At 42.8% G+C, this 288,358-nt stretch overlaps 5 protein-coding genes and 2 long non-coding RNA genes across 14 annotated transcripts; 3 read left to right on the forward strand and 4 right to left on the reverse strand.

The window, feature by feature from the left end:
* Positions 1-555: 555 nt before the first annotated feature.
* Positions 556-50,851, reverse strand: ZNF475 (zinc finger protein 475). 7 transcript variants are annotated; one of them, XM_058677381.1, is made up of 4 exons: positions 50,772-50,851; positions 30,773-31,982; positions 2,848-3,028; positions 556-724 (listed from the first exon to the last, which is right to left on the reverse strand). In XM_058677381.1, exons 2-4 carry the CDS (start codon positions 31,769-31,771, stop codon positions 573-575), a joined length of 1,332 nt encoding a protein of 443 aa, XP_058533364.1. In that variant the 5' UTR covers positions 31,772-31,982; positions 50,772-50,851; the 3' UTR covers positions 556-572. The 7 variants fall into 7 exon arrangements, with proteins under 7 accessions (XP_058533364.1, XP_004586417.2, XP_058533368.1 ...); XM_004586360.3 differs by lacking the exons at positions 30,773-31,982; positions 50,772-50,851 and adding an exon at positions 22,520-22,669; XM_058677385.1 differs by lacking the exons at positions 30,773-31,982; positions 50,772-50,851 and adding an exon at positions 18,702-18,895.
* Positions 50,852-50,855: 4 nt separating this feature from the next.
* Positions 50,856-126,020, reverse strand: LOC131482608 (uncharacterized). Its single transcript, XR_009247157.1, has 5 exons — positions 125,837-126,020; positions 124,994-125,136; positions 96,180-96,425; positions 91,475-91,524; positions 50,856-50,968 (listed from the first exon to the last, which is right to left on the reverse strand). It is a non-coding gene; the product is annotated as an uncharacterized LOC131482608 (long non-coding RNA).
* LOX (lysyl oxidase) lies at positions 99,101-109,208 on the forward strand. Of its 2 annotated transcripts, XM_058677386.1 has the most exons (7): positions 99,103-100,255; positions 100,537-100,645; positions 101,880-102,017; positions 103,516-103,672; positions 106,084-106,179; positions 106,513-106,628; positions 108,929-109,208. In XM_058677386.1, exons 1-7 carry the CDS (start codon positions 99,634-99,636, stop codon positions 108,933-108,935), a joined length of 1,245 nt encoding a protein of 414 aa, XP_058533369.1. In that variant the 5' UTR covers positions 99,103-99,633; the 3' UTR covers positions 108,936-109,208. The 2 variants fall into 2 exon arrangements, with proteins under 2 accessions (XP_004586416.2, XP_058533369.1); XM_004586359.2 differs by lacking the exon at positions 108,929-109,208 and having other exon boundaries at positions 99,101-100,255; positions 106,513-106,632.
* Positions 126,021-133,916: 7,896 nt separating the features above from the next.
* On the reverse strand, positions 133,917-172,143 carry SRFBP1 (serum response factor binding protein 1). Its single transcript, XM_012927333.2, has 8 exons — positions 171,995-172,143; positions 161,491-161,579; positions 160,624-160,696; positions 145,805-145,876; positions 140,255-140,336; positions 138,967-139,693; positions 137,749-137,786; positions 133,917-134,147 (listed from the first exon to the last, which is right to left on the reverse strand). The coding sequence occupies exons 1-8, from the start codon at positions 172,028-172,030 to the stop codon at positions 133,963-133,965; spliced, it is 1,302 nt and encodes a 433-aa protein (XP_012782787.2). The 5' UTR covers positions 172,031-172,143; the 3' UTR covers positions 133,917-133,962.
* An 86-nt stretch (positions 172,144-172,229) lies between these two features.
* Positions 172,230-209,812, forward strand: LOC131482674 (uncharacterized). The gene is made up of 3 exons (XR_009247225.1): positions 172,230-172,330; positions 173,174-173,295; positions 209,245-209,812. It is a non-coding gene; the product is annotated as an uncharacterized LOC131482674 (long non-coding RNA).
* A 25,685-nt stretch (positions 209,813-235,497) lies between these two features.
* On the reverse strand, positions 235,498-236,238 carry FTMT (ferritin mitochondrial). The gene has a single exon (XM_004586358.3). The coding sequence runs from the start codon at positions 236,213-236,215 to the stop codon at positions 235,502-235,504; it is 714 nt and encodes a 237-aa protein (XP_004586415.2). The 5' UTR covers positions 236,216-236,238; the 3' UTR covers positions 235,498-235,501.
* Positions 236,239-260,154: 23,916 nt separating this feature from the next.
* LOC101536254 (erlin-1) lies at positions 260,155-262,030 on the forward strand. Its single transcript, XM_004586357.2, is given in 2 exon segments — positions 260,155-260,591; positions 260,594-262,030. Coding segments are annotated over 2 exon segments (1,044 nt in total). The 5' UTR covers positions 260,155-260,269; the 3' UTR covers positions 261,316-262,030.
* Positions 262,031-288,358: the final 26,328 nt, after the last annotated feature.

Consider the following 288,358-nt stretch of genomic DNA (forward strand, 5'->3'; position numbering starts at 1 on the left):
TTGTAGACAATCCTTTTGTGAATGTCTCTCTTACTCAATTATTATATAAAGAAAGAGAACTTCCCAATTGATAACTCAACTCCTTGGGGTGTGTTGGAATGTTTTGGAAAGCACAGGAGTTGGCGAGAGTTTACCCCTTCCTGGGACCAAGGGGTTGCCTAAAGTTGCCCTCATTCCTGCTGTTCACTGCGTGACTGTACTAATTGTCATGTTCAAAACCTTATTTTGGCAAGTCAAATGGAACTTTAAAAAAAAAAAAGGCTGCCATTGGCTCTGAGATGTCCTTCAGAATAAGATGGCAGCTCTGATGAGAAGCAGTCTACCTGACCAAGTGTGACACAGTTCCCAGCATGTCCACGCATGTGCACACCTAAGCATCCGCCTCACTGTGTAGGGGGCACCCACGTTGGCAGCACCAAGCATGGAGCCAGGCTTCCCAGCTTGGCCAGCCATCAGTCAGCTTCCCTCCTCACCCCATCTCCTCTCTTCAGCCCACTGCGCTCTTTCGCTGTATGACACAGTCTCCCGCAAAGGGACTCATTCCTGAGACGCTGAGCACACAGAGAAGGGCTTTACTTGGCAGCTTTAGGTTTACAAGATCGCTGGTGAACAATCAGTCTGTCTGGCAGGAAGGTACGCCCACAAACATTGCAGGGGACCAGCTGGCTCTGGGCACTTGTCCAAGCCGCTTCTTGTAAGGCATCGAGATCATAGAAACCTTTGGCTGAGAGAGAGAGGGAGAGAGAGAAAAGAAGGAACACAAAGCAATGAATTAGAAAGAGGAGGCAAAGAAAAAGGTGAAATGAATCAGTTTTCATTCTGGAAAACCACATCTACTTTGTATGGAAAATATTTTCAGGAAATACCTGTTGACTAAGGCCTTTAAGCAAATCATATTACTTGTGCCAGAAAGAAAAAAGGAAAGTACTGCTCGAGCTTTCAAGGGCTGAGTCAAGTTAGCTCTGAGCCAGGGGCCCTCAGCTGCTTGGGGTTAGAAACGTGGAGACCAGTTTACAAACTCTGATATGCAGATATGCATTCTTGGCTAATTACGAACATCTTTGCTTGCACATCGTTACCTTGCATTGGCCTTCTTTCAGCTGACTCTAAACACAAGCTTACAACGAGAAAAGAACATGTATTTGTATTTTCCTTTCCTAGAATCCTCCAGTGGAGTTTCTGCCAGTGGAGAGTGAATTTAAGAGGAATTGCATGCTAAGAATTTATCATCTCTTCACGGCTATAAACTCAGAGATTATTTAAGTAATTAAAGTAAAGAAAGCATGTAGAATAGTTAATCTGACAAAAAGAAGCATCCTTAAGAAAACAATGAAGACAGCTGAGAAATGTCTAATCTTTACTGACACAGCATGAGGGAAAAAAGGCATTTGGCTTTATTTTAGAGAAGCAATGTGGGATTTAGCTTCAATAAGCCACACTGAAACAGAAAGACTAGTATGTTAAATTGACTATGGCTCAGAATCGTCCAGTCATTCAAAACAGGCTTTTCATGTATAGCCAGTCATTTAACAGTATTGCTTTGCAAGCAAGAGAGAAACATCAGCTTGAGTGTTTTTAGCCTGTTGAGAAAGGAATAACACTGACAGCTTCATGACTTTACTGGGTTCTCACCCAGATTTGAAAGTTCTAGAGTCACCCTGGAGTCTCAGCTGAAGGCAGCTGATGGTGTCTGCAATGTTTTGACACCTGAGTTTGACATCAGGTCTGGCAGTGAGGTTGCCCACATGACTATCTTCTGCAGTGACTCCCTAAGATGGGCAGAGTCTACCCGGTGCATGGGATGGGACCAGAGGAAAAACCTCAGGGATGTACGGTTATAGAACCAGCAAGGGGTGGCAGAGCCCTGAAGCTGCTGGGGAGTTCCCACCTGCCATCCCTCACCTCTTTAGCCTTTGATAATGATGGTTGAGCAACCTGAAGGGAAGGAAGCAGATCTAGACACCAAATGAGGATTTCTAGGAAAGGACTTCCAGTGAAGAGAACACTCTGTGACTTTCAGCGTACCTTGGAGAACATCACCCCTATGGATACAAAGACACGCCCGAGAAGCTCAGGTGTTTTTTCTGTGTGGATTCAGGGGATCAATCGAGAAAGTGCAAAGAGAATCAGTGAGACTGAGCTTGACTGGCTCATCCTCACAGGCCAGACAAAAGCGTCAGGCTCTGTGCGGAGGCCACCCATGGCAGCCCGGGGCCTTCTGCATGTGGATTGCACCAGGCTTTATAAGTTAATAGCAGTAAAACCTTTAAAAGTCTGAATGATTCCCAGAGATGTCCAGATTTCTGATTGTTTCTCTATTATACAAAGGGATGACCACACTGGAGTCAAAGTCTTCATGATGACACTCACTGAAATGGGGCAGCCGCTGTCTCCTTCAGGACCGCCAGTGCTGTCCCGCTAGTCCCCACCCTCCCACAATGTTACACGTGGGTCAGTGTAGGCAGCTTTGTAACAGGACCAGAGGACCTGGAAACCTTGGGTTTGGTACCCCTCTGCACCATGAACAGCCACATGCATTCCTAGCTAAAACCATGACTGTTGATGTCTCCAGGGGTATTTCAAGCTTCAAGCTCAAGGTCCGTGTTCAAGCATGGCTTAATCATCTTTGGGGAAGAAAAGTAAATTCCAGTAACTCTGTGTCATGCACAGGGACCCTAAAACGACACTTTGCACAGACATTCCAGAACTCTCTGTCCTGTTCAACTGTAGCCAAGACAGTAAATGTTTCTCTTTGAGGTTGTTTGAACAAGTAAGAAAAGAACATCTTTATTCTCACATGTTTGGAAAAAAGGATTTCCCATTGGCATATTTCTTTCTAGAACTTACCAGTAATGGTCCTGACTTCTGGCTTTTTAGGCTCTGATCTCCTTAGCTCTTTAGGCAACAAGTTGTTCTCATTGTGCCACTTTTTCAGACATTGTGGTTCATGGATGGCAATCGACTTTGTTCCATATTCACGACCGCAGATGTAACAAACAACAGTTGGTGGACGCCTTATCATTGTTGGCTGCAAGACAATTAGATTACATTTATACATTCTATCTAAAAATTAGAGCACATTCAAAGCTCACTGACAAATCTATATGACTTTTGACACATTCCCACAGATCTGTGAATCTAACCGCTTTGGCTCTGCTGAGACCACATGTGAATGATTGGGGTGGTGGCAATGATGTGGGCTTGGAAGAAAATGAAAAAGCAATCACTAGAATTGGGCATATTGGTACTGTGGTAAGATGCATTTTCTCACTTCATAAATATCGATTGGCTGTCTTCTGACTATTGTGTCCGTGTTACCCGGCTGGGAGTGTACGAAGATAAATCAGGCAAGAATCTTGCTCTCAACAATGTCCGCCTCAGCACGCTCATATGTCTGAGAAATAAAGCAGGAAGTGTCACCGCAGTTTCTAACAGGCGACAGGATGCCCACCCACATTTCCTCATGTCAACACTGTTTACCTGCAGCTTCTGTACTCCTGTGCCCCACAGGCAGGGCAGCTAATTGATCACAGATGAGAGTCAGTGGGAAAATTCCTGCCTCCTCACCAAGGCTGACACGCACAGCGCGTCCAAAACCCCGTGGAATCGCACCCCAGTTGCTACTTAGGCAACATATAGGATTTATTCTTTTTTGGATGTCTCTTCCCATTCCTCATTTTGGGATAACCCAGGGTTACCTCTCAAGCTATGTAAACTCAAATCCTTCTCTTAGTTTCCCAGTTTCTAGGGGAACTGAATCCAAGGGAGAGTTGAGGATAAAAGTGCAGTAGGGGATTACTGTCTTCACTGTAGATATGTGAAAGTGTTACTATGCTTCCATCTAAAGAGTAAGCGCCCATGGGCTGGCCTGCAGAATCATAACCTTCCAGCCGTTAGAGGCTCACAGTTGAAGGACAATTAGTGAACTAAAAGGACTGTCTACATTTGACAACAAATCAACAACAACAAAAAGCAGAGCTCCCCTTTGCCAATGTTATGTTGAGTACAAGGCCATAGTCATTTGACACAGAGCAAAGGGCAGGGCAGCGAGGTAGGGACCCTTGTAGGGTGCAGATAGTCTATGAGGATCTGTGTGCAGTTTTCCACTCACCCAGCAACAGCAGCTGACAATATAACTCTGGGGAGAGGAAGGTGCAAGGAAATTTATTCAGGCCTGTTCGCATGGAAAGGCAGAGCTGGAGAATTAGGCCTTGCAGTGAGGGCCAGGCAAGAGGGGTCAAATGCTAAAGCAGTGATGAGAAGACTTCCTCTGTGTTGCCAGCATGTAGGATTTAAGGACTTCAATAATGCAATAAGAGAATTGAGGGGAACCCTAGGATCCAGGCCTTATGTTAACTATAGGAAAGGAGCAGATTGCCACTGAACAGCTCCAAACCTAGCCTGTGTTGAACATAACCAAAGCCAAGGCAGAATCCAAAGTAGGATACAGATGGCACAGCCAGAACTACTTTTACTACTAAGCTCTGCACAGTAGATACGACCTGCTTGTTTGTGTGCATATGCAAAAGTTACCTCAGGATCTACTATTCTGTTACAATGTCCAACACTCAATCAAAATGATAGGGCATTCATATTCACATTCACACACATACACATAACACTAAATATAATCAGACGAAGACATGACCTCAATATTTGTACTCCTAGAGCCTACATTATCTACTTTAAAATAACTGCTTTAGTAAGTAGTTGAAATTCATTATTTACAAATAATTGTATAAAATTTATTAAAGGATGAAGAAGAAAACATAGATGTTTGTATGGCTATATGGAAAATTCTGGTTGGGATATAAAAAGCGAAGCTGGAAATTTATTTTTTAAAAGATGGGAAATTCTAAGATTTAAAACATGGTATCAGAGAGAAGCTATCAATATAACATGATTTTCAGCTTAAATTCACATAGAAAGAAAAACAAAAAACTTGAGACATGTCAGGAGAAATTACCCCAACTGTTACACCGAAAGAAAAAGGTCAAGGGGGCTGGGCATGGGCAAAGGCCTGACGTTTAAGTAAGTAGAGCAAAAGGACAAGAAGGAAGGAAGCGGGCAATACACAGAAAAATAAATGGTGGCAGAGAACCCTCTGAAGTAATGAGACAGAATAGGACACCTTCACAATCTCAGAGAAGCCGAAGAAGGACAGACATAAACATCTCAAAGGACAAACCTAATCACGTCACAGAGAAACCGCTAAAAGCCAAGGACCAATTTGCAAACAGAGGAAACAGGACCAGTGCACGCAGCCAGACAATGGAACAATTTCACATAGTTTCTTGTCAACCAAAGAAACGCAGGCCAGGAGATGATGGCCTGACATTTTTCATACATTGGAAGACAGGACAAAAGAGTACCATACATATGCAGAAGTCTGTATTTAGTAAAACTATCCCACAAAAAAGAAAATGAAATAGAGATGCTTTTGGCTAGACAAAAGGTAAAAGAATTTATTCCTGACAGATGTGTTCTATAAAAATGCAATAAGAAGTTGCTGAAAGGAAAAAAAATCACCTACAAACCTGTTTCTACAGAAAGGAACGCGACTATCATAAAAAATTCAAAGTGGCCAACACATCAAAATTCACTTTTCAAGAGCAGTCTTAATTTTTACATGCCAACAGTTTGTCCAAGAATCTTTATATTTTGTGGAAAAAATTTTTTGAGAAATTGGATAATGTGAGTTAAAGATGTATATTTTAGCATGGGCTTAGATGCCTGTGGGATGCCTTTATCCCATATCAGAGTGCCTGGGGTCAAATACCAGCTCTCTTTGTGAGTCAACTTCCTGCTTATGTTCTCCCTTGGAAGTGGCACTTTATGACTCAAACAGTTGGGTCCCTGACACCCATGTGGGAGTTCTGGATGAAGTTCTGGCCATAGCCACAACAGCCATTCAGGGAGTGGATCAGTATACGGAAACCTCTCTCTGTCTTTATATTTCTCTGCCTTTCCAATAAATACATTTTTAAAACTTCAATAAATAAATTTTTAAAACTTAAAAACACATCCATAACTAAAGCTATGTATACTTTGATCTATGTAGAAACTACTAAAGCACAAAAATATATAATCAAAAATAAATATGGAAGATAGAACACTCCAATAAAAGTTTGATGATCTACCCAACCCCTGAAGAAAAGCGAGAAAGAAGAAACAGGTTTAAGAAAGGAAAAAGAAATGGTAAAAGGTGGTAGTGTTGGTAGAAGAAATAACAGAATTAGAACACCCACTTGGTAGACTTCATCCAAATATAGCAATAATTGCTGTAAATATAAATAGATGATAGCACACAACTATATGTTGCTTACAAGAAGCACAGAGTAAGAACGTTAAGACACAATGAGGTTGCAAGTAAAATAATGGAAAAAAAGTAGTTCATGAAAACCCTAAACAAAAGAAAGCTGGTGTGGCTTTGTTAATAAACATGAGCTGCCATTCATGGATTGAAGAAGTTGCTTCATGTCTTGAGGATCAGAGAATGCTTCAAGCTGACAGAACCTGGAGAATGGGTAGAATTCAGACCACAACACCCTCTTAGGAAGTAGCAAGGCCAAGAATCAAGCAAAGAAAGAGAGCAGCTGATTATCCAGCTTGCCTGGGGCTCAGGGCAGCACTGACAACTGGCCCTGCAAAGATCTAGATTTTGTTCTGTAAGTCACAGGAAGCTATGTCAACTCAGCTCTTTGTTACTATAACAAAAAACCTGAGGCCGGCTAACTTTTATTAAAAACAGATGTTTAATTTGGCTCAAAGTCCTGCAAGTTCACAACTGAAGGCGAAGCGGAGCTGTCGCTTGATCTTGGTGGCGGCTTTGCTGCTAGTGGAGTCTCTGGTTGGCTCAGAACACCGTGTAGAACAAGAGACGGGGAGTGTGTGTATCTGTCCCATGTCTCAAAGCTTATAAAGCCACTGGAATTTGAGCACGAGCCCCACCCTAGTTACCTAATTCAGTCTAATGCTTCCCAAAGGTGTTATCTCCAAACAACTGGATTGCTTCTACCATCAGTACAAATACATGAGACTGTGGCGACTAAACTATGTGAATTCCATGGACAAGCCCTATTTAAACAACAGTAGAAACTGCTAAGCAGGGAAGAAAACTAATCAAGCTCCTAGAAAGTTACTCTGGTGGCACAGGGCTAGCAGAGGAGAGCCTGTGAGGATACTTCCAACAGTGAAAATGGAGTCATAAGACTCTCCATGTGCTATGTGGGAGGGATCTTCAGAAATTCATGGAGAAAGGCATATTCTAAAAAAAATAAATAAATAAAAACACAACTGTATATGGATTTCAAAACTTTTTGTAACAAAATAAAGGTATTTTGCAATTCCATTGCGCATGAACCCTTACAAGTAGCCTGGTATGCTTGAGAGCCTGAAAACCTGTGGCTCTGGAGTAAGGAAATCCGGGGTCTAACGATTCCTGGAGGAGAGACATGACCATGAGGACACACGAAACAAGGATACCAGCCAATGTCAGTTATAGTAGCAAGAAAACAGAGAGGTTCAAGCCTGCAGTTGAACAAACAGGGCACAGCGGGGGAAGACTCTCATCCCGGAAACTGAACAGGTTTTTCCAGACAGAAGGGATCACCAAAGGGACAGGGAAAAGGCCTCCAGATTCAGTTACCAGTGACTTTTGTGGGTGCAGCTTCAGTGGGCTCAGAGGGTAAAAACTGAATTGCCTGTAGTTGAAAACGACATCAAGAAAAAGAGGAATATACTTTGAAAAAGCTTACTGAAAAATAAACAGTGTTGAATAAATATTTGATTGGTTGCGATTTGCAAGATAGGAGTGGTCTTAAGCAGAGGTGGGAGAGAGGAAGACCAGCAGAAGAGATGGTATCAAGGGTACCATAGAGAGGTGAGCCTTGCAGGAAGCAGTCAGCAGCGAATGGGTGACGTTGGAGGAGGGCGGTTGCAGGGACAGGAAGAAAGGGCAGACACTGCATGAATGGGTGTGGTACCCTGAGCAGGCAAAGTGATCTTCAGAGAATGAAGCAAGCCAGAATCGGGGCAGCAGAAGAGTGAACAACGCTAGGATGAATGAAGCACCACAGGGCACGTGACAGTGGTTCCATCAGGGAAGAACACTCGGCCCTTAATGGAAAAGACCTAGGGAAGCGGAGCTGCAAGAAATACCAGAGGAATTCAATGACTTTTCAATATGTTCCCCAGTTGCACCATGAGGCATGAAAACAGAAACAAATTAAGCTGATGGTATGGTTTCCTTTGGGGAAATGAAACAGGGTAAAATCTGTGCATTTTACAATCGGCCTGCTCTTAACTAAGACTTTTGGGAGTTGTACCTGAAATGGAGAGAGTGCAGGGCAAAAAAGTCAAAATAAGAAGAAAATGCAGTCCTGAGTCTGGCCTAGGAGCAGTAAAAGCAGATTCTAGATGAATAAATACACAGTGAATGCAAACTAGATGGCAAATGGGGTTACTCCCTGGTGATCCAAGTTTCTATAAAATCATATTTTTTTGAGGTAGAATGTTTTCATTTTATTATTCCACACTAAATCATGCCAATGGATTCGCTACATCTATCAAAATAACTTCATAGTTGTTTATCCATCCTTTTTATTGGCCATGTGGCTGGGTCTGACATCAGAAAAAAAGTGACTTTAAAAATACTTGGGGAATTCAAGACCTAAGAGAAAGTTTAAGGCATAAGCAATAGTCTTCCAGCCAGCCAACACTGTCTTAGGATTTTTTTTTTCACATGCTTATTTACTTGAAAGGATAATTAAATGCAGGCCTTTACAGTTAAAAAGGAGAAGTTACTCTTTTTACTTTGGAAACAGTGAATTTATTAAAATTCCTTACAGAAACGAGGAGCCAAATCCAGTATTTTACCAAGCCAATCAGCAAAACAAATAGCTTGGTTTATAAATGAAGACATCCATGACACACTGTGGGAGTGATTGCTTTGGAAGCCAAGGTTAGAAGAAATACAGGCAGGACATGCACAGAACTCAAAGCACGTGGCAAGAACTGGTACCATAAAAAGGCTAAGATGATCTATAGGATCCTTTCCAACACTTCTTCCACGCTCTGTATTTGTGACTGAACTTCAGCTGACCCCACACCAAACCTCCATCTTCTCAGGTTTGACTGTCTTAACTCCTAAACTACACGTTAGGGAGAGCCAGCAAAGCAGCGCCAGGCCAGGAGAAAACAATATCCCCACGGGTTGAGCACAGATAAGAAATCGCATTTTACTTTTCATGACTTTTGCATTGTGAATCTGGGCCTTCCAGGGAACGCTGAGCGGCTCGCGGTTATTGCCACTACCCCGGCGGCTGTGGTTTCACTTCTCAGCCTCTCTCTAGCAGTTGCAAACAGAAGTGGATGGTTGGAGTTCGGACAGGAGCGGTGGGAGAAGAGACCACAGCCCTGGCAGGATGAGCAGAAGAATGCTGCTTGACTCATGTGCAACCCAGTAGCTGGGAATGTAGCAAGGCAGGGCCGCTCAGGGCTGGCTGGCTGGGGGTTAGATGAGGGCAGGGAGCTCCTTCCCTGTGGGGCCCTAGCTGGGTTCCTCTCACCCACGTGGGAGCCTTGGACTGGGTTCCCAGGGGAGTGAGCTTTGAGTTTTCGAAGTGAAGTAGAGGATGGAAACATTGTCTATTGTCAGTGTGACTCTGGGTCTCTCTCAGATAAATACAAACACTGAAATGCTTATTACTACCTACATTTTGTGGGAGGGCAGGTGAACTGCACTTGTATGAAGAAGTCTGTTAAGTCTCACCACAGTCTTGCTTTTTATCCCTTTAATCCCTGGGAAAGTCCATAGAGGCTGACGATACCGGCAGAGGCACTTAGACACTTTGGGAAAAGCTTTTCCTGTCTGTAGTTCTTGTAACTTGAATCCACTGCCTTCTCATATGTTTTCAATCACTTTCCTGGCCAGTAGTGGAATCATCTTATTGCTCCCCACACAGCATCCTTTTCACTCTGCTCAAGTCTCTTTTCTGTCAGGAACACCACACTTGCATGGTTATTGGCCAGCTCCGTGTCACAGAAAGGAAAGTAGACATTTAGCATATTCTTTTTCTGCTCAGCACAGTTCACCTGCCATCCCTCCAATCCCCTGTACAGTTTAAAACAACTCCAATAGCAACATTAAAGAAAACATGGAAGCTGGTCTGGCGCAAAGCCTTAGGGGAGAAATTGATACAAGATGAGCTGGTGTGGCTCTTTGGAACACCTGCCCTAGATGATCTGTTTCACACAGCTCCAGACATCTCTTGCTGAACTTTCTCTCCTAGCTCAGAATAAAAAGAGATCACAGAAAAACACACAACATAATAGCTAGTAGAACTTATTAAAAAGACAGTATGACCATTAGTTTGAATGAAAAAAAAATATTGCACCTATATTATTGCCTGGATCTTAATGAAAGAGACAGTAAACACTAACATGGAAGTCATTCCTAGTATGTTTATGATCAGAAACATGGTGCATTTGTGTGCTTTTAATATCAGCCCACAATAAATACTAACTGCTAACTTACACCATGAAAAGATGTCTGTTTCAAGATTGATTCACATATTTGAATGACAGAGTTTCAGAGAAAAGGAGAGACAGAAGTCTTCCATCTGCTGGTTGACACCCGAAAGGGCTGCAAAAGCCAGGGCTGGGCCAGACAGAAGTCAGAAGCCAAGGATTGAACCTGGGTCTCCCACTTGGGTGGTGGGTGCCCAAGAACCTGGGCCAGCTTCTGCTACTTTCTCAAGGAGTCAGATTGCAAGTGGAGCAACTGGGACTGAAACTGGCATTCATGTGGGATGCCAGCATTGTAGGTGGTGACTTGACATGCTATGCCCCACATTGCCGCCCTCTGAGGGTCTTTATGGAGATCTTAGGGGAGCACAATTCAGGATCTTGGCTTTTTGGGTATTTGTTTTGAATCAGAAATTAGTGACAAATGTTTGTAGAGAGGCACCTTTGAAAACCTGATACATGCTCCAGTCCCGTTCCCAGACAAGTGTGTGTATACGGGGTCAGATATGTGACCTTCAACTGGCAGGCAGACTCCCAAAAGCTCACCCATTCACCCCAGGATGTGAGCTACTGGCTGGTTAGCCAGAGCAACATTTTTTATTCATGTAGTTTATCCTGTATCAGTTCAGTGCCTCAAAACATAGCAGGCTGAAGCACACAAGAACACAAACGCCCGGCTTCTGGAGTTTGCACTGCTTGGTACTGCGTTCCATAGAACTGTCCCAATTACAACAGTTGTCTTGGCCATGTATTCATGGCTCCTTTTTTGCTCTCTCAAGTATCCTTACTTAGCCAATGAAGTTTACAGTTAGCCTACTTCTGCTGTTCTTCTAAAAAAAATAAAACAAAAGCAAAGACTAAAGCAATAACAGAAACTCAAAATCATACCAGTTGTGACAGAGAAGCATAGCAATAAGAATTCAAACATAGAAGGCAAAATAAGTATAGAAATTATAGTTAACAAAAGTGATCTATTTTGGCAAAAATATCTTAATTGTCAAAATTGACAGGGAAGGAGCTTGCAAAGAATTTAGAGATGCAAATTCCCTGCCTTTCAGTTTAATACATTAAAACAATGTAAAATTAAAATCTGAAGTGAAATATTTGAATTTCTGCAATAAGTGCATATCTTTTTTCTAAGAATAATGAGGTAACAAGAGGAATAGCAATTCCAAATCAAAAGTAAAGAGGTGATTAGAGATTAAAGTCAGTCCCAATGGTAAAGCCAAGTTCAGCCCAACTTTCTGAACCTTCCATGCATAATTCATAAGGAAAAGTCAAAGATTTTGTATGTCATTTATTTCAGTACTGTAATAAACAGAGCTAGAATTATTAGTAATGAAATGGCTTTGTATAGCACAAAATATATATTTTATATATAGCATAAAACATATAAAATGTGACACAGGAAATGTAAACTCACACTGCCCTGTCTGCTGACATGACATTTCCAAAACCCTTGTCACATTCTGGCATTGCTGGTCACAAGTTTTCTCTTTGGTCTTTGCAGGGCCTTCTGAGAGCCTTAGTATATCCTCCATGCAGTGTGTGTTTCATATGCTAATGAGATGCCTGCTCCCAGGGGTCCCTGGGCAGCTGCAGGATGGGGGTTGGCTGGTGGAAAGATCCTGGCTTGAAAACCTCAGTTGGAATTGTCAGCTCCATCTCTTGATCTCCAGGGCACAGTTGGGGGGATTGAGTTAATAACCAATGACCACTGATTACCCAGCCCAAACTAGTAATGGAATCTCCACGAGAGCCCTACCTAAAGAAGGGGTTTGGAGACTTCCAACATGGTGCACACAGGCAGGGAATGGAGGATCAAACCTCCCATATATAGGACCCTGTGTATCCCCACATCTGTTCTGCTTTATAACAAACAGTATAAGCAACTTAGCACTTTGCTTTCCTGACTTTGTGACCCATTTCAACAGAGTATCGAACAGGAAGAGGGTGTCTTGGGACCCATCATTTTTAGTCAGAAGTGGACAGAAGCATGGAGACATCTTGGACCTAGTACTTGTGACTTGGCAGCTGAAATGGGAGGTGGTCATGCAGGATTGAGCCATCTTGCTGTGGAGTCTACACTGACTGTAAAGGATCCATGTCTGAGCTGAGTTAAGTGACAGAATACCCAGGCACCAGAAGAGCTGGAGAACTGATGGCCGATGTGGAAAAACTCACATGTTTGGTGTTAGAAATGAGTAGAAATAATTTGCCTCTTAAATAAAACATGAAAATATCTACACTATTGTAAATTATATGATTCCACCAACACTATTTTATTTTGCTAGTTGTTTATAGTTGAGTATACATACATCAGTTAATGTTTGTATGATGCAACTGAATTGAAATCCTAGAATCTGCTCCAGCATTTAAAAAACATACTGAGAATCAGAATGCAGCATACTTCTGTTTCTACCACTAGATCATCCCAAAACTCAGCTCTTCTAGACACAGAGATGTTTGTTCTGTCTTCCTAGGCTGAATGCATTAGTCCAGAAGTGACCTCACAAATAACTAAGCAGTGCCATATGATCTTAGCCATCGAAGGTCAAGAAGTGGTAGCCAAAACTAATGGATGGGTAGACCAAACCCTCTTTTAGGTCCTGCACTGCCCGTTCTAGCTCTAATAACACAGTACCAGGTAATTTTCAGCCTTCCAACCACCTTAGTTTCCTCTGTACTTGACTGTTTCATGCAAACTTGGACTGACACAATCTCACTAATTTATGTGGTCCTCTACAGTTATAAAGTCTTCCAGTCACCCTGAATTCAACACCATTCTCTGTGCTGCAGGCCACAGTCCTCAACCGTGCTACCTTCATGCCTTTACTCCTCTGCTTCTTACAGCAATAAGCATTTAACTGAGAAGAGCCACCCTTACAACACTGGAAGTGGTAAGGAAATCTGACCTTCACCACTCCTAATTCAGTTGACACAAGTATCAACTACTAATTAAATTTCAAAGCAAAGTTTGTAGAAGCCAAGATAGGGGATGGTATCATGAAGTATGAGAAAGGGGAGTTTTGACCAGAAGCTGAGGCCACGAGTGGTATTTGAAGTAGGTTTGCTGAGGGAGAAAATGAGAGGATTTTGTAAGCAAACTGCTCAACAACATGGGTGTCCTAGAAACTGCAAGTACTATAGTATTCTTGGTTCAAAGCTTTCAAGTACTTAAGAGAAAGACAGGTTAGAGGAAGTGTGTAAGAGGTGGCCAGCGTATTCAACACAGGATCAAAACACTCAAAGATCAAACCTTGAGAGCATGATCAGATTTTGGCATCTTTTTCTGCGTGCCTTTCCACAACCTCTTGTCACCTTGGTCCTGATACTGTAACCTCCCATGATTCAAGGCTGGTCACGCATCAGGAATGGAGAGGAGATTGAACTGGGACAAAGGATATGCTATACCAAAAGGACTGCATTTGCCTAGTCAAGGAATTGTTGAAGGCATGAGTGCAGGATGAGGATTGAATGCCATGAGGCAATCTATAATTTTTATGCAATAAACCTCCTTGAGTTTTCCATACTGGAGAAATGCAAACTAGCTTTGCTTGCATTACCACAGACAGCACTCTCAAGTTACAAAGCAGAGCACGAATGCAACTAGCAACGGCCATGGAAAGATCAACAAAATGCAATAAAATGACTTCATGGATTGTGACTTGTGAGCAGTAAACATATATTCAAAATAAGATGTTCAGCTGAAAAGAAGTAACTGCTAGCTATCACAACATCTTGCAGATAGGCAAAAAGTCACAAGCAGCCAGCTGGCACAACAGCTGTACAAACTGCAAAACACAGGTACCTGTAAAGTGCTGGAGCCAACAGCGTGCTGAACAGGTAGGAATCAGGGGTGCTTAACTTTGTAAAAACTTAACCAGACGGAGACAATAGGTGACATCAGGAAGACTGTAACCCTGTAGTACTCAGCCAATGAGGAACAGAGGAGGGACGAAGGGACCTGCCTGCTAGGGAATGTCCTGAGTGTGCTGCTTAGCAAACATCGGATACTGCAAGACTACGAGCAAAGCCTCACCTTCGCCGCACTTCCTGAGTCCCAGTCCATTCTCCGAGTGGACATGTGAGAATATTTCTCACTTTACTCAGCAGTTAAAAAAAAGAATTAACAGTATTTAAATCAACATGGATGAGACCCAGAATCATTTCGCTGAAAGAAGCCAAAGGACAGCATAGACTGCATGAGTCCACTTACATAAAATTGAAACTGCTCAGTAGTGAGTCAAAACCAAATCTGAAGGTAGAAGGCAAACTGAAGAAACGAGGGTGTAATGAAACTATTCCATATTTTGATTATGCTGGTAATAGCCTAAAAAACCCATCCAAAGTCGTTGAATTGCACCTTTAATAGGTGCCATGGATTTTAAACAATTTCTCAAAAAAAAAAAAAAATCTGATCAATCAGCATTCCTGCAGGCAGAGCTCAGTAAGGTATGTTCACTTTGCTAGGCTCAGGCAGTGCACATTGTTGAATGAAATCCAGATAATGCACTTTGGAGTGGATTTTTGTCAAGAATTAGGAAGAATTCTCTATAGGGAGAGGTTAGGGAGGGAGAGAGAATCTTCCACATGTGGGTTCCACTCCCCAAACGTTTTCATGCTTTCAACAGAGAGGGTTGCGCTTGGCTAAATCAAGGAGCCACGAACTCCATCTGGTCTCCAAGGAGGGTGGCAGGAACCACTTGAGCCATTCCCTGCTGCCTGCCTGGTTGTTCATTACAGGAAGCTGGATTTGGAAGTCGAACTGGGACCTGAACCCAGTCTCTGCAGTATGGGATGTGGGCACTGCCAGTAACATTATAATTGATGCATTCAGTGCCTGCCACAGGAATATTTTTTTTAATCTGGATTCCAAACCTTTCCATGGATTTCCCTAGAATTTCTCAGTTCAATAAAACAAGATGAAACGAAACACACAACTGCATATAAATGGGGCGGGGGAGATTAGAGATCATTAGGAAATGCATTATTGAGAGTTGGGTTATTTAGGACATTGATACTCATTTTCCCCAGAGTACATGCATTAGAAAGAAACCCTCTTCATGGAATTCCATCAAATCCAGTCCAATTGCAGACTCCCGGGACCTGGGCTCTGCCACTGGAGCTGAGGGACACAGAAGCAGGTCTCTCCCCGGGTCTGTTCCATGGGCCTTCTGTTAGTGTGAACTTTAGTGGCTACCCTTCATCTCCCAGTGTGGAAACTCTATTGGCATCTCAGGGGCTGTGCATGTGTGCACAGAAGAGGTTCAAGGTCAATGCTTAGCTTGGATATGGTCCATGTGCTGGGAGCTTGCACCTGGAACCTTGAAGCTTGGGTCCCTGAGCCACTACCCTGAGACAGGATTGTCACAGAGAGGGAGTTAGTTGTCCTTGCCACTGTCGTTGTAGAAAACCTCTAGTCCAACGCCTGACTCTCCCTGCTTCCTGACACCACATGGTCTGCTGTCATTGTGACACCAGCTCCACAGAGCTGTGGCTGGAGGCCCAATAGATGGGGTCATTAGACCTTGCACATTGAGCCTCTAAGGCGGGGTGCCAAGTAAGGTTCTTTATTCATGCCCACACTAAGCTAATTGTGTTGTAGTGATGAGAAACTGAGGTGGGCCAGTTGCTAACTTGGACTGGTTTCATGATGTAGACATCCCCCCTTCCCTTCACGTTGTCCTATTGATCTTGCTCTTGTCTGCCCTGGGGCCCACAGCTGTTCTCCAGGGCCTTTTCGCTCAGGAAGAAAGAGTTGAGAACTCTGACTATAGAACATCACTGTACAGTTAGCCTTCTGCTACCAGGGACCAGAGGGAGCTTCCCACATCCCACAGGCCCATAGTGGAAGGCAGCAGTTTGCTGGATTTGTTGCTTGTCCTTGAAGCAGCTGGCTCCCCATTAATCGAATTAAGCCTAATTTAATTACATGCTTCTTAGTTCAATTCATTTATGTTTAATTAGATGCCCACAGCAGCTCTGGACCAGGTCAGGGCCATAGCCAGGAACCAGGAGTGTGATCTGGGTCTCCCAGGAATGTGGCTGGGACCCAAGTGCTCCAGGTGTCACTGTTGCCTCGCATGTTGGATTGGCAGGGAGCAGCAGACAAGGACGCGGAACGGGGCACCAGGGCTGTTACTCTGATGTGCAACATGGGCATCTTAATTGCTAGGCTAGATGCTTGCTCCAGTTTATCCATTTTGATAATTTCAGTTGGGCTGTGACAAAGCTGCCCTGTTGAAGTGCAAAGGCCTCTTTTGTTATTGCATATGCAAATCAAATACCTGGCCCCTTCCTTCAAGGAGCATTCTTCGTACACTACCTAGGAATATGTACAGGTTTTAATGCAGAAAATTGAACGGTGTTTTTTGTTGAGGGGAGGCAGGTTGGTTTTTTTTTTTTTTTTTTGCATTTCTGCATGCTGCATGCCAATGGAGGTCATTACTAACCTAAGAATCAAAGAGAATTCAGGAACCCAGAGGTCAGGCAGCCATCTCAACGGGAAACAGCCCCTCAGCCAGAACTGTGACCTGGAGCAAACAAGGATGACAGCTCTACCTTCAGGCACAGTGGATGTAGTCAGGCACAGCTTAAAATGTGTGAAAGTAGGGCCCTGCGGCGTGGCCTAGTGGCTAAAGTCCTCGCCTTGAAAGCACCGGGATCCCATATGGGCGCCGGTTCTAATCCCGGCAGCTCCACTTCCCATCCAGCTCCCTGCTTGTGGCCTGGGAAAGCAGTTGAGGACGACCCAATGCATTGGGACACTGCACCCGCGTGGGAGACGTGGAAGAGGTTCCAGGTTCCCAGCTTCGGATCGGCACGCATCGGCCCGTTGCGGCTCACTTGGGGAGTGAATCATCGGACGGAAGATCTTCCTCTCTGTTTCTCCTCCTCTGTGTATATCTGGCTGTAATAAAATGAATAAATCTTTAAAAAAAAAAAACGTGTGAAAGTAAGAAATGGTGACCTTGGAGGCCAGCGTCGTGGTGCAGTAGGGTTAGTGGTCACTTAGATTATCCGCATCCCCTGTGAGTGCCAGTTTGAATTCTGGCTGATTCACTTCTGATCCGGCTCCCTGCCGATGAGTGTCGGAGGGCAACAGATACTGGTCCAAGTGCTTGGGCCACTGGCCATGCAAGAGTTCTTGGTTCTTGGCTTAGTCTTGGCCTAGTGCCAGTTGCTGAGAAGTGAACCAGCAAGTGGAAGATCTCTTTTCTCTCTTTTTCTCTCTCTGTCTCTCCTTTTTTTGTGGTCACTCTGTCTTTCAAATAAGCAGATAAGCAAATACATAGATCTTAATAAAAACAGTGACCATGGGAGACACAGACAGGACAATTTTTACCTATCTTATAACTGGACCTGCAGCTGACCCTGAAAAGCTGTCTCTTACATGGGCATGACTGGAGCCCAGCACAGTAGGTCCCGTCTATCAACATCTGGGATTCGGACCAATGATAACGCAATCACTTTGTGTACAGAAACCGGAGATGCCCACTGCAAATGCAGCTGAGACCAACAGCGCAGAGACCCCCACTGAGTGGAAATGCACCCCAAGGAAAAGCTGTAGGTGTTGCAGCTGCAACTCATGGGTGGCTGCTCAGGAAATGTTTATTTCCGGTGGGTACTGTGCCAGGTGCTGTGCCATGGACAGACCCTGGGGGTAGCTCACTCAGTGGCAGTGCACCTGGTGGACTAACCGCCTTTACTGGGGGACTCTGTTCCCTCCAAGCTCTGGCCCTGCGAGACAGATCAGCATGCACAGAACCTCTTCCACGTGCAGACTTCTGTGGGCTTGGCCTCCAGGTATCTGTCTCACACAATGAGAGTCTCCCCCAGGGGCTGCAGGTGGTCGCAGGTGGATGGGTACAGTGACCCATGCTCCAGCCTGGGAAGTGTGAGCCCTGATCTGTCCCCTATCTGTCACAGCAGAGATCTGATTCATATCTCAGTTCTAAGGGGGCTCAAACTTCATGTGCCAATGGCTAGCAAGGGTTCTGTCATCCATCTAGTGACTCCATGTCACCACGCTCTGCTGTGCAACCAGTGCTTTTCAGGCTAATGGCAAAGACTCGATGGGATTGAAGACCTTGGCAGATGGTAGAGGTGATCTTCTAGAGAAAACGCAGGGCATGCAGTGACGCGTCAGACACACCACACTGAACACTCACACTCACTCTGAATTGAAGCAGGTGGCCACTCTGACACAACTGGAGGAGAGCTCAGAGTCCATCTTTAGCCTGAGGTCCCTGAGGCTTACTTCCTTGAGCACATGTGCACAGTGGCCAGGAGGGAGCCCTGGGCTGTTTACTTCCTGAACCAGTTTTGCTTTCAAACTCCCAGCAGGGCTCCCGGACTGTTACAACAAAGTGCATCTTGGCAGCATCTGAGGGGACTCTGTGACGGTGCAGCTGTTTGAATGGGGGTCATTCTGTCAGTGAGTGTTATTGCTTCTGAATAACAAAATTACACAGTAAGGATCTAGGCCCTAGCTGCTGTTGTAGGTTTTCCACACGTCTGATCTCTTCCATTGGGCTAAACGATGCAGGTGTCTGGGTGAGTGCTCCATGTGCAGGTGAGTCATGGTAAAGGGGTGGGCATAGCCCAGAATGCAAATGCCTGGGTGGTACAACAGGCAAAATGAAGAGAATAGCTTCTTTACAAAACCTTTAATGCTGCAATATTCAAGGATACCTGACCAGGGAGCATTGTACTTAACCGTAACTAGCACCTAAGTAGGTCCTGTTATTTATTCTTATAATAACTTTCTGGGCAAAACTCAACATCCCCATTCCACAAGCCAGGAAACCAAGGTCCACGTTGGTTAAGTGGAAAAATCTGCTTTTTACTGCAGGCAGTGGGTCCTCTGGCCCGGCTTTACACCACACTGCCACTGTGGACGGTAACAGTGGAGTTTAGGAGGCACTCTCCTGGGCTGGGTTGAGAAAAGGCTATTTAGAACTTAGAAACAAGATTATCAGGGTTAGTGTGGGGCCACGCTGTATCCTCCACCCCCAGAGAATCAGGCAGTGGCTAGGGCTTGGGAAAAGAGGGGAAAGACTCTCTCTGCCCCCCTACCTACCTCATGAATTCATTCCTTTGGATTATACGCTGCCCCTTCCCCTGAACCCCAGCTGGGATGCAAACAGTGCCATGGGAGACACGTTTTTGGAAGGAGTGTATGGGAGTCTTCTAGTGCCCTTGCAACCGTAGCAAGGTGTGGAAGCGAAGAGCTGGGGGTGGGGGAGGCAGAAGGTTCTTAAAAAAAAAAAGGAGGGCAGGACACAAGGCCAGACCACGCAGACTCATTCGCTGTGTCAGAATGTTGCCTTCAGCCATTTGAAGCAAGCTTCCCTCCAGCGGAATCTCCTCCCACCGGTACATCCCACAGGTGCAGGGTAGCATTCAGGACTAGCTGTGGAATCGTAAACTTTGGTCATCACAGAGTTGGATCATCTAGAAGCCATCAGTGTTTCACATTGGCTTCTGGTGTTCTCAAATGATCCTACCCAGATGTCACATCTGGAAGGATCATTGGTTGAAATTAAATTGTTTTTGGAAATCACTGGATGCCACATAAAAGAATTTTCCAATCCAGCCCTGTCTACTGGCCAACTATAAGAGAGTCTATTACCTATGATTTAGAGTTTTATTTTGATACCTCAATCAGAGACTTGCCTATCATCATTTGGAAATTCTATTACTATTGAAGCATCTTCTGTACCTCCCTGGAAGAAAACGATTGATGATTCCAGTGACAGATAAGATCATTATTGTAGTTATTCAAGTATTTATCATGACCCACAATACAGAAAAATATAGATCAAAGAACTAATTCAAATTTGAGTCTGTGTTCGTGAAAGTATTACGGTTTCTTAGCAGAAGATTATTTCTTCTCTTTTCACATTGAGATAATTTTTTCCTGAAACCTTTTGGAGACTTTCAGTGGGAGGTACTGATCGAATATCTTGTGGGGTAGGAACTTGGCACAGAGGTAAAGACCCTACTTGGGCCACCTGCATCCCATTTTGGAGTGCCAAGACTTCAGTCACAATTCCACTGCATATTCCTGCTAACGCAGATCCTCCCTGAACCCACTGGGGGAAGCTCTGCCTGCTCTGGACCAGCTCAGTTCTGGCCATTGCAGTCATTTGGGGCAGGGGTGGGGTGTGAACCCTCTCTCTATCCTTCTCTCTCTCTCTCTCTCTAACTCTTTCAAGTAAAAAACAGTTAAATAAACCTCATTTTTTTTAAAAAAAAAAAAAAAAAGACCTTTATCTGTTTTCACCTCTATAACAGAAAGTTATCCTGGGAATTGAAAGCTCTTTGGAAACATTAAAGATGGGACCAGAGTCCCAGAGCAGGTCCACTGGAAATTGATGCAGTTCTTGGATTAGTTAGGCCCTTCTTCAATCTGTAGCACATTTCTTTATATATCAGATAAGCTCACAGAGGCAAGCAGAAGAGACAAGTAGTGCAAAGAGGAGTATTGTGATGCAGTATGAAGCAAGGCAAGAGATGGGTTCCCAAGGAAAACTGTTACCCCACTGAACTAGAGCCCTGCGTAGCACAGTAGGATTCTGTTTGTGGAACAGTCACCTCCATTTCAGTAAGGACCTCTCCTAGTCATGTTGCATTGCCGCTGGTAGAGTTCTAAGGGTGTGTGGAAGGGCTGGCGCAGTGGCATAGCAAAATATTCTGCCTGAAAGCACTGGCATGCCAAATGGGCACTGGTTTGTGTGCCAGCTGTTCCATTTCTGGCTCAGCTCCCTGCTTAAGGCTTGGGAAAGCAGTGGAGGATGACTCAAGCCCTTGGGCACCTGCACCTATGTGGGAGACCCGGAGGAGCCCCTAGGCTCCAGATCAGCTCAGCCCCGACCATTGCAGCCATTTGGGGAGTGAACCAGTAGATGAAAGTCCTCCTTCTATTTCTCCTTCTTTCTCTATAAAATCTTCTTTCCAAATAAAAATAAACCTAGCTTTTTTAAAAAGCAAGTTTGAGGAGAGTTTTAGTTGTTGATCTTGGGATTTGAATTTTTTTTCTTTTTTTTTTTTCAAATCTTCCATCCGTTGACTCACTCCCCAAGTGACTTCAATGGCCAGTGCTGCGCCAATCCGAAGCCAGGAGCCTGGAGCCTCTTCCGGGTTTCCACGTGGGTGCAGGGTCCCAAGGCCCTGGGCCAACCTCGATTGCTTTCCCAGGCCACAAGCAGGGAGCTGGATGGGAAGCAGGGTCACCAGGATTAGAACCAGCGCTCATATGGGATTCCGGTGCATGAAAGGCAAGGACTTGAACCATTAGGTTACTGCACTGGGCCCAGGATTTGAATTTCTAAAAACCATGGATATCTACCCATCAGTTACACATTTACTAAGCACCATCACTGGGGAGAGTGTGTGTGTGTGTGTGTGTGTGTGGGCGTGCTTGTGTTTGGAAGCAGGGAGATGGAGAGAAGCAGCCTTATGAAGGAGAAGCAGGCTTCTGAAGCCTATGAAATCATTTAATCAGGATTATCTTTTCTGAGTACAGCCCTGTTCCAAATTCCTCTTAGTTTAGACTTGAGTAATACGTGAATGTATTATACAGGGTCCTCTCCTCTCAAAGAAGTTGTAAATGTTATTCTGAAAAAACAAAATAAAACAACAAACAAACAAACAAACAGAAAAATAAAGGCATGAAGGAGAGCCTTAGGACAAAGATGACTTATTTTTACTTTGGGACTCAAGTTCTAAGAGAGGCGGCCATCTCTCATTGTCTCTCTTTCCACTGATAGGTGACAGATACACTGAGGCTGAAGTTTTAAAAATCTTTTTGGTTAGGCCAACACTTGTACAGATGAATATTATCCTTCTCATTTTTGTAAGAGGAAATTATTTACCAATGACTCTACCTTCATCGCCCACATACTCCACCCATGGAACACATACGCACAGATTCTTCGGGGTTGGCTTCTGGCACCAACAGTGTAGAAGAGGAAGGATCCTTTACCTTATTGTTGTGCCTTGGACACCTGAGAGCCATGGGATCCTAGACAGCTGCCATGATATGTGGGATGGTTGGCCCCAAGGAAGGTGAAGAAATGGCCCAGGGCAGTGGGCATCATCTGTCCAGCTGCCAGCATCAACAGAGGGCAGTTTGTGAGGTCAATGATGGTTTTCATGACATCAGCGCAGCTGGCGTCTGAGGAGGGTGGTGGATGGCAGAGGGTAGGGAGAGGATCACACAATTGCATGGCAGGCCAGGAAGCCAAGAGAGATAGACAGGGACCATGAGGCTCTCCTTGGGAAGCCCCTGTGGTCAGATCACAGTGTGCCGTACCAAAAATCTAACCCATTTTAATCACTTTTCAAAGTCTCACTTTCAAACGCTATCATTGGGTAATTCTCTGGGGATCAGGCCTATAACCCATGGGCCTTGGTGGATTCCAGGTTATCACTCAAAACTAACAACCTCCAAAATCATCCAAGTAATTCTGGTGTTTGGGGATCCCAGACGCTTGACTACAAACACTACATCTAAAAGAAGACAAGAAGAGACAAAGGACTAAGAAATTTCTTTTAAAAATCACCTTTTTCTATGTAAACTCTGCTGTTTCTTGCCTGATATTTCATCAGGAAATGTAACATAAGCTAAGTTGCAGCTTGTATGCCTTCCCACTCCTAATGGGCAACCTGGCCTCCATCCATAGTCAACATTCTCCTGAAACTAAGCATTGTCCTACCTGTCCAAGGCCTCCAAGATCCTGCTGCTTGCTGCTATTTGTGATTTTGTGCTCTGCCTGACTCTTCTTCATGCTTACACAGCCTCCTTCTCTGCACTGCCTCACTAAATGTTTAGCCTAGGCATTCAAATAAAGTCTAGAAGCTCCCATATTTTAGAGGAATCCCTGTTGGCCTGATGTCTCCATTGCTAACCTATCCACTCTTTCTTTCCTAGTCTTAAAGTCAAACTTCTCAAAACACATCCTATATTATTGCCCATACACTTTATATCCCCACTGCTACACTTGAATGTGTTCTTTCCAAGGTTAGCAATTAAGTCTTCTTCATTGCCCAGTCAAGTAGGTATGTCCTGATTTTTACTCCTTTTTAAAACTTTTTTTTCCCACTTGAAAGGCAGTCACAGAGAGAGATGGAGCAGTCTAGAGATACAGAGAGATCTTTAATCTTCTGGTTCAAATGGCTACAACCTCTGAGGCTGGGCCAAGCTAAAGCCAGGAGCCAGAAATTCCATCCAGGTCTCCCAGGTGGATGGTCCATCATATCTGTTGCTTTTCCAGGCGCATAAGTGGAGAGCTGGGTTGGGAATGAAAATCCAAGCTGTGCTCACAGTGGCTTAACCTTCTGTCCCACAACACGAGCCCCAAGTTTGATCCTCATTCTGTTCAGTCTTCTAGTTCTCCTCACACTAAATTCTGATGTTGCCTCTGATCTTGGCATCATGATCTCACACTCTCCAGGCCTTCTTTCCCAAGTTTCAAGCTCCGCCGTTAGCTCCTCTACAAGTACCTACATGTTCTAATACCTTAGGGCTCAGCAGTGGGTCTGTTGTCCTAATAACCCAGTACTCAACCTGATTAATCATATATTAATACCACAAGTGCAAATCCCATTTCACTCCTCTCTTTCAAATTCCATGCCCCCATAGGCCACCTAACTTACTTGAATATCTCATGAAATACCACGTTATGAATGTCCTATGTTTGGAATGAAATTATTGATCGAAACTCCAAAAGTTCTCTTTCCTCAAGTCTTTTCCATCTTAAAAAAAAAACTGCACAATCAAGCCAAAACCCTTGAAGTCATCCTCCACCCCTTCTCTACCTCTCCAAGTCCTAACAGCCATCCTTAACCTCTCCTTTACTCCTCTGAGTCCCAAGGAGTCTTTCTTGACACTTCTTGACCCCTCCAAGTCCCAGAAGCACCACAATCTGCTCCTTGAGCCTTTTCTCCATCTCTGCTTCCAGTGTTCAGGCCAAGTGCTCTATCCTCACCTGGGTTCCCATCAAACCTCCAAGGCCCCTGTGTCCCTGTGTCGCCTCTACACTTCCAGTTTGTGAGCCAGTGCCGGTGCTCACCGGCTCTGGCCACAGGTGGGCTTTGTCAGTTTCAACATCAGATCTTTTTTACCTCAGGGCTTTCACATCCGCCACCCCTGGCCTGCAAGCTCCACCTCCTGCCTCCCTTCCTGCTTGTCCTCACTCTTTGGGTGATGCTTACACACCTTTCCTGTCTCAGCTGAACTGTACTCCGCCTGAGATTTTTGTTAACCAAGATCCCAAATGTCTACCTGCACCATTTGACATTCTCCAGTCATAGTTGGATACTACATGTATTATTTTCTTTTCATAAAATTTCCTCCCTCAGGCTAAAGTTTCCATGAGGTCAAGAGCCAATGTCCATTTATTTTTGATTACTTATTTAACACCCAGTTCAATGCCTAACAATAAATATTAGTGAGTTAAAAAAATAAAACTTCTTGCCTCTTTGTTCTAACACAACCAGCTTGGCAAGGTCATCTAATGGTGACCTCAAAAAGTCACTATGATTCTTTGAAATTAGGCAGATTTGGCTTTGTTATACCCTTGGAAACCCAATGTATGATCCTGGGAAAATTGCTTAACCTCAATCTCTCTACTTGGTAAATATGGAAAATATCTATCTTATACTAACATGATGAACATTAAAATGAGAATATATATGTAATGCGCTATGGTTTAAATGACAGTGTGTCAGCCAAAATCATGCTGAAATTTAATGCAAATGCAATAAACAGTATTAACAAGTGTGGTGTTTGTGGGATGGTGACGTTATGAGAATGGGTTAGTTCCCCTACAGGAAGGCTGAAAGGAGTACTCTCTTGTGTCTCAGTCTCACTGTTGTGTGGGGACACAGCTGCTCTCCTCCCAGGGAGGCGGTGACAGGTGCCATCTGAGGAGGAGAAAGCCGCTGTCACCAGGCACCAATCCTACAACTGCCCTGGACTTGGAGTTCTCAACCTACTGGAGCACGAGAAATACATGCTGCAGCCTAAAGACAATGGCACTCGGTAGAAGCTATGCTCTTTTTTTCCTCATGCCTCCTTTGAGCCCCAGAGTAATCATACCCAAGAGATAAACAAAATTTGAAAATGCGGAAAAACATCGTGCCCTTTGGAGTTTTCCTGATTGTGAGCTATCCTCCTACTAGGAGGTTTGCCTTGAAACTATGAGGCTTTTCGCTGGGTGGGTCACAAAGATTAGTTACTCCTCACCACGGTGTTGAGGATTTTCCTGCACACCCCCCCCCAAAAAAAAAATGTTCTGCACCTAAAATGTTGACATATATCTTGTTAGAGTTACAAGCCAGTCTGGATTATCCTAAAATCTGCCAAGATCAGCAAAATTTTACTTCAACACAACAACTGGCTAAATACTAAGATGAAATGGACACGAAACAGCTGAATGGTGCCTTATGGCCATTTTAAGGTATAGAGCAGCCGGTCCTGTATATGAACTAAAATTGAAATGTCAATGAGCTAATCATAGGTTGTGGCTAGGACTTGTTTTCCTTTTTTTTTTTTCTTTTTAATACACTGGTTACTCAAAACCATGTCAATTCCATAACATTGCAAATTGCTGTTGATGTTACATTGGGACTCTTAATTGACTGTGATGATATTCTGCCAGCTCAAACTTCAGACCAGAAAAGGTCTCTCCAAGAAACTGTTCAACCCATCTGGACAATAAGTAGCTGGACTCTATGCTTGGTATATGTTTGCAATGAAAGAATCTTGATTGAATTTGAACTGTAATACTGCATCAAGGTGGAGGAATCCACCGGGGGGAGGGGAGGGAGAGGGATGGGGGGATTCCCAGAGCCTATGAAACTGTCACATAATGCAAAATAATTAACAACAACAACAAAAAAAATCCAAAAAAAAAAAAACAATTTGAAATAATAACATAAAAAAAAAAGATATTTTGGATGATGTAAAAAAGAGAATCACCTTTTAATGGGAATTTTGAAAATATTTTCTTTGTTCTAATAAAGTAATATTTTCACTAAGAAAATTAAAAAAAAAAAAAAGAAACTATGAGGCTTTGAATCAAACAGCTTTGACCCAAATCCATATCGATAGCGTCAATGACTGGGGTTTGTATTAAAAGGACGCCTTTCCAGCTGTGATTAGGAACAACAAAGTACACAGATACACTTGACAGGCGATATTATTTTAAAACACCAGGGGGCAGCACCAGATGCAAGAGATGTGGTTAAAGAGTTTTAGCTCAAACCTGAGCTGTTTATTTTCTTTACATGTCAATGAAGGCGTTTTACTTAATTTTTTAAAGATGTATTTTACTTTTACTGGAAAGGCAGATTTTACAGAGACAGAGGAGAGGCAGAGAGAAAGATCTACCATCCTCTGGCTCACACCCCCGAGGGCTGCAATGGCGGGCTCACACCCCCGAGGGCTGCAATGGCCAGAGCTGAGCTGACCTGAAGCCGAGAGCCTGGGGACTCTTTCTGTCACCCACACAGATGCAGGGGCCCTAGGACTTAGGCTGTCTTCCTTGCACTCCCTAGGGCACAAGCAGAGAGCTGGGTTGGAGGCAGAGCACCAGGACACAAACCTGCACCTGTATGGGATGCTGGCATGGCAGGCTAAGGATTGGCTTACAACACCATTGTACTGGCCCCTACCTAGATTTTTTAAACAAACACATGAAAACTGTGCAAACTTGTGGAGTACTATATAATGTTTCAATGCATGTATACACAGTATAATGTGCAATCAGTGTAAATGTATCTATCTCCCAAACATCTAACATGTCTTTATGGAAAAAAAAAAACACCTGAAAATTTTAATGTGAGGAGGCCATAAGTTGCATAAAACTACATTCGGAGATATAATCATTTCTAGAAAAGATAGTTTCTTGGGGCTAGCGTTGTGATGTAGCAGGTCACACGGCCACCTTTGATTCTGGCATCCCATAAGAGTACAGTTTTGAGTTCCAGCTGCTCCACTTCCCATCCAGCTCCCTGTTAATATGCCCTGGGAAGCAGTAGAGGATGGCCCAAGGGCTTGGGGACCTGCACCCATGGGAAAGACCAGGAGGAAGCCCACCCCCGGCAGTGAGGATGGAAAAACCAGTGGATGGGAAAAGAACAGTTTCCTCTAAGGAAAGGTCAGGATTTTAAGAATACTATTTCATTGGTAAAATTCCAAAAAACAACCCAAATATCCCCTAACTAGTAAGAAAAGGCTGTTATAAAATGGTTTCATTTTGATGTATGGTTATACCAGGCTACTTTGAATTTTATTTTCCTTGAATTTTTCTAAATACTCCTGTATTTTAACTGTGCCAACTGGGCTGTACATCTAAACAAATGACCATCAGCTTTGCGGAAAGGACCTTATTACGGCCAGAAAGGAAAGCAGAACAGTCATGTTTATTGGTTCCGGTTAGCTTAAGGGGCAGTATGACCTCTATTGTTACACAAGTGTCCCTCAGTAAACTTAGGAATCTCTCGGAAAACAGACACAACACTGAGAATTTAAAACGATACTCAGGAGAGTATTTGTGTCTTACGAGCTGTTGGAATTTCACCTAGAATTAGCACCACTTGCAACATCTTGTCCCGTCAGCCCTAGCTCACGGCCGCATTGCTTGCCCTAGGAGGAGAGAAGGGGTGCTCACTGCTGTACCCTACCCCCAGCAATAGCAGGGCAACAGGCCCAGGCAGTCACACCTTCTCAACAGAAAGCTCCCCTGCATAAGGTGCCTGCAAGTTCAGGAGAAGCCAGTTCAGCTCTCTCTGCCTTCCCCTGCTGCTGAGGAGCCAGGAATAATCCAAGGCAAGGACAGAGGGCAAGACACGGCAGCCATGGAGTTACTGGAGGAAGAGGATCTGGCCCGCAGGTGTCCGTGTTCAGAGTGGGTGGAAGCAGAACAGCGGCGTCTACCTCACCAGGACACCCGTGACACCTGCGACGCCAGGGCTTGAGGGACAGCCTGAGTGAGGGTGACTGCCCAACAGTCCATATCCCATGCTGGGGTGAGCTATTTCCCAAGGGCCGTGATCATGGCTCTGGAAGTGTCTCCCTCATCTGTTGGAAAACGTCAGGTGAGAAACCTGATTCTGACCTCGAGCCAGCTCAAGGAGACTGAGAACGGAGCAACTGATGGGAGAGGAAACCAAGCTGATACCTGAAGCGCACAATTCGTGGTACCAGCTGAATCTTCAACGGTGCCAAGGAAACGCATCCATGGATGGAAACGAATTTCAACAAAAAGAGAGTGGGTGTTCTGGAGAAACCACTTTCTGCTAAAAGCACATTGCAAACCAGATGTCTCCCATGGGTCTCCTCTGCAGTCTAGCCGATTTTTCCATTATGATGAACCCAAGCTTGTTTGAAATTTGGCTGCTAAAGGCACCCTATTTTGGTTGACCTCTTGCACCCACCACGACAACCTGTGTGGTCCCAAACGGTGTTTACACACATCTGACCGTGGTGGGAGGGCATGTATGTGCCAGTTTCCCACCAACACAAGGGTGTTTGGGCCCGGGGTCAGGGCTGGGTGGAATCTGACAAAGCCATGTCCTCTCTTAATGGCCTCTCCCTGCCCTCATCCAAATGCCCAGGTCATCCAGGGGCCCTCCCCAGCTGCAGACACCACCAGGGTGAGTCAGCAAGGTGTCTTCCCAGGCTGTTCCAAGCCAGCCAGTCTTTGCGTGCCCGCCTTCCCAGGGACCCAGGGAGAACACACTGTGCTCAGCCTGTTGGCTTCACTCTGGGAGCACAAACTATGCGTGGCGACAACAAGCATGAGACTCATTTGCGGCCACACTTCCCTACGTTTAAATATGTGGCAGATCAACGCGCACACAATCAAGAAGCATGGAGTCAGAGAGGGAACATGGCTTCCTACGGGGGCCCTGGGATGCAGATCTTCTTACTCAGACCTCACACTTTCTGGAAGACAAGCCCGGGCCAGGAGATGGGAAAAACAGATCATGTTTACAAGACCAGCTCGGAGCCCACACTACACTGCAGAGTGCAGGTTTTTACTAGGCAGAAAACTGTCAGTTCTTTTTCTTCTGTGATCATCGGAAAAGTTGTACAGCATCTGTCGCCCTGACTCCACCATCAGAATCATTGTCTCGGAATCTTCTAAACCGGGGAGTCCACGATCACTTCCTTTGAATCATGGAAATCCGAAAAGGACTGGACTGCCCTCCAAGTCAGAAAAAAAATAAACAGGGAGAAACATTGGGTTAAAAATAAAGATAGCCACCTCCAGCTCTGGCTGAATCTGCTGCAGGAGCTTGGGCAGCCTTTGCGTCCCCACAACAGTCTACTGAAAGAGTCCCTCCCTGTATCCTGGCATTTCCATATGCAGTCACAGACTTTCGCCCACCCCCCCCCCCATCTCCTATACCTCTTGATCAGGCGTGGCACGAAACAGGGCTCCTTGGTTTAATGGCAGGGCAAAGAGCACAGGCCATACTTGACCCTGCAGCCAATTGCCCTCAAAGCCACTCCTTCCCAGTCCCGCTGCATGGCGGCACCTTTGGGGACAGCCCAGCAATTCTCTACCTTATAGGTTCATGTTCTTTTAGAGTTGACTCAAGGAGAGGATCAGAACCCTAGGAGGAGCCGAAACACAGGGTAGAGGGTAGCGATGAGTACACAGCAGTGCCCAGAGCCATGAACTCACATCTTATCACCCCAGAGGCTACTCGGGGCTCACCCCCCACTTACCACCACCATACATGTGTTTGAAGATCATCTTCTGCCTTCTCAGAATACATGCCTGTCTACAAGCACACCAGTGTTCAATTCTTGCTGGAGTCATTTGGGGTTTTTGACACAGATTCTATTTTGGTAAGATAAACTCAGCATTAGCCAGCATTGCCAGAAATGAATTCCTAAGGTAGATGCCTAAAATAAACCAGCAATAAATATTGGCTGTTGGAAGGGGGACTTAGATCTGTGTAATGTAGACACAGCACCATGAGTCATTTTTAACAACAGTCTCTCCCAGGAATTACTAGGACAAGGGAGCCAGGGAGAAAGGAGCCCCTTGGGGGGAATGAACCCAACAGCAAGGAACTTTCTAGAGAGGCCTTGCTGTTGGCATTTGCCATAAGTCACAGGCTGCATGAGGGACTGAGGTGACTGGTTCTGGGGACATTTTGCTCTTACTCCCTTGGTGGTGGCACAGATCCCGGCCCAACCTCACAGGATGCCAATTACCTTATCCATCACGCTAGGTGCAGTCGTACTGCCGTGCTGCTTGACACCAGTGGCTTCCTGGAGGCCACCTTGAGTCCCTAGAGATGGGCTCTGCCCTTTGGTCCTGCTCAGTTGAGCTGCACAACTTCTCAGGTGCACCAGAAGACGGTCTGGGACAAAGGTCCGGTGGCAGTAGGGACAGGGCACAAGCGCCACTGGACTTGGTCCCTCGTGGCTGGCCAATCCAGACAAAAGGGGTTGAGGCTTCTGCGGGAGCGGCTGGCGGAGCTCCCTGGGCAGCTGCTCATTTGCTATCTTCCACTTCTCCAGGCATTTTGGCTCATGGATAGGAAGTGACAGGCTCCCAAAATCCCTACCGCAGATGTAGCATGGGAGAGTCCTGGGGCGGGCAGAGACTCCACGGGAGGCTTTCCTGAGACCAGGAAGGTCATCAGAAGGTGCTCCGGGACCCTCAGCCTTCGGCCTGCAGCTTCTCTGGTGAACCAGGAGGCGATCTGGCAGGAAGGTGCGGCCGCACACCTCGCAGGGTGCCAACTGAGCCTGGGTACCCTGGAAGACGGCCTCAGGGGCCTCCTGGAGGCTGTAGGTGCCGCTGCTGCCCAGAGACTGTGGCTTGGAAGGTTCCGGCCTCCTCAGGTGCTTGGGTAACTTGTTGTTCTCTGTATGCCACTTCTCCAGGCACTGAGGCTCGTGGATGGTAAGGGATTGGGACCCGAATTCTCGGCCGCAGATGTAGCAGACCCGGAAGGCTGGCCTACGGGCTGGGATGACCGGGGGACTGGGTTGCCCTGCTGACCTCATCCCCCTGCCTGATGCTCTGGACACAATCACAGTGCCAGGCCGAGCTTTCTGAAGCAGTGTCTCGGCTTTTTCCCCGGAATCGACACACCGTGTTACTGGGCAAGGGCTGGCATGGCTGATAAGGAAGGTGGGCTCCTTCCGATGGTGGAAAGTTTGCTGCAACTCACTGGAAGTCCTTGTCTCCTTTCCTCTTTCCATGAACAAAGCAGGCTTTCTCCAGTGTGTGCCCTGACTTCAGGCCAGACTCACACTAGGCTCCTGCGTGTTCAGGGGGTTAGCGAGGTTGGCCGTCCTGGGGTTCCAAATGGTTGCCAGCGCCTTGGCCCGAAGACTGTGACTCAGAGCATCATTGTAGGCAGCAGTCTGGAATGTTGGAATGTCCCCATGAGACCTCAGATGTCTGCAAGATCTGTGGAGGTGTGGAGACAGAAAGAGAGGTTATAACACACTTACACACTCACACATATCCACAGCTGACCTGCAAGTGGGGGCGATAAAGGGTGGTGATTGAAAAAAGAAAAAATGACCTTACATCCTCTTTGACTATGTGGTAGCTGACATGTAGGATTTGATCCACAAAAATTGCAGTAAATATAAAGAAAATGTCCATTGTGAGTGACATCGATAACTATAGTGAAAGTCTGGCACTTTCACGAAGATACACAGTCACAACACTTGGCAGATCGAGAGTGGGAAAGACAGCCCAGGCCAAGTTCAGGGTGGGGAGACAAACACCGAGGAGTGGAAACCCCAAATGAAGCAAATGGCAGAACACGCGAGGAGATGTACTGGAGAACACAGCCACAGCCACAGCCACAGGCCAGCACAGGCACAGGCACAGTCACAGGCACAGGCACAGCCACAGGAACAGGCACAGGCACAGCCACAGCCACAGGCACAGCCACAGGCACAGCCACAGCTACAGGCACAGCCACAGCCACAGCCACAGGCACAGCCACAGCCACAGCCACAGGCACAGCCACAGCCACAGGCACAGCCACAGCCACAGCCACAGCCACAGCACAGCCACAGCCACAGGCACAGCCACAGCCACAGCCACAGGCACAGCTATAGTCACAGGCACAGCCACAGGCACAGCCACAGCCACAGCCACAGGCACAGCCACAGTCACAGGCACAGTCACAGGCACAGCCACAGGCACAGGCACAGCCATAGGCACAGCCACAGCCGTGGGGACTGCAGTCTTCCAGGGCCAGGGATCTTTCTGGCAGTTCCTTGAAGCTTATACATGCTGCAGAACATGCCTCAAAGCGAAATAATTGTAGTAAGGCTTTAAAAAAAGTCTTGGCTGCAATAAGTGAAACCAATTTCATTGAGATAATTTATTAATTTTTAAATTGGGATCTGAAAAGCTCTTCAGAACATTCATGGAACTGGAAGATAAGTGCATTTTGGCACAGAAAGTCTTTGGAATCTAGGCCTGGGAGGAACCTTTAGAAAGCACACAATAAATGAGTGTTACGGAAAATGAAAAAAAATGCATGCATTGCAAGATGTTTTTGCACCAAAATAAATATAGCTTTTAATTCCATATCTGGAAAGCTTTTGAAGTCCCTGCCAACCTTCTGATTGGGATGTGGTATTCCAGACTTTTTGAGTATCTGCGGACCTGAGGTTCACCCCTCCAAAGTCACCCTTCTTCAGGGAAGTTGGTGAGGATGATCAGAAAGGCCTTGGGAAGGGACACACTGGTTGTCACTCACCATGCACCTGTCTTCCTTTATGAACTACTGACCATGACCCTGGACGCAGAATGCAACCAAGGACAGCACCCAGCCCAGGGGGTACCTGCATGTCCTCCAAGCCAAGAGGCTACATATGGCTTTGATTTTCCTTTTTTCCCCAGGATTCATACTTAGTGTGTTGTTTTGTAAGAGGCATGTATGTTTTCTGCACATTTTAAAAAATCCAAACCAAACCAAACCATGGCCATTGGGCTCCCCAGAAGAAAGTGCTGCTAAGTGTTCATTGCCAGTGGAAGTATAAGCAGTTTGTACCTTGGGCAAAGCCCTGAATCTGTTTTTATCACGAGCCCACAAGCCACCCTCAGGGAAGCCGATTGGTGATCTCAGGCCTGGGGCCCAGCACTAAGGCTTCCAGTCCCTGTCACGTCTAATGCTGGACGCTGCACGCCCTGGCCACCCCGAGTTCAGGCTGAGCGACGACAGCCACGCGTGCTCCCAACACGGAACCACGGGGCAGGGAACTTGTCAGGGCCCATACCAGCTGCGGACTCTCTGGTTCCTGTGGTTAGGTGCCAAAAGAGATTGGCCTCTCTGCAATGGAGTATCAGCTCAGGTCTGGCACAGGGAGCCAAGCGATTCTTCATTTTGACAGATCTGAAGGCAGCGATATTAACACATGTGGCAAAAGAATGTGCTGGCCCCAGACAGAGTGGCCAGCACAGAGAATGAAGTTTAGAGAGATTTATTACTTTATCAGCACCATCCAAAAGGGGGAAGAGCATCCAGGGAACCCAAGGAACAGGGTCAAATCTTTTTGTTAGGTTTTTCTCAGCAGATGAGGGAAAGAAACCCCCCAAATTGCCCTCGTCTCCTGTTTACCAAGCACCTCCTTATGGAGTTTCCTACTTTCCCTTACACCAGGAAGTGGCTGGCACAGAAAAACATATGACAAGACAGAACAGAAAAATCCCAGCCAACCAGTGACCTCGCTCCCCCTAAATTCCCTGCTCCTGCCCCTCGTCAGCTCTGTCCGCGGCAGACAAGCGCACTGAGAAACTCCTTATTGCCCAGTGTTACTCCTCATGCCCCGTTTGGAAAGGGAAGTCACTTGTTTCGCATGGCAATGACTTGCTAGTGACCGAACTGATTTTTATATTCATAACTTCAGCTCCTTCGCGGAGGAGTCTTAGGCAGGTACCGTCATCATTTCCAGGTTGTAAACAAAGAAAGTGTGACTCAAAGATGACCCAGGAAGTGGACACAGCCCTGGGGCCAGCCCAGCTCCCTCTGGCTCGACCGGCAGCAGGTTCTTTTCATCCCCCATGCCGCCCCAGTTCCACTAGCTCAGCTTGTCCTGTGTCACTGTCCTCACTGTCTGTGCTCTGCCTAGCCTCGCGGGATGGCAGCTAAGCTCTCATGGCCGCTGAGCTCCTGGCTGGGGGAAGGAAACACACAAAGAGGTGTGCACAAACCCCTGCAATGGACCAAGCGGAGGAGGGAGACGGGCAACCTGAGGCAAGCAGCTTCGTCAGAAGCTGGGAATCGTTTTGCTTCACTCAGTGTTATTCTTGATGAAGGTTTTTTCTTGTGCACGTGGCAAATCACACCCATTTCTTGAGAGAAAAAAAAACCCACATTCCCAGTTAGGAGTAGGGATGGGTGAGGTGGCCTGGGCCGGGTTCCCATGAGGTCTGTCTTTGCAACAGGTGCAAGGTCGAAGTGAAGCCACCTGAAGGGACCAACAGGGATCAGGCTGTGGCCATGTCACCACTACCATGGCTGGGCTGGGGTCTCTCTCACACACACCGCAGATATTTTCCCTGCAGCCAACATGAGTGAACATCACAAACTAACTCTCTGTGTCTGTACCTGTTACCTGGCCACCAAAGCTGTAGCCCTTCCTGAAGTGTCTCTCTCACTGTTAGGCGACACATCAAAGTGGAAAAGATGAGGTCTCTGCAAGCAAGTGAGCTTTGTGGACACAGGGGTGGCTAATGAAGAAAGCCAGGGGACTTCCTCCATGCCTCTCTGTCCAACACGGGCAGCTGCTCTTCCCTGTAAGTCAGTTCTAAAAGCGAAAGTGCCGGAAAATCTGAATCACTTAAGAAACTGGCCTGCTACCCAGACACACCTTAGAGCAATGGTACCAGTTTACAGAGAAGCACGTTGCAAAGCCAGTCCTTCATCCATGGTGAAATGTGCACACCGTTGGCCAGAATTATTCATTTTCACCATATTTGCACATGGGGGCATTTAAAGAAAATTCTGGAAGGTACCCACACATGTGAAAAGTGATGTCATTCTTCCATTCCCTCTGGGGTTCACAGGGACAGAGAGAGAAAGAAACTCGGGGTGTTTTTCTAACAGTGGAAAGAACACAACCAAAAATATGCTTACTTCTATAAAAGTTAATTTAGCTCTCTGAAACAAAATAAATACCAATGGTACATGACATGATCCCTCCCTGCTGGTGTAGAATCCGGGTTCTTGAAATGGACAAAGGAATATGTAAGGAGAAACCGGTGCTATAGCTCAGCAGGCTAACCCTCCATCTCCTAGTGCTGGAATCCCATTTGTGTGTTGGTTCAAATCCCAGTTCCCTGCTTAGGGCCCAAAGCCTTGGGAACCAGCACCTGCGTGGGAGACCCAGAGGAAGTTCCTGGCTCCTGGCTCCTGGCCACACATCAGCTCAGTTCCGGCTGTTGAGACCATCTGGGGAGTGAAACAGTGCATGGACGATTCTCTCTCATTCTCTCTGTCTTGCTTGCTGTCGCACTCTCTTTCTTTCTTTCTGAAATCTGCCTGTCAGTTCAACAATATGATCTGTAAGGAACATGCAGCTGGACTCTTGGCTCTCAGCAAAATCCCATGCCGAGGATGTGTCTCCAGGATCTGTCATCCACTCCAGCCAACAGCATGCTCTCCCCAGCCCCATGTCCTTATCTGCTAGGTGCTCTCTTTCCAAGGTGACCTGGCGGATTCATTCACGCCAGCCTTGGGACAGAGATGGCAACATTCTTCCTGTAGTCTCTGGCAGAGGGAGTACAATGGTAACAGTTATTTCACCCAACTCCTTCAAACCGACACAGCCCTGACCTGTGACAAGGCACGTGACCTCCCAGCTAAATGTCTGAGCCTTCTGTAGAGAGAGGAGGCATTGCTGGGGCCTGGAACACCTGCTATGGACGAGTGAGGACACACCTTCTCCTCCCATCTTCCCTTCTGATGCTTAGAATATAGATGTGACGCTCAGAGCTCTGGCAGCCATCTTGGCCCTGGTTACACCATGTGACATAACAGAGAGACACCTGCATGCAGCTGGAATCCTCATACTGTTGGAGCCCCTTTCGGAACTCCGCAGTCCCTTCCTTAGGTTTTATTCACACAGAAAAATAAATGTCTGTTTGCAGTTTAGCCAGTTTTTAGAGTTCACTTTTTCACATGAACACTTAACTATTAATTATATTTGATCTTCATTTTTATCAATGGTATCAGTTTAGCACAAATGAATCCTACTAATAATTAAAATTTCACAAGATTTTTTTGGCTGAGAGAAGTTTTTGGAGGCAGTACATGTCTCAGGACAAAACTGACTTCTTCAGCTGCACTCCACCCGTACAACCCGAAGTAAAACACTTGAGACTGTAAATATTAAATTAATGGTTCTTCAGAAATTGATTCTCAACACTTTATTTCCCAGTTTTTTAAAGAAAAAAAAAGGTAATGGTTCTAAAAGTTCATAGAAAATGTGTATTATGGGGAAAAAATTTTTTGTGAGTTTCAAATGTTAACAGTGCCTAAATAATTTTTTTCTTTCATTTTCCACAAAAATGTTTGGAGTATTCTTCTCTTTAAGAACAGCAAAATCTGTAAAGCTTTGTAAGGAACTAGGAGGCATTCTTGCTGGGCCAGTCACCGACATGAGCTTTCTACCCTCCCAGCCCTCTCTTCCGCGGCCAGGCCATGCTGGCACTGAGCCTGCGCATTGCTGTGTTGCTGGCCAGCTCCACGCTCTGCTCTGCCAGTAGCGGCACCGGAAGGAGAATATGAAGGCAGAGGAGGCAGCAGGTGACCCTGTCTGCTGGGGGTTGCCATGGTCTCAGCCACCATTTGTTGTCATCGTCACAGCAGTTCTTTGCTGGGGCAACGGCTGAGTCCAGTGCACACACCGCCAGCTTCAGTAAAACCAGCCTCCTTGGCCCCTCCCCACAGGGCCACACCAGCCACCAGACCATGCCTCCTCCCTAGAGATCAGAACATGGTTACCATTGGTTGCTGCTCCTAAGTGTCTTCTTCAGTCATTCAAACCCCTTCCCTTTGGTTCTTCAGCCCTTGGAATGGTCCCTGTCACAGCCTGTCAGTTACTTGTCAATCAATTTAACTCTTCGCAACACTCTGCATTAACCTCTCCCTGTTTAGAACAAAATATCCATTGGATATTATTTCATCTTGCAATGAATACAAATGGAAATAGTAGCATTTTTAAAGTAACATTCTATCTGCAGCTCACTCAGACTGGGGGAAAGAAACATTTGTAACTTTTATGCCATCACCGCCAGGCCCCTGGAGAGCTATAAGATGCTGCTCTTTCATTTGTCACTAATCTAGTTAAATCATGAGGGGTGGTTTGCCATTTTAGGCACAGTTCTATTTTCCTTCATTTTATCTGGAACCGTTGCATAATTGGTGACCCAGCCATAAGGCCTGTTTGGCCCTAGAAGAGGTCAAAGAGAAGCCTGCCTACTCCATATGGAAGACCAGTAGGCGGTCAGGCAGCTGTGCTGGCCCCCTGCAGCTGACCGCACCTGCCACCTATGGCTGCACCCGGGCCAGAGGCACCCACAGCTTCCAACAGATCTGCTGTGCTGACAGAAGGCCATGTGACCGCACGTGGGGACTGGAGGTGTTGTGGTCTGAGAGACACAGGAGCCAAATTTGAGAGAGGAAGAAAGAGAAAACACTTTTAGAAAAGCCACTTAGCCTGAGTCTAAGTATTTGAGGGAATATTGTTATTTCCAGACTTACTCTGAATAGCTCGTGAAGAATTTCCCTTTCCCTGTCTCACCCTCATGAGAAAACTTCCCACCAAGAAATGTAAGTTCTTTCACTTTCATTCAGTCTAACTGTCCGCTGTGGGCATAACTGCTAATGGTTAAGAAAACAAAAACACGGAAGAATGCTCCGCACACTTCGAAGTACAGCCTTTTGCAAGGATCACAACATTGACCTTTGAAAGCTATTATTAGAGCAGCCTTGTAATTTTCTCTCTATATTGAGCATCCAAACTCCAGATCACTCGGCTGTCCTGAGTACCACACAGGTATCACCACACCCTTGTGACACTGGTACTTACAGTGGAGGAGGACAGGTTAGGGAAGCCATCAGTCTAGTCACAAAAAAGGCCTGGAATGTACGGAAATCCAAAGAGGAGGAGGAAAGCCTGGACAAGTCAGGCTACTGAACAGTTAGCAAACCATACAGGAAGTGCACATAGAACTTTCTGTTATATGCAGAACAGTTTTATTCCAAGAGGACGCCTCTAAACCAACAGCTCTTCATCAAGATTTTAAAGCAGTGGTTCATCAATCAAATCTGGTCTGTGCCTAAATGAAAATCCAACTGAAGACAGACAGCATTATCTCATCTCTAGTATATAATTACTAAAGCACAACAACGTATTTATTTGTAAAAATTTAGAAAGGAAACTTCTCTGTCAAGAAGGGTTGTGGCTGGACTGCTTAGCCTCAAGCGGGCAAAGTTCAAGGAGCCAAAAGGAACTCAGGGAGGCGAGGCAGGGTGGAAGATTTTAGGGTCATAAGGGAAGGATGCGTAGAATTTCAGAAGCTGAAGATTTCCAATAGGCAGAGAAGGGACAATAGAAGGATGAAAAGGTGGAAACACCGTTTGGTGGATCACATGAACTTGTGGGAGACATTATCATCATAATTTCCTTCTCAATGACACAAGCAGAGCCACTTTGCCATTTATGCCTGTGGACTTTAATGCTCAGTGACTCTCCAGGGGAGGACTGTCAGACGTATGACTCTACCTTAAGAATCAGTTAATAGGGCCGGGTGTGATAGCCTAGTGGTTAAATCTTTGCCTTGTATGCACCAGGATTTTATATGGGCCCTGGTTTGTGCCCAGACTGCTCCATTTCTTATCCGGCTCCCTGCTTGTGGCCTGGGAAAGCAGTAGAGGATGACCCAAAGCCTTGGGACCCTGCACTTGTGTGGGAGACCCAGAGGAAGTCCCTGGCTTTGGATCAGCTCAGCTGCAGTTGAGTGAATCAGTGGACAGAAGATTTTCCTCTCTGTTTCTCCTTCCCCCTGTAGATCTGCCTTTGCAATAAAATAAAATAAAATAATTTGTTAATAAAGAGAATCCTGAACAAGTTACGGATAGTATAAAGTGTTCTTGGATTGTCAAGATTTAGAGCACGGCAGAATTAGGCTCGGGGCCAGAGTCTGCTGTCTATTTTCTTTCTGCCCAGCTGACAGTTCTGTTAAGAAGTCATTAGACATTAGCTAGAACCGGAAATGTGTAAGAACAGCCTGAGAATTCCTCCTCCATGAGTTCTCCTATAGCTGCCAAGTTTCTAACATTGAGTGACTGTAGAGTGGGCGTGTGGCCCACTGGTTAAGATGCTGCCTGAAACTCCCACATCCTACTTCAGGGTGGCTAGGTTCAAGTCCCAGCTTCTCCAATTCCAGTTCCTTGCTGCTGCACATTCTGGGCTCCCATGATTGAGTCCCTGCCGCCCACATGGGAGACCCAGGTTGAGTCTCAGGTTCCTCGTTGAATCCAGCAAAACCCTGGCTATTACAGGTATTTGAGGGCGTGAACTACAGATGGATGATGTCTGCATCTTTCTGCCTTTAAAATTTAAAAAAAAATAAAATAAAAAACATAACAAAAATGGGGCAGGGAGGTCACAGATATCTATGTTTTAGTATTCAAACTGAAAGAACATCACAGGTGTACGCCCGTGTCTAGCAGCCAGACACACTCGCACATGGTTCCCATTGTCTTCTTGTTCTCGGTTTCCAGTCACTGGTGCAGCACCCTTGGCACAGACTTCCAAGCCACATGGTGGTAGTATCAAAAGTGCAGTCGCTGGCCCACTGTGTCTGGGTGGGAGCAAACAGGACATGGAACACAGCTGCCCTTGCAGGGAGCTGTTGGCCAGGGAGGACTGGCATGAGCGATGGGCCTCGCTGTATCCTGCGGGGACCTTTCGACCCACATCCCCTACTCACAGTACAATGGTCTCAAAGCCGTGCCTCAACTCTGTCCACCCCCAGGAGGTCAGGGCTCCCTGGAGTCTGGCAAACTCTTAAACTGGTCATCTTGACCATTCATTACACACATCAACACCCTTTGTTCATTATGCTCTCCCCACCCAACGGTGCGTGTCAGGAGAGTCCTGAGCTGGGAAGACGAAGCAGAACAGAGCACACAAGGCCGAGTTTTTGCCCGGTGCATGGATGAATGCGCCTCTATTTCCCATGCTCTCACCACAACCTCTCTGCTGGTGACTTAGGACACTGGGCAGTTACTTCCACCCACAGGTGGAGACTGTTTCTCAATAAGGACTCCCATCCTCCTATGTAAATAAGCCATCAAAAAGCTATTGTCGTGGTGCGTCACAAGGCCCTAGTTCACGCACCTTATGCTTGGAGCTCACCCACGGAGCACTCTGCACAAGCCCTGTGTACTACAGTTTTCACGTCTCAGAGGAGCTCAGATAGGAAATTGCTGCTGGAGAAAACCACTACAAAGCATTTCCTGGTGTCTCCTGTGGTGTCTCCAGCAAATCATGCAATGCGGCAATGACTCTTTTTCAAAACACCCATTGCTCACATATTAGGTGACGTAAAATGTCCTAAAAAAAAAAAACCAAAAAACAAAAAAACCCAAAAAACTTCCGTCCACTCCATGCCTGGAAATGGTACCAACTAGCACATTCTGTTTTCCTAAAGTGAATAGAGAAGACCCATGTGTTCAGTTTACGTCAAACACAGGCCATGAGAGTTGGAATGGTCATGAGAGTTGGTTGGGAGAATGCTGTTCTGTGGAAGCTGATTTTTCGCTCTTTCCTGAATCCTAAATGGGCCTTTTTTTGGTTAGTCAGCTCATTAGTTCTGTGTCCATTTTAAGTCTTAGACAATGAGAACAAGAGGTGACTGGACTGAGCATGAAGCGTGCAGGACCCTTGGTTTACTCCTTTGGTACTTTGCTCTGCATTTTCTCTTTTGGCTAGAAGGATAAAAACAGTGCCGACAAGCTCACGGCTAGAAACATGTCAGTTTCATGTCTACTCCACTATATTTCTGGAGAAGACAGAAGCAGAGGTGACGGGTTCAGTCTACCACTTGATTCTTCCAATGTGGAAAATCTTTCCCAGAACTGGTGAGAAATCAGCAGCAACAAGAGGGATGTGAGGTGTGGAAGGGGCTCAGCCCCTGCCGACTCCAAACACAGAAGAATGGTGGCCCAAGCCAAGCAAAAGGAGAACTCTCTAGAAGCCGACAGGAACAAGGAAACAGACTGTCTGCGGACACCTCCAGCCGGAACACAGTCTGGCCAACACCGTGACTGTATCCCGTGTCAGACCTGGGACTTACAGAACTCTGTGATAATGAATTTGCATTGTTTTAAAGCACTAACTTTATGATCATGTGCTGCCAGAGCGATCATGAACTGAAAAGCCACAAAAGAAAGAAATTAACTTTGTGAACGCAATTTAAACCAAAACGGCTGGTTAGCTAGTTTTGTTCCCACAGTGCCTCAGACTCTTGATATTCAAGTCAAGATTCTGAGGAAACATTGCAAAGGGGACTCCATGCTGTGGGCCCTGCTGGTCTACCTCAGTCAGCATGAGTCAGCATGAGTCAGCCTCAGTTAGTCATCCAGAATGGCATTCATTCCTGTAGCATGGTAGCTTGGGTTCCTGTGTCTCTCGCCAGCAATGCTAATGGAACTGCACTGCACTGAATCAGGTACCAGGCCCTCATCTCCCAGTCTCCCTCCCTCACAACTTGCATGATAATCAACCTCCATTTCAAACTGAGGCCACTTCAAAATATGACATCAATGAAACTCTACAGTCTGCAACCATTTTTAAAAATGTATTTATTGTTGCTTGGAAGGTAGAATTACAGAGAGAAGAGACAGGTCTTCCACCTGCTGGCTCACTCCCCAAATGGCCACAATGAGTCAAGAGCTTCTTAGGGATCTTGCTTGGGTGCAGGGTCCCAAGGCTTTAGGCCATCCGCAGGTGTTTTCCCAGGCCACCTGCAGGGAGCTGGAAGAGAAGTGGAGCAGCCAGGATTAGAACCGGTGCCCATGTGGGACTCTGGTGCTGCAGGTGAAGGCTTAGCTTCTACGCCAAGCTGCTGGTCCAGGATGCAACCCTGTATGATTTTTTTCCACTCAACATAACTCCCTAGAGAGTCACACAATTGTTGCATGAATGAACACTTTGCTGTTTTAAATCACTGTTGTGTTGTGTACGAGAGCACTCCAAAAGGCTCATGGAAAAATGCAACTGGAAGTATGAGTCTATTGTGCATCTGTGTCTTGTCTCATCATCTGCTCGGTAGGATAATTCAAGGCAACCCTGGCAGCTTAACTCAAAACGAGACCCTTAGCAGAGTGGTAAGTGATCACTTTGATAATCTTCATTGATATTACACGACTTCATCATCTGTTTTATTTCTTATATTTTCACACATGATCTAGTCAGATGGCAAGGGTCATTAGGAGATAAACTAGATTGTTCAAGATTATCTTCCCCTCAATAAACCATGCTGAGATGACATTGGCATCGTGGTAAGATGCCAGCTAAGACATCTGGGTCCTATTGCAGAGTAACTGGGTTAACATTCCCGCTCTGGCTCCTGACTCCAGCTGTCTGCCAACACAGACCCTGGGAGGCAGGGTGATGGTTCAGATGGCTGGGTCCTTGCCACCTCCGTGGGAGACCCAGCTTCTGGCTTCAGCCAAGTGGGCAAATGGGGATGAATCCACAGATGGGAGCTCACCATCTCCCTGCCTGTTAAATAAAATTAAAAACAAAAAAGTTTTTTAAAAATATTCTGATTCCAAAGTTTTCATTCCTTGACTCAAAACATTCAGATTTTAATAAGATATATTTCAAGCTGTAGTAAGAAATACAGAAAGTCATAAAAACGCTACTTTCTAAAACTACAAAACTACGGTGAAATGTTTAAATCATGCCGCCTACTGCCCTTGGCGCCCAGCCAAGGGTGCCTGCTGACGCTTCCCAGGAGGCAGCCCACAGAGAGCTGCTGTTCTGTATGTAGCACAGCTTAACTCCCCACCCAGGGCTGAAGTGCATCAGAGCAGAGCTGAGTTTGGAACCAAGGAGCTGAGAGCCCCATGGTGGACAGGCCTCTTTTGAAACCTTCCTCGACAGCCAAGCCGTACAGTCATAGACCTCTGAGACAGCGTGGGGGAGGGGCAGGACTGAAAAACCAAATCACACCATGCCCCAGGGGGAGCACCACCCAACAGGAACATAACCTGGCCCTACTTTGACCTCACTGAGATCGCACAATGTAACAGGTAATTATGCTGCCATCTGCACCAGAAAACCCAGGGTGTAAGGCTTGTTGGCCAGGACCTCCCTAGAACAGCCAGTCCCCGTGTTTCCTGTGCCACGCACACAGGGCATGCTAATAAGCCTTCCCGGTAAGCAGGGTTTGCCTGGACAGGACTTGTGTAATAACTACTTTAGCCCAGTATGCTGCCCATGCGAGAGGAACTAAGCTTGGCTATTTTGTGCTGTCATTTTTTTTTTTTTTTTGAGTTTGCATTGTTTCCACCTGATGTTATTCATCAGGATATTTCCAAATAAAGTGGTGGTTCCACTCATGTGCTAATAGGCTTCAGCAAGTTAGTCTTATTGCTGTTGAGGGTCATGTGCCATCGAAAATCAAGAACCCTTCCCAGGGCCTCTCTGCAGCCCAGAGGCAGGGTCTCCCTAGTTGTAGGAAGGAGGCTGGGGTCACCAGAAGTCCCGTGGTGCCAGTGTGTCACAGCAGGCTACCTGCTCCTGGGTTGTGAACTGGCTTTCACGTTCCTGTTCTCTTAGTTTTCTAATTTTTCACATACCAGAGTATTAAAACATCACAGTTAAATGAAAAAATACAAAGAATATACTTTGTCTTTGGAAATGCATACACTGGGGCCAGCATTGTGGCATACCAGATAAAACCACTGTCTGCAGCAATGACATACCATATGGTGTCAATCAATGTCCCGGCTCTATTTCTCATCTAGCTCTCTGCTTATGGCCTGGGAAAGCAGTAGAGGATGGTTTACGTCCGGGGAAGCCTGCACCCACGTGGGAGACCCGGAGGAGGCTCCTGGCTCCAATTCAGCTCAGTTTCAGCCATGGTAGCTGATTGGTGAGTGAGCCAGTGAATGGAAGATCTTTCTCTTTGCCTCTCTTTTTCTCTGTAAATCTTTAAAAATGTAGGATAAATAATAAATTTTAAAAATAAAAAAGGCAATGTATAAGTTCAGGATCTGTCCTGTAGCTATTAAGTGGAAGAATGGCAAAATTTTAGCTTTTTAGTTCATTAAAAAAAACTGTAGTTGCAAAATTAAAATGAAATATATTCAGTTACATTAAATATCAGTGAACTATTAGTGAATAACAATTAAACCTACATATGTAGCCAAAGAATGGATAGTACCTTTTTATGGAATTTTAGCTAACAGCATTCCTGTGCTATTATCAATATTCTCTGTTGAGGACTTTATTTTGAAACCACTTATCACCCACAAACACTACAATGTTTAAAATAATTAAACACCACTTGACACTGTGTTTTACATAGGAAATAGACTAAGAGGAAAATGTGGTGTTAATTTTTGCTGATTTAAATGTCATGTGTTTCATATACATGCTGGTGCATCTGGCTCCGAACTGACCAAGTGATCCAAGATTTATCTTATTTTAATATTGCACAATCAGTGTACTGGAGAGGGAGGGCCACAAACTGATCCAAGCCGTGTAAATAATAACTTTTCATTATGTATCTATGATTTCAAAATGAATCCTAATGTATTCTTTCATGAAATAAGTAAATGCACTTCCATCCTTTCAATGTGTGTGTGTGTGTATACGTGTATATATATATATATATACACACATTTTGTGTGATTGACAAGAGGTTGAAAGTGTGTTCATTTATATTTATTGCCTCCACACACACACACCTATCCATCTACATCCATAGCTCTCTGCACGTTCCCCTTCCAGTCAAGGGAATGAATTTGTGATCCCCTTGCCATAATGCTCTTGCAGCGTTGAGTCCATGCCAGGAAGCCAGGCCATTGAACACATTCTTGATCACAGTATGCTGGGTTGAAACTAGGTCAGATGGTACCAATAAGAAGAGCCGTTGGCTGAGAATGCAATCGCAAGCTGAGTTCAAATTCCTTCCAGTGGCTTCTTTTTAACCTCTTGTCTTCATGCTTCTCATTTTGCTCTAGTGCAGTTCACAGCAAATGCTCTATGGAGAGGATCTCTTAAGTGGGAGAGGTTACACTGGCGGTGAGCCCAGGGTGAGAGGGTCATGTGCATGCTTGCCTTTGCCCTAACGCTCCGATTAGACTCTCAGTCCTACAGGGAGACTACACGTGAGATGAGAAAAGGTGGAAGGCACTGAAAAGATGGTGCTTTTCCCAGACACAATGGCTTATTAATTTGGCAGGAAAGAAATACCAGTGTCATCATACTCAGCTCTTTAATATTTACCCAGGAGCTAAATCCCCCTTGACTGAGAGCTGCATGGTTGACTGCATGATCGACCACATGGCACGGCTCTGCAACAGGTCGACTGGGGAAAAATAGAAGGAGAATCAGAGCCCGGCTTCCCCAAAGGAAGAGCAGTGCTGCACCCAGGAGGCTTGAAGTGCAAACGTAAGAGTAGGGGGAGGCAGCTTATAGAAAGCCTTAGCATAAAGACCACAGTCAACAGATTTCACAGGCCAAATCTACCTGTCCATCTGCTGTTTCTGCGGATCAGCTTTCACAGAACACTGCATGCTCTCTTGTGGCGGCCTGTGTCTTGAACTGCTTCGGTCCCATAGCAGCCCAGAACACGGCCTTCAAAGCCCATCTGATTTGGCTGATGAAGAAATGATATGGTATGATTTAATATGATGAGGAAAACTTCCAACTCATGAATTAATACATGCAAATGAGACTCCATTTCAATAAAACAATTATTCATCAACATAAATCTATAACACAGCACTCGATGCGATGGAATCCTCCCGAACTTGCCAGCCCCAAATGCCATTCGTCTCCTGGGAGAGTCTGTTCTGAACGACAAGCTTGGCTTCACGGTTGCCTGACGTTCTAACTGCCGTTTGTCGTTGTGCTTCATTCACATGTTCCCTGTCCGCTCTCCCGGCAGGGGGCTCTTCCCGGGGCCATCCTTGAGGGCTATGATGCTTGGGACATGTTCTCCCTGTTTCTCAGCCTCTGCCAGGAAGGAGGTTATGGGATTGCTGATCTTCTTCACGGTTCTAGAACGGCACAAACTGCTGAAAATGCACCACTCGTCAGAGAGTCTGGGAAGATGACTGAAAGTGATCCCCACATTTGTTGAAATGAGGTAAACCTTGCACAGCGACCACTATGCGAAGTTCAGGGTGTCCACAAACATCTCTCAAGAACAATAACCCAGATGTAATTCATTCTAAAACAAGTTTGAACACGCAGTGACAGAAATGAGAGTTGATGATTTCAGGCGCAGAAAGGTGGGTATTTTATGTCAGTGACAGTAATATTTGGAAAGCTGGGAAATATTTTTCTTCAGGAAACATGTTTTTTTTAAAAAAAAAAATTACAGAAGCAGAGAAGGGACGAGAGGAAAAAGACAGAGCTCCCGTCTGCTTTTCCATTCCCCAAATCCTGGCAACCGCTGGAATTGGGCCAAGCAAGAGCCAGAAACTCAGTTTCAGACTCCCACAAGAATGGCAGGGACCCAAATGCTAGAGTCACCATCTGCTGTCCCCTGGGGTCTGCAAGTCCCGGGCAGCTGGAGTCAGGAGCCAGAACTGGGGTTCAAATCCAGGCACCCCAACACGGGACTCAAGCATTTGATTCACTAAGCCAAAAATCTTCCAGTTTGGTTGTTTTCTATCAGTTCACAGGGATATGTGAAGACATCTGTCCTGATGGTTCTCTCAGGAAATTAGAACTGAGAGAAACACATTGCTAAATAAGCCAGCAGAGTAGATTTTGCAAATCAGGCTTCCTGGGAAAAATTTTGAGCAAAAAGATCAACAGAATCTGAAATACACTGGATATCAAAAATTATTGGATGAACAAATAAATTAACACTAAGTTCAAGTCATATAATGTACAAATAGGTTTGGAAAACACATTTTTTTCAGCTGAGATTATGATTCTTGAAGAAATTTATAACTATATATTTGACTTTCTCTTGTTAGAGAATTACTGGAAATCAGATTACTGCCTAGGGAAACGTTTGGGTACCTTGTAAGAAACACTGCAGCCTAGTTCAAATTTTCATGTATGGTTCTCCCGGCAAGTGGCCAAGGAAGGACTCGCCTTTCATACTTGTCATGAGTACTCCACTACTTAGGCGACAAGATGAATTGGCTTATTAAAATCAATGATACCAGTAATCCTAGATAAACAGATTGGGAGTCCAGAAACATATGGCTTACCCACATACGTGGTCCATTCAGTTTTCACAAATATGCCAAGACAATTCAATGAATAGAGGAAAATATTTTTGACAAACGACAGTCAAACAACTGGGAGCATGTAGGGAGAAAGGTATTTGAATTTCCTGATGCAGCCACTCACAGCAACCAACACAACATGGATTGTAGGGGCTCAACAAAAGCTAAAGCTATAAAGTTCCTATAAAACAGCATAGCAGAATATCTTAGACTTGATATCTGTAAAGATTTCTTAGGGGAAAAAAGAGCATTAAATATAAAATAGAAGTATATAGAATAAGATAGCCTCCAAATCAGAAGTTTTTGTTCTTTAAAAATCACCATAGGGCCTGGTGTGATGGCTCAATTGGCTAATCTTTCCCCTGCAAGTGCTGAGATCCTTTGTGAGCCCCGGTTCATATCCTGGATGCTCCACTTTCCATTCAGCTCCCTAAAGTGGAAGAAAAACTCCTGGCTCCTAGCTTCAGATTGGTTTAGCTCTAGCCATTGTGACCATTTGGGGAGTGAACCAGTGGATGGAAGATCTTTCTTTCTGTTTCTCATTCTCTCTCTAGATCTGCCTTTCCAAAAAAAATAAATCCTGAAAAAGAAAAACTGGGGGAGGATGTAGTGGTTAGGAGGCCACTTGTGAGGCACGCACCTTCAGCGGCTCCAAGCCCTTGGCCTTTGATCTGGTTAGCCGCTCCTGCACACCATGAGAGGAGGGAGTCACGGCTCAAGCACTTTGGTCCCTGACCCCCACACGGAGTTCTTGGCTTCCAGCTTTGCCTTGGTCCCATCCTGGCTATTTGAAGCATTTAAAGTGTGAATCAATGGATGGAAAGTCTCTCTGTTTCCCTGACTTTCAAATAAAAAGTGAAAGTAGATAAAAACGAATGTTAAAAAAGGGAAATCAAAGGAAGAGTCACAGATTGGAAATGTGTGTATAGGAGCTCTATCCGAGAAGGAACATGTATATAGATATGTGTGTGTGTAAGAATTACATATAAACACACATCTAAATAAAACTCAGATGTATATACACACATGAATAGACATGAAAGAGGACAATTAAATCTATTATTTATAGCATAGGCAATAAGGTTGTGAAATAATATTGGTGCTAACTATTCATGGTCAACCATCAAAAAATGAAAATAAACACCACAGAGAATCCAAATATACAATTAGAATGGCTGAGACGAAAGACGCCAACACAGGTGTTAACAAGTCTGTGGGGAAAGTAGAGCTCTCCCCGATAACCGAGGGGAATGTGGGTGCTACCATTGTTCTGCACAACTGCTTGCTAGCTTTCCCACAAAGGGAAATTCACGCTTACCCAATGGGATGATGGGTCTAAACAATTATAAAGAGCAATGAAAAATGCTTCTGCCAAAAGACTGTACTTGAGCTCATTTTACTCACAGTGGTAAAAACAACAACAAAACTAAAATCAAATATGTATCAACAAATTGACCAGAAAACTATGCCATACTCACACACGATGAAATAACTTCAAAAGTTCCTGGAAAAATGGAGTTCAGAGGTAAGCTTATTTTCATGTAAATGTGGGGTCTTCAAAAAGTTTGTGGAAAGTACATATTACAAAAAACTACGCATAGATTTCAACTTCTGCAACAAAGTAATACTGGGTTTGTTCTTTGCTTTATTTTTATGAACTTTTTTGGAGCATGTGTTCTTGCACAATACGGTTTCACAAGACAAAATTAAAAACTACCGATGGGCCCGGCGGCATGGCCTAGCGGCTAAAGTCCTCGCCTTGAACGCACTGGCATCTCATATGGACACTGGTTCTAATCCCGGCTGCTCTGCCTCCCATCCAGCTCCCTGCTTGTGGCCTGGGAAAGCAGTGGAGGAGGGCCCAAAGCTTTGGGACCCTGCACCTGTGTGGGAGACCTGAAGAAGTTCCTGGCTCCTGGCTTCGAATTGGTGCAGCACCGGCCATTGCCGTCACTTGAGGAGTGAATCATCAGACAGAAGATCTTCCTCTCTATTTTTCCTCCTCTCTGTATATATCTGACTTTGCAATAAAAATAAATAAATCTTTTTTGAAAACTACAGATACATATCTCAACCACCTTAAAATCTTCTATTGAGCCAGAGGAGTTGGGCCCAAGAGCAGCTGTAGTATGATTCTGTTCCTACAGGTTAATCTCTTCACTCTCCACTGCTCATCTGTTCATGTTTGGTGACCGTGCATGAGGACAGTGGCCACCTGTGGTGGAAAGCTGAGCAGCACAGATAAAACTCCCAGGTCGATGGAAACATCCTAGGTATTGATGCAAACAAGATGTATAGAACTGCATTCGTTTGTGAAACTTACTAATTTTAGGAACTTAAGAACTCAAGATTGGTAACATCTCTCACCAGCCAGATTATATCTCACTTTATAATAACAACAGCAACACCCCATCCACATTAACTGAGCAGCTACGACTTTTATTATATTTTCCTTTTGTGGATAATCTGAATCATAAACACGTAATCCATGAGAAAACTGACTTCATAGTTCACCTGCCATTGGCAGCATCACACAACAAAGAAAAATGATATTTTATTTAGAAATAGAAAGTTTTAACCTGAGGACGAATTAGACTTTTGGATTATTTTTTTAAAGCAAGGAGGTGGAAAAGACCAAGAATATCTGAATCGAACAGTCATCATTAGTTGAAACTAAGGCTTTGAGCTTCAGCGGCTGGCAGACAACACAGAAAACACTTTCTGAGAAGTCTTACCTTGAACCTTTGTACCTTTCCAGTTTGGCTTCTGTCCCAGACTGCCAAGGCCATGTGGGTATTCCGGGAAGGGGCTAGAGTTGCAGAAGAGCTGGGAGCTGTGACAGTCACATCCCCCTGCTGGAGTCCCTATTAGTATGGGAGGCAGCCTGCTAACAGGAACCACAGCCCAGGGCGCCTGGAGGTATCCCAGCAACCTGTCAACAAAAGGGATGGGAGAGAGAACTCTGTAGTCACCAACTGGAAAAGTTCAAAACAAAGGGGGAAGGCACTCAGCAAAAGAAGGTGGAAGGTGTCTCCTGGAGCTGCACTCCCACATAGTGCCTCTGAGCAGAGCAGCAGACGGGAGTCAAATCCCAAGCTCTGTAGTGTGGAAATGCTAGGAAAATACAGTTAGGTGTTAGGGGAGCAGCAGCACTAAGGCTTACTGATTATCTTTTTGCTCCTGTTATCCAGGGACATTAATGTACCAATTACACCGAAACACTCCCCAGATGGCCACAATAGCCGGGGCTGGGCCAGACCAAAGGCAGGGGTACGGAGCTTCTTTGGGGGGCTGCTTCTGCTCTTTCCCAGAGCATTAGCAGAGATCTGGATTGGAAATGGAGCAGCTGGGACTTGAATCAGTGTGCATATGGGAGGACAGCATTGCAGGTGGCGACTGAACCCACCACGCCACAACACTGGTCCCAGAGCGTGGACCCTTCTAAATCAGGGAGACAGCTACTTTTCTTGGCTCTGTACTTTGGTCTAAAATGCACAAAACTTCTAGATAAACAGAGGCTATGCTAAATTCATCTATCCAACATGTACTGAGGTACAGAAAATATTTTAAAACCTGAGAAGAGCATTGAATATTATTTGAAATAATGACTTTTTAAAGTTTCCTATTCAGCAATACTTTGAGATGTTAATTAACTGTGGCAATAATCTCATGGCGAAATGACCTGCAAGCATTAAAGTTGGGTAGGCAAAGGAGCTGATCAACATTGGGAAAAACTCACAGCAGCTTGGTAAAGGACAGAGTGAAGGCGCAAATTAAAATCAACACTATGGTTTCATTCAACTCTGCAAGTGTGTGTGTGTGTGTGTGCACGCGCATTTTAATGCACATATCTAACTGGAATGACGTGTTTCAAATGTTAGCAGTGGCTAGCAGTGGCAAGAATCAGAAACATTTTATTAACTATTCGTTAGCAGCAAAACAAACAAACAAACAAAAAACCTCAACACTAATATTCCCGAACCCTGCCTCTCACCTAACAGAAACTGAGCTAACAGAAGCAGCTGAGCCTGAGACCTCACACCCACACGGGGAGAGGACCCTGTGGACAAAGAAGTTCCCGCACAAGTGTCCTCTACAGAGAATCCGTTTTGCAACCCTACTGGTACTAGCACATAAAATAGTTCTAACTCACAGGTTTTTCTCCTGGAACCACACCTAAGATACCACATGAAAATGGTAATGAATGTCAAAGGTGCCGGAACTGCTACGACGTCAGCAACTAAGTCCCAGATGAGGGAAGGGACATTTGATTTTACCTTAGCACGTTAACAATTTTACACAAATTGCACACTTTACTGGCTCAACTATGAGCTGAGACATTTCTCTAAGGAAAATGCCCAATCAGTAAACACACACACACACACACACACACACACTATTCAGTCCAATCACTGGCTATTTGGCCCAGACAGTGGGACAGGCAGGAAATGCTGACCCAAGACAGAAGGACAAAACTGGAAACCATCGCGAGAACTGGGGTAAAGGCATCCTTTCTCCTGACACACAGTGACCACTCCAAGCAGGCCTGAGAGGCATGGCAGTTGTCAGCCAGTGGCCAGGAGGGCATTCATGCGTTGTCAGCTGGGAGCCTGTGGTGCGTGCCTGGCCAGTCCTTCCAGGGCATTTGCCGCACTGCCAGCTGCTTTTCTGCACGCATCAGCACGGCCCTTGAAACCGGCAGGAGACACAGCGTTGCTCCCTACCCGATTCGGAACTCGCTTGCACTTCATGGGATGGCATTTTCAGCCTTACGTTCATCTTGGCTACAGATCTTCCCAGCTGCATTCTCTCTCTCTCTCTCTCTCTCTCTCTCTCTCTCTCTCTCTCTCTCTCTCTCTCTCTCACTCTTTTTCCCTACCCGCCCCACTCCCCACCCCCCGACCTTCCCAGCTACATTCTCATTCCATTCTATCTCCCCATCCCCCTCCCCTAAAAGCATCAAAACTTTGTGTGTGAGTGTGTGTGTGTATGAAGGAAGCTTTTGGACATCAAACAGCTCTTACAACACACAACCTTTTGATGTCTTAACTGTAAACCAAATAGAAACATATGGCTTCTTTTCCCCTTAAATCACATACAGTCGAAAAAAATAACCAAAAGAGAATGTGCTTGCCACAGTGAGCTCTGTTTGGACCCCAAACATCTGAAAATCACTTTCAAGCTGATGAATTCACAATATTTACCCACCCCTATTTATAACATGAGCGGGGAAAGCCCTTGATTTATGGCCACTGCTAAACCACTCCCATCTGTTGAGTGGGCAACTCGTGAGCAGTGTGAACTTCAAGCTAACCGTGTTCTTCCTTCTGTTTCGCCTCCAGACTCTCAGCTCCACCCTGCATCAAAAGCGCTGACACCCGCTCCTCGATCTGCTGTTGCATCAGCTTTTCTCACCTCCAAAGAACAGTCGGTCATTTCAAGTCATGTGACGCCAATCATGCTGGTGTCCCCGTGGGAAGACGCCAGCCTTCACTCACCAGCCAGATCTGACCCCGTGGCAGCAGCCGCCCCACCGCAAGGAATTCTGAAATGGTTTTCCTGTGTGCTGCTACGCCTGCGTAAGCCCTGGGCCTCTCCAGGTAGGGAGAAATCACAGTGTGTCTGGCCACCCTCCTGTTTCTTTGTGGAGGCACAGCTCAGACCTGACTCCCCTGGCTACCGACAACTCTTCCTAGATGATTTAAACGAGGTATGGGCTACATTCTGTGTACAATGTTTGTTGTTTTGTATTCATGGCAGCAGGAATCCAAACAGGAAGTTTGTGAAGTCTGACAAAAGTCTGCTGGCGCCTTTTGTTTTCTACAGTCAGTGCTGACCTCGTTCCTATTGCCCATCTCAGAAACAGCAGGGGCCAACTCCCCTGATCTCAGGTCACAAGATCCCAAATCCTACACAATCTACAAGAGATCGCACTGTGGCCAAGGAGGAAAGGAGACGCGACCAGAGGAAACCACAGCTCATCTGAGATGGGCTGAAGGTCTTTCTGGTGCCACTGGCTCTTCTCCTACTGTCTCCTGTACCACCCTGGAGCCACACTTCCATCAAAGCATCCTGGTCCTGAAGGAGACGATTGGGTTTTTCACATATGTCTTATGTACAAGATCAACTTGGACATCAACTGAGTTTAAAAGACTACTGAATTTGAAATGTGTAAATTCAAAATATCGCAAGCATGTCCCATGGTGAATCAGAAAGGAAGAGGAGGCACACTTTAAATATGAACTTCTAAAACTTAGAGGGGCTGGCATTGTGTTGCAGTGGGTTAATCCACACTTCTGATGCTGGCATCCCACATTAGAGCACTGGTTGGAGTCCTGGTTGCTCTGTTCCTGGTCAACCTCCTTGCCCCTGCTAGCCACATGGTAGGTCAAGGTGATGATGTTGGCTCCTGGTTTTGGCCTGCCCAGCCCTGGCTGCTGCAACCATTTGGAATGTGTCTCTGTATCTCTCTACTAGATAGATAGATAGATAGATAGATAGATAGATAGATAGATAGATAGATTTTTACAAAGTTTTAGAAGGAACTACTGGTGTAGTAGAATGCTACCCAACAGATGTCATAGCCTGGAAAACTCCTTGCCCTTGGAACAAAGCTTTTCAACCTTGCTTTTCACTATTGGTCCCACCCCTGCCAAGACTTTGCAGGCTTTCTTCTTCTTCTTTTTTTTAATCCTTCTGCCCCCAACATGGAACTATAATACCACCAATACTCTTTGTATCTGCTTATAGATGCAGTCTTTTTGGTGTGCTACAACACAGCATAGCCTCTAAGATGATGCCACTCCTAACCTCCTCTTTCACGGCCTCCCTCTGCCATGCGGCGTGCACACAGAGGGACATGCAGCCAAAGAGCGGACAGTTATGGTTCAGAAGATCTCCGGTCAAGTTAAGATACACAACAAGCGACCCAGTGGCTGCTTGGTAACCACAGTCACACTACTGAAATTTCTCAAGCTAACAGGCACAGCAAATAGTCCCCTGTATCATATTTTCTATGCATTTGGGTGCTTGCACAATAAAGACAGAATTCTTGCCACTAAAACAGATTGCAAAACAGCATCTAGTCCAGCCAACAGTTTTCAGGCAAAAGACACTATTGGACTGGCTTTTGGAAACTGGGAAGGATTCTAAGAAAAGGACATTAAGTTTCTGTAACATGGCACTCAGTTTAAATTGAGTCCAATTAGAAACATTGCCGTAAAAACACCCCCTACCCTGCTTCGTCTTTGTTCTACAAACATTGCTAGAGAGACTAAAGGATTTATTTCCATCTCTCAGGACCAGAGCTGTTTCTGCAGTATTTTATTGTGTTTTCCAATAATTAAAAAAAACACACATACATTTTGCATATACTATAGTAAATCCTCCTGCTCCAATGACTAGAGACTCTGGATTTTAATTGTCCACTGTAAGTCCGCACAACTCATCACAGTTCTGGCTCCCCACGCCACCCTGGCAGCTCCCACCCAGAGCCTCCGCCTCTTTTCCCAACACCCCTGAATTGGGACCAAACCCTGCACTTGTGGATGATGAGAACTCAGACCCCTGAGCCCACTCACCTGGGCGCACAGCTTTTGCTGTTGTTGCAGGAGACACTAATGAAGAGCTTTGTGGAAGATGACTAAAAGTCACAAGATGTTAAGGCCAGATTGGCACTGAGCGGCAGTTTTCTATTTCATAGAATATAAACACTTGAAAATATTTTTTCCTCTCTTTTAAGAGATTTGGCACAAGCTCCAAACCTTATGGCATGTGAACACTAAATATTTAATAAATACTTAGCCACAGTTTATGACCCAAAGATTTCTAAAGCTGGTTTAGATTAGAGTGTTCATGGCTGATAACAGTCTAACATTTTGCTTTTTTGTGTACATTTTATGAAGGGGCCCTCTCAACTTCTTAATCGGACACAGTAAACTACACAGAATTTCTTCTCATCCTCCTCCTTCCCACCAGCCTTTGAGGGCGGGATGTTTCTTCTCTCTGGCAATTTGTTTCCCTGGTTAGCCTCTGCTCTCCAGCATCTTAACTTTCTCCTAGTTCACCATCTCTTAACTTTCAAACGCACTCAAATTTGCTCTGTCTTCAAAGTGATCTGTGGTCCCCTCCCTCTACCTGTAGGACAATGGGCTAAGCCATTGATTCTATCCACCCCACCCCACCTCCCATCTCTTTCATTTTAATTAACAGGCAAGCAAAACGTATCTAAAAAGCAGAGAGAGACAGACAATGTAGAGAATACCCATCCTGTTTTCATTGTCCAAACATTCACGACCACTAAGCCTGGAACTTGGTCCAGGCCTCCCACGAGGGGAGCAGGAATCCACCTGAGCACTTCAGCCGCTGCCTCTTGCAGTGAGCATTAGCAGCAAGCTGGAGCCAGGAGGCAGAGCTGGGACTCAGACCCAAGCACCGTGGTGTGGGATGTGGACATCCAGGGAGCATCTTCACCTGCTGCTGCAAACATCCACTCTCTGTTCGTTTTCTCATAGCTCCCCCGCCTCTGCATTCCTAACCCTCCTCGTGAACATCGTCAACTTCCTACCCATCAGCTCACGCAAGGGTTTTCCTGTTTCTCCAGCCTACAGTGACTTTGGTACATGAAATACTGTTACCCTACCATCCACTAGAAATTCTCAACTCTAGGGGAAAAAAATACCAACTCCTCAGATTGCACTGGAGATCTGATGTCCTGAATACAATCTATCCAAGAGGGAAAGAGGCCAGAGTCCCAGCAGCACTGCAGGTCGCCACTCCGAGGGCATGACAGAGGGAATGACAGCTGGCCAAGAAGGTCAGAAACAGGGGAGGCTCTTCTCATTTTGTGCCAACTCTCGTGCCAGGCCATTTGCCTGTTTCTTCCGATCTCCTGCGGATCTTTGCTAGGCCAGGAACTTTGTTAGAGCCATGAGAGCATTCTTACCAAAGGGACAGTCAGTCTCAGGGAGATGAAGTTTACTTTCTTTGTGAAGCCATTGCTTGGCCTGTGGAAGCCTTCAGCCGACTCTTGGGGAGGCAATCCCACGTCCCGCTCACCCCTGCTGGCAGCCTGGCGAGAGTAGCTTGAGAGTGCATGGGAATGCCAGACAAGGACAACAGTGTCCAGACGCCAAAACAAAACATTTGCTTTTCCAAATCCATCTTTCTTTATTTACTTTGTGCTGGTCAAAATCCTCGAGAGGTAGAGCATCACACAGCGTCTCCAGCCAGTGGCCTTCGTGGAAACGTTGCTTCGGAATTTGGCACGGAGCCATGCGGCTACTTTTGTGAACACGCGTCATCTCTCCCCAACTGCTCTGGTTTGGTTCGGTTTACCGCCAGGACCTGCTGTGCTGTTCTCTGCTTTGTCCACATCAGCACATCTCTTACCCAAGTGGAATTCAGTTTCATAAACACAGTTGATTGTAAGAATCACTGTGTGCTCCCTTTGGTTCCAGAGAGCACGTTGGTAGCCAATAACAGTGACCTTGTACCACAGTCTTCTAGAAACATTTGTCCTTTAGAAATCCTGTTCCCACCTGGCCTCCAACAGCCTCCAAGAGCCCCAAATGAAACATGATAGGGACATTACCCTCCAGGTTAGTGATTCCCAGCTGGAGATGCCGACTCTGTCCCCCAGAGACATCTGGCATTGTCCAGAGAGACTGTGACCATCACCAACAGTGTATGGAAATTGCCAACAGTGGGCTGAGGCCATGGATGCTGCGAAGCTCCCAGAAACACACAACTCAGCTCTCCATGAACAGCATGATCCAGTCCAGGACATGAGCAAGGCCAAGGCTGAGCTTGTGTTCAGGATGCCTATGTGCAGAGTGAGCTGTGAGTAAGAATGTGTGCTTTCTAGAAGAGACTGAATCAGCAGCCCATCCAGGCACCTGGAGCCTAAGCAGAGGGGCCCATAACAAATGAACCTGCAGGCACAGAGATGCTGAGTAGCCATTCAAATTTCTACCGGAAGAAGCAAAAACACCTTTGAAACAAACATGGGCCCTGCCTGCTCGTTTTACATTTAACATGCTCTTTTTAATGTCACCTGCTCCAAGCAGCTTAGCTGCTGCATTGAGTCTGGTATGACCAAGGAATGTCACTTCTGCAAAGCAAAAGTCCATCAAGTAACTTGCAATGGCAGAGGATGGAGGCCAAGTTTTACACCATGAAAGCTGCACTGGAGTGAGTGGGCAGGAATAAAGCTAGAGGCTATCTGATGCATGGACAGGGGTGGGCTTAGATGTGGGACCAGAGTGAGTTACAGGGAACCAGAGAGATAGTTCAGCTGCGTGCTCAAGAACAGTTATCCCAGGGTCTGCACCCAGACCAAGCAAGAATCTGAGAGAGGCTCCTGTAAAGTGATCATCTCAGCCAGATGAACTTGGCTAGTTTCTATCTTGCCCAGGCCTGATGTGTTCTGTCCTCTGGCTTTTTCCCAGCTTCCCTGCCTGTGCCTGGCTTCTAACTCCAGCACCTTCCTGCTCCTCCCTGAGCGCTTATCCTTGCATCCTCTCCAACAGCAGCTTAATACACAGCCACTGAATTGTTAATTTTGGGGGTAACAAGATATTTCTTATACTTCACGTTGTTATCATTAGCCGTGTATCAGTCCATCAACACCAGACTGGGAATGGAAAATTTTATTTCTGTAATTGCAGAGTCACTGCTTTAAGAAATGTTGGTTCTTTTTGCAGGAGTCTAAATTCTATCCTACTTTGTTTTAGAAAAGAGGCATAGAAGTGCAGTCCAGAGGGGAAAAATTATCCACCCAACTTAAAGCAGAGCCAACAGAAATATGGTCTTTCTGACTCTTCTACTGTTATTATTTTCTTGAAAGCAAAATATATGCATACATGCTACACACACACAGAGTACATAAATTAAAACTGAAAACTAAAAAAATAATTTCTGTTTCCATCCTGAATCAGCAAAACCTCATTCGAAGACCCTATCCCTGCCTCAACTTCTCTCACAGTATCTTCCGTGAACTTCTGGAAACACATGCGCTTACAGGATAGACACTGCTGTGAGAATTCTGCTTCCTGACCTCCAGCCCTGTGCCTTGCCCATCCCTCTTACAGCCACTGCAACTTCAATTGCTCAAGACGAGCCATGACAAAACAGATGACACATTTGTGCTGTTCAAGGAACAGCCTGTGACTCAGAGGCACCCAGATGGTTCCATGCACCTTCCATCCTCATGACCAGGTAACTTTGCCAAGATTAAGTGGTGACATTCTGATTTACTGGACTGGATAGAACCCACATTGAATGAGAAACTGAAATTCAAATACCAGGATTTTCCCCCAGGAGGGAAAAATTTTTTTTTCCTTAAGGTTTTCAGTTTGACAATAATCAAATTAAATTTTGCCTCTGTTCACAATACTACTTTACTTTTAGTTTGATGACTACTAACTACAAAAGTATAAACAGATCCCTCTCAAATTGCCACATAATTGGCAAATCTTTAAGATCCAATTCCCCATGTTCCTGCAGTCTCTGTTCAGCCCCCCTGTTTTCTTGGGCCTGAGGAGACTGAACCCAGTCCAGACTCCAGGTATAAAATACAAATGTGGCTTACAGTGGTTTCTCCATTTACATGAGCCTGAATTTCAATAAAAGAGGGCTACATTTCCTTGGCTCTTCTGGAACCCTGTAAACAGGGATTCCAGCCATTCTCCAGTTTTGTCTCACTGGGTTGCCTCAAAGTGGACAATTTTCATAAGTTTGCTTTGGCACCCAAGGCATGACTTTTTAATGAAAGTTACAGTTGTCTGAATGGGGCGGCCATCTGCCAACACCTCTCAGGAGGGGTCTTCTACCACTGTGATGAGAACCATGTGCACCTGCCAGGTGCCAAGTACTCACAGAGGAACTCACCCTGACCCTCTGTTCTCCTGAGCCTGGCCCCTGAACCGGCTCCATGTTCAATGCAGGACTCACTGTTGGGTGTGTCTGTAGCATTTCTGAAGTCAATTGGGTCATTTCACAAATTTATTTTAGTTATTTGAAATACACTATTATAGACACAGGAAAATGAGGAAAAGAGATCTTCTCTCTGCTGGTTCATCACCCAAATGGCTACAATAGCCAGGTATGGGCCAAATCAAAGCCAAGCACTGAGAACTTCTTCCTGGTCTCCCACATGGGTGCAGGGACCTAAGGACTTAACCTCTGCTCCACTGCCTTCCCAGGCAGAGTAACAGGGAGCTGGATTGGAAGTGGGGCATCCAGAACTCAAACTGGTATCCACCAAGAAAAGCTGCTGGTATCTCAGGAAGTGGTTTTACATATTGAATGCTGGTCCAAAACAACCATTTCCATACAGAAAACTTCTAAGGTGGTTTTCTGGTGTTGTACCCAACTTGTTCTATCACCTCCGACTTGTAAGACAATAGTGAGTTGGACTCACTGGGTGAAAAGAAATAAGTAATTGATTGAGACACAGTGTGAATGAAGCCCAAGACTTACTGTTGTTCTTTATTAACCAAAAGGAAAGGTTAGTCCTTGCAAAAGCTTCTAAGTCACTGTGCAGATACAGTCCCACACATAAGTTGTCGTAAAAGCCACCAGGAGTCAAACCAAGCTTGATTCAAGCTAGAGCTTACCAGGCTCTTGCCCCAAGATGAAGGTGTGCTCCTCATCTTTGATCACCTTATTACTTTTTCCTACGAACCATTTTGCCTTTGTGTTTTACTACTTTGCACCATTGAACACATGTCATAATTTGACTTTATGAAACCTTCAAGAGGCTGTCATTGATTGACAGTTCTGCTTCGGAAAAGCACAGTACTCGTTTTGAAGCTTGGACTAACATCTTTTTAAGAGGCTATTTCACAAGTGTGTACAGTCTTTTCAGTAGCTTTCTCCAACAAGGCCAGAAAATGAACTCCTAGCAGAGAAAAATCTTCATGGGCTAGATTTTACTAGCCATTCTAGTGGAAAAGATTTTGTACCCACCAGGACTGAAAAGATCCCTGTTATCTTACCATGTCTACCTTCCCTCCAATTAGGCTGGCTTTAATGCGTTCCCTGGGACCTCCCCAGGGTCCCATCATGCTCTTAAAGCTCAGCATTATGAAAACAAGGAATGTTTCCAGAATCACATGGGTAAAACCTCAACCTGCTCTTAAAAATACTCCCAACGAGGCACGTGCCTCATTGCCTAGGCAGCTCTCACAGCCTCTGTGAACCTGGTCACAGTGGGCAGCTCTGAACTGCAGGGAAAATGTCCACCCTGTCCCGGAAACATACCTTCCTGGATTTTGGAACGTGCCCACCCAACAGCCATCACTGCTTCGCTATTTCCCTGTGAAACACGGGGTTTCATGTCCATCTGCCCTTCCCCTACAGAAACGGCCCTGTCTCCAAGTTCTAGCTAAAAGACTTGAGATGTGTTGGGGTCATGCTTTTCAAATTCTGTTGTCACTAGAAATCACCTGGGAATCCCATCAGAGAGCAGAACATGAACTTGCCATCATGGCAGAGCCCGGGACACGTAGCTTGAATAAGTTCACAGGTGATGGATGAGCCTGTGGTTGGAGGATCACGTTATGAGCAGTGAGGCACCGCAGGGTTTCTGGCTTGGATTCTCCCCTCTTGTTTTGGGCAGAGGTGTACATGCAAAAGCTGCTTCCTGTCCTCCCTCCGCCGTCAGTTTTCAGGAGGACTGCAGAGGAGGTGGATTGGAGACAGTTTCTGTATTTGCATTCAAGAGGGATAGAAGCCTCAGAAAGCATCAGAAGAAGGCTTATGTCCTTGGGTTCCTACACTCACCTGAGAGACCCAGAAGAGGCTCTAGTCTCCCAGCTTTGGATCAGCTCAGCTCCGGTCATTGTGGACATCTGGAGAATGAACCAGTAGATGGTGGAAATTCTATCTCTCCTTCTCTCTATATCAATTTGTTCAAATACAAATGAGCAAATCATAGAAAAAATAAAGAGGGATAGAAGTAACTGGCTGAGAACAGCAGAGTATAACAAAATATGTCTAGATATCAAATGATGGCATTATGTCACTGAAGGTGATTAATCCTGGCACCTCATATGTCTAGATTTCTTATTTTAACAGGATTTGGCTTCTGTCACCACTGCTCTTTTTGTTACGTGCCATCAATCAGCTCTTCCATGTTATACAAGCTGCTGCATTCAGAATGAGGGAGCCCAGAAGCCAATACCACGCTTAAGAAGCAGTTGCTTCCAGAGTCTGCAGGTCTGGGACATGAAGACCCTATGGCTACCAATCTTCTGGGAGCAGAACATTCACCCATATGCATTTGAAGAAATATTAACCGTCAGAATTATGGCAATTTTTGTTTTAACTTCTGGCACTGGAGTGGGGGGGCAGGAATGAGAATGGAGACAGGCAAAAGACTGAGAAGTTTCTTCAATTTGCTTATCCTTCAATTTAATTCTTAGAAATGAGACAAGTCATTTTGCTTGTCTGAATTCAAGAAGTGAAATTTGCTTGTGAATCTAAATAGTATACGAAGACATATTTTAAAGAGACAGGACACTTCTTCTAGTTTTGAACGAATACAGAATGGACGGAACTTGGTCAACACATGTTTTTTTAGCTTTTTGTTTGATCTTAAGTCTAGTTTACCCTAACAAAAACCCTGATACTTGCAGTTCTATTTCAATTTGGTACCTTTTATTTTTATCGTCTCAGTTTTCTAGTTCTATTTGCTTACATTCTTCTCTGCTGTGAAAAATAACCATAGCTTAGATAAGAGACACACACCTAGTCAATACCCTGGGAACAAGCAGTGTAAGTCAGCCATGTGGCTTTGTGGTGTCACACAGTAAGCTTTTTGTCACTTGAACCTTTTCGCTTCACTGTCATGTGGCTCCCACAGATCGTCTACAGTGGCTGTAGGGTTCCCACATCACATCCCTGAGGCAGTGATCCATAAAGGAGCAAGAAGAAGGGGACAGAACACTCCTCACATAAAGTCAGATGGGCCTTTCGGAACCACATGGTCGGGTGAAAGTCAAGTTTTATCCCTAACCAACAACGTGAAAGACGCATGTAAAGCAGACAGTCTGGGCCACGCCCATCAGCCCTCTGTCTCACAGGGGCTGGGATGTGCTTGCACAGCAATGATGTGAAAAAAAACAAAGCCGAACAATATTCTTTAGGTAAAATGGCAGGTGCTCAATTTCCATTGTGATACAAGACACCCCTTTCCTAATGTTTTTTTCCCCAGTAGGATTCCACAGTGGTTTAGATTACCACTGCATCCACTCTAATCCAATTCTATTTAATTTAGTGCCTCCTTAACCTTTGGTCAACGAAAGACTGGTCCGTAAAATAATAAATAGCACTCGATTCAACTATCTGTGGGACAACGCCCAGCTGAGGTCTAAACAATGATCACCTGAGACACTCGTGTCTAAGAATAGTTTGACCGGGTCCATCCAGCCTCCCTGTGGGAGAGGTTCTGAGATCTCTGGCAGAGACATCATCTGGAGGGAGAAGGAAGAGGCCTTTGTGGGATGCATTTGCTTGTTTTTTTTTCCAGTACTGAGAGCCAGGACAAGGCCAAGGATGACTTTGGGTATAGTTTCTCTCTCTCTCTTGTCATTCTGATCTCACCACCAAGACCTCATATTTGAATTCAAAGACAAAAAAGATTACAATTATTGAAAAAAAAGAAAAAAAAAAAACAGCGCCAGTATGGTGGCCTGGCGGCTAGAGTCCTCGCCTTGAACACTCCTGGATCCTATAGGGGCGCCGGTTCTAATCCCAACAGCTCCACTTCCCATCCAGCTCCCTGCTTGTGGCCTGGGAAAGCAGTCAGGGACGGCCCCAAGCCTTGGGACCCTGGACGAGGTTCCTGGCTCCTGGCTTTGGATTAGTGCAGCACCGGCTGTTGTGGTCACTGGGGAATAAATCATCAGATGGAAGATCCTCTGTCTCTCCTCCTCTCTGTATATCTGACTTTCCAATAAAAATAAATAAATCTTAAAAAATAAGAACAACAAGAGAAACTAATGAAACTTGTGAGAGTACAGGGCAATGCTGTACTGGTGCTAAAAGCTGTCATGGCTGTGTGGGGATGTTCATGTCAACTGTAACAGTCAGGGCTTCTGGGGAACCGTGGCCCTTGGCATAGGACATCTCCACTCTGGTTCGGCAACAGCCAAGTGCAGTGTCAGGAATGCCTCTGGTGTACATTGTTGAAAGAGTTGCTGCTTTGCTCATTACCATTGCCATGGTGACTTGGAGCAAAAGGGAAGATTGCAGGTGGTCCACTGTAGCCACAGCTTTGGCTGCAAGAATTTCTAGAGAATTTTGAGGACTTTTTTTTACAAAGTAGAGTGTAGCTAGACAAATGTGAATTTGTAATAGTCCATTTTCCCTCTTGTTATTTTCATGAGATTTTGTTCTGCCTTATTCAGTACTTCTTAAAATTCCACATTTTCCAGTGGTCATTAAATGGGTATGCTCCAGAGCATATAGTTTTCATCCCATATTCCCCAGGTTAATGCTTCCATCCTGAAGAGTCACATGTCATTTTCCTTCCCTTCTCATTGATCAAAGCCAGATACAACTGAAGGAAGGCACGGAATGACATTAAGCACCTCAAGCACAGAAGGAAGGTAATCAGAACACTGCTGAATAGCCACAATATTCAAGTAGTTCATTGCAAACATTAGTTGTTGGTGATTGCTACAGCCAAATCAGAATCAAGTCACTGCATCTAATTTTGGTGGCAACAACTGCTTAATCACTGTTCTCCACGCCTGACTTCCACAATCACAGGGTCTGCCTACTAATGGAAGGCCTAATCGCTGCAATGTGTACAGGAAACCATGACTGTTGGTTTACTGCATGGAGACATGTGCCATGCAACACAAAAGATCACGTGTGATATTTAAAGGAAGTCATATTTCAAAGGTATTTTCCCTTTTCCTCTAGAACAGCTGCTGTAGACAGATTTGCAACTAGGAAAAATTGTGAGTAGGGTGTGATCAGGGAGTAGTTCATAATGTTGGAGGATAATACATCCTTTTTCCTCTCCACCCTTGTTTTCTAACTCTTCTACAAGTCTAATACACTCACCAAAGCTTTCATTTTCCAAAGAGTAATCCTTATTAGGAACCATTTTTAGTTCAAAAATTCATAATCAGAACTTCACTGTGATCCATTCTTTCCGGAAGTGACACCTTCCTAAACAATATGAAAAATAATTTAGTATAAAGTGCTATAAAAAAAGATGGGTTAAGGAGACTGTCACAACATGGAAGGACTTTTTAATAAAACATAAATTGATTGCAAAGCAAGATACCGCATTGCATTGACACCATTATTATAACTAAATAAAAATGTACACTTCAAATAATAACTGCTAGAAAGTGGTACAGTATGGTTATTTTTTTTCTTGAGCATGCATTTTTGTTAACACTTGCATCACTTTTGTAAATGAACTATGTACTATTAATCTTTGTGCCTTAATTAATGTGTATTATTATTGACAAAATAAGAGTTTGCCTAGCCACGGGACTGGATGTTTAAAAAATAAAGAAAATTGAGGCACGTGTCATGGCACAGTTGGTTAAGCCACCACTTGGGATACCCACATCCCATGCTGAAGTGCCTGGTTCAAGTTCCAGCTATCCTGCTTTCAGTCTGAATTCCTGCCAATCCATATGGGAAGCAGCAAACGTTAGCCCAAATAATTGGGTCCCTGCTACCAACACGGAAGACCTAGAAGGAGGTTCCAGGATTGAAATTCATCCTGGCCTATTCTTAGCTGTTGTGAAAATCTGGGGAGTGAATCAGTAGATAGAACATCTCTCTGTCTCTCCTTTCTATGTCTCTTTGCCTTTCACATAAAAAAAAATTTCTTTTTCTGAAAAACATTTAAGAATGGAACTCAACATTGGCTGAATCAAAAAGGAGATTCTAGTTAGTGTAAGGAATTCACAGAACATGGAGCGCTTTTCAGAAAACAAATGTTTATTTGGGGGAGATTTTGTGTTTGTTTTTCCCTAAGGAATGCCTTTTGCCTTCCCCCCCAAGGAATGCAGACAACTGCACACCTGCAAGGGAGCTGGGCTGACCACAACAGGAAATGTATGCACAGTTCTTTGATCTTTGTAAACATAAATGCCCCATTTTCATTTCAAGCACCTCATGGCTTGGGTGCCAAGCATAGCAGAAATGTAAAGCAAGAACAAGCCAACAGCTTGGGAGGGTTTCGGAAAGGAAATATCATGTCAGGCCTTGGCTCAAAGCAAGTAGTCCTTTCATGAAAGGAAGTGTTCACAGAATCTATTAAATGCATATGCAATCAGAAAACAAAACACATCTGTTTAAGATTAACATTTGTAATAAACATTTCTAAGACAGGAATGTGGGAAGAAAAATATATACTGTAAAACAAAATCAACACTCTTAGGACAAGTAAAACTCTCCCTGAAAGAATGGTCATACGCTAGAGCTTTCTCTTCATACCAGCGACGGGCACTTGGCTTAGCAGTTAAGACATCCACACCCCATATCAGACTGCCTGGGGTTTGATTCAAGACCCTGGATCTTCTTTCCAGTTTCCGGCTAATGCAGACCCTGGGAAGCAGTTCAAGTAGTTGAGCCCCGCCACCCTGGGGCAGACCTGGATTGAGTTCCTGGCCCCCAACTTCGGCTCAGCTCAGCCCTGGCTATTGTCGGCATCACAGACGTGAACATGCTGATGGGAGATCTCTTTCTGCATCTCTGGTTTACAAAGAGAGTATTTTAAAACATAGCAAATAAGCAAAAAGGCCTATCAGCTATCAATGAGATGCTTGATGTTACAATAGGATATGCATATTGTGTTCTTCCAGAGACACGATATTAAAGGTGAAAGTCAAGCACACAAGTGCTAGTGCTGTAGCATACAGGGTAAGCCCTCCCACTTGCAATGCTGGTGTCCCAAATGGCAGCAAGTCTGTTTGCTGGCTGCTCTACTTTCAATCCAGCTACCTGCTAATATGCCTTGAAAAGCAGTGAAAGATGGCGCAAGTACTTTGGTACCTGCTCTCACATGGAAGACCTAGAAGAAGCTCCAGGCTCCTGACCTCTGTCCTAATCATTGTATCCACTGGGAGAGTGAACTGAATAATGGAAAAATCTCTCTTTCCCCCCTTTCACTTCCCCCTCTCATTCTCTTCTGCCCCCTCCCCATAACTCTGCCTCTCAACAAAATAACTAAGTCTTTAAAAATAGGCAAGCATATAGTCTTATTGTATAAAATGTCAAGCTTCCTTGAATGGATATGTTTGAAGCCAGACTTAAGAAAAATTATATAGCTGAAGAGTAAATAGTGTAGATGATACCACAGCTCAATGATCGCAAAAGTCCTCTTTGATGGTGCAGATCTATGCTAAGTTTGGGAGATGCAGATTCTACAGGTCAGTAAAACTTCAAATTCTTATTCTTATTTGACAGGTTGAAAGAGAGAGCGAGAGAGAGACAGACAGAGAGAGAGCAAGCTTCTACCTACTCATATATTCCTTAAATGGCTACAACAGTTATGACTGGGCCAGGCTGAAGCCAAGAGCCAAACTCTTGATTCAGGTCTCCCATGTCAGGGACAGGAAGGCACCTGCTTGAGTCATCACTTCTGCCTCCCAGGGTCTACAGGAAGCTGGAGTCACAAGCCTAAACTGGGTAACAATCCCAGGCATTCCTAGGAAAGACATGGGGCATCCTGACAGCGAGTACAATTTTATACACAAGTGGCCAGAGGAACTCAACCTAGAGGCCAAAGTCATAGCATCGGGACAAGTTAGAACCTTCCTAAAGAGGTGTCAGAGTACTTTTAGGAACATGAACAACAAATGCTCTGTGAGAGCTGATTTACCCACTCATCCCCTTGGCTGCAGACCCCATGCCCTCTAGAAGAACCTTCCAAGAGGTGTTGAAAGCAACTTTCATTGAAACTCCTCAACAGTGACTGACCCCCAGTGACTCTAGAATGACTTCATTGCTCCAATTGACATCGGCTACCACCACGTGACAAAAATGGCGAATCACCATTGCCTTCATTTGACTTTGTGAGGGACAATAAGTGCTTTGTTAGCATGGAGGATAAAGAATCCAAATGAATTCCCCTCTATTTCTGCAACTCAGAAAATGTGTGAGCGAAAGAGGCACAGAGATGAGGCTTTTGCGTGGGAGGTTTGCTGATGGCCAAGGAGAGATGCATTGTGGCCCCTCCGTTTTGTTTTACTTTCTGCCTCTTGCTCTTGCCCATTCAGGAACATCGAGAATAGAACGGGCCTTTTTGCAGAGCTAACTTTTTGAAATTGGTGCTTAAACCCAGAATAAAATAAAAGTTTAAGCCACAACACTTCTGGATTGTCAAGACAAGAAAGGGTTCTTGTTTTCTGTGGAAGATCCAAGCATGACCGAACATGTTTTGGTTTTTCAAAGACCCGTAACATCCACCATTTTACACAGGAATTTGGTGTTTATTTGTGGATTTTTTAAAAAGCCATTTGGCTGCCCCTACAAATAATAAAGACTTCCAAAATTAAAGAATACCAAAATAGGCATGGCATTTCCTCTTTGAGCATAATGGTTTCTTCAGAGTACATTCACTGCATAAACACCGAGTCTTCCTCTCCGCCAATAACATCTGGGAATATATTTGCCACTTGGGAAAACGAGGCACCAATAACCATGGCCAGACACGGGTGGGCACAGGTGCTTGGGCACTTCTGCTAGCCCCTCCCAGTTCCAGCAAGTGGGCTATTTCTGACCACTGCCTGAGACTTCCAGCCACGAGGTGCCTTTGGCCTGAAGCAGGGCAAGCCACTGGTAGGACCAGAGGCACAGTCAACTATGCGGGCTGGCACTGCTGGTGGAGAGCACTCCCTGAACATATTGACTCTAAACAGGGAACAGCGACCCATGATTTATTAAAAGCAATTGTGTGTTTCTGGGTCTAGCCAAACATTTGGTCATGTTACACAACTCTCTGCGACCGAAGGCAGGACTACTTCTTTGAAGGAAGCTTTCCCCATAAGCTCCCAGCTATCATGAGCCTCTGATCTCCATAGCAACTATCTTCTGGAAGGCTTCCTGGCATCCTCATCACACTTTGTCCTGCAAGAGGAGCCTCCTCCACTGGAAGGTGTCGGATACTGTTATCGAACTTCCTTCCACTTGTTTAAAAGCTTGTCTCCAGGCCTGGCATAATAGCCTAGTGGCTAAACCCTCACCTACGTCCACCAGGATCCCATATGGGCACTGGTTCATGTTCCAGCTGTTCCACTTTCCATCCAGCTCCCTGCCTGTGGCCTGTGAAAGCAATAGAGGACAGTCCAAAGCCCTGGGACCCTGTACCTGTGTGGGAGACCTGGAAGAAGCTCCTGGCTGCTGACTTTGGATCGGCTCAACTCCAGCTGTTGTGGCTATTTGGGGAGTGAATCAGCAGAGGGAAGATCTTCCTCTCTGTCTCTCCTTCTCTCTGTATATCTGCCTTTCCAATAATAAATAAATAAATAAATAAATAAATAAATAAATAAATAAATAAATAAGTCGTTAAAATTAAAAGCCCTTGCCCCTACCCCTCACTGCATTTCCCATTCTTGGACTACAGAGACTTTCTTTTTCTATTTGCTTTTGTAGTAAATGCTATTTACATCATGTAGATCTTGAATTATTTTTGGCTAATTAGAGAATCTTCAAATGGAACTTGTATAAATGAGCACAAGCTTTTAGCTTTTTATAAAATTGTTTGGGGGAGCCAAATGCCACTAGAACATTCTAGGAGAATGAAAAAAGTTAAAGTAATTGTTTTGCTAAAGTAGGAGGGGTTGGTGGAAAGCAGGAAAGGCAAGCCAGGCTTGGGCAGCTTCAGAGTAACCAATAGGAGACACAGGCTGAGGGATTGACGTATTAGTAAAATTCCCTGAAGCCTTGCAACTCACCTCCATCATCAGGCCACCAGCCAGACCCCGGTCTCCACTTCCCAACACCTGTTGTTCAGAGGTTGCTGAATCCTGACAGCGATGCTGTTCTGCCATCCCGGTACAGTGCCTGGGTTTTCCAGCTGGTACCTGTCATGCTGAGTCACTGGATAGAGCAGCTAAAACATGTCCAATGTGGTGCTTGAATTCTACATGAGTAAAGTCTTCATCAAATAACCCCTTTCTTGGAAGATTGCAAAGCTAGGAAGAAGGGAATGCAGCCTACACTTACACCCATCTAAGAAGATTCTGGAAAGCTGGAACCATTTGGCCTTTCAACAGATAAAAGGTGAAAGAATTCATGGCTCCTGGCCTTGTCCAAGGTTTATGTCAGTGCATAAATAGTGAGTGGAGATACTTCTTCCCCCCGCCGCTCCCACTCCCACTCCTACAAATGGGTGATACAGGTGTTTTTAGTAAAATAAGTTGTATTATCAGAATAATGCTTCAACATTTATATATACATGAAACCATTACTATAATCAAAAGGCGAAACATGGGCCCAGCAGGGTGGTGTAGCAGCTAAAGTCCTCGCCTTGAATACACCGGTATCGTATATAGGCACTGGTTCTAATCCCACTGGTTCTAAACCCATGTGGGAGACCTGGAGGAGGTTGCTGGTTCCTGACTTTGGATCAGCTCAGCTCCGACCGTTGTGGCCGCTTGGGAAGTGAAACAATGGATGGAAGATCTTTGTCTCTCTTCCTCTCTGTATATCTGACTTGGCAATAAAAATAAATAAAAATCTTTAAAAAATAAAAAAGGTCAAACACAACCTTCATTCTTCAGATTTCTAACATCCCATTTCATCTCTCCTTCCTGCCGCGTCAGCCTGAACCCAGTCTGCCCAACAATCACTAAGAATCTCCTGACTCTACAGATTAGCTTGCATTTTGTACAATTTAATATAATTGGAGTCCCACTGCTTTTGCATATTTCTTTTTTAAAAAGATTTATTTTGATTGGAAAGGCAGATGAGATTTACAGAGAGGAGAGCGAGAGATTTTCCATTTGCTGATTCATTCCCATTCCAAAGCCAGGAGCTAGGAGTTTCTTCTGGGTCTCCCACATGGGTGCAGGGTCCCAAGGCTTTGGGCCATCCTAGACTGCTTTCCCAGGCCACAAGCAGGGAGCTGGGAGGGAAGTAGAGCGCTGGGACCTGAATCAGTGCCCATATGGGATCCTGGTGCTGACAAGGTGAGATATCAGTCATCAAGCCACGGCGCTGGCCCTGAATAATTCCTTTTGCTTGGTTTCTTTTATAAAGTGTGATGTGGCTAGGTCTCACCTATGTCGTGTTATCACTAGATCAGTTCTTTCCATTGCTGAGCAGTTGGATATTGCATGGATATGCGGGAAGTTGCTTCCCTACTCACATCTTGACAAATACTTGAGTTGTTTCCAGTTTGGGGCTTTCATCAAAATACAGTTGCTATGAATATTTGCATGTAAGTAAGTTTTTGAGTAAGAAATTGTTCTCCTGTCTCTTGAGTAAGTGCATAGCAATGGAGGGGCACCATGATGCAACAGCTGTATATTGAACTTTCATTGAAACTGCTTTCCAAAGTATTTCCATCATTTTATATTTCCAGCAGCAAATTATGAGAGTTCAAGTTTTTCCCCATACTTGCCAACACTTGGTGTGATTGTTTATTCTAGATGTTTCAATGAATGTTTAGGAGTTTCTTACTGTGGTTCTGCTTGTATTTGTTTAATGACTGAGAATATTTAATCTATTCAAGCGATCATTTGCTACTCATAAATTTTTTGGTGAACACTATGTTTAAATATCTTTCCCAATTAAAACATCTGATTCTTTACCCAGTGTTAAGTTTTGAGACATACGCAAAAATAAATGTAAAGTTTAAGTACAAGCCCTTTATCAACTGTATAATTTTTATTTTTCCAAGATTTTTTTTCATTTCTATAAAAGTGTTTTTTTTGAAGTGTAGACAGTTTTAAATTTTGTGGAGTAAACCATTTATCAATTTTGTTTTGTTTGGACCTTGTTGCTTTTGGTTGGTGTCTAAGCCAGCTTCATCGAAACAAAAACTGAATGAGTTTTCCCAGGTTTTCTTGCAGGCATTTTATGATTCCAGGGTTTTCATTTGCCTTTATATGGTACGAGGTACAGACTGCAGTTCACTAGTAAGGCAGAGGGGTGTCTGTTGCCAAGACATTTAAGTATCATTTCTCCACTCAGTTATCCTTACGTCTTTTGGCTCAGACATCTAAGAGTGGGCATCAAGCATTTTTTAATTCTGAGAGTAGAGCATTTGTAAGATGAACTACCTCTGACTGTCAGCGTCGGTTACTGCTCAGAGAGTGATTTTTATACATAGTACATAACTCCTAATACTAAAAACACACATTCCAGCTTCATTGGAGTCATCCTAGATACAGACATAGATATCTACGTATCAGATACATACAGAGCTAATTCATTGCTCAATATTCCTCTTTCACCCTTAAAAAATGTGACAGGTTGAAAACATAGTCATCTAAGCTATCATTCTAAGAGAATTCTCCTCTACTTTTTAAAATAAAAGACTTATTTATTTTCATTGAAAAGTGAGGCATAGAGAGAGGAGGAGAGACAAACAGGAAAGCTCTTCCGTCCGGTGCCCATATGGGATGTTGGCGCGTGCAAGGCAAGGACTTTAGCCGCTAGGGTACCGCGCCAGGCCCACTCCTCTACGTTTTTAGCGGCAATTCTGTCAAGGGGCTTTTCAACCTCACGTACACTCAGGTCAGCTCCTTTTCCAACCTATTTATTTATTCTTTCCTCTTTCTTTAACAAGTTAAGGTTGTTGAATAATACTTTTAAGAAATGAAGTTCTGGCAGCCTTCTGGTCCAAGCAGAGAGCTCATCAGACCGTAACAGCTGCAGGCAGTGGGAAGCAGTCACAGTGTGACTCTTCCTAAGGCAGAGTAGCCTGGACGCTTGAGCTCACAGACTGCCCAGGGGCTGGAAATCAAGGTCAGGCTCTGTGGGCAACAGACCCTGAGTGGGCCAAAGTCTAAGGCCTGTGGGTAAGGGTCTGCAGGTGAGCAACCCTCAAGGCCACAGGACTATGTACTTGACGGACAATCCTTGAGATGGCCGCATACGGACCTCTGTACTTGGGCCATGCCATGGCTTCCTCATCATCAGGCTGGTTAACAGTGGTACAGGGAGCAGAGAGCAAAGTCTGTGCCACATCAATTCTTGTCATTTGACTCCCCAGGCGGTTCGATCACAGGCTGAGGCAGTAAGCCTTCTGGATCGACCTCCTTCCTTAGAGAAGAAAGCTTCCCTCAGGCTGCCCTGCTTTTATCGTCCTTATCTTTTCTCTGTCTCATTTCTTATTTTTTTTTTTTTCAGTTGCATATCACCTCCGTCTCCAACCACTGTAGGCAGCAGTAATAGGCACGAAGCTGGCAGTAAAAATGCTCTTTGATGAACAAAGAATGTGACCCAAGAACTTTTCTCAGCAGGGAGTTGTGGGCACCATGGCTACTGATGTAGTGTGGATGTGTTGGTTCAAAATCCATAGAAGCAAAAGCATTTGAGTAGATTGTTCCCTCTTGAGACTGATAGCTGAATTCTTTTGAAGACATTTTCTTGCTCACTGGATCCATCTAGCACAAGAGTCAGCTGAAATAAAGACGCACTGAGAATATCTGCTTGAGTGAACTGGCATTGATGTCATCAAGAGAGGTGGGCATCTCACCCTCATAGCCACACAGGTCTTGTACACATCAAAATTGTTGCGGATGCCAGACCATGGGGAACATTTTTAGACATTCCATATAAATTTGTATTTCCATGTGAGCTCTATTCACATCTCCTGACTTTCCCAGAGGTGAAGGTCCATTTTGTAGTTCTTTCTACCCCGGTATAGTTTCTATCTACCCTGGGAATAATGTCAAACTCAAATGGGAATCTGTTTCGAAATTGCATCTAACAGTAATAGATATGGTGTAACCGGTCATGAGTCCTCGTAGCATTCAAAAGTCACAAAACAACGGACAGAAAATAAAGTTAGCCTCATAAAGGCACCCCTGTTGGGACAAGGCCACGCAGAGGCTCCCATCCCTCATCCTCATGCTGGCTTCATGGCATCTGTACTTGAGTGAATGTTGGCTCTGCAGGACTTCCACTAATTTTATTTCTGGAAAAGACCCAGTGGAATGACTCTCCTATTATGTGAGGAAACACTTGGGTGTGTACTGTCTTCTTAAAAGAATGTACTGTCATGGGCAAATGACTTGTGTGCGTGTGTGTGTGTGAAACGTATGTGTGTGTGTGTGAAACATCTCCTACTGGTTCTGCTACTTGAGGTATCATTATTAACACAGGTGCCTGTCAGTCAGTCAGACACTACTGTGTGCTGCGAAAGGCTCACTCATGCTCACCTGATCACAGAGCAGCTCAGGAGCCTTGTCAGCAGGAACATGTACTTTTTTTTAGCTCTTTGTCCACGTGTATACTATACCATGTACCTGACCAACTGTAACACAACAGACCAGAGAAGTTTTTTCACAATCCTAAAGCATTTTAAGTGTTTTTACATATAAATACATACACACCCTAGCATGCCTCTGACAAACAGCTTCCAAGGCCAAATTAAATCAGGGTTTTAAAATAACAAAAAATCCTACAACATCCAAAGTGACTAGTTGAGTACATAAAACTGCATTTTTAAGGCTTTCCATCACTGGGAATTAAGTGCTCACACTTTCACCATGAAAGTGGTGGTGGCTGGAAAGTTTTCGTACATCTGATGGAAAAGTGGTTCTGTGTTTCCAACATTAGCCTGGATTTAGTTGATGCAATCATCACCCATCAACATACTCTAAAAGTCAGTAACGCACATTCTAGGCAAAATGACATAAGCAAGTCTGTTTACTCCTGTCTAAATTTTAGCAAGAGAAATAGAAATTATCAACACCCTGTGATGAATTTTAGCTATTTTCTATGTGGAAAAGCAACATGTCTGGCATCGCTTATTAAAATATTCTTGAATTCTTTTTACAAGAAAAATGCAATTTATGGGAATGATGTCATTTTTTATTCTATTTTAAAACTTACTGATACCTCTAACAAGGACAGTGTCCAACTGGAATCAATCGTTACAATAAATTAATTAGCTGTGGGAATCTGCATAGTGTCTAAAAGGTAAAGAAAATAAAAAGATTATAAAATAGTATCGTGAAAAACATTTAAAGCTTGATGATTGGTTATTTATTAGAATTAGATTTTGAATTCACTCTGTTTATGAACTAATACCCTAGCCTGTTTGAATCCTAAACCTGAGCCAATCCAAAACCAGGAGCCAAGAACTTCTTCCAGGTCTCCCATGCAGGTGCAGGGTCCGAGGCCTTGGGCCGTCCTCCACTGCTCTCCCAGGCCACAAGCAGGGAGCTGGATGGGAAGCAGAGCAGTCGGGATGTAAACTGGCATCCATACGGGATCCCAGTGGTTGCAAGGCAAGGATCTACCCACTGGGGTATCGTGCCCGGCACAACCCACAGCTTTTATAACAAACAGTAAACAAGCTTATTTCCTGCTCATGGAAACACATTGACTTTATCTCTCCGAAGAAACCTTGAGTTCAAGCATGTGTTACACTGGAAAGCGAGCCCAATGACATCTATAGTGACTCATAACTCAGGTGTGCTAGACTATGTAAACTGTAGCTGTGGTTCTAAATCAAAGGCTTTAGGTACGACAGTCTCTAACCCAGTAACCATTTTTAAGAAGCAGATAATTCAAGATTATATCTAATTTCAAGGTATAGTTTTTCACGAACAAACCAACAAAATAGTTCTAGTTCTGGCACTCTCATTTTACTTGATGCTAAAAACGTACAGTGAACCTAGAAAAAAAATCAGTGATTTCAGGCTTAAGCCCATCACACTGGGATGCTCCCTTCCCGATACTATGGCTGCTGTGGTGTGAGTGAGTGAGGAGGGCGGAGCAGGAAGAGGCTGAGGGCGTGGCCAGCTCAAGCGCTAGACCCCCTTTCTCTTCCACAGGCCACACCTGTCACATGCAAACAGGTCAGAGGCATGACTCTGGACTGGTGGGGAAGCCGTAGGGAAAAAGTCATCGATGACTGTATTACACTGCGCACAAGGCTCATCACATGTTGCTTGTAGACCTGAGGCCAGGCAAGGATGGAAGGCAAGCAAACATCCAACTTCACCAAGTTCAGAGCAACTTTTCTGCAGATTCCGTCCCCTCTGATACAAAGCCCTGCTTGCAGTGTGCGTACAATTGCACACCTTTCACGGTAAAGAGATTCTAGAAAGATCACACCTTTAACCATTGTTCATGGCGACCAGGAGAGGGCACCTAGGACCAATGAATGAAGCAATTGCGCCAACACCAGATTTTATGTAAAGACTCCCATTGATTCAACCACCTAAACTCTATAAACTCTAGAAATCAACTTGCTTTATGTGTCCACTGCAAACAGTTTTCAATCCACTGCTAATTAAAGTGCCTCCACATGATCTTACATGATTACACAAGCGTCCCCATGACTGAGATGCTAATTCCACACGCAAAACATTGAAATAAATCCGTATGAATGTGAAATAATTATGGAGGGAAGAAACTACAATTCTAGATATATTGGAACAATCTTTCAAAAGCGGGAAACCCAGGAGCCCAGTGTGGCAGCCTGGTGGCTAGAGTCCTTGCCTTGCACATGCCAAGAACTCATATGGGCGCCACTTCTAATCCCAGCAGCCCTGTTTCCCATCCAGCTCCCTGCTTGTGGCCTGGGAAAGCAGTCGAGGATGGTCCAAAGCCTTGGGACCCTGCACCCGCGTGGGAGACCTGGAGAAGCTCTTGGCCTCGAATCAGCTCAGCTCCGGCTGTTGCAGCCGCTTGGGGAGTGAATCAAGGGATGGAAGATCTTCCTCTCTGTCTCTCCTCCTCTCTGTATATCTGACTTTGCAATAAAAATAAATAAATCTTTAAAGAGAGGGAAATGCATGTATTTATTGGAATCTTCTATACTTATTTCTCTTCTTTGTCTGACTTACACATGCTTGTAACTTGGTTCAGATTATAAACTGTCCTCCTAGCACTCAAAGAGTATTATTTTATTATAAGTAAGATAGAAAATTTATTTGCCAAAAAAAATTACACTTGAATTCTGTGTCTTTCTTTTCAGGCCTAGCATAGTCATGAAAAATATATTGGCCAGCCAGGTTCTTCAGGCATGTAATTTTCTTTCTACCTAACATGGACACTCCCTGGGAATATACAAACAATGTCTAATTTCAAAGCCCTTCGACACAAAAAAAGTAGGTCACTTTGGCCACAGCACAAAAATAATCTTGTCCAAGAGAGCTTGAGTGAGCACCTCATTACCCCGGGGAAAAATATGTACCAAGATTTTTTGCTACTGTGTTTCATTTTCAGTCATTTTATAGCCATAGAACAAAAGAACATTGATGATTTTATTTTTCTCAAACAAAATCACCGTGTTTAGTTTTCAAATGATTCTCCATCTCCAGTGTTTTAGAAAGAACTAAATGGCAGAGAGTAGCTAAGGGGCTTGCGAAGCAGGTACCAAAGCTTCCATCCTGAGACACTGAGTGGATCTTCTAAAGCTACCTGCATCTTCTAAACTCTTTCTGCTCTTATAGATGTAAAGTCTTCCCTCTAATCCCACCAGACCACAGTGTGGTTCACAGGACTCTGACTGCATTGAGCTCCGCCTCCAGGAATCCAATCATTTCCTCTTTGGAAGTACACGTTGCTCTTGGCAGCAGCCCGCGTTGCACATCGTGAACAAACAAGCAATGCCATTACTGGGTGACTGCCATGTGTCGTGAGCACTCCAGACTACCATCCGTAATAGTTTTATGACCCCCCACCTTCACAGGGGATTAGACTCAGGGTGTTTGAGAAGAAACTTTTCTCAAATGCCAAGGGGTCTGAGGCAAAGGCAGAAATAGCACCTGCCACATCTGGCTGCTAAAGCTCCAGCAGATTTCACTACTTAACTACACAAAGTATCATGTTTGCAACAGTATTTGAAAGGCAGAGTTACAGAGAGAGAGAGACAGAGGGAGGGAGACCTTCCATTGGCTGGGGTTTCTCCTGAATAGCCATGAACAGCCACAAAGGTCAATGGGCCATGCATAGGCCATGAGCCTAAAACTCCACCTGGGTACCCCACAAGGGTGGGGTGACGCCAACACTTGGGTCATCCTTTACTGCTCTCCCGGGTGTACTATCAAGGAACTGCATCGGAAGTCGAGCACCTGGAAATGGAACTCCAACTGGTGCTCATTTTTAATACTGATGTATCAGGCAGTGGTTTAATCTACAGTGCCACAACATTAGTCCCTATACAAATTATTTTTATCAAACGGAAACACAAACATCATCTTTTAAAGGCCATAGCAACTTCTTTGCTCTTTTGCTATTTTTCCATTTGGGGTAGGATCACAAAGCAATTTAAATACTTTAGTATTGCCAATAAGAATCCAGAAAGTACTCAGAATTGTTACCACAAAAAGCCTGCTTAGATTACTAGAACACCATACATTTTATGAATTTTTTGTTGTTAGTAAGGAATTCTGCTACTTGCTTGCATATTTTATTTTGAACCCAAGTAAAAATCTTAGACCTATTACATAATTAATCAAGTTCTGAAGCAGCAACAAAGGATGGTTTCAAAAAGTTTGTGGAAAATGGAATTAAAAATCACACGGTGCCCAGCACAGTAGCCTAGTGGCTAAGGTCCTCATCTTGCATGTGCCAGGATCCCATACGGGCACTGGTTCTAATCCTGGTGGCCCTGTTTTCCATCTAGCTCCCTGCTTGTGGCCTGGGAAAGCAGTGGAGGATGGCCCAAAGCCTTGAAATCCTGCAACCATGTGGGAGACCAGGTAGAGGCTCTTGGCTCCTGGCTTCAGATTGGCACAGCTCTGGCTGTTGCGACCACTTGGGGAGTGATTCAGTGGATGGAAGATCTTCCTCTCTGTCTCTCCTTCTCTCTGTAAGTCTGCCTTGCCCATAAAATTAAAATAAATCTTTTTTTAAAAGTATCCCCTAATGTACAGATGGTCCCACCCCTCAACATTTATCTGTCTAAAATCCTGATTCCAGGGAGTTTCAAGAGATTCGACATCTATCCCTGTGCTATAATTGAGTATTGGAGTTTTAAAAATCTGCTCTCATACCCTCTGTCAAGTTCAAAGTAAGTAACCCTATGTACTTCAGAAATCACAGAGCTCATTTTTGAAGGGTGAGGTACCTAAAATCTCTCAGGAAACTGAGCAGTTGCCAGTTTCCTGAGAGTGCCGAGAGTCAAGACCACGGGCCAGGTCTCGTGTGTGGTCCCTGGCCGCCCGGCCATCCCTGAGCAGACACATTCAGCAGCAGCTGCACTGCAGGGATAACGCCCAGGAGATAAGCAAGTGGCAGGGAGAATGTGGAGGGTTCCATGTCTTCTTAGACTGTTGCTTCTCCAGTTGCCTCCCACCTCCCCAGGCTGTGGCAGGGTTCCCAGCCTGGTCGTGTGTCTAGGCAGCGCATGGCAGGGGCTGCTGTGTGCTCAGCGTGCTGAGAGGGTCAAACACAGGCAGAGCCCAGCCATTCCCTACACAGGAAACTCTACAGTGTTCAAGGAAATAGACTCCCTGGGATCCACACTGGCACAGGAAGCGGTGGGAGCTGCATGCTACACCGGCATCGCATAGAAGCACCAGTTTGAGCCCTGGCTGCTCTGCTGTGGATCTAACTCCCTGCCATTGTACCTGGGAAAGCAGCATGAAATGACCCAAGGAGTCACCTCCTGTACCCACGCGGGAGACACAGATTCACTCCCAGGTCCTAGATTTGGCTTTGTGCAAGCCCAGCGGAAGAAGGAATCCTTCTCTTTATTTCCCCTAGCTCTTTCATGCAGCCTTGCAAACAAATCAGCAAATTAAAAAAAAAGGGCGGGGGTGGATAGGAAAACAGTTTGAAAAAATAACCTCTCAAGTGGCACACCTGTATTAGGGTCCCTAACTTCAGCTCCTGACCCTGGCTTCCTGTGAATGCAGACCCTGCACTGCGGCAGCAATTGCTCATCCAGACCGTTGACTAAGGACCGCTGGGACACGGTGTGGGGGTGGTCCAGGGCGGGGATGTGGGATGTCGCTCATTTCCCCTGTTCAGTGCCTATAGAGAGGAGCTCCCCACTCCAGCAAGTCCTATGGTGGGGCAGTCACGGCAGCTTGGAAAGAAACAGGCCTTATTGTGGGTCGGAGTGGGTCCCAACAGGATCTCTGCTCCAGGAAGACCCTGACCAGTTCCACATCAGGAACATGCAGCACATCCATTTAGCTTCCATAGGGGGGCGCTGTTCTACCTCCTGCACTCCCCGGCCACCTGACCTTGGAGCTCAGGAACCCTCAGGGCCGCTGAGTTGCCAGGTTCATAAAAGAATCTTAGCTCGTCTTGTCACATTGGAGTGAGTGTTACACACTGACTATCCAGAGTGCACTTAGCATGGTGCTCAACAAAACCACTGCTCAACCAGGGACTCGGTTGACACAGGCCATTGTTTTGGCCACAGCAGTCACCGGAGCCTGGGGAAGTACTCTAACTTGTGTATGAACACAGAGTAATAGGATTATCTGATTGCCTAGAAATACTGCTTTCAGGAGCAGCCTAGCTTTCATTAATTTGACACGGAGAGCTTTTATTAATTTGGCGCTGAAAACTTGACAAATGAAATGAATGTCAGTGTTGCCCTACCAAAAAATATTTTAGGCAGCTACAGTTTAACTCACTATTTTGCCACCAAATATATAGATAGTTAAAAGAGTAGCTATTTAAATCATCTACTCTTTCCCATAAGAAATGCAAGAGTTAGTTTTCTTGCTATTGACCATCAGCTAAATTATACTAAAGCAATACTGTGTATTCTACTACCAAGATGTTTCATTGCAGGTGATGGTAAGAGAAGCAGTCGGGGCAGGCTCTCATCCCAGCAGCCTGGGCAGCATGTGACTTGCTAAAAACATTTGTTTTCTCTTCTGCCTCTGTGTGACATGTGAATATCACTATCACTCAATTACTTGAAATAACTAAAAGTAAAGCAAACCTGGGCAAAGGAGCAAGTTCAAAGGTATTGATGGATTAGTGGTCTCCAGGGGCATGCAGCAGGTGGTACGGCTCAGGGACTAGCCTGTCCCAGAAGACAACACTACAGCTTCCTTAAAACTGAGTGCTTTGTGATGTGGAAGGCAAAATCCAGTGAGATTCCAGTCTTGTTCCTAATGCCAAAAAGAATGCTATATTCAACGCATGGCAATGGAAACTTATGGACATACTGAAAAGACATTATGGGAGAACATTTTCGAATTCCCTAAATAGGAAAGGCCATTTAAAGCTTGTCAGGAAAGCCCACGGCCATTTTAAAACAAAAGTAACACATAAACTCATTCACATAAAGTTTAAGTAAAACTAAAATTTCTGCCTGGGATGAAAGGCCTATGAACAAATGAGAGTCACATGCCAGCACACCAGACGCTCGCAAAGCAGCCAGTTCCACCATTATGGAATAAACGTGCATAAGCCAAATGGGAGGAGTGGTATTCCAGGGGACAAAAGGATATGCACACTTAACAGGAATGGAACTAGAAATTCCTTTGTGCTTAAGAAAAGATGCTCAAATAACCCATAATAATACATGTGGAGGTAAAACACTAACAAAATATCCATTTTCATTTGTCAAGTTGAGAAAGATCAAAATGCCTGACAACCCTAAGTCTTATTCTTTTTCCAACTCATATTTTCACATAACAAATCTGAACAGTCTTTGAATGCGATCCACACTGCCCTTCATCAAGCCGGAGGGTCCAACTTCGTGATTGATTCGGGGCCGCCACAAGAAAGGAGACTCTTTTAAGGCTAAAAATTCGCTGCTTCTGTGACCACATGGAGTGGATAATTGAAAGGCCTCAATGTTCGTCTTTTTTTAACCTCTCCCGTTGCAGCACCCAGTTTGCCCCTATTCATCATGTCTTTGTGCCACAGTCCCTATCATTGAGCCTGGCAAAGCCATGTTTCCTAAAGGCACCACGTTCCCAGCGGCTCTCACCATTGGCGGCCAAAGGTCACAATTACCCCATCAGTGCGTGGTAAGTGGACCCTTACCTCCTTCCAACCCAAGCAGGCTCACTACATAACTCACTCCCTCAAAGGTTGCTGTGGTTCAGGATTTGGTTATTTTAAGCAGAACAGAATATAAATCTGCGAGTTAGGTCATGACAGAATCATTCAAAAGGCTAGAAAAATCAGAACACACCCTAACCCCCCAAAAGAACCGCAGAAATGTTCCATACTGCCGATCTACCTGCAGAGTCACTCCCTCAACCGTGCTGAGGGAACTGGTAGTCCTGCAGCTGTGCCTGGCACTGTTGCTGTGGTTCTGAGTGTATCAACTCCAGTCTAGTGTCTGGAAGGGGCAGCCATGAACTCCAGGACCATCCTGCAGCTGCTGGGCTCTCACTGCGCCCCAGAGTCACAACGGAATGACTTGTTCTACCCTTGAAATTCCAAGCTCCGCTAAGTGTGAGGGACGTGGCCCCTGACGTCTCAAAGCAACATCTCACAAGTCTGAAGCCAATGACCTCCGTTATTCTTGAACTTGTATTGAATGTGGCTCCCGGGCGCCTTCTATCTAACAAGCTAGATTTTATTCTAAATAATCAGCGTCAGCACAAGTTTCTTTCAGCTGATTTCCAGTGAGCTGGCCGATAATGATTCTTGAATTTCCTTCTCAGAACAGGCTGAGTTCTAAGCAAATGAACTCCCGAAGATCTGTGACCTGAAACACTCTCTAACTATCCACTCCCCAAAGAAAAATAATGCTCACATTTATTGAAAAAAGTTGTAAGGTGAAGTTTCCTGTCTCTGTGAAGGCATCAGAAAATATTTTAAATCCCATAGGTGCAATAGGGGAATGGTGACTACTTGAAAAGTCCTTTTGTTTGTTTTGTTTTGTTTCTTATCCTCACTTCACTTCTTTAAATATGTACTGTTTTGGGGGCCTGGTTTGATAGCTTAGTGGCTAAAGTCCTCGCCTTGCATGTGCAGGGATCCCATATGGGCACAGGTCTAATCATAGCAGCCTCGCTTTCCCATGCAGCTCCCTGCTTGTGGCCTGGGAAAGCAGTCGAGGACGGCCCAAAGCCTTGGGACCCTGCACCCATGTGGGAGACCCAGAAGAGGCTCCTGGCTCCTGGCATCAGATTGGCACAGCTCCAACCATTGCAGTCATTTGGGGAGTGAATCAACAGACGGAAGCTCTTCCTCTCTTTCTCTCCTCCACTGCTTATTTGACTTTCCAATAAAAATAAATAAATCTTTTTAAAATGTGCTGGTTTTTAAGTTGACGTTACTGGGTATAAAATGCAAATTACCTCCTTTTGCAGGGATTTTCACAAATAGTGAGTGTTAGGGTGACTGAGGTGCAAAGGTGAAGCTGTGGGACTCCTACGAGTCTCCCTTACCCGCCAGTGTCATATGAGAGCTGCACGTTGGCTGTTCAGTATTTTAAAGTATGTTCTCATCAAAGAGAAAAACGGTATACATTTTATTCTTTATGCTGATGGCGGAACTTAAAAAAATGAATCGAGCGCTCACATGTTTGGTACATTGGAATAACAGGATGAGGAGGAGAAAACCAAAGCTGTGACAATTGCTCTCGGAGTCTCCTACATGCGCAGTCGTGAAAAATTATTTTTACCTCTTCCCTTCCTGTTTTTCTGTATTTGGCCACATCCCACCCAACTTTTTTTTTAAGATTTAGTTATTTTTATTGGAAAGGCAGCTATACAGAGAGGAGGAGAGACAGAGAGGAAAAACTTCTGTCTAATGATTCACTTTCCCAAGTAGTAGCAATGGCTGGAGCTGAGCCAATGCAAAGCCAGGAGCCCAGAGCCTCTTCTGGGTCTCCCATGTGGGTGCAGGGTCCCAAGGCTTTGAGCTGTTCACAATTGCTTTCCCAGGCCATAGGCAGGGAGCTAAATGGGAAGTGGGGCCGCCAGGATTAGAAGTGGCGCCCATATGGGATCCTGGTGCGTGCAAGGCGAGGGTTTTAGCTGCTAGGCTATAATCCAAGGCCCATACAACAGTTTGAGGATGAGTACCATATTCACCTAAGAACTTATGCAAATTAACATACACATTCTATGCAATGTAGTTGCTTCCATTTGTTTCATGCGTTTCTACATTTTGGCTTTACATGTTTCCACTTTGCAAAGAGACATTCAATTTCAACTCCAATTCAAGTAGGAGAAAGTCAAAGCCTAGGACTAAGACCCGCGTCCACTATGCTGCTCTGACTGAGGAAGACCCTTGTGGCGCTCTGGTCCCTCATCTGCAAGAGCTCCATGGCTGTCAGCAGTTCCCCCACCCCACCCCAACACACACTTGTTAATGTAACTTGGACATGGATCTTCCATATTTAAAAGAATGTTTTAATAAATGGTTAATTACTATGGCATAAAAACAAAAGAAGCAAAAAGCATAAGAAAAAAAAAAAAAAAGAACAGCTGGTTACCAGAAAGGAGAGCGAGCAGCATGAGTTAAGAGATTTCAGTGCTAACTTTGAAGAAAACATTCACCCTGTGTTTCTTGGATCTGCTAAGTGAAGCCATCGATAAATCCCTTGTAGCATATGGACTTGAACTAACACACCAACTTTCCACCAGGCCTGTGTCTCCACCCAGACACTCATTCCAGAGTTAGAGTTCTCCAGTTGAATGCCTTCCTTGGCCATTCGGAGAAGATTCCACAAGTAGCAATTACTGTGCTTGGCAGGAAGCTTGGTATACCCAGCTAGAACTTGATTTTTTGTTGATTTAAAAAATGTATTTCTAAAATATTTTTTCAGATTTCTTGCTACTTAGGAAAGTGTATTAACAAAATGTAAAGACACAGAGAGCTAAAAGAAGCAATTTGGGCTAACTGATGGTAATTTTCCAGGTCAGTATACCATATCATTGTAATCTAAGTACACTCGAGTCCCTGGCCCTAATGGCCTATTCTCTAATAAATAAAAGCATTGGGAATCTTGACTGAGTCTCTTGGTGCGGAAAAATGCTTGAAAACACACAGTGCATTTTTTAATATAAGCCACATGCCTTCACATTCTTTGAGGAAACCTTTTCTTCTGTTCATTCCTTCGCAATTTTCAGCTCAGTCCTGTAGCATGAGCCTTTCGCCACACTCATTCTCTGGCATCTCTCTGCTTCCTTTGCTAAGTGAGGCCGGTTCATGGCCGGCAGTGGTAGTTATGTCCTGTGACTTGCCCTGCTGCCTGGAGCCCTCTGAGAACTGGAAACACATCCTATCAGCATTCATGTTTCCATCTCCACCCACTGCACATCCCTAACTTGTGCCACAGGAACAAGGAGGTACTGCAGCAGCGTGCTCAACATTGCAGGGCAGTCAGAAACCGAGTGACCTACACCCACAGAACCCCCGTGGCACCGGACAGGCCAAAGCACCTTGTCTGGGGAATCTCAAGTCCCTCAGAAGATTTTCCTCTCCTCCTGGGAAGCTAAAAACCCTCCCAAGGATCCAATGAGGCAGGACGGTAGGCTGCCTCAGCCACAGGCAAGCCAGGCAGAGTTCACCACAGAGCACTGAAATCCACAGCCTCACTCGGCCTTGCTTCAGATCTGCTGGTGTCCTCCCCATCTCTGGGATGGAGACGCCATAACCTCTGATGCCCCACCCCGCAAGGAAGCCACACCCATCCTGGGTGGACCTCAGCCCAGCCTAGCATTACTACACAACTCCATGGAAATTCTGCAGGGTTGTGACCAAGATAAAGCCTGTGTTTGCTAACTCCTCAAGGTCAACGCCTCCCTCTGCAACTGGACGCAGACCCTTCTGCGCTTGAGCCACACTCCACTTCCCCCTGGAGGATGACTCACTGCACTGGTTTTCTGTAGGAGTAGTAAGTAGAGCTTTTCCCACCCCACGCCAAGCCATGACCCTGATAAGGGAATTTCAACAATCTTCCTTTCTGTCACACACTCATTCTAGAACACTGAGCAAGTACATGTTGGAAAAGAAAGTATTTTGTGGCTTGGAGACTTTTAGACCTATATGGAACATTTTTTTTCTGTCTCCAAGGAGGTCTACTAAAGCAGTTTAAAGTCATTCACTAGCCACACCCTAAAATTCCATTTTTTGGGATCCTGGTGAGGCACCTCCCATGAATTTCTCAAATTCCCAGGAACAAGTGGTTTGGATCAGTAAATCCTGAAACCCTTTGACCTCAAGCCTTCCAGTGCAAGCCCTGTCCTGAGGCCATGAGGATTTTGGAAGGCAAGCAGAGGGATTACAGAGAAAGAACATGTCTACAATGGCCTTCTTATCCTGGGAACTGTTATAAGAAATTGAGAAAAATTCCAAGAAACTGAAGGTCCACTGAGAATGGAATACCAAGCAAACTCATGACTCAGCAACACTGCTGGAGTTCTCAGACTCCTGTCATAGAACGTCTCCCACAACAAGCCTGACCCAGGCCCACCTCCAGGGCCTTCAGTCCTGCACACTAACTTTTTTCTTTGGTGCATCTCCACAACATTCCGTCGATGTAGCTATAATTCCAGAAGCCATTTCTCATTGTGTCGGGACCGTTTCCTTCATTGTAGCTATTCCAGCAAAAATCTAAGCATGGGATAAGGGTTTAGTTCTAGGCATTATAGAACCTTAGACTCAAATTTTTCAAAAATAGGTCCCCGCCATGTCACCCAGGATCAATATCAAGGAAGACAGATGTCAAAATTCAATAAACAGCCAATCATCCTAAAAGTAATTCAGCTATTAGAAAACTGACGTGGTGTCTAAGAAAAATGCCAAACTAGAGAGCACACACTTAAGACCACATCCTGTCTTTTTGACAAGGCTCTGTGGACATGACCTTCATATCACATCTCTAGTGACTGCGAAACAAATATTGAACATTGAAGACAGGTCTCCATTCACTCACAGAGTGTTACATTCTAGCATCTGTCTTTGTTTTTTTCAATTTGATAAACCAAGAAAAAGAAGGCAGGTCTGCCTTGGCAGGAAGTCAGAGCCAGGAGCCAGATCTGGGATTCCAGTCCAAGCACTCTGGGGTGGGAAGAGGGCAGCTTGACTGCAAGGCTAACAGCCTGCTCCCAGCCTAAGCACCTGGAAACGCAGATGAGGTGCCACTAGGAAAAAACAAGAAGAGGTTTTTAAAAAAGCTCTTGGGGGACTTTATGTGGTAGCCTAGCAGCTAAAGTTCTCGCCTCGCACATGCCAGGATCCCATATGGTCACCAGTTCTAATCCCGGAGGCTCCACTTCCCATCCATCTCCCTGCTTGTGGCCTGGGAAAGCAGTCCAGATTGGCCCAACGCCTTGGGACTCTGCATCTGGGTGGGAGACCCGGAAGAAGCTCCTGGCTCGGTCACTTGGGGAGTGAATCAATGGATGGAAGATCTTTCTCACTATCTCTCCTCTCTGTATGGCTGATTTTCTAATAAAAATAAGTAAGTATTTTAAAAAGTCATGGGAAAATGGAAATAAAAATAGGTTTATTGTGGATACACTTTGTTTTTGAAATCCATTCACAGTTCCACAGTTCCTCATTTTCCACAAACCGAAGGTCCTCATCTTTTTTGAAAAAGATGGTATGTAATCGCTGCCTGTACTGCAGCAGCATTGATCTCCTAGTGTCATCAGCAAAGCACATTATCTGCTTCTGGAAACAAGTGACTTTTGACGGGGTTCCTTCCTGATAAGGAAATGAGTAGACTGCATTGAAGTTTTTCTCATTAATCATTGTCTTATGCAACTTTTAGTAGAGGGCTACAGTGTAGCAAACCATGCATTGATAAAGCTAAAACTCTCTAGTTTACAAGTGCAGCTGGTTGTAGAGGGGGGTTGTGTCTCTTTTTTTGAAAGCCCCTGATGGGAACACTTACAGAAACAATAAACCTCCTTGGCTGTGTGCATAAGTGTCAACACAAACAAAGTGTGCAGTAGTAATTTGTGGATTTCCTCTGCGGTTTGTGTGAAAGATCACTAAATGATCGTTTAGCATTTCATATAGGGAAAGCTCAGCATTTGGACTGCAGCTGGGGCAGCTCTCAGCTGGGCCTGCTGTCTCCCAGGACAAGCCCTGCCTGACCTCCGTGCTGGGCCTGGGGAGTCATGCACTTCCTTGACAATACACCACACAGAGGCTGCTGAGAGACCCCAGCACCATTCTCCCTATGGGGCCGTTTGTTAAGTAAGCAGCTGTCCTAAGAGGATGTGGAAAACCCGCTCAAATGACGTTTAAATGATAAAACCCTAACTCTGCCTCCTATGCCACAAAAATGCTTATCTACCATGAAGTTACCTTTCTCCTTGCAAAATGAAGGGACATGTAGACGTTTAGGACATTAAATGGGAGGACTTGCCAGACTGATGTGGCCCAGTGTCGGGCAAGACTGCCTGTTGAGCCTTGCCAAGATCCGGTCACTGTAATGGGATTAAGGTTCCAAACTGCTTCAGTCCAAGACCTCTCTGGGGCAGGCACTAAAGTCTGGTTCAACTATGCCCATTTCTCTCCCAACAAATACTTAAGTTCCCCTGCTGAGGCAGATGAGTGGCTTTGCACTTGGCACCTCACAAACTCTAAGAATGTGCTGTACTTCTATGGAAGCTGGGATGGGCTGGGACAAAGTTGTGGGTGTCTGTGTGTGTTTATGGATACCGCTTATTAACATGTATTAAGAAAAGATATTGTACTTTGCCTGGTGACAATGTGCAAGGGAGGCGATCACTCCTACAGACGGAAATAAACAGCATGAGTAAATGCACTACCAATGAAGTTCATGCTCTTGTGGAAACTGCCACGGAGCTGGAAAGACACAGGGTGGACATGTAATTACAGATGAGGCCAGCTCGACAAGGCAGTGCAGCATGCTACGTGAGGGCAAAGCGGAAGAAGCCGCCCTTGTCTTGGGGTTAAGGGAAAGTCTCCAGGAAGAAATGACATTGAAACCGAGACTTGAAGGATGAGACAAAGCTGGCTGGAAAAGAGCAAAGAGCGGTTTACACAACAGGAATGACAACAGCTCAGGCCCTGTGAGCAGAGGCACTGGTGGTTTGGTTTGGAGGCACGGGGGATAGAGCAGTGGAGAGGTGTGTGTGCCCCAGAGGCACTGACCCAGCAGCAGTAGGCCAAAGTGGGGCCCATTAACAACGGGGGCCTTGTCCTCAGTGAAGCGCTATTTGGATATTTAAAATGCTGTTCATGGACCATGTAAAATGGCACACTTAAAAATTAGCCTGCGATAGATGCAGTGAGTGTTGAGTGTTACTGCCTTGGCAGGGCCACACCAAATGATTTCATGGGGTTCACACAGCTCACGAGGCATACATTCCCCAGCCATGGTACGGTCTGGGCTGCTGACATGCCTTCTGGGCAGTGAGGGCCCCCAAGTTGTCATGATGATAGCAAGGCAAGGTTGGCTTTGTGTTTCAGGGGAAGACGGCCCCGGCTGCAGCAGGCAGTGTTTGAGTGGTGGAGGTAGGTGGATGAGGGGACACTGGGGAGGAGGCCTAAGAGAGATAGCTGGTGACTTGGACAAGGGCTGTAGACTGGAGACAGTGAGAGGCAGAACGGTTCCCAAAATATGGAGGAGGTGCGGTGGATCAGATGTGGAAATGGGTCAAATGGAGAAAGGACACAGCAGCCTGAAAGCTCAAATAGTCCTGTTGGGTAATGGGCACTAAAACAGAAAAAGAAGGGAATTTTGGCACAGAAAAATGTCGGTTTTAGATATTGGATGTATTAGGATTTTGAAATACATATACACACATATGTTCATTTAACATTATTTGAAAGTATTTAACATCTAACACCTTATTTTAAAAATATTTCTTATTTTCTATGAATAAATGGAAAATACTTCCATATGTATGACTATTGCTTCTACCGCCTGTTACAAGCCTGTTAGTGAGTCTGTAATAGGGTAAAATTATTTATTATTTAATATAAATCCTTTATGCAAATTAATTGTATTTCTATAAACTAGTAACAAATAATAAGATTAAATATTTCCATTTGCAATAATGTTAAATTACTTAGATAAAAACTTTTAAAAAGATTCAGGCATTTGACATTGAACACTGCAAAACATTCTTGAAAGACATGTAAAACCAACCAACCAACCAACAAAAATGATCCGAAGAAGTACAGTGACATACAACTCTCAGGGTCGGGATATTCCTACTACTAAAATGTAAATTGTCTCTAAATTGACTTTTACATTCATAACCTCAGTCAGAACTCCAGGGGCTTTTTAAAAGCAAACTGACAGGCTGATGGCAACTTGTGTAGCAAAAGGCCAAGGAACTAACCCAGAACACTTCTGGAAAAAATTAAGAAGTTGGAGGTCTTTCGTGACCTGATTTCATGACATGCTATAAAGCTACAATCAGCAACAACGTGGTACCGGCCAGAGAGATGCAATCACTCAGAAAAGAAAAGGGGAAAGTATAGCCACACGTGTAAGGTGAATAGATGCTTTTTTAAAAATTTAAGAATATGTATTTTTTTTGAACCTAGAACTCAGTTCAGGTCTCCCGTATGGGAGACAAGGACCCAAGGGCTTCAGCCATCACCTGCTTGTCGCCTCCCAGGATTCGTGTTTGCGGGAAGTTGGATCTGAAGCAACCAGGACCCAGGCATTTTTTACACAGGGGATACTGTAGTCCCCAGCAAATGAAAGCGGCTGTGTCAAATGCCTGCCTCTGATTTTGAACAAAAGTGCCACGGATACCTTTAACAAAGAAAACCCTCTAGAGCAGCTAGTGTTGAACCAACTAGTTACTCATGGAGGAGGAAGGTTGTGAGAACTAAACCTCAACTCGCACTGTACAACCCACTCAAAAGCAGTTTGAAATGGATTGTAGATTTACACCCTAAGTCCTAACTAGAAAATTTCTAGGATTAAACATGGAAGAAAATCTTCGTGGCACTGGGTTACAGAAAAAAAGGGGTGGTGGCGGTGCAATAGTGTAATGGTTAAAGTCCTCGCTTTGCACGCCCGAGATCCCATATGGGCGCCGGTTCTAATCCCAACAGCTCCACTTCTTGTGGCCTGGGAAAGTAGTCGAGAATGGCCCAAAGGGTTGCAGTGGCCAGGGCTGGGCCAGGCAGAAACCAAAAGCCAAGAGTTTCTCCCAGGCCTCCAACGTGGGTGCAGGAGCCTAGGCACTGGGCCATCTTCTGCTGCTTTCCTCGGGGCCTCTGGCAGGAAGCTACAGCAGAAGTGGAGCAGGCAAGACACCAAACAGTACTTATGTGGGACGCTGGCATTGTCAGTAATAGGTTTACCCACTATGCCACAATGCCAAACCTCAAATATTCTTGACATATGTCTCATACGAAACTTGAACCCCAAATGAATAGAAACTCTTACCTCAAAAGGCAAAAACTGGGCAAATGATTCAAACAGATACTGCACAGTATCTGCAAATTAAAATGACGGTAAGACCCCACTTTCTACCCAAGGGCTAACACCGGTCACACAGAAATGACAGGGGAAGTCCGGATGTGGCCAGTGCAGAAGTACTGAGTACAGCACTTGCGCCATCACTGAAGAGGTCTTCATCAAAATCACAAAAGCTTCTGCCTGCAAGGTACAGCTCCACCTCTAGTTCCAGGAAAGAAACAAGAACACAGCCCCAAAGCACAATTTCTGGATGAATGCTCACAGCAATTTGAATTTATAATAGTTGCAATCCAGGACAATTCAAAAAAGAAAAAGAAAGAAAACTGAACAGTTTGAAAGTAAAAAACGCCCAAGGAAGAAATAAATAAATTATAGTATGTTCATAGAATGAAATACTAATCAAGAAAAACAAAAGAACCAGCAATGGAACGATCAGACAGAGGAATGTCCCAGACATTGTGCTAAGCAGAACAGACACAGAAAGGGGCTCACTGGGCGATGTCCATTTCCACGGAGGTCTACAGCAGACCAAACAGGAGGGAATTCAGAGCCAGGCTGGCCTGGGGAAAGCGCTGTGTGGGCTGCAGGGCACTGAGTGGAACTGCGTGTGGCCCTGGAATCCTGAGAGGATTATTGCTCTGTTCCTTACTCCTGGTCCTGTTTATCAGGGCACACATATCTGCTAGAGCCCATGGGCCTGCATCTCTGAGGGCCATGTATCTTATTTTATATAGCCAAATCTCAGTCACATTGATTTCTTTTGCTCCATCAGATGAGCAAAAGGGGTACTTGGAACGCACACACACACACACACACACACACACACACAAACACACCCCTGTCCATCAATAGTCTTCATCGACTTTTAAATCCTAATGCCTGGGCACCAAGCAGTCAGTTACCAACTGCTCAGGGTCTACCATAAGCTTGATTCTCTGCCATCCACTCACAAACATTTTATCTTTCCAACGATTCTGTAAAAGCGCTTACTCCATTTCTCATGGAGAACTGAGTCTGGGAACGGCTAGGTTAATTTGTCCAAAATTGCACCAGGACAGGTAACAGTCATCCGGCCTGCCCACATGACTTACCTGTATTCTTTCTACAACTTGTCACCTTCCCAGCTACCTTGTAAATCATACTTATCCCAAAGCCATTTACCCACTGGCGCTCAGCTAACACTCCTTGGTAGTACAGTCAGTTAATTAGCCTGCTCACAATCTCCTTGTCAAGTAAACTTTCATGAGTCATTCAGTTTGTTTCCAGTAACTAAAGAAAGAAAAGAATGCTCACCTTCTTCCTGCTTCACAGGGTGAGACTTTAATACAGTGGTTACTGACATGACAGACCTGGGATTAGGGTGGAGTTGTGCCAACTTTTAATGGACCCTGTTGCTTAACCATTATAGGCATCAGTTTCTTATTCACGAAATCAAAGTATTAAGAACTACCACACAGGGTGGCTGCTAGGGCAACAGAAGCGAATGCATTCAAGCTTTCTGCATTGAGCTGGGAACACAGGAAGTAACAGGTAACAAAGCTTGTTATCAATGAGAAGGCAGGTGTTGTCCTGCAGGTAATGGAATCATTTACTTTTGCTACTATCATTATTTTATTACTACATGCTTTCTCTACCGCTGACACACTTAACTAACTGGAAAAGGTCTTGGGTATTCACCACAATCATTCAGGCGAGACATATTTTTCATCACTGATAACTGTGAGACTGTAATTCAATATTTCATAACTTAATATTCTATTTAATATTTCAATACCCTTCATACTTTCCCAAATGCTACTTCTGCTAGAGACCAAGTGCCAACTATTTATAAAATCTTAAGTAAAGAGCACTGAAAACAAAGCTTAAAAGCATGTCATTGGCATTGGAGGCCTTTCTCTTTTTCCTAAGTAGCCCACAACAGTGTGACGTGTAGGAGTCAGAGTTCCTACTGAATCATGGCATTGGCCCTTAGGTTTTCTCTGCACCTTCCAGAGGAGCTTACCATAACTCATGGGACAGTTGGAATGTAAGAAAACAGGTGGAAGCCAGAGAAGCCCATGTTTACTATAATTACACCCATTCTGTAGCTACCTGTGCCTGCCTGAGCTTTGAGATCCTTTGTGTGAACAATTTTCATGTTTATGCTGCTATCTGATCAAGGAGAATGAAGATGATTAAATGAGCAGCATTCTAAACAGAACAGAAAGGCAAAGAGCTGTGGTTCCCAGAGTTGACTGCAGTACAATCGTAAACAGGTTTCATGTCCACAGTCCCCTCAAGAACTTCCTTTCTCTCTGCCTCACTCCAAACACGTATCACACCCTCAAATGTTCTGAGATCCGTGTTACAGAAGAGAGAGGAAGGAAAAAATCAAATGTGGAGAATTTCCTGTGGGTTGTCGGGCATGTCACCTTGTTCCTCTGAGCTTCAAGGGAAGGAAGCAGGCTCTGGAAGGAGATCAGGCAGGGGATGACTGCCTACTGCCAAAACCACATCACTGCACATGAGTGGGGCAGGAAAGTGTTGCCTGAGTGGAGCCTAATTACCCTCCTGAACTTCAAGGGCACTTCAAGAGGTTTGTGTTAAAAGAGAATCAAGAGGTGAGTTCATTTTAGCGCAGAAGACTTAATTTTTTTTTTTAGGAAGGTATTTTTTTTATTTCTATTTTTAATTTTTTTTATTCATTGATTACATTGTATTATGTGATACAGTTTCGTTGGAACTGGGAATCACCCCACCCCTCCCCCCGAGCGCAGAAGACTTTGAAACCCACTGCGAAGTCTTTCCCAATAGGCCTGTGCCATGAATATTTCAAAGACCCCTCATCAGTGTGGATTTCACATGTTTAGGCATCAGAATAAACTGACCTCTCCATTCCATTTTCCCATGAACTTTTTGAAATATCATTGCCTATCCCACTGACCCAGAGGATCATTCCTAGGTTATATTAAGTTAAATAACTGTTAGGATGCTGGAGAAGCCAGGAGGAGCCATACAGCTACAAGGATGCCAAGATGCAGACCTGGGAACACATCTTACTGTAGCAGTTCACAACAGAAATGATCTAGTGCATGCCACAAAAGCAGCTGCCTTTTCTGAGTCCAATCTAATCACCTGAGCTTGACTTGCAGGCAGTTTTGCCAGCTGGCTGAGCCCTTATTTTTGTGGTCAATAGAACAAATTCTTTTCAACTCTGATTCACTGCTGTTCTGAAAATTCACCCATTTTTCCCATCATCACATCGCTTGTTCTATTTTTCTATTTTGTTCCGGTGACTAACTGTCTTACCTTAATCACAATCAAATACGCACTGAGACACTCCCATTCTTGGAACTGCATTCCACTGTTTCAATTCCAAGGTGGCCAAGAAGATGGGTACTCAAATCCTCTGTATTTAAAGTTTATTATTTCTGGAAGTCTTATACCCACCTTGTTTACTGAGTTTTTCTGGGTTGGTTCTGTCTTGGCATGCAAGCAAGTGTGTACCAACTGTCTACTAGTTATATTTGGGAGACTATGTGGAAGCAGCATGTGGCAGAGGAGTGGGCAGAAGGGAAGATAAACATGCTGCTAACTTTAAGGCTTAACTCGCTCTGCTCCTCTATTTGACTCTGACAACAATGACTTTCTCATGTTTACTGTATTTTCCTTCTGAATCGCCTTTGAAAATGTGATCCAGTGTCTTCGTTTGACTCTCAGTTTCTCTTGTGTTAGGTGCCTTTCCCACTTCTCCCCTCATTTTCCCTCCTCCAACTTTCCACTTTCTGTGTTGTTCCATAGGATGCTTGCATACTACACAATGACACACACACATTATCACTGTCTAAGAAGAATAGGGCAAACCTCCTGAGCCCAAGGAAAAGAATCCATGCTTGAACTGACTCCTCCGTGACATTACTCTTGAGCTTTTGGTAATTCAGAGGTCCTGCTTCTCACACTGGTCTTTCTACCTGACTCTGGTTCCTCCTTATATGAAATGTCCCTCATATATGTATATATTTATTTATATATATCAATGTATATGCAAGTCAGTATATATGCAATATATATGCAAACCAATGTATATGTGCAAATATATTTGATATATATAAAAATAAATATATATCTGAGGGACATTTCATATATATATATATATATATAAAATATAAAAATGTCTACCCTTGACCAATAGGTAGACATCATGGTTTAAAAACTGGATACTGGGTGTGGTAGCCTAGTAGTTAAAATTCTCACTTTGCACACGCCGGGATCCCATACGAGTGCTGGTTTATGTCTCAATAGCTCCACTTCCCATCCAGCTCCCTGCTTGTGGCCTGGGAAAGCAGCCAAGGACGGCCCAAAGCCTTGGGATCCTGCACCCGTGTGGGAGACCCAGAAAGAAGTTCCTGGCTCCTGGCTTCAGATCAGCTGAGCTCCAGCCATTGCAGCCACTTGGGGAGTGAATCATTGGATGGAAGATCTTCCTCTTTGTTTGTCTCCTTCTATGTATACCTACCTTTCCAATGTAAATAAATAAAATCTTTTAAAAAAAACCCTGTATATCAATGAGCATGGATGTAAAAAAAAAAAAAAAAAGAAAGAAAAAGTGAAAAGTAACATCACACCACTTCTCCTTGTGTGACACCTAGCATAGAATCCTCCACAAGAACACAGTATCACGGCCAAGACTCACGCTGGAATTTTATCAAGGCTAAGAGGCTGCATGTCACCTCCCCGGGACTGCCGCCACCATTGTCCGTGCTGTGATGCCAGGGCTGGTGGCGAGCCACTGTGATTTCTCCAGCTTTCTGAAGATGCCAACAAGCAGAGAGCACAACGTGTGACTAGATGGTCTCCCCCGGGGCTTGCAAACACTGCTCCCCAATGTGGTAGCCACATGGTGGCTTTTCAGCAGGCTGAGCCTCAGCCAAAGAGAATTCTGAGGAAATGAAAGAGAGAGAACATCAACTAAGCTTTTCATTAGGCTGTGTGACAAAGGGTCATGGCTCTTCTCTCGGAGCATGTTTGTTTAAAAGCAAAGAATTGTTACACATCATTTATTGCTGTAGTCAGCCATGTACACTCTGATAAGACATTTGTAAGACTGATTAAACAAATCTGAGAAAGGTGATTAAACTCATTCAGCTTTACAAGTGTAGTGCTTATGCAGGCCAATCATCATGGTGGTGTACTACACTTGAGAGCATAAATGTGCCCAACAACTATTTGTAAAGAGAATGCATGCTGCATTTTACTGATGGGAGAAATACGCACAGAACAAACTGTGATCTGCTGGCTAATTTACCTATAAAATATACTCCGTGTTTTGAAGTCCAAATCAAGGAATGCTCTGATTCAGTATCATTACCATAAAGAAACACAACAGTGAATGAACTGAAAGCAGCCAGAGTAACTGGGCTTCTCACAGAAATCAGAAAGGTTAAACCTAGGGAAAGACACTTTAGGTTTGGGTCAGTCCTCAAATCCTACAGATGACTCAGAACCAGAAAGGGTGAATCAGCCGTCCAAGGAGACATCTCTTCCCTCTTCCCCCCAGTCTGGCCAGAACACCAGGATGGAAAACAAGCACATCTTCGCCTCCTACCCACCCGGGGGGTGGAGGGAGCAGCTCTGGTCGGCCACTGGGACAGCGTGACCCCTGCAGCAGAAGTGTCCCCTTGGGAACCTGCGGTCAGTAATGGCAGTGTTGGGCTCTCTTCTGAAGAGGGATGACGACACTCTTCCCCCCTTCTGCTGCTCCTGTAATTTGGCCTGTCCACACAAATGATAAACACCTGTCCCTCCCCCTGCCCTCCATCTTGCCTGGTGGATGTGCAGACACGGCAAAGTTTATTTTAAGCACAGTGGCATGTCTGTAAGATGACAGTTGGGATTGTCTGAGACTGTGCTACAAAGAAGGCCTTGTGGATACGCTGTTGATGGGATTTGCACTTGGATTTGTAGCTTTTTCATACAAACCATGGGTTTGCTACTCCAGTGGCAAGATGGATTCCACCCAGTATCTCTTTGTAACTAAAACGTGTGCAGGTTCCAGCAAAGCATGTTAACTGGAAAAGAGTCAAATCTATCACTCCGGACTTGGAATCATGTGAGCTCAGCCCGTGAGAGAAGGAGTCTCAATGGCTCACAGCTTCAATCTGAGTTCTAGATGGCCGATACGAGAAGTCGACTTTGATGGGCAGACAACAGATGTCGATTCTCATCGAGCGCCTCTACCAAGGAATGCAGCACAGGAATGGGAGAAAACGCTGAGAACCAAGAGACTGACCTACCTGAGTTCAGTAGGTAGCAAAATCTGACACATTATTTAGTACTAGAAGGAGTTGCCTTGGGACCTTTATGTCACGGCACTAAATTAAAATTGTAGGGAGCAGGTGGGCTCAGGACCTCCAGGTAGTCAGGGAGAGGGAGGTTCTGGCCTGAGAGAAAAGGGAAAGATTATGAGTATGGCAGTCAAAGCCTCAGCTGCCACAACGTGGTGGCCACGTGCGGACGATCCACTGTATCAGGAACAGGTGCTTCCACAACACATCAGTGATGACAGCAGTGAGGGGGGGGGGGTACTCAAAGCTGGTTTGGAGCAGCAGTTTTTGAGGTTTTCTTTTTTTTTTTAAAAGATTTATCTTATTTTTATTACAAAGTCAGATGTACTGAGAGGAGGAGAGATAGAGAGGAAGCAGAGCTGCCGGGATTAGAACCAGCAGCCATATGGGATCAAGGCGAGGACCTTAGCCACTAGGCCACACTGCCGAGCACTAGAGCAACAGTTTTATACTGGGCCATTGACTACCAATCTTTGTAACGGCCCCCAGTGCTGGGTGATGTGTAAACAACTGGCCCAGGGAGCATCACTTGGTTAGGATAAGGGATTCTCCTCCTCCTGGTTTTCCTTTCTGCTTCTCCTACCCTGTTCTTCTTCCTGTCAGCCAAACTCCCAGCCCGCTACTCTCCCAACACCTCCGCCTAGCCTGGAAGATCCATCCGCTGGGAACCCTGATACCGGCTTGCAATGTGCAACAATGGCTAATACAAATTTTCAAAAATCCTAAATCAAGCTGTCTTACTGGATGCAAAAGCCAAAAGTCAGACAGAATGCGGATTTGTGCAAGCCTTGGGGGGGAGGGGAGTCTACTGTGAGGCAGCCTGTGGTTTGCCTTGTCTGTGGAGGCATCCTCGCAGACCCCAGAGAGCAAAGCCAGAGCTCATGCCCACTCCCAGAGCAAAGCAGGCCTCTTTTGGAAAGGAGACAGGTTTATACACGGCTCCGGCCTTGGCAAGCTTTGTTCCCTATAAAATCTCGCTTTGGGTTGTTCAAATATCCACTGTAGGAAACAAATTTGCAACCCATTTCTCAAGTTACCTACACTCAGAAAAACAAAATTTGATACCCCGGGGTTTCTGCGTGCAGGGCGCTTCCCATCAGAGCGAGCGAGGGCGCAAGGGGCAGGGCGTCTGCTGAACTCCCTGCCGGAGCCCCGGCTCACCCCCAGCGCCCTCCCCAACCTCACCACTTCCCGCCTCTCCAGGCCCGGTGACCTCATAGCATTTTTCTCCATGCATACTTTGGCGGCGTCCCACGGCCTGGCTGCCGTTGCCTGTCTGAGTCTTTTGAAATTCCTGCATGTTCGCCCCAGATTAAACCGAGCGTCTCCGGCCGCGCGCTGCGTCCTGAACGCGCGCTGTGCAACGTGTCTGGGGGCGGCGGCCAGGCGGGCGGGCGGGCGGGCGGGGCGGCGGCCCGGAGCTGTCCGCCCCGCACGTTTCCAATCGCATTACGTGAACAAATCGCCGAGGGCCGGCCGCGCCAGGACGGCTTGTGTAACTTTGCAAACGTGCCAGAAAGTTTAAAATCTCCCCTTCTTCCTCCTCTGCAGACGCTGCCCGCACGCCGGGCCACTGTGCCGCTCCCCGCCTTCCAGAGCGACCCAGAGAGGCGAGAGCCACACGAGCCACGTCCCAGCAGCCACCCCAACTGGGGAAAGGGCCACGGCGGGGCTGAGGGACAGGCCTTGCGCCCCCCTCCCGCTCCCCTTCCTCACGTGACCTGAGCCTCATTTTTTTGTTTGTTTTGTTTTTTCCATTTTCTCCGAGCAGCGAGTGCTGGGGACAACCCCGTGCTGGGAGCGATGCTCTGCGCCTGGACGGTGCTCCTGCTCGGGCCACTGCAGCTCTGCGCTTTGGTGCGCGGAGCCCCGCAGACTGCAGGCCAGCAGCGGCCCCCGCGTGAGCCGCAGCCACAGCCGCAGCCCGCTGCTCCGGGCACCTGGCGTCACAGGATCCAATGGGAGAACAACGGGCAGGTGTTCAGCCTGCTGAGCCAGGGCGCCCAGTACCAGCCGCAGCGTCGCCGCGACCCGGGCGCTGCCGCCCAGGGTGCCCAGCGCGCCGCCGGCCAGCAGCCCCGCACGCCAGTGCTGCTGCTGCGTGACAACCGCACGGCCGCGGCGGGGGCCACCGCCAGCCGCCCCCGGCCCGCCGCCCGCCACTGGTTCCAAGCCGGCTACTCGCCATCTGGGGCCAGTGATGCCAGCCCTTCGCGCACAGGCAACCGCACGGCACAGGGCGAGCTCCCGGCGCTCAGTAACCTGCGGCCGCCCAGCCACGTGGACCGTATGATGGGTGACGACCCGTACAACCCCTACAAGTACTCGGATGACAACCCCTATTACAACTACTACGACACCTACGAGAGGCCCCGGCCTGGCAGCAGGTACCGGCCCGGGTATGGCACCGGCTACTTCCAGTACGGTAAGCGCCCCACGAAGTGCGCCCTCGACGTGGCTGCTGGGTGCGGCGGGGCCAGGCCTGGCAGATGCGGTCCCTCCCCTTGCCACTCCCGACCTGGCAGCAGTGGAATCTGCCGCAAACAATGCGCTTGGCCCCCTGCTGCTGCCTCTGCACTTTGCTTCCCAGCCCCAAGAGCCCCCTCACTCCTGCACCCTCAGCCGCTGGGCGCAGGAGATGGAGCTAGGCACCTGTGGGGCCAACAGCACTTCTCACCTCAGCGCCTGTCGCCTGCTGACGTTTAGGTCTCCCGGACCTGGTGCCGGACCCCTACTACATCCAGGCGTCCACGTATGTGCAGAAGATGGCCATGTACAACCTGCGCTGCGCTGCGGAGGAGAACTGCCTGGCCAGGTACAGGCTGGGGTCTTGGCCGGTGACTCCTTGGCGCCTGGCACTCAATGCTTCTGTTCCGTAAAGATAGGAGCTCGGAAATGGGACATGATCTCTGGGCCATGCTGACCTCCTGCATGGAGGGCTAATAGTTTGAAGATTTCTAAGCGTTCTGCCTCTCAAACTGCACGCGCACGAAGGGAGGGGTCAGGGGTGGGGTGCTGGAGCAAACCCTTCTCTTGGATATGGGGTACCGCATGATATTTTCCCACCAAGACTCTTTAGAACCAAGTGTTTCCATTCACCTGCAAAACCAAGTCTGCATGAATGCAGAGAAGGTTCTAGTAACGGCAGAGCAGTCCCCTGTCTCTCGGGATCAGAGTGGGGGCAGATCTGCCACTGTGGCTGTCCTCAGTGGGAATGGCTGACTCTCCCTCTTTTGTCTAAGGCCACGGCTAACTTGGTTGTTTGCTGTTGGCTGCAGCCAACATGAGACCGTGAGGCAAGAGCTAAAATAAAAGAACCGTTTCTGGATGGGGCCTTTCTGTCTTGGCTGCTGCGGAGCCAGCAGAGGGAGCAGGCCATGAAAAAATGCTAATGTAAAATAAGGTCATGAATGGTAGGGAGCCTCCTCAGAGGAGAGCTAGGAGCAGGGGCCCAATGGCACCTGCACATTCCTTCAGCCCTGGCTCAGCTGGGACAAGAAATGCAAGCTGGCTTTTGTTGCTGGTCTTCCTAACCTTCCTCCCTCAGTCTTCTGTGATGTCACACAGTGAGAGCCTCTTGGTATAAGGCTGGTGAAGTGAACCCCTTGAATGATCTGAACTCCACAATGATTTTTGTTAGTTTTAGTTATCTTAGTAATTGAAGAAACGTCCCACCTGAATTCAAATCCTTAATAAATATCCACGGGTTTTTAACTGGGACAAATTCCACATCTGTTTCACTGTTTCCTACAGTGGAAGGAGTTTTCGTACCAAGTTAACCTTTCTCATGGTGGTTGTTAGTGCTGCATTTACTGCATTTTTAAGTTCTACCTGGAAGTAGGTTTTGTCTTTCACCGGTTCCCAGGTCTGCAACGAGCTCTCACTACTCAGGGACTCTGCCAGGAAAGGGAGATTCAGCAAACAGTGAAACAGCAGAATGCCCTGGCCTGCGAGAACCTCCTCTGGTCCTGCCAGGGAAGAAGTGGTGCACTCTCGTGTAGCAGTTATTATTCTGTGACCCCAGTAATTGTCTCCCCTTTCACATCCAGCTCAGCATACAGGGCGGATGTCAGAGACTACGATCACAGGGTGCTGCTCAGATTCCCCCAGAGAGTGAAAAACCAAGGCACTTCAGACTTCTTACCAAGCCGACCACGGTACTCCTGGGAATGGCACAGTTGTCATCAGTAAGTGTGGGGCTGCCTGGGTCCTCGCGGGTTGCTTTTCCCCTTTTGCTGATGGTTGTCAGATGATGGGCCTACATCGTCTTTCTTACCCAAAGGGTGCACATTTTCTTCTATGGAATTTTACTTCGTCAAAGGAGACAATCCACCAGCTGGTAGATGTTATCTCTGGGACTGGAAATTCCAAGTCCAACTGGATACAGGACAGCAGCTGCCTTCAGAGCAGCTTACAGTTGTATATACACAGGATTTCTGAAACAGCTAAATGCTCCTAGAGTGAGCTGTTGTTTAAAAATGATTGAGTTACTTATTTGAAAGGCAGAGTTAGAGAGAGGGAGTGATGAGAGACAGAGACAGAGACACAGAGAGAGAGAGAAACCTTCTGCCAGCTAGGTCCTTCTCCAAAAGGTTGTAACAGCCAGGGCTGGGCCCTGCCTAAGCTAGGAGCTGGGAACTGCATCTGAGTTTCCCACTAGGTGCAGGGGCCCAGGGTCTAGCCATCCTCCACCGCCTTTTGAGGCATGCTAGCAGGGAGCTGGGTCATAAGTGGAGTGGCTGGGACTAGAACTGGCGCCCATATGGGACGTCAGTCTTCCAGGTGATGGCTTTGCCCGTGGTAGCACAGCACTATCCCCTTCAGTGGCCTTTAATTAAGACCACGTGTTGCTATCAAAAAGATTGGAATTGTTTTCAGACATGCAAACGATACACTTGGTGAGCCATGAAGGACACTTCTACTTTTCTAAAAGTCTGTATCTAACCCATAGTGATTTCTATTCCATCCTCCACTTAAACCTTTTCCCATGAGGTCATGGTGCTTTTGCCCTGGTGTTTATTGCCAGGAAATCCTAATGTGTGACCTTCAACTTCCTTTCTGAAATTCACGCCACTTCTCATTGTTTCTTTTCGCCTGGCGTGAGTTGAACACCTTGGAGTTGATGAAATGCGAGGAGTAGCCCCGGGCCACCCAATTTGCTAGTCAGATAAGAATGTTTTATTTCTCAGCCTGAATTCATCCCATTTTAACAGTAGTGGTGGATAAAACCTGCCATCATTTCTCCTCTGCATTTCAGTCAAGATTTTAAATATATGAGCACTGCGTTGTCTAACGTGTCAGAGACAGTCATGTGCTGCTTCTGTGGAGTGGCACATCTGTTGTGCAGCCAAGGCAGAGCTAGCGGAGAACACACACCAAGCTTCCCTGCAGCATAGATAATTTATTAGTCAGCTCTGTTAATATCCAACGACTATACCTGGTAGATTGGAAAAGCAAAATACTCTTTAAGTCTTTACCATGAGTACTAAAGAAAGTTTGTGGGGCACTATTGTAGCCTAACAAATTAAGCTGTGCCTGCATTGCCAACATCCTTTCTGGGCTCTGGTTTGAGTCCCGGGTGCTCCATTTCCAGACTAGCTCCCTGCTAATGTACCTGGGAATGCAGGTCCTCAGCATTGTCCCTGCCTGTCACTGACACTGTACCTCTGTCGTGTGGGTCGTTAGACACTACCACAGCATGGACGAGTTCAGCCACTACGACCTGCTTGATGCCAACACCCAGAGGAGAGTGGCTGAAGGGCACAAAGCGAGCTTCTGTCTGGAGGACACCTCCTGCGACTATGGCTACCACCGACGATTCGCGTGTACTGCCCACACACAGGTAGGTGAGAGGTACCCAGAGAGCAGGACCCCAGGCCTCTGCAAGAAGCCACGTGTCTGTGTTCTCTGCTCCCGACTCTCTGAACAATTGCTTCATTTTTCACATTATCAAGCTGGAAAAGAGTTGGGAAAAGGACATCTGCACTCATTCCTTACTTAAACATCAAGGGGAATAAGGTAGCAAAGAAATTGCTGTTTGTGCACCTGCTAAACCTTCCTCTCCCCCTCTGTTATGCTAAAAACAGAACAGTGCTTGAGGTTAAAAAGAGAAAATGTGTAAGGTTCTTAAAAGGTGCTTTAAAGAGTTGTCTCTTTCAATAACAGGAACAAGAACCAGAGGATACAGTTTCTTTCTGCACACATATACTTAAACTACAGTATAATTGATGGCAGATGTCCTTTGGATGGATATTTTAAAATACTGCTGACCTAAGCGGTTTCGAGGTCTCAGAATTGGAAAATGTGTGTCAGTTAAAAAGCCGTGTTGAGATTTCCATATGAAACCCTAATTTGTAAGAGGACATTCTAATTTTACTGTAACCCAAATCTTGGCGAGGAGCGGCGGATGCATATAAGCCAGGGCTAGAGGGATCTGCAGCTGTCATCTTGGGAAGCGATTTCCAGGCCTGCAGTAGGAAGCTTCATGATGACCTAAATATTGCCATCTCTTCTTTCCCTGAGCTTGGACAGAACAGTGATGGCGAGAACTGGAGGGGTTGGGGAGGCTTGTGGTGTAAATGCTCCAAGCTCTGGGGCAGTATTTCTTATTTAAGCAACAAGAGATGTCACTGGCCAGTGTAACAGGCATGTGTGTGTAGGCTGCCTGTTTGTTCAGTGGCCTGTGGGCCTCCTAGCACCACAGCGATAGGGACCTGGAGTTTATCTCTCCACTTACAAGAGGAGGTATAGTGGATGGCTCACTCTTCAAATAGCTGCCTCCGGTATTCTAGGAATTTACAGTGTTTCCACCTCTCTAATCCTTGGAGTGCACCCCACTTCATTTTCTGTGGAGGCCTTCTTGTATATATCCTCTGGATACACTCCTGCATTGCAACTGACTTCAGCATTCCTCCACCCCATCGGGCCCTAACTTCTCTTGAACATGAACCTAATTTAAAAAACAAAACATTCTCAATGTCAACTTTGATTAGTTTTACTATAAAGGTGATTCAGTGTATTCAAGTGTGAAGCAAAGACTGACTTCTTTTTGCTTTAATGTAATGTCTGTGTTCTAAGCCAACAAAGTAAAATACTGAATACAAATAGTAAATACAAAACCAAAGGCAGTCACATTAGCTTTGCTGATTGTATAGTAAATGGTTGTGTTAGCTAAACCCAAGCAGCTGACCAAGGTTCTACAAGTGATCTGGTTCTTCCTTCAATTCAATGAGCAGTCTTGGTGACAATATGATTGACAGTATAGAGGAACAGAGGGTAAGTTCACTGATGGTGTGCTGGCTGGACCCAAATCTCCTGAACTCAAAACCAGCTCAGCCACTTGCTAGCTGTGTGTCCCTTGGTAAGTTACTTGACTTTGGTGCGCCTCAGTTTCTGCATTAATAAAACAAAGACAATGTCTTATGCAGTGATTAGAATTAGAGTTGCATAATTAAAATCTTCCTACTTTAGATTTATTTATTTTTATTGGGAATCAGATTTACAGAGAGAAGGAGAGACAAAGATCTTCCATCTGCTGGTTTACTACCCAGGTACCCGCAATGTCTGGAGCTAAGCTGATCTCAGGGCAGGAGCCAGGAGCTTCTTCCAGATCTCCCACATGGGTGCAGGGTTCCAAGGTCTTGGGCTATCCTCTATTGCTTTCCCAGGCCACAAGCAGGGAGCTATATGGGAAGTGGAACAGCTTGGACATAAACCAGCACCCATATAGGATCCCGGCAGATGCAAGACAAGGGGTTTAGCCACTAGGTTATTGCGCTGTGCCAGGTCAGGAGTTGCCTGTTTAACATGAATACAATTCTTCTTGGCGTGTGACAATGCTTGATGAATGTTAGCCAGTCCGTGCTACAAGGCAGACAGTAACATGGGAGAACCCTCATAAGATGTGTTCTGTTGGATGAAGGATTTCTCTGCAGAGGGACATTTGGGCTATGTTAATTATTAAGTGGTCCAAGGTCAGTAGTGGCCCATTCTGTGACTTAAGGATGTCACTGGTGACTTAGGTAGCTTTTTGGAAGTGAGGTGTGCCACTACTTAAACGAGTGGGTCCTGCGTCACTTTTAGCTGGAGATAAGGGAGATGAAAACTGATTCTACTTTTATGTCAGACCCTCGCAAGCACTAAATTATAAAATCATTTGCAAACATCAGCACTACCTAGTACCTAGTACCTAGTACCTTCGGCACTACCTGACCATGCACCACCGTTTTCACCTTCTGGCTCTGTCTGTTGCAGGGGCTGAGTCCCGGCTGCTACGACACCTACGCTGCAGACATAGACTGCCAATGGATTGACATTACAGACGTACAGCCTGGCAACTACATTCTCAAGGTAGAGATCTTTGCAGACAGTGCACGGGTGTCCACGGCAGGCCTATGGACCTCTCTGCGCAATTCAAATGTTAAACACCATGGGCTTCCAAGTGTTCATGCCTCTTCTAGAACCATTTGCAAACAATAGGAAGATGAAAAATATCTCCTATTTGGAAGAACTTCAGGGGAGAATGAATCTCCACCTTAGTGTCTCAGGAATATGTGTTCCCACATACTCCATTCCCAGTTTAATGGAACTGAAATCTCTCATGAATAATTCCCTATGGTAGCCCTGTGGGAATAGGTAGAAATAGACCAGTCCTCAACTGCCAATGCTGTTTCTGTTGCGTAGGTCAGCGTCAACCCCAGCTACCTGGTGCCGGAGTCAGACTACAGCAACAATGTTGTTCGTTGTGACATTCGCTACACAGGACATCACGCGTATGCCTCGGGCTGCACAATTTCACCGTAAGTCTCCCTTGCTCTGTGTGTCAATTTGTAGCCAGAATTTGCTTTAATGAAGGCTAGGTAGGTTCACCAGCTTGTCTTCTGTCCTACCCCATTCCTGCTGCTCCACAGTGGCTGGGAAATGCATCATAGCGATACTGACTGGCTGCTACCTGCCGGATAAGGAGAATGTCCTCAGAGAGAGACTGACCACTCAGCAGCTCAGGCCTGGACAGTGAGAGGCACCAGTGGCTCCGTGTCAGCAGGAGGGGGCAGCAGAGCTAGCCTAGACACTCCCGCATCACCAGAGTTTTCTCTGTCATCCAAACACAAGAGCAGTGATTTGCTGCACTTCAACCTGCTGGCCAGGAGCTTTCCCAGGTGCTCTGCAAGCTCTGCCTGCAGGCTTCACTCCCCAGCTGGGCTCTACACAAGCCCCTGCTCGATTCCCAGAGCCCTGGCTGGAGGCCATGGCCCCAGGTCCTCAGGTGGAGCCAGGTGGGAGGACATCTTCCCTAATTCACCAGAAGGAGCAGAGCTTGGGTTGTGCAAATGTCATCATAGCATTGGCCATGGAAAAGCCTCTGACAGCCAGGGACTGGCCCTGAGGAAATCGACTGAGATTTGTTCTCATGAGCCACAACACAGAAAGCCTGGATTGTTCCATGCACCATGTTTTGAGAAGCTGGTCATGGTATGGTAGAAACCCCTAGAACATCACTGCAATCTAAAGTCAAATAAATGCATTAGTTACAATGAGATACAATCCCTCCCTTCCACTCACAGCAGTTCCCGAGAGCTGCCTCCATTGCTAAAAATCCACCTTCTTATCATCAGTAGAGTCCAGTGAAGTGGATATGGCCAGGACATAGATAAAAGCAATAGTCCTGTTAGTCTCCGACAACAGGGTGATTCTACAAGAGGGATTCCCGCTGTGACACCATTTTCATTACAGTTGAGCTGCAAGAGTGGTTGAGGTCCTGCATTAATTAGCAATACTAATCAGATGAAAATATTAGGAAGCATCAGCACCCACAGTTAGTGATTCATATTAAGATGACCAAGCTTGCTTTATGAAGTCCAAGTGAAAGGACCCATGCAGAATGCTGGACTCAGAGAGAAAATGCCCACCTTCAGGAAGAGGCAACTGGCCTCCTAGGTTGACTTTGACCTTGGACCTCCCTCACTGGGGACGGAGAATGCTCTTCAGCCTGAGATTGGGAAGTGACTTCAGCATGGACTTTTGAATTGGGCCTGGAAGCTGAGGCCTGCACTCCAGGGAGTGAAGCAAGGCCACGCTGGGACAGCTGGGAGGGGATGGCAGGGCATGTTTGCAAAAGATCAACTCAGCCCAAGTTTCATAGTTCCACAGAGCTAAGACTTGGGGAAAATGCAAGGAGGAAATAACTTGGGACCCAGATCAGCATTGAAGAGCAAGCTAACAGGTTTGAACTTCGTCCTCGGGGCAGGGAGGAAGCTCCGTGGTCTTTTGATAAAGGTGTGAGCTGCCTAAGGAAGGCCACATTGTCCAGCAGAGCACAAGGAGCATGACTAAGCCCCCGTTTCATAAACTTGTATGCAGGCAGCAGTGTGTCTAACTTCCATGCTTTAACCTAACAATGTATCACTCACTCTCAGTTCACTGATCCTTTTCCACGCTGATCAGATATTTCACAGCTTTCTTTGAGCATGTTAAAAAATCACACAGGGAGTAGGTATGTGTCATTAATGTTCCCTATCTTCCTTGTTACCACATTGTAAAAAAAAAATGTGGACTCGGAGAATGAAGATTCTATTCCGTTGTAAGATACTATGATTAAATTCTCTCTCCTTCCAGAATGCACTGGTCGGATGCTGATGGTTTACGACGTGGACTTGAGTGTATTCTCCCTTCTGCACATGGGTGTCTAGGGTCACAGTTTAAATGCAACAGTAGTTGATAAACTGGGTCAGATCCAGTAACATGGCATCACTGTGCACTCAAAGCCATGCCCAGGAATACCAATGCAAAGCAGTAGAGGGACCCTGGCTTTGGCTCCTGGGTTGTGTCACCCTTGTTCCAGGAATGAGCTCACGTAGCCAGGGCCACTGGTTCCAGAAGCCCTGCTTGTTCCAGAGGTTGTTTCACTCAAGAGTGTAGGCATCAGGAACTAACATAAAAGCCTTTTTCAGATGATCATGCAAGTAATGTATTCATGGTTGTTGCTTTGGCAGAAGGAAATTTCTAGATCAAGCTTTCAAAAGGTTGACTTTCAATGTGTCTCTGTATTCATTTGTGATACCAAGTTAACCATTCATCGTGTTTCGTTTCCTTACTCTAGGTATTAGGAAGCCAGCTCAAGCTCCCCATGGATCAATCAGTGCCTGGTGTTCTGAAGTGGGAAGAACGTAGAGAAGCTTCAGTAGGATTACATATTTTGAAAAAAGAGAACAGAAAACAATAACAGAATTTTTGTTGAGACTGTTCTGCATCAAAATACATAACTGGATTTTGAACATCTACATCAACATTATTTGGGAAACTCTTAATACTTATTATTCACAGTATTTCATGAAATAGCACAATGTTTCAATGCTGTAGTTGCATCCCTGGCTTTTTCAGAGAAATCCAAGCTTCTTATGCTTCTTTTGGAATTATAAATATAGCAATAATGAATGAGCCAACATTAGTTTCTACAGTGCTGGAACTTCAGCAGGTCATCCCAGGAACGGGCTTGTGTCAGTCCTGGCCTAGCTGAGTTGGGAACTGCTGCTCCTGCTGTGAGAATAGATGCAGACACATTTGGTGCTGAGCAAGAAACACATGACCATTGGTGTCAAGAAACGGTATAGGTAGCAGGAAAATAGCAGTGTATGTTTTCAGATAGTTATGTCCCTATATAAAAATGATGTTTGTGGTTTGTAAGTCGCATGACCTCATCCTGACATGGAGTGAACTGAGTAATGACCTGTTAGCTCCTGTCAGGTGATGCAGCCTCCATTTTTGAGTTTTTCCATGTGCAGGGGCACTTCCAGTGGACATCTTAAAAGGATCCTTCTGGGAACCCTACACATGGGACAGCTGTGTGACTGTGAAGTCACTCTGATGACAGATGGGATAAACCCATCTGTAATATTGGCATATTAAAGTCCCCACCAGAAGTAAAATTTCCTCGCTGACACAAAACCCATACAAACAAGTTTCCTAAACACCACTGTCTCTCAAATACTTTAAAAAAAATAGGAAAGATCTTGAGGTTTTCAACTTTTCTACCTTTAAAAAAGTTCAATTATTTAAAAAGAGAACTGATAAAAGAATTAAATTTTTCAGAATTGATGACACAGTGGATGCTATACCCTACAATACTGAACCTTGCTACTCAGCAGTCACACCTGACTGTGTATGCAACATGGTCCAAATTAACACAACACATGGCATTAGCCACTAGAGGGGTTAATCTACATGGAAAACATAAAACCTAGGTCTGTGCTGCATAATGAGACAGGTTTGACTTTGCTTTACACTGTGAACCACCACAGAATTCAGAGATTTTCTCTTTTGCCTAAATTCAAAAGATGCAGAAAGAATTTAAATTGGACTCTGAAGTGCATGGTGCTTTAAGCAGAAGTTTTCCTATGTTAGTAGGTTTCAAAATCTCCAGGCATTTCCAGTGCCAGATCAGGCTAGGCAGAATGTTCACAGTGAGTTGGCATCCTATTTTAATTGTCACAGGTGGTGTGGAGTCAACACCAATGACCAATAGCCATGTCCCCTCAGAGGGCACATACATGCTAAGAGGGGCTGGAAATGGACGGTAACCGAGGGGCGGTCAGCGGTACACTTGGTCCTTGCCTGCTGGGGCACATGCTTCCAACAGAGAATACAGACAGAACTTCCACCGAGCTAGTCTCTGAGCTGTGGGATGGCTTCTGAGACGCTCCTCTCTGGCTTAAATCGCTTCTTAGTTTTCAGACTGCAGTGTGATCTTTTCAAGTGATAATCTTTCCTAATAGAGATATTGTATCTGCTTTCCAAAAGAAACAAAAATGGTAAACAAAAACTACTGTCAGTGTTCATACTGAGCCAGACTGGCGTCTGCAGGTTGCACATTCCTGTCTTCATTGAGATCCTTACTCCTGTACTAAAGTCTAGCCAAAAATCATGGCCTTTGGACCCATAATGAAGACACGTTCCTAGTCATCTTTTGGGCCTCTCATCGTCCTGTCCATCCATCATCATCTGCCAGACACTCACCTGCTGGGTGTTGGAACATAGAAAAGACTTGCTAACTCCAGTCAGTATCTCTAGAATATCATTATTTTCCATTAAGTTCATAGAATTTTCAAGCTAAAAAAGATGTCTGCAGTTTAAGTCATTTTTCATGACCCTTCTTTATTTTAAAATAACTTAAAACAGCATATGCATTTACATATTTCTAATAATCAAAAATGTATTTCAAGTCTCTGAAGAACCTTCCCTTAAATGTAACATGCATTTTTTTTGTTGATTTTGAAAAAAAAAAATCAATGGGGAAGTCAAAGATTCTCGCTTATTCTCATGGTGTGTATTTCTTTCACGGCCATCACCCCACACATCCCCAGGTCTCCTGCAGGTGCTCACTCCTCACTTAATACTGCTGAACCTCAAGGAGTCTTCTCCCTAAACAACTGCCCAAACTCAGGTAATGGTTAGCTTGTAGGGAGAGGATTAATCAGAAGCTCATGTCAGCCTCGGCGGATTTTAATTCAAACACTTTCAACCTAAGAAGTAAGATATGCGATTTTAATACTAAGAAGAGACTAGCTTTGATACTCATCAAGGTTGTGAAAACATGAGCCAATAGGAAAGCAATTCTGTGATTCCATCATATGCCCTGTTATCCAATCTAAAGCCTGGCTGAGGGAGGGCCAGCCCTTTAACGTGAGGATTCAGCCTCCCACCAGTATCACGACATAAATTAATACACAACCTGCCTATTTCCAGAAAATCTTTATATTTTTATATAATAATTTTATTTACAGTTTCTATTCACTACACATTATTTTTAACAACTTTTTTTTTCTCTTGAAAATCTTACAGGATAAGCACAAACATTCCTGCTTTTCAGATTCTAGGAGACATTCAGTTCGACAAAATTTTTCTTTTACTCAGAGCCAACCGTTAGCAGACTGCATTGCAATAATTAATTTGTGGTCTGGTAGGGACTAAAAGATACCCCTTGTCTATTTGATGTCTTAAATTCATGCTCACAATCTGTGCATTCAAATTGAGGTTTGTCCCAGCCACTTTTGTACACAAGGTATTTCATTTATCCCTCAATTTAAAATGGTGCTGAATTGTTTCAACTTGAATGTAAAATGCATTAAGTCTTAGAGCGTGGGAATATAAACATTTAATTAATATATAATTGCTTGCTTTTAAGTGGCATGTCATTTGGTATTATGATGTTTTTAATGAAGTTTTCATTCCAAAATTTTCAGGAATCCTATTAGTAGAACATTTGTAACTTTGAAGAGCTTTAACTTTAAATGCCGACACACTGGCTTTATACTTGCCCTTGCCTTTTCATATTCTTTTATTATACGCCTATATTATGATTGCAAGACTATATAAAATGCCTTGAATAAATGATTCCAAGTATCTATCATGGTCTTTTATTCCTACATGCAAGTGAGTTATCTGATTTTGTTTGGGGCTAAAATGTTCAAGCCAGGGCCCGGTGCGATGGCCTAGCAGCTAAAGTCCTCACCTTGAATGCACCTGGATCCCATATGGGTGCCAGTTCTAATCCTGGCAGCCCCGCTTCCCATCCAGCTCCCTGCTTGTGGCCTGGGAAAGCAGTCAAGGACGGCCCAAAGCCTTGGGACCCTGCACCCGCGTGGGAGAAATTCCTGGCTCCTGGCTTTGGATCGGCGCAGCACCGGCCACTGCAGTCACTTGGGGAGTGAATCATCGGATGGGAGAACTTCTTCTCTGTCTCTCCTCCTCTCTGTATATCTGACTTTGCAATAAAAATAAATAAATCTTTTTAAAAAATGTTCAAGCCACATGGATGGTTATTGGTTTTGCTTAATTGCCTTTTGTATTAACAGATTGTTGGTGAGATCACATGAATGATATGTTACAATAGATACTGTCACACATGAATGGCTTGTAACTTTCATCACAATTACCAGCTACTTCCAAGGATACAGTGCGGGTGCTCACTACAAAATCACACCACTCGGATTAGGGCTTACAAGGAATATACATGAATACACCCACACCTTCATTCACGGGACACACTCAGCTAATTCTAAGTGCATATTATTTATTTGAGGAAAAATGTTACTGTAAGCCTCACTGAAACATGTAACAGTAGTGGTGTGGGCAACTGTGATACACCAATGAGAAGTTGTAAAGCTGTAGCCTTTATTAAAAAAAAAAAGGTGAGTGCCATAATGGATTAAGCTTTGATTTGTGTCTGATATTCAATATTGGAATCTCAGTTTGAGTCTCAGACACTCAACTTCCTCTCCAGCGATCTGCTAAAGCACTTTGGAAGGCACCAGAAGATGGACCAAGTGGTTGCCTCTCACCCACACAAGAAACCCAGATGGAGTTCCTGGCTCCTGGCTGCAGCCTGGCTCATTCCTGGCCTTGGCAGCCAATGGGGGTGAGCCAGTGGATGAAAGATATTTCTCTCTCTCTCTGACTTTTAAATAAACAAGTAATCTTTTTAATATATTTAAAACTATCACCTGGATTATTGAATAGTACTATCCTTGCTCTATTTTATTATTGTTAACATCTTCCTGTCTGGTAAATAATTCAGAAACTAAACTCTATCACAAATATGTTCATGTAGGAAAAAAACATAGTAAATATACAGGTTAGTCCTATGTGTGATCTTAGGCACCCACTGGGGGTCTCCTGGTCTAGCAGGGACTACTATAACTAGAATTTCCTGCCAACAATTCGTTTCTTTGGCAGATTAACTAGGGCAAAAACATACCAGCTATGGAGTAAGGAAAATAGAGCCACGAAACCCAAAAACCGAACGATCAATAAAATGACCAAGAACACACCTGCCTACATTACTCTTACAGACAGAATGCTGTTGGCTGCCATTTGCTTTACATAAAACCAGAGCTTAGGGTGCAGCTGTATTTGTTAAGCAGAAGGATTCAATGTAACAACAGAGCCTGGAAAGAGATCATTCCTTTTGTTGTCTGTGTTGGATTTATTAAAAATCTTTTTCTATATAGTGCAGAAGCTTCTGGGTTTGATTTAGTCCTGCTTGTTTAGGTTTTTTTGTGGTGCCTATGCTTTGGAGGTCTTACCCAAGAGGCAGTTCCCTACACTAATGTTTTGGAGTATTTTCCCCATGTTTTCTCACAGTAATTTTATAGTCTCATGTCTTTGATGGATTTTGAGTTGACTTTTTTAAAAAAATTACTTATGTGTATTTGAAAGGCAGAGTTACACACACACACACACACACACACACACACACACACACACAAAATTTTCCATCCTCTGATTCACTTCCCAAATGGCCACAATGGCACAAGCTGATCATGATCACATCTGTAACCAGGAGCCAGGAGCTTCTTCTGGCTCTCCCACAAGGGTGCAGGGGCCCAAAGCCTTGTGCCATCCTCTGCTGCTTTCCCAGGACATAAGCAGAAAGCTGAAGTGGAACAGCAGGGACTCAAACCTGTGCCCATATGGACTGCTACTGCTCAGGCTGAGGCTTAGCCTACTATGCTGTGGCTCTGGCTCTTGAGTGGATTACATACACACACACACACAATCAAGTGGTATGAATTTCACGCTACTACATATGCATATATGCGCGTGTGTGTGTGTTCACTTTAGCAGCACCATCTGTTAAAGAGATTATCCTTACTCCAGTTTCATCTGACTACTTTTGTTAAAAATAAGCTGACTGTATGTAGGCAGATTAGTTTCTTGGGGCTTTATTTTGTTACACAGACCTACGCATTACTTTTTATGTCAGTGCCACACTGTTTTAATTATTACAGCTTTTTGTGGCATGTTTAAAATCAGATATGATGCCTCCAATTTGATTTTCCTTACTCAGGACCACATTGGCTATTCTATGATCTTTATGATTGCATGTGAACTTTAGGATTGCTTTTTCTAATTTTGTAAAGAATATGCTTTACATTTGATAGGGATACAGTGAATTTTTAGATTTTTAGGAGCTATAGACATCAGAACGATATTGATTCTTCCAGTCCATGAGCAATAAAACTTTCATACCTTTGTCAAACCAATGGCTTAGAGTGTTAAACTACTCTAGTTTGAAAGACTTGTGATTACTTTAAAAATGAATGCAGATGTGTTACATGGCCATTTTTCCATTCAATTATTGTTTGTAGCCATTGTTCATATTCCCATTAAACTAGGGCCTTTTTTACTTTTTACTTGTTGAACTTCTTTGTGAGACACTAAGCCTTTTAACTGTAATGTAAACTAACATGCTGTCTCAATGAGAGAAAGGAACAGGGAAGTAGGGAGAAAGGGAACAGGATCATATGTTTAGAATTGTGTCTATAAAGTAAATCTAAACTGATTAAAGATTAAAATGTCTTTCTAGTTGAATTTTAACAGTGTGAATGATCATGTCATACTTCCATATTTTAAAGCAGTACCGTGCTATTTTTCAATGTATATACACAGTTGAGACCTGTCATGCCAAGCAAGACATTGGGATTTCATTGTACATTAACGAACTAGGGTATAGCTTTCAACCTAGCTAATCTGAAGACTATATTACCAATTAGTCATTTACAAACTAGTGAATTTTATCATTTCCATACAGTTAGTAGTACAGTTAACCATTTTATATTGTTATGGTTTTTTTTTTTTTAAAGGAAGGATGATTACAGGTTGAAATAATCTTCTAAATATCTGCATTTCAGTTGCTATGGCTATGATTTGCAGGAAAAAAAATCTGGTAGTTGTCTCCATTTCACTGTGACTAGTTACTGGGACTTGTCATAAATTTGCTTGGTCCAAAGAGAAAGGCAAAGGCTCACCACTAAATCAGACCGTTGCTGTACTTTCTGCTTCATTGTGAATCAACTCCCTTCCTTTGGCCTTTTTTTTTTAAATTTTTTTTTTTTTTTTTATTACAAAGTCAGATATACAGAGAGAGGAGGAGAGACAGAGAGGAAGATCTTCCATCCGATGATTCACTCCCCAAGTGAGCTGCAACGGGCCGGTGCGCGCCGATCCGATGCCGGGAACCTGGAACCTCTTCCGGGTCTCCCATGCGGGTGCAGGGTCCCAAGGCATTGGGCCGTCCTCGACTGCTTTCCCAGGCCACAAGCAGGGAGCTGGATGGGAAGTGGAGCTGCCGGGATTAGAACCAGCGCCCCTATGGGATCCCAGGGCGTTTAAGGCGAGGACTTTAGCCGCTAGGCCATGCTGCCGGGCCCTCCCTTGGCCTTTTGTTCCTGAGGATGGAGCCCTTGTTCCCGTAGGATTTGGAAAATCTCGGTGTTCTGGAACAACTGCAGGGTGACAACAGGCTTGGGTGAGGGTCACACTGTGCAGACAGCTGTTCCATTATTCACACAGTAACCTCTCTGGGTAGTCTCAGCATTGATGAAAGCATACTTCAGCCAAAATGTAGATCCATGGACTTGTGGTTGGTGATCAGGTAAGATGGGAGTGCTGCAAGGTGGGATAGCTTCCTGAGGTTTCCAAAGACATCAGTAACTGTATTCCATTTGCCTTGCAGATCAGAGATCTGAGGTCCGAGGGATGGAGTGAGAAACACACGCAGTGTGGCTTCTCCATCAACTGTCTGGAACATGGCCGACCAGGCAAGATTTCCACCGAGTCCTAAGTGAACTGGAGTTGCCCTTCCGTCCACAGCAAAGTAGTCGGTTACTGCTGCAGAGTTGGAGAAGTTTCACCAGGAGCTAGGCCCATGTGGCATTATTTCTTGCTTTTTTACCACTGTTTGCTCAAGGGAATACTTCTGTGTAATGAAGATGTGGGGGGAGGGGAAAGCAAACACAATTTTCTTCTCTCTCCACATGGGTGAGTTTCATAATTTACCAGTAGGGGACCTTGAGAGATTCTATCTCGGTGTCATGGCAACAAGTGGCAAGTGTGAGTATTTAAACCTCAAACATTTACTCATTTGAATTTTCTAGCAAATCTAAGAACTGGATTTTCCTCACAAGAATATTTTGGGCCTTCCCTGAAGATCAGGACTTCGTTTTGACTCCTAGCTTCTGTCTACCCCAGCTGGGCTAAGTAGGGTTCTGGGGAGAGAAAGCGCAATCGAAATATCTGTCTCCATTTCCGTGTGTCTCTCTTACTCTGCTTTCCAAATAAATTTTTTTTAAACCAGGAAGTTTATTGTCAGGCAAAAAAAATTCTAAACTTCAAAACCACAAGATATCTTCATCAGTTCATGGAAAAACGCACATTAGCAAAAAACAAAAACAAACAAAAAACTATCATGGATTTCGGGATTAGGGGCACCAGAAATGAACATTTTAAAATTCTATTTTCTGGGCCCAGCATATGGCTCAGTGGCTAAAATCCTCATCTTACACATGCTGGGATCCCATATGGGTGCCTGTTTGTGTCCCGGCTCCCTGCTTGTGGCTTGGGAAAGCAGTAGAAAATGGTCTAAACCCTTAGAACATTGCAACAATGTAGGAGACCAGGGAGAAGCTCCTGGCTGGCTTCAGACTGGCTCAGTTTTGGCTGTTGTGGCACTTGGGGAGTGAACCAGGGAACGGAAGATCTTCTTCTCTGTATCTGCTTCTCTCTGTAAATTTGCCTTTCCAATAAATAAATAAATAAATAAATAAATAAATAAATTTCTTAAAGATTATATTTTCTTTTTTTTTAAGATTTATTTATTGTTATTACAAAGTCAGATATACAGAGAGAAGAGACAGAGAGGAAGATCTTCTGTCCAATGATTCACTCCCCAAGTGAGCCGCAATGGCTGGTGCTGCGCCGATCTGAAGCCGGGAACCTGGAACCTCTTCTGGGTCTCCCAAGCGGGTGCAGGGTCCCAAAGCATTGGGCCGTCCTCAACTGCTTTCCCAGGCCACAAGCAGGGAGCTGGATGGGAAGTGGAGCTGCTGGGATTAGAACCGGCGCCCATATGGGATCCCGGGGCGCATTCAAGGAGAGGACTTTAGCTGCTAGGCCACGCTGCCGGGCCCCTAAAGATTATATTTTCCATGAACATTTTGAAGCGCTTTTTAAATTACACTTTGAGTAAGCCAGCTCAAGGAGGTCATCAAAAAGTTTGGTTTGGGGATCCAGACAGCCTGTGGGTGCTCCTGGGTCCTTCAGAACTGCTTCGCACAGCAGGCCCAGGGTATCTCCGACAGTGCTGCACAGAGGCCCCACACGGTCGGGGATCCACGCAATAGATGTGCAACTCATTGCACCTGCCATGAGTGATCACTGCCGTATCCATTACCAACATTCATGGTTGTTCTCCAAAAAGCAAGCAGAATATTCCATAATGACCTAAATGCTTGCCTTAAATTTCATCAAAACTACTTCTTTCATGAATGTACTTCCTTAAATTAAATATCACTTAATGAAAATTTGATAATGCCTTTTCCCCCTTTTAGTAATATGAGATAGTTTTGGAACCTGATGAAAGATGTTCAAGGTGTTGTGCTCTTCCACCAGAAAAGCAAACGTTGGTTTTGGAGCTGTTTTTGTTGTGTGCATGTGTATTTTTTTTCTCATTAGGGTCAAGTGTAATTTTAACCTTACACAAGTGATCTGCTGATGGGAAAATTTTGACCTAGAACATTTTCAAAGGGGTTAGTTACTGGAAAGACAAGAAAGCCAAGGACAGGGGTAAGGTGGTTGTATTACAGGATTTACAGAACATTCTTCTCCCTCGGAGTTTTCTGTTTTCAGTCTGATTTCTTCATTTCCTGTACCCTCTGTCATAGTCATCTGGCCTCAGTTGCCCTGGTTGCCTGCTTTGCCAGTGTTCCCAAAGCCCTCTTCGAGCCACCCCATCCAGCTATCTCCCTTTGATCTCTGCTCCCCCAGAAGTGAAGAACTTGCTGTTAGAGGGAGAGGCCTCATGTTCCACCTTTGGAGGTGCTTTGCTTTTGAGGAGATTCACTTTTACCCATCTTCTCTTTTTACACCAGTAGCAGACAGCTACTGCTGCTTGTCTCACACCTGGGTTTCTCACTTTTTTAGTGAAGAAATGAGCACTAATGTCCTTCAGGAGAAACACCTGGTCCATATGGAAGTATTAATCGTGAGGTCCAACACCGAGGACAGATAGCGCCAGATCCCAAGCTGAATACATTGAATGGTGCTTTCTCCCCAACATTCTGATAACACACAGAGTGATTCAAAGTTTGGCAATGGTTACAATGATTGGCAGCCAGATGAGTTTCTAAAACATTAGTAACTAACATTTTCAGGGTCCTTTTTCAAAGAGCCAGAGGTACTTTGTATAGAATTCTACTTTCTAATTCCTTGGAGTGAGGTACTGTTGTTTACTTTGTTGTCTTCTAAGTATTTTCTATTCTTTCTCATTTACATGCCACTGGTCATTTTTTCTATCCTGAATTCCGATCCGAGAGTTAAAGCCATTTCAGCCCTGGACTTCCAGATAAGCATCCACAACAATGTCCATTGGAAAGGGTCATGTCATCCCGTTATGCTCTAACGCCCAGATCTTCTCACTTCGCTACACATTGGCTCTGGGTCTTAGATAGCCATATTCCTGTTGACAAGTTTTGTTACTTAGATTTTTAAAATATTTTGCTCAGAAATGGACATAATTTAATGAATCTCATTCCCCCCACTGGGATGAAAAATCATTTTTGTTAGTTTTATTGGAGTGATGTAGTTGGTGAAATTCACACTCTAAAATATGAGAGCTTTTAAAAATACCTGTATCTCCTAAAAAATAGCTAAAAATGGGTAGAGCAGCGTGTTATGCATTAGCATCATTTCACATCTACCTTGATATTGAACTTCAGAAAGATGTGGCTGTTACAGTCTGTACATGGACCCTGCAAATTCCTGTGTTGAAATCTTGAAATTCTAAGCTCGAGCTGATGGTACCAGGTGGGAGCTTGAGGGAGTGGTCAGATTGGGAAGGTGGAGCCCGTAGGAGATGAGTGCCTTAGCAGAATAGCCTGAGGGTGAAAATTTGCCCTTTTCACCAAGGGAGAAGTCAGGAAGACAACACTGTGGTCTCTAAGACGTGGGTCCTTAGCCGAGAGAGTGGGCCAGTACCTTTGTGTTTTACTTTCTATCCTCCTGAGCCTCTGTGGTTGACAATCCATCAGATACACGGCGTTCTGTCCCAACAATAAACAGAGCTGTGCAGGACACAGGCTATGCTCACACTCAGACATCATCACTGTGTGATGGTCCACAGGGCTCCAGACCCACACGGATCCGGTGACAGACAGAGGTAAATACTAGAAACTTCCATCAGCAAGTAACCAACACATGGGGAGAGGGAAAGAGAAACAAGACAAGTTTGCTATTTCTTCATTGTATCATACCTGGAGAAAAAACGAAGTATGAACTCTTTCGCCTATTCTTTTTTTTAATATAAAAATAAAACCTAAGAAAAATATGAAAGGACTTCAAAAAGTTTGTGTGAAAAAAGGAATTTTAAGAAGATCATTTTGATGAAAAACAAATTTGAAATCCATGCCCAGTTTCATTGCATGAGTTTCCTTAAGATCTCTCTCATGCTCGCAGTCAATGGTTTCCTTTGGCACAAAAATAATTACCATGGAATTCCATGTTCCATGAACTTGTTGAACTATGCTCAGACCACCAACTGATCGTATTTGAGGGAAGCAGCTCAAAAGGAGAAGAAATACCCCAGCTATTACCCTGAAAGGCAGTAAGTCGGCAGCATCTAAACCAGTAATGCAGAATAGGCACCACGGCCAAAGCAGGCACTTCGCTTTCTCTGCAGATATAGCCTCCTGATCGCGGCAGGATCAGGCATGATCTGCTGACATCACAGCGCCAGCTACTTCCGTGTTCACATCCAAGCTGGGTAGCTGCTAGGGAGCCAGTGACCGGCAACCCCTGGAACATTTGCCTTCCCTCCTGTTACGGCAGACGTTTGCTGATCTGTGTTCCAAAGCAATGCAGCATATTAACTGCAGCATGAAGAGTACAGCTAGGATGATAGTGATATATTTTTTATAGTGAAGGAAAAAAAGTCATTAAGGTTTGTGACTCTACTCATTTCAGAATGAGACTCAATGAAAGGTGTGGTTTTTATGAAGGGTTTCCATGAATAGATCATCATTACAGATTGTGGCAAAAGATGCATCTTGGCAAGTAGGAAAACATGGTGCTGATGCTGTGGCACAGTGGATGAAGCCATTGCCTGTTGTGCTGGCATCCCATAGGAGCAAGTTCGAGTCCTGGGTGATCCACTTCCAATCCTGCTCCATCTTAATGTGCCTGGGAAAGCAGGAGAAGGTGGCCCCTGTCCTGGGCCCCTGCCACCCTTACGGAGATGTGGAAAAAGCTCCTGGTTCCCGGCTTTGGCCCGGCCCAGCCTCAGTCACTGTGGCTATCTGGGGGATGAGCTACTGGGTGTAAGATTTTCTTTCTCCTCTCTCTTTTACACCATACCTTTCAAATAAATGAATATCTTCCAAATAAATAAAAGTCTTTAAAAAAGACAAAAAAAAGATAACAAAGTCAAAGATAAAAATTGATGAACTGATATATATGTGTGTATTTATATGTAAATCTATATAAACACTGGCAATGTAAAGCCGAAATTCTAATTTCTAATTTGAAGGAAAGTATTTGCTATAATTGCATGCAAGAGATTAAGAGAGAACGCATTTTTTGAAGAAGTGTGTAGACTTAAGAGACTATTTTTTTTTAAAGAAAATATGTGCTTTACAATTAAAGGGTAATCACCAAAAAAAATTTACAAAAACAGAGAAAGAAAACTGGAACATTTTAGATGTACCTGTAAAAGGGTAGAAAAAGAAAAGAAACATAGCCTAGAAATCACAATGACTTAGAACTTAATACATGGTTAAAACAGCAACAGAAACAAACAAAAAAACTGCATCTCATTTAGGGAAACTGCAAATGAATGAAAAAAAGTAAGACGAGAATATGTAAAATAAAAATAAAATAGTCCAAATCTACAAAAAAGGCTTTAACAAAAAGTTACATTGTTTAGCTCTACAAATTAGTTCATGTAAAAATCTGAACAGATAAATGGATTATATACATTTAGACAAAGTTGTCAAAATGCACCAGGAACATTTTTGGGCTTATTTTACTGTCTTTAAAAGAAAAAAAAAAAAACAAAAAACAAAACAACCGAAAAGAAATTGGAGATCCCTTTTCATTGAGGCTTACTTACAAGACATCTGACAAAAATCTCTTCTTCATTTTTAAAAAAGAATTACATGAATAAGATCTTAACATTGTAAAACAACTGTCTAGATCTCAAATGGGAAGCAGCAGAACGCTGTCAAAGAAAGAGTAATCGAGGCAGTGGCTCTCAGTGCTGTTACTTTAAATTCAGCTGCAGAGAGCAGCCTTTCCAAAGAGGAGGGAGAAGAATGACACAAGTTAGAAGGAAGCAAAACTGCTAGTGTCTGTAGGTAACGGATGCTGAATCTGGAAAGATCCAGGAGAATCAAATGAATGAATGTCCCCAGACGTGGGAGTTTCACAGGGTGGATGAGAAAACTACCAATCTACAGAATTTCTGTCTTTGTTTACGCCAACAAAAACCCATAGAAGATAAAAGACCAGACTTTTTTTTTTTTTAATAACACTAATACCAAAGCCAAAAGGTAAATGCCAATAAGAATGATTTACAAGCTCAGGCAGGGTTAGAGCAAATTCTTTGAACGGCTCCCACGAACCAGTAACAAAAAGATAAAAGAACAGCAGATAAATGCACTAATCAAACCAATTCACAGAAACCAACACACCAACAGCTAGGTTCATTATTCTCGCTTTAAATTGACTGCAGTAATCTGCAAATGGACCTCTCCCATGCTGCCTAGTAATTATAGTGTTTTCTTAATTCCATCATTGCACTATACTTTTCCCGAGGAGTAATTCATACCTTTCCTTCTAGAACCAAACATTCATGTCCTCTCCCAAACTCATTCCCCACTACTGTTACTCAAGCCCAAGCCAACTTGTATCGCAGGGTTATTTGAATATCCTCTTAACCAGTACCTGCAGCTATTCAACTGTGTGAGTCATTGATTAACTAGATAGCACACACATCACATCACACATCATATTTATCTAAGTCCCATCACATATATATATACACAGCTACCCAAAGTTTTAATCAAACATTTGTTCAAAAAGCAAATATTTCACGAGTGTCTACTGTTGTAAAGCCGTGTTCAGTCTTGGAATAATGAGATGGGCATTTGGCATAGTGCTTAAGATGTTGCTCAGGAAAACCTGATTGGATTTCCAGTTCCTAGCAAGCCTCAGCTATTTGAGGGCAGTTGGCAAGTTACCCAATGGATGGTAAATAAATAAAACTTGGGCTGGCATTGTGGTACAGCAAGTTCAGCCATTGCCTGCAGCACCAGCATCCCATATGGCCGCTAATTAGAGTCCTAGGTGCCAGTTAGAGTCCCAGCTGTTCCAATTACAACGCTGTTCCTTGCTCGTGTGCCTGGGAAGTAGCAAACCTGACCCAAGGTCTTGGGCTCCGGGCTCCTGGCTTCAGCCTGGCCCAGGCCTGGCAGCTGTGGCCATTTGGGTTCTGAACCAGCAGATGGAAGATCTCTCCTCTATCTCTGTAACTCTGCCTTTCAAATGAATACATAAAGCAAATTAAAAAAAATACAAATGTTTTTTGGCAACCAAGAAGAAAACAAGATGCACACAGCCAGGATTCAGCAGGGTAGGGATAACTCTAGACTTCTCAATGTCACGTGATGTGTATCCCTGCAGAAAAGTAGAGAGAGAGGCAGAAAGGGAGAGAGATCGCTTGCTGACATCTGAGCAAATACTTGCAAAAGTGAGGAAAGGGGCTTTCCAGGTGGAGAACAGAAATTTCCAAACTCAAGGAGGTACAGTCTCGGTATGTTAATAACGCATTTACAGTGCTTAATAAGATCTGGCTATTGCTTCTTTACCTCGGCAAGGCCCATAAGAAATTCAGAATTCACAGCTATTTCATATCTGAATGAAATTGGTTCTTGGGGGCATATGTGGAAATCCTGAACTTTCTGTCTATGATAGAGAGCTAAGTTAGCCATTGAGTATTCATAACATGTTTGGTTTAAAAATAAACACAAATAACCCTCTTCCCTTCACTGACCCCCTAAATTTTGGCTCTCTTTACTGAAAAACATCCTTTTAATTTTTATCCGGAAAACAACATAGAGAATAAGTTTCTTTCAAAACAAGTTTTCCCTTGAAGAGAAACACATGTTCAAAGTACAAACAACATTCCTGTACCCAATTTATGCTGCTTAATTTCTGCAGGATGATATCATACGGAGGCTTATGAATATGTTCCTTACATAGTATTTTCTGTATAATTCCTTAATTTGGGTTCATTTACAGAAGCACACCCATAATTTTATGTAACTAATTCTGGACCAAAAATATGTTGAAATCCAAATGCCTCCCAGAAACAGGTAATTCCTATCAGCAATAAAAAAAAATAAATATTCCAACATGATTTTATAAAATTAAATTTGACAGCTGATTTTAAAATTTATTTGCAAAAATAATTGCGTAAAGATAACATCAAGGGTAAATCAACCTGCAGGTTTTCAAATTAACATAGAGACAAAAAAAAGTACATAATGAAGTTTTATGTCAGATAAACAGAAAGTCTGTGAATAGTCCTCTAATTGTGATATACATATATTTCATTTTAGGATTATTAGTTGAAAGGCAGAGTGGCAGTGGGGAAAGGGAGCCACAGAGAGAGAGAAAGATGGCCCATCCACTGCTTTGTTCCCCAAATGGCTGCAATAGTTGGGGCTGTTCCAGGCTGAAACCAGAAGCTCCATCCAGCTCTCCTGCATAGGCAGCAGGGGTCATCTGCTGCTGCCTTCCCAGGTATTCATTATCTGACTTGGAAGCACAGGGTCCCAGACTCAAACAAGCACTCATGCTGACATTGGAAATGGCAGCGCACCCTTCTGGGCCACAGTGCTGGCCCTTGGAGGTCAACATTTCAATGAATCAACAAGGAATGACCGATGTACTCAAAAGCAACATTACAACAATGCTCATTTAAAAAAATAGTTACATCTCAACCATGTATCAGAAAGGTATTAGAATGGGACTCAGGGGAGTTAGCTATTACTTTAGTTTGGGTTATTTTAATAGCTAAAGCCTGTGAGTCCCAGTGGTTTAACCAAATACTCACTAGTTCTTGTCTGTGTGAGCTTCAGCAGGTGGCTGGATGGTTGGGGAAGGATCAGCTCCACATTACTCTTCAGAATCAGGCAAACAGAAACTTGACCATCTTCAAATTCTGTCTTTAAGCTTGCCCAGGAAGTTAACTTCTAGCTGGGAAACAATGGAAGAAATGTGGATGCCTAACTGGAACGCTTTGTGGGGCAGGTGAAAATCATGTCGTCATTTGTATCCCTACTCAGCTGGAGAGCATTTCCCAAAGAAGCTGGGGAAGGTAACTTAGCCAGGTGCCCAGGGAAACAGACACAGTGAACACTTTGCCAGTTTCTAACACAGAAGATCCTTTCTGTTACTAAATATTCTACCAACCGCTAAGAGTATCTTTCTTATTCTCCAAGTGAGACAGACAATCCGAAGCTTTACCCAATTACTGCAACCAGCTCAGAGTCCAAAATCTCTGAAGAACGCAAGATTGTTCTCCTCAGAGGTGAGCATGTCTTTTTCAAGTCCTACAGCCCTTGTGAAAATCTCTCCTCTGCCACTATACACACAGGCAGGCATCCACAGATGAGTGAGAACAGGAGATTGTGATGTGAACTGGCACCTTGGTGAGAGCATGAGAGAGGCCCAGACAAGGCAAAGGTGTGTGCTCATTACCTACACCCACCTAGCAGGCTTTCCAAGTCCTCTAACTTGGAATCAAAGGCATTTCCTTGATTCACAGTTTGCTATCTGGGAGGAACTCCTTGCTCTTCTTGCTAGCTCTTTCCTCGTGGAGGTTCTCTTTTCCACAAACAATATTTGAAATACACAGTGCAGAGGGCACCCGCTTTTGACAACTTTTGCAGTCCACCTCTTCCTTGAGCAATCTGAGAGCTCTCAAAATCTTAAGGATAGGAAGTTCAAAGGTTGCTCAGATAAAATCTTGATTTCTTTGGGACTGCAAGTTTTGAAAATTTTTGTTTTTGAGAAATCTGCTCAATCACACACACTACTAACATTTCCCACAATTCTGCCACAAGCGTGCCTGCATTGCCTGTTCTTTTACTTTCATGCCTTTAATCCATAATGGATAGGACGAAACTCCTCGCTCTCACTCAAGTCTATGTTAGTGTCACACACCTTACTGGACCTTTGTGCACATCCGTTTATCATTTCTGATCAGAAGCAAGGAACTTTCCACTCAGTTTTTTTTTTTGCTTGCAAATTGCAAACGTTTGCCACCAGCCATCTCTGCCTTTTGTATTTCTATTGCCTCGATGAACGCAGAGAAAGTGAGAGCTGGACACACAGAGAATCAACACTCAACAGTCTCACTTTGGAATCTCCTCTAGGCCTGCGGGTGCCGTAGGTTTTGCCACTGTGTGTTTCCTGGCCCTGGACTGGGACTTTCTTCCTCATCCTCGTCTAGACCATGTATTTGGCATTTTTTTTCTTCTCCACTCCTCCTGCATCCCCTCCATCTCCCTTTTTTCTTCCTTTTCCTCTGTCCTCACCTCCTCCTCCTTCCTCTTAGCAGTATTTCTCTTCCAGCACCATTTTTTTTTCCTTTAAAATCTTGCTACATGCGCACCATTTTACAACCACATTCCAAATTCTCATTGGTTAAATACAACTCATGCATGCTTGATCCTGACATTACATAGCTTAAGTGGATTATACCTCCTCACATTCATTTAGGCCAATAACTTTTCTTTGTGCTAAAAAGAGGGTTATCTAGTGTTTCCCTATAGGTGCTGGCACCCAGGCAAAGGAGGAAAGAATGGAAGCTGTGAAATGTTACAGAGCAGACCTACAATTGTCTTACATGGTTTTCAACCATAATCCAAAAGTAACTCTTGGGTTATATGGCTTAAACCTAACTTTCACAGGTTGGGAAATGCTGATTAGTTGTGTACTGATTTGGTTAAATAACTTGCAAATATCAAAATGAACATGGGCAAGTTCTAGATCAAGAGCTAAGTGTAAATATAAACCAACAAACATACAAAAATACTGAATTGTGTGGAATGCCAGAGGATTCACCCTACTTGAAGCCAAGTCAACAAGCCTGCCAGTTTCATGGATGCTGACAGAATGAGATCCTGAATCAGACAGAAAGAATTGTATTACTCATGGTCAAAGCCACAGAGCATGACCATGGCATTTGTGGGGGTCCCTGGGACCATGGTGATTCACTGGCATGATTCATAGGACTTGGAACAGGCTGCAGTGTTCACAGAATGGTTTATTGCAGTCAGAGGATGCAGATCATAACAGACAGAGAAAAGCCACCTGGTGTAAAATTTTAGGAGGAAGGAGCAAGCTCTGACATGTCCATGTCGCCCACCTGGGAAGCTCATCTGAGCTAGAGTACCTGGGCTCCGACAGGGTTTGTCACACAGGCATGGATGACCTGGTGCTCAGACTCGAGCTGTCCAGAGCAGATACTCAGCATCAACTGTCCACTATAAATCACTCTGTACAATAAACTATCTGATCAGACAGAAGCAGATGGCTGAAGGCCTCACACATACAGAAGCATTATCAGAACTGCTAGTTCAGAACTCATCTCCCAGGACAATCTCAGGAATGTGAAGCATCAGGGACCCAGGCCTGCAGAGTTAACCCCTACTCTCCCCAGGCCTAAAGGACCCTTGTTAAATACTGCACTGTAAGCAACACTGAGCTCCACTGAGTTTTGTCCTAGGTTATATGTCACTCATCGTTTGAGTTTGCGTGTTCGTGGGAAAGAGCTACGTGAACAGTGAATATGGCTTGCCTTCTTGGCTTACTTAGCAAGGACCTGCAAGGATGCTCAAGGCTTTAGCATAGTACCTTTTCCAACAAAGGTAAACAGGCTCTTCTACTCAAGATATAAGCACAAGTGGGAAAGTTGAGGTGACTGATGGGTTACATAAAACACTTCTGTAACATCAAAAGCAATTGCAAATGAGGTTGGTGCAGAGAACTCTCACATTATTCTCACTCTGAACATTTAAAGCAGATCCATGACAACATCCTAACATTTCTGGAAACCACTGGAGATCAGGTGGTAGGGAAACCAGCCAACCAATGCAGGGAACTATAGGCAACTCCTTCTAGTGACAAGATGAGAGGTCAAGCTCACCTGTGACAACACCAGGAGTAATACGGGGTTACCTCAGAGGTAACAGGCAGTGGGCCAGGCCGACTATGGGCTGACTTGAGCTGCAGCCGCTCCTGGGCTCTTGGAGATGAGTCTAGGTTGGGCCATCAGGATGAAGACTGGGCAGAACAGAGAAAACTCCTCATGTGCAGGCCTGACCAAGGAAAGACAGCTGCTGCAGAAAGCATTAAATTCCCACCGGGACCCCTTTTCCCTCCTGAAAAAACACAAAAGGCCAGAAGTCACAGCAACAAGGACTCAGATCAAGAGTGTGGCTTGTGAAGGGGTTAAACTAAAAAAATCAGCTGCTACACCTGGTTGGGAAGAGGCAGAAAGCCATTCTGCAACCAGAGCAACAGGGACTCCCCCCTAAGACCAGAGTCCCCGATTGTATGGCTTAATCATGCAGTAGCCAACATCTAAATGTAAAATACCTTACTGTCATGGGAATTTATGGGGACGCAAGCCTTTGTCATGCATTCCTACTGTAGTGGAAATAACAAATTGTTACAACCTGCCTGATATGGAAATGGCAATTGTTGACAAACAATATACAACTTCTGACGTAACATTCCCACTTCTAGGAATTTACCTCAACGACATGCCTCTGACAGTGTGAAAACACACAATTGCTTTCTCAAATTTACTTTGAAGCAGTATTTTTTAACAGTAGAATCTATAGGGCAACTGAACATTCTTGCATATGAGGAAGATCTCGGAACAGGTTAGACTGCCTGGATATGTACGTCAGTGATAAAAAGCAAAGTATTTAAAAAAAAAAATTTAGGGAATGCTAACTTGTATAAGAGGGAAGGAAGAAATATATATATATATTTAATTCATTTGTGCAAATGGAAACACAGGACAGATATACCGGAGATGAGTAGGATTCGAGGGGAAGGGGGTGACTGGGAAGCAACAGAAACAAGGCAAAGGTGGCATTGCTACCCTTTGAGGGTAGTTAGTTCTTACAAACTAATGTATGAAATATGCTAATGTTTTACATGCATAAATAGGAGCAATTAATGAAGGAGGAGAAATAATTAAAATACTATCAGACACACCTAACTTAAAAGGCCTTTCAGGAAGGGGGCAAATAAAACACCCAGGTCACTTTCCAGTATTTTAAAAATTGGAATATAACTCACTCACCAGATATTTACCCTGGTACATAATTCTGTAGATTTTGAATAAGCACTGCTACCCAGTTCCAGAATATTCACTTTTCCACAAATGTCACATCACCCAGCACACACACATTTTCTCCCTTTCCTAGCTCTGGGCTGTCACTTAATCTATGTTTAAAAATTCACTCATTTTAGACACTTTATGTAGTGGAACCACACTGGTCTTTGGTAGTATAATTTCCTATCAAGGCTCATCCGTTTCATGTTGTGTAGTAATACTCCCATTCCTTTTCATGGGTAAATAATATTCCATTGTAGGAATACCCCACGTTTATCCATAATTGGTTAGTGCATATTTGGATAGTTTTATCTTTCTAGATTTTATAAACAATTGACTATTTTTTTCAAGTTTTTACGTGAACTTTCTCAATTCTCTTGGGTTTGTTTATTATTATTATCATTTTGTTTGAAAGTCAGATATACAGAGAGGAGGAGAGAGAGAGGAATATCTTCTGTCCATTGATTCACTCCCCAAGCGACAGCAACGGCTGGAGCTGAGCCAACCTGAAGCTAGGAGTCAGGAGCTTGGAACCTCTTCCAGGTCTCCCATGCGGGTGAAGGGTCCTAAGACTTTGGGCCATCCTCGACTGTTTTCCCGGGTCACAGGAGGGAGCTAGATGGGAAGAAGAGCCGCCGGGATTAGAACCAGTACCCATGTGGGATCCCGGCATTCAAGGCGAGGACTTTATCCACTAGGCTACAACGCTGGGCCCCTCTTGGGTAAATTTGGGTCACCTGAGTCTCCTGGGTATCTCTGTTAGTGTATTTGGAGGTGTACTACAGGTCTCTTGAGAATTTTTCATTTTTGTTCTGTTCCTTAATTAAACTGGGTAATTTCTACTAACCTATCTTAACAGTCCCCAAATCTGCTTAAGTCTACTGCTGTTGCACTTTAATTCCAGTGACTGTATTTTTCAACTTCAGAATTTATTTTTGGCCCTTTAAAATTTCTATTCCATTCATGATAGTCTTTGGTAAAACACTGTTCTTAGAATTTTTTAGATTTAGCTTCCTTTGGTCCTGTGAATATATTAAGTGATCTTGTTTAATGTCTTCATTGAGCATGTCGAAATTCTGGGCTTCCTCAAAAAAATTTCTACTGACTGATGATTTCCCCCGATACAGGGTTGCTTTTGGGATTACCTCATTATGCAAACTTTCAATATAATTGTACAGCTCTTTAAGTCAGATCTCATTCAACTTTGGGATGACTGCTATTGCTGGTTTTTGCTGTAGACTTCCAAGTTACTCTGGTGAAGTCTGCATTCTCTGTAATGGACAGAGGCTGAAGTCAGTGTCATTTAGCTGAGTGGTGTGCTAATGCTTGGAAAGAAATTTCCTTAAATTTCTAGAATCAATACTTAGTTGAGGGGGCCCTCCGTGATAGGATACACCTTTACCACTTTGCCAGAAGTTGAGGATTCCTTTAAGCTTCACTGTGTCTTAGCACTCCGCCATCAGCTAGTCTAGAGAAATCTTGGTAATTCCCCAAGTATTCACGGAGTTCTGTGAAGGTGTGCCATCTCCTGGACTCCAAGAAACATTTCTGAACTTATCACAGTCCCTAGGCAGACCGGACTCTCCAGTTTCCTCCTATGCTTTCTGATTAACTTGCACCAACTGCTACTCTGCCTGAGGCAGTTTCAATGTTAATTATTTTTGAAAAGATATCTCAGGCAAAACCTTACTGCACTGACCAAGCCTCACTCAGATTCTCTGAAGAGTCTTGCAAGGGGGTCTTCCAGTAAATGACTAGACAGGTCAAATAACAGTAAAATATGTCTTTGAAGAAGCTCCAACACTCTTAGCCTCCCTCCAGTGATGCCAGCCTGGTGGTTTTCCACTCTGGTTTCAAGGCTAACATGCATCTGGGGACTAGAAGATGGAAACAGAGCAAGTGAAGATGTCACAACCATCAAGATTCACATGTTTTTCTTGAAAAAAAAAATACTCCTTGGCTTGCCACAATCCTTTAAACGCAGAGTTCTGGAAGAGTTTATTCTGACAATTCGGGTAGTTTCCTTAAGCTTTTATAGACAATAATTTCCTGCTGTCTATACTCCATCATTTTTTTTCTTGCTGTTACTACACAGTAGGAATGCTTCAAACAATTCTGAGATTAACTAGGGTTCAGTGAGTTGGTCTGTACTATACAAGCATCACTTTATAGTTCTAAAACTATTTTCTATGAACCAACTTTCTCAGAGGTAAAGAAACAACTTATAAAATTAAGCACAATGGGCTTGGCGTGATAGCCTAGTGGCTAAATCCTTGCCTTGCATTCACTGGGATACCATATGAGCACTGGTTCTAATCCCGGCTGTTCCACTTTCATCCGGCTCTCTGCTTGTAGCCTGGGAAGGCAGTATTAGATGGCCAAAGCCTTGGGACTCTGCATCTGCATGGGAGACCTGAAGAAGTTCCTGGTTTTGGACTGGCTCAGCTTTGGCCACTGCAGCTGCTGGGGGAGTGAATCAACAGGTACAAGATCTTTTTGTCTCTCCTCTCTGTAAATGTGACTTTTCAATTAAAACAAAATAGACCTTCAAAAAAAAAAAATAATGAAGCACAATTTGAACTTCGACATAAATACTGAAGGACTCATATTCATGACCATGGTGGAATAACAGTGGCTGTGGAATTGTCCCTTTAAACGACTACTAAAAGTGAGCAAAACATAAAACGATGGTGTTCAGACAACTGGCAACAGCCAGGGTCTAGAGCAGAGTGCTGTACAGTGAGTGTATTAGCTCAGTGCCTGAAGACTTCACAGGATGGTGAGAGCAGAACAGGACCATGCAGCCTATGGGACGGGAGAGTCAGGAGTTGAGAGTTTGGGCAGATCAATGTGACTGCAAGTTGTGAGGCAGTGTGGAGCATACAGACACACAGAATGAATGTGCTCTGGAGACGTATAAAAGGGTGCCCTTATAAAAGGGTCCCCCAAGGCTCCAGTCGAGGATTGTCTGTGACCTCAGAAGACTGTAGTAGACAAACTATCAGGTGACAAGGACCAACTGAGCCCTAGATGAAGGTTTTTCAACCTTACTACTCTTAATATAGGCTGGAAATTTGCGTTTTTACTTTAGAAAGTATGGCAGCATGCATGGTGAGTACTGTACGTGGCACACCCTCTTTCCCTAGTGACAACAGAAAATATCCCTGGATGTTGCCCACTGTGCACGGGGCTGGAAGGAGGGAGCTGCCCCAAGCTGAGAGTCACTATCATAGACTAAGGGCGATTTTGGACTCTTGTTCACAGGGCAGAGTGTGGTTAAAAGAGCTATGCTTAAGTAATTGCACTGTATCCCAGAACCAAGTTCAATAGGTCTTTGCAGCTAACAAAATCTAGCAACCAAGAAATGTAAATCTTTTCCCTCTTCTGACTGGAGTAAGATCTGGGGAGACCTGGCCATGAGGGCACCATCCTCAGCCAGTCCAGAAAATTCTCTGATGAAGCACAGATGCATTTCCTTTCATCCTGTCAATCTGAAATTAGGTCAAAATAAAAAAGTAAAGAACACGTTTTCAACACACAAAAATAATTTTCTTACTATCTACCCTGAATTCCATTATTCTAATTATCTCAATTCTTAACTTTTAATCTAGACAGTAATTACTAGACAGCTTGTTAAATCTAGTCATCCGATGACCTTCTGTGCTAATAACTTGCAGGATATGAGACCTTTATTTTGCAATTTAAAACTTTTTTTAAAAAAGATTTATTTATTTTATTACAAAGTCAGATACACAGAGAGGAGGAGAGAGAGAGAGGAAGATCTTCTGTCCACTAATTCACTCCCCAAGTGACTGCAATGGCCGGTGCTGCGCAGACCTGAAGCCGGGAACCCGGAACCTCTTTCAGGTCTCCCACACGGGTGCAGGGTTCCAAAGCTTTGGGCCGTCCTCGACTGCTTTCCCAGGCCACAAGCAGGGAGCTGGATGGGAAGTGCAGCTGCCGGGATTAGAACCGGCGCCCATATGGGATCCTGGCACATTCAAGGTGAGGACTTTAGCTGCTAGGCCATCGTGCTGGGCCCTTAAAACCTTTTAATTATATTATTTAATTGAAAGGCAGCAGCACAAAGAGTAAGACATCTTGTCTACTGGTTCACTGCCCAAATATCCATAATGGCTGATGCTGGGCCAAGTCTAGGAGCCTGGGTCCCCATGTGGATTCCCACATTGGTGGCAGGGTCCCCAGGGCATGACCTCTTGCCTCCCAGTGTGCGTACCAGTAGGAAGTTGGAATGGGAAGCAGGGCCGAGATGTGCACTCAGGTTTTCTGACATGGAATACAGGCATTCCTAGGGACGCCACACCTGCCTGAAAACATGGAATTTGGTTAACATCATTTAGTTAGCCAAGAACCTTTAAATTTCTCCTAGAGGAGAAAACCGAAAAAAAACCAAGGAAAACTGGGAAGGCTTTTTCGGATCCTGCTCTCCTTTGAGGAAACAGCACTGCTGTGCGGAGGGGAGCATCCTCCCCCCTCCAGGTGGGCACCCACAGCCATACAGGTTGACTTACGAAAGATAATTTGGATGCAAGAAGGAAAAAGACAAACATATTCTACCTTTTTCCAAGGAGGTATTAAACGTTCATTTAAATAGGCGTGTTAAAGAAAAAAATTATTTTTTAATTTACAAAAGAAGGTACCACTAATCAATCATCAAAAGTAATTTTTTTCCCCTGAAACACAGCAATGTTCGACTGTTGCTCCTTCCGCTTCCTGCTCGCCTCCCAGGAAGGATGCAGGGGCAGCTGCGCCGACTGTTTCGTGTTTTGTGGCCCTTTCTGTGCGTTCTTCCGGAACTGACTCTTGATTTGAGGTTCATCTCGTGTGAAATCTACAAAGGGAAAGGAAAATCAATTTTTAAAAGTTAGCTGCCTACACCTAATAATATTCAAATCACTAATAGAGGAAGAAATCTGGTTTTTTGTTTTTTAATGGCACATGTCACAATTTAAAACTGAAATTCAACAGAGAACAGCATGAACCTGACACCTAATATACTGGAAGTTAATTTTGGGATATAGAGGGTGCTTCAGTAAGTTGTGGCAAACATGTATTACAAAAACACTGCATTTAGTACAAATTTTTTGTGCCAAATATGCCTTAATTCCATTTTCCACAAACTTTCTGAGGTCCACCTGCACTTCCTACTACTTGCTACAGAAACTGAGTGTTGTAATGCTCATTATGTTGTGTGATAATATTCACAAAGCATAAGTTAAAAAAAATTAGTTCACCATCCCGTATTTTCAAAGGAATGTTACCAGCTTATAATAACTAAGTAAGGACCACATGCAGCCAGAAAATTCAGGTCTTAACACTGTGGCCTTGGGTCCGGTGGGATGGCTCAATAACTAAATCCTTATTTTCCTAGAGTCAGGATCCCACAAGGGTACCGGTTCATGTTCCAGCTGCTCCACTTCCATTCTAGCTTCTTACTGATGGCCTGGGAAAGCAACAGAGGATGACCTAAAGCTTTGGAACCCTGTACCTGCTTGGGAGACCAGCAAGAGGCTCCTGGCTCCTGGCTTCAGATTGGCTTAGCTCTGGCCATTGCGACTACTTGGGGAGTGAATCAGTGGATCGAGGATCTTTCTGTCTCTCCTTCTCTCTGTAAGTCTACCTTTCCAATAAAAAATAAATCTTAAAAAACAAACACAAACAAAAGGTCTGAATAGACAATTCCCAAAAGAAGGAATACAAATGGTCAACAAAATCATTAAAAAAAAAAAGATTAAAGATTGATTCATTAGCTATCAGAGAAAGGAAAATCAAACAGAATCACAATGAGGTCGTCTCACCTTGTTACCCACACTATGATCAGAAAACACTGGGCAGTGCTGTGGCCGTGATGGGCAAGCTGCTGCCTGCAATACTGGTATCCCATGTACATGTTAGTTTATGTCCTGGCTGCTCTGCTTCTGATGATCCAGCTCCCTGCTCATTCACCCGGGAAAGCAGTGCAAGATGGCCCAGTGGCTGGTTGCCTGCGCCCACACGGGAGACCTGGAGGAAGTTCCTGGCTCCTGGCTTTGGTGTGACCCAACCAGAGCCCCAGCCTCAGCCACTGAAGCAACTTTTAGATCTCTTTAAGATCTCTCTCTCTGCCCCTTTAAGAACAATTTTTTTAAAAAACAAAAATAAACAAATGCTTAGTGAGGACACCAAAAAAAACTCTCAGATGCATGGTTGGGGAGTCTGAGGTAGTCCTGTACCCAGGCAGCGCTCAGGGGATTGCTGTATCCAGCCAAACACACACAGCCTCTTCTCAAGAACACCTACCCCATCATCTCTCTTCACTCAACACCAGCCGAAATGGGCAGTTTTACAAATCTGAAGCCAGGATCAGTGAGCTTCTTCCAGGTCTCCCACGTGGGTGCAGGATGGGAGGTGGAACAGGAGACTAGAACAGGCATCTAGATGGGATACCAGAGTTGCAGGTAGAGGATCAGCCTGCTGAGCCACTGTGCCTGGCCCTACGCCACCATTTTCATCGCAGCGCTACTCACGATGGCCAAGAGCAGGTATCCGCCAAGGTGTTTCTCAACCGATCAGAAATTATTATTCATCCATAAAGAAAAGAATGAAATCCTGTCATTTGAAACAAAACCTATGGAACTGGACATGATGTTAAAAATTCAGATACAGAGAAACAAATGCTGCTTATTCTCCCTCATTTGTGGAAAAGTAAAACTATTCATTCTTAAGACAGAACAACAATATCAGAGGCTGGGAAAGGGGGCTTGAGGGAGGTTGGAGAATGGTTCCCAAATCAGACTAAACTAGGAGTGAGTTCCTACTGTTTTTTACTTTTTAAAAAATATTTATATAAATATTTATTGGAACATCAGCTAGATAAGAGTACAGGAGAGACAAGAAGCTCTTCTGTCCACTGATTCACTCCACACGTGGCTACAACAATCAGAGCTGAGCCAATCTGATGCCAGGAGCCAGGAGCCAGGAGCCTCTTCCAGGTCTCCCACACATGTGCAGGGTCCCAAGGCTTTGGGCCGTCCTCCACTGCTTTCCCAGGCCACAAGCAGGGAGCTGGATGGGAAGCAGGACCGCCGGGATTAGAACTGGCACCCAACTGGCATCCTGGCGCGTGCAAGGCGAGGACTTTAGCCACTAGGCTATCGCACCAGGCCCAAGTTCCTACTGTTGCACAGTGCAGCAGAGCGCCCACAATGAGCTACAGAGCAAACAGAAGACAGGAACACAATTTTTCTGATCATGAAAGCAATGACAATGGAAGATTTGAATGTTAATTATCCTTATTTTGATCAGTACCCATTTCATATATGAAATACCACAATGTATCCCATAAATATGCACAATTATCATTACTAATTTTTTTTACTGTAAAAAACAAAGATTGGTCTAGTGTTAGCTGTTCGGATGATGTAGAGGAAGAAAGAGCAGAGCTCAGGAGAGAACCTGCCATCCCTGGGAACTCAAGGCTTGGAAAAGCCTTTGCTCCCCAACAATGTAAGACAAAGATCCAACACCCTACAGACCTAGAAAACGCTGCCTTGGGGCACAGAGAAGAGTAAAGGCAGGACCTGGGCATTCAAACCCGAGTCTCAACATAGCAGAGGCTGAGTGACTGGAGGAAGTAAAAAATACCACACAACCCTGACCTGAGGGAACAGAGGACAGAAATCGATCGCGTTTTTCAGGAAGTGTCAAGTGCCAGAAATCCTAGGTTGGGGGGGGAAGTTCTCTGACAGAACAATCTCTCAAGGCTGTGAGCGGCGTGTATTTGTAGCAGTCATCTGGCACAAAAGTCTCCAACGCCATCCTGCACGCACAGCCCACATGCAGCCATGGGACAAAGATCCCAGGAAGAGTCTGGGACCGGAGAAAACAGCGCAGAGCAGCTCCTTCCAGGGCCGCGGGAGCTCTGTCAGCAGCGTTTCGGGCAATAACGTGCTGTGTGTCTTCTCTTCTCCTTTAGCTCCCAGCTCTGTACCTGGCAGCTTCCTTCTGATACAAGGTCACGAAGCTAAGAGGAGTCAGTCACTCACGGCAGGCACCCATTCCCCCTCCCCCTGGCCTCGAAGCTGTGCCCAACAGTGTGAATTCGGTTAGTTGGCTGGCTGAGTGGGAGAAAGGTGACAGAAAGCTATGTGTTCAAGAGGCTCCCCCTTCCTTCCTTCTAGACACATGCGTAGATGACATTTCTTATCTTTGTTTGTGATTTGACAGTCATGCTGGGCAATGAAACGCAAGTAGACTGTTTTTTGGCATGCTCAAGCCTGACTCATGAAATCCTACTGCAGAAGTCTTCATGCATCTTGTCCCCTTCTGCCTGGGACCTGGAGGCAGGAAGCAGCACAGATGGAGAGGGGCCAGATGCCTGGAGGTCTGTGGGCAACAGAGCTGTTCGACACAGTGCTCTGTGATGCTGGGGAGAAGGAAATGTTCACACTTACCCAGGGTTCTGCTCTTGGGCGCCTGTTCTCTGATACTGCTAAAAGAAGAAAAATATCATTATGACTTCCATGCTTTAAAGAAGATAAAATAATAAAATTCATGACAGAACTGATTCAGAGGACTGTGCCATCCACTCTCTCGCCACCAACAATCAGCGAAATGCAGACAGGGTGAGGCTCTCGCAGCCTGAGGCCAGCGTGGGCACACCATGCGGGGAGCTCTTCCTCCCGCACTCTCGGGAACACCCGCTCAGAACTGACGCTGTTCCATGTGCTCACCTTGACCTTGCCTCTGGGGTCTAACCAGGTAAAGAATTTTTAAAAGCCTATTGCAGGGAGAATGAGTCACTTAAAAACAATTAAGACCAACGCTCCACGGGAAAGAAAAGAAACGGTGGTAAGTTACTTTCAAATAAGAAAAGTAACTCTTTGAAGCAGATTTTAGAAATGAAATTAAGTATTTTGATTATTTTTAAAGCTCCAACGATGGGTTTATGTCTTTTCTTACTCTTTTTTTTTTTTAGAAAATTTCTAAGTCACGTTATTCTAAATCACAAAAGACTAACCCTTACTTACACAGAAAAAGTTTTCTGACTAGAATAGCTGTTAAGAAACTAGCTAACCATGATCTTTACTCTAAAATGTGAAGAAATTCTCCATCGGATTAGAACTGTAAATGAGCTTGAACTCATCGACGTATAGCACAAGTGCTGTGACTGAGGGCGCACGCAGGGACGCAGGCAGCAGCAGCACGAGCAGCGTGGGAGGCACAGCTACCAGCCAGCAACCTACACTCTGCCACAGGACTTCACAGGCAATGACTGCCGCTTGCAATAACACTCCTCAATCAAAGAAAAACACCATGGCTGCTTTTTCTGCAGAAAGTTCACTCAAAACATTTTCAAAAGTTCTTCATCAAAAATTAACCTGAAGTTTTTTGGTAACCAAAGAAATAAAACATACATTGGCTAAGCTTATTATGTGGCTACCATGCCTCGTCCTTGGAGCGGCTGCGTGCAAGTGCTACGCGTAAGTATATGTGTATTGTTACATGACTATCACGCGGAGGGAGGGCAGGTATAAATCTAAAAACAGGACAAGTTGTACAAACTTGAGTCCTGAGAGAGAGTTTCTTTTCTCAGTACTAGGATGTGTAGCTAATTTGTATATTCCAAAAAAGCAAACACTAATAATTCCAGATTAGAAAAACATATTTACCTTCTAGAGCTTTTGGATCCAGATAAAGAGTGGAAAAACACAGATTCGAATTTCCTGGCTTCCATACTTGACTTGCTCTCGTCATTTCCAGGACCCCGAAGGGCTTCCTGCGCATGCTGCTTGGGTAACACCTTCTGGAGAGGTCTGTGCTCCTCCACGGAACCATGGCAACCACTGTCCTTCTTCCGCGTGCGTTTCACTTTTCCAATGAAGAAGTCATCGCCGCTGTCACTCTCCTCCTCAGACATGGAGGACTGCCTGTAAAACCGCTCCTCCGTGCTGTCGTCAAAATACTCCTCCTCCTCCTGCCGCACCCCTGCCTCACCATCACTGCTATCGCCAAGGGAGCTTTCAGACCCTTCCCTTTTCGAGGTCTGACTTAACGTTCTCGTTCTCACTCCCGGCTCAGCAGGTGTCTTCTGGGATTCAAGGGCAACTGCAGAACCCCTCCCTGAAGTCTTGGATGGAGAAGGCGCAGTGTTCTTACCTGCTCTGGGTCCATCTTTCTTCTTGGTCACTTTTTCTGTTGAATTACTAACTTGTTTCTTTCCCAGTGCTTTGGTTTCTTGCACTTTCTGTTCACTGCTAATGATTCCTTCTTGTTGCGACTTGCTCCCATCGTCTTTTGAACACAAACTGTCCTTAGAAGGATTCTCTCGTGAAGTGCTCTTTGATGACTCAACTTCAGCAACATTGTGTCTTGCATCTTTAAAGGCCTGGACAGCAGCTGCAGTAAGAGGGCAGGAGTGGTTTTAAAATAAAACATATAGAGCATCACTTTGTCAATACAGCCCTTGAAATAAGATAAAATGACAACTTGAATTTTTAAAACAATTATGTATCAAATACTGCAAGTTGTGGTTTTAGACAAAAACAAAATAACCTGGGACAAAAGTAAAAGTATTCTAAAGATGTATTTTGAAATACCTACAGATTAATAAAAATTATGTGATAGTGGCATAATCAAAAGGAGCGAGATACTCAGAAAAATCAAACGCATTCACATTTTATCATATATGTTATATATAAGATACATATTTACACATTATACTATGTGTGGTAACAGGGTTCAGGTAGGAGAAACAAATCCAGATCTAGCTTTTTCTCAGACATCAGCCATATTTTTACATACTTTTCCACATTGCCACCTATTTGAAACACTAACTTGGAAGGGAATCGTAACAGAGGAGCTAAGCAGATATTTAAGGTGAATCAACAATTTTCTGAATCCCAAGCCGCACATACCAATGCTCTTCCACACTCCACTTCCAAGCCCCTTGCGTCATACCTTTCAGCACATCGACTTTCTCCTTGAGGAGAGGGTGAGCTGCGAGCCTGGCGACCGCTCTCTCAGCCGGAGTGGAATCTGGCTGCACAGTGAAAACACGCAGACAAAAGAACTCAGCACTACTGGAGGGAAGGAGAGCTATCACAGGCAACACTCTCGTGCAGTAAGCTTACTACAGACAAGGATCAGGCTCAAAAAACACTACTGCCCCAGAGCAATTAAAATCACTAGGTAATCAATTAATAACAATATTCCTTAGGAACCTAAGAAATTTCCAGGACTGTGCTAAGTAAAATCTGTGACTATATATATAAGTCAGTACTTTCAAAGCACCTAAGAGATTTAGCTCTGAAGACTAAGATACTCATATCACTCTTCTTTGCACTGTGTTGTCAATTTTTCATATAGTAGTCATAAAAGTGTTTTAAAATGTAATTAGATTGGGCCCAGCGTGATAGCCTAGTGGCTAAAGTCCTCACCTTGCATGAGCCAGGATCCCATATGGGCACCGGCTCGTGTCCTGGCAGCCCTGTTTTCCATCCAGCTCCCTGCTTGTGGCCTGGGAAAGCAGTTGAGGATGGCCCAAAGCCTTGGGACCCTGCACCGAGATGGGAGAACTGGAAGAAGCTCTTGGCTCCTGATCAATTCAGCTCTGGCCGCTGTGGCCACCTGGGAAGTGGATCAGCAGATGGAAGATCTTCCTCTCTCTCTCCTCTTCTCTATATCTGACTTTCCAATTTAAAAAAGTTATTTTTTTTAAAGATTTATTTTTGCAAAAAAATCTGAGTTGGTTGTAATTATGACAGAGAAAAATGTATTGTATTGGGTGGTAAAATATACAAATGGGAAAACTGGTATTAGCATACACAGTATTAATTTTTTAAGATTTGCTGACCACCAGGGAATGAATATATCAACCAAATATAGACAAAGAATTAGATGGCTTTTACTCCAGGGAAGCCGCGGTCAGAGTTTACTTCCCGTGCAGCGGAAAGGCAGCTGTGTAACAGGGAGCTGCAAAGGGAAGAAGAGCCACCTAGGGGGGTTTAAACTCCTCTCAACACGGAAGTTGGACCAGGGGGTCGCTGCGGCCCCTTCCTGTGCAGTGGTGCCCTCACTGGCTGAGGGGCCTGCTAGAATTTCGCCATCTGTTCTGCGTTGTAACCTGGGACCAGGCTCCGGCCTCAGGTTACTGGGGCAACCATTAAATATAGCTATATAAACACAAAGGATTTAATGCTCCAACCTTAAAATACTAATAAAAATGTTATACATGTACTTATAAAATACATATTGTAAAGAAAGTCTTCAGTTAGAAATGTCAATTTTGGGGTCCCCACGGTCATCTAGCGTGTCAAGGCACTGCCGGCAATGCTAGCGTCCTATTTAGGCACTTGTTCTGGTCCCAGCAGTCCCATTTCCAGCCTAGCTCTGTGCTAACGTGTCTGGGAAGGTAGCTGGAGATGGCTGATGTGCTTGGGCCCCTACTACCTTGTAGGAACCCCTCAGGCATCTCAGGCTCCGGGCTTTGGCCTGGCCCAGTCTCAGCTACTGTGACCATGTGGGGAATAAATGAGCGGATGCAAGCCCTCTTTCTCCATGTCTGTCTGTCTGTCTGTCTCTTTTCTTCTGTGGCTGATCTAGGAAAAAAAATGCCACTTTAAAAATCACACTTTTAAATTCTTTCTTTGAAAAACAATCTAACATTTTAAGAATTTAATTTTATTCTTTTTTTGTTCAGCCAGAATTTAATTTTACTCTTAAGAAAGCAATTATCAAATTAAAAAAATTTAAATTCTTTAATTTTACTAAGAATCTTATTCTTAGAAAATAATTCTTTTAACATCTTTAAATTGAAATTTCAAAAAGAGCTAGAGTGTATACAAATGAAAATCCTTATCTAATTTATCTATTAGTGTAAAGTTGACTTCAAGATTGTTGAATCACTTAAGAACAAGCTGAATTCAAACTACTATTCTCTTCCCAACGATTACACATCACTTCACCTCACTTTTGTGATCCATTCCAGATATTTCTACAGTGTAAGTTGTGTGTGTTTGTATCTGGTGGCACAGGGGCTCAGGTCCAGCCCTTGGCAGGGTCCTCGGCCCTGTAGCACAGGGGTCAGCCATGGCTTCGAGCCCGGGGCCAAGCATCGGAACTTCCAGGGAGAGACTTCAGTTCCTCTCCCACCTTCCTTCTTCCAACTTTCACATGCGAATACACAGACCACCTTCGAGGCTCCTGGGAGCCTTCTGATTTAAAGCTAAGACGAAGGCACAGTGGCTGATCCACGGAAGAATGCGATAATGTTAAGAGGCACACTAAATGTTACGGATATAGCCAAAAGGAATAAAAATGTAGTGACACATCTTAAATTTAAGTAAATATATTCTGAAACCTTTGAAAAAGTCTACCAATAAGTCTTTACAAACCAACAGCTTTTACACCTGCATGAAAAATTCTTCACAGTACTGAGGGGTATGAAGGAAACCACTACTTTCCTTATTTAAAGCTGATACAATGTTTGCCATGGAAGACTGTCAGGAAACTGTGGCTTCCCACACCTCTACTTTCTTCCATTTCAAATAAATCAAACAAAAAAGTGAAAACACCTCATCTTTTAATGGGAAATTTTTATTTTGGCTGATGGGTATTTACTGTGAATACAAAAGTCTGCTGTTCAATTTTGAAAGTAATTTTGAGGATACACTTCTAAATGTTAACGACTAGGCTAAAAATAACAAGTATCTCTTACACACAATGTAAATTCTTTGAAATATTGTCTAAAAATAGTGCTAAAAGAACACGTGCAGCAAAATTAGAAAAATCAATTTGGCTTAATTATTAAAAACATTTAGGAAGACAATAGCCAACAGTCTATTGGGGTGGCTCACACAAGTCAGGGCTACGCAAGCCTGGATCCTCTGGAGGCCACAGAACATTTCCGTGTCTTAATTACATGGTATACAAGCTAAGGCTGTTAATTAAGCCTAAAATAGATAAGTGATGGCTTTTCTACAGGAAGAAAATAAAAGAGCTGTACTTTCTTATATTTAGTCCAATGACTATTTCTATGCTATGTCATACAAAAAAATTACAAAAATAATGAAAAAAAAGCATATACAGATGCCAGCTCATATGGAAACCAAGCAGATTTTGGTAAATTAGGTTGGTAAATGAGCATGCTATGATTTTATGCTAACAAATTTTATATCATTGAAGCTCATCATTTTTCACTTCGAGAAAATAATTGCTTTGTGGCACGGGTATTTTCAGATATTAATATTAATTCTTTTACCCTCCCTTTTTAGAGAAACAATCCAGCCCAATCAATGTCCTACTTCTCCTGAGCCATCAGGTCAGCTCACTGAAACGCTGCAGTCTATCTTTAGTCAAAACCTAAATATTAATCACTAGACATCAATTTTACCTTCTAGGAGCAGTTCACTCTAAATTCACTGATCCTGGGGCTGGTGCTGTGACTCAACAGGCCAATCCTCCATTCTGTGGTGCTGACATCCCACATGGGCTCCAGTTCGTGTCTTGGCTATTCTATTTCTGATCCAGCTCCCTGCTTATGGCCTGGGAAAGCAGTGGAGGACGGCCCAATCCTTTGGGACCTGGATCACACGTGGAAAGAGGCTCTAGACTCTGAGCTTCAGATCACTCAGCCCTGGCCGTTGTGGTCATTTGGGGAGTGAACCACTGTATAGAAGGCCTTCTCCTTCTCTCCTTCTCTCCTTCTCTCTCTAAATTTGCCTTTCAAATCAAAATAAATAAATCTTTCTTAAAAAAATTGCTGATCCTACAACAGATCATTTTTGTCCAACAGTCAATTACATAGAACAATCATATAAAAACCAAATATAACAAGAACAAATGAAAAACGATGTTCAACTTCTGCATGTAAACTCAGAAGCCAAAATATTCGTCATATATTCATATATATATTTATATACATATTCACAAACTGTAAAAATCTATCTTTTAAGTACTGCAAAGCTACAGAGATGATAATATGATAAGGAGAGATAGATGAAGATGAATGCTGGAAAAACACTTAGGGGCAGAAAACAATTTTAGAAAACAAAAATTTCCAAAGTAGTAATAAACTAATTTAATGAAAGAGCTTTTATTGGCACCTCACCTATTTAGATACTGCAGTTTGGTACTGGTGGTATTGGTAGAAGGAAGACGGAGGTGGTGGCAGGGTTAAGGAGCTGGATGCCAGGAAAGCACTGCCAAAGGCCCAGGAGGGTAGGAAGCAGCACTCCAGAGCAGAGTGGAAAGGCCCAGGAGGGTAGGAAGCAGCGCTCCAGAGCAGAGTGGAAAGGTCCAGGAGGGTAGGAGGCAGTGCTCCAGAGCAGAGTGGAAAGGCCCAGGAGGGTAGGAGGCAGTGCTCCCAGGATGCCAGCGCAGCAGAGTGGAAAGCTAGAGGCCACACAGCTCAAGTGTCACAGGCAAACCTGGTCAGTGCAACCTTTTTTGAGAGAGCATGAGACTTCAACACTGCTTTAATGCACGCAGCGCCATTTCCGTCAGTCTGACTGATCTGGAAGAATGGCTAACTGACAAGGAATGACTGGGTAAAGGGATCCTCTCAGAACTATGGTCACTTACATGCTACAGCCCCCAGCATCCACGGCCATCATCCTTATAACCAACACTGCCACCAACTCAAAAGCCTGTCAAGAATGCGTGCATGCATCCTAAGAACCAGGAGGCTTTCTGTGGGCCTGGAACTGCCCCAAAGCACAAAAGCTCTAAGTGCTGTGAGAATCAAAGCTTAAGTGATCCACACATACCTAGATTGACTTAGTTTTATAGTGAATATTTATTTCTTGGAATTATTATAGAACATGGTGCTTATTCAAATTACATGGTTACTTGATAGTCGCAAGACTGGTAGAAAACAGTCAGAAGTAATGTAGAGTTCAGCAAAAATCAATGAAAGTAAAAACAGGAAACAGAAGAGTCAGGCAACACAAAGCTTGTTCTGAGGAGAACTCGTCTTACAGACATAAGACTATGCCACATGACAGTTTACAGTGCTACTTAGCCCTTTCAATTTTTTTGAACTCCATTAAACTTTTTAAAAAAGATTTGTTTATTTTTATTGGAGAGTCAGATTTATAGAGAACGAGAGACAGAGACCACATTTTCTGGAAACGCCCATATGGGGAGCTAGGCAAGGACTTCAGGCACTAGGCTACTGTGCCAAGCCATAGACCTCCTTTTAAAAAGGAGCTACAAAATATTTCACAGAATGAATGAAGAGATTAAATGATATGACAATGATCTGTTAGAAACAGATGGTTGTAACTAATAAGGCTAAGAGACCAACTGTTAAATAACAGAAAATCTTACATACTTTAATAACCTTGGGGAGGAGGATTACAGCAAAGCAAACTTTATAAATCTCATTAAGACACTTTTCCGTGGCAACATTTGAGCTCAGTGACAAAAGCATTACTGGCCTCCTTGATAACTTTTCTGTGATGGTGACATGATAAAAACAACACAACAAATGATTTATTGCAGATATACCTTCTTACAAATTTTCTCGAAGTTGATATCATCAGCAAGAGCAGATCTAGTTACTGTATCAGGTTTTAGTTCCTGAAAAACAAAGCAGCATTAGTCAGAAGTCTGATTTTACACTGTCACTATATTCTTCCCCATGTTGTGCTCAAAGCAAGCTTGATACATTACATAAAATCTTAACTTTTGGAAAACAGTAACTCCTGCCATGCTACTAAAAAGCCAGAGTAAAGGGCTGGAAGGGCCAACGCTCTGCCTGCAAGCCCCAGCCTCCCTCACCAGCCTCCCTCACCAGCCTCCCTCACGGATGCTGGCTGCGGGTCCAGTCGAGACTGCTCCTTTCCCGTCCAGCTCCCTGCTTGTGACCCACGGCCTTGGGACCCTGCACCCATGTGGGAGACCAGCTGTGGCTGTTACGGGGAGTGAACCAGCAGAATGAAGGCATTTCTGTTTCGCTGTAAATCTTTATAATAAAGAAATTAATCTTAAAAGCCACAGTAAATTGAGTTGAAGAAATAATCTTGATAAGCAACTATACAGCAGTGTTTTCAAGGACCTCAATACAAGCCACTGTAAAACCCAAGGATTTTTATACCCAGACAAGCTGTTTCTCAAATACAAAATCTATACAAACCAGTTTTTGCAATTCCAGCTATTCAGGGAACAGTGTACACATGTGTTTCTCCAGAGGAAACTTGTAAAAGCAAACTTTAAACCAGCAGCAGACACCTTTTGGTAAAGGTCTGATACTGAATTTGTATATGTAGAGCATTGGGATAAATATGGGAGTATATATAGAAGAAAGAACAGTTAAGTAAAGTTTGTTTTTAATAAACAGAAAAAATTGCAACTGAAAAGGAGAGGAGACGGGAAAGTAGCGTAAGATCACTGACTATCGTCTGTGTTTAAGTAAACAGGCAGTAGTTACATGATGCCACTTAAAATGGAGAAAACAGAAAATAAAAGATTACAAAAGAAAATGGAAAAGTACTTGCAAGGCTGCTATAATGACTATAAATACAACTGTAACCATGGAAACAAACACAGACCTTTGCTAAACAGCAAAAGATTGTTTTTTCTTTTTAAACACAAAGGCACTTGAAATAGAAAAACAGTAAATACAAGATTGACTTCTCTGTAGCTTTAATATAACTAAGAGCAAACATCAAGGATATAACAATGACAATTACTTTGCCTGTTAGAACAAAACATTTGCAAATTAGAAAACAAAATAAAACCCAAGTTTATAATGGCACAACATCACTTTTTCCCCCAAAATTTATTTTTTACTTGAATGTCAGAATTACTGAGAGAGAGAGAATGACAAGACGCGAAATAACGAGAAACATCTTTCATCTGCTGGTTTATTCCCCAAAATGGCTGACAGGGCAGGAGTTGGTAGGGTCCAAAGCTGAGAGCCAACAGCTTCTTCCAGGTCACCCACATGAGTACAGGCTCCCAAGGACATCTCCCGCATGTCCCAGGCTAGAAGCAGGGTCCTGCTTCGGATTTGGAGCATCTGGGTCACGGACCACTGACCATACAGGACGCCAGCACCAAAGGCAGAGGATTAGCATCTCTGCTGTTCTACAACATTACCCTTACATGGTGATTCTAAAATGCTAAAACAGACAGATTGCAAAGATTCTTGGTAAGTAGAAACAATTAAAGAGCAGGCAATGAAATTATGTATCACGCAAAGAATTCTGGCAAAAAATATTTAGCATGACAAAGAAGACAGGAAGACAATGTATTAAATGAAAAATTATATAATTATAAAGTAGAAACTATAGGAGAGACTGAGAAAAATAAATAGTACTAACAAGACACTTCAGAAAGTTCAAACTATTGAAAAATAATGGAGAGGGGCAGGCACTGTGGTATAGGGAGCTGCCACCGGTGACACTGGTGCCCCATACAAAGGAAAAAGTCACATTCCCACGTTTATTGCAGCATTATTTAATTTAACTAAAACTGAGGTAACCGATGATAGATGAATGGATAAAAAGAAATTAGTAAGAAAACACAATGAAACACTACTCAGCTCTACAAAAAGAACAAAATCCTGGGGAGGCCCCTGTGATACAGCCAGTTAAGTCACCACGTGGGAACACCCAAACTGTTAATCAGTTTGTCTCTAATGTACACTGTGCAGTCAGGTGGGAGAGCTGGACAGAGTCCGGGCATTTGAAGAGTAAACCAGCAAGATGGAACGTATCTTTCCCCCCGACTCAGCCTTTCAAATAAAATAAAAGTAAGCAAAAATGTAACCCAAAATACATTAGATATTCTGAGTCACAAAGTAGGTAAATCTAGGGTACAGAGCATTTTAGCATGAACTTCCCAAGGACACTCCGTACCTGATAGACAGGCTAAGTCAGCTTGCAAGCAGGTATATACCTGAGACATTTCACAGATGTTGACACCGAGCAGTGTTAACAGTCCAACACTCGTCATCTCATGAGAAAATGGACACACGCAGGGGTACACACTTGGGGCACACAGCAGAATGCCAGTGTGTGTGTTCCATGTGTAGTGACCGAATCAGGTTACGTGAAACATCTGTCTAAACACTGAGCCTATTCACCTTCAAAGTCTGCCCAATAATGATGAAATACATGCTGTGTTGTTGTGGATGATGGCTACCACAGCAAGGTATAAAATGCTGGAGCAAATTCCTAGCAACAGTATTTTGGCACTAGGAATTTACTGACAATTCTTCTCTACTTCTATTCTACAACATCAGTTTTTTTTTTTTTTTTTTAAAAAGATTTATTTCTTTTTATTGTAAAGTCAGATATACAAAGAGGAGCAGAGACAGAGAGGAAGATCTTCCGTCTGGTGATTCACTCCTCAAGCAGCAGCAATGGCTGGAGATGAGTCTATCCGAAGCCGGGAACCAGGAACTTCCTCCAGGTCTCCCACGTGGGTGCAGGGTCCCAATGCATTGGGCCGTCCATTACTGCTTTCCCAGGCCACAAGCAGGGAGCTGGATGGGAAGTGGAGCTGCTGGGATTGGAACCAGCACCCATATAGGATCCCAGCACATTCAAGGCGAGGACCCTAGCTGATAGGCCATTGTGCTGCGCCCTACAACATCAACTTTAAGCTCTTATGAGAATGTATTATATTTGTCTTTCTGTACATAGCTTATTTTACTTAACATACTGCTTCCAGCTCCACACTTGTGGCAAGTGACAGCTTTAAAAGAGAAAGGTTTGTTCATTTACTTGAAAGACAGAGTGACAGAAAAACAGACATCTACCTTTAAGTCACTGGTTCACTCTCCAAATGCCTCAAGTAGCCAGTGTTAAGCCCTGATATGGCAATGTTGCTGTCCCAAGAGGCAGCTTAACGTGCTGTACACTATACTTGTTCCAGGATTTCATCGATTTTTTATGACTGAGTAACATCTCATTGTGTACATACACATTTTCTTCTTGTATTTATGCATTCACAGATAGGTCCTTTGATCATATCTTATCAAGGCAAACAGTGCTGCAACAACAATGGGAGTGTAGGTATGTTTTCAAAATAATAATCTCGAAGGGATTTTTTTTTCCTGCAAGGAAACTACCGTGTCTTCCTCCTACAACTATTCCTGCATTTTCCCCTTCAGGAGACGAAACCTCCACCTTCTCCTGTCATGTGACACCCATTTTCAAGCCTCTTCATTAAGTCTGTAACACGCTCTTTCCCCCTTCTGCCTCCTTTTCTGCTGTTGAACTAGACTGCTCCTTTGGATTAGTGCACCTGGCCTTGGGCTCAGGACTTCACTATGGACTGTGTACACTGCTAAGTCTCACTGGTTTTCTTGCGTCCAGGACCAGTACTCACAAGGTCCATCAAGTCACTGTCTTAAATGTAGAATGAACTCAATCACTCACACTCCTATTTTCCAAATCCACTCATTACTTGGCCTCTAATATAACATTACACCTCTTCCAGGTGTTTTCATCCACCTAATTTTGCATAAAATTATCAGAGTAAATTTTCTGTTCTCCTACTGCAGCCTGCGTTTCTCACTTCCTTCCTGCCAACCAAAGTCTGTATGTGTTTTTAAGTCCCTAAAACGAAGCAGAGCTTCTTACAGAAATGGCTGCCAGAAATGGAATACTGGGGTTCAAACAGAGTCTCAAAAAATCACATTAGCTTGACATAAAGGTGCTATCCTCTCGCCAATTTGGGTGTTAAAGTGAATAACAGCAGTGAATCATGACCACACTGACTATATAATTTCTTGTTGGAGGCAAGACCCCTCTGAGAAGGAAATGAGGTACTACTAATAAACATGCTGGGGCAAGTGGTAAATTCCAGCAGTCTCTGAGAAAACGGGCTGCTTGGGCAACCTCATTTTAACACAATGTAACACCTGCTATCTCCAAAGGCTTTTCTGAGACCCACTCCACTGGCTTTCGCTTCACTATCCCATTAACCCTATTCTTGTAAGTGACAAACAATCTCCGCATTGCTATATCTAATGAACAAGACTCAGTACTTCTTTTACCTGGTCTGTCAGAAACATCTAACCCTTCTCTTCTTGGCCTATCACCAACTCTGAACATACTGATATTAATTAAACATAGTTTAATTAACTCTAAACATAGTAGTTGCTCTGCCAACTACTTCCTTTTTCTGTAACTTAAAAACAGAACAGGAATTGCTCCTTGGTGATCTCTCTTCACTCTTCTATAACTCTTTGTTTACAGCTTTAGGTATTACGTGGATGTAACCCAGATTTTGTATCTTGCCCAGATAGACCCGCCAAGCTCTAGACGTCCACTGAACACTTGTCACTACTAATTCTTTCTAGTCAGAATTTGGTAAGCATGCAATAATAATACTTATTCTAAAAGATGGACACTGAAGATATTTTTGTTTGTTAGGTATTATAAACTTTTTAAAAAAGATATGTTTATTGGCAAGGCATCAGTTTTACAGAGACAGAAACAAAAATCTTCCATGTGCTGGTTCATTCCCCAAGCGACTGCAATGGCTGCAGCCGAGTCAAGGAGCCAGAAGCTTCTGAGTCTTCCACATAGGTGCAGGGTCCAAAGCTTTGGGTCATCTTCTACTGCTTTCCTATAAGCAGGGAGCTTGGTGGGAAGCAGAGCAGCTGGGACCTGAATTGGTGCCCATATGGGATCCAGGTGCTTGTAAGGTGAGGCTTCAGACATTGAGCCATTGCACCAGGTCCAGTATTGTAAATCTGTTATATCATTGCTAGGTACTACATCAACCAGACTTCCCACAGAATACTGCCACTGTTCAGCAACTCTGGCACAGATACATGGGAGTTGGGTAAGGCTGGGGGCAGAGTGCGAAGAGGGATGAAGAAGAGGAAAAAGGAATTTCCATGCATTGCTTACTCCCCAAATGACCTTAATAGCTGGGGCTGGGCCAGGCCACAGCCAGCAGCCAGGAATTCCACCTAGCTCTACCCTGTGGATATAAGGAACACAAGTACTTGGATCTTCATTTGCTATCTCCTGAGTGCAATAGCAGGAAGCCAGCCTGGAAGCGGAGGAGGAAGGACTTTATCCCAGGCACCCCAAAACGGGATGCAGGAGTCCCAAGTGGTAGCTTCATATCCTTGTCATAACAGTTGTTTCAAAATTCAGATCCTTAAACATAAAATGAAACACGAGCAGACAGCAAATAAGCAATATTAACTAGGGATCAGGAAAAGAAATGAGAAACTTCATGAACAACTCTGCTAGTTTTATTTTGTTATGAATAAACCAATGGTACATGCTACAGGTTCTATAAAAGCCTATTTACCAGATACGTTTATTCATATTTGAATCATGTGACTAACGGTTTTCTATGTGTAGGGCACTGGGCCTTATGCAGAAGGTAACAAAAATTTGGGGAAGTGTGGCAAGTATCATGCTGATACTCTGCTTGTGAGCATTGGTCCCAAATCGGTGCCTGCTCATGTCCCAGATGCTCCATTTCCAGTCTAGCTCTCTGCTTTGGGCCTGGGAAACCAGTGGCGGATGGCCCAAGGCTGAGGGGCCTTGACCCACATGGGAGGTGGGAATCAGCAGATGAAGACCTCTCCTTCTGTCTGTCCTCTCTGTAAAAATCTGCCTTTCAAATACAAAAAAATATTTTTAGAAAACTGACACAGTAACACAAAGACTAGTGAAAATAACAAGTTTTGTGTGAAGGGAGAGATGAAGTAAGGGGTATGATTTCTTTGGTGCAGTAGTTCACAATGGTTGGAGTAATCAGATGATTTCCAAATTACCGGGGAAGCATTTTCACACTGCTCAAAACCTCCCACTCATAAGATAACCCCCCCAGGCGTGACTTCATGCGTCTGTATTCCCCGCATTGTGTGTAACAAAACCGCTGTTTCAGAGGCTGCTTAAAACTATGGCAATGTTTCTCTCTGGTTTTACAAGAAAAGTCTGAGGTGGTGGTAAATGCAGCCTTGCTATCAAATCCAACTAGCAGAACAGAACCTCGCAGATGCACAGGGCTATGTGAGGGGTGTGGTGATGGAGAAGCAGCAGGGACAGCCGTGGGGATGGCAGCTGGAGTGCCCAGCAGCACAGGCATCACCTGACGGACGCTCAGTCCCCCTGGGGAATGACCCCGAACCGGAGAGCAGCAAGCAGCCAGCCAATGTGGCTTTTGAGCAGAAGAGATATAATAAAACAAAGTCAGTTTACTACTAGAATATTTTACTGGTGCCAGGTTTTTGCTGGCAGCCAGATAAAGAATTACTGAATGTCTACAAATAGTACTGTCTCACTTTAGTTCCAAGTTGAGTTTCATGTCAAAAATTGAATCTTCCTATGCTAGAAACATGAATGCATTTATAATTGCATTTTCATTGATTTATGAAAATAATCACCCTTTAAGTAAAAATGAAAGAAATGCTTGAATAAGTCAACAGTCCAGGAATCTTCATGCATTTAAAAATGGGCATCAAACATAAACTCAGCAAATAATTTAGTCAAATAAATCTACATAACTTTCTCTTCACTCTACCAATCTTTTGTCTCAAGACAAAAATATTTTTCGATAGTTTAAGTTAAGAGATTAAAACAAGAATAAATGTTTTTTCTGCCAAAGAAAAACATCTAAACTGTTCTTCCAACGTAACACTACTTGCTTCTGTCCCGTTCAGAGGCAGGCAGAGAAAATGAGATCCAGCAGTTACATCAGTCTGAAGATCTGTGCAGACGACTTCTATGTTTTAAGGATTAAGTCACGACAGATATATATTTTTTCTATTCTGGAGAATAGAAAAAGAGAATCTTCTAACGAAATAGCTAGCCTTGGGTATAGAAGTTGTTTTTGAAGAGGAATCCAAACAGTTTTTAAAGGGTATGATTTTGTGGCAAATGTATTAAGAGTAAATACCAAAATCACTTGATTCTTCTATGTCCTCTCAGGATAACATGTTAACAATAACAAATTTTTCAGCTTTTTGAGTGAATTGTTCAGCTTTTTGTTACCTTAATGAAGTATCTGAAACAATAAAGTGTATAAGGAAAAGGTATGGCTCATAGTTCTGCAGGATCAAATCTGAGATGGGTGGCTCCAGTCACGTGCTTTTCGATTAGAGTGGTGGATAATGGTGGCGGGGTGACTGCACAGAGAAAAAAATCAGGACCACTCGCAAACAGTGTGGGTGAAAAGGAGAACGGCCTACAAGGGTCCAGTCCCAATGATGTAAAGACCTGTTGCTCAACTACCTGCTGAGGTTTCCACCACTGCCAACAGCTCCTTCCTGGGGACCACACCACCAACATGGACCTCTGGGGGCACAGCTCAGACCCAAACCACAGCATAAAGAGTGTGTACGTACTACTGGTAGCTTTCTAAATGGCTTTGAAATGCAATTTCACCTATGGTAGCAACGACTTCAATCGCTTACTCTTCATTCACTCTATATTCTAGTTACACCTAATTCACTGGGAGATACATGCTGATTCTCCATACTACACCATAAGTAATGCAGTATGCATTGAGATAAGGCAACATCCCATCTTGAAGCTGAGACACAAAGCAGCAACTTCAGTATAACGGAAACAGAATCCTAGTGCAGCTCCCTACCATGGCACGCGGTTCACCTGGAAGCTTAGTTTCGCTGTGCTCTAGTTACCTACAATACTTGTCTTTAAGCAGAATCATGTATTCTTCCAACTCTAACTCAATTCAGAGCCCCCATTCTTTGAGGTCTTCCTGAAATCACAGAAGGAATTGAACGAACCGATCCCTTCTCTAGGTCATAGCACGGTTATGGTGGTACATAGCACAGAATGGCTCAGATGCTTGTTTGGACAGAAGGATATGTTAATTGGGAACAAAAATAAAGTATTCACCTATGCCTGCAGATTTTAAATTAAAATGTATCAAATAAACCCAAGTATACAACACACAATTTGTGACAGTTTGTTCTGGAAATCGATAATCCTTTTATTTTTGCCTATACGGCGACAAATTTTATTAGTAACAAAAATAAATATAATCATCAACAAATGGGATGTTACCTTAGACTGTGATGAGTAAAAGAAAAACTATTAACTACACTGAAACCTGTAGGTTGTAATTTAATATATCAAACTCAACAGAAATGAAAAATTAAGGCTTTGCTTCCCTTACTGACCCATATATAAAATTTATATAAGCAATTAAGAGCTTAGTTTGTCTTTATAGAGAAAAAGGGGAGAATAAAAGTGAACCAGAAAGTACCAAGAAGCATTATTTAGATAGCAACACCCTTGGGATTATTTTGATTTCTTAGCAGACTACAGTTTATGTAAGTTTTTTGACAGGCAGAGAAACAGAATAAATTATTTATATTCAAGGAAAAAAAAAGAAAATGTAATAATCTCTGAACACAAAATACTAATTTTTTGAGAAGCCAAAACACTAACATTAGTTCCAACACAGAGAAATAGAGAAAACTCATGGTTTCTATAAACAACAGAAATACAACAATGTGAGATGTGCTCAAGTTAATAAAAATAAATGTTTGAAAACAATTTGTTTCTACTGAATCCTCAAATGAGAAATACTCAGCTTAAAAATAAAAGGACATCTCACTTTGCAAGGCCAGTTATTCACTCATCTTCCCGCTGCTTTCCCGAGGGCCCTTGGCTCCCACGGTGTTGCCAACAAAATATGCTGGAATATTTACCTCTTTTCTCAAACACCACATTATTTAACTGGAATTATGATAGTAGCATTCGTTGTCCAAAATTTTTGAATTAATAGCTGAAAAGTGCTTTGGATACTTTCAAAGTTATTAGGAAATATCCTGCCAGGGTTGAAAGTTCAAATTTCCAGAATTACAACATACACACACAAAATCAAACCAAAAAACATGAGCAAGAAGCTCCTGTAATGCTGTTCTCTCACTTCCTCTCCTCACTCTTGTTTACACACTCAGAGCTTTTCAAGTGGACTTACCCACATGAATTGATTCCAGAATCAGTTTTTATTCCAAAATTAGGTGTGACTCAGTAAATAGTAATAGCATTTTCATCATCACTGCCAACTGGTTAAGGCTTTTAACATGTCCTCTGTTCTTAAAATATAATCAAATAAGCAGAAAACAGAATGGATACTACTTTTACAAGAACACTTGCAAGAAATTTTGAAAGCCATATGAATTTACATTTTAATTTTTTCCACATATTTAAAATATTTTTTATTTTTTAATGGAAAGTCAGGTATACAGAGAGAAGTATAGACTGAGAGAAAGATCTCCCGTCTGTTGATTCACTCCCCAAGCGGCAGCAACAGCTGGAGCTTGGCCGATCTGAAGCCAGGAGTCTGGAGCCTCCTCCAGGTCTCCCACGTGGGTACAGGGTCCTAAGGCTTTGGGCCATCTTCAACTGGTTTCCCAGGCCACGAGCTGAGAGCTAGATGGGAAGCGACATTGCTGAGATTAGAACCAGCACCCATATGGGATCCCGGCACATGCAAGGTGAGGACTTCAGCCGCTGGGCTACAGTGCTGGGCCATCCACACACTTTTTAAAATGAAAATCATGATACCTGTCCATTAAAAATGCAGTACTATTAAAGGTTCTAGAGCAAGACCTACGATCTATTACAAACACAGATTTAATGTTCCGTGAATCATGCTGGCATTCCAAGGTGATGATCTGTTTTTAAGTGTTGTTACATGAGTGTGAGAAGAGTTTTATACACTGATCTTCAAAAATGCCACTTAGATTTCCTGTTTATCCTCTTTAGAGGTCACAAGCTGAGCACAGATGGTTAGTAAAACAAGGCATCTTGCACTGCTTTAGAAGCAGGGGAATTTCTGCCTGGTAAAACCAAGTTAGACGTTAGGGCACTGGTAGGGTGACAGTTAATACTAAAATGATAAAAAAATTAAATTTTCTGCTCACAGAATCTTCTTAGTAACAGTTTAGTAGTATTCCATTTATCTCTAGACTCAGAACAGGATCCAGTGTCCACAGGTAAATATAAGTAAAAAACTTTACACTAAGCTTCCTAACTAGCTAGGCAGGCAGTATTCACTGTGAACACAGTGATAAGTGTTGGGACAATGGACTGAGTCAACAATCCATTATGTTTAAAGGCTCACCCTTGGGACCTCGTTATGGGGACCAGTGCAGTGGCTGAGCAGGCTTCCCGTAGCACTGGCATCCCACATGGTGCCAGTTATAGTCCTGACCACCCCACTTCTGACCCAGCTCCCTGCTTATGGACTGGGACAGCAGCAGGGGACGGCTCACGTCCTCGGACCCTGCACCCGAGGAGGAGCCCCGCAACAAGCTACTTGGCTTCAGACAAGCTCAGCTCCGTTGTGCCCACTTGGGGAGTGAAGTCGGAGATGAAGATTTCTGTTTCTCCTTCTCTCTATAGACCTGCTTTTCAAATACAATACTTTTATTGCCCTTAGACTGGGGCACACATCAACAGTCACAACAAAAAAGCCCCATGTAAGGGCACTGAAGAGGGAATGAAGCAGCAGACGGAAGGAGTGAGAAATACACCCCTCTCTTCAGGAAGAGTGAGTGAAGATGAATTTCAAGAGTTCTTCTCTGATTGAAGCAGGGCAGTAAAGCGCTCACCACCACCAGCTCCACGTTCACTTCAGCAGCCTACCACGTAACCACATGACCTTGGGCAAGCTGCTTCACTTGTCTCAGTTTCTTACTGGGTAAGATGGGATTAATAATTCTTGCATCGCATTACTTCGTTCTGTTTCTTTACACTAGAAGTGTCATGATATATTTAAATATCAGAAAGTTAAGCCTTTAAGGGTGAAATGAATGATTACACAATTGTAATGACTTGGAGCTAAGTATAGAAAAGAGATGTGTCAGTGGGGTGGGGAGGGGAAAAAAGGGAGGTGGATTATCCCCTATCCATGCAAATTTGTGCAGTGGGGAAGAAAAACAACTAAATCTTGAGACCAGTGCTTTGGCTCAATTGGTTAATCCTCCACCTACAAGCACTGGTATCCCACATGGGTGCTGGTTTGTGTCCTGGTTGCTCTACTTGCTTGTGGCCTGAGAAAGCAGCTGAGGATGGTAGAAGTCATTGGGACCCAGTATCCATGTGGAAGACCCCGGAGGCTCCTGGCATTAGACCCCGAGGCTCCTGGCATTAGACCCCAGAGGCTCCTGGCATTAGACCCCAGGAGGCTCCTGGCATCAGACCCCGGAGGCTCCTGGCATTAGACCCCGGAGGCTCCTGGCATTAGACCCCGGAGGCTCCTGGCATTAGACCCCGAGGCTCCTGGCATTAGACCCCGAGGCTCCTGGCATTAGACCCCGGAGGCTCCTGGCATTAGACCCCGAGGCTCCTGGCTATTGTTGTCACTTGGCGAGCGAACCAGTTGACGGAAGAGTTTTCTGTCTGTCTTTCTCTCTATAAGCCTATCTTTCAAATAAAAACAAACAAAAAATACCTTAAAAAAAAAAGAACCTTTACAATAAAGACATGGATGATTTCTACCTCATATGTATGTGAAGACAACACAGAATTGATAAAAGCTAATTATTCTCTTCTATGGAGGGAGGGATTTCTTGCACATTTTGAGTAATTTCAGTGTATACTTTTATAATCCTTCTCAAACTAAATAACCTACAGCTGTGTACATATTGAAAACTACTTTAGCTTTCAAAGAAAAAACTATCAGAAATCTGCACTTATATTAACATCAAAGTTACAAATATGAAAACCATTAAAAACAGCATTAAATTTGAGTTTGTAAAATTAGAACCCATAATTTTATAGTATCTTAAAGATCAGGTCATTTTTCTTTCTTGGCCAAGAAACACAAATTCTCATTTCTAAAAATATCTCAGGCTTTCTTCATGTCATCTTGCAACAAAATACCCTATCATCACAGACAGCAAGTATAGGACTGTATGTCATGAGTAGGAATATAAAAATCCAGTGGTATATGAGCCAAAGGGAAAATTCCTTTGGAAAAAAATAAGTAGAGGTTTTTCCCAAAATTTAATTAAGACCGTGAGTATCCTCTTCAGTAACTATATCTCTTTGATACTCCCACGTACATTTACCTAGAAAATTGCATATAACCTTTAAGACAATGCCATACCCGGTTACTCCTTTCAGAGAAAACAAATCTTGAAAAAAGAAGGAAAAAAACCAACCCATCAATAAAGTAATGTGACATTTAAGAAAGTAAAGCATATAGTGTTTTTCCAGTTCTATTTTTACTCTGGTTTTTACATTTAAACTGAATTCAGATTTAAGATGACATTACAAAATGGTGACATCACACTAGTCAACCTGTACTATCTTATCCACTGCCACAAATTCAAGGAACAAAAATACTGTATCTTTAATAATGAAGGCATATTCAGGCTATAAATTCTGGCTTTCTTTGAGCCAGTGGCCTTCTACAATCATAGGGAAAAGCAAAGAGAAACTAGGAAGAAATAGAGTAATCTTATACATAAACTTCTGAACTGCAATCACTGAATGCAACTTACCTTTTCTCATTAACAGAAAACAGAACCTACATGTAGTTCAAACAGGACGCTCCTTGTTAACTAAACCACATTTGTTATAGAGAGTTACAAAAGGGAAGTATTAATAATGAGTACCTTTTCGAAAAGATTTATTATTTTGCTTGAAAAGCAGAGATACAAGACATAAAGTAGACAGATCTTCCACTGGCTCATTCACTCCCCAAATGGCTGTGGGTGTTGGCCTAACCCAATGCCAGTGCAGGCTCCCTCCTTTGGTTCTGAAACTCTTCATACACTGCACAAAAGTGTATTAGATATACTGTATTCTTTCTTTTGCTAAAATAAACCTACAATTTCACAGTAGCTCAAAGTCACTGAATAATCTATTATTACAAAAAAGACTATCGGAGTTTGGCGTGATAGTCCAGCGACTATCCCATCTACATGGGAAACTCGCAAAGAGCTCCTGGCTCCTGGATTCAGATCACCTTAGCTCCAGCCATTGGGGCCACCTGGAGAGTGAATCAACGGATGGAAGACCTTTTTCTCTGCCTCTCCTTTCTCTTTGTAGATCTGACTTTCCAATAATAATCCAAATATGTATATATGTATATTTAAAAAAAAAAAAGACTATTCAGAAAAAATCAGAAAAATATAGGTGATTTTTATACAATGTAACTTTAGTATGGATCTGAGTTAACAGAAAGAAATCCTAACTGCCTGTTCTAGTGCTGTCATCCAAGCAAGTCTCTAAAGATTGATTTCTCACAGAAACATCGTGGGGAAAAAGCATCCTAACACACAAAAGCAAAAGCTTTTGTAGGAATCCAATACAGAAGTCCTTACTTTCATGAATGGCTGGATGAAAAGGGAATATAACTTGGGGAGTATAACAGATGCATCCAGCGGATTCCACGAACTTTGCAGTTCTATCAGAGAGAGGGAGACATATCCTAGACACTAACATAAAAGACACCTGGCGAAAAAGAATCACCTTCTAAATCTGTTTTTATTCAAGTTAACTGGGATACCTTTATCCTGTCAAGCACTTCATCCTCAATTGAAAAGGAAGGAAAGGTGAGAATTTTACACAATCCAGTTCAATTAAAATACTGTTAGAGAATTCTCCTGCTCTTTTATCTAACTGAAAACTTGGAAGTTATACAAAAATATAATAGTAAAATATACATGCAAAATAACCCTGTATTTAAGTTAACTGCTGGTACCAAATGTTGTTTTTAAGTTCTGTAATAAAACAGTCTTCCAGACATTTAATGGTATGTCATTTGGTAAATGAAAGTTTCCACCAAGTAAGAGCAGTGAGAAGAACTAAGAATTATGCTAGTGCAGAGTCTCGCTGAAAAACAAATGGATCTGGTTGGTTCAATACTAATTTTATTTTAAGTTACTACAGAACTGAATAAAATGCTGACACCACCACATAAAAATTTATTGAGCTGGCAATAGGCAAAGCATGATGTCAGCCACCAATATCAGCCATCCACATTCCCAAATAACACGAACATCTTAACTCTTAATTTAGACTTCGTGCCTAAAGTTACAGTAAAAATAAAAACTTTAGGCATGAGGAATTATTAAACATAGAGGAGTTTAGTTTGGCAGAATTTTGACCCAAATTAGTCTAGCACTTTAAGAAGGTCAGTTAAAAAAAACATAGAAAAAAGCAAGTCTAAACATATTGCAATTTTCTCAGTGTGCCTGCTACATTCTTCACCAAGCAGATACACACAAGTCAGTCTTGGGCAACTCTGAGGAATATTCAAGGAAGCAGTTACCTCACAAACTCTCTCTCTCTCTCTCTCTCTCTCTCTCTCTCTCTCTCTCTCTCTCTCGGGAAAATGCCCACAGGAACCCTTACCTTCATGGCATGGATTTCTTCCAGCAATCGCTGAGCCCGTCGCTGGTTTTTTAGCAGGGCATCTTCAGCACCCCTGCAAAACAATACATTCCAACAGAACAGTTTGGCATAGGATTAACTTTAGACTCAAGCTGTACTGAAGTTTTCCACTTCATTTAGAAAATAACGATCAATGCCAAAATAGGAACCCCCAACACCTCTACTATCCCTGGGCAACCACACCTACATTTCCAAAATTTCCAAAACAAACTCAAGTGACTGAAGAACAGTATCTTCTCAAACGTTTCTGAAGTAACAGGAAATTAATCAGAAACAAAACATACAAAGACTTTCTAACATTCACGCTGAAATAAGAAGAACTATTTAAAAAACTTTTCAATTAACACTACTGATTTTGACAATACCAAAATATTATCTTTAACAAACCATTACATGGGCAACAATCTGAATACTTCCAAAAGGTACTGAAGACTTCAAATTACTTAGCAATTCAATGAAAAAAGAACTATATATCTTAATGTTTTGAGATGTTAGTGGATTCTTAAAAGTATATCAACATTTAAAATTAACTTATAATATAAAAACCAGAAACAAGCCTAAAGGAATTTCACTCGGAAAAGACCAAATAGAGAATGTGAAAGAAAAAAGGCGGAGTAATTCGCAAGCATCTTAGGTAAACACAGTCCAAAGCATAGAAGGACATGCTGACAGTGCACTGCACCTCACTCAGATCATGTCTACAAATAACACGGAAGCCCAGTAGGAGGACTATTCATCACTCCGTGGGATGCCAGTCACATTATGAAATCACCACGAGCAGCTTCTGACACTTTCTTAGTCACAGAATCATTACTTGAAATGACTAACTTTTTTGACTTCAGCCTAGTGACACTTCTGACAAGCTTCCGGATAACCAACACTCGGATTCTCTTCACTTCTTTTCTCATCTTCACAACCTTTAAGAAATAAAACCAAAATCAGAAATGCATTTTAGTGAGGAACAAAAAATTTCATAATGATAGTGTGAATGTTACAGATTTAGACTACCCAATTTGTGTTTAACTACACTCATGGTTTGAGAAACACAAAATTTCTTCCATAAACAGTGAAGGAATAAATCAACAGTATGACAATGTCAGAGGACTTGGGAGAAGGCCCCGCTCTGAGAAAGACCCACGTGCAGGTAACTGGCATCCTGATGGCACGTGTGTCTCTCTCTGGGCTCTGACACAAGCAAGTCCCCGAGATGCCAGCGCGTCTGATTCAGCTTTTAATTTATGCAGTTGACAGTAAAGCCTTTAATGATAGGAAGATAATTTACTGAATAGTGTTTGAATTAACAAAAAAAATATGAAAATCATTTCATTGATATAAAGCACTTAATGCACTTAATGTCCAGCATAATTTTGTGCCTATAATAGCAAATTATTATATTGCCAAAACAGCAATATCACCATTACCCTGTTTCTTCAAGGACTTTGAAGGCAATACCTTCTCCTTCTCTCTAAATATCGTGCATCCCCTTTTTCATGAAGACATCAGCAATCAACTTACATTTCCTTTCCACAGAAAAGGGTTTCCTTCATTCAGGGTGACTTCCATGCTCACTGAATAACCCAGTCAATTTTGTATCATCACTTTTAAAAAAAACTGTTTATTTTTATTGCAAAGTCAGATACACAAACAGCAGGAGAGACAGAGAGGAAGATTTTCCATCCATTGATTCACTCCCTGAGCAGCCACAACAGCTGGAGCTGAGCTGATCTGAAGCCAGGAGCTTGGAGCTTCTTCCGGGCCTCTTAAGGCGGGTGCAGGGTCCTAGGGCTTTGGGCTGTCCCCTACTGCTTTCCCAGGTCACTAGCAGAGAGCTGGATGGGAAGCAGGGCTGCTGGGACTAGAACCGGCATCCATATGGTGGGCCCTATCATCACTTCTTGACTTTTTTCAAATGACTTCATAAACAATTCCACGTCTAAAACCATCCCTTCAAATACTCCACACTGTGATCACAGCTTCTCACATCAGTTAGATTTCACTAGGCTCACCAGCACACTGATCCTTATACTTTTCCTCCAATGATTTGTGATCTTTTTTTTTTTTTCCTTTCCAATTTAGGTACACAATCAACACCAACTGACATTTGAGTATTCCTCTAGTTAGTAAAACCTTAAAGCTGAATGAGAAGGATATTCCTGGCTCTTTATGACCATATCTGCAACAGCCAGGAGACCCTTAAAGCATTCTATCTGCTACAAATTCAGCAAAATGAAATCCGTACTTCCTAGACATCCTATCACACTTTGTCCACCAATATGCAATGCCTACTCGAAATGTGCCCTATCCCCTCTCCAGTCCGGTTTCACAGAAAACATCAACGTTGGTGGGAGCCATGTTCTCTCTGTGGGTGCAGACGGTAGACTCTAGGTAGTAGCAGTGACTCGCCCATTCTCTATCAGAAAGCTTACAGTGTAAGAAGTATTTCCACGCATAGCTCATCTCAAATGTGTTTCCGGATTTTACCGCCTTCTGATTCCGAAGCAGGCTTGAGCTTTTTAACACAGACAAGCGAAAACACCGTCACTGCGTGGTTCACTGGGGCACCTTCTCTTTTACTGCCCTCAGAGTAAGTTTTCAGAGTTTTCTAAACTCAGTATCCTCATTTTTGCATCTCACACAATTCCAGTTGGATTTCATTCCCATCAGTTTGCTACTAGTTGTCATTAAGGACACCAGAGGCTTCCCAAATCCCAAAATCCAATATGGACCTCTTTTAGACTTTATTTTACTTGAAAGCTTAGTAGCATTTGGTACTGTTGATCACTTCTTCAAAACTGCTCTCTTGGTTTCCATGACAGATACCCTCTTCAGGCATTCTGCCTTGGACTCAACTATCTCCGCCTGGCTATGAAATGTTAACGAGCTCATGGAGCAGTCTGAGAATTCACTTTTCAATATGCTTTTTAGTCTTAAGTGATCTTATATGCTCAAGCCCTAAATATGCAAGTAGCCTGTGTGACATTTTTTTTTTAGTGTGCAAAATAACCTCAATTTCACACTTGAACCCATATTCCTCATCTCCATCTGCTGGTACAGATAACTCTTAAATACCTCATGATGGATCTTGAGCTAAATCTTATTTTTATCTCCTAATTATCTTAAAATTGTTACATTTTTCTGTTTCTCCCCTAGCTCCCATCTTAGCTGAACATCTGTTAACTGATTTCTCCACACTGATTCTTGAATCTCTGCAAATATTTATCCACAATACAGCCAACAAAATTTCCAACACAAAAATATGATGCCTTATATTTCCTCAATTTTCTTCAGTGGCTTCTAGCTATTGAAAGAAATCCACACATGGGTCTTCTTTTAGTTCTCATCATTGTTAACATTATACAAAGCATTTATGTTTGCCTCTCCTCTGGTCAGGAATGCTCTGTCTTTCATGGCAGCTTGTTAACATCTGTTGACCTGTATTTTTTCAATTTAATTAAAAAAAAAAAAAAAAACCTTTTGGTGAAACGGTCACTTCTGAGGAGTCCTTTCTGGCCTCTCTGATAGGGTCACAAATATCCTATTATGGAAGCTGGCATTGAGGCACAGTGAGCTAAGCTGCTGCCTGCGACTCAGGCACCCCATACTGGAGCACTGGCTGGAGTCCTGTCTGCTGCTGGTCGATCCAGCTCCCTGCTAGTGTTCTGGGAAAGCAGTGGAAGACAGCCCCAAGTCGTCCAGCCCACACAGAATATCCAGACGGAACTCTGGGCCTCTTGCTTGGCCTTTACCAGCCCTGGCCTTTGCAGCCATTTGTCAAGTGAATCAGCATAGGATCTCTTTCATGTGTCCCCCACCTCACCCTGTCACTCTTAACTAAAAACAAACAAATAAGTATTAAAAATTACTTTTGTGCTAGAGTTGGAATGGGGGCAGAGGAGTGGGGTGGACGTGGCTGCAGTCTCCCTCGGCATGGGTGTGGACTGGGTCTGGGGGAGTGCCAGAATGGGCTAGACTCCAGCACCCACTGCTACTTTTGAGAGTCAGGATGGATACAGAATGGGCTGGTCTGGGTTTCGACTCCTGACGAGCTGTGTCTGGATGTGGACCAGGTGTGGCTGGGCTGTTAACACCCAACAGTGAGAACTGTACTGGGCGTGCGCCAGTTGGAAAAGGACACTGCTCCTGCCAAGACAAGAGGTAGACAAAGTCAACCTGGGCCAAGAAGCCAACAGTGTGCATAAGATCTGCCACTGGGAGGAGATCTGATAGAGGAGCTTGGGAAACTTCTTTGTCAGGATGCAGCCCCTGCAAGTGAGCACAAGAAAAAGGCAAGCAGCAGCCCAGACTAGGCCAGGTTACAATACTTGCCAGTATACATGTGGCTCAGGTCTGGGGGCAGGCCTGGTTGGGCCCGTTCATAACATCTGCTAGCAGATGGGAGAACAAGGACCAGTTGTAGTGGGGCCACAACACCAGCCAGTTCACATTAGGTCCAGGACTGGGGCTGAAATTGCCAGGCTAGGATGCAGCACCCACTAGCAGGAGATGGAACTGGGAGCAGGCTGGACTGAGCCAAGCTGCAGCATCCACTGATGGATGCCAAGGTGAGGCACGCCATGCCAGTCTGGGGCGGTGGGTGCCAGGTCTGTGAGCCCCGGGGACGGGAGTCCAATGGGGCCTGGGTCGTCTGGTCCGGGTCCTTGGGCCCACCTGTGTGGTGGGTGCTGGATTCATTACCCAGGGTGTACATGTGGGGATGGAAGGACAGGCGAGGGTTTGAGGCTCCAGTGGGGTACCTGGCCCAGAGTCTTGGGCCCACCTGCAAGAACTGGTCTTCCTCAAAGGAAATGACAGAGCAGTGGATGGTAGGCTCTGAAGCACATGGAGGATGGGGCAGCCGAGGGGGCCTGCAGAGGACATCTGGTAGCACAGCAGAGGAATGAGAACAAAACAAATTGGACAACTATCCAGCCAAACAATGACAGCAAAAAAGGGCAAATGGAGACTCTAAGGTCAACTATGACAGGCAATGGATATTGGACGGGTTTCCTCATCCTTGGATCAGTGAGATCAACAGCATTTCACAACTGTCTAAACCACCTGGGCAGAATCCTCAGAGTGCATGCCACATCAGGACCTTGGGCTGATACTGGATGGCCATTCTCCATCCCTGGGTACTGGGGTGGTTGGGAGGCTGAGTATGGCTTTTCCCCTTATCCCCTCCAGCCCTTCAGACACAGGAAGAAGAAAGAGAAAAATCAGAAACAGTGAGCACGCCTGCTTTTCCTTAACCCTCGATCCTTCCCACCCTGATCAACTATGTTAACATTATATCATCTAAAATAAAAATTTTAAAAATTAAAAAAAAAAGGCAGCATCACATGCACTTAAGACACCCCCAGCGCCTCTAACTTAGGATTTTTAATTTTCCTGTTAGTATGATCACACCTTTGTCTCCTCAGGAGCCTGCAATTCCTGTGAGGGTCAAATATCTGCCTTTATTTCACACTGCATTTCAAACTAAAATAGCACATTGCACACAAATATGCACTCAGTGCTTGTTCAATAAATGACTAGAACACTACTGAGCCTACTGACTTGCTCATTCCTTAGTTTAAATGGATACTACATTAAAAGATGCAGAGTTATTCTGTTTCAAAGTTAGATCCATTTAGGAAACAGAAAGTCATACTTTCCATAAATGAAAAGCCATTTAGCCAAGGGTTAAGTGAAAAAATCTACTGCAAGTCACAAGCAGAAGTATAACAGGCATTTGTGATGGATTTTGGAAATCATTCATAAAGTAAATTAATAGCAAGGGCTAATTTTAAGGTATGCTAACCTGTCTTTAACTGCCAAATTTTTTGGGTGTAGTTATCTACTAAGTACAGCTAATATTTTTTGCAGTCATATACTAACTGCTGTTAACCAAAATGAACTAATAAACTGTAGTGCACAAAGTTGAACTTTGACTATATTTCAAACGCAGGAAAGTCAGTCTCCAATATAAAAATCCCAACATAAGAAGCCCTATGTTTGTCATTACTGGATAAAAGAATTCCAAAACGAAAAGAAATGCCTCACATCACTTAATATTCATGTCAATATCAAGATATGCTTTTCAAATTATTAACCGTTTCAATGTGTGTGTCCAGGTAGTTTTACAATTTGAAAATTTCAGTGTATAAAGAAAAGTTTTAGGATTGACATTTATTTTTCTTATTTTTCTTGCAATTTTGTATTTCAAACAGTTTTATTGTTGTAAAGCTGATGATCAGTAGCCTTTCAATGAGGATTTGAACGGTTGTTAATTCACTTGCTACCCACCAACTATGGTGCTGGTTCAAAGAGCAGCCAGAAGTCGCCAAACAGGCCTGATGCGGTCCGTCCATAAGGGGCAGAGGAGCACTGCGTACAGGTCAGTTCTGCCAAAGCTGGCACAGTTTGCATGGTTAGGACTGTGAAAGCGGGATGGAGTTGTGTGATGGCAAAGGAAAGAGGAACGAACTGCAAAAGGAGAAAACTGACATAATAATGGAAATGAAATGTGCCGGCAAAGAAGCAAGAAGAGAAATGAAAACACGAAGACAGAAATGAAGGACATACCCGTGGGGCAGCCCTACCAGGACTGGCCCAGCCTGGCTCCGGACGAGCAACCCCCGCAGGAACGGGGTCAGACCCGCTCTGCCCTCCGACAGCTGAGTACACACACGACCTCAACACACACAGCATACGGCAGGGCACTCCAGAAAATTCTTGGAAAGTGGAATTAAATGTGTAGTTTGTTTTGGTTCAAAGATTTTTGAAACCACACATACTTTTTACCAAATATTTATTTTCCATAAACTTCTCAAAGACTCTTTGTATGGATTTCAAAGTAATTCAGTTCAAAAATTAACTGTTTAATTCTACTTTCCCCCCACAAACTTTTGAGAAAGGCATTATTTATTTATTTATTTACTTAAAATGCAGAGTTACATATACATATATGTATATAGACAGAGGGGAGACGAGGAGGAGAGAGAGAGAGAGAGAGAGAGAGAGAGAGAGAGAGAGATATGTTTCATCTGCTGAAAGGTTGCCACAGCCAGGGGTGCCAGGCCGAGCCAGGAGCCGGTAGCCACTGCCAGGCCTCCCACCCAGGAGCCCAGCCCTGGGGCCATCCTCTGCTGCTTCCCTTGTGCATTAGCAGCGGACGGGACTGAAAGTGCAGCAGCTGGGACCAGCCCTTAAGGGGTGCCAGCACCTATAAACTTTTCAAAAGCATTCTCATACATGTGCTGACAGGTGTCATCTAGGATTGAGGCTTACAGATGGCCTCTCAGAGTTAATCTGAAAAGTCTGAACACAATAAGGCAACCTGGATCACCTCCTGGATAACAGGAGAAGAATATCATCACAAATCACAAACTTTATACATCTACTGAGAAAAAAACTATGTGAGCAGACGGGGAAGAATCGACTGAAACCCAGGAAATGGAACCACAGAGAGGCAAACGCTGGCAGGGTACAACTGAAGGAAATTCCAAAGAAGGAGTTCCCTAGCCTAGAGACTTCAGAAACTCAAACTCTTCTGGAATAAATCACAGAGGTGGGTGCAGTACTGTCCAGCACTGCGTATCACGCAACTGAAGCTCCTCTCTGAAACTCTGTATTCCAAGCACCCGACATGAGAGGCAGAAAGGAAAGCCCCGCTCCACAGGGCGAGCACTGCTGTCTGCACCATGTATAGATTCCTTCATAGTTAGCTCACTTCTTTACAAAGTTTCATAAGCTGAAGTTTAAGGTGAATGTATTTTTGAGAGACTGAGTTATATTTCTAAAGGGACAAGGACAGCAAGTGTCAGATACACAAAGCTAACAGCAGACAGCAGTCATGCATTAACAAAAACCAAACGCTACTTTGAATCGCCTCCTGGCTGGCTAGTTTCTTGCCATTCCACCAGCAAGTGTCTATCAGAAACACACTCCTTTTTTACATATTTGAATTAGTACATAGACAAAAACTTGCAAGAAAAAATATCAGTAAATCTGTCTCTGGGATACATTCAAACTTCTAGGCATTCATTACTCATCTATGCAACTGCAGAATGTATATATTAGAACAGCAGATTGTGCTCAGGAGGTTGACAGCGAACCAGCACTCACCGATACCCAGACAGAAATGCAAATTGCTATGCCCTCTTTGGAGAAAAATTTGGCAAAATCTAACAAAACTCCTATTTTCAGGAATTTAGCCAGGAGACACACCTCCAACAATACAGAGAATACACACAATTATTTATTATAGCATCCATACAGAATGCTCCACAAGTGATAAAACACTAGATAAGTGTGTGTATGTGGCAAGTAGGATCTTTGAATCAAGGCACAGGAGATCTGCATGTATTATGAATATAACCTGAAAATATCTGGTGAAAAAAATTGCCTGCAGAATATTTATATGACAGTACAATATACAACGATTAACATACAACACAATGCTATGTATACTGATATACACACCAGAAAAGTAGCAGCTTCTGATGTGGACAAGAAGGTGGAGGGGAGGGAGCATTAATACAGGTAAAATAAATTTGCTAAACATAGGAAGTACAGGAACATTTATTACGTCGTCGTTAACAAAATAACTATCTACAGAGAATTCGCTGGGCCGTGTGAATGGTAATTTACTACATTACATGTTTTATTTATTTCTGATTAGCAACAATTAGGAAAAAAAAAAAGACACGACTTAACCATTATTGAGTCTATGCTGCCACCTAGCCAAACTTCCTAACAGTTCAACAAGCAACTTTCTTTCGTGGAAGGACCCTGATTTACTATTTCAGATAAAAAGTGCTTAGGGGCCAGCACCGTGCTGCAGGACCTGAGGCCACCATTTGGGCTACCCACATCCCATCTGCACTGTCCAAATCCCAGCCTCTCCACTTCTGTTCCAGCTCTCCAATGCTGGGAGGTAGTGGATGAAGGTCCAATTGCTTGGTCCCGCCACTCATGCTGTAAACCTGGGCATTCTGAGGTCCCACAGCTGGCTGTAGGGGGCACCTGGGGAATGAAGCAGTGGACAGAAGACACCCATGTTCATCTGACCTTCGGGCTTGTGAAAATATTTTTTTTAGAACTACTGTGCAGTCTCATTTGTTCAGGGGTTATATGTTCTAAGAATCCCAACGAATGCCTGCAACAGAGTCGCAGCAAATCCTATGCACCAAGTGTTGTTTTCCTATACACAAAACACACATGCCTATGAAAAAGTCCAATTTACAAACTGGACATAGTAAGAGACTAACAAAACATGGATAATAAAAAGGAACAATTATAATTATGCATTCTAAAAAAAACCTTTGCCTTCAGAAGCCCCTGTATGTAAAATAAGGGCTCCTTGCACATGACGGAGCACCCTATCACTTAGTAAGGACAGTTAGCAATCGGCCACACAGTGGTTCACTGGATGCCCTGGACACCAGGATGACATGGACCACACTTCGATACCCTACTTAGAACCCGTGCAATTTATTTTTATTTATTTTTTTTTAAAGATTTATTTTATTTTTATTACAAAGTCAGATATACTGAGAGGAGGAGAGATAGAGAGGAAGTGGAACTGCTGGGATTAGAACCAGCGGCCATATGGGATCAAGGCGAGGACCTTAGCCACTAGGCCACGCTGCCGAGCCCAGAACCCGTGCAATTTAGAAGTTATGAACTGCTCACTTCTGCAATTTCCATCTGATGCTTTACTTTCAGAGTGTGACTTAATTACAGGTTAAAGACACGGAGAGAAAACCATGGACAAGTGGAGAGCAGACTACAGTGCTACCTTAAAAACAGTCAAGAAATTCTTTGGAAAAAGTTTACTTCCACTTTCTTTGAAAGGTCAGAAGAGAGAGAACCGGTCCACTGGAGGGTTCACTGTCCATCCAGTCCAGCAACAGCCAGGGGGTGCCCAGAGGCAGGCATAGGAGCCACCACCCTGTCTCCCAAGGTGTGTTGTCAGCAGGAAACTGGACCACAGAAAGCACAGAAGGTGCTCCAGCCTGGGGCGCAGGCCTCCTGAGCCTGCTTTAAACTGTGTGTCAACAGCTGGATCCTGAGAGTAATTTTCCAAGAGCCTGATCGGCAATGACATGCTACCAAAGAACCAAATCATGTCAGCATTACTTTCCAAAGGCCTTTAGCTCGCCAACGCAATTAAGGTATGTCTTTAGCTGTCTGATTCTGACCTTACATATTGTTGCTGTTGGAAGAAATCAGACGCCTGTGGGGAGCTGGGCTGCTTTTGTGCATGTCCGACTCCCTGAAGGCAACAGCACTGCAGTTTCAGTTAATGTATCCTCCCTTCTCCAACTCTAAACGGAGAGGGAACGGAAAAGCGACCATTTAGGAGACGCTGCCTTTCATTTGAATGCTGGTTAATGCAGTCATCTGCCCAGTACATATCTACTTAGCATGTGTAGACAGGGTGCCACACTAGAAGTGAGTAAAGATGCTAGAATAAATACTGTTTTTTTAAAACTCGTATGAGGCACTGAGGGAGCTAAAACATTCGAAGCAAAAAGGCAAACTTTTACTTCCTAAGAACATGTGTGTTTTAATAATTTGTCAAGATTCATCTTATAAATTAGCCAGACTCTCCTTAGTGAGTTTTTCTTTTTTCTTTAATAACACAATTATTAAGGGCAGAAAACATCAAACGCTGACACAATATGAGTGCGTCTGCAGGCAGGCTTCTATTTTTACAAAATTAACTCTGGGAAATTAATTTTATAAAATTACGTTACCATCAAGCCATCTTTAAAAGCCTTTCACAGTGAAAACGAAGCACGGATTTCTAACTCGTAAACCACTCAAAGACAACATCAGATTTACGCACTTCCTGCGAGTCTGACAGCCCACGGACCATCGAGGCAAGCACAGAAAACGAATTCACACACACTTTCCGGCAGTTGTAGAATCTCTGATTTAATATCTGTGAGAACCACTTAGCAGCCAGGCTAAGATATCAAGGACATATTACTCATTCCACGTACACAAACTAGGGAGTACAAAACGAGAGAAAGATCGTGTCAGACACCCAGACGCACAGACACGGGGACAAGGAGGCGCAAACGACGCTGCGGCAGGTGGAAAGCCAAGCAGTGTGGCGTCCACACCCGGGACACCGAGAAAGCCCGCGCAGGGGAAGGCTGCGGCCGGGGTCCACGCTGCCAAGGTCAGTCTGCAACTGGACAGGGACTTATCGAGAACGGGAGGTGCAGGACCTCCTGTCCCACACGGGGAGCGCTGCTGGCTGCTGGCGTCCGGCTCCGGGGACCCTGACCCGCCGCCACCCCACCTGCCTCAGCCCGCCATCCCCACGGGCGTCGCTCACCTCGTTATTCAGGTTCAGAGTCCCCGGATGAGCCATGGTGCCCCGAGGAAGAGGGTCGCCGGCCGCCCGCACGTGAACCCCGGCCGCCCGACTACGGCTGCGCCGCCACGCACTTCCCCAGCCCCTGAACGGCGGCCTCGGGGGCCCAAAACTTGGCGCTGACGCTGGGACGGGAACGGGAAGAGCCCTACTTCCGGCGCAGAATGTGACGCGCCGGAACGGGCGGTTCCTACGAAAACCTGGCGCGGGCGGGAAGGTTGAATGTTTAGGTTTTCCACATTCCGACTTTGTTACGTTCCCTTGTGACCGGAGTGCGGCATTCTAGGGCCAGTGGAGGTAAAAGAGCTTGTGACAGGGTCAGATACCTCGCTGACAGGGTTTTTTTTCCCCCCGTCTCTGCTTTGGGGAAGGTTTTTGTGCCTCTGACAAACGCCTTATCGGACCCTTCCCGTTTGTGTGCCAGCTTCCCTTTCTAGCTGAGACCTGGAGGTTTTTTCCCCCTGAAGTCTGGGCAAGTTTAGATTTGAGTAACGAGCAAGGCTGGGTACTGAGGCAGAGTGCCCGTTTGCGACCACCGTTGGCGATGCGTGTTTTGCAGTGAGGAGATACGGGCAGTGTGTGTGAATTAGATCAGGTACTGGCAGTTCGCACCCCAAAATCTCGTTAAAATTAGTCGAGTGCTGAGCCAGGCAGTTTAAAAGAGTCAGGGCCGAAATGCAGACTTTATTGTTACCTATGGATTTGGAAAGTGCATTACTGGGGTGGCCCAGTGCTGGGGCCCAGCACTGCCACAGGACTCTGCTTCAAAAAAGCGGGAAAACAGTTTTTATTTATTTATTTATTTCTGTTTTTCCTTTATGATGTCTTACATGTGTATGTAGGTAGGGGTGGTGTGTGTGTTAAGATTTATAAAGGCAGGGTTACAAAGAGAGGGAAGGACTTTCAAGATTGATTTATCTGGAAGGTGGAGTGGCAGACCGAGAGGGACAAACATACACAGTTCTCTCTTCACTCTCCGAGTGTATCTGTCCGGAACACTGGCCCAGGGTAGACCATTTGACCAACTTATCATTACAGCTGCTCCTAATACACTCAGACTTTTACTACTGTAGTGTAATATGTGATTTAGGAACAAATGAAATAACTGGGCATTTTTTTTTTTTTTTTTGCCGTTACTAGCTTACATATGAGAATGTAATCATCCTCTGTGTCTACTTGCCCTCCTTAAAGCCGAGCTCCTAGCGTGTGGGAACGGTGTCACCTCCTGCTGGGTAGTAGCAGTTCTGCATCTAAATTCAAAGGTAAGAATGAAAGTCAACGTAGACCTTTAAAAAACAAGTGTAATCAGTACAAATATAGAGTTTGAAAAATAAAACTCAATAAAAAACAAATGTAGAGCTTTAGTGAAAATACATCTTAGGTTGTTGGAGAAAAGCTGTTACTATGATCCCTTATGCTTGGGCATTGTGGTACATGGAGTTAGCCAGTGCTTGGCGTACCCTAACCCGTAGTGGAGTTTTTGGGACTGAATCCTGCCACTGCTTGTGATCTAGCTCCCTGCTATGGCTCCTGGGAGGTGTCAAATGGTGACCTAGGCAGTCAGGTTTTTGCCCACATGGGAGACAGGACACAGTTCATGGCTCCTGGTTTTGGTCTGGACCAACGTCTGCTGTCCTGAGCATTTGCACAGTGAGCCCTGATCGGTAAGTGATGCAAGCTGGTCTCTCTGTCTCTCCCTCTTTAAACAAACAACCCATTCAGTCACTCTGAAAAGACATTGTCTCCTTAAAGCCTTTTCCTCGTCTTTAGCCTTTCTGTTATCAAAGCGAACTCCATTTTTCTTTATCAGCATTGCCTTTCCTTTGCAGCGTGTACTTGCCCTGCCAAATCTACTTTCTTTGCTGTTTTTTTTAAACACCTGATCAAATTCCTGCTATCTCTTTGTAGTAATGCTCTCCATATCCCTCAATAAATGTGAACCAGTCCAATTTTTTTTTAAGATTTACTTCATTTTTCATTGAAAAGGCAAGTTAATTGAGAAGGTAGAGAATGAGAGAGAGAGAGAGAGAGAGAGAGAGAGAGAGAAGAATCTTCCATCCACTGTTTCACTCCCCATATGGCCTCAGTGGCCAGAACTGAGCCAATCCAAAGGTGGGAGCCAGGAGCTTCTTTTGGGTCTTCCATGTGAGTGTAGGATTCCAAGGCTGTGGACCATCTTCTGCTGTTTTCCCAGGTCATTAGCAGGGAGCTGGATGGGAAGTGGAACAGCCAAGACATGAACCTGCACCCATATAGGATGCTGGTGCTTAGAAGTGGAGGATTAGCCAATTAAGCCATTGCTCTGGCCCCAACAGATCCAATTTGTTCTTTGAATACTGTCAGTCCTTTTGTAGTATCAATTGTCAACAAAATTAGATGCTCTGGTTTTTATATTATTGTAATATTTTCTTATTTCACAGTATCAATGTGAATTCATCTATTCTCAACAAATCACCTCAAAGTGAACATGTCCCAACCGCCCTACTGTGGCTGCTGTTGTCATGCTATAATCTAAAAAAAGTCACTTTTATTTTTTGGGTTACAAAGTGAGTATATTTGGGCCTGGCACAGTAGCCTAGTGGCTAAAGTCCTTACCTTGAACACACTGGGATCCCATATGCCTCCAGTTCTAATCCTGGTGGCCCACTTCCCATCCAGCTCCCTGCTTGTGGCCTGGGAAAGCAGTCGAGGACGGCCCAAAGCCTTGGGACCCTGCACCCGTGTGGGAGACCCGGAAGAAGCTCCTGGCTTCGGATTGGCGCAGCTCTGGCCGTTGCGGTCACTTGGGGAGTGAACCAGCAGACGAAAGATCGGTCTCTCCTCCACTCTGTATATCTGACTTTCCAATAAAAATAAATACATCTTTTTTTGGAAAGTGAGTGTACTCTCCTGCTTTGGCTAAGTTAGACACACCCCCTGGTTACAGCTTCTTTGTCTAATGAGAGTGTAAGTCTGTAGAAAGAGATGTGCCAAATCATGTTTCCCCAGGGCTGACCTGCATGTGTTCAATGCTGCCACACCCGTGAAGCCCAAGAGGAAACAAGCTCGTGTCAAATACAGCTGGCTGGAGCCCTTTTGCCTTTGGTAGACGGCCCCACTTAGGGGAGTGAGAGACCCACAAGCACATTCAGTAGGGGCTCAGGCTTTGAGGTTTTGCTCTCCAGAGTTTCTCCAGGCCCTTGGCACTGGCCTAGTGACGGCAGGATGTCAGTGACCAGTGGTTTCCACACCAGCATGGATTCTGAGTTCTGCAGGACAGCCCTCTAAGATGAGGTGCCCTCAGAGTTAGCGTCTGGGGAGAGTCTTCCAGGTGGTTTGCCTTCCCGGGGCTGCATCCCCCGCTTGCATTTCTGCAGGGCCCACGGGAAAGAGAAGCTCCACAGTTTCTTCCTTGGAAGAGTACCAGCCCTGTTTACTCCACGTCCTCATCACGACCTCATTTCACAGTAATCACATCTCCGAAGTCTCATCTCCATATGGCTGTTGACAATGGGGCTTCAATGCAGGAATCTAGGAGGGATTGACATATTAAATTTGTAACATTCACTTCAAAAAGCCTTCCCTGACCACCTCCAAGAAAACAATTTATTCCTCACCTAAAATGGTTGATCACTACCATTTCTATCATTTCTAACGTTTAACAAATGGTATTAATACATTTATAGATTTCAGTTGAAAGACATTTAGAAATCAAAATGGAATAGAAATAAATCTATGTGTATATATTTCTTCATTTATACACATATACATGAAGAAATGTTTTGAACATTTTTGAAGACTACTCATTCGAGAAAAAATAATCTTTGCAACAAATTATGGGTAACCGTTGGGTGTCCACATGGAAAGCCGCAAACCACTGGTGGCTAAAATCCCCAGCTTGGCTCAGACCTAACAGCAGGTGCAAACCTGTACAATGGTTCATACATTTAACTGTTAAAAAGTAAAACTTCCAGATCTCAGTCTAAGCAGATGATTTCTAAGATATATAACCCAAAACAGGATCTATATATAAATATTTATTTTAAAAATATAAAAATATATATTGTTGGACTGAATCATCGATAAAGCTTGCACTCTTCAAAAGACACTATTAGGGCACAAAAGAAAATCCACATGGAGAGTTAATTTTGCAGCTTGTGACTAACTGAAGTCTAGAGTGTTTAAAACAAGCAAAAAAAAAAAACCCCTTCAAATTCAATTGTAAATAACCAGTCCATCAAAAATTATGCGAAATGTTGGAGCAGATGTTGCCTTACATTGATATATGAAAGGCAAGTAACAACATGGAAATGTATTCAGCATATCCCGTCATCAGGGAATAAAACATTAAAACCACAAGGCGATCCTTGTGGTTTAAATATCCCTGTTTAAATATTGGTAGAGTCATGCCAAGAGCTAGCTAGTGTGTGGAAGAGCTAGAACACTCAAACGGTCCTGGTGGAAATGATGAATGGTACACCTACTTTGGAAAGAATTTGTAAGTCTGTTGAGTAATATATCCACCAGCCATAGGAGATAACACTTCTCATAGCTCAACAGAGAAATGGAAGGACGTATCTATACAAAGGCATTTACACAAGTGTTCAATGCAGCTTTTCTTGTGTAGCCAAAGTTCAGAAGCAATTCAAAATTAGAGAAATTCCATACAAAAGAAAATTATTGTGCTACACACACACAGAGAGAACTGTATGGTTTGTATGTACACCAAATCTATTATGCTAAGCAATAGAATACAAAAAGATTATATACTCTTTCCTGGGTTTCTCCTGTGGGTGCAGGGTCCTAAGGACTTTGCCCCATCTTGCCCTACTTTCCTTAGGCCGTTACCAGGTAGCTGGATCAGAAGTGGAGTAGCTGGGATTCAAGCTGGAATCCACATGGGAGGCAGATGCTGCAGACAGGGGCTTAACTTGCTGTGCCACAGCACCAACCCCTCCATGTATTCTTTTTTTTAAAGAGGAGGAATATTTTCCCAGAAAGATAATTCCCTCTCCTTTTCAGTATCTATGATATTGTATTCTGATATATTGTTATGTGTTCTAGAACTGCCAAAATGAACTTTTATTAACAATACTTGTGAATATTTCTACCTTGCTTCTGTTTTTGATGAAAGTGACTAACATTTTACTGCTTGAAATAAGATTTGTTTTTTTTATGATGAATCATTTAATCAAATTCAGGAAGATCTTTAAAGTTTTGATTGACATATGAGAATCCGAGTGACAGAGAGAGAAAGAGACCTGTCTGCTGGTTCACTCCCCAGTAGGCCACAACCACCAGGGCTGAGCAGGGCTGAAGCTAGGAGCCAGGAACTTCATCCAGGAGGCCTAAGGGGGTGACAGTGGCCCAGATGCTGGGCCGTTCGCAGGGAGCTGGACCAGGCATGGAGCAGCTGGGACAGGAACGGTGCCCACATGGGAGGCTGGTGTCTGGGGCAGTGGCAGCTGCCCACATGGGAGGCTGGTGTCTCGGGCAGCGGCACGGGTGCCCTTGCGGGAGGCTGGTCCTTGGGCAGCGGCACGGGTGCCCTCGCGGGAGGCTGGTCCTTGGGCAGCCACACGGGTGCCCTCGCGGGAGGCTGGTCCTTGGGCAGCGGCACGGGTGCCCTCGCGGGAGGCTGGTGTCTCGGGCAGCGGCACGGGTGCCCTTACGGGAGGCTGGTCCTTGGGCAGCGTTACGGGTGCCCTCGCGGGAGGCTGGTGTCTCACGCAGTAGCTTTACCTGTTCCATGACGGTGCTAGTCGCCAGGTGGTGTTTCTACAAGTGTCGGTGGCAAGAGTGGTTGCTGACATCTTCATCTGCCTTTTACATCTTGATTGGTTGGATCATTTTGCCCTTTAACGCATTCTCTCATGTATGACTGTATTTGGATTCTGCCTTTGCTATTAGGAAGTCATGGGCCTTATGGACAGGGTGAGCGTATCTCTACGTTGTATTTCTTTTGCTTGAATGAGTGGATCAAACCAGAAGTATTACTTATAATCAGGTTTTTTTTTTTTTTTTTTTTTTTTGAACATGTCACTTGCAATCTTCACAACTCACAAAGGATTGCAACACGAGTGGAACTTGCACAGCCCGGAGCTGCGCCATCTATTTTTCTGGCTCTGCACTTCCGTGCCTCTAACCCCTGGTGGCAGTGTTGTTCTCCAAATTTCAGGTTGCAATTGAAGTTGCGCAGGTTGAAGTGGGTGTCCTGTGGTAACCCTTTCTGAGGCAGGAGGAATACAGATGGTGTTTCATGGCTTACATTTCTTTAGTGCTCTGGACTAACTCTTCAATGTTTCAAATTTCAATTTTGAATTATTAAGCAATCAGACATCCTCTAAGTGAAGTACTAACGTTTTTATGTAAGATTCATTGTTGTTTTGTACAACTTCTTAGTGTAGCCAACTGTTGTATAGGAGGTAGTAATTGGTAAGCCACTAGCTAATATTTTCATCTAATAAATTCTCTAATTGATTCTATTTCCCTAAATTTCATCTGCATTTTGAGTGTATTGATTGGATTTGTTGTTTTATACCTCTACATATTTTTTTAAAAGTTCTCTTTTAGGAGTTTGTGTCTTAAAGTTTTAACACATCTAGTTTATATCATACAAATGAGTTTTACAAAATCTGAGGTGATGGAATTGATGTTACCCACTTAGTGTTTGGCTAAGAGCTTTGGTGTTGGAGCCAGATTCTGATATTAAAGTCTAATTCTGCACCTTAATATGTGCCTTTAGGAAAATTATGTGGGCTCTTTGCCAAATTTTTTTTTTGTTTATAAAACTGGCAATGATAATATACCTCATAGCATAGTTGTGATGATGAAATGAGAACACAGTGTAGACTTGGTACAAATGAGGGGGGGTCATGCCTTATGAAAGGTCATGGCAGTAATCGGGAGCCGTTTGAGACTCTAGATGTAAAATCCCGGATAGTGGTTTTATAATGGCTGTGTGGCAGGGGTGTGTGTATTACATTAATAATTTGTGACAACAAGGATGTTATTACTAATTCACTTAACTATGTTCAATAATAATTGGGCTAAAACACTTTATAAAGAATGCATTTCTTCATGTATATGATTTGTTTCTCTTAATTATTTTCCACTCAGCCAAGAAAGGCATAAGATTATTGTAGCACTTCTTAGAATAACTTCAAGCTAAGTGTGGTAAACATTATTTGAAATCAGTTCAAATATGGCTTAGAGTTACTGTAGTGAATGTCTCTGAGAAGCGGTTTTGCAGTGCCTTGTTCTGCATTCAGTAGGAGAGAACACACACACACAAAATGCAGACATTGCTAAAACGCTGTGGGCCTACAGAGTAGTGACTTAAGTGATTCTCATGCCAAGAGCCACTGCTGCAGTAAAAGTGTACACTAGCAGGGGTAGTGAGACCAACTTGACAGACTTCCTGGAGGAGGTTGAATGGGACTACTCTTTTGAAGGAGGGATGGTGCTCCAACTTTTTGTTGTAGATTAATTCTTGAATCCTGAAGGCCTAATGGAGGTACAGAGAGGATTAAATATTCATTGTTTATGGGCAGTACCAATAGCAGTGATAGAAGCGACGTTGACTCTCTCAGGTGGTTATAAAGAATCAACCTCTTGTGGATGGTTGATTAATGAATTACATCACCAGTTGTTGTTACATTAGGTACAGGAAATCATACATTTAATTTTAAGAATGTAATGCTATAACATACCTTACCCTTTCCACCACCTCTCCCATCCTTCTTTCCTTACTTTTTAAGTTTTGTGATATCAATTTACTTCATAGTCACAAGCGCAGCACTCCACTGAGACTTCAACAAGTAGTACGTAGAAAAACCACTGTTCCGCAAGAGTGTAGACAAAAGCTAACAAGAATAGTCTTAACATGTCAACTTCTTTGCATTTTTTTGTTAGGCTTTGTGCCTTTTTGCCACAAATCAGGAAAAATATGATACTTGCCTTGTTGGGACTGCTTTAGTGCTTTCTTATTGATTCAACATTCAAACTTCCAAAAAGGCACAGCTCTGCATACAAAGCCTGTGCAGTGAGGAGCTGTGTGAATGTGAAGTTTACTGAAGCAGGAGTTGTTTTGGTTTGGACTGCTGAGTCTGGAGTTAGAGTAACTGCCTTTTTGTTTCTCGTTTTCATTATCTATAGCATTCCCTGTTCTTACTTCCAAAGAAGCCTCTTGGACTTTGCTTGGCTGTCCTTGTTTCTGCTAACATCCAAGTCCACCCTTCTAATTTCTTGAATATTTAAGTGGTGCTCATAACTTCTTTATCCAGTGCAACAAATTTAAAGTTAGATGATTTTGATAATCATGCAGATTGAAATAATCTAGATTTCTGCCATGGTTACTCAGTTCCTTGGCTTTCTTGCTGTTTCTCTCAAACAGCAGGTCACTCTCAGGAATGTTGCCTTTTTTTTTTAACCACTGTAGAAAGGTCGATAAAAATTTGGTCAAGTACAGGCATGTCTGCCATGTGGGTTCTATCAGTAATGTTTTATTATTTTGCTTTACAACATTGTATATCTACCTATGTTTTGCATGTATACTCCTTTTTAAAAAGATTTATTTAATTTTTATTGGACAGTCAGATATACACAGAGGAGGAGAGACAGGGAGGAAGACCCTCTGTCCCCTGACCGACTCCCCAAGTGACTGCAATGGCTGGAGCTACGCCATTCCGAAGGCAGGAACTTGTAGCCATGTCCCATTCCCAATTCCTCCCTGTGCCCCTGCCGCTTCTCCCCCACCACCCCCCAATCTCCCACACGGGTGCGGGTCCCTAAGGCCCTGGGCCATCCTTGACTGCCTTCTGAGGAAATGTCTTCCTTAATATTTTAGAATGAAATTTATCAACTAGAGTTTAACATTTGTTTACAATATTTATAATGACAATTTTTGTCTAATATAGTTATTTGTATAATAAAATAATAGTTATAATGAATTTTTGAACAGTACAAGCACATACGGGCTATGACATTCTTGTTGTAATATATGTATGCATGTATATATCTATATAATACACACATACATATTTAAAAAGTTATTTGCATGTGTACTTTGCCACTGCACTGTGATCCACTTGAGGGCATACATATTGATGTGCTTACATTTGTGCCCACAGAGGCTAGCCTATGAACATTAGTAGGTGGTAAACAAATGGAAATTGAATTAATGAAAGAAGTGCTAATCTGGTCAGTTGAAATCATTGAATTATTCCCACTGAGTCACTCAAATGAAATTAGATTACTTGCTGACATCAGGCCGGGGGTAGTGCCAAGCAGCCTAGACACTTCCTGTGAGCGTAAAGATAAGGCAGACTTCTTCTGAAATACTTCTCTCTTTAAGTTTCACTGCATCCTTAGGAAGTGAAAAAATTGTAATTTACCTCCTGACCAAAAGTATAATGCTTAGCTGCTTCTTCAGAAGGCCGTGCCTGTAGCTATGGTCACATTTATTTTCTATTAGGTTCAGGGTCTGCCTTGACATTTTTACTCATTTAGTGAGTCAAGAATAATCACAGTTAGACTATCTTAGTACAGAATTACTTCCAGATTGTGTTGTACTTTGGAGCTTATCTAAAGTTACTCTGTATGTGGTAGGAAGATACCACCAAGGAATACAGTGTGCATCAACCTTAGTTATGTTACACGGATGAGATAGTTAATGAACTGATCAACCTGCAAGGCCTTTGCGTGTCTGTGTTAATTGCCCTGCTTGTCTGCATTTATATAACACTGAAATGATCCTTTTAATAAGAAAATTAGGGCTGTTACAATATGCCTTTCTTCCAATACTGTAATTGCATGATGTGTACCTTCTGCCAAAAGGATCTATCCATGTACTCGAACAGACGCAAGGGAAGACAAACTGCTGGGATACCACCCGCTACACCACAACAGAAGCCCGTGGTGTTAACGTGAAGCCTGTATAAAGCCATAACGCCTCTGCAGCACTAGTGTGATCATAGAACCATCTGCCTCATAATCAGCTGGCAGAGCACTTCCGGTGTTGCTGCACGGGCTCACCAAATTGTTCCGAAATGTGTTTGAAAACCATCAAGTGAAATACTGAAATTCTGCGGGTTAAGAGACTCAAGGTGCACAGGGCTTCCTTTAGTGCCATCACTGGGCTCGTCATTGTGTTTCTTAATTACGCTTTCTCAGTAAGCATGAAACTGCTCCCATTAAAAGCATGTGTTGATTAAATGAATATCTGAAGGACTCAGGTAAGTGGGACCTTTCAATTTAGCTTTTTAAGTTAACTGTAATTTTATCTCCTCTTAATTATTTCTTCTATTAAAAGAAGATCCAACATGCCAGGGTCTTTATTTCAGTTGTAATATCCTGCACAATGTAACTGTTTTTCAGGGAGAATCAGGGAATCTTGAATTGCTGAATAAATGAGCAGCATTCAGTAGGTTTTCAGACACATGAACAAAGTTAAAACTTCTTTGCTGCCTTATTGATGACAGCTTGTTCAAATGGTCAGTCTTCTTGGTAGATATATAATTATTTAATATTCAAAACATCTTAAGGAACTGTAATGATCTAAGTTTAAGTTTAAAATATTGTTTCAGAAATTTCATTTTTACTTACATATATTATAAATTCAGATTTTAAAGTTTACTTGTCTGTAAATTCTGAAGTATTAGAAACAAAATTATAAGGAATAAGATTAAAAATTATGTAGTATTTATAAAAATGATTTAATGTTTTGTCAAAAGAAACCCAACATTATTAGATGTTTATACATGCCTACCGAAGAGTGAACGAAGCATTCAGAAACATAAAGCAAACAAGCATGTCTATATGCTGCTAGAAATTCCACCTGGTTTCTTACTTTGGTCTTTGATGGTGGGAAATTTTAATTGCAGTGTTCCATTGTGCTTAAATATTTTACAACCAGAGCACATTAGTATTGTAAACTAGAAAGTAATGTACAAATAAACAATTTCAGAGGTATCTGGAGTGATATTAATTCCTTTAATCTTTTATTCCTACATGTGTTAATATTTACATTCCATACTACATTCTTTTTATAATCAACAGTAACATTTAGGAAATGTTAAAAGTAAAAAACAGTTAATATATTATTTCAGGAGTGTGATTTTATTAGGTAAGCACTCTCCTCAATTGAACACCTCTCTTTTTACACCACTACATCTTTCTGTACGTAAATAGACATACAAGAAAAACTGTCTGAAGAGCCTCATGCCAAGCTAGTATGAGCAGTTATTTCAGGAATCCGAGAAGAGACTAAGGTTGTGGGTGGTATTCACATTTTAAACATTATAGATAGAAGTATAAGTAGCTTATTAAGAGAAAAGTACAGGGCCTGGCACAATGGTTCAGTGGTTAAATCCTTGCTTTACAAACACCAGTTCCCATAATGGCATCGGTTCATTCCCCGGCTGCTCCACTTCCCATCCAGCTTCCTGCTTGTGACCTGGGAATGCTGTAGACGACGACCCAGAGCATTGGGACCCTGCACCCACGTGGGAGACCTGGGGGAAGCTCCTGGCTCCTGGCTTTGGATTGGCTTGGCTTCAGCCATTGTGGCCACTTGGGGAGTGGGCCAGTGATGGAGGGTATTTCTCTGTGTCTTTTCTCTCTCTAGAGCTGCCTTTCCAATCAAAATAAATAAATCTTTAGGTACACATTTTATCTGTAATGAAAAGAGTTGCTCACTTCCATTTATTCTGCATTAAGTATTAAGTTAACTGATACAGACATAAACAGGAAAAATTTGGTAAAGACGAATGATCCTCTGTTGTGAGGATATTTTATTAGGTTAGTGTAATTAAAGGCAGAGTTCTGAATTGCTTTTTTCTTCTGTGCAGAAGTGTGTGGCTGTTCATGTTGTGAATCAGAGCTGCTTTAGTCAAACTGGGGGTGCATGGAGCTCCCACTGCTGGCAGCTGTTCCAGTGGGAACTGGGTAATAGAAATGATATTCCTAGTCTAGACAGATCCCCGCTAGCCATGGAACAGTGGAAAGCCTGTGGGTGGTCCCCTAGTGAAGAGCACACACACCTGCACTGTGATTCTGCTGCTGCTTTGAAATCTCTCTGGCGGGAAACACAAACAGGCTGTGATTGTGGAATGCGGCGTGACAGTTCTCAGAAAGTTCAAAGTAAGACTTTTTAATCTATATGATTCTGTCATCTCACCACTGGGTATGTAGCCAAGGAAATGAGATCAGTTCATCAAAGAAGCTTGCTTAGTCCCATGTATCTTCCACTATAGCCAAGAAATGGAGACAGTTTCACTGTGTACCCACCAATGAGTGGCTGAAGAAGACGCAGTGTGTGAACACAGTGGCATACTATCCAGTCACAAAAAGTCATGGTGAAATCCAGTCACTTGCAGCAATGTGAAGGGATGTGGAGGTCCTTCTGAAGTCAAAAACAGTTAAACACAGCAAGTAAGCATCACGTCGTTTCTCTTGTATGTGGAATCTCCAACAGTTACTCCCAGGAATATAATGGTAGTTACCATAGGCTGGGCATAGACACTCCTCCCCAGTAGTGTCAGAACTGACACAGAGTGAGTGCCAGTGGTTTACCAAGGCTGTCCCATGGAGAATAGATGGTGCACGAGCTTCTGGTCAGAGCCAGACTCTTATCTACACAGGATTATCGAAGAAATTTAACCTGCCTTCCTTTATGGTATAAAACATTGCCTAATTGTGCAGTATGCAGAGAATGGAATAATAGTCGTGATGACAGAATATCAGTTGCACCTGATTGAAGAGGATATACTTAGAACAGCTGACACTTGACATTTTGGGCACAGATCATGAGTGTATCTCCTGCTTTTGATATATAATTCTTGTAAATTGGAACAAAAAACAACAGTTTATAGAAGAGTTGGTGCTTACATTCTGTGAGCATATGTTAGGCAGTGTCTCTCTCTAAGTGTCTGATGCTCCTCTGGCTGAGATGAAGAGGAGGAAGGCATATTTCTGCTCTCAGATGGACACTGGCTTTAGGAATCTGCTTTTACATGAAGCCAGCTAAATCAGTATTCAGACTCATCCCTCGTCCTTGACTGTGGGACACAAGCATTGTTCAAGGTGAGGTACACAGGTGCTCAGTACATTATTTTTTTTCTTTTAATTCCCATGTATCAGTCAGCTGTACTCCTTCCAAAATTCTGTGACAGTTTTTAAAATTGTTTTGATCTGTTTACACCTGTATTGTTCCATTTTACACTTACATAATAGAATTCAGAATTGAAGATATCAGTTTCTAGGATTACTCTGAGTACGAATTTTTTTTGAAAGAAGTCTTCAAAAAGCTTATAGAAAATTTTTAGTGGAAAAAAAGCTAGGATTAATTTTTTTTTGCACAAAACTAAATTTTTAATTTTATTTCTGTGAATTTCTTGAAGTCTCTCCCATCTCTTATTTCAGCATCTAGTTATTTTTGCTGTAGTTTTATTTTTGCCTTTCATAACATTTGTCATGTATATGAGCCTTTATCTGTTATCTAACAATAAGAAAATATCCATTTGATACATAACGGTCTTTAAACATCTATTCTCCATCTTAATCAGGAAAAAAATATTTTGAATCACAATCATACCTTTGTGTTTTCATTTCTATTTATAACTACCTATGTAATCACTTTTGTGTGGTCACATCCTTGCCAAACAAATTTGTGAGCCATTATGTCATGGTATATGGGCAAGGGCTTTGTCGTTGCAGGAATGCAGACACAGGTTAAGATAAGGCTTTCTGGTGTGATAGTGAGAGAGGTAGAGACTGAGCAGCTGCTGCTCGGTCCTGAGTAGGTTTTCATGCACTCTAATACAGTCCAGGCAATGTCACGTGCGGACGTCCAGGGCGCACAGAGAAGATGCAGAGCAGCTGCTTTCAGTGCAGAGGCGAATGGGCATTGCTCTAGCACAGAGCCAAAGCCAAGGGAACTGTGCGGTGTCCACAAGAGCTGTGTTGTCAGAATACCCAGTTTCTTGACCCAAATCCCAAAACCACGGAAAAATGGAGGACTGCTATCTCAATGAAACTTGGTGAAGGAATGGTAACTGCCATGTGGCAGATCCCATGCCAGATAAAAAAAGGCTACACCGTGCCAGATTATGCCTTTGTATCAGGTACAAGTTTAGGAACTTCTAAAGAACGACTTGGATACTTGTTTTAGAAAAAGAAACTGCTCTGTTATCTATTTTCTCAAAATTATATTTTCATTCAAAGAGAGGTAGCTAAACATAAATTATTATTCATGATTTTTTTCAAAAGTTTTTGTTCAAAAGTACATAATTCAGACAAAGATATCTACTCCTCAGTATTTTATGTCCTAAAGATTTGGCATATAGGAAAGATATATCCTAGCAGAGGACACTAACAAATACAAGCATGACTTCTTTTTTGCAAATATTGGTTTGTTTCCACAGCATTGCACGACTTAAACTGTTAACAACCCTCAAGTTCCTGCTTAGTTTTGTATTTTAAGTTTATATAGTTGTTTGTCTTAAGGAAATAGTAATCAGGATGTATTATTAGAAGATAGTAGTAATCTGAACAGCCTCATACATGCACAGCAAGTGATCTTTGACAAGAGAACTGAAAATAACCCTGTGAGAAATGTTGGCCTCTTCAGCAAATGCTGTTGAGGTAATTGGGCATCTGTTTGCAGAAGTAAGAGTAAGACCCACCTTTATCTTTCACCTTATACAAAAACCATCTCTGAATGGATCAAGGGCCTAAGTCTGCCCAGAAATTATCTAACTATGGATGAAAACTTAGGAAATTCTACATTATATAGGCATGGGAATGGGCTTTTTAGAAAAGTCTCCAAAAGCACAGGCTGTGAAAGTCCAATAAACTAATGGGACTCCATCAGGCTAAGGTGCTTCTGTGCAGCAAAGGGAACCCATCAACAAAGCAAAGATAGAGGACTGACATCCATGATCTATAAAGAGCTTCAGAAACTCAACAGCAGCAAAACAAATAACCGTGTTAAGAAATGGGTAAGGAACATAAACAGACATTTACAATAAAGTATTAAACTGGTAAGGATGAGTACTCAATGGAAGCCTTGCTTTTGAAATTTGTTGACAGGTAAAGGTTTTGTCTTTGGTCTCCACTTTCTTCTCTTTGCCTGGATGGGGCAGTGAAGGGGAGGCCTAGGGCAGTGGAGTGCTCAGTATGACTGCTGTGTGTGTGTCGGCTGTGTATCTTTGCTCATCATTCCTAGGGCCTTGACCAGTCCTCTTACTATTTTGCCAGTCATCCAGTTTCATCAACCCTCTTCCTGTTTTGGTCTCCCTAGAATGCACTTGATTTCTTACAGTGAGACCAGAGTGCCTGAGGCTCAGCTCCAGTTTTTCGCACAGGTGCTGTTTGTCACAGTTTTTACAATAAAGTTCTTTAAAGTATCATGGGATAATAAACAAACAAATAAATTTAAACAGTAAAATTTGGTGTCTTTGGGTTATCCCTGTCAAATAACTCTCAGCCAGTACTTAGCGTCACTGGGGTGTGGTGGTTTTATCACTAGGTCCTCCTGTGTTGCCTGCCTCTCCTGCCCTCCTCAACTCCCTGTAGATTTTGTCACTGATGGAGACATCATGCTGAAGCATACAAGTTTTACATGTGGAATTATGTATGTGATATTTGCTGCTAACTTATGAGCCTATTGACCTTTGATATTGAACTACTTATGTTTGTAATGCTTTAGTGTAATTTAATTTATATTTATTGTTAACTGTTTTCACCACAAACCCAGACAGAGCAAGCAAGCCGCAGGAGAGGCCTTTATTTCTATGCAAAGGGCATCTGCAGGGCAGAGGGGAAGCCAGAGCAGAGAGAGCATCAAGGGGTTAGAGAGAGAGAGAGAGGGGAGAAGAGAGACAACAAAGGAGATGGGAAAGGAGAGAGAGTGCATAGAACAAAGTGGAAAGTCACCTTTATAGCGCAGAGGTGGTCCTGGGAGTGCAGGGGGCTGGAGGAGCGGGGAGATGTGGCTGTAGGTGGACACCACCAGAGGTGGTCCTGGGAGTGCAGGAGGGCTGGAGGCTCAGGGAGATGTGGCTGTAGGTGGACACCACCAGAGGTGGTCCTGGGAGTGCAGGAGGGCTGGAGGCTCAGGGAGATGTGGCTGTGGGTGGACACCACCAGAGGTGGTCCTGGGAGAGCAGGGGAGCTGGAGGAGCGGGGAGATGTGGCTGTGGGTGGACACCACCAGAGGTGGTCCTGGGAGTGCAGGGGGGCTGGAGGCTCAGGGAGATGTGGCTGTAGGTAGACTCCTCCAGAGGTGGTCCTGGGAGTGCAAGGGGGGCTGGAGGCTCAGGGAGATGTGGCTGTAGGTGGACACCTCCAGAGGTGGTCCTGGGAGAGCAGGGGGGCTGGAGGAGCAGGGAGATGTGGCTGTGGGTGGACACCACCAGAGGTGGTCCTGGGAGTGCAAGGGGGGCTGGAGGCTCAGGGAGAAGTGGCTGTAGATGGACACCACCAGAGGTGGTCCTGGGAGTGCAAGGGGGGCTGGAGGCTCAGGGAGATGTGGCTGTAGGTGGACACCACCAGAGGTGGTCCTGGGAGAGCAGGGGGGCTGGAGGCTCAGGGAGATGTGGCTGTAGGTAGGTGGACACAGGGCTTGGTGGAGAGCACAGTTTAAACTGAAAGGTCAAGAACCGCACTTAGACCAGTGGGCCTTAAGAGGATGAAGACCTAGAGGGATATACAGTAGTGCTGGCCACGCGGGTATTTCAGGCTGTGCTCAGTTCAGGATGGTAGGGTTAGTCTTCAGGGCTCCTTACATTTATAGTATTTGCAGTTTCACATTTTTTCCCACATTCAAAGTAGAAACAAGGGAAGCAAGTCGCCTTTCAATTAAGAAAATGCTTTCATTTTCTCCAGTAAGCAACAGATACGCACACAAATTCATGTAAGTTCAAGACTCCCTCCACTCTAATCAGCTCTTACGCCTTCTCCTTTGCATATGTCCAATGGAGCTTTTCTCTTTATTTCCTTACTGATTAGGATGTGGCATTAGGAATGGAATTCACTTACTCTCAGTTCTGCTTTTTTTTTTTTTTTAATCATGGTTCTAAATATATGTGGCTCAAATAAATTTCCAGAAAAGCTTTTAAGAAAACTTTTACAAATCTTTTCAGATCCTTGGCATTTATTGCCCTTACGCGTAAAGCACCTATCTGAGTAGGAGGAAAATCCATAAATATTGTACATTATTTAAAACACAGCACATTTCACTTCTTGCCTTAGTTTGTAAAAGATAATGTTTATAATGTCACATTTAATAAAACATTAGCTTTGAGATATGCCCGAAGATACCATTCTTTAATAATGGAGTCAAATTATTCCTTTCTGAAACTTCAGTTGCAGCCATGAATTAGTTACAGTAATTTACGCTGGCCTAATTTGGATGCTTCTTTCAGACTAAAGTAAACTTTAACTTATCTTGCAATTGTATTTCTGTTTTTAAGACCCAGAATTTTAAAATATATTTAGCCATGTCCATATATTACCTTCCTGCTATTTCACATTTTGATAAATTTATTCTCTTGATAAAACACAACAAAATTTAAATACTGTTTTAGTGTGTCCAAACCAAATACTAAAAAAAAAAAAAATACTGTATGTCCAAACAATAATGCCACGATTTTGATGTAGGCATGCTATATTTTAATGTTTTGATTTGTACATCACCATTTAAAATGATTATCTGTGCAAGAAGCAAAAACATTTCACTGGTTCTTAATTTCAGGCATAGAACATTTTGGGAATTATTGCATTAGGAAATGGGTTATGAGGGAAAGAAGCATTGGTCTACTCCTAACCTTGGAGTATATTCCCATAAAGTCTCCACTCATCAGGGAAAGCAAAACTATGCAGCTACAGCCTGGTCAGAGGACCACAGGTATAATCTTAATTTTCAGTGTGTGGAACTTGTAGTCAAACTTGCTTAAAAATAAATACGATTTAGATTAATATATAAAGTAAGAGACTTCTTTCTTGACACAAAGGGAATAATACCACAGGGATGTATGTTAAGTTTTGTAAAAATCCTGAATGTTCAATATGGTCTACTAGAAATAATGGCATTGATTATTTCTGGAACGTAATAGAAGCAGAACAGAAGGAGATGGAATTTCTCAAAATGGGAAATAAGGCCATGTAAGAAATTAATCAGTCAACAAGATCACCACAGGTTTTCCATGGAAATCAGAAATTTTTTTCTGTGGATACAGGAAGAGGGTTGGCTTATGGACTCTTGTATAACCAAAGTTATGTCCTCCTGTAAGTGCTAAGTTTACAGCAGGTGGATATAAAAGTTCTCTGGAGGATGATAATGAACAGCAGACTCTAAAAAAATCAAAAATTAGAAAATACAGGCAAATCTGTGAGAACTACTGCATGTGACTTAAGGCATTCAGAATGCGCTGGGCTCCACCAAACTGAAATATGCAAGATTTTGTACATGCTTGAGCTTTTGTTGAGATTTGATTCTGAGTGTGGTAGTTTCTTTCCTGCTTTAATTATATATGTCCGTAATTTAATAATATATGTTTAATAATTATTTGTTTTAATAAAGCATTCTAGTTTTTTTTTTAAATAAGTGTTGGAAGTGTCTGCATTGTAGTGCAGTAGGTAAAGCTGGCATCTTATATGGGTGCTGGTTCATGTCCTGAACGCTGCACCTCCCACCCAGCTCCCTGCGAATGGCCAGGGAAGCAGTGGAAGGAGGCTCCGGTGCTTGGGCCTCTGCCGCCTTTAATGGAGTAGCCAGGCTCTTGTTCAGCCCAGCTGCTGAGGCCATTTGGGATGTGAGCCAGCTGGCAGAAGATCTTTCTCTCCCTCTCTCTGCCCTCCTTATCCCTCTTGCCTCCTTCTCTCTCTTTCCTTCTTTCTATATAACTCTAAATTTCAAATAAATGATTTTTTTTTAAATAAGAGACTGGTTATAAAAGCTTGCTTGATCTTTGGCACGGAATGTGCAGAAGCCTGGTATGGAAAGGGCAGTGTTCAGAGAGGTAGTGGGAATCACGATCCAGGCTCAAGCAGGTGTGTTTAATAAAGCAAGAGTGTTATTCCTGAACTTCATGAATTTCATTCTGATTTACAATAAATGAGATTTTGAAGAGTAATATTGTGTTCTTTATTCAAGCACTGTAGCTAAGTATGTGGATTCAGGAATGAGACCTTGAGTTTGGATTTTGCCATTAATAAAGTCAAGAAGTTTTAGGTTCTGTTTTCTCCACTACAAAATGCAGATAATAATAGCACATTATTGATTTCATTATTGTAGGTATAAAATGAGATGATTTTCATAAGGTTCTTAACATCGCTCCTGGACAAATGGTATATATTTCATTATAAAAAAAAGATTTCTTTGTTTGAAAGAGTGGCAAAAAAGACCTTGTGCATTCACTGGCTCACTTTCCAAATATCTCTGAACAGTCTGTTCCAGGACAAAATGACATCTCTAACGGAAGGATTCTCGTTGCATTTGTCATCATTGTATGGAAACACATGCGCCAACAATGAGCGTAAGGCTTGCAGTCTCATAAACAGGATCCCTAACTGGGAAGCCAGGAAGACAGCCTTCAGAGCTGTTGAAGCCAAATGCTGCTGCAGCAGCTTCTCTGGTGTATTCACGTTCATTGACATTTGTTCAGACAATGAAAAATGAGCTTTTATGTTGAAATTGATGCCGTGGATTTTTTGAGGTGACAGCCCAGCGGTATCTGAGCTGCACTGCTCAGTCACGTTGTGCTGTAACGTGCTGGCTCACTGTATTCGTTCTCGCTCATTCCTGACCTTTCCTCTTTGCATAATATCTAAATCAGATTTGCTGCCTTTGTACCTTGCCTCAAATTTATACTTGCCACAGGCTGTCCCAAACCTTAGAGAAAATTATGTTTCATTGCTAAGCCACTCATTTTTCCTGCTGGATTGCAATAAACGAGTGCAAAATGATGAAAATAGATAAGTGGAAGTATGGACAATATGCAGGCGCAGAAGCAGCCAGCTGGCACATGAGACCATCAGAGGCTTCCTGGCTGGTGGCATCTGCATCTCACTGCGGCTGTGCCAGGGAAGCTGTCCTGATGTGGAACTCTAATATCTTGTCTAGTGCATCTTATCCTTTTTTCCCCCTCTTTATGCATTGTTTATCTTGGGATTTAGGAAGTCTATCTAACTTTTAGAACAGTAGTCTTCAGTATGCTAACTGCTCTGCCAACAAAAAATGATCAGATTCTCAAGGCCTCAGCTCTTTCTTTCCACTTTGTTTATGACCTTTATAAAAAAGAAAGTTCATGGTTTCCAGAAATATGAGATTCAGTCCTAGATCATGAGGGATGGTATCATCCAATTATAAAGTCAAGTAGAGAGGGATGATAAAATGAAACCAACTCATCTTAGGGTGAATAGATATACCATGTTGAATTGTATGATGTGAAATTCTAATCAATGAAAAAGTATTTAAACCCTTCTTGATAAGTGATTTTCTTGTTAAAAATTTTATTTATTTTAAGGGCAGAGATACAGGCAGAGATTCCATCTGCCTGAAGCAATAAATGCTGGGCAGGATGGGGTGGGGGTTGAACCTGGGAGGCTGAAGCTCAAATCAGGTCTCCATGTGGGCAGCAGGAATCCAATTTTTACTTGACTGTATGCACTGCGTTCTCGGGGTCTGCACTGGCAAGGAGCTGGAATTAGAAGGGTAGTGTAGATGGAGTCCTCTGATTTGGGTGCAGATAGTGTAGCCACCAGACCCAATGTTCACTCCAGGAAATAGATAACAAACAAAATACACACTTAGGACCCAGTGTGATAGTCTAATGGTTAAAGTCCTCGCCTTGCATGCGCCAGGATCCCATAGGGACACCGGTTCTAATCCCAGCTGGTTCACTTTCCATCCAGCTCCCTGCTTGTGGCCTGGGAAAGCAGTAGAAGACAGCACAAAGCCTTGGGATCCTGCACCTGCGTGGGAGACCTGGAAGAAGCTCCAGGCTCCTGGCTTTGGGTTAGCTCATTTCGGCTGTTGCAGCCAGGTGGGGAGTGAATCATTGGACAGAAGATCTTCCTACTGTCTCTCTTCCTCTCTGTATATCTGACTTTCCAATAAAATAAATAAATCTTAAAAAATACACATTTATATATGTATATATGTTCGCATGTATATATAAATATACATTTATATGCCTTATAAATTGCTCTTAGAGTGTATTTTTATACACTCTTCATTATTCAATAGCTGTACTAACTATTATAATGGTATTGATGTTCATTTTCCTTTTTAACTTTCTGTATTTTCAAAATAAGGTAACAGTGAATTTACTACAGGTAGAATGATTTGAGCTGTATAAACACCTGCATTGTAATTAAGTTCATCTACAGACCACAAGGAAAATAGATCTTGCATGTAGTCCTGTCCTAGCATGAAAGGATTCAGTCATACTTTTTCCCTTCATTTACAGTTGCTTATTTTAAAAAATTTATTTGTTTACAAAGAGTGAGAGACACAGAGAAGTAGCTAGAGAGGGAGGTGGGGGAGATGAAAAGTCTTTCTTTTACGTTATTTTGTAAAAACCCACTACAGCTGAGGCGAGGCTGTGTCGAAACCAGGAGTCAGCAACCCCATCAGTGTCTCACACGTGGATGACAAGGGTCCAGGTACTTGGGTCATTATCGCAGCCTCTGTGGTATAGTGTCGTAGCAACAACTCCCTGAAACACAAAGCTGCCCCTGGAGAAGATGGAATCCCCAGAGGAACTGCATCAAAGAGCTGAAAAACCTGATCTGCTTTTATTATTCTTTCTGTTCCACAACAGGTCAGGAGTGCAGATAAATCTTCCACCTTCTTGGAATGTTTGAGGAAGATTTTAAGTATAATCTATTAATATTGTAACAGGTGACTTATAGATAACAGATTCTTAACTGCCTTAGACATTAGCAAAAACTAGAGATTTACAGTGGGAACCCAGAGCGACCCTGACAGCCTCTTAAAGGAGGTCATGCGCACAGAACAGGAGGGGATCCCAGAGCAGGGCAGGAGGATAAGAGGAGGTCTGTGTCCTAGTCCCAGTGAGACCCCTGGAGGCCTCCCAAGGGCTTTCACTAGAGAAACAATGGATACTTCATCAAGGATTTTCAATATGGGTATCAAGGACCATATCTCGACTGCCGAGGAGATCATAGGGAATTTGAGTGCCTTCGCAGGCTGAGAACTCTGAGGTCTGTCATTTCCTATTGGATTTCCCACACGGGATTGAAACAGCCCAGGACCCTCCTCATAGGGTCTGGTGACATCAGAACAACAACCAGGAGCCGCGGGTGGTTCTCAGAGATAAAAGAATTGTAGAAGTTTACAAACTTCTTCTGTACTCAAGAGAGGAGCTTTCTCTGGTCCTTACTTAATTCTGGCTTTGGCTCCCCATCTTCTCTTGTAGTGACCACCAGGGTCACTCAAGAGCCTCACAATTAGCTGGGATAGACACCGAGAGACTAATATAAAAAGTTTTGAACAGACAGGAAAAAGTCAGCTGGCCTATAATTACTCAGCCTATACCTTACTGGTCAGGCTCCCAGTTTGGCTTTTCCTAGACTTCACTAGGTAGGATGTAGTATTCAGTTATTCCTCACTTGCTAACTTATTGGGGATTTCTCTGCTCACCTGCCTAAGACTTTTCTGCTCTTCAGTTGTTAATATATGGCTTGTTAGAGTTATAAAACTATTTTGATAACCCTAAAACACATGAAGTTCTTTAAAATCTTGCTTGAATACTGTAAACTTCTAAGTTTAAATAAATAAATAAATAAGTAAGTAAGTAAAATAAATAAAATAAATGGATAAAACTGAATTCCAGGCACTCTAATATGGGATATGTGTGTCTCAGATACTGACATATACTGCTTTACCATAATGCTCACCCCACTTTAATATTTCAGTGAAACAAAGAATAATTCTAGTGAATAATGAAAGCAATAATTAGAAGAAAAACTGCTTATTCATTACCCTATTAATTAATTATTTGTTCCATATTGATATGTACTGTGTTGAGTGATTAAAATAACAGTAGGAATAAGACATAGAGCCCTTAGTTAAGATTGTGGCTGGACAAACAAACAAAAAAGGCAGTAATTGTATAGCTTGATAAGAGTTCTCCTTTATGAGGCTGGCACAAAGGCTCAATAGTTAAATCCTTACCTTGTTTGTGCTGGAATCCCATATGGGCACCGGTTTGTGGCCCAACTACATTTCCCATCTAGCTCCCCACTTGTGGTCTGAGAAAGCAGTGGAGGATGGCCTGAATTCTTGGGATTCTGTACTCACATGGGGGACCTGAAAGATGCTCCTGGCTTCAGATTGACTCTGCTCTGGCTGATGGGTGATGAGTGAACCAGCAGATGGAAGATCTTTCTGCATCTCCTTCACTTTGTAAATCTGCCTTTCCAATAAAAATAAAAATAAATCTTAAAAAAAACCGCAAGAAGTTCTCCCTTATGCAGCATGGGGTACATAGGGAGGGCCACAGGAGGTTTCTTAGCATCTTCCTGGAATAGGTGTAGGCTGAATGAATGTCAGGTAACTAAATTAAGGGCCAGCCAGACATGTAACAGGAAGCAAGGATGGTTCCAACATGTGCAAACGTGTGAAGGTATAAAGGCATGATATATTCAGTGAGAAAAGTTTTATCTCAAAATGGAGATAGGTATAGCAGCTGAGGTTCAGTGAAATTAAATACTTTTAAGTTCATGAAACTAGTTAAAGGGAGAGATGGGGCTACAACCAAGAACACAGTGTTGTCTTTTGTACTTAATCCATGAGGCCAAGGACGTTCTACTTGAGCATTGCAGCCCCATCACCAAGGAGTGTATTGGCGTTACTGAGCAGTGAGCTTGCCACAGCTTCGTTCAGTCTGGAGAATAATGTTGCTTAGATTCTTTTCACTAATTCACCTTTAAGGAAACATAACACACATAAAATCAGCTCTCAACTTTGTTCAGAGGCCAGTTGGACAGTTAGGAACAATAGTTTTCAATGTTGAGCAATGCATGTAAACAAAATAATCATGACGCTTGCCAATGTCATTTTATTTTATTTTTATGTGATTGTTATTGAATTGATAGCTTCCTTTTATAAGGTTATTGAATGATACAGGATAGAAAAACAGTGACTAGTTTTTTTTTTTTTCATTTAAAACAACTCTGCCAATTACTTGTTACAGAACAGTAATGCTTCTACTGTCCTGTCTGGTGGTCCTGTCAGTGGGTAATTGGGGATGGCAGTAGCTCTCCAGAAGTTTCATGGGCCTAAACCCCCTAAATCTTCAAAGCAATTTTACAAGCCAAATGCAAACAAAAACTAAAAGAGAACAGAAGTTTTATTTTAAAATTACTGTAACAGATGATGTTGTTTGCAGAAACCGAGTCATTGCTCAAAATATAAATATGAAACTAACTGCTACAAGACAGCTTCTTTCAAGTTTGGCATACTTACGCTGCCGTATGCTCAGGAATAACTCAAAATGTCCTCCACTTTTCGTCATTGAAGCAGTTCTGTAGCCATTCTTTCAAGAGGGCTCAGTGGCATCCGCCCAACCTTCATTCATCATGAAAAGAGAACTTGGATATTACATCTGCATCTGTGCTTGTGTCATTAGCTTCAACAATTAGAGCAAGCCTCAAAGTGATAGAAAGGACAAATGCAACGGGTGCTGGAAAGACAATGTAACACTCAGGATAAGGCAGATAGTTAGGATATGCTTATTCATGAAAGTTTAGATTCTTCCAAAACTGAGCACCTCCAATTACTGAAAGGTTCTTGAGTAGAACTTAGCCTAAGTGGGCAGCACTGCTTCAACCCAGCTGATTGTAGAGGCCTTGACCTCTGCCTTGGAGGACAAGGTAGACTACTCTGGGCATCACACAGTTGCAGTGCTGCTTAGCCCTTTTTCTAAGGTCTGCTTCAGCAGATGTTAATGAATGTAAACAGCATCCATCAAACTTCCTGTCTAACCCAGATTTGTGTCCGGTGGAGAGGAAGGAGACAAGTCATCCCTTTTACATGGTGATTTACTCTTTGATGTTTATTGATCCGGATCAGGAAAACATTGCTTTTCCAAATGAAAAAAGTAGGCCTATTTCTTTGCAATAGAAAGTGGCTCTCATGAGATTTCCTTGGAGTAGACGTTTTTCACATTTGGGTGGTCCTCAAGTATCGTTTAAATTTTAACTTTGCATTAATAGCTTCTTGTTTGAAAGTAACGGAACACCAAATTATCTATTAATATATATACAACCCATTTTCAAAGTTTTTGATTACAGAAGAATAAAACATATTCCCTAATAGAAGCAGGAAAAAAATAGGTACAATGAGTCAGATTCATGTGACAGATTTCATTTAGTATAAATCTGCAAAAAAAAAATCTTGTTTTTCTGCTAGATGTGCTTATTTGAGTGGATTATACATTGTCTTTGTCTAGCAGTTCTATTAAGTTTAAAACTCTTTTCATGGTTTTCATGTTTCTCAATACCATTAACATTAAGGTTGTTACAGAGGTAGGAAAGAAATATGTAGAAAGGGCTGTTTGTTATGTAGTTCTTGCCACTTTGCCAGCAGCCTACTGGCTGCCATCTGGGGAAACTAGGTAGCCAAATGGATCCTTTGAGTGGAAGGCCAGGTTGAGCCAGGGAACTAGGCTGTTTTCTTGAGAGAGTGTCTTCAAAATTCTGTAGCTGCTCCTTTATTCTTTTTCCAAAAACTTGACTTGTAACCCCAGCCAATTTCAAAGTGTTTATTGAATTCATTTTAACAGAACGAAGGGCGGAGCTGAAGATAAGCTGCCAGGTTGAACCAATTCCAGTCCCATTCAAGCTTACAGAACTCCAACAGCAAGCCTGGCTGGTTCATAGTTGCCTGTTATTTGCTCATTCTTGGAAGATTTGTTGTACCTGGTGCTGTGAATTAAATCAGTATGTTCACCTACTCAGCACCTACATTTTATTTCGAGTTGTGGAAATGGCTCTATGGAAGGAAGCATATTTGCTAGGTGGTGTTCTAGGTCTGATTCTGCTGCTGCATTAAAAAAATACACCTGACTCTGATCTTTTGACGCTAGGGGAAGTAAATGGTTGGAAGCTGTGGTGAGGTGTGTGTGTTCTCGTTTTCAGGATTTCTCTCTTTCTGTCCCCCAGAAAATTAAAAGACTGTAGGTATAGAAGCAGCTTTGGGAGTTCACTTGGGGAATGAGTTTCATTTTCGTACTCTTAGGATGATACCCTTGGAATCTTCTCCATGAAAAAGTAGAGCTACTACAAGTTCAGTTTTAACTCCAGTACATCTGCTTTGTTTTTAAATTGAGACAGCCACACTTTCATGACTGGCAGCAGAAAGACAGCCATCTAAGTAAGACTAAGGCTGTGCTGTTGTCTTTGCTCTTTGTCCATTTGGAAATGGCACAATTGACATGCAGACTTTATCTGATTCCTCCTGCACGTGACCCTTACCCTGCATCTTGCTTTCTTTTCCAAGACACTTTATTCCTTCTATGAATTCAGCGTGATTATCGCTGTCCACTTTAAAAAAAAATTAAAGCAAACATATGGTAGATGTAGAGTTTGCCTTCCCTAATGATACTTCAAACTCTCCTGGTGACAACATTAAAAATAGATGCTCAACTTAGAAAACTTCTTTTAAAATTTTTTATTTTTTTCCAATTGCAAAGGAAAATTCACAGAGAGAAGGAGAGGCAGAAAGATCTTCTATCCCTGGTTCACTCCCCAAGTGGTCTCAATGGCTGGAGCTGAGCTGATCCAAAGCCAGGAGCCAGGAGCTTCTTCCAGGTTTCCCATGGAGGTGCAGGGTCCCAAGGCTTTGGGCTCCTCCACTGCTTTCCCAGGCCACACAAGCAGGGAGCTGAATGGAAAGTGGAACAGCTAGGACATGAACTGGCGCCCATGTGGGATTCTGGCAGATGCAAGGCAAGGACTTTAGCTACTAGGTTATCATGCCAGGTCCAATTTAGGAAACTTCTAAGTTTCCTTAGACTGGAAATTTGCTGAAAGATTCTTTCTCAAAAATCATAGAAGCATTGAATAGGGAATGGCTGTTGGATTGAGATCATGGTAAAACTGAAATGATCTATTCAGTTAGCAAGGGATCCGGAAGGTGAGCACAAGCCATTCCAAGCACTGGAGTTTGCCTTTTCTCTCTGCACTGTAGTGTAGGAAGTTGGATAGTTTATAAGAAATGGGTTTCTCTAACAACACAGATCTTGATAAGAGAATATGTCCAATCTGGTTGATTTTAGCGATGCTGTGAGGCTCTTTATCTTTGAAAACATTATGTTTTCCTGTCTTGTCAAACTGTACTTTCTCTCTGGTGTCCTATAATCTAAAACACACTAAAATACATAATCTAAAGTGGAAGAATGATAAGATGTTAGATTTTACCTTTTGTTTGTGCCATAAACATTGGGGGGGGAAATTACCCTGAGCAATAAGTTTGTGCAATGTGTCCTGTAATGACATGTCTTTTGCTGTTATGCCCAGAGCATTTTGTGAACATATCTTGTATGATCAGAAAGAGTAAAGGAGAAAAATCACCTGAAAAACTGGCTGAGAAATTTTTATCTCCTTTCAAAAATGACACCCTGTAGTTATAGCAGAATTCAAATAAAAAGGTTCCCTCTCTCACCTCCATGTTTTTCCCTCCTTTAACAGGCAGGTACCCCTTAGTTTTCAGACAATTTTTATACTCTGTAATTCAGAAAAATCATGTGGCTAGGGTTCTTTGTGAAGACAAATTGCTATTATGACTTGTCAAGCAATAGACAAAAAAAAAGGAGTCTATAGTTTGAGAGATAATATAAAGTGTAAGGCCACAAATGATTAACAGTTAAGTGCTGGGAAATGTAAGAAATCAGCTATGACTTGCAAGCTCACTGACTCTTTCTCCAAGTAAGGCACATTCTAGAGAGATGTAGTCTTCCTGCTGTGTGAACGTAATTAGCAGTAATGGGACTTAGACAGGCATTCCTAGTGGAAGCTCATCCTTGTAAGTTGTGCTTGTCAAGTGGGGATACAAAGTGAAATGTGCTGTTAATGCTTCAGTGCCTGGCGGACATATGGCAGGCTTTTAGCAGAGTGGCACCCTGGGAAGGGATTTGCTTATTTCTCCTAAGTGCTGCTGAGACTCACAACACCCCTTCTCTGCAAATGCCTCTTGGAAGATACTGTGGAAAATAAGCGACTGGATTGGTGCCCAAAAAGAGATTTCTCATTCATTGTAAGTTAAACATAATACAGACCTACTCAATTGGGGGTTGTTTCATGCCTTATCAATCCATAGTGTCTTCGTATTCTATCCAAAAGTTTCTAGAAAGGATGATAGTGTCAACAAATAAAAATCAAACTTCTGTTTTTGACAAATTTGGGGCTGTAGGATTCAGAAGAGAATGTGGCTCAAAGTTTTGTGACTCTTGAGTTCAGCAGCATTTCAGTGTTATTTTGTTGACTATTTATCATGTACTTTTTAGGTGGAGATTATTCCCAGCTCTTAAATGAGGAAACAAACTGGTTTTGAGCAAAGCAATAACGAAGCCACTAGTGAATGGCAGAGCTGGCATTAAGCCCCACATCTGGGGGCTGTGTCCTTTGTACCTGGGGCCTAAGAGTTCTTTACTGGTCTCATTTTCTCTATGTCTGTGCTTTGGAATAAAGAAATTAAAAGTTTGTGAGCTCTATATTGTGATTTTCCCCGTCCTATTACAAAATAATCATCCTGTTAAAAAAGAGATCTACATTAATTTTATAATTACCAATTGATTTTCTGTCTTCTCCCAAAGCTCAGTGAGGGCATTGGATCTGTTTTTAAATCTGTCCTTTGCAAAACATGCCGATTTTTATGAGTGATTTCATTGTTCAAATCTGACTTTCTTACTTCAAGTGTTTGATGGTTTTTAAGTTTCGTAGTTTTCTCTGTGTTTTTGTTTGTACATTTGAAAATATTACTATTTTTTTTTTAGCTTGGAGAAAGAGAGAGACAGAGACAGAGAGAGAGAGACAAAGAGAGAGAGACAGAGACAGAGAGAGAGAGAGATATCTCACATGTAAACTTATTCCCCACATATCCTCAGTAGTCTAGATGTGTGAAGTTAATGCCAGAATCCAGAAGCTCACGTTGCATCTCCCATGTGGAGAACCTCGTTCCTGAATCGTGGCCTGTTGTCTCCCAGAGTGATCACACAAGAAGATGGATCTGGGAATGGTCCCATGACCCAAACCTAGGCGGCCCAAAATAGGATGCAGGCATCCAAAGTGGCATTTTAACCACCATGCCACACACCTGCCACACGTACTTATGTAGCTCCAACCTCTGTTTATTTGAATGATTAGAGTTTCTTGTTTTAATTTTTTTTTTTTTGGTAAAGGATAGAATGGTTGGACTAATTGTGCTCACTTGAATCGTTGTAATTAGAGCTGAAAGTGATTGACGTATGTCGAGATGTTTAAAAGGAAAAACTATTATTGGCACCTTCAAGTTTCTATCAAACAATACCAGTTAAAATCAGGAAGTATGTTCACGCTTGGATATTTAGAATGTCTCTTCCTAATAAGTAATCAAACTTCCTTTTATGATATTGGTATTTGATGAACTATCGGCTAGTGTTTCAATAATTTTGCCCTCAGATATCAACATATGCAGTATTAAAAGAGCACAAACAATGCTTTTTTTTGTTCTTTTTAAATTTTAAAATTTTTTGTTTTTGTTTTTGATGATGTTTACATAGTTGATCAGGATGGGAAGGATTGAGAGTTAGGGTAAATGGGTATGATTATTGTTTGCAAATTTTCTGTTTCTTCCTGCTTCTGGGGTATTTCTGGGTTGGAGGGGATAAGGTGAGAAGCCATACCCAGCCTCCCAACCACCCCAGTACCCAGGGATGGGGAATGACCACCTGATATCAACTCATGGTCCCAATGTGCACGCTCTCAGGGTTCTGCCCTAGTGGTTTAGACAGTTCTGAAATGTTGTCAATCTCACTGATCCAAGGATGAGGAAACCCATTCAATAGCCATTGGCTGACATAGTTGGCTCTGCCTTCAGACCAGAGATGGCCTCCCCAAGAGACCATTGATGTTGTCTGGACAATAGGATGCTGGACTTTATGCTTGGTGGATGCTTGCAATGAAAGAATCTCAACTGAATTTGAACTGTGGTAATGCAACAAGGTGGAGGAATCCACCATGGAGGGGTTTGGGGGAGGGGAGGGGAATCCCAGTGCCTATAAAACTGTGTCACATGACGCAATGTAATCAATAATAAAAAAAACAAAAAAACAAAACAAAAAATAAGATTTATTTATTTTCATTAGAAAGTCAGATATACAGAGAGGAGGAGAGACAGAGAGGAAGATCTTCCGTCCGATGGCTCACTCCCCAAGTGACTGCAATGGCCGGTGCTGTGCTGACCCAAAGCCAGGAACCAGGAACCTCTTCCAGGTCTCCCATGCGGGTTCAGGGTCCCAAAGCTTTGGGCCATCCTTGACTGCTTTCCCAGGCCACAAGCAGGGAGCTGGATGGGAAGTGGAGCTGCCAGGATTAGAACCAGCGCCCGTATGGGATCCGGGGTGTTCAAGGCGAGGACTTAGCTGCTAGGCCACGCCGCGGGGCCCAAAATGTGGTATATTTACATGGTGGAATACTACTCAGCCATTGAAAGAATGGAATGTTGTCCTATGCAACAAAATGGGCGAAATTGGGAACTATTAGGTTTGTGAAAGAAGCCAGTCCTCAAAAGACAAATACCACAGTTTTCTGTGGTGGTACTTAATAGAGAATAGAAACAGTGTAATAATCTATAAAAATATAACATATTTGTGATTGGATTATTGTTTGTGATCTTTGAATATATTCCTGTGAAGCAGTTGTCTTTCTTCTGTTTGCTTGTTGAACATTTTGGTTAGTGGTGCATTAAGTTTGTGATTATGAAGTAAACTGAATGCATGTTACTGCAAAAGTTAAAGAAAGAAAGAAGGGAGGTGTGATTGTCTTCTTTGCAGCTGTGAGTACATGAGATCTATTCTCTTTATGATAATAAACATTTTTATTGAGAAAAAAAGGGAAAAATCAAAGAATTAAACAAAATGCCTAGTATACATTTTTAAAGAAATTTTGGAAATGTTACTTGCACTGTGAGAAACTTCAGAGAATTTACTTTTTAAAAAGTATAGTAAGCATTTTCTGTAAAATACAATTTGACCTTTATTAGAAAGTAAAATCTCACTGCTTTTCTCATATATATTACTTTTTGTATTTAAAAAGTATTCATAAACAGTGGTACTATTGTTGCATAGAACATGTATGAGGCTATGGTAGATGTGTGCTTTCAGTATGTGTCATTTTTTTGACTCCTGGATGACTGTTCAAGACTTCAGTGAAACATAGGTATGCTGTGTTCTATGTAGATACTTAGAAATACCCTCAGGTGACCAATACAGAGCTGTCTCATTGCCAAAATTTTTAAGTATTGCCCGAGAAAGCCTTCAGATAGTTGAGGCAATGATAAATAATAACATCCAGCTTGATTTGATCTACTAGTAGTCCACAAAGTATGTAGTTTGAAAGACTTTAATAAATATGAAGTAAATGTATTCAGCATTTAATAAGTTGGTGAAATAATTTAATCTATAAAATAAAGTTACTCACCTTCCCACAAGGTTATCATATCCTCTGTGTCTTTCTAGAACGCATCAAAGGGGAGACCATCTCAGCAGATCTTAAAAATTGTGATCAGGTTCTGAGCAGGAAGGCTTGGAGGCAGTCACTTTATACCTGGTCTGTTTCTGCTCCTGCTCCTGGTCGTGGGAGTGTGGCTGAGGCAGCATTAGCAATGTTGTTTGTTTTTGTGGAGGCATGTGTAATTATTCTGTACCTATTTGGTCCAGGGGTTTCTGCACAACACTGCAGTGAGGTGTGCCCAGGCCTAGTCCTTGCGATGCCCTGAGCTTCAGGGACCCATTCCTCACCATGTATTGTTCGTTGTAAGTAAGTGTGTGTCTTTGGGAGACAGAGTTTCTGGCTTGTGTAAAAAAAGATTTTCAGAGAGATGCAGTTAATTATGTACTGTGCACACCTTGGAGTGTGCTTTTTCCATGTGGCCTTTTCTGGCATAAGACAAAGTCATGTGGGCATAGGGCAAAGTCATATGCAAAACTTCTAATATTAAAACTTTAATACAAGAGTGTGCAGGCAGTGGCTAACTCAAGTTTTCTAGTAATAGAAACTGGGTAAAAAAATCTCAATAAACCACTAATTTTTGTTCAACTTTTTTTTTCCTTTTTTTTTATTAATTTCATTGCATTATGTGACACACCTTTTTTTTTTTGCACTGGAATTCCCCCCGCCCCTCCCCAAACCCTCCCCCCGCCCCCACGGTTTGTTCAACTTCTGTCTCTGAAATCATACACAGGATTATCTCCCAAGAGCTTCAACTGAGAACAAACCTGTCAGTGGGATTCCTGTGTCCTCAGGGGAAATACAACCAAACTGCAAACCACAGTGGTAGCTCTAATCTTCGAATGGTAAAATTCCAAAGTGTGAGTGATGGAAAGAACACCGTATCGGTTATTTCAGTTGTCTTGGATGGCATGAGAGCAATAAGAACGGTGCTTTATCTTTACTAATTGCAAAGATGTGCCTTAAGCTGCTCCTGGGTTGACAAATGCTTGCTTTGGAGCCAGGCTTGTCACCTTATGTAGAAATTACACCACTAAAAATTAAGGTGCACGAGCATTTCAGCTGTAGAACATCCATGTCCGTGGAGGTTGGAAGCACAGATCCTGTGGAAGGAGCTGGCTGTGAAGTTGGCACTGAGTGGTTTGTGCATAGTGTCCACTGCTGTTTCACTGGGTGCTCACCTGATTAGGGTGCACCTGCAAATTCCATCTCAAGTTTCCCTCTTACTACACCATGGTACTGACGCTTCATAGTCAAATGTTAGAACCAGTAATGATCTGAAGTTATTTTGAGAAATTATTCATTTTAAAGTTAGAAAATTGTGAGTCAAAATGATGTGGTCAAGAAAGGTTATCATTAAGTTTTTATGCTTCAATCCAACTAAAGCAGGTTTTTATTTTAATTAAATTAATATGCATCACATAGTATTTCTCAGCAGGTGCCAGAATATATTAAAGCCATCATTTTAGTTTTTCTCTGTTGGAAATTAGGATTTTTTTCTCCTTCTCATGTGTAAGAACATAATTACCAAGGAAACAGGTAGCAGCATAATATGTGTATATAGCAAAATCTGGTATGTTTTAAACATAAATGTGAAAGGTTACATAATTTACATATTATGTATTAGTGAAGTTGATTTGCCATTGAAATGGAAATTTATGCTTGAAAAATGCTTTTCATAAGAATTACACTTGTTATTTAGTCTTACATTTTTATGATACTTAATGATAACATTATGTTAAATGAAGACAATCTATAATCATATTTACATTACACTGCAGCCATCATTTTAGAAAAGTGATATTTTGCATATTGTCATTATAGAATGAGAAGTTTGGCAGGGGAAATTCAGGGGAGAACAGGAAATTCAGTATGTTGTTAATGAAATAAAAACACTTGCCAAAAAATCCAAGCCAAGCCCAACTCAGCAGTGATTAATTAGCAATTATAATTTTACAGCTGTTAAGACAGTGAACTGGTTTGCTTTCATTACAGTCCCAAGGAGAACGTGTGTTAGCAGTCTACCCTGAGCAAAGCTGGGGGGTGTAAATCAAGAGGGTGGAGTCACTGTGCCATCAGGGGTTCTGCAGAGGGTGGAGTCAGTGTGCCATCAGGGGTTCTGCAGAGCTTCTTTGTGTCTAAGAATTTCGTTCTCTAGGGATGATTTTGGGGTTCTCTCTTTGCATGTAGAGAGATTCTGAAGGTTGTGAGTGCTTGATAGGTTTGAAAAACAATACTTTGCATGGTTTTATGCGTTTGATGGCTAGGAATACAGTCAAGAACTGAGACGTGTCATTATTGTATTGTGACAATTCACTAGTTGGACACAAACTGGAAAAATTATTTCAAGGATTAAAATTTCAGATTTTTAAAGGATTAGAAAATTATTTCACTTTTTTCCCACAAGTCTCTTCTTTCTCTTTATTCTACTCTTTTTTATATATTTTCCTTCTGCAAATTTTCTTTTTCTAATTTTCAGTTATCACCCGATGCTTAACATCTTGGAGCTTCTACAGGATAACCTGTTTGCTTAGCTCCAGGCTTTACTTACACATGACATCTTAAGCATTCCAAGTAGATGTCCCACGGGCACTTCAAGCCTACTATGTCTTCAGATTAACTCTATTATCTTTCTCATTAAACGCTTTCACTCAGACGCTAAACTTTCATGCTAGATAATTTGAGCAAAATGCTCATGTCAAAACATTTTCAAAGTCTTAGACCTCAACATGTTGGGAAACCAAAGTCTTAGACCTCTTCATCTACATCTCTGGTGCCTTGTCTGTGTCCTCGTTGATTGGATGATTGTCTTATATGAAAAGCATCAAGCAGACCCAAGAAAAGGCATGGCATTGTAGGCTTCTAGACGCAGATCTACTCTTACTAGATATACTTGCTTAACTTGTTGACAGATAGTTTGTTCAATGTACAATGCCAAATGGTTATTTTACAAAGTTGGTTTAAAGATTAGTAGTGATGCAAATGAAGTTCTTGGTACTTAGTACCTGCTTCATTACATGATTTAAGTAGCTGGCAGTGGTAGACTCTCCCAGAACATGGTTATTTGCGAAGTCTGGGAGCTATAGCTAGAGTTACCTCACCTTTATCTACAGTGACCTTTTTAGCATTGTAAAATTTTTCTTTAGAAGTATTGTTAAGTTTTTTTTTTTTTTTGTAGTTTAAACAGCTTCAAAATGTTTAGGTATTAGCAGTCAAAGAAATTAAGGTACTTGCTCATCTGCATCCTAACCTCCAGGTTCTAGAAGGACTTGATAGCACTCCTAGGAGATGGATGTCCTACACACCCCAGTGGTGACCAGGCACCCATGTCCCTTGCTCTGATTTGTTCTGGTTTTCCTGCCTGCACTAGTGCTTTGCTTCACGACATACCTGCAGGCCAACTACTGCATCTGCTTGGAAGCCTCTCCGGCTCCGGTACTACTGTATGGTATTTTAAGTATTGCATCTCATTCTGTCAATCTTTCATTACTTGTTTACACAACAAATTATAATAGCTACCACTTACTTTTTTTCGTGTTGCTGTCTTCCCATGTTTAACAAGGGTGAACTTTATCCTTTTTAACTTTCTATTTATTCATTTGACAGTTGGAGAGTGGGGAGAGAGGCAAATCTCTCTTGTTCAGGTTCACTCTACAAATGCTCTCAAACACACAAAGGCAGGGCCAGGTTGAATTCTGGAACCAGGATCTCAAGTTGGATTTCCTGGGTGGGTGGCAAGGACCCAGATTGTGCATTGGCAGGAAAAGAGAATCACAAGAACCAGGATTTGAACTCATGCTGTTTGGTAGGGGGTGCAGGTGTCCAAAGTGGCATCCTAACTGAAATGGTAAATGCTGTTATATGTGCACTTTATAGGAGGCTACAATTCAACCTCTTACAGACAGTAAGCTCGGCACAGTTTGTTTAAGGTCAAAGCTAGCTGGTGGTGGAATCAGGCCGTCAGCCAGGGAGGATGCCCATTGTGCCTAAGCAATTATACATTTTGTCCTTATTGTATCCCATTAGTGCTTGACACTGGATGGGCTGTCATGCCCCAGTCTTAAGTGTTAAGAGAAATGTCTGCCCTGTGTTGTACATGTATTTGTTCTGGAAGTAGCACTGATGATCAGAGGCAATTAGGATGTGAGCTCTGTAGGACCACGCCTTTGGCAGCTGTTTGCAAAGGATTTTCATTGTGGAAATGTTTTTGAGAGAGTCATGATCTATAATATCTCACAATCAACTCACATTACTTAGGGAGTGATTATTCATTTTTGTGACTTGCTTTTTTCCATGTAGTGATTTCACCTCTGCCCTATCATTTCTGCTTTTTTGCTATTTCTTTGCTCATTAGCATACCCAGTAGAAGAAGAGAGAGCAGAAGAATTTTAATCATTTGATTTTTCTTTATTGTCCGCTGGAGCAGGGAAAGTGGAACCTATTGATCAACATGAAATTTGGGAAGTAAAAGATGAAATATTATACATGCCATTATTTTTTGTTTTAGTCAGATTGTTTTCTTAAACTTTATGAATCATGGGCCTGGTGTGGTGGCCTAGCAGCTAAGTCCTTGCCTTGAACACTCTGGGATCTCATATGAGTGCTGGTTCTAGTCCCGGCAGCTCCACTTCCCGTCCAGCTCCCTGCTTGTGGCCTGGGAAGGCAGTCAAGGATGGCCCAAAGCCTTGGGACCCTGCACCTGCATGGGAGACCTGGAAGAGGCTCTGGGATTTTGGCTTCAGATTGGTATAGCACCGGCCATTGCAGTCACTTGGGGAGTGAATCATCATATGGAAGATTTTCCTCTTTGTCTCTCCTCTCTGTATATCTGATTTTGCAATAAAAATAAATCTTTTTAAAAAAATTTGTGAATCAAGTGTTGAACCCTATGTGCTAAGCTTTTTGAACTATATTGATAGTTATTGTAATATCCATTATAAAATGCAGGAAGACTAAGCTTTATCCTATACTTTTTAAATGTTTTATTTATTTGAGAGGCAAAGTTAGAGACAAAATGACAGAGAGAAAAGAGAGAGATATTCTATCTGCTGTTCACTCCCCAAATGGCCGTCAGTCTGGGACTGGGCCATGCTAAAGCCAGGAGCCATAACTTTCTTTTGTCTCTCCCAATTAAATGTAGGGGTGCAAGAACTTGGACAACATTGTGCTGCTTTGCTAGGCCATTAGCAGAGAGCTGGATCAGAACTGGAATAGCTGGTGTTAGAACCTTTGCTCATTTAGGGTGATGGCCTTGCAGATGGCAGCTTAATGTGCTGAGCCATCATCTGGTCCTACAGTTCTGACTTTTCATACCAATCCAATATGAGAAGTCTCATGAAATAATTTTTTATAAAATGTTTTAATTGACTCAGCCATGTGCATAAATACATTTTTATAAAAATTTTGGGTTTGGAGATCTTTGCGTCATTTTTCAGTAGATGTATCTATCCAAACTCCTTTCTTTGGCGTGTATCTGTCTTTTATTTCTGTTACAGGTTCTGAAATCTTCCGTGAGAGCCTCCTTCTGACCCTGGTGGGTTTGCTGCCCAGGCGTCAGGCCCTCAGCCTTTGTCCCACCTGCTAGATGCCTGCTCCTTGTCTCTGACCAGGTTTTCTGTTTCTGAGGCCCCACCAAATGTAACTTCTTGGCAGGCTATCTGTGGGGAACTGTTCTGTTCACCATTGCCCCTTTGCTGTGACGTCCTACCAGGTACCCTGTATGCCTCATATATCATCTCTTCTTTCCTGCCTTGTCTCAATTCATGTGTGCAGTGATAATACAAATTGCCTTTCACCTAATGCGTTTCAAAGTCAAGAACAGCATTAAAATTTTAACGAGCCTTTTTCCTGGAGCTGACTTTAAAAGTAGCAGATGGTGAGAGAGATTAAGACACTTGCTCAGTTGCAAAACTTGTGAATGATGGAGCCCCCAGTTTATGTCATCCCACCCTTTTGCACCTGTGATCCTGTCTCTTGACTGTGGGGTCACTGTAAAGCTTCAGTGAGATAAAGCTTATCTGTCCAAATGTGGCAAAGGCATCCTGACCATCTGATTATAACAATATCGTTCCTTAAGGAACAAAGAAAGAGTGCATGAGAAAAGAGCAATCAATATTCCAAGTTGAATCTTCTTTATTTGCATATGCACATTTATAAGTATTGATGGGCAAATGATATGATCAGTAGCAAGATTTTGTGAGCTGTGGATAACTATGTTATGGTAAACAGAAACAGCACATTTTTGCCAGTAAAATCACTTAAAGCATCATCATATCACTGGCAAATTAGGTTTTAAATTAAATTTTACAACATCACAATAATTGTATTTATAGGGTTTCAATGTATGTAAGCAAAGTGTATTGATCAAAATAGAGTAATCATCACACACCCATCAGCTCAAGAGTTTATTATTTGTTTTGAGAACTTTAAATCCTTGCTGCTTGTTAGGTTGAAACATGCAATATATTCCCTACTCTGCAATGAACAGTAAGTCTTATTCCTATTATCTGTAAAATTGTATTCATGGTACAATCTCTTCCCACCTCCAAGATTAGTTTTTGATAGTTTTATGTTGCCAAATTGGTTTCCTTGCCTCCTTCCCACGTTCATGTACCGATTGCTGCTCTGTGGTGCCACTTTCCCTTTTCTTGTCACCTTTTAGGTTTTGGGATGTTTAGTTTGAAAGGTGGGTGTTGGTGATCATTCCATTTTTGCATAGCATCTCAATTAATGAGGAATAACCTGTAAAATGTGTTGGTGAGTTATTCAAATTTTTTTTAATTTGAACACACAGAAGCATGTTTCGATTCATTTACTTTATCATTACCTTTGCTTATGGTTTTGTTGATATGATTCACTTTTTAAGCAGAGATTGTCAACTGTTAGATAAAATGTTGCTATCATGTGCAGTCTTCAATGCTGATTTTAACATTGTCGTCGTTTGAGGTGCCTCTGGAGGTAATGCTTTGCTTTCTTGTAATGAATTCTGACATCTTTCTTTGACAGACAGCTTGGAATATTCTTGGTCTATCTGATATGTCTAATAAAAACATACTCATGTCTTGGTGGGTAGGCACCGTGAAAGAATGAAATAGCAGTGAATTCCAGCTATGCTGCTGCTGTTAATAAAGATTCTGGAGAAAAATTGTCCTCAAACAGCAGGCACAGGTTTTTTTTCTTATTTTTTTTGAAACCTACTAACCTGGTTTTATTGCTATGCTTTATCTTTTGTCAGAAAGTTAAATGCTTAGTTATTCCACCATAAATTCAAAGTGTTCTGTTCACTTAGGGCATCTCACCTGGTGATGTTTAACCAAAACTCCTCCTTACTGAGGATCTCTGAAATCCAAAGACTCCTTGAGCTGTTATGGATGCTAACCAGGAAAGGTCCCAGCCCTGAGATAGGGCTCTGCAAGCTGCCAGCAGCCACACAAGCTGTAAAACCAGTGCTAAGAGAATGCACATTTGGAGAAGGAAGGCATCAGTCATTTGCATTGCATCTATACATAAAACGGGCAAAGCCACGCAAAGGGAGTGATTTCGGGATAGGAGGGAAGTTTGATGAAGAACTATTAGTTGTTTCTGGGCTTTTGGGGAGTAGGGAGTCCAGAAAGTTTATATGGAAACAGAACTTAGGACAGACAAAAGCCGAAGTGCCATGCTAAGAGCTTCAGGCTCATAAAGGTAATAATGGAGGTCACTGAGAATCTACATGGGAGAGTGATAATTCTTAGAGTTGCCTTTTTGGAGGTAAAATACTGGCAACAGTGTGGGAGATGACTGGAATGTGAAGAGTCATCGAAGGCTGGCTGGCTGGTTACCAGGCAGTGCGCTCACAGATTGGCAATGCTGTGTGGTCTGATCCTGGCAGCTGGAAAGAGTAAAGAACGGGTTCTTCTCCACAGAGCTCTTGAGTGAGCAAGTATAGTGTTTATCATGAACTATGACACTATGGGAGACCCACAGGAGATCTCTGGTTTCTTAATAAGATGATATATAGTGCTATCTTTTAAATGAGAAGCAATTGGATTAGACCAGCCGACATTCTTTTCTGCTAGGTTGAGCTTGTGATATACCTGTCTTGGTTGGTTCTTTTGCTGCTACTATAGAATACCCAAGATATCCAACTCCTCAGTGCTTTTTGAGTGATCATTAGAGTTCAGCGTTAGTTCTAACAAGGACAAAAAAGGCTATAGGTCTTTGCAGGGAAAGGGTGGCTGTACATAGTACAACAAGGAAATGTGATTAGGTAGTTTGTTATGTTTCTTTGAGAAGTGATTCCTGCTGTTGCATTTCTGAGAGCTGAGATGATCTTCCACTTCAATGTTCTAACTGAACCAAGACCATTGAATTTGCCTGAAAGGATCTAAGCAGGTTGGAATTAAATTGTCACCAGCATTATAAATATCTGTTCTGAAAGACAGCTCATTTCTGGATGTGTTTTCTGCATTTTAAGCAGCCACTGAGCTTGACCATGGAACCCAGCTGAGATCATGGCCCTCCTCTCTGTGTTCCCCTCAGGAACCAGGGTCTTGCATGCTCTGGCTGAGAACTCAACACTTGGAAGAAAATTAGAAGTAGGTGAAAAAGGAATTCTGATTCTTACACAGCACTGTCTTGGGTAAGAAATAAATTCATAGAGAAAATTATGCTGGATTTTCTTCTCTATATTTTGATACCTTGAAATTTTGTACCTACCTTTTGTCCCAAATAAAGGGGAAAAATCTGATCTTGAAGAGGATTTGCAATTTTGTCAGAAAATAAAACATTTCTTATAGTTAGGTGTGTGCTTTTCCTGATTTAAGATGATAGGTTGTGCTGGTAAATTAGAAGCAGCCAGGAACTTTCAAATAGCAGTATCAATTGAAAAAGAATAACAATAGCTCAAAATTCTATTTGATTTTGATGTGAAATGTTCCTTGCTACATAACCCCAGTCTTACATTTTTCTGTCGTCTTAGTGAGATTTTAGGAAGTAAGTCTCTGTGTTTAATCAGACATAATGGAGCAGAAATGCACTTATTACTCTTCTAACAAATGGTTTATAAATTGAACATTTACTAAATTACCCTGATTTAGTTATAATGAAATTGATGTTTTCTATAAACTTTGTTACCTCTCACGGCTGTGCTGTTATACTCTTTTTGTATTTTCCATGATCAGTACGTATTTTCAAAGAGAGAATTTGGGAAACACGAAAGCATGACAGACACTTCCTTGCGCTTTTTAAAAGAAAATATCTCTTTCTATCATTAGTGGCTGTTCACTGGCTCATTTTGTAGTAATCCCATGCATTAGCCAGATTTTTGCTACTTTGGCTAAAACACCTGAGTGAGCCCCTTGCGAAGGAGGTTTATGTTCTCTTTCTCTGTGGAGTTTCACAGTTCAGGATCCAGCAGTCCTGTTGGTCTGGAATCTGGCAGGACCTTGCCGTGACCAAGCAGGTGTAGAGGGATAATCCCCTGGAGGGCCAGGTAACAGAATGAAGCAAGATAGAACTGAACTCAGCTAAAATGGGCAGCCTTCTTGCAAGAACTACCTCCCGTGGGTATCCCCACTGACCGGAAGACTCCACATGCCTTAAGTAGACCACGTGTGCACTCCTCATCATCGCCCCTCAGTATTAAGACCTTAGAGTTTAAACACCATCATGGGATTGGGGAGCCACGTCATTTTCAATCTCTAACAGTTTGAGAATTAGGCAGGAGCTAAAACTATTTGTGTGTACATTTTTCTTTCAACACCACTTTCCTGTTAGAGCATTATCATCTTGAGGCAGAATCTGTCGTCTTTGTTATTTATTTATTTATTCATTTATTATTATTTTAAAATTTTGTTTTATGACACAGTTTCACAGGCTCTGGGATTCCCCCAACCCCTCCCCATGCCCTCCCCCTGTGTTGGATTCCTCCACATTGTTGCAGTAGTACAGTTCATATCCAGTCATGATCCCTTCATTGCAAGCATGTACCATGCATAGAGCCCAGCCTCTTATTGTCCAAATAAATTCAACAGTTTCCTTGGGAGACCATCCCTGGTCTGAAAGTAGAGCTGGCAGAATATCATCCCCTCCAATGAAATCTTTGAATCTCTGCACTTGACTGCAGCTGCTCTGTAACTGAGGAAGGACTCAGTCTGAGAACACTGTCTGATCTTCAGTGTGAGTTTATTTGTTTGAATTAATGAGAAAATAATCGAATTAAAAAATTGTAAATGGATACATTTTCGTGGAATTCTGTCTGGAGAGAATTAAGAAAATGACTTATGTTAAGCAGAATAATGCAATTCATCTCAACTATCCAACTGCATTTTTAAAATGGCCCTTTAATCAGCTTCATTAACTTTGTGATATTTTAATAGCTCAAAATATAAGTTATAGTAAGCATTTACTGAAAACTTATCAGGCACTAAATATTGTTCTGTACTCCCCTCTGCACCATATTGCTTTGTGTAGCCATTGAAAGATTAATACAACTGTTCATAGTGCTGTTATTGCCTGGACAGCACAAGGGAGGGTCCAAGCTGCAGGGAAAACAGGTAACTTGCTTTAGGTTACAGAACTAGTTATTAGGACAACTGGGAGGCAAATGGGGACTGTTTGAGTCTAGGCCAGTGTAAAAATGGGAAAATTTTGTAGTATCTTATAATATTTAATATAACTGATTTCTTTAGCATAATCGTTCTTATTGGATTCTTTGAAGTTTTTAATTTTTGATGTGTGAGACACAGAGAGAACGTTTTAGACAGGAAAGAGAGCTTCCATCTGCTGACATGTTTTCTGAATCTCCACAGTGTCCAGGCTTAGATGAGGGTTCTACTTGGGAGCTGGGAACACTGCCTGGCCTTCCATGTGAGTGACAGGTGCCCAGTGGCGTAAGTCATCCGTGCTGCCGTTCAGAGTCAGTAGAAATATGGAGCCAGGAGCTGGAGCCCGGCATGAGCAGAGACAATCTGATGTGGCATGTGGGTGGCACCTGCTAGGGTGAAGTTTTACTTTTTATAAGACTGGTAGAATTCAGGAAGTTTTTTAGAAAGGAGAATTCTTTAGCTACCTGTAACCAGGTGCTAAAGTAGGAAGTGAACATTAGCCTTGTTTTTTAAAAATATTTAATTTCATTATTGTTGTCTTGGCTGTGTTTCTCAATTTGCACATAATGTAATTTTGGACCAAGCTACTGTTTTATCGAGGGGGCCTCTCCTTTGCACTGTAGGATGTTAAACAGGATTCCTACTAGATGCTCATATGACCTTCTCCCAGGTATCTCCTCAAAAATGTCTCCAGATGTGCCACATGCCCATAATGGGAAAGACTGCCAAGTTGGAGAACAAGTGTGTGTTGGTATCTAAGAAAGTATTCAAGCAAGGTGGTACTTTAGATGTCAGATACCAGGAACAGAACAGAGGCGGAACTCTGTATGTACATCATGTACATCATGTACTTCATATCGAGTTAAGGCCGTATTACATTTCAGCGCAGCACACAGTTAAAGTTTTAGAGCACTTAAATCATTAGGGGTTGCAGGGTAGTGCAGGTATTCTAAACTAGAATGATAGACCTGTGCAGATGCAAGCGGCGTCTTTACACCTCACTGTAGCACGACAGCATTATGAATCACACTAAATAACTGTTGTTAATTTGAGTTTTATTGCTTCTATAATTTTGCTTGTATATATTTGGTTTGGTTTTAGAATTAAAGCATACGCTCCAAGCAGAAGGAGTTTATGCTTGGTTTTGTGTTGATACATTTTTTAATAAACATGAATAAAATTTGAAAATATAAGAATACCTTAAAGAATGTTTTTCCCTTTGTTAAGAGGAAGTTCATTTCTGACATCTGGGAAGCACAGGATTCGGGGTTTCGGGCCAGGCAGAGAGTAGCACAGACCCAGTGGAAGGATGGCACCTTGGTGCTGAATTTCTACAAAGGCGTCTTAATTCATGCCAGATATTTAGAAATAAATATCAATATTTTCAGTTTTTAATTAACTTAGAATGACAGACTACCTGGTGTATAAGTCTGTTTTTTTTTTTCTTTCAATAACAAAAAAATATAACACATTTTGGCTTGTGTGAAATGTCACATGGAAGGAAGGAGATCTATGCAAGATGATTTCAATTTCAGGCCTCATGGAGGACATGCCATTAAGGGATCCAATGAGCTGAGCTGTCAGATTGACTGACGATTCACTGAGTGACACTGCACAAACGCCACGGGATCTTGTGGCTTTAAGGAAGTGGAGCACCTTGGGAGCAGCAGAGCAGGTCCCCTTTGCCTGCTGGGATCACCTGTTCTTGCTTGTGTTTCTTGCATAATGAACAATCTGGAGATTCCACTTCTCTCTCCGCCAAATGAGCAGGAAAAGCCTTTTGTCTCAGTCACTTTTGCTGCTGCTCCCTGTGATTTCCTTACCTGGCGGGATGCTTTGGAACGGCAGTGGTTGTTAAAGCGAAACAGTGAAAGGTGGCACAGCTGGCCATGATCTCAGTAACCGGAGTGGAAGAGCCAGAACCTCCCTGCGGTGCTTGTTTCTCTCACACCCCAGAATGGAGAGGTCTTAACTGAGTGAACCCTCCAGCTCCTGCGTGGCTGGAGATGGTGTTCTGCCTCGGGCTCCAAGGTGGAGGACATCTGTGGAAAATGATCAGAGATCCAATAGCATTTTCTACGTTTCCTTGAGGAAAGAATTTGTTTTAACACTACTGTTATGATCAGGGCTGGCGCCTCTTCTTCAGACCCTGGTTGAGCAGTGGCGTACACACAGGCAGGGGGCAGGGGGCAGGGGGCAGGGTGCAGGGGGCAGGGGGTGCAGTCCCAGCTCCCGTCTACACTGCTGTGAAACAACAGAGAAAAATGCTATGGAAGAGAGAAAAGGAGCTTTACCAGGACAGATGTTTGGAAAGCATTAAGAAGTGTGTCACACACTGTGGTGTCTTCCTTTAGATAGAGTGGAGCAGTCAGTGTTTTCATGGAGTTTGAGGCTGTCTGAAAATTGATGAGTATGGTCATTTTGAATTTCTAAAAAGATACAATAAAATCTAAGCCATGAATTAGACCAAAATGTCACTACATCATTAGGATGACCTTCTGCTAATTAGAATCACTCTTTTCTTCAAAGAAGTTAGATGATTCAAGATACATTTTAGATGTAACCTTTTGGAAAGAAACATTCTTTGGTACTCCCTTTAACATAATTAATACAACATCTTAGTAAAGAACACTGTTTATGCTGGAAGCTTTATCTGTCTGTGCTAGCTGTAATGTGCAGTTCTAATACTCTGACGTTTGAAATCTTACAAATAGCTTTTATTTTGAAAGGAAGTCTCCCATTCTTATACATGAGCTAGAAACATTGTTTACTGGAAGAAAATTGTGCCACCATTAATAATGTCAAACTCTAGGGAGATAGAAGAAAAATGCAGACTTGTCGCTCACAGGCACAACTGCTTGTAAACTGTGGCCACATGTGATGACTGCGTTTGTTAAGGAGGCAGGAAGAATCCCCAAAGAAACCGAAACAGAGACATTACCTTCTGAAGCTTGCTAAGCCTATTGAAATCAATCTTTGGACATACTCAAATTATCGTTGTAAAAGGAAACATGATTTGATGTCTTCCAAAAGACTATTATCCAAGCAGATAAACTGAATTGGGTTATACATGGATGTATTTCTTGAAGCTTCAAATTTCTGAGGCCTATTTTGGCTAAAAAGTTATACAACAGACTCTATTTCTTATCTCTTAAATAGATGTATGTGATGTAAGGAAAAAGATAATGATGCTTATTTCCAAATTGTGTTTAATTTTTTTTTGCACTCTGAGTGAATATGATTTTGTATAGGTAATAAGTTAAAAGGCAAGATAGCTTACAAATCACTTCAAATATTTTGTATCTTAAATTGAAATAATTTCTAGATAGAGTGTCTTTCAGTATACATATTCCCAGATACCCATTATTCTTGCTGAACGAGGAATTCTTTCCTAAACAGATAATACTAATGAAAATGAGCCTTAAAAGCTGCAATTTCTGGTTTTAGAGAAGAAAAAAAATATCTTTCACATCTTTGATCTGGACTATAGAGCTGTTGGAAGGGAGGAGCTCTTTTCCATTGATTGCAGAAAATCTAGGCTTGCCTTATGGTTGTTCGAGTACTTAAGCATGTTCTTGTTCTGCATGTTTCCATTTACAAACTACAGGGGCTGTGCTGCCACACTCCATCTTCACACCAGGGGTGGGCGTCCAAGACATCTGGAAACAGCTTCCCATAGTTGAGTTTTGAGGCATATACTGCCGGAGTCCAGCGCCAGCTGAGTTCGGAACTCGAGAAGGGTGCGTGGATGAGGCGTAAAGAAAATAGACAGTCCACTAGGATTCCATGATCACCGTCGACAATACGAGAAAGCTGTCCGCTTTATTTATACAGAACCAGTCAAACTCTGGCTCAGACTTTTTACGTCATGGTCAAGTGGGTGTTTCTAAGGATAATTCTGCCATTTGTTTCACCTTAAAGCAGGTTGTTATCCATCCTGGCGCCATGGTTAGGAAGTGTTCAATAGATGTGCGTATCAATCAGTAACACTTTGCTACCACAATCCTCATTCTGCAACTTAGTCTTAAATCAGTTAAGGGAGGAAAGGCATCACAGAAGGAAGGACCTAAAGATCAAAGAAAGAGGGAAAGAATAGATTCCCACTACACCTGGGGACAGAACACCCTTGATAAGCATATGGTCAAAGGGGGGTTAACATCCTTGATCAGCATATTGTCAATGGGGGCAGCTGTGACAGCAATAATGAAAGGCTTTTTGGCTAAAAACGGTATCAGCAACATCAGCTTCCAAGCTCACATTGATGCTATACATTAACTCCACAGAGGCAGACAGTGTAAAGCAGTTCACATGCTTTCAACTTGTCAATTTGATCCGCAATGAATTTTTCTGTATCTTTCAAGTGGTTAATGTATTAAGACACAATGATATTTAAAGACTTTCCAGTCACAGTTGTCAGTGATTCTGTGACTCTTCAGCATGTTGCTGGGCTGTTACTTCTTCTGTTGAGATGACCAGCTTGTCTCAGTTATGAGAGTGTTTCATTCAGTAAATTATGCTTAGCCGTTTCTCATCATTTTGTGTAATTGTGATCCCACTTAGCTCAAAGTTGTTGATCTTAGCATCATGCAAATCAGCTATTTTTACAGAAATTTTCTCTCTCCTTTTATTATTCTGCTAGTTCCTATTCCTGTTCAAACATTTGGTGCAGTTTGTGTATTTCCTGTCATAAAAATGAAAAATCAGTCTCAAGTAAGGTAAGCAGTTCAGCACGGCCTGTAAGCAAGCCTTGAGAGAATTTCGCTGTCTCTGGCCTGGATCATTTACAAGGTTTCTCAGAGATAACACCAAGTGTCTGAGTGTCCAAGCACCCACTGGATAAGGGACATGTGCCTCTTTCCATACCTGTTCTAAGGGCATAGTCAACCTCTACATCTAGAAGCTTCAAAATTAAAACCACTCTTTGCCATTTCCTGCTTTAACAAATGTTATACAAGGTGCAGGGGACCTTGTATACGAAGCCTCCTGCACCAAGCCAGGTGACCAGTGGTTACCTGAAGTCCACAGTCGCAATAGCTGAATTTCTGAGTGTAAATGAAAAATGGAAGAGTGTAGTTACTGGAATGTGGCAGTTTGCTAAACCTTTTACTGTGCGTCTCCATAGGTTGTTTATAGGATGCTTTTGTTCTGGCAAGAAGAAAAATTGTGGAAAACTTGGAAATAGTTCGCTGACATGAAAGTCAGAACAAAAATTACACATATTTTTGAAAAGAATTGGGACTATATGCATTCACATGATCTTTCATCTTTTTGAATGTGATTATGCGAACCAATTATGATTGATGAGAAGAATGTAAAATGAAGGACAATCCTAGGGAGTTCAGAACCACGCATGCCAAAAATCCTTCAGTCTGAGTGTGATAAATAGACTTACACTTCTGAGAACAGGAAAAAAATGATTTTTCTTACCTTCAAGATAAATGTTAAAATTCATATTTAAAGGCTATGGAGAGAATCAAGATGACAGAATAGGTGAGGACACATTTAAACAGACGGAGAAACATTAGCCAATGTGAAGCAGAGAGGGCACGTTCCAGGAACTAGGAGAGGACAGAACAACAGCAGAGGGGCATCTGGAGACTGACAGACACAGGAAAGCAGCGGACACAATGGTGTGGTGTTGCAGTGACCGATATCCCAGCAGCATTCAGCAAGCGGCAGTCTGAATTGCACGGCAGCTGGAATTTCACCAGCAACAAGGTGGGAAGGGACGCATGCATCTCTACTTTCAGACCAAAGGTGGACTCCCAATGAAACTGTTCACTGTATTTGACAATAGGATGCTGGACTCTCTGCCGTTGTCCATGCCCGCAATGATGGACATATGACTGTGTAGCAAGAACTATACTATAGTAATAATAAAGGGGAACTCAGTGTGTAGGAAGGGAATTGGGGAGGGGGTAAGGGAAATCTTAGGGCCTATGGAACTGTATCATAAAATGATAATAATAATAATAAAAAGTAAAATTTAAAATAAAAATTTCTTTAAAGAAAAAAGACTATGGAGTTTATGGAATCTGGGGTTTTTAGCCTGTTCAGTATTTTTTGACATCAGGTTTTGATTGTCTAGGACTTCAGTGCCTCCTGGTGTATGAAGAAGAATACAGGGATATGTTGAGAATTGAGATAACCCTCCAAGAAAATTCAAAAGTTAAATTGGAAAAGAAAAATGCATAGTGGGGAGGAATGTTGATTTGTTTTTCCGGTGTATTTCTGAAATGTTTTTATTTCAGTTAGTTGGATTTTGAGTGTAATAAAAAGTGTGACTCACATGTGTGGAGGAAAACATTTTTTCATGTTTTCCAAGTAACCTACTGGTATCTTTATTTCATAATACACACACACACGCACATATATACACCCATTCATTTCTCTTCTTAATGTAAGCTATGTATATATATGTGTGTGTGTGTATATATATATATATGTTTTTATTGGAAGGCAGATTTACAAAGAGAAGGAAAGACAGGTTCCACCAGCTGGTTCACTCCCCAAGTGGCCCCAATGACTGGGGCTGAGATGATCCGAAGCCAGGAGCTGGGAATTCCTTCTAGGTCTCTCACAGGGTTCCAAGGACTTGAGCCATCCTCTGCTGCTTCTCCAGGTCATGAGCAGAAAACTGGACCAGAAGTGGAGCACAGATCGTTGTCCATGTGGGGTGCTGGTGCTGCAGGCGGAAGATGCGTCCGTTGAGCCGTGCTACCAGCCCAGGGAGGCCTTTGGAAAGTTTTCCTATGTCCAACAAGACATCTGCTCCCTTTCATGACTAAGCTGTCTGAACAGTCTGTTGAACCTTAAGTTACCTGATTAACTAAGAGCCTCAAATCCATTACAAGGAGGGCAGGTCACCTTTGTTAAGTCAAAGAGTTTCATAAATTATTTTCATTACAGATTAATGGTCTGTGAAAATTCAAATACTTTGAAGAGTTGAATGTGCGAGCTTGGAAATTGCAGGTTGTTTTCAAGCTTCAGGTATTTAGAGGAAATCAATTCAGACTCCATCAAAGAGCTATTAAAGTCTTCTTTCCAGATGTTTTGTGGGCATTGAAGCAGAGCACCATTATTTTACTTTTTAAACAAAATTTTGACTAATGAATATTCTTTGCTCTTACGTCTTGAAATAGTCAAGTTAAATTACATCTAATTACAATATTTATAATATTCTATATTATAAATGTAATGTTCGTAATATTCTTGCCATATTTTAGTTGCCATTGCTTAGTTTGTGTGATAAGCAACTTATACATTTTAACTTAAGAGTACTTAAGAATCCTATGATGAAAATGATAAAACTAATGGCTCTCTCCTCACCCTCCCCTCCTCCCTGCAACACAAAACTCAAGAGTGTTCTTGAAGTAACACAACAGGTAATTGTGGAAGGCAGGATTCAAACTTGGACTGTGCTATAGCACAGAGGGTTAAGTGTCTGCCTGCAAATCTGGCATCTGATAGGAGCACCACTTTCTGTCCTGGTAGCTTCATTACTATCCAGCTCCCTGCCAATGCACCTAGGAAAGCACTGGAGGATGCCACGTGTGGTTGGCAGTTGCCTCCCCAGCAGGGAGAACTGGATGGAATTCCTGGCTTCTGGCTTCAGCTTGACCCATCAATAGCCATTGCAGCCATTTGGAGACTGAACCTTGGATGGAAGCTCTCTCTCTGTCTCTCCTTTTTCTCTCATTCTGCCTTTTAAGTAAATAAATACAAATCTTTAAAAATTCAAACTCAGACCTGTTTGATCAACGTCTCCCGTTTTATCAGTTGAATATAATTACCTTCCCAGTGTCACATGGCTAGTACCTTATCCAAGATGGTTTGCTGAAAGTGACGGCTAACACAAAAATATTTATGAAATATGCAGGAATTTTTAAGAGCTGAAGAATCTGCAACAGCATAAGACCTACTTTTCTTTCTTGCATTATGATAGATTCTGAAGCTTTACACATACTGTTTCATATCTGCAAAAATTCTTCAGAAGTGCCCTGTTTATTTACTTGGACAGCTGTGATGACTGGCACACAGTGAGTGAACTACCATGCCCAGGTGAGTAGTTACTTGATTGTAGAGGAGGGATATGTGTGCTATATGCTGTGAATCCACCTGGGCCCTTTAAAGCCAAAATGTGTCAGAACTTCTATAACTGTCATAGTCTCTGTTATTTGAGTAAGCAGGCAGGCAGATGGAGATATTAGTACTTGTAAAAACGAAAACTAGTTCAATACTTGAGATTCTCATATGCCTCAACTGTTCTTATGATTATTGATAATGTGGAACCCAAGAACAAATGAATGGATAATCAATATACATGTTATTCAAGAGTTATATTCCAGTGGCAAATAAAAAGTTTATCTTTACTAACATGAGTTTCATTCTAAACTGTTTTCACTAAGGTGCTTTTTCTGACATAATTTGGAATATTCGTACATTTGGTCTGTAGAAAATGCATGAGAAGAGGTTCTTTGGATTAAAACAATTATTCAGTATTCTTTTCCTGAATCTTTGTGTGGACATGCCAAAGGTGGAACTGTTGGCGAATTTCTGTGATAGAAAACTTTTACTTTTCACCAAGCAAATAATTTCAGCCAGGCTTCCAAATGAAACATGTTATCCACAAGAGGGTGTCCTAACATTAGCAACCAACAGGTTGAGCTTGCAAATTCAACTTGGCAAGCCATGTTGAAAATGCCAAGTGCCCATGCATAAAAATAATTACTTCTCAGCCTGTGGTTTTGCATGAAATACACTTGGGGAAAATGTATTGTTCAATTCAATGTGATTAACTTTTTTCTTGCAGATTCATATTTATTTATGTTAATACTACAGGGGACTACTTGGTTCATTAACTTCTAATTTAGCTAAAATAGAGAGGAAGACTATTTTCCTTGCAAATCACAACAAATGTGCAAATGGCACAATAGCTGAACGTTTTGTGCTGCACGTTTTATTGTGCACATACAGAAAACACACTTAAGAATGTAAGGAATTTATCACATTTAAAAAACTGTAATTGTTTGATGCTAAGATCAGGGATGGTAGTAGTCTCTAGCTAATCTTGTATCCCACTGATTTCACACCCGCTTGTAGAAAGTTATATATGAATGTGTGTGTTTCAGTTGAACTCTGCACTAATTGTTTCTGTCGGAAACCAATGTTTAGTCTTGAAGACCCTGAGACGTCGGTAGATCTAAGTGATGTCACTGCCTTTTTAAAGATTTATTTATTTATTTATTGCAAAGTCATATATGTATATGTGTGTGTGTGTGTGTGTGTGTGTGTGTGTGTGTGTATGGAGAGAGAGAGAGAGACAGAGAGAGAGGAAGATCTTATGTCCAATGATTCACTCCCCAGTGACCGCAACGGCTGGTGCTGTGCCAATCTGAAGCCAGGAGCCAGGAGCTTCTTCCAGGTCTCCCGCGCGGGTGCAGGGTCTCAAGGCTTTGGGCTGTCCTCGATTGCTTTCCCAGGCCACAAGCATGGAGCTGGATGGGAAGTGGGGCAGCTGGGATTAGAACCAACACCCATATGGGATCCCGGTGCATGCAAGGCAAGACTTTAGCCACTAGGCTACTGCACCGGGTCCTGTCACTGCTTGTTAAACATAGAGAGGCGTCATAAAATGCCCGGTGGAAGAGCAGATATCACATTTTTTGGTAGTACTTTATATACTTATTTGTTTTAAGTGATAAATAGTGTTATATTTATGGAATGGAACATAATATGCACATTTGGAAATAACTAAACAAACATCCAGTGTCTCCAAAACTCTGGTCTTCTTTTGTGGCAAGAACACTCAACAGTTGTCCATTGTATCAATCTTCCAAGTTTTCCTTTTGACTCTTTTTCTTTTGTTTCCTGGGTCATATCCAAAGGGGGAAAATCATTGCTAAAAGGGGCTTTTGAGATTGTCTACATCTTCAATTAAAATAGATAATTCATTATAAAATCACATAAATATGTTAAAGGTCAAACAGATATGTAACAAGTTGTAATATATAAAACACCTTCATAAACTATTATGTGCATTCATGGTACACATGTTAATTTTATAGATTTTGAGAAAAAAATCTGGTAAAATCGATTAAATGTATATTTTTAAGACCTGGCACTTTTAGAAACTTACCCTATAGAAATAAAAGTATCAGTCTATTTGGGCATGTTCTTAATGAAGTTTTCTTTATTGTAGGATATGGGTGCCTTGATAAAATGCAGATATAAAACCAAATTCCATAAATGAGGTGACACCTATCAGGATACATGATTGAAAACATTGGTTTGTTTACATACTGCTCAGTGAGCTAAATGTGTAAAGCTGTACTCATTGTCGTGTTAGAATTAATACTTAGAATTTTTTTTTTTTTTTTAAAGATTTATTCATTTTATTACAGCCAGATATACACAGAGGAGGAGAGACAGAGAGGAAGAGCTTCCGTCCGATGATTCACTCCCCAAGTGAGCCGCAACGGGCCGATGCGCGCCGATCCGATGCCGGGAACCTGGAACCTCTTCCGGGTCTCCCACGCGGGTGCAGTGTCCCAAAGCATTGGGCCGTCCTCAACTGCTTTCCCAGGCCACAAGCAGGGAGCTGGATGGGAAGTGGAGCTGCCGGGATTAGAACCGGCGCCCATATGGGATCCCGGGGCTTTCAAGGCGAGGACTTTAGCCGCTAGACCACGCCGCCGGGCCCAATACTTAGAATTTTTGAATGGCAAACCTCAGGGCTCAGCTAGATCTCATACCACATATTGCAGAAACTCATGCGTCTTTAGAATGCATATGCATATGTCCATGCCTACATGGTTTTTTATAAGCATTCGGGGAAGAATTCGCGTTAACTAATATGCGATCGCTGCTGAAGATGCCCACAGCCACATTACTCGCAAGTCAGATTCTGAGTGGAGACTGACTGACATGCACGGAGTTTTAGGGGAGCCAGATGACTTGGTCTTAGGGTCAACCATTGAAGGCAAGTAGGCTGAAGGGGAACTGGAGTATGGTACAATCAGAAGCAAGGCCTCAGTCCGCTCCGGGGCTGCTTCTCAAATCAGACTTTCTGTACGGATTCATTCTAAACTGGAGTGAAAGGGGATTTTTCACCCTGTGCCCTGCTTGCTCTCCTCGTCCCGGTCATTAGCTGAGGCTGACTGCCAGAAAGGACATATGATGGTGTGCCCGTAGCTCACTTCAGCAGCCGGGAGCTGTGAGGAGGGAGGCGCCAACAGTAAGCTAGCAGGTGTTAACTTTCCCAGGTAATGAGTGAGTAAGCTCTTGAGTGCTGAAATGAGCGAGGGATTCTACTCCACATGCCCTAAAAACTGCCCCTAAAACACTGAAGGAAGAATAATGTGTTGGAAATGGAGAAAAAGAGGAAGAGGTCATCATGCAAGCACTAGTGATTTAATAAAAGCTTCGATATCATCAACACTACAAGTGCTGTGGCAATGCTGAAGCAATGCTTGGAGAATTTATAAAAGGTTACCTGGAAAAACCTCCTTCTGATGATCCACTTTTACGTTAAGTCCAACTCTTGCCGCTTTGTTTATGAGTCATCCTTACTTTTTAATGTGCTGTGTTTTCTTTTGCAAAATATCTACACAAAGACGTGTCCAGTGAAAGAAAATTGACAAGTCAGATGAACTATTTCGTTTTTGGGAGGGATAAATGGTGGATGAAGGGAGCTGCGTTACTCCTTCCACTTGATTTTGGCTGTGGTAATTGTATTCACACCAGGATGCTGTATGTGAAGGAAGAAATGTGTTAGCTAAGTAGCTGATCACATGACTAGCACACCATGCCTGAATGTATGAGAAGAACGGGGATAAAAGTGAGTCACTAGAAACAAAAAATTGTATCAGTTTTAAATGGAAAATCTTGTTTAGATCTGGGAGTGCTTAACGGCTCCACGGGAGTAGGTCTGTTAATATGTTTTTTTAGGCTTAGGGTGTCTTTAAAATACAAGTTTGGCTGTGGCTTTCTGTAGCTAGACTCTGCATGCAACTTTGTAGTGTATTTGTTGAATGACTAGCACAAGCCAAGCAGGAGGTAGAGGCGAGCAGGGGATATCTAAGCTTCCAGGAAAAGGAAGTTTCGGAATTATGGCATAGATTTTAGCGCAGGTTATTAATATGGAAAAGGGGCTGAGAGTAGTAAGGACTTCACGTGGGGATGTGTAAGTCATGCAGTGTGTTGTGGTTGACACGTTAATCTGTGTGGATCGCGCTGGGCAAGAGGAGCATTTAGAGGAAGGAGAGACTGGATCGCATTGAGGAGTCCAACAAAGTACAAAGAGAATATAAGAAACTGTTAAGAAATAGGCGGGACCGCAGAGGGGGTGGACATTTTCGCTGGACAAGGGCAGGAGTGATTGGAAAGGGTTGGTTATCAGCACATGGATCAGACAGGCGAAGCAGAGAGGTCTGTAATCCAGCAGGCGTCGCTGCTGCGGAGTAGTGTGCACTGTAAGTGAACAACAGGTGCAAGCTGGGAGAGTAAGTACCTGGTGGGGCCCTGGAAAAAGGAGCTTGGGGGTCAGCACTGGAGAGCAGCTTGAGCAGGCGGGGGCCTTGGGAGTAACCAGGGTGGGAGAGCATCGTGGTGACTGTGCTAAGCTGCTGCTGGACAAGGAAGATGGTCACAGGCAAGGGAAAAACTTCACAACTGGCGGTGCCTTGGACAGGGAAGGTGAGGGAGAGAGAACCACTGAGCGTGATTAACAGGTGTCTGAGTTGACCAGGGTCAATTCCGGGAAAGGTTTCTTTTTCCGAAGAATCGTAACTCTTACTGTGATTTGCCTGCACTTTTCCCTCAGCTCCTCCTTCATTGTAATGAGCATTTTGTCCACGCTTGACCAGTGTCCCTGCATTCCCTCTCCTGGTGTAACTTCCTAAATCGTCACATTTCTACAGATTTTCACTCAGGAATTTCCTCTCCTGGATGACACAGTGTGTCACTTTGTCCTAAACCTCCCCTCCTCCCTTGGATGCAGCCCTGTGCCTAAGAGGAAGCAGTGTGTTGCCAGTTACAAGTTTGGTGCTATTAAAATCCCTCAAGCTGGTGACAGTGAAATGTCCTGTTACAGTCCTAATTTGATCAAGGACTTTCTCTCTAATATGCTCTGGCCAGCAAAGCAAATGAAATCTCTTGCCCTTTCATGGTATTTTAAAATAGAGTAGCTGGTAACAGTGTGATTCTTCCCCAAACTGTTTTTGTTCAGAAGTATTTTATACTTGTGTACAAACAAAATGTTTGAAACAGGTCTGTCAAACAAGTGTCTCAATGTTTAATAAACTCTTGAGCTCATGTCAACAGAAGATAACATGAACAGCAAGGAAAGATGTTGAGTAATTTGGTGCGGGTACTGCTCAATTATAGAATCATTGTTTTTCCAATGTGACCATGTGAATCCAGTAGCATGTATACCTCATAGATGACAGCGGAGTACTAACATCTAACAAGTTATCCAGCTAATAATGAAGGGTTTTATATTATTATGTACCATTAATGACTTTAATATGATTTATAAATTATATCTTTTCAGGTTAAGTATGAAATTCACATTCTGGGGTAACAAGGAGGCAGGTTTGTTTAACTCCTAAGATGAGGCATCCTACATGGGTTTTGCCTTAATTTCTTCCCTAGAAAGGCAGAAATACAGTGGGAACCCCAAGGATATGAAGCTGGGTTTGTAATGAGCCAGGTATGTGCCTGATGACATTCAACTTCCTCGTATGTGAGGAAAGTACGCAGGCTTAACAGAGTAAATATACTTCATTAATTGCACAGTGCAAATATGTTACAAATCATTAGCATTATTGCTAAACTATAATAAAAGCCACAGATTCTTGTTTCCTTGCATTCATAAGAAATTCTTGTTTTATTACTACCTCAATAACTCAGGAATGATGTTTAAATGGGAGAAATGCCTGACAAAGTTCAGACCACAATCTTTACAATGATAGTCTTACAGAGAAATCACTTTTCTTCTTAGTGAATATTTAGATAATCCATGTTTTATATGATAAGACTGGACCATAAAAATGATCTTTTCAGCAGAAACCATAAAAGTGATCTTAATAGTCAGTGGGGAAAATTATAGTAGCTGTGTGACCTTTAAAATTTTTGTTTAAACATTAGACATTCAGTTACTATGGGTTATAATTTGAAGAAGAATTAAAAATAGTAAAACCGGTAGTTCACTGTTATTAAATATTTGAAATATTGGAAGTCAGGGTTTTATTTCTCTGGGGACAAAAGTAGAGTATTCTGAACACTGTTTGCTCCCCACTTTCATAACAGATCGTAGTGTATGGAACCAGCGAGATTTTTTGTGTGTCTTGGAAAATTGTCATACTCCGGTTTTGAATTTAGATCTATTTCCAAAATCTGATCCTTTGTACCTTCAACGTTGTGAAATTTCTCCAAGAATTTCTTCAGTGTGAAGCTCTTTACTGCTGTCCCACGTCTGGGATGGCTTCACCCTGCTCCTCATAGCTGCTTCTTTGGGTCCATAGCTTCTAAGAACAGTACTATTCTTTGTTGTGCAATTGATTTTTTAAAAATTAATTCCCTTTTGAATTATCTACTTTTAGAAATTTCAGTCTGGGTTTATTACTGAGGGAAGAGAAAACAGCACAAATATGTGTTCCAATGCTTGGGCATAAACTAAACTAACAGGTGCACAGAGACGGTCAGGAGGTCCTGCAGGAGGTGACAGGGCGGTGACTGACACTGACCTGCTTTTGCTGTTTCTGCAATGAGTGAGCTGAAGGACTAGTCCTTATTAAGGTTACTCATGTGAATATGCTTTGAGAAGTGCAAACTGTATTGTCAGGGTACGCTGTTATTAACCTCTACTACAGGAACGCAGATTAGCCCTGTTGGAACAGCCCAAGGAAAGACCGCCTTATACGGAACTGGCTAAGGAGTGGGCAAAAACAAATGCACAACTAATGTTGGGTAATGCTGCAGGCTAGGTAAGAAGGGAAACGAGTTCTCTTCCCATTATTCTTCCAAGGGGGCATTTGGATTACTGCTGAATGCAATGTTAGAATGCTTGACAGTTAAGTGCAGGGTATGCACTGTCTGTTAAGCAAGTAAGATTAACAGCAGCTTTTATTTATTTGGCATATTTAGATTTTAATCTAGAATAATATTTTCTGTTACAGTGTTGAAATATCAGGATATGGGGGCCCGGCGCGATAGCGTGGTGGTTAAAGTCTTCGCCTTGAATGCACTGGGATCCCATGTGGGTGCTGGTTCTAGCCATTGTGGCCGCTTGGGGAGTGAATCATTGGATGGAAGATCTTCCTCTCTGTATATCTGCCTTTCCAATAAAAATAAATAAATCTTAAAAAGAGAAATATCAAGATATGCGAAAGGCTAACCAGTGAGAGTTTACTAGTGCTCCTCTTCCCAAGTATCAGATGTCTCTTCCTGGGAACCAGCCACAGTGCTTTTTGCGAAGCCTATGCTTATTATATAAGCCGAAGCATTCACCAACGCGCTCATGTGACTTTCTCCTGTCTTCTGACAGAAATTTCAAACGGTTAATATTTTCTTAAAGATGTATTTTTAATTTTTATTGGGAAGTCAGATATACAGTAGAGGAGAGACAGACAGGAAAATCTTCAGTCCGATGATTCACTCCCCAAGTGACCACAATGGCTGGAGCTGTACTTATGTGGAACAAGGAGCCAGGAGCCAGGAGCCTTCTCTGGGTCTCCCACATGAGTGCAGGGTCCCAAGGCTTTGGGCCATCCTCGACTGCCTTCTCAGGCCACCAGCAGGGAGCTGGATGGAAGTGGGGCTGTTGGGATTAGAACTGGCACCCATATGGAAGGAATCCTGGCGTGTGCAAGGCAAGGACTTTAGCTGCTAGGCTACCGCACTGGGCCCCAAACAGAATATTTATTGAGCAGTTCCTTGGCATTAGGCAATGTGCTGAACTTTATATGCACTATCTCATTTGGTCCTCAGAATGAACTATGAGGTAGGTTATTATTACAGTACAGGAAAATTAACTTTTAAGAATTTAACTTAATATTCTGAAATCACGTAATCAGTATGTGGTGGAAGAGCTACTCCCAGCTAGATGATATTTCTTCTCAAATGCAACCACTGAGGGCCAGATCATACTGCCCACGATCTATAGACTGGGTCATGCAAGGGCACTGGCGTAGCTGAAATTCCATTAGTCTAGTGACAGTTATTGGTATTGGAAATTCTTTTTGCTCTTTCAGTGAATGAAAATGTGATGCTTAGGGCGATCGAGGCAGACTAAGGTATCTTCAGACGCGTTAGATACACTCTTAGGAAATGTTTGGCTACCACGCTCCATGCTGGGAAGTCAGCCAGCGTGTTTGGAAGATGCCCAGCCCTTACTAGATGCTTGTGGTCTGTTCTCTGGAATTTCCAGACAGTCACTCTCATCTGTTGGTACACACACACACACACACCAGTAACTATTGTACCTATTAAACACACACAACACAAATAAATAATTAGGAAAGCTAATAAAGCTGATGACACAACTCAAAGCCTATACACTGATGTGATTTCATACGCTGAGTGATGCTTCCCTGTTGATGTTTAGCAGGCTGCCGTAAGCCAGGGTCGTACACTTGCCAGTTCTGAGGAGCGGCTCTGTGTGCTTTCTGGATGTGCTTCTCCTTCTTGTGTGGAAGGAGTGGACGTGGAGTGTTTTGAGAGCATCTGTGCTGCCTGTATCTTACTGCTCCGTGTCACTGCCTCTGTGGAGATGCTCATCACTTCTCTTGTGTCCACTGAGTGTGGGCACACTCAAAGCGTCAGTGCAGATTTTTTTAAGGCATTCTCTCTCTCTCTCTCTCTCTCTCTCTCTCTCTCTCTCTCTCTCTCACACACACACACACACACACACACACACACACAATCTCCGCTCAAGGAGTTCTTGGCAGGTATTTTAAGTGCTTCTTAAGGACTGCTTTTTAAGTGAGTTCAACAAAACTGGATTTACAATGGAATGGGAAGGATCATGGTTTGCGGAGCCACTAGTGTTGGGAGTTCATACCATCTGTTCTGCAGGAAGTCTGAAAGTCTTGGATTATGGCATTGCTGCGTCTTTGTTTTCAAGAGTAATAAGACCTACCATCATATTTGGGGTTTGGAGTAATTTCTTTCTGCATATTGCTTTTTTAAAATCTACCCTTCATTTGGCTCCATTTTAGGTATGTGCATTGCAAACTAAAATCTCTTTAAATATTAGACTTAGGGTAGAAGCTTATTTATCATCTGTAAGATAGCTTATTTTTATTTAAAACTGGTATCTTGAATTTAAAGTTGATTTAAATGTTTCTATATTACTGACAGCCATTATTCAGTGGGTGGCATTATTTGCTTTTTTAGCTTAGAAGTTTGAATTCAGCCAATGTAACCAATGTGACCTCTTGTCAGTTTAGTTTAGGTCACTTGTTCATTCTCTGGTGTGTGCTGGTTTGGGAGTACAGAGCCATTCAGGTCATACTGAGTTCTTGATTTTGTTGTCCAGAAGTTGCAGAAGGGAACACTTGCTCTTTCTCAAATAAAAAGAAATACAAGAGAAATATTCCAAGTGAGAGAGATATTGGGGCAGGACTTTGACTTCTCCTCCACATTAGAGGAGGAGGAGTGATTAAACATCAAAGGGTTTCAGCGGAGAGAAGTAAAAAGATGTGATTTACACTCAGCGAGAAACACATTGGCCGCTTGGGGGAGGAATAATGGCCTGTGCTCAAGTGTAGAAGCAGTTAGATCTGTTATAAACGTGATATAAAATGCAATAATTCAGGAAAAAGTGAGAACTTGCAGCCTACTGGCAGTGATGAAGGTTACAAGAAGTGGTTAAGACTCAGGACCTGCTTCCCAGCAGGACTTCAGAGACTTTGCTGAGGGACTGGCTGCAGCGAGAGTAGTCAAGGAGCGTTGGTCCACAGACCTGGAAGAATGGAGTTTGATTTATTGTGGAACAAGAAACGGGGTTGGAAGGGTAAAATATGCTTTTGAACATGTTGATGTGTAATGTTGGAGAAAATATCAATTAAGGATTTTGGAAGTTCAAATGGGTGGCCAAGTTAGCTATGGAAATGTGATTTTTCAACATATATTGATCTAAGTCAAAGTGCCTGGACTAGATGAGACCTTTGGAGAGCAAGCATAGACAGAAAAGAGCAGCCTGGAGGGGAGGGCCAGCGTCTGGGAGCCGCCAGTGTTTACAGGTCAGAAGATACGAGGGAACGGAAGGGGTGACTGAAGTACAGTTCAGTGAGCATCCGCTGGACCAGAGAACAGAGCAGTACTGCCGGTTGGCCGAGTCAGAGAAAAGCTAAGAAGTGACCTTTGTGTTTATCAACAGGATGGTCACTGATGCCCTTGGAAGAAGTTGGAGCAAAGTGCTGGTGTGGTGGTGAACACAGTCTGACCTGGGAGGTAGCGAGAACAAGCAGAGGACACAGAGCAGAAGCTAGAAGAAGGCTTTTTGTTGTAAAAGGAAGGTAAGTAGAGGGTGACAGCTTAGAGTTCATTGGAGGGCATAGGAGCACCATGGTGGCACATTTTTAAGGATGAGGGGACAGTGATATGATGTTTGTGTCCTCATAAGTACCAACCAGCAGATTGATGAGAAAGGATTATTATAAGGGTGACGTCCACGTGTCCTTGAGTTTGTGGGTCGGTGAGGATTTGAGGGCCTTGCAGCAGGTTGGTTTCAGTAGAGGACACGGATTCTTCAACCACTGTAGCTGAACAGAAAGCTTAGTAAGTGAATACAGATGCTGCAAGTATGTGATTAGTTCAATGATGGTAAAGTGTGACTTCTATGATTACTTCTTAGCAAAATAAGAGGATTATCAGCTGATAGTGGGAAGGGAGGGGGATTTGATTTGAAGGAAAAGGAGGATCTGTAAAAGAATTATCTAGGTGAGTGGCTGTTGGATGTTTTTGAAAGCAGAACAGAATAGGAAATACACGCGCACACACACCCCTGTAAAAGGATTTTCAATAGATAATACCCATACTTTACTTAATTTTACTTCAAAGCAATTCTGTTTTATTCACAAAAGGTAGCTAGTGACTCGCTGAATAATTTCATGACACACTAATGGGTTGCAAAGTGTAGTTTGAAAAACACTCATCTAGAAAAATTGAAGAGGAATTTTTCTAAGGCAATGTAATAGGATTCCTATGCAGTAAAAACCGGCTCACGGAGAACAGAATATAAGTGAGATGGATTAGTGTCATCAAAGCCAGAAACATTCTGCCTGGTGAGATCCCTATTTATTCTGAAATCCCCTATTTTCTAGTCATTCGGATCCCAGAGACTTCATTTTTTCCTCTCATACCTTATTTCTGTAACTCCTTCTCTTGAGTTGCTTGCAACATTTGAATGGTTTTGCCTTTAATATCTCCATACATCTGTGTTTCTATCTTCATTGATTTTGGCATAGTTTAGCTCTTCATTTTTCTCTCCACATCATATTTTGCTTTGCTTTTCTTAATGTAATGGCTGTCCATATTAAATTCATTTTAAAAAGATAAAGATTAATTACACCCTGTTTAAGAGATTATCTACTTTCCCTTTTTGGTATTTATACTTACCACATTTTAAGCCATATATGCTTTCTCTATAGTATATCGCAATATAATGAAGCTGTGCTGTAATAGTGCTCATTTTTAAGATAACACATGGTGAATTTCTGCCCATGTCATAGTAACATTGTACCTGGCAGTAGCGTCAGCAAGCTGTTCCATGTATAGTGCTTTAACCTCGTGTTGACCTTGTGCATTCATGCGTGTTCTTCTCAGGCTCCAGACTGCAGAAGCATCTCTGGCCAAGGGTCACAGCGCTCTGCTCTCTAGAACCTCATAGCTTAGTCTCTTCTATGTGTACTTTTCCATAGTCCCTTCCAGCCTCACTGAATAACAGACCAGAGCTTACTTAGGCTCATTTCTGGGAGACCCAGACTCCTGACTGGTGACTGCAGGGGAACCTCATTAACACAACACTTAGGTTGTTCTCAGACTAAGCTTCTGATAGTTCAATTTTAGCCCAGCATTCTTCTGCCAGACATCTTAGAAGGTACCGATTTTTCCCACTGCAAGAAGATTACCCTCCTTTCTCTCCCCTCCATTTTATGTTTCCAGCCTAGCTTTCTCATCTCCACCAGTGGTGTGGTCTAGTTCAATGCCCCATCACCAAACATTCTCCACGGATCCCACAGCTACACCCTTCACTGAAACATTTTTCCCAGTAGGATGCCTCTTTCAGTCTGGGCCCTTTATCGATCTTCTACCCCGATGTTCGGGCCCATGATTTTTAAAGACTAGAAAAGCTTTTTGTGCATGTTTTCACTCTTTAAAATAGGTTCGACAGCAGACCATGTAACCCACTGCTGACGTGTTCATATTCTGAAATCACAGACTGGCTTTGCTACGTTATCCTGCTGAAAAGCAACCACTGAGACTATGTCTAGGAAACACTGATCGGAAGCATACAGTCAAGCTTTTCCCATTTGTTTCTTTTTTTTTTTAAGTGCAAGACTTCCCTGAACCCTTAAAATGCCAATTTATACTGTGACTCTCCAAGGCCAACATTCTTTATCTTATATAATTCATCTCAAATTTTATTTGCATATAAAACCTTTACAAAAATCAGAACAAATCAACTTCATACATCACTGTTCGCTGGAACACAGTGGGCAAAGGAACCAGCTGTAATGGGATTTTGCGCATGTGTGTTTGCACAGGGCTTTACGGATATTCAGTTCTATTTCACTAAAGCTGCTCGTGCATTTCTCTTCCGCATTTTCCGACTTTGGGTTTTTTGCAGAAACTTGAAAATGGGAGACACTTGTTGAGTTGAAAACCATGGAATTTGAGTGCAGGTTCATGTCGGGACTGTTTGGTGGCTGGAGAAAATGTGTATGTACAACAAATATTCTTTGGTTCTGCAGCCTTTTTAATGCCATCTTTTCCTGGACTAGCTTATAGCTGAGCATCCGCATCCTGATGCTGGTCCAAATCCCTTGTTAGCAGAGTGCTAAATAGATTTTTCTCGACAAGTCACTTCATTGTAACAGGAGGAAAATATCAAGTTGGAGGTGAGGTTTGGGGGCAAGAAAGCAGGCGGCAGCTGCCTGGTTCAGTTCTGCTTGTTTTCATTTCCAAGGGTGTGTTGATCAAAAAGGTACTCCGCCAGGCCGTCCTCTGGGGCCCCCATCCTGGTTAGGTTGTGCACGTGGTCCCCTAGTTCTTTGATGGACTTCACCTGCTCATTTAGGTAGTGGGTTTCCAGGAAGTCGCACAGATGGGGGTCTCCCTTGTCCGAAGCCAGCGCATGCAGTTCCAGCAAAGACTGGTTCACGTCCTTCTCCAGCTGCAGAGCGCACTCCATGGCCTGCAGCCCGCCGCCCCAGTCGTCCCGCTCTGGCTTCTTCACGTCCCGCAGGAAGATGCGGCCTCCGCGCTGGTTCAGCAGCTTCAGCAACGTCTCGGCGTGCGCGGTCTCCTCGCGCGACTGGCGAAGGAAGTAACGGGCGAAGTTGTTCAAGGCCACGTCGTCTCGGGAGAAGTAATAGGCCATGGACAAGTACACGTAGGACGCGTAGAGCTCCAGGTTGATCTGGCGGTTGACGGCGGCCTCTGAGTCGGGGTGGAAGTTCTGGCGCACCCGCGAGGAGTCCTGACCGGAGGCCGCGGCTGCCAGCCGGCGTTGGGGGGCGGCCTGCCGGGGAGCGGGGGGCCCCCTGGGTGCCCAGCGGGGCGGGAGCGCGCAGCCGCTGCGCGCGTGGCGCAGGGACACCGGCGAGGAGGCCACGTGCTTGGACAGGAACCAGAGATAGGACAGCATGGCCATCCGTCCCCAGACGTGGGCAAAGCGAGGCCGGGGCCTTCGCGCGCTGCCGGCAGCGCCGGGGCGGCGGGTCCGAAGCAGAACGCGACCCTAGGCGACGGCGCCTGCGTCACACGCCTCTCCCCGAGGTGCGAGATTCCACGCCGAGGAAGACTGGGGGCCAAGGCGGCTGGGGGCCGGGGACAGGAGCATGGTGCCCAGGACCCAACATTCGCCAGTTGCCCGCACAGGCTGCAGCTCGTGAGCTTTCGAGTTTGTCAGTGCCTTGAGTCACACCTGAGTCCCTGGAAAGGAGGGACTGGGGTGTGGGCTTCCCCCACTCTGTCCTGTTCTGTCACAATACAGGGCTGGGTGAGGCAAGGTAGTGCCAGGCGCCTCCATGAAAGCCACTGCTGTCGATCGTGAGGCTATCCCCAGAAATATTTATAAAACCTTAACAGTAGTTACCCAATTGAAATGCTCCCGTTAGCTTAAAAAAAAAAAAAAAAAGGTGGCGAAACACTTGTCATTATAGCGGGCAGAGTTTCAAGAGTTTCTAACCAGGCAATGCTTTCCTTCAAAACACACAGACATTCTATTTTTGAATACAAGAGAGCTTTATTGTGAAGAAATTAGGTAATGTGGAAAAGAAGAAAAATACAGAAACTGGCTATGAGCTTGCTAGTTATTATGTTTTTTTTTTATTATTATTTTCTTGCAAAGTCAGAGATGGTACAAACGCTTTTTACAAAAGAGTCTTATTTTACTTTAAAGGCAGCAGTTAAGATGGAGTTGGGGATACAGAGAGATCTCATGGTTCACTTCCCAAATGGCTGCAACGGCCGGAGCTGAGCTCATCCAAAGCCAGAAGCCAGGAGCTCCTGTGGTTCTCCTGGCACGTGGGTGCAGGGGTTCAAGGCCTTGGGGCATCTTCCACTGCATTCTCAAGCCATTAGCAGAGAGCTGAATCTGAAGTGGAGCAGTCAAGATTTGAACCAGTGCCCATATACGATGCCAGCATCACAGGGGGAGGATTAGTTTGCTAAGCCACTGTGCTGGCTATATATATAGTTTAAAGGACGACTTGATAAAAAATTATAATTAAAATATCATTTAGCCTAACAAGAATGTATAGAATTGTTACAGGACATTGAGGAAAATTAGGGTGATCTCACTGAAGAAAATTCTAGACATCCCCCATTCTTCCGCTGCAGTGAAGTGAAACTGTTAAAATACTGGCGGGATCGTCACAGGTTGGAGAAACAGTCAGAACAAAAATGTTGTACAGGTGCAAAAAGCCAGTGCCCACATGGTCATGGCTTCACAGAGGAACGCTGCACATCCTAAGCCTCAGAGCCTCAAGATGTACCGTTTGTTGGACTTTGACAGGTTCACAGACCCGTGAAACTGGCAGCAAGTGAAGGTAACCAACCCGCAGAGATCCTTCCTCCCTGCTTGGGCGGTTGTTGTCTGTCCTTCCTGCTCTCTGCTTGACCACGTCGCTGGCAGCTCTGACTGGCTCTTGCTCAGGCTGCAGAGCAGTCTGTGTTTTCCGGAACCCATGTAAATAAAATGAGCAGTGTGCACCGCTTTCTGCCTGGTTTCTTTGATTGAGGCAATGGTTTGTTTTTTCTGTGTTAAACCTTGCATTGACATTTCCTTTTGTTTTTGAGTATCATTAGATACAAAAATTTGTTACTTTCCTGTATTGCAAATATTTGAGTTGTCCATAATATGTGACTTTTCTATTGTTAGGGGCGCTCCTGTAAAAGTGTTTATGTGGTCATATGCTGAATGGCTGTACCACATAGTAAAGCTAGCTCACTTTTTGGAAAACTTGCGGTTTTCTTGAGTCCTGTGCCATTTTACATTCTAATTGGCAGTGGGTGAGAGTTTAGTTCCCTTCACATCTCTGTTAACACAGTGGTGTGATCAGTCACCTAACTGTAACTTAACCGTTTTAGTTTCAATCATTCTACTGGTATTTCATTGTTTTTACTTTGTATATGTGGTTTATGAGAGTGAGTATTTTTAAAATGTATTTTATGTGCCTGTTTGTCAGCCATATTGCTTTGGTGAAGTGTATTTAAGTCGTGTGTGTGTGTGTGTGTGTGTGTGTGTGTGTGACACAGTCATTCAGTTACTTGGGATTAGTAGCCATGTGTTTGATATTAGTAACACTTGCTTCAGATCTTCTGCTTTATCAGAATATTACCTTCTCTGTATCACTCTTCAGGTGTGATTAACCTTTGTGGGACAGCTCCCTGGCTTGTAGATTCAGGATCGTATTTCCTGCCCAGGGCTGATTGATAGATGTGTGTAAGGGAATGTGAGTAGAGATTGTCACAGTGATGCACCATAAACACACAGAATATCTCTGAATAGTTCTCCCTGGATGATGTATATTTAATTGTCCAATATGCATCACTTTACAAATTTAGTGAGGAACGTTTATTATGGAATATTGACAGACTTTTTCAACTTAAAAAGAATGTTTTCAAATGTGCTATATTGTTGCTATCATTTATGGGTAGTAAAGTAAAAATTCGTTTGTTATATGAGAATGTCCAATTTTTAGTTTTATCGTGAGTTCTTGGCTCTCAAACATTTTTTCTAAAGTGTACTATAAATAAAAGCATCTGCTTACATTCTAGTCCGCTGGGAGAGTATGATTGGTATTTGCCAGGGAATTTCTCACCGATTTTCTACTTCTCTATATGCTTCTTTGCTTTTATTGTCCCTAAAATTTGCTCTTTCTAAATTGTAAGTTCATAAGGAAAGGTTATGGAAATGATTGCTTAGAGTGGTGTTCAGTGCTGACTGCTACACCTGTTTTAGCAGAATTCTCTTCCTATAAATTTCTATCCCTGAAAGAATAAAATTCATAGATACAAAACTCCTAAGGCACATTTTAAGAATCCTGTTAATTTTCTCAAAAAAAAAAAAAATTGTGTCTACTCGCTGTTTCAAGGTTTGTCAGGAAATTTGCTATGTCTTGAAAACGTGAAAAAGTGCATGGCATTACATTTGTCCCATAGGCATTTTGATACCTAATAGAACTGTTGTTCTAACAAAACACAGACAGACCCCGCCGCTGTGGACGCTGTCTCCGCTGTGGCTGCTGCCCGTTGCTGTGGCCGCTGTGGCCGCTGTGGCTGCTGCCCGTTGCTGTGGCTGTTGTGGCCGCTGTGGCTGCTGCCCGTGGCTGTGGCCGCCGTGGCCACTGTGGCTGCTGCCCGTTAATGTGGCCGCTGTGGCTGCTGTGGCTGCTGCCCGTTGCTGTGGCCGCTGTGGCTGCTGTGGCTGCTGCCTGTTGCTGTGGCCGCTGTGGCTGCTGCCCGTGGCTGTGGCTGCTGTGGCCGCTGTGGCTGCTGCCTGTGGCTGTGGCCGCCGTGGCCGCTGTGGCTGCTGCCCGTTAATGTGGCCGCTGTGGCCGCTGTGGCCGCTGCCCGTTAATGTGGCCGCTGTGGCCGCTGTGGCCGCTGTGGCTGCTGCCCGTTGCTGTGGCCGCTGTGGCTGCTGTGGCTGCTGCCCGTTGCTGTGGCCGCTGTGGCTGCTGTGGCACAGCGCATTCCATGATTTTGATGCCTTTGTTTCTTACTGGATGCACCCTCCGCTCGCATGCTTCTCCTGGGTTCCCTCTGCTTCGTACTTGTCTCTTCTCTCGCCTTGAACTCCTCTTTCCAACCAGCTTTCACTCCTGCATGAGTTTCATGGATTGTTTGACATCCTGTGAAACGTAGTACCTTTTCCGTAGAGCCTTCTAACAGCACCATTCAGAATTAATAATTACTGTGTGCTTTTTGTTTTTTGGTGTCAAATTACCGTGTCTGTGTAGAAAATACCAATTCTGATGTGTTTACACGTGGGTAATTGTGTGTGTCTATGTTCTTGTAAGGGCAGAGCTTATGATTGTATTCATGTCTAAATCCCCAGACCTAGCACAGTGTTTGACATATATTGAAAAATAAACACAAATAAAATGCTTTTCAAATACCCAGATGAGTTGGAATTAAAATTTTTATTTCATATGGCATATCAAGTTAGTCTAAGCATTTTTATAAAGTGTCTAAGAAGATGTCTTTATTTCTGAAACTGCAGAAAATCTCTGTACTTTGGCAGTTTCAGTCTCAAAAGGAATAAAAAATAATTACTTTTTTCTCCTTCATAGATATGTCAAGCAAGAATTTATTCTCTGTGTAAAGATACCTTGCCAATTTAAAATTAAAGAAGTGTATGAATGTGGATTGCTTTTAGGAAGCTTAATTTCAATTTATGCAATATGTAGATTACCTTATTTTATTTTCTTTAGAGCATTTCATTTTAAATATCAAATGCTTTTTAGGATTTTCACATTTGATTATTAGATTAATATATGGGTGCAGCATAGATAGTGAGAAAATGCATCAGAAGAAAAGATGATAAGGAATTATGCTTCACATTTGCATTTATAATGAAGACATGTTTCTCCTTGAGTCAGTTCTTATTCTCTCTTCCCATAGGAAGGCCAATCACTAGACACTTACCCGTTGTGATTACTGATTCTGCTGCTGGAAGAAGCCTGTAATGGCAGGAAGCCAGATGGAGATGAATCCATTGATTGCTAGGGATTATGCAGTTTTTGTTAGCAGAGTATCTGAGGGCTTTTAATAAGGAATAGAAGGTTTTGTAATTTATGTATTGCTATGCTGAGTGTCATCATTGGGAAATCCCAGAATTCTAAAGGGAGTTATTGGAATCAACTATGGATTATTTTTTTTAAACCTTGTTCTGGAATCCATTTGAAACTGGAAAATTTAGATTACCTAACAAATGAATCAGAGACTCCTGAGCATGGTCCATGCTAACAATACAACCACAAGTCTCAGAAACTCTGTTTGATTATCTTATTCATCCAAAGTTGGAAGTGCAATAATTCTGTCTTTATGTTGGACAAGATGTTGGTGCATCTTAAAAACTTGGACTCGTAAAACCACGTCTGTGCTCCAGACACTTGTATCCTGCTTCGTTCTGAACTCACTACCCAGACTACTCTTGATCACCAGGTGTTTTTTTTTTTCCAAGATTTACTTTATTTTTATTGTGAAGTCAGATACACAGAGACGAGGAAAGACAGAGAGGAAGATCTTCTGTCCAATGATTCACTCCCCAAGCGGTCGCATTGGCTGGTGCTGCACCAGTCTCATGTCAGGAGCCAGGAGCTCTTCCGCGTCTCCCACACGGGTGCAGGGTCCCAAGGCTTTGGGCCGTCCTCGACTGCTTTCCCAGGCCACAAGCAGGGAGCTGGATGAGAAGTGGAGCTGCTGGGATTAGAACCAACATCCATATGGGATCGTGGTGCATTCAAGGTGAGGACTTTAGCCGCTAGACCATCGCACTGGGCTCTCAGCAGGTGTTTTAACTCAGTGCTGTCATTCCAACATAATGTGCTGCGACATGTTCTGAACTGGTGGGTGCCTGAATTGTTTGTGATGGGGAGGACAGGTTGCGAATGTCCATATCCCAGGTGAACTTCTTCAGATGGCTTGTTATCATGGATACTGCATGTAGTAAGTGGACCCACATCGAAAGCCACACACTGTGAACTTGCAGTTCAGGTGGTTTGTGTCAGGGAAGAAGCCAGGCTCAGAACCACGCCTCTTTGGGGGTACTGCTCTTATACACCCACTAAGCCCATCGTGATGGCTCTGGTTGCTCAGGTACTAGACTGGTGGATTGCCTCACCTGGGATTCTGAGGGATAACTGAATTCATTCCAACCAGGATATAGACGTAGTTTCATTGGTTTTAAGAACGTCACTGATGAGGCTTTTCAGGGGTTTCTTCTGCCCTGTATGTGATAGTTCTTTCTTGTAACCTGTCAGAGAATCTGTGTTGGTGGCTGTTCTGGAAACAAGATTCCGGGACCTGTCTATCCCAGTTATACTTTCAGGAAATGACATGATGACACCTGGGTGGACTCAGGGATGAACTGGACCTACAGTGAGGTCATCTGGGGCAGCATCTTATTAGTTGCATGGCTTCCATATGCCTTTACTGTGATAGTGGGACCTAGAGGTGCCTTGGGCCTATGCATATGCCATGAGTTGCACACTGTATCCAATGGTCTTCAAAAAAGTGTAGATAGTACTTCTCCAGTGTATGATTACTGAAAATACCCACATGTCTCTTTGGGGGAAGAAATGAGGCAGCTGAAACTGCACATACATGTCATGTTGCGAGATCCTTCCACAAGGAGACACAATTTCTCAATTTATAGGTCTGGCTGTGAAAATTTGCTCTTGTCTGGAAGTTGAACAACTGATTATAACTTACATTAATGCAGTTGTCATCATAAACTTTAGATATCTTCTGATTACTCTGTCTGTAATTGCCTCCCCCCGCCCCCAGTTATACTGGGGGGGGTGGACACCGTCATAGGTGTCAGAAGCTCAATGCCTCCTACCCCCCTCTTTGCTCATTCTGAGACTGTGGTAATTTTTCCTTGCCTCCTGTGGCTAAATACTGTTAAATGGCTTTTGCCACATTGGGATCCTGTCATTTCCATTGATTCTGGGGATGCGGTTCTATATCTCCAGCAGCACCTTTAGTCCTGTCCTGACTGCGTCACAGTCACAGTTGTTTTGGCCTGATGTTTACAGCATCCTCCAGCCTTCCAAAGAATGTATGTGAGAGCTTGGGAACTTATGGATTCTTGGATCTTATGCAACAGGCCCATTCTAGCTGCTCACACGAAAAGCCTTTTCTTTCTTAGTACTGAGAAAGAGATCACGCTCAATTTTTGCCCAGATATATCTATTGTTTTTTCTTCATTCAACACAGAATGCCAATTTTACTAAGATTCTAAAGAGTCTTCCCTAGTAGTATAGAAATATTGGTTCTAAATTCCTTTGCTGGTGTGTTAAATCTTATGTCACTGGGAGGTCCTGCCTAACCTAACCAATGTTCCAACTTCATCATATTCTGTGTAACCTAATCCTCAGAGTATTCAGTCCTAAACACTTTCCCACACTGTACCAGTACATAATTGCTTTTGTATCTGTATCTGTGTCAGCCCCAGATAATTCCTCTGTTTCTAGCAGAGCCAGGACATTTATGAATTGGGCCATGCTTAAGCTTGAGCTGACATGTTCTTATTGGGGTGCATTTGGTTGAATAGTATTCTCCCCCAATTCACATTTGCAAATAGGACTTTTGCAGATATAATGAAGTTAAAATGAAGTCATGTTAATGAGAATGCTTACTAATACAATAATACTGCCTTTGTCAGAATAAGACATGTAAACATAGACTTATCAGATGGAAGGCTGTTTGAAGGCATGTGCAGAGTCTGGAATGATCCCAAACAGGGGATATGAGCGTTGTTGCAACCACCAAAAGTTAGAAGAGACAAGTGAAGATTCTCAGTAGAGTGTTTCTGCATGGTCTGTAGATGGGGGAGTAGAGCGTGCTCCTCCTTTCTTCTCATTTCAAGGCAGGGGAGAGGGTGGTCAGTTCTGCAAGCTAAGCTGGTCCCAGGAAAATCTTGCCATTGGTTGAACCTGATTACATCTTATCCACATGTCTGCTTCTCAAGTCTTAGTCCTTTTCTGTCAATGACCTGATTTTGTTGTGAGCAGTGAATGTAGCTTTCACTGAAATTCTCCAACTTTCGCAATCAAATGCTGTGTTTTATGTTCTACTCGGGTTGCTATCAGATTTCAAGAGATGGATCTGAAATCTTATACTATGGGGAACCAGTTGATAAACACGGCAGGCTTTGGAGGCCACCAACTCCGCTGCAATTGTTCAACTCTCTTGTGTTGCCATGAAAACAGCCATAGACTGTGTGCGATTGAGTAAGCCTGGTGATGTTCGTGGAAAGGTTTATTTACAAATAAATAGTGGCTTAAGAACTTGGGTTTGCTAGCTCTTCCTCTGGGAGTTAAAGGACTCTTCAAATGCTGCCATGTAGCATTTCTGATGTTTATATGATTAAACTGGTAATTAGCGCCACTGAGCCTGTCATTTTCTCTTTTTAAGACATTGATAGTGTCCAGCCAAGACCAATCATCTCTAAGTTCTCCCCATGGCCCTCGATAAAGAGGAATCCTTCACCAGTCAGGGCAGCTCCTACTTCCGTGTGTCCACACTGCATCAGTGAAGGTAGCAGTGGTTGTAGTGCTGCAGCGCCCTAGGTGCCGCCACACGCCACTCATCCCCAGTGTTGATGGAGAGGGTGTTCTTTGTCAGCACATGGTCTAGTTTCTGAATACCATCTTAGATTTGTATCTTGTGAAAAATTTGGTTTTGGTTGTATTCCTAAGCAAGTCTCGAGGAAAAAGGCTCATTCACATGTGATTTGTTAAGGAAAAGCTGCAGGGGAATCTAGTAATTTAGAGAAAGTATGAAGAGGTGAAAAAGTAAAGATGTGAACTCCTCATTGTCTTTGCATCTGTGCTTTGGAAGTGAAGTCTGATGGGCCAATGCAGTGTGCACATTAGCTGAGGAGGCATGTACAGTTTGCAGGTTTGCCATTTGTTTTCTCCTTGTTCACATCTTCACTTGTCCAGGAGCACAGAATTTTGTTGGGAGTTCAGCAAGACTCAAAGCAGATATGAAGTACAAGAAACTCGGATTTTATGTTTGCTGTAGTTTGTGACATTTAATCTTATAAAACCAGCATCTCATGCCCATATGGGGTGCCAGCGCTTACAGGTAGATGATTAGCCAATTGAGCCACCATGCCAGCCCCTCTCCTTCACTTTTTAGAGACCAACTTCTGTGGATAAAGCCCTCATGACTGAATTTTTTCCATTAAGAGCTTGAATATATTATCCCACATTCTACTGTTCTGTAGAATTTCCACTGAGAAGTCTTATGTTAATCTAATTGGATTTTCTTTGTAATTAACTTAATGCTTTTCTCTGTCTTCAAGATTCTCTTTGCTTTTAATTTTTGACAATTTGATGACAGTATGCCTTGGAGAGGAATTTTTGGTTGAATCTGCTGTCCAAGTTTATTTCCTGAGCTAGGAAATTTTACACTATTATTTTATTTTTTAAGTCTTCTTTCTTTAATTTTGCATTTTTGGGCCATTTAAAACTACTTGTCCTTAAGGTCAGAAGTTGTCTCCTCTGCTTGGTTTACTCTACTGTCAAAGCTCTCAATTGCACTTTCACTTAATTAACTGAAAATTTCATCTCCAGAATTTCTATTGGGTTCTTCTTAGTGATCGCTTTCTCTTTTGTGATGTTTTCATCCATGTCACTCACTGTTTCCCGCATTTTCTTAAACTATCATTGAGTTTCTGTACAATCTTACTTTGAATTCTTTGTCATTTCACAGATTTCCTTCAGTTCAGAAGCTGGTTTTGGATGATTGTTTTGTTACGTTGGAGTCATCATGCTGCCCCGCTTCATGTCTCTTGTGTCTCTATACTAACCCCTATGCATCTGATACATTCATCCCTTCTTTCTATTGTAAAAGAAGCTGTGCTTCAACCGTGGCGTTACCAGATCACTGGGCTGGTTGCCACGGCTTTGGTTTTTCCTGCCTTGATGTGCTAAGATGGCAGCCCAGAGCCTTGTCTTTCCCTTGTTCTTTTCATGTCCCAGAGCACCTTAGCTAGTGTGGCTCCACCCTATTCTGCCATCTTGGATCTCTCACTTAGCTTACTTTGCTGTATATTTTTTAATTAAAATAATGAGAAAGAAGCATTGATAGAAGCCAGATAATCAAGGATGAGGGAAAATAAATCTTCAAATACAACCTATACAATTGCCTGTCTGTTGTCAGCAGCTGAGTTGTGGTGCTGTGGTGGGAGAAATGTAGTAGAGACAAAGGATAATTGCAGTTCCTAGACATTAAGGGAGAAACTGAGACAGCAGCCCAGGTTAGGGAGTGTAAGTAGAGAATGGAGAGGAGTAGGAGTGTGAAAGATTGCCAGCATGTGCAGTTCCTGAGAGGAGAAGGAGACTTCGTGCTAACTGCAGTCCCCAGCTAGAACCATTGTATATGATCATGGGTGTTACAGTGGGTTTGATATTAAACTACATTGAAGAACATGATTCAGTGTTTTACCAAATGTTGACCTGGCCCACTTCGATATTACTTATAGTAAAGAAAATAAAGCTTTTTATTTGTATTTCCCCCACCCCGAGGTAAAAGTAATATAAATTTAAGTCCAAATAGTCCTTGTAACAATTTCTTGTTGCCTTTGAGCATGAATACATTTCTGTCTAAACTCTACAATAGATTTTATTAAATGAGAGTTTTGTGGCTCATTTACTCATAAGACCAAAGCTAAATTGTGAATGTATCTTCATGATGTAGAAAAAGTGCCATTATCAAACTTCTCACTCACCAAACTGATGGCATGCACTTGAGCATGCTGACTGCAAAGAACAAGCTACAGCAGAAATGCTTTTGGATAGTGTGTGTAACACACTGAAGCTGCTTATTGGCATTCCTTATTTAATTCTGTAACTGTAGAATTAGCCATTTTATTTAACCATATTTTAAAATTAACCTTCTTTTATTCGCAGCTGTACAAAGGAGGATTTTTACTACATTACATTTAGTAATTACCAATGAGCCCATGGAATTTGCTGTATATAGCTCATATTAGTATTACATTTGTAATTTGCCCCCAAAATAATGTGGCTGAAACAAGGATGTGGGAAGGGTATTCTAGTGCTCTTGTCTCTTATTTCAGATTAGTTTCAGATTAGTTTCTTTCAGAGTGGTTTCTTGGGATAAAACTAATCACAAAGATTGTTAGAATTTCTTTGAGGTAGAATTCATAGTCACTTTATTTTATGGCTTGGAATTCTCTGGACATTTTCTTGAAATCTCTTGAAATTCTCAGGTTAATTATTTGGATTATAAGAATTTGTCTTTTGTTGCTGTGGCAGAATGCCACAGACTGAGATATGTAGAAGAAGCAGACATCTATTTCGTGGTTATGGTGCCTGGGACGTCTGATATTGAGATACTGGCATCTGATGAGGGTCCTTTCGCGGCCTCGTAATGGTGGACTGGCAGAAAATGAGCACATGAACCAACAGTAGGGTGAGCTCACTTGGGATCGTGGTTTTAACCCATTCATGAGAATGAAGACATCAAGACTTAGATCTCTCTTAATGGTCCCACTTATCCATACTGTTACAATGGTATTTAAACTTCAACATGAAATGTAGGACAAAAAGTCAAACCAAAGCATTCCACTCCTGGCCCCCAAAACTCATGTCCTATTCAAGTATAATACTTACTCATTTTGTTCCAGTGACACGGAGTCTTAACTCATTTCAGCATGAATTCAGTACTACAAAGTCCAGAGTCTCTGTCTAAGATCAAATAGGATGATACATCATTCTGTCACGATTCATCTTGCAGTAAATTCCCCTTCAGCTATGAGCCTATGAAATCAAAATAAGGTATCAATTTCCAGACCACAGTGGTGATTTCATAAGCAGGAAATAGGTCAGCAGATTCGAGTGATTTTATTGGGCAGATTCTCAATGTCTTTTTTCTTTTGTTCCCCTTCAGGAATACCTATAATATGGAAATTTGGTTGTTAAGTGGTTGCTATTTGGTTGTTCAAATGCCTAAAGTGCAACAGGAAACACAACATCAGATTTTAAGTTTCCAGAATAGTCTTCCTTGCTGTATCCTGGCCACACTGGGCATAGATTGTGCTCCTAGCCATCTTTGTGCTCATGGATTTGCTACACAGAGGCTGAATAGCAGGAGTGACGTGTTGTGTTTGCATCTCTCCCAAGTTGGCACTGAACACTGGCAGCAAGAACTCTCACTGAAATCTAATTCCCATTGCATAGGTCTTGTCGTTTCCCCCTCATTAATGTATTATTGCTGTGATTGGAGGAGTGGGCTTGTTACTGTGGATTTTGTCCCTCCTTGTTCTCCACCATGACTTCTTTGCTCCTCTACCACATGACTCAGCAAGAAAGCCGTCATCAAACGCTGGTCCCATTGTAATAGATTTCACAGACTGCAGAACTATGGCCCATTGACTGTATTATAAATTATCCTTCCTGTGCGATTATTGCGAACAAAAGCACAGTGGCAGAAAGTGGTTCCAGGAAAGGTGCTGTTATTATAGCAGATATCAACCACATGTAGAATGAGCTACGAAAATGTGAAGTAGAAGAGGCCAGGGCAGTTGTTTATATAAGGTGAATTTGTTTTTGTTTGAAAGGCAGAATTACAGAGTGGAGGGGGGCACGAAGAGAGAGAGAGAGAGAGAGAGAGAGAGAGAGAGAGAGAGAGAGAGAGAGAGAGATACCAACTCCATCTTCTGGTGCATGCTGTAAATAGCTGCAATAGCTGCTACCAGGCCAGGAACTCCATCTTGATGAATGTGGGTGGTAGGGTCCCAAGCACCTAACTGTCTTTTACTGCTTTTTTAGGCACACTAACAGGGAGTTGGATTTAAAGTGGGACAGTTAGGACTCCAGCTGGTGGTTGTACTGGTATCACAAGTGGAGGCTTGCTCCTCTGTGCCACAACACTGGCTCCAATAGCACAGTTATAAAGTATATTCTGGAAAAAATATGCATTTCTCTGAACAACGTATTAAAGGTGATTCTGGTGAGGGCACAGAAAAAAATTCTCAAAGTTTCTTAAATGTTACCTAAATGGTTGTGATCAGCGAGTCAGAAATATAGGTGAAAGGCAATCCTGATGAGGTCTTATACAGAGATGAGGAAAGCTGTTGAAAACTGGAGTAAAGGCTATCTTTGTTGTAAAATGGCCAGGAACTTCACTTCACTGTGTCTGTACCCAACAGTTTTGTGGCACAGAACCACAGCAGTGTGAGTAAATGGACGATGTCATGATTGTAATTCCAAATAATATGATGACTTAACAATCATTTGATCATTAGGGACTATGTGTAAAGGTGATTTTTAAATAGTGTACAAAGTTCATATTGGTTTCTAACAGTGTTATGAATGGCCCACCTTGGGAGCTAAATCTAACTTTACATGAAAGAATAAATTATATTCGCATGTGTTTATTAAACTCTTAAGTCTAGTAGATATAAACAGTGAAATTAACCAGAATAGCACAATGTTAGAAAATATTTGAGTTAATGTCATGTTCAGCACAGCTGCCGCTGCTGAAGGCATCTTTTCCTAGGAATATTGTGCCAGCGCACAATCAAGAGGCAGCCTCTGTCTTTACTCCAGCCCCCTGCCTCCCATATTCACACTCTTCTGTAAACCTCTTTCCTTGAACTGGAGCTCTAATGGGTAGAATATTCCAGGTGTTGTGGTTGCCACTTACAAGACATGATTAAAAAAAAAAAAAGACTGGCTCTATCCTGAGTCACGTATGCTGGGCAAACGTTGTGCTGTGATGGCAGCAGAGTGGGTGAGCTTGGATGCACGTGCTGTGAAGTCCATCCTCCCGCTGCCCAGTCCTGCGAGAGCAAAGCTCCAGATGACAGCGTGACCATCTGGCTGAGCTGCAGTCCAGAGTCCTTGTCCACAGACACTCGGAGCTAATATTTACTGTTTCCAGCTGTTCTTTTTGCTTTTCAGTGATCTAAGATTAATAAGGCATAGTTATCACTCCATTGACTAATATTTGTTCTTTGTGCATCTATCATTTCCTATTTTTAGGAATATAATTTTAAATTCTTCTTTACCAGAAAAAACATGACTTGGATCATGCAGATTGTCTGTAACAGCATTTGGTTCATTTATATTACATGCTACTGGGCTGAATTTAGGAATAAGTTATGTTTTAAAAGGTGAGGAGGTCATGTATTTTGTAGAGTACATTCGATTTTTATACATATTGACAGGAAGACAAAGGTGAAATATATGTAATTAAAATAATAAAATGATGATGTTAAATCCATTTGTTTTAGAAGATTATTCTCCTCTTTTATTTTTAAAAATCATTTTTTGTATCATTTTTAAACTAATGAATACCTATTTCTTAAAGATTTGAGAGATGTATTGACAGAGAGAAAAAAGAGGAGGAAGAGGGAGGTGAAGGAGAGACAAGAGAGAGAGGGAGACCTTTAATTTACTGTTTCATTCTCCAAATGGCCACATCAGCGCTGGGCCAGGCTGAGCTGGGGCGCAGAGGCTCCACCTTGATCACTGCCATGAAGCACAGTGGCCATGATCCACTGCTTGCCAGGTCTTTAGCAGTGACCTGGACCTGAAGCAGAGAAGCCAGGACTCTATCTAGCACTCCGAATCGAGTTGTCGTTCCAAGTTGCAGCCTACCCAATGCACCACAGTGCCTGCCCCCTTGTGTTAACTATTTGTAGAATTTCATGAAGTGCGTTTATATATTGAATAGAATTGCTTCAGTGCCTACTGTTTAGCATTTCTAGGTATAAATAAATAGAATACAAATATATACTTAAGTATATTATACTGAGCACATAGATTATAGCCAAATGGGCATTTTGTATAGAACTGTGCTTCCCCTAGCTAAATATTTTTGTATACAAATGATAAAAACAGCATTGTGATGGTGTCCACAGGGGCCCTCAGGGCACTTTTCCAGAGTAAAATTATTATTATTATTATTAACTATTTTTAAAGATTTATTTATTTTTATTACAAAGTCAGATATATAGAGAGAAGAGACAGGAAGATCTTCCATCCAATGATTCATTCCCCAAGTGACCGCAATGGCTGGTGCTGTGCTGGTCCAAAGCCGGGAACCAGAAACTTCCTCCAGGTCTCCTACATGGGTGCAGGGTCCCAAGGCTTTGAGCCATCCATGACTGCTTTCCCAGGCCACAAGCAGGGAGCTGGATGGGAAGTGGAGCCGCCAGGATTAGAATCGGCGCCCATATCGCATCCTGGCACGTCCAAGGCGAGGCCTTTAGCCACTAGGCCACGGCTCCGGGACCAAAATTTGCAATTATTATTTATTTCCTAAAGAAAGCAACAGCTGTTATCTTTATGAAAAAGATGCCCTCAAATCTAAACCTCTATCAGTAAATCACTTCAGTTTAACATAATTTGGGAAGGATCCAGCAACATAGGCATTTGTCTGCTACCCTGCCTCAACATCCAGAAAACACCCAAACAGTAATGATGGTTTACTTGGATCCAACAACCACCATATTCCTAAACATTGCTTTGTTTTTCTAGTGGTTGCCTATTCTCTCTGGTTGATCTCTATTTCTAAATGAAAACAGATGAGTAATTTCTGTGAAATGTAGGTCAAAACATAAATCCAGGAATTTTGACATTTTTGTCTATGGTGAATGTAGGGCATTTTGGAACAAAGAGTAGAAAAAGAAAATATGCTCCTTTTTTTGAGAACAGCCCACCCTGAGCAAGGCCAGTCTGCTAGCCACAGTTCGAACAGCTGTCTGCGGCTGTCTGAAAGCTGTCCCAAGCACTCCTGCTGCTTGGTAACTGTCATGAAGTGATGTTAGCTAGAGAGCATCCATCCACAGTTCTGTCACACCCTCTCTCTCTCTCTCTCCCTTTACCTCTCTTTTTGTAGCATGTTTGTGTCTTGATGTAAATTTTGTACTCTCCATCCAATGCTATCATGTTTTTAATTGGCAACAAAGCCCAGAAATGTCAGGATTAACAAGAAAGGCAGAGCACATGTGGAGTAGAAGTACTTCCACTTCTTTGGAAAAGTGTCTTGCTAACCAGGCTAATCAGTTTGCAGCCACACCAGCGCATGCTGCACCTGTTTTCCTGCAGGATAATGGGAGAAGCTGCAGTGTGTCCCTATTCCTCTCTTCTGGCCCACTAAGCAAGCTAGATTAAGGTCAGAAGAATCCCTTTTGAAGGAGCAGGTAAAGAAGTGACTAATTTGCTTTTAATATAAAAAATAGAATTAAATAAGCATCATATTCTCTATTCAATTGCTGGTTTCTTATAGAGATGCCGCTGCTTTTTTCCCTCTCTCATCACACCTAATGATGCGCATCTTACTGAGACAGCAAAAAGAGGGGTGCTCAGGCCACCATTCTGGGAGTCATGATAAGGCTTAACCATAGCATTTGCTTCTTTAACAATATTATGTTTAAACCCATCTTGCTGCTTCAAAAACATTTTGTCATTTTATTAAGACACATTTTAATCATGTGGGGGTGTCAGATGTGGAATTAGAATCACCTAGGTTTTGAGCAAGCATTGCTCAGTTTAAGATCGAGCAAGTACCTTTGACTATTACCACACTGCATTACTGATTTTGAAATAATAAAATGCTGCTTGTTAATTTGAGGCAGGTGTACAGGTCTTAATATTCTCCAAGAATGAGGAGGCTCCTGGAGTCTAGGTTGTCAAAGGTCCCCTGGGATGAGGAGAACCATCTTCCAGGGTTGAGCATCTCATATCTAAACAACCACGGGGGAAAGGCTGGGCCTCCAGGGTTAGCTTGGAACACTGCAGCTAGAGAAGTGCCCATGAACTTACCAAAGTAAGATTGTTCTGGAATGCAGTCTATCGAGAATGGCCTGTGGACACCCTACGATGTGAGTGCTGCTATCAGGGGAGAAGAGAGCAGTGACAGAGGTTTTGGTTGTAGTTTACAGTTCATGCAAAATATAACAGCTGATGATCCTAGTTTGTACATCAATGTCTGGTTAGACTAGACTGCTTAGCAACACTGCTGTGGCTCTTGTTTCTGCACAGATTGATACACGTTTCCTCTCAAAAATAACTTTAAAAACACCATTTTAAGCTAACTTTTTATGTTTTTTTCTAGATGTTGCAATGTTGGCAATTTACTGAAAGCATCATTTGAGTAAAGAGGTGTCAGTAGATGATTTGTAAAGCAAGTATAGATGAAGGAGTAGTGTGGGAGATGGCACAGGAAGTTTTTGACATTCTTGCTAGAGACCTATTCTTGCTAGAGACCTGTAGTCTCATTATGCATGTTCTTCATTTTAGATGTGTAGAAGTGTAGCAATAGCCTTATAGCAAAAAGAGAAAGAAAAATGAAATATTTAGTATTGAAAGAAATAGCCGACAGAAAATCTTTACGTACTCTACAACCAATAAGGGACTGGTATCCAGGATTTACAAAGCTTCAGAAACTCAAAGACAGCAAAACAAACAACGCTGTAAAGAAATGGGTGAAAGAAATGAAAAGACTTTTTTTTTTCCAAGAGAACAGGGCTTAGCGCAGTAGCCTAGTGGCTAAAGTCCTCACCTTGCACACACAGGAATCCCATATGGGCACCAGTTCATATCCCTGTGGCCCCGCTTTCCATCCAGCTCTCTGCTTGTGGCCTGGGAAGGCAGTCGAGGGCGACCCAAAGTCTTGGGACCCTGCACCTGCATGTGAGACGTAGATGAAGCTCCAGGTTCCTGGCTTCAGATTGGCACATCTCCAGCTGTTGTGGCCACTTGGGGAGTGAATCATCAGACAGAAGTTCTTCCTCTCTGTCTCTCCTCCCCTTATATCTTTCTAATAAAAAACAAAATAAATTTTAAAAAAGAACAAATTCAGATGACTAAAAGACATATGAAAACAATCTTATGCTCCTTAACAGTCAGGGAAACATAAATGAAAGCCACATTCAGATTCTGCCTAACTCCAGTGAAGATTGGCCTACATTCAGAACTCTAGTAACAATACCTGCTGGTGTGAATGTGGGAAGAAAGGTTCCCTCTTTCACTCTTTGTGGGGGTGCAGGCTATTACAGCTCTATGGAAGTCAGTATGGAGAGTGCTGAGAGAACCGAAAATTGACCTGCTGTATGACCCAGCTATCCCCCGTTTGGGAATGTATCCGAAGGAAATGAATTCTGCGTATGAGAAAGGGATCTATAATCCTTTAGAACAGCACAGTCTGCAATAGCAAAGACATGGAAACAATCAAAAGAGGGGTGAATAAAAAACTATTCCATGGAATCCACTCCATCTCCATCTACTCTATGGAATACTACTCACCATTAAAAAGAATGAAATTCTACCACTTGCAACCAAATGGTCCCAGCTAGAGACTATTATGCTCAGTGAAATAAGTCAATCCTAAAAGGACAAATATATGTTGTCTCTGATAAAAAATATAAAATCTTCATGCAAAATATAAAATCAATAGCCCTTTCAATACTGTTTTTGCTACAACTCATGGATTTTGATATTTTTGTGTTCATTTTCATTCCTTCAAAAAGGTGTTTTCTTTTTCTTATTGATTTCCTCCTTGACTCATAGTTCACACAGTAACATCGTTTGCTTTGAAGGTGTTTGACATTCTTTTTCGTTTCTTCAGCGACTCATGGGTCACTCAGTGGCATGTTATTTAACTTTATGTTGTAAACTTTCCATTTTTCTTGCTGTTGTTGGTTTTGCTGTGACTTTTCATTTAATGGGATGTGTAGTAACTGTGTAATAGACACTATCATATCCGGATGTGAAGATACAGTGCAGTATGCATCTCTACTTCCAAATCAAAGTTGGACTCCCAATGAAACTGTTTACTATATCTTGACAATAGGATACTGCACTCTGCCATTGTCCATACCTGCAGTGTCAGGATACACTCAAATGGGAAAATTATGGACTTAAGACTGTTTATGAAGGACTATAGTAATAATATAGGGGGAATCAGTGGTGGGGAAAGGGGGACTTAGGAGGGAGGAAAGGGAAATTCTAGAGCCTATGGAACTGTCTAATGAGATAATAAATAAAATATAAAAAAGAATATGATTTGAAGAATGTGTGTGATAATGGTAAATTACAAGTAAAGAAAATGGGATAATCTATCTTGGCCAGCAGTTTTTAATGATAAAATCTTGGTTTTAAAAGGGAAGACTAAAACAAACAAAAAACCCCAAAGCATAATAATTCAGTGTCAAGTCTTCAAATTAATCAGTTAAAAACTGTATGTGGATATTGGAGATGAATATTCACCTCATATATTTTCCCTGCCAAATAATTATGGTAATTTCGTCTCCTTGGGACAAGAAAAATGTCTGTTGTTTTTTTTTTTAAATGAAAAAGACCCACAAGGATTACTTGTAGCAAGAAAGATGCATAGAATTCTTATACTCCTTAATGGTCATAGGTGATGAGTCTTAAGTGGTTTCCTCACTCAGCAAATCTTTGAAAATGTGTGGGAACTGTCACCTTGCTGAGAAGCGTAGGACATACAAATTTGCTTGTCTCGAGGAGGCCCACTCTTCAAGTCTGCGTCTGGCATTGCTGGATGCATGCTCCTCACAGCTCAGGTGCCATGGTGAGCAAAGGACAAGGCTTGCCCCACTGTTTTCCACTAATGGACGTTTGCGGAGCTTGTCATTTCTATCTGTGGGAATCCTATTTCTTGGGTGACAGCTCTGTTATGGCAAGTACACGTGGCATGGGTCAGGAGGAGAGTCATAAATCAACTTGACATAAATCCAGTTCAAAATTGACTTGACAAAAGTAGAATTAAAAAAATGTATGAGCAGTCTGAGATTGACTGTGATCCTTTGAAGCTGTTTAAACAGAAAGGTTTAGGCAAGATTTCAACATCTGGTGAAGATGTTTGCTGGAGGTGAAGAGACATGGCCACAGGTCATGTGTGTTTTCAGAAAACTCAACCACAATCGCAGCCCCTCATCCATGCAGCTTTCTTTTTAAAACAGCTTGTGATTGCTGTAACAGTGACTCCTTGCATTCACCTGAGGTACATACCAGCGTGTTTTGTATCTTGAATGAAAAATTGTATCCACACATTTTGTTGATATTATAATACATCCTTATTTTGTAGGTGTCCTCTAATAGTTTCATGTCATATTGTACCACATATATTGCTATATATTATATATATATATGTTATATTATATACACATATATATTTTTGTCCAGGCAGAGAAGTTTACATTTCAAATATATGGTTTTAATATTTCATTTCTGCCTACAGTCCTGAATAAATCACTGTGTGCCAGCAGAATCTCTCCAGTAACTATAAGTATGCTCCCAAATTACAGGATATCATTTTAAGCTCTTGTAAACTACAATGCTAAGAATGTTGTCCTCCTGTAAAGGATTAAGTGCTGTGTTAACATTGATATCTTTAGCTCTTGAGGCAATTTCCTCAAAGCTTGTGGTATATATGGACTTAGAATCACTTTGATCCATTATATGCTGACTTATGTGTATTACGAATGCACAACCACATTCAATAATTCAGCTTCACTCTTTATCACTATGATGGGTGAATCTTGTTTTTGTCACTCATTACATGTGCTGTAGTGTCAAGTGGATAGATCTAGCACAGTAGCACCATTCTGGTGTAAGATGCTATTACCTTACTTCTCGAAAAGCTATTCAAAGTCTGAAGATGGAGGAAAGGGGAATTCCTGGGGAAACTATTGATACAGATTTCAGGAGTGCCCTTCTCGTGCTGGCTGTAGTACTTTGATTTTACTGGGAATGCCACTGCCAGGAATGCCTCTGCCCCAGCTGGATACCAGTTCCTCTTGCCCCTCTCCCAACATCTCTCATTTTAGAGCGAAATGTGTGTTAGGTAAAAAGTATGTAAGAATGAAAATTGGAGGAAATGTTTTAGAACTCATTCCCATTGCAGATGTGAAACTTTGGAGAATTTGACTTTTCTCAGGTACAACATCTGAATTTAAGGGTGGCAGTTAAAATACCAAGTGCTAAAATATTACAAATTGGTGATTTTTAATTCAGAGTTCCGAAGTAACACCTATCACTACCTCCCTTTCCTTGACCTGATTCGCAGTTCATGCTTTCTAGAATGATCTTCCGATTATCACCTCCATTTTTTGACCTCTCAATCAGTTGGACCCTGTGATAGATACAGTGCCCTATCTGCATCCCCTCAATCCCTCTGCAGTGTACAGCAGCAGGAACAATGCAAGTGTTGTCTAAGAAACCAAATAAGACATCCTCTGGTTCTGGTAATGTGCTCTGTGCACAGAGGGACCGCTTGAGGTCACTTGATCGAAGAAGCTGGGATTGGTGGAAATGCCCAGGTTCTGGACCTACCATGAGACAGCTACAGAGAAGTGTTCTGTATTGTCACCAGGAGGAACACCAGTAGAAAGACTGTCCACTTGTCTACATAATATACATTAGCTTTACTCCCCTTGTGATCTTCCGTACCCAGAATATTTCTTCCACTGTATTTCCTGCAGTAATATTGAAAGAAGCTTCCTGTATCAAAATCCATAGAATTATACTGCAGACCCAGGGAGACCTTCCACTTAGAGAGAGATGACTTTTCTCAGATGGTTTCTTAAGAATCATAGCTATTCTTTTCATCAGAACTCATTCTGTGATAGTCAGACCAAGACATTTCCTTACCTTTGGGTTTTTCAGAAAGCATTATTTTGAACACCTGAATTCAAGTTCCAGGTCCCTCCAGCTTCTGTTACCCTGAGCTCAGTGCTTGAATCTCTCTAATCGGCTGTTTTTGACCCCATTTTGATATGTGAATAATGAAAGGTGTACAGAAATATCAATATGTCATTGTAGTTAGTCAAAGTACAGTTAAATATGCAAATTTGGTGACAAAAATAGTTCTGTAGATGTGAGTTTTGTTTTATGAGGAACTATAGATGTATTGTTAGGAAAAATTCCCTTCCCACTTCGGTCCACTTATCTGATTGGTTATGGCTATGAATACATTATGTTATTTCATTCTATCTTTCCTTTTTTTATTTGGTAGTTTTTCTAATCATACATCTTATACTTGGTTTGAGCAGTGTGAGAAGAAAAGGAAAAAAGCAGAAACATTAAAGGTAGTACTTTTACACATAAAATATTGTGAGCCGGCAATATCAATCAAACTTAAACATCCACGATAGTGCCTATTAATGGGGATCTCTTATATTTGATGGGTATTGACCCTTCAAATTCTCTTTCTTCTGTCATGGAATTGGCACTTGCCACTCATTAGTCTGCACTGAATTTTCTTATCCATTGTCTTCTCTTCCCATTGCTAGCTATAAAGTTGACTTTGCATGCTTTGGCATGCATTAGAACATGTTCTAGAGCCTCTTACGTGCTATTGGAGTTCAATAAAATTTCCAAGTAGATTCTTGTGTGTTCATAGTTTCATTATTATATGTCCCATGGCATCTCACTATTCTGTCATGGAGTTTTTAACTTGCCACTTAAATCCACTTATGACATAAATTCCAAAGTCTTTGCTGTTAGTATAGTTCATACTTGTGTTTCTTTTTGTTGTCCACTGCTTCTGGTTGGCATTTTAACATAGCCATCTGAGTTGTGTCATTTCTTCTGCTCTGAATGTGAAGACAGTGGGATTTACTGCGAGGTTGAATCTCAAAGGCTTACAGAATGCACAGCACTTCTGTAGCACTGCGTTGGATCTTAGAGCCTGTCCTCCTGGAGACGTACTTCTGTGGTTCCTCTGAAGACACCAGCTACAGCGTGTCTTCTGGAGCTCGGTTTTACGACCCCAGCTTGCTCAAACAAAGTTTGCTTCTCCCTGGGTATTTTAGATTTTCAGTTTCATTACACTCTTTCCTAGATTGTGACTTCTGGGAAGACAGGAGCTGTGTGATTCTAAGCTTTCAACCCCAAAGTGGTTGTGGTTAATTGAATGTTATTTCCTATAAAGACTCTCAGAAATGGTAGTGGGGTAGTGGCTGGGCACCAGTTTAAGACTGTGACTCTAAATTCCTTTTGTTTTCTCCACCACTTTTTAAAATCTCTGTTTGAATTTTTGAGTGAATCTCTGGAAGGAAGTTAAGTTGAAAAAATTCAGTTCTTTTTTACATAAATATTTTATGTTTAAATTCCTTGATTTTACTCAATCTTTTTAGACAAGTTTCACAGCTTAAAAAATCCTGGATAAAGTTCAGTACTTATCTTTTTTTTTTTTTTTTTTACTTTTCTAATACTGAAACTAGATTCTAAATTTACCCGGGAATAGTCCATATCTTTGAAGTGTAGTGCTTTTATTCTTTTAGGGATCTGTAAGGTAATCTATTGAAGAATGGAAAAGTGCATTTAGCTAGGGTTCTCAATTTAATGAGACAGTCACTTGCAGACCTTGTTAAAGTACAGATTTTTGGGCTTCACATGCAGAGTTTCTGATTCTCCATGTCATGGATAGAGCCTGGGAATCTGTGTCTGTGACTTGTGTCCAAGGGATGTGGAAGCTGTCTTCTGAAGGACAGCTTAAAACTTGTTGTCATAAAGGGACTGCAAAATGTTTCTGGCAAATACATCACATAAAAAACTATGCATGGATTTATGGTTTTTTTGTGCACAAAAATAGACTTATTGCTATGTTTTAATTCTCTTTTTCCTTGAACTTTGTGAGGTAGCCTCATATATACTTTCTCTGAAAATCTCTTGTAAGGTGTGTCTTAAGATAAATAATCGACTGGACTCTACTTAAGTTCAGGAAGAAAAATTCTGAAAAACCTAAATCTATAATCAGGATGAAGAAATTTTCTGCAAATGACTTCAGGTTGTTCACTTTCTAAATAGTGTTTTGTTTTTTTAATAATGAAAAATAAGCTTGGCTGGGCAATACCTGCTTGCTTTTATAAAATACCTCTTTTTTTTTTTTAAAGATTTATTCATTTTCACTACAGTCAGATATACACAGAGGAGGAGAGACAGAGAGGAAGATCCTCCGTCCGATGATTCACTCCCCAAGTGAGCCGCAACAGGCCGATGCGCGCCGATCCGAAGCCGGGAACCTGGAACCTCCTCCGGGTCTCCCACGCGGGTGCAGTGTCCCAATGCATTGGGCCGTCCTCGACTGCTTTCCCAGGCCACAAGCAGGGAGCTGGATGGGAAGTGGAGCTGCCCGGGACCAGAACCGGCGCCCACATGGGATCCCGGGGCTTTCAAGGCGAGGACTTTAGCCGCTAGGCCACGCCGCCGGGCCCTATAAAATACCTCTTGAGACCGCGTGGCGGCGGGGAGGGGGAGTTAGGAGGCGTTCTGTGCGGGCGCGGCCCATTGGCCGCCTGGGCACGGAGGAGGGGACGACACGGGAAGGATGAAGGGAAGAGGGCGCCGTGCCCCCCCCCCCTCCCAGCCTGTGAGGGGGCGCCGGGGCTCCGGAAGAGGGAGGGCTCGGGCCTGTCACTCTGGGCGCTGAGCGTCCTTGCCTCCCTGGCCCAGGAGAAACCAGGATGAATATGACTCAAGCCCGGGTGCTGGTGGCTGCCGTGGTGGGGCTGGTGGCCGTCCTCCTCTATGACTCCATCCACAAGATCTAGGAGGGACACCTGGCTGTCTACTACAGGGGAGGAGCTTTACTAACTAGCCCCAGTGGACCAGGCTATCATATCATGTTGCCTTTCATTACTACCTTCCGATCTGTGCAGACAACACTACAAACTGATGAAGTAAAGAATGTGCCTTGTGGGACAAGCGGTGGAGTCATGATCTACATAGACCGAATAGAAGTGGTTAATATGTTAGCTCCTTATGCAGTGTTTGATATCGTGAGAAACTCACTGCAGATTATGATAAGACCTTAATCTTCAATGAAATCCACCATGAGCTGAACCAGTTTTGCAGCGCCCACACACTACAAGAAGTTTACATTAAACTGTTTGATCAAATCGATGAAAACCTGAAGCAAGCTCTACAGAAAGATTTAAACGTCATGGCCCCTGGTCTCACTATACAAGCTGTGCGTGTTACAAAACCCCAAATCCCAGAAGCCATAAGAAGAAATTTTGAGTTAATGGAAGCTGAGAAGACAAAACTTCTTATAGCTGCACAGAAGCAAAAAGTTGTGGAGAAAGAAGCTGAGACTGAGAGGAAAAAGGCCGTTATAGAAGCAGAGAAGATTGCACAGGTGGCAAAAATTCGCTTTCAGCAGAAGGTGATGGAGAAAGAAACTGAAAAGCGCATTTCCGAAATTGAAGATGCTGCATTCCTTGCTCGAGAGAAGGCAAAAGCTGATGCTGAGTATTACGCTGCACACAAATATGCCACCTCGAACAAGCACAAACTGACCCCGGAATACCTGGAGCTCAAAAAGTATGAGGCCATCGCTTCTAACAGTAAGATCTACTTTGGAAGCAACATCCCTAGCATGTTTGTGGACTCCTCTTGTGGTTTGAAATACTCAGATGTTAGAACTGGAAGAGAAAGCTTGCTCCCCACAAAGGAGGCTCTTGAACCCTCTGGAGAAAGCTCCATCCAAAACAAGGAGAGCACAGGTTGATGCAAGAGGCAGAAATGTTCTCCCATATCAAGATGTGGCCCAAGGGATTAAGTGGGAACAATGGTAATGTGGACTCTTAAAGATTTTGCAAAGAATTTGTGTTCCCTCTATTCTGCTTCTTCTGTGATAGTCCTGGTTTGTCAGCTGATTACAGGAGAGAGCCAGCTGTCTGGCTCTCAAAGTCTTTTCAGCTGTAATCTTATCACGTATCCTGTACGTGTTCCTTTTCAAACTGGTACTCATGAATAAGGGAAAGTCTGATGCTAAGATACTGCCTGCACTGGAATGTTAAACACTAAATATATAACAAGCTGTGTTTTTCTAAGCTGAGATCTATTGAATAATGTTTACATTGGTCTCCTGGGGAAGTGAGTGCTCAACCAGTCAAGATATGTACAGCCAGAGAGAAGATGGCCAGGATCTGGTAAGTTAGAGAAGACGGACTCTGCCTGGGACCCAAGCTCCGACTTTGGGATATGGTGCCAGCCTTCACCCACGTGATGATTACCCAGGCCACTCAGATTCCCCAGGAAATGATCTTCCACTTGAGCAATCATTTACTTGAGATGATTTGTACCTTCTTGTTTTTCTACATTGGTTTAGTGGCCTGCTAGGGACATGTGCTTTGCACCTAACCAGAGATTGTTTGTAGATTTTTAATCGCTAGTTTATTGCATTAGTAGGCTCAGAGATAAAGAGGGCGGGCTTGGCTTGAAGTTTGGGTGAGATGCAACCTTTAACCAAGAGCTCTGAGGTCCTTCTGTTCCCTCTACTGGGTGATGCCTGTCAGTGTGACTGTCCAAGTCACGTGTGATTAAGGGGTCCGATTTTTAACCACAGGCAACTCCTTATATGTCACCTCTCAACTCTGGCCAAGACTGGGACAGGGTTTTTACCGGAAGTAGAAACAGTATAAAAGTCCGGGCCATTTACTGCACAGTATTGTATCCTTGCAGGAAGTTTTTATGTTTGAAACTGGATCTAGAGTGCATTCATTTGCTCCAGAACTTCTGTCAAAAGAGCAAATCGTCCAGCTGCCATGGTTTCTAGCTCACTGAAGCTCACATGGTGTGGATCAAGCAACAGTCTAGAAAGCATCTTTGCACATCTTTCTCTCTTCTCCTGACCCTGAGATGCTGAAATCAAAGTTGTTTCTTCAACTTTCATATTCCCTAGGAGACCAAGATTCCACTAATTTCCTGGGCAAGCAGTGGATCTGATTTTCCATGGGAGGATGACAGTTAACCTGTGGCTGTAGGGAAATTTATCTCGTCTGGACCTTTGTTTCCTTCCAATTAGCTTTCCTGGGACAGCGTGCTGCGTAACGAGGGCTAAGCTTGTTCCACTTCTTAAGACACCTCTTGTATTCTGTGTTGAAGCCAGATAAGAAAAGTCCTGGGACCACTTCCAGAAACCTCTCAGCTGTCAATCCTGATGTTCTTATGACAGCCTAATGGGTTGTGCCAAAAACTTTATTGGAACAGGAAAGCCCAAATTTTTAGTGGGTCTTTTCCTTAGGCCTTATACTATAGAGGCATTTGTACTAAGGAGAAAATCACTTTTGTTTTTACTCTTTAATTCTATGAAGTCTCTTTGAATGAATTTTGTGTTTTTAAACTCTCCTTAAAAGAACTTTTGCATTATAAGAAACTTAACCTGTCATTGTTACTGCAGATAAATACTGGTTGTTGTGGGAAATCTGGATCGTTGACCCCTGTGCTTTCATTGGCAGAGAAGTTTCCTATTCACATGAGCAAACGTCAGTTGCCCCAATGGATGGTTGTGGGTGCTGCTGGCAGCCAGGAGCCCTTGAGACAGGATTAAGAACAGAAAAATGCTATTGAGAAAGGAAACACTTCCTGCTTACACTCCCTGTGAGCTCTGCTTCCTGGGCCCCCCAGTGAACTCTTGAGTCTAGCCATCCCTCAGGGATGTTCATTTGGGCAAATATACACTGTAATCTTGGTCAAAATTTATATGTGAAATGCTACCTTTTTTTAAAATAAGAAACTAAATAAAATTATTTTACTAAAAAAAAAATACCTCTTGTGAACTTCTGCAACTGACTGCAGTATTTTATCTGTTTGCTTTTAATTTCATTAATGTAATTGAAAGGCAAAGAAACACATACCTAGAAAGAGAGAGAGCTCCTGTCTGGTGTGGTGCTCCCCAACTGTCTGTAATAACCCAAAGTCAGGAGCTGAGAACTCAACCTGTGTTTCCCAAGTGAGAGGCAACCTGACTATTCATACTGGATCTTAAGGTCTGCTGGAATCAGGAGCAAACCCAAGCACTCCATTGTGGGGCACAGGTACCTTAATGGCTAGGCTATCTGACCACTGTAAAATTAATTTCAGCATATCTTCTGATGTAACCTAGGAATGGCTAGATGCACTTCATGTAGATTCATGTGCGTACAGCATTGATATAGAAGTACATGTATTTTCTGTGACAGCATCTTAACATGGCTACATTGATTTAGCAGCTGCTTTTGATTATCATTTGAAAGCAGAGCAGACTCAACATGTAGGGTTTGATTAATTAATGCCCTTTGTACTTCCTCTTAGAAGTCAACTGTAATATTAGTTCTGTGGCAGCACTGCATTTATTTTATTAACTGACACATGAAATTAAAGATATTTATGAGGGACCATGCAATGTTTCATTATGTGTATCACTTGTGTAATGTTCAAGTCTGGACAGATACATCTATCATCTAAAATTGGATTTATCAGTCAGTATCTCTTCTTGCCTTTGGTGAACATCATCAAGGTTTTCATTATGTACAGAATCTTTGTTCTTAATATTTGTCCAGATGTACTAATTATCTATGTTTATAGATTGTGTGTGTTGTTATTACCTTCTATTATTTATATTGTGGTGGATTTTTAAATATTGAACTTTTCAAGAATGGTGATTATGGTGATGTTTTTCAGGTGGTGTTGTTTACAGTAATAATTAGTCACATGGTCAGTTTTTCATTTTCTTTTCTCACTGCGTTCGGCGATGGGAATATTTTGACTAGTACTCTTCTACAAGGGGCTATGTTGATTGTAACAGCAGGTGGATTTCTGCAGATAAACAGTTGAATTTAGCAAGTGGAGAAAGAAAAAAGGAATGTCAAGGAGAGGAAGCAGGGATAAATAGAAAATCGAAGCACACAACCTGTTGGCATGAAGGAGATTAGGTGAACACCTCCCACAGTGGTGCCCTTGTGCCCTTACATTAATCTAATCAGAGAAGTCGTTTCCTTTGTTACTGCCCATGTCAGTTTCAGGTAATGAAGGTTTTTAAGATATGAGCCACACGTGTTTAACTCTTCTTGTCTCATTTGTCAGGGATGTCCTGGGTCCAAGTGAAAACCATCCTGCCTTTGTATTGGAAACTGGGTAAGATTTTCACCTGACAGGAAATCAATACATAACAAAATATTAATTCAAAGCACTTCATGTGAATAGATTTTTTTCTGCGGCATTGTTTAATGGATTGACTTTTTTAAAATCAAGATTTGGAAGTTCTTAGCATATTTTAATTATACTAAAACTCTTTAAAACTCCAGCGTATTCCGAGAGTGGCTTTGTATATAAAAGATGAAAGAGAGAGGGAAGGAGCAGGAGGGGGTGGGAAGGGGAGTAGAGAGGGAGAGAGAGATTGTCTCCATCTCTCCAGTGATTGCAATGGCCAGGATTGGCCTATGTGGGTTGTTGGCAATGCCGGCATTGCTGGCAGCAGCTCCGTTGGCTCCATACCAGCACTGCCCCTGCCCAATTATAGCAAATTTACAATAAATTTATACATTAGTTTATTATTGTGGCACGTAAGTATTAATGTCAGGCTTATTTAATATCCACAAATATAAAATAATATTCAATTTCTAAGTTTCAAAATAGTCCTAGAAACAAATGTGATGCTTCTCCCCTGAAGATCTTTTCACTCACCTATTGAATGAATTATAAAATAGACTTTGAATTTAAGTTTGGGGAGCATTGTTTTTGTCTTTTTTAAAAAATAAAGATGATGATACCTGTTTTTATTGAAGATTTATTTTATTTTAATTGTAAAGTCAGATATACAGAGAGGAGGAGAGACAGAGAGGAAGATCTTCTGTCCGATGATTCACTCCCCAAGTGAGCCACAATGGCTGGAGCTGCACCGATCCGAAACCAGGAGCCCAAAGTCTCTTACAGGTCTCCCACACGGGTGCAGGGTCCCAAGGTTTTGGGCCGTCCTCGACTGCTTTGCCAGGCCATAAGCAGGGAGCTGGATGGGAAGCAGGGCTGCCAGGATTAGAACCGGCACCCATATGGGATCCCAGGGATTGTAAGGCAAGGACTTTAGCCACAAGGCTACTGTGCTGGGTCTTGTTTTTGCCTTTTCTAGCCACCTTGTATTGGTAGCGCTTATTAACAAAGCAAATGAATTTTTGGACAGAAGAGTTGCATGTTAGTTAAATGTTTTTAAAAAATATAGGTAATCATTTTAAGAATTATAACTGGAGTACAGTCCAGATGTCCAGTACTGCTGAGAAGAATCAATTGGAGAAAGTGGGCCTAGGCCTGAATTAGCAATGGTTATTAAGTGTCACAAATTCTCTCCTGGAGCGAATTAAAATGAGCACAACAATTTTCTTACGCAGACTTTCATCATCCATCATACAATTAAATGACCAGGGTGTGCAAAGTATTTACCAATGCAGGAATATTCAATTCAGTGGAACAGTAAATGCAATACCACGTGAAAGTGATTTCATTACTAGCTGAGCTATAAAATCTAAGAATTCAGAAGAGAACTTTCCTATTTTAATGAAATGATCAAAGGAAGCTTCACAAAAGAAGGAAATGCAAGGCCACTTGGGTGTTTGAGCTTCCCTAGAGAATGTTAGATGCATGACTCAAGATGTGTCACTCCTCACCGTTCCCAAATCAATCGGAGGCAATAGTAGTGTTTGAACACTTGAGCCTTAGAGAGTCCTCCTGGGGTTGTTTCACAGATGTCAGTTATCATCGCGGAACACCTGGAGTTCCCATCTTATGCATGTTGCCATGATTGCCTTCTGTCATGATGCCATGTTAAGCTCATGCATCAATAGCTAATCTGATCTTCCACTAACCCCACTGAGGAAGAGCTCGGTAAAAGATACAGATTTAAACATATGCAGGAGCAACTACATTCCGTTTTCCATCTATTTATTCTTGTGTTGCAAATGGATGTTAAAGTGAAGCTGTTTCTTGACAGAAGCCCTGTTTGTTTCACTGCTCTCTTGAGTGATGACAGTGTTCCCAAGCCAAACACTTCTGCAGCAAGTGCAAGGCTGTAGATCCTGATCCTGAGAACTCCTGCACTGGTATGGATACCATTAGGCAACATAGTGACCATCCCTGACTGTTTGCTGTTTCTGATTTTGTTCTTGGGTCTGAAAGCTCCTTGAATAATATGGGTTAGAATTTTTGTTATTGATGCTTATGAGAATATATGATAATCCAATTACTTGGAGTATAAACTGTTAGATTTTAAGCTTTTGGCATATCTTAGGTGTTAATTAGATAACTGTGGAATGATTGGATATGTCAGAAGAGAACAGAAGTACTCTAATGTGTATATTTTTAAGCTATCACAGTTCCCCCCATGAAATTATAGAAGCACATCTTTCATATTTCTTAAAGAAAAGAACATCTTTCAATTTTTTTTACTTTATCTCTAGACTCAATGACTCCAGATGCAATTCAAATCTGTTATTTTCATCACTGAATTAAAAAAAAACTTTTATAGATGTTGGAGGCAAATTTAACTTCTCTACATAAATAAACCTAATTTTTTACTCTTTCTATATGCCCTTGTGACATTTGCAGTTATTTTAAAGTTAAATTTACTTGACTGGCCCTAGGAAATCTGACTACTCGCACTCTTGCCAGACAATGATGTTGCCTTGGATTGTGGCTCATTACAATCTTATGGTAAAATGCAAACAGTGTTAGTGTTGCATTAGTGTTTGATGACTAATCATATACATACTACGCACCAGAAAATTGATGACAAAGAATAGATTGAAATGTAAACAGAACATCTTGAGATTAAAAGTTTAGCTCTTAGCCACTGTCCTTGTTCCAGCTTTGGTTTCCCAACAGGAAATCACCTGCACGGCGCCTCGCCCTACTCCAAAACCACGGTTGGCCATCTGGATGCCATTAATGGTCCATGACTAGGGACGTCATCCAAAAACCAACATTTTCTATCCAAATATTTGGCTAACTACTTTGCAATTCTATCTTCTCAGTGTCCTTTCTTTTTATAGGATCAGAAATCACCTAGATGATCTTCCCTAGTAATACCCCCACACACAGACACACACACAGATACACATAGACACACACACAATGGACACAGACACATACACAACAGACACAGACACACACATACACACATAGACACACAGGTACATGCACACAGACACACGGAGACCTACCAGACACACACACAAACACACATACACATAGACACATAGAGATACACATAGTAGACACAAACATACCGGTACATGTACATACACAGACACACTCATACACACACACACACACACACACACACTCTCTCTCTCTCTCTCCAATTCCTTTCCCTCTTCAACATTTCTGACACCAAAAGTATTTCTTGTACACCAACCAAGTCTTCAAATTTCCAGATTCCATTTGGGTACTCTAAAATTCAGTTATTTTAAAAAAATTAGTTTTATTTGAAAGAGAGTTTACAGGGATAAGCAGAAACAGACATACATACACGGAGCAAGAGAGAGAGAAAGAGAGAGAGAGAGAGCTTCCAATCATTCGTTCAATCACCAAGTGGCTGCAACTGCTGGAGTTGAGCCGATTCAAAGCCAGGACCCAAGGGCTTCTTCTCATTTTCCCACATACATGCAGGGGCCCATGGACTTGAGTCATCCCCCGCCCTTCCTAGGCCATAAAGAGAAAGCTGGCTTGGTATGGAAAAGCAGGCACATGACCCAGCACCCATATTGGACGCCAGTGCTGCAGTTGGAGGATTAGCGTATTCTTGCAAGGTGCTGGCCTCAATTCAGTTCAATTCTGATACCATCTACAGTCAACATATACCCCATAGGTTAAGGCCTGAGCTCCACAGAACAGTCTCTGCTTGAAATATCAATTGCTGGTCCAAGTTCCCACCTGTACTTGTGAATAACTGGATATAATAGAGATTTCCAAGGACTCTGGGTAAGGTTCAGTGGTTGTTAGAACGATTTAGCAGACTCATGAAAATATTTAATTAATACTGATTACCACCAAGTGACATTCACATGGAAGAGATGCATGGGGAATTATCTGTAGGCAGGACATGCAGCTCTCTCCTCACCCTCTCTGGGATCTCATCCTTCCAGCCCCTCCATGTCTTCACATTGTCAGAACTTCTGGGAATCCTATGTTGTAGGTGGCTTTCCTAACAGTAAAATCAATTAAACCGTTGACCACTGGTGAGTGATTCACCTTCATCACCCCAACCCTCTCCCAACGTGGGACTGAAAGTTCCAATACCTAGTTGGTCATGCCTTGGTTATGATGACCAGCCCTGCTCTGAAGCCATTTTAAGGCCTGCCAAGAGGCAAGATGACTATTTCTCATTGTATCACATCTTCCTTGATGAAAACAAGGTCCCTGGGCTCACTTTGGCAGAACATATACTAAAATTGGAACGACAAATCACTACTGGTCCCATATATACCAATACATTCAGAACACAGTGAAATTCCTTTGTATTCAATCCATCACAGAACTGGCCATCAAATGCCTGGAGTCTTGATTCTAGCTGTCCCCTCTCTTACTGCTTCTTGGTTCACATTTGCAACAGGTCATCCCTTACATCATTCACAAATGCATTGTCCCATATATTTTGAGTGGACTCTAAAATAAGCAACCTACATATTGAAGTTTTAATACCTTTTCATGGTAATCGACAAGAAAAAAATCATGACAATAGAAACTGATGAAAATTGGATGCCACTCACGTGACAAGCAGAATGCCAGGTTAAGCGTGTGCATTTCAGTTCTCACAATATTAGAAGACAGGTCCACCTTTCCTTATTTCATACACGAAGATCTGGCAGCTTAGTTACCTTGCCTGCAGATACTGAGCTGAAGTTGAATGTAGGAGTTTGTGATGTACTGCTTCCCATGTCAGAAACATTTTAAATGTTCTCTGCAAAGAGTAAATTTTTACGCATTAAAACACAGTTGGGGACTTTACAATGATATTTTTATAGCCTTATTTTGTGACTTCTCAAGAATTTGTAGTTCTGTCCTTTCTCTACTTTGTAGACTTTAAACTTCTGCTTCAGACTTTTAAAAATTATTATAATGTTAGATATGGGTCTTACATAGTGTTATATTGGGAATTTAAAATTATGGGAATATAAAATTATTTATCTTTCCTTAAAATACAAGAAAGATAGAACATTGGCAGTGCATCTGCTCCTTTCAACCTGAGTGTAGAGCGACAACAAAAGACAGATGTGAGTACATATATGACGCAATTTTATTTCTAGAGTTTTCACTGCTTACTTAGGATAATTGATACCTGATCAGTGTATTTCTTCTGCAACAAAATTACATGTATGCTATAATTTTAATAAAAGAAGGCATTAAGCATCCACTGTAGCACACTTAATTTTTCTACCTGTTTGGGATGATGTGTCCTTTGTGTCACTTTAACTGATAGAGCCAGAATTTCCACCATAGCCGTGTTATAGAGTCCTCATGATAGCTACTTGCTGAAGGAGGTAGACTGGCTTCTGATCAATGCGACCAAATAATATTGACAAATTTCAGAGTCTGACTTGCATATAGTGTGTGCATACAAATGGAGAAAAATTGCGTGGTTTAAAAAATTGTCATGTTCCATACAGAACTCTTTTCTGAGTTGTCATTTTTGCGTAGATCTGATTGGAATTAAATAGCCATTTCTATTCAATTGAGAAACTAGTGTTTGTAATTCATTTCACAAAGGTTGGCTTCCAGTTTAATCCTGTGATTAATCAAAGCATCTTGTATATTTCCAATATTTATTATCCTTTAAAAATCTGTAAAATAATATTCATAAAGCTATGATGATATGTAGTTAAGATAGGATAACATGAAGTGAGATAAGTCTTACCAAAATGCAAAATTTTGTGATATGGAAGATTAATACTGTTTCATCACCCTGTTTACTCAGCCATACTTTTGGTAGGAATGCTGTCTCTCCAGCTTTCCTGTTTTCCTGTGGAATATTCTACCACCTTACACCTGACCTCAGAGTATCTCGCTGGGTGAGCGTGACAAGAGCGCAATCAAAGGAAAACAGGAGTGAGTGAAAGATTGTGCTACCATGTCCCCCAACATTTACTTCTCCCAGAGTCGGGTCCACTGCTCTCTGCCTTACCACATGGAGAGTATGCAGTGGAGAATTCTGCCCTGTAGACACTGGGCTTGTTTGTGGCGTGTGGTCAGAAATCGAATATACAAATCAAACAAATCTGTAGCAGTGGCTGGGGATGTTTTCACCAACTGTTATGTTATTTTAATGCAAGTTATTAATGCACGTTTAAAGTAGTTGCAGAATTATGAAACATTTTGCAAAGATCAGGGTTCATATTTCTGTGCGTTTTTCAGATGTCTACAATAGTTATAAAATAACATCTTTGTAGTTAAAAGTAGCATATTTCTATCTTCACTTCAAGCTATTGCTACTTTCTGCTTGTCCATAATTTAAATTATTCGTGAACCTTGACTTCCTGTTAGTATGGATCTTCCCTGGGGACTTGGTTACTCTGAACTTTATGTAATGCTAACATGATCTCACTCTCACATTTCCATTTTTTGTTAGCAGAACAGATCTGCCTTGATCAGATCTGCCTTGATCTGCCTTGATCTGCCTCAGACCATGTCTTTTAATTTTGATGCCCTTAAAGCAAGTGGGTAGTAAGACTTTATAACTTAGGAAGGAAGCCCTCTAACTTTTCACATTGAGCTATTAATTAGTGACTAATCATCTGAGCTTTTCTTTGTCTTTTCTTAGAACTTCATTTGTTCTTAGAGGTGACCACCTGACAATATTCTCTTTTCCTTTACACTTTGCCTAGTATTTCCTAAGTGCTTGACATAATGTTGACCTAACGTGTCTTCTTGCACTGACTTACAATCCTAGTTTAGTGCTGACTGGAGTTTCAGTGAGTGGATTGCCAGTTGTGCCAGGGGCTCTATGGTTCTGTCTGCCAGCAGCAGCCACAATTCTTACTGCCAGTTGATGGTGAATGAGCCAGTTCCAAACATTTTGTGCCTTTCTCAGAGTATCAATGGTACCAAGCATTATAATGTTGTGAGTTGGTGATTCTATCCCACAAATGAGTTGGAGATGTACTCTTGGAAACTAAAGAGTCTTTACTCGCTAGCAAACAGACTGTCCAACGCCACTGCACGTGTAAGAGGAAGGCAACCCCAAATGGCCGCCTTTGGAAGTTTTTAAGCTCACACTGGCGTGAGAAAGTATCCAATCAACTAAGTTAACACTGGCATAGGCACAAAAGACTTTCCTATCAACTAGGCTGACATTGGCACAGTGTGATTAAAGGGGAACTGTCAGGAATTCTTGTCTTCTCAAGATTGGGCACTCTTTCTCCCAGGGTTGCTCTTGGAGCCTTAGATTCATGGGAACAGCCAAGCGCTGAACTGGCCAGTTGGCTGGTAAAGGAACTGATGAATGCATTACACGGCACTAGAAAGACATGTGTTTTGGCCTGGGCTGTCAGGATAAGGGGAAGGTCGACTACCTGCAACCCAACTGCCAGGAACCACTAGGACAAACAATAGGCTCTTAATTATGGTATCCTACTTCTGCAATTGCTCTTGTTCTCCTGGAGGCCTGTGTCAAACAGGATGTGACTTTCACAGGCTCTGCCAAATAAAGAGAAGCAGTAGCTCATCCTGGAATGAGATTTTTTAAATATATATATTCACTCTCATCTTTGCAAGGGACTTTCCTAGAACTTGAGGTCATGGCTAGGGTCAAGTTATGGACATGTCAGAATACTCTAGGGAGTCCAGCCTGACTGTCATAATTTTCTACTGCCTGGTTTGCCACAGTGACTTCTCTGAAAAGCACAGTCTGAGATGCAATTTTAATATACTCTCCCCAACTCTGCCTGAACTCAGCTGAGCCTTCGTTTCTCTTGCTTGGGTTTCCATCGTCCAGCTTGCAAGATTGAGAATTCATAAGCTTCCCTGAGAGTACATTAACCACAGAGAGCTCCCAAATTATTGAGTTAAAACCTTAAAACAGTACTTAAAGTATTATAATGAAAACTTACTAATGAAAAGAATAAGCTTGTAAGTACACACTGGCACATGTATATTTTTCATTCACAGAATGACGGAACTAGCTGCTTTAATGTGATTAACAAATTCATGATCATTAGAAAATTCCATCATTAAGATTTCAGCAAGCTGTTAAAATTTATGCAAGTTTTTCTATTATACTCACTGGGCCTTATTATAGGTTCTGTCTAGATACAGGCAGTATGACCAAATTGGGTTCTGTTTATGGCTTACAAAGTTCTTTAGAAAAATGACTGAATACTTGTGTGGGCATCTCTGGTCACTAACAGAATGATTAAGATGATAATTTACATGCTTATTTATTTGCAAGAGTAGTGAAAGTATTAATTAAGATGATACAAAACATTGGGAGTGTTTTAGTGATACATGGTATTACAAGTAAGAATTTCATTTTTGTTAGCAAAAAATGGCCCAGTTACCTGGGCCTCTGCCAGACATGCTTCAGGTGCAGATGTAGCTGTTAACCCCTGGCTTTGGTCTGGCCCAGCCCCAGCTGTTGCTGCCATTTGGGGAATTAAGCTGTAGGTGGAAAAAATCTCTGCATTTCTCCCTCTGTGTCACTCTGCATTTCAATTAAAAGAAAGGGAAGAGAGGAGACTCGCAAGATGGCCGACATAGGAGGAAGACTGTGAGAGAGCTCACAGACAGAGAGGGCTAGAACGCGACAAAAGCGTAAGTGGAGCAGCATAGAACTACAGGGAGAAGAACGTGAAGTTCCCTGGACAGTGTGGAGCCAAAAAAATCCACACAACTCGGAAGAGCAACCAGGGAAAAACAAAGCAAAGGACAGGGAAGATGACTTTCCGCTCCTGACCTGCTGAGTCACCTCTGAGTGCAGACGCTGAAAGCCGCCGAACCCACCCAAAGACCGACCTGCAGACGCTGTGGCCGTGAGGACCGGCGGTGATTGGGACCCGCTGGCATCTGCTCACCCTGGTCACCAGGACTCGCCAGGACCTGCCCCGCTGCGGACACCAGGACCCTGAATCACCGGGACCCGCCGGCATCTGCCCACCCTGGTCGCCAACCCCCGGGACCTGCACCAGCCGCAGCCTCCAGGCTCCATCGCGACCCGTGGAGACCAGCAACGGACACAGCAGTCGGGAGACGCACTGGCGGCCAGGATTCCCACCAGAGGAAGAGGCAGACTGCAAGAACCTGAGGTTTGAGTGAGTTGGGTGGGGACAGTGGTGGGTTGGAGGCTTCGGGAGTTGGCCCCCCAGGGGCACGGACAGAGCCTGAACACAATTGGTCTCCCCGCCCCTCCCCCCCCCCCAGGCTCCAGCCTCTAGAGACACAGGGCGAGTGCCTTGAAACTGCCAAAACTGTGTCTGGGAGAAAGGCAAAAGGCACACTGGATACTCCCCTGTGCCTTTGCGGTGTGGCACTCAGCTGGGCGGTGCTATCCCACAGGAACCCAAGCACGCCTCTGGGCTGGGCAGTTCCCTGCTAGCGCCGGGGCGGTCGGTCCCCTGCAAGTGCTGGGGTGGGCGGACCTGCGCAGGAGGCGTTTCCAGAGAGCACCTGGAACACCCCACGCCCTATAGTCCCTTGCTCCGAGCCCTGTGATCCAGTAAACAGGGTGCGCGCACAGAGAGTGCCTTCACTCCCCCACGCCCTGTGGTAGCATACCTGTAGGGGACGAGCTGAGAGTGCGCTTTGAATCCTCTGGGCCCTGGAAGAGGCGCCCTGAGGTCCAGTGTTCTGGAGACGCACCAAAAGTGCCTTGAAAATTCCCACACCCTGCTACTCCACGCCTGCAGACTCCGATCTCTACAGGATAGTGCTTGGAGACCCCTCAGCACACTGGTGCCTAGGTCTCTCAAAAAAGAAACACTAACACAATGGGAAGAAATACCAGAAAAGGTAATGATCCAGATGAGAGTGCCAACACCCTACCAATAAAGGATCGAAAGCCAATGTCTATTTCGGAGATGCGAGATGAAGACATAGAAGATCTACCAGACAAGGAATTCAAAAAAATAATGTTAAAATATGTCAGAGACAATGAGAAGAATTGGGAGGACTTCAAGGAATTCAAGAACCACATAGCCTCAGAAATACAACAAATGAAAAGTAAAATCCTTGACTTAGAGCACAAAATTGAGAGCCTAACCAACAGAACAAATACAGCAGAAGAGAGGATCTCTGAAACGGAAGACACACAAAACGAACACACCCAGTTCATGAAACAGCTGGAGACAAGTCTGAACAAAGCCAATAAGACCATACAAGAAATGAAAGACAACCTCAGAAAATCAAATATTAGGATTATTGGCCTTCCTGAAGGAGCGGAAAAAGAATCAGGAATGCAAATGGTGCTCGACGAAATTATACAGGAAAACTTTCAAAACACTTGGAACATGAATCCAGCTCAAATCCAGGACGGTCAGAGGACTCCCAGCAGATATGACCCAAAGCGATCTTCACCCAGACATATGGTGCTCAAGTTCCACTCCAACGAAGACAAAGAAAGAATCCTGAGACAAGTACGAAGCAGAGAAAAGATCACATACCGGGGAAAACCAATCAGGATCACGGCTGACTTTTCTGAAGAGACCTTACAAGCAAGAAGAGAATGGACAAAGATCTTCCAAATCCTGAATCAGAACAACTGTCAACCAAGACTATTGTACCCAGCAAAGATCTCATTCGTATTTGAGAACGAAATCAAATACTTCCACAGCAAAGAGAAATTAGAAGAATATGCCAGCACAAAACCAGCTCTACAAAATCTCCTTAGAAATGCACTAATTCCAGAAAAAAAGGAGGTGAATCATAAGCAAAGATGGCAAACAGGAAGGTCTCCCCACTAAAGTCCACACAAGGAAGGGCAATAACACAGATATCAACACCCACAAAAACAAGTATGGCAGGGCAAAATCACAACCTCTCAATTTTAACTCTCAACACAAATGGCCTGAACTCACCAATCAAAAGGCATAGATTAACAGAATGGATTATCAAACAGCACCCAACTATCTGTTGCCTACAAGAGACACATCTAACCAGAAGAGATTCAAAGAAGCTGAAAGTGAAAGGTTGGAAACAGATATTTCATGCCAATGGACGAGAAAAAAAGGCTGGGGTAGCTGTCTTAATTTCAGATGATGTGGACTTCAATCTGACACACATCAAAAAGGACAGGGAAGGACATTATATATTGGTGAAGGGACTGATCCATCAGGAAGTAATTACCATTGTGAACATATATGCACCAAATTCAAACGCACCTAGCTACGTGAAGCAATTACTCACGGACTTAAGGGGAGACATAGATATGCACACAATAATAGTGGGTGATCTTAACACCCCACTAACAACTATAGACAGATCAACAAAACAAAAACTCAACAAAGAAACAACAGAACTCATACAAACAATAGAACAACTGGACTTGGTTGACATTTATAGAATTTTTTACCCTAAGGCCACAGATTATACATTTTTTTCAGCAGTGCATGGCACCTTCTCCAGGATCGACCACATGATAGGACACAAAGCAAACCTAAATAACTTCCAAAAGATAGGAATCATACCATGTACCCTCTCAGACCACCACGGAATGAAGCTGGAAATCAGCAATTCAAAATGCCCCAGGAAATACAGAAACTCTTGGAGGCTGAACAATATGCTACTAAACGAACAATGGATCAGAGAAGAAATTAAAGATGAGATCAAAAAATTTATGGAAACCAATGAAAACTCTGACACAACATTCCAAAATTTGTGGGACACTGCCAAAGCAGTGCTACGGGGTAAACTCATCGCAATTGGAGCTCATGTCAAGGCCCAAGAGAGGCGCCAAATACAGGAACTAAACACACACCTCCAGGAACTGGAAAAACAACAGCAGAAGAGCCCCATACACAATAGGAAACAAGAAATCATCAAAACAAGGGAGGAAATCAACCAGATAGAAATAAAAAAAAACATACACAAAATCAATGAATCAAAAAGCTGGTTTTTTGAGAAGATAAACAAGATAGACACTCCACTGGCCCGACTGACAAAGAAAAAACAAGAGAAGGCAAGAATTAACAGCATCAAAGATGAAAAAGGCAACATAACAACAGACACCGCATCCATTAAGGCCATAATCACAAATTACTACAAAGCACTGTACTCCAACAAATCAGAAGATCACCAAGAAATGGAAAAGTTCTTAGACTTCTACCACTTGCCAAAACTTAGCCCAGAGGCAACAAACGACCTGAACAAACCCATAACTGAAGTAGAGATTGAATCAGTGATTAAAGACCTCCCAACAAGGAAAAGCCCAGGCCCAGACGGCTTCACTCCAGAATTCTACAAAACATTCCGAACAGAGCTGACCCCAATCCTCTACAAACTCTTCAAAACAATAGAAAAAGAGGCAACCCTTCCAAACTCATTCTATGAAGCCAACATTACCTTAATCCCAAAACCAGACAGAGAACTAACAGAGAAGGAAAACTACAGACCTATCTCTTTGATGAACATTGATGCTAAGATTCTCAACAAAATCCTAGCCAACAGAATTCAAAAACACATCAGACAGATCATTCATCCAGATCAAGTAGGATTCATCCCTGGAATGCAGGGATGGTTCAACATTCGAAAATCTATAAATGTGATACACCACATCCAAAAACTGAAAAACAAGAATCACATGATAGTATCAATAGATGCGGAAAAAGCTTTCGACAAAATCCAACATCACTTCCTACTAAAAACCCTAACCAAGGTAGGCATAGATGGAAAAATCCACAACATAATTAAAGCAATATATGAAAAACCCAACGCCAGCATCATACTGAATGGAGAAAAGCTGGAACCCTTCCCACTGAGATCTGGAACAAGACAGGGATGTCCACTTTCTCCACTACTATTCAACATAGTCCTAGAGGTACTCGCTGAGGCCATAAGACAAGAAAAAGAAATCAAAGGAATCCAAATGGGAAACGAAGAAGTCAAGCTCTCACTATACGCAGATGATATGATTCTTTATGTAGAAGAGCCAAGAGACTCAATACAGAGACTGCTAGAACTTGTACGAGAGTTTGGTAGAGTGGCAGGGTACAAAATTAATGAACAAAAATCAACAGCCATAGTGTATGCGAACAGCCCCAAGATGGAAAAAGACTTAACCAGCAAGATACCATTCAAAATAACAGAGAAAAGTATGAAATATCTGGGAATAAATCTAACCAAAAATGTAGAAGACTTATTTGAAGAAAACTACAATCTGCTTAAAAAAGAAATTGAACAAGACCTCAAAAGATGGAGTAATATCCCATGCTCCTGGATAGGTAAAATCAATATCATTAAAATGTCTATACTACCAAAAGCAATATATACATTCAACGCAATCCCAATCAAATTGCCCAAAACATTCTTCACAGATCTGGAAACAATGATCCAAAGGTTCATCTGGAAGCACAAAAAACCACGGATAGCTAGAACTATCCTGAAGAACAGGAAGTTAGCAGGGGGAATCACAGTTCCGGACCTCTGGACATACTATAGGGCAGTGGTTATCAAAACAGCGTGGTACTGGCACAAAGATAGAGAGGAAGATCAATGGAGCAGAATAGAAACGCCAGAAGGAAACCCACACAGATACAGCCAAATAATCTTTGACAAAAAGACAAACGACAACCCAGGCAAATGGGAAGGTCTGTTCAATAAATGCTGCTGGGACAACTGGTTGATAGCCTGCAGAAACAAAAAAATAGATCCACATCTCTCACCATACACTAAGATCAGATCTAAATGGATAACAGATCTAAACCTACATCCAGAAACCTTCAAACTTTTGGAAGAAAATGTTGGAAACACACTGGAACACTTAGGGGTAGGCCCTCACTTCCTAAAAAAGACTCCAGATGCAGTAGAAATCAAGACCAAAATAAACAATTGGGACCTCATCAAACTAAGAAGCTTCTGTACAGCTAGAGAAACAATCAACAAAGTAAAAAGGCAACCCACAGAATGGGAGAAGATCTTCGCACACGACATAGGTGATAGAGGGCTAATATCCAGAATATACAAAGAGCTACAAAACAACCAAAATGTCAAAACAAACAACCCACTCAAGAAATGGGCACGGGAAATGGGCAGACACTTCACAAAGGAACAAACCCAAATGGCAAATAAACATATGAAAAAATGCTCAAGTTCCCTGGCAATAAGGGAAATCCAAATTAAAACATCAATGAGGTACCAGCTAACGCCAGTAAGACTGGCCCACATGAATAAAAGCACCAACGACACTTGTTGGCGAGGTTGCGGGGAAAAGGGAACCCTACTCCACTGCTGGTGGGGCTGCAGGCTGGTACAGCCTCTATGGAAATCAGTATGGAGAATATTTAAACAACTCAAATTCAACATACCGTATGATCCAGCAATAGCACTCCTAGGAATATATCCAGAACACTTGTTCTATGAGAAACCAACATGTACTCCTATGTTCATAGCAGCACAATCAGTAATTGCAAAAACATGGAAACAACCAAAATGCCCATCAGCAGAGGATTGGATAAGAAAGCTATGGTTCATCTACTCCATGGAATACTACTCAGCTATTAAAAAAAACAAAATGCAGTTCTTTGTGGCCAAATGGGCCAAACTGGAAACCATAATGCTAAGGGAAATGAGCCAATCCCAAAAGGTTAAATACCACATGTTTGCCTTAATTTAAGATGATATGATGTTATGTATAACATGTTATGTTTTGAATGTTATATGTTGTGTATAAACTAAAATTGAAGTATAGGTGAGGTGGTCACAGAAGGTGGCTGGGAACCCGCATTTACTTTTAACATATTGGTTACTCATTACTATGTCAATTAATTCCATAATGATGTAAATTTTTGCTGATGGTATGTTGGAGCTTTCAATTGACTGGGATGATACTCTGCTGGCTCTGTCATCAGACCAGAGAGGGTATACCTAAGAAGCCGTTGAACTTGACGGGACAATAAGATGCTGGACTCTATGTTTGGTATACGCTTGCAATGGGGAAATCTCAACTGAACTTGAGCTGTGGTTATGCAATAAGGTGGAGGAATCCACCATGGTGGGAGGGTTTGGGGAGGGGTGGGGAGAACCCAAGTATCTATGTAACTGTGTCACATAATACAATGTAATTACTGAAGTTAAATAATAAATAATTAAAACAAAACAAAACAAAAAAAAAAAAAAGAAAGGGAAGAGAGGAAGAGAGGGAGGGAGGGAGGGAGAGAAAGGAGGAGAGAATACTTTGCTTAATGTCTCTATTCTGCAGGGCTCAATAATTCAGAGACAATCAAGAATACATACTGAAAATATAGTGAAGTAAGTCAATTCCCAAAGTTCAGATATCATATGTTCCCTTTGATATAAGATAACCTTTATGCAAAGTACAAAATAAATATTTATAAGTAACCAAATATACATGTGTATTCTCAGCATTGAACTGTCTAACCGAGACTGGCATACAAGGAAGTAAAGATAAGTTGCAGTACGTGTCTCCACTCTTGATTAAAATATTCCCAATGAAAGATTTATACGTTTTACAGGACTACACTAGATTTTCTACTGTTGCCTGTACTTGCCATGCCATGACACATTTACATAGCAGAATGTCCTGGCTCTGTTCCCAGTCCCAGCTTCCTGCTAACGTACACATCGGGTGACTTAACTAGTTAGGTCCCTGATACCACATGGGGACCTAGTATTACCTTCAGTCAAAACCTGGGTTTAGCACGCCCTGAATCTTACAAGGGAGGCTTTCAGCAAGCCCATCCAATCTTTGTTCTTGAAGGAGATGTTACCTTTATTATTCTGCTTAGAAACAAGATAAACTGTTTGAGTGGTACAATACCTTTTGCCGATGCTTTTTTTCTGTGTTTGTATATTTGAAAAGATAACACGAGACCAAGCTATCAGTGTCTTTCCTTTAACTGTCTAGAAATGCAACCTTGAAACTCTGCCTCCTTTTGTTTCTTCATCCCTTAGCTCATCTTGCTTTTTTTAGTGAATTATTTTGATTGGTTTCCAGCAATCGAGTAACTATCACGTAAAAATGGAAGCATCTACGTACAGGCTGGAAGTCCTTCACTTACTCTTCCACTTACACGTTGAAAACATCGATGGGATTTGTAGATTTCTTCTTCTTCTTCTTTTTTAATTTGGGAACAGACAGTTTGACGCTCTGCCTTCCTGCTGATGTGCTCCCACCACGGTGCTGCAAGTCCTCCCTCCCCGCACACAGCACTGGCAAGACGCACCCTCCCTGAGGATACAGGAAATACCTCCCTGATGCTTATGGTTTTTTATTTTTCATGCAGGTGCCTGTCTTAAAATGATTTATTCATCTCTTGAATGAATGGAATACAGTTTACCAAAGTATGTTTTGCACAATATAGATATCCCAGGATAGACACTCAATGTAATAGTTTCTTGATCAAAGAAAATGTACAATACTGAACAGTCATTTGCCTTCTAGATTCACTAAATATTTGAGCATACCAAATGTTCCAAAAGAGACGAGGTAAAAAAAAATTAATCGGGATGTTTCAAATAAAATTCAGTTTTTTTTTCTGGAACCCCTCACAAGGCTTTTTAACTATATTAATAGATATATCAGTATGTGTCTTGTATTGGAAGTTTGAGGGAAGATGTTGACCTTGAAATACTTTTTCAGAGTTCCTGAGGGATTGCCTTAACCATTATTGAAGAGAAATGAATGATTTACTTATACCTTTAAAATTTAAAATTTTACTTTTATTTGAAAGACTGAAAAAAAAGAAAAGTTGGGGAGATCTATCTATCTATCTATCTATCTATCTATCTATCTATCTAGATATCAACTTCTCTGTTAGTTCACACCACAAATGCCCCTGATAGGCAGGGCCAGGTCAGCCTGAAGCCAGGTAAATGCGACTCAGTCTAGGTTGTGATGTGGGTGTCAAGGACTAAGCTAGTTGGACCACAGTCTACTGCCTGCCAAGTTGCACAATAAGAGGGAGCTAGAATCAGAAGGGGAACTGGGACCAGAACTCAGGTGTTACTGTATGGAATGGTGACATAGAAGGTGATTTCTTAGGCATTGTTCCAAACTTCCTCCCCTGTGTTTATTATTCTTATTGTTCATATTTTCCCTGTAATAACCATGAACTCTGGTTCCAGTGAGACACAACACACAGGTAATCAGAGTGGTGTTCTACATACAATGTGAAATAGTTTGATTGCCACTGCTGGGGGTGACAATTCTAGTTCCCTGTTTCAAAAGGGATGAGATTGTTGTAAATCACTGAAAACGTAGTATCTATTGACAAAGGAATTTGAATTTCATTATCATATAGAATAATTTGGAGGAAAAAATCCAAATAACAAAAGAAAACTACCTTTTATAGATAGCTATAGCACATTTTAGGAGAAAAACATCTTGCCAGATATTGAGTAAAGAAGTAAAATGTTTTTAAAAGGGAGAGTTAAAATGTATTAGCAGAATAATAATTTTTCTTCACATTACTCAGTGCTGATAACTTTTTAAAAAAGACTTATTCTTATTGGAAAGTCAGATATACAGAGAGGAGAGACAGAGAGGAAGGTCTTCCGTCCAATGAATGATTCACTCCCCAGGTGGCCTTAATGGTCAGAGCTGAGCTGATCTGAAGCCAGGAGCCTGGAACCTCTTCCGGGTCTCCCACGCGGGTGCAGAGTACCAAGACTTTGGAATGTTCTCAACTGCTTTCCCAGGCCACAAGCAGGCAGCTGGATGGGAAGCGGGGCTGCAGGGACATGAGCTGGTGCCCAAGTGGGACCCTGGCGCCGGCAAGGCCAGCACTTGGGCGCTAGGCTACCGTGCTGGGCTCAGTGCTGATAACTCTTGAAAGTTCCCCCTTCTGGTCATTCAGCTATTCTTCCTTGCATTTGGCCTCTGTGTCTCTTTGTGTTTCATTTTCTGAACTCTTTCTTGTATTGACTATATGAGTTTAAGTGACTATTAAAGTGTCTTTGCATTGAATCTCATTTCCTCTGTCTTTTCTAAAATTAAACAATCCCCAGATTCTGGTTTTTGTAGGATGTGAGAGGGGAAGTCATTATTAGAGGCAGGGAAAAAAAGAGATTTGTCCCTTCAGCTCCCTTTATTCCTGATATCCTGTGCAATTCACAGTTGCTGCACCTTGCTTGATGAATCTCATTTTCAGAAAGCACAAATTGACAGATATTTATCCTTTTTTATGAGTTTTCTATTTATAAGACTGTCAGAGTCTGTATGACTTTCTCCGGATATGAAAAGCAAGCTTATATATCAGGTTGAGTCTAGGTGATTAATAGAATAGTATAGCTTCTCAATGTGAATAAAGGTAAATAAGAGATGTTCTAACAGAAGCCATCTATTGCATGGCCCATGACTTCTTCATTTACATTGAACCTGCAATGAATCAGGTTCAGGTCTTGAGCAGCAAGACCCATGCCCAGTTGAGTCACACAATCTTCTGTGAAGGAAGTTGCCAGCCTGTCAGTGAGAAGGGAGTGATCTTGATTGAAATGAGTAACATGGAAGAGAAATGTGCACGATTGCGTATTTACAGGACCTCTGGCGTAGAATTAATCTATCATTCTAACAAAGAAGAAAAGTTACTGAAAATATACTGTACTCAGAAATAATTTTTTTTATTAAAAATATTTTAAATCTAATTTGAGTCCTGAAATTGATTATAAGATTGGCATCTGGCATAATATCCCAGGAAGTGAAGTCTGTTGCTAATGCTCAGTTTCATAAATGCATTTTCTAATGGTATTATTATGTTATACTAACTCTTCTACGTATGTATGTATATGTATGTGTGTATATATATATATATGTATACACACCTACCTAATCTGCTTGTCAGCACACTCCTCAAAGTTTGTGTATGAATTGTTTGTTAATCCTGTATCCATGAGGATCTTGGCTGGAATGAGCCCGTTCAGGTATTGATGTTACTGCATCGTTTAATCAGAATCAGGGACTAAACACCACAGACCTCGCAGCAAACTATGGAAAGAACACTCCTCTGTTCTCCAGGTTACTGCCGGACAGATGTTTCCTTTTTTGCTTTTCCCAAGCAGTTCCAACACAATCTCATTCATGTTTTTGTTTAAGATTGCATCTCCTACGCTTTCAAGCCCTCTTGTGTTTTGTGAATCTATCCCAGCTCACACCGACACTTCTCTTTCCCTGATTTCCTTCACTAGGCAAACTGACCATCTTTGCCCTCCATAGATGCTACAGTTTTAAAATATAGATATGAAATATAGAAAATACAAGTTATATTTAAAGGTTTGATTATTGTTTGAAAGATAACATTAGAGAGAGGGAGAGAGAGAGAGAGAAACAGAGAGAGAGAGAGTCAGTGTCATGGGGCAGGTGTTGTGGAGGGAATTTTCCATCTATGGTTCATTCTCCAAATTGCTGCAGTGGCTGGGGCTGGGTGCCTTTGAAGCCAAGAACCAGGAGCTTCTTTCAGGTCTCCCTTCAGGATGACAGGGGTTCAAGGCCTCGAGCTGTGTTCTGCTACTTTCCCAGGGACATAGCAGGGAGCTGTTTCTCTCCCTGGATGATCACAGCATTCACTGCTTCACCAGGTTAAGCCAGGACCACCGTTACAGGTTCACATGTGGGGGGGAGGGCCAAACATCTGGGCCATCTTTTCTTGCTTTTCCCAGGCCATTAGCATGGAAGTGGATAAAAAATCCAGCAACTGAAACATGAGCCAATGCCTAAGTGGGATGCCAGCACTACAGGGGGTTATGGCACTGGCCCCAGCTCCCCCTTATTTGAAAGCTCTTAAATATTTATGTCATTTTTGAAACAAAACAGAAAACTCTTGAAATTATTAAACTATGAACTTGTTGATTATTATGCACATTGTTTTGTTTCTTAACAGTGATTAACAAATGCATCGTGTGTTAGGATATGGAAAGCACCTATATACTTAACAAAGTTTACTCAATATTTCTTATACACCAAGCACTGCTCTAGACCCTGAAAGTACAACACAGCACTTATGATAAAGCTTATACTTTAAAATGGACAAAATAATCATGTGAAACAATAGTAGGGGGTCTGTGATATGGAAATAAAATGGCTGATATTCCACCTCAAGCACTGGCATCCTATGTGGGCCCTGGTTTGTGTCCTGCTTGTCTGCTTCCCATCCAGTCCCCTTTTTGTGGCCTAGAAAAGTAGTAGAGGATGGCTCAAAGCCTTGGGACCCTGCACCCATGTGGGAGATCCAGAAAAGGCTCTGGACTCCTGGCTTCAGATCTGCTTAGCTCCAGCCATTGTGGCCATCTGAAGAGTGAACTAGCAGATGGAAGATCTTTCTGTCTCTCCATTTCTCTGTAAATCTGCCTTTCCAATAAAAATAAATAAATATGTTTTTTAAAAGATCAAAGTCTCTTGTTTTAGTTAAGATGGGAAGTAACTGCTTATAACAGGAGATGTAAGATGAACAGAAACTGTTAAGAAATGAACCATGAGCCATGTGAATACTTTAGAGAGGAACGTTTCCGCCTGGAGGAGGGGCGAGGGAAACAGCTCAGGGCAGTGTGCTTGACTGGGTTCTTGGAATGAGCGGCAGTTACAGTCTGGTAAGCAGGAGTGATCTCAGACTAAACCACATAGGTGGTCAGGGACCAGATTTTCCATAGCATTGTAGGTCAAAGTTTGAAATTCATTAAGTTTATAGGGGAGCGGTTGGAATATTTTGTGCATAGGAATTAAATTAATTTATAAATAATCATCGTGGCATCTCAGTGGTTTGTAGGGTGAAGGAGAATAGGAGTTGGCTGCAGTCATGCAGTGAGGACTCATCCATACTTGGGAAACGGTGGGAATGGTTATATGCTGGGTGCTTGTTAAGGTTAAGAACAAACTATGCTCATCAGCAAAAACTGGGTGAGTGTTGATGTCATTTATGAACTGGTCATTTGGGTGGATGTTGGTGTCATTTTATTAAATAGACTAAGTTTTTAGATGAGAGAATCTGAGGAAAAATCAGATATTAGATTTTATATGATAAGTTTGTTATGCCTATTAGATATCAAGGAGTAGATACCAAAATGACTTTTTATCTGCAACGACTGAACACAGGGGAGAGATTGGTGCCAGAGATTTTAAAAATATATATTGAGTTATCAGAGTGTGGGTGATTTCTGAAACCATAAGCATAGGAAGATGAGAGATGAGCAAGGGCAGCCGCATGATAAGCTTGAGGGGGTCACGGAGAAAATGCAGAAACAGCATCAGGATAGTTAACTGTCTAGGAAGTCATTTGAGGAAACTATCAAGAAGGAAAGAAGACTAATTGTGCTAAAAGCACTGGGAGATGGAGGAAGGTGGTGAAGAAAAGTGTGAGCTTCCAAAGTACTTTGAGTGAGGTGGTGACCATGAAGAATTACTTTGGACAATGGGAGGAGTGGGAATGTAAAACGCAGTCACTGACCCTGAAAAGAGTTCTACTGTAGGGGAAGGAAGACAAATAGATGAGGAGCTGTATGGGACAAAGTCAAGAACGTTTCCTCATTAACTTTTTGGAAGCACAATATTGCATCATGTTTGTACAATGGTGGACATAATCCTACCAAGAGGAAAAGAAAAAAGGCAGGAAGAAGTGAACAATTTCAGAAGAGAAGGTCTCAAAAGGGTGAGGGTTAGCTCTTTGGCTAGAGTGCAGATGTTGTCTCTCAACCACTGCGATGGGCTTGAGGGCCCGGTATGGGGGCGCATTGCTGCCAGCTAGAAGTTTTAGGATTGGAAAGAAGCAGGTGCTTTCCTGTTTACAGTTTTCATGCAGTATTCATCATTGTCACCTCTGCTAAGAGGAGGGAGACTTGGGAAGGTCAAAGAGACAAGAGAATGTAAGAAGTATTGATCCAGTACTTCCTGCGGTTTGGCTTTGGAACTAGAAGTAGCAGTTTCAGGTGAGGGCAGCTGACTTGACGTCTGTGAGCAGTAAGTTAAGGCAGCATGGTTGGGTGGTTTTGTGCTTCTATTTTCAACTGCAGATTCAAAGCAATCACAGACTTGGTTTTAATCTCACCTGGAGTTTGAAGTATAAGACAGATGTAGGGGCATCGAGGGTGAAGGAGGGCGACTAGGATGATGGATCGTACACACTCATGTGCCAGGCGAGAACAATGGCAGGAAGGCACAGTTAAAAGGCAAGAGACTCAGTGGTGCTGGTAAAAGTTTGGAGGAACTGTACTCTATATTCTGAGACATTTTATTCTTTATTTTGTTTTATAAACAATGATGTAGATTCTCAGTCAAGCAAGTAATGGAAGTTACTTTTGATGATATGTTGGTATTGTTAGTCTGTTGACGAAGGCAAAGATGTTATTGATATTTTAATCAAGTTGAAACTGTTGTCTTACTCCTTAGCTCATGCATTGCTCCTTTTCTGTCCTCTCTCTTCTTGAATGTGTGTGTCAGTGATGGTACAGCCACAGCTACCGCAGCAGAGAGATCCCAGTGCTCACATAAGAAGGAGTTTGTTTTCTTGCACAAAACAGTAAATCCCAGGGTAAATGGTCCAGGGGTTGGGGAGAATTTTGTTTATTAGAGATATACTTGAGGGCAAAGAACAAAGAAAGAAAAGCAATTTTTGCAGTAACCTGGCTGTTCATGCCTTAAAAACAGGCAGAGGTTGGATGAAGGACAGGAAATTTGACATTTTCTAAGCTTACTATAAAAGATGTTTTAATATTAGTTGTTCATATTATTAAGTGTGAATATAAACACTGAGTTGTGGGATTCAGCTTATGGATGGTGATTAGAGGACATGCAGGTGTGACGTCTCTGGGTGCTGGAATCATGTTACTTTCATGGGCCCCTGATTTCATGAATGGATGCAATTTGTGAAATTTCTCTGATCTGTTTGCCTTCAATATAACTGTCATATATTTTAGTGAAAAGTCACAAATCAACCAACATTTAAAAAATAAAACTCTTCAAGAGTGTAAAGTCTTTGCCATATTTCTGTACTTCATTATTTGCAAAGGAGTGCATCATTGGATAAAGAACAAATATGCCTTCATTTGACCTTCCCTGGCATAGTGTGAGTAAAGCATATCACTGAAGTTTCTCGGCAAAGACTTCTGGAATGATGTGTGCTCCTGCAAACATATTATTTGCTGAAATAAACACTTCAGCTGCTCTGAGGGTTTGGATACACTGTTCATTAAGCTGCGAGGAGAAAGACACCAGAATTCACTGAACACAGAATAAATAGCTTGCTATGTAGCTTTTTCTCTCTCAGTCAGATAACTTGGAGATTAATGAGATTAGATTTGTGAAAATCACTCTGTTCTTCCCAACCCAAACCAAATATAAACAAACTAATTGAAAACATATCCTACCTGATGCATTGCAAAGACATTTTATTTTATTTCATAAAGAAAGTTTATTGTCTTTTCACAACATACGCTCTGCTGAGCACAGCACGAACTCCTTGCTGACGGGCTGAGTTGAGGCAGTTATTCAGAGAGAAATGACTGAGGTAGTGAATGGAATAACTTGACGCTACCAACTTCCAGCAAGTGAGCACTGCCTGTGGTTTGTAGGCCCTTTTCTACATGGACTTTCCTGGCTGGATGCTATTGCTCTGTGCTTCTTTCTCTTTGAAATAACCACCACGTTTAGGCCTTAA

Source organism: Ochotona princeps, chromosome 19, assembly GCF_030435755.1.
Source record: "Ochotona princeps isolate mOchPri1 chromosome 19, mOchPri1.hap1, whole genome shotgun sequence".
NCBI classification, from domain to species: Eukaryota; Metazoa; Chordata; class Mammalia; order Lagomorpha; family Ochotonidae; genus Ochotona; species Ochotona princeps.

Excerpts from the sequence above, each read along its gene's own strand:
- FTMT (XM_004586358.3), bottom strand. The coding sequence starts at position 236,215 with ATGGCCATGCTGTCCTATCTCTGGTTCCTGTCCAAGCACGTGGCCTCC.
- SRFBP1 (XM_012927333.2), bottom strand. The coding sequence starts at position 172,030 with ATGGCTCATCCGGGGACTCTGAACCTGAATAACGAG. Across the intron at positions 140,337-145,804 it reads TCGAGAAAATTTGTAAGAAG|CCAGATTCCACTCCGGCTGA; the intron begins GTATATCTGCAA and ends TTCACTGTGCAG. Across the intron at positions 139,694-140,254 it reads GAAAGTCGATGTGCTGAAAG|CTGCTGTCCAGGCCTTTAAA; the intron begins GTATGACGCAAG and ends CTCTTACTGCAG.
- ZNF475 (XM_058677381.1), bottom strand. The coding sequence starts at position 31,771 with ATGGAAAGAGGAAAGGAGACAAGGACTTCCAGTGAGTTGCAGCAAACT. Across the intron at positions 3,029-30,772 it reads CACCTAGCGTGATGGATAAG|CCAACAATGATAAGGCGTCC; the intron begins GTAATTGGCATC and ends ATTGTCTTGCAG. Across the intron at positions 725-2,847 it reads AGAAGTCAGGACCATTACTG|CCAAAGGTTTCTATGATCTC; the intron begins GTAAGTTCTAGA and ends TCTCTCTCTCAG.
- LOX (XM_058677386.1), top strand. The coding sequence starts at position 99,634 with ATGCTCTGCGCCTGGACGGTGCTCCTGCTCGGGCCACTGCAGCTCTGC. Across the intron at positions 100,256-100,536 it reads CACCGGCTACTTCCAGTACG|GTCTCCCGGACCTGGTGCCG; the intron begins GTAAGCGCCCCA and ends GCTGACGTTTAG. Across the intron at positions 106,180-106,512 it reads CTGGCAACTACATTCTCAAG|GTCAGCGTCAACCCCAGCTA; the intron begins GTAGAGATCTTT and ends TCTGTTGCGTAG.